The 278,167-nt window shown below is 51.5% G+C and overlaps 10 protein-coding genes across 26 annotated transcripts; 3 read left to right on the top strand and 7 right to left on the bottom strand.

Moving 5' to 3' along the window:
• Positions 1-2,558: 2,558 nt before the first annotated feature.
• On the top strand, positions 2,559-31,954 carry LOC136290860 (RING finger protein 24). Of its 10 annotated transcripts, none has more exons than XM_066185231.1 (7): positions 2,559-2,658; positions 10,990-11,072; positions 20,394-20,543; positions 26,015-26,057; positions 26,944-26,985; positions 28,951-29,030; positions 30,646-31,954. In XM_066185231.1, the coding sequence occupies exons 3-7, from the start codon at positions 20,401-20,403 to the stop codon at positions 30,782-30,784; spliced, it is 447 nt and encodes a 148-aa protein (XP_066041328.1). In that variant the 5' UTR covers positions 2,559-2,658; positions 10,990-11,072; positions 20,394-20,400; the 3' UTR covers positions 30,785-31,954. The 10 variants fall into 10 exon arrangements, with proteins under 10 accessions (XP_066041328.1, XP_066041326.1, XP_066041324.1 ...); XM_066185229.1 differs by lacking the exon at positions 10,990-11,072 and adding an exon at positions 4,591-4,725; XM_066185226.1 differs by lacking the exons at positions 2,559-2,658; positions 10,990-11,072 and adding exons at positions 4,647-4,725; positions 5,150-5,339.
• Positions 31,955-33,112: 1,158 nt separating this feature from the next.
• On the bottom strand, positions 33,113-49,504 carry PANK2 (pantothenate kinase 2). Of its 2 annotated transcripts, XM_066185219.1 has the most exons (7): positions 49,227-49,504; positions 41,052-41,404; positions 39,665-39,918; positions 38,543-38,719; positions 38,177-38,300; positions 36,518-36,643; positions 33,113-35,878 (listed from the first exon to the last, which is right to left on the bottom strand). In XM_066185219.1, exons 1-7 carry the CDS (start codon positions 49,435-49,437, stop codon positions 35,828-35,830), a joined length of 1,296 nt encoding a protein of 431 aa, XP_066041316.1. In that variant the 5' UTR covers positions 49,438-49,504; the 3' UTR covers positions 33,113-35,827. The 2 variants fall into 2 exon arrangements, with proteins under 2 accessions (XP_066041316.1, XP_066041317.1); XM_066185220.1 differs by lacking the exon at positions 49,227-49,504 and having other exon boundaries at positions 33,115-35,878; positions 41,195-41,280.
• A 2,218-nt stretch (positions 49,505-51,722) lies between these two features.
• Positions 51,723-59,086, bottom strand: MAVS (mitochondrial antiviral signaling protein). Of its 2 annotated transcripts, none has more exons than XM_066185217.1 (7): positions 59,029-59,086; positions 58,283-58,412; positions 57,992-58,172; positions 57,432-57,649; positions 56,487-57,045; positions 55,260-55,411; positions 51,723-54,797 (listed from the first exon to the last, which is right to left on the bottom strand). In XM_066185217.1, exons 2-7 carry the CDS (start codon positions 58,397-58,399, stop codon positions 54,141-54,143), a joined length of 1,884 nt encoding a protein of 627 aa, XP_066041314.1. In that variant the 5' UTR covers positions 58,400-58,412; positions 59,029-59,086; the 3' UTR covers positions 51,723-54,140. The 2 variants fall into 2 exon arrangements, with proteins under 2 accessions (XP_066041314.1, XP_066041315.1); XM_066185218.1 differs by lacking the exon at positions 59,029-59,086 and adding an exon at positions 58,586-58,746.
• A 1,646-nt stretch (positions 59,087-60,732) lies between these two features.
• Positions 60,733-176,284, top strand: PTPRA (protein tyrosine phosphatase receptor type A). Of its 3 annotated transcripts, XM_066185214.1 has the most exons (24): positions 60,733-60,961; positions 87,357-87,491; positions 117,910-117,981; positions 152,870-152,948; positions 153,364-153,729; positions 155,661-155,678; positions 159,461-159,545; positions 160,784-160,857; positions 162,612-162,748; positions 164,547-164,637; positions 165,118-165,194; positions 166,087-166,123; positions 167,256-167,353; positions 167,501-167,620; positions 168,560-168,726; positions 169,491-169,626; positions 170,425-170,574; positions 170,689-170,782; positions 171,808-171,884; positions 173,199-173,333; positions 173,577-173,702; positions 174,707-174,858; positions 175,081-175,216; positions 175,921-176,284. In XM_066185214.1, the coding sequence occupies exons 3-24, from the start codon at positions 117,970-117,972 to the stop codon at positions 175,993-175,995; spliced, it is 2,442 nt and encodes an 813-aa protein (XP_066041311.1). In that variant the 5' UTR covers positions 60,733-60,961; positions 87,357-87,491; positions 117,910-117,969; the 3' UTR covers positions 175,996-176,284. The 3 variants fall into 3 exon arrangements, with proteins under 3 accessions (XP_066041311.1, XP_066041312.1, XP_066041313.1); XM_066185215.1 differs by lacking the exons at positions 60,733-60,961; positions 87,357-87,491 and adding an exon at positions 99,977-101,143; XM_066185216.1 differs by lacking the exons at positions 60,733-60,961; positions 87,357-87,491 and adding an exon at positions 109,505-109,522.
• A 4,550-nt stretch (positions 176,285-180,834) lies between these two features.
• MRPS26 (mitochondrial ribosomal protein S26) lies at positions 180,835-184,073 on the top strand. Its single transcript, XM_066185210.1, has 4 exons — positions 180,835-181,109; positions 181,863-182,000; positions 183,093-183,216; positions 183,441-184,073. The coding sequence occupies exons 1-4, from the start codon at positions 180,847-180,849 to the stop codon at positions 183,570-183,572; spliced, it is 657 nt and encodes a 218-aa protein (XP_066041307.1). The 5' UTR covers positions 180,835-180,846; the 3' UTR covers positions 183,573-184,073.
• Positions 184,074-184,427: 354 nt separating this feature from the next.
• LOC136290856 (neurophysin 1-like) lies at positions 184,428-185,606 on the bottom strand. Its single transcript, XM_066185211.1, has 3 exons — positions 185,487-185,606; positions 185,203-185,404; positions 184,428-184,586 (listed from the first exon to the last, which is right to left on the bottom strand). The coding sequence occupies exons 1-3, from the start codon at positions 185,604-185,606 to the stop codon at positions 184,537-184,539; spliced, it is 372 nt and encodes a 123-aa protein (XP_066041308.1). The 3' UTR covers positions 184,428-184,536.
• A 2,391-nt stretch (positions 185,607-187,997) lies between these two features.
• On the bottom strand, positions 187,998-189,918 carry LOC136290490 (vasotocin-neurophysin VT). The gene is made up of 3 exons (XM_066184909.1): positions 189,599-189,918; positions 188,881-189,082; positions 187,998-188,246 (listed from the first exon to the last, which is right to left on the bottom strand). The coding sequence occupies exons 1-3, from the start codon at positions 189,716-189,718 to the stop codon at positions 188,068-188,070; spliced, it is 501 nt and encodes a 166-aa protein (XP_066041006.1). The 5' UTR covers positions 189,719-189,918; the 3' UTR covers positions 187,998-188,067.
• Positions 189,919-195,533: 5,615 nt separating this feature from the next.
• UBOX5 (U-box domain containing 5) lies at positions 195,534-212,051 on the bottom strand. The gene is made up of 5 exons (XM_066185209.1): positions 211,982-212,051; positions 203,169-203,265; positions 200,777-201,953; positions 198,456-198,617; positions 195,534-195,835 (listed from the first exon to the last, which is right to left on the bottom strand). Exons 2-5 carry the CDS (start codon positions 203,220-203,222, stop codon positions 195,621-195,623), a joined length of 1,608 nt encoding a protein of 535 aa, XP_066041306.1. The 5' UTR covers positions 203,223-203,265; positions 211,982-212,051; the 3' UTR covers positions 195,534-195,620.
• FASTKD5 (FAST kinase domains 5) lies at positions 205,293-212,045 on the bottom strand. Its single transcript, XM_066185208.1, has 2 exons — positions 211,982-212,045; positions 205,293-207,912 (listed from the first exon to the last, which is right to left on the bottom strand). Exon 2 carries the CDS (start codon positions 207,871-207,873, stop codon positions 205,480-205,482), a length of 2,394 nt encoding a protein of 797 aa, XP_066041305.1. The 5' UTR covers positions 207,874-207,912; positions 211,982-212,045; the 3' UTR covers positions 205,293-205,479.
• Positions 212,052-213,325: 1,274 nt separating the features above from the next.
• Positions 213,326-259,862, bottom strand: LZTS3 (leucine zipper tumor suppressor family member 3). 4 transcript variants are annotated; one of them, XM_066185203.1, is made up of 4 exons: positions 259,665-259,862; positions 224,880-225,374; positions 222,502-223,332; positions 213,326-221,362 (listed from the first exon to the last, which is right to left on the bottom strand). In XM_066185203.1, the coding sequence occupies exons 2-4, from the start codon at positions 225,333-225,335 to the stop codon at positions 220,652-220,654; spliced, it is 1,998 nt and encodes a 665-aa protein (XP_066041300.1). In that variant the 5' UTR covers positions 225,336-225,374; positions 259,665-259,862; the 3' UTR covers positions 213,326-220,651. The 4 variants fall into 4 exon arrangements, with proteins under 4 accessions (XP_066041300.1, XP_066041304.1, XP_066041303.1 ...); XM_066185207.1 differs by having other exon boundaries at positions 222,502-223,263; XM_066185206.1 differs by lacking the exon at positions 259,665-259,862 and adding an exon at positions 234,260-238,086.
• Between the last annotated feature and the right edge of the window lie 18,305 nt (positions 259,863-278,167).

The following is a 278,167-nucleotide window of genomic DNA, read 5'->3' as shown; positions in this document are numbered from 1 at the left end:
ATCCCCCCTCTGCCTGCACGCAGGCAGGAAGGACTCTGCCCATCCAGCCTTCCCCTTCCACTGAGGGGGAATTCCTTGGCCATGTCCCCATGCAGGCAGCAGTGCTTCCCAAAGGGAAACTGAGGCAGGGAGGGTGGCACACCACGGGAGCTGCTCTCTGTAACTGGCAGTAGATTCTGGGAATAAGGCAATGTCCAGGAGCCCTGGGCCAGCTCTGGAGTCACAATGGACACCCTGCCTTGCTCATGTCCAGAGGAACTGTGGGGCCATTTTGGGGTGGTTTTTATTTTCTCTCATCCAGGGAAAGAGGCTGGACATGCCCCAGCTGCATGTGCTGGCAGCCCAGAAGGCCCTCATGTGCCCTGGGCTGATCCCCCAGCATGGGCAGCAGAGGAGGGGGTGGAATTCTGCCCCTCTGCCCTGCTCAGGTGAGACCCCACCTGCAGAGCTGCCTCCAGCCCTGGGACCCCCAAGATCAGAAGGACATGGAGCTGCTGGAGCAAGTTCAGGGGAGGCCATGGAGACATTCCCAAGGCTGGAGCCAGGCTGGGTGAGCTGGGGGTGCTCACCTGGAGAAGAGAAGGCTCTGGGGAGAGCTCAGAGCCCCTTCTGGGGCCTAAAGGGGCTCCTGGAGAGGAACTTGGGATAAGAGCCTACCCTTTTCTCATCAGGAAAAAGGGGAATGGTTTCACAATGACTGAGGGCAGGGTTAGATCGATATTAGGAAGAAATTCTTCCCTGTGAGGGTGGGGAGGCCCTGGCACAACTTTCCCAGAGAGACTGCAGCTGCCCCTAGATCCCTGGAAGTGTCCAAGGCCAGGATGGGAACAACTTGATCTAGTGGAAGCTGTCCCTGACCACGGCAGGGGAGTTGGAACAAGATGGGCTTTAAGGTCCCTTCCCACCCAAACAATTCCATGACTCCATGCCAAGGACAAGGCTCACAGCACTCCCTCCTCTCCAGCTGCAACTCCAGGCTTTGCCCCGGAGTGCCCAGGGCCGGCCCGCGTGGGAGGAAAGGCAGAACTCGATTTCCGAGTGCATTTGCTTCCCAAATCCGTCCCGTCAGCTGCCGGCAGCGGCTCCCCGCGGGGCTCCGCAGCCTCTTCCCAACACCAGGACTCCCAGCTCAAGCGTGCCCAGGCGAATCCCTCCCATGCCGAGCGGGGATTCCCACAGTGGGAATAAGGCTTCACCCAGTGAAAACATCCAGCGGATCGGCTTCCTGCCTCATCGCTCAGGAATCCCGAGGTCAGGGCCGGCGAGTCCTCCCAGGGCAGCGCGTCAGGCCGGGAGCACGGGATGGGCATACCAGCGTCCATCCTGCTGTCACAGCACCTGGGATGCTCATCCCAGTGTCCATCCTGCTGTCACAGCGCCTGGCATGCTCATCCCAGTGTCCATCCTGTCACAGCGCCCGGGATGCTCATCCCAGTGTCCATCCTGCTGTCACAGCGCCCGGGATGCTCATCCCAGTGTCCCTGCTGTCACAGCGCCTGGGATGCTCATCCCAGTGTCCATCCTCTCAGAGAACCCAGGATGCTCATCCCAGTGTCCCTGCTGTCACAGCATTCGGGACCGCAATGTCCGGCCCTCCGCGCAGCCTGGAGAGGGAAGGAAGGGGGAAAAGAGGATCAGCTTCCCTTACACGTCCAGAACGTCCTCGGCCCAGCGCATGACGCTGGCTCTGGGTGACATCCCAGCTCCAGGGTGATGTCATTTCCCGCACAAGTGACGTCACGTCCACGGGAAAGGGACAGGGAGAAGGAACAACGGGAGGGGTGCGGGCAGCGATGAGCAGAGCAGGACAGTGCCCTCACACCATCCCCGGTGCCACTTCCTGCCCCCTCCGCATCACCGTTCCTGCCATCCCATCCCCACTGCCACCAACCCGTCACCCACCTTCAGCCCCTCCCTCTTGCCATGCCCTGTCCCCATCTGCACTCGATGCCACCCCGTCCTGTCCCCACTGCCACTTCATGTCGCCAAAGTAATCTCTTGTCTCCATAGCCCTTGTTCCCACAGTCACCCCATATCCTCACTACATCATTCCCTTTCTCCAGTGCCACCCTGTCCCCAGTATCACCCTCTGTCACCCTGTCACTTTAAGTCCTCACTACACCATCCCCGTCTCCAGTGCCACCCTCTGCCTAGTGTCACTGCATGTCTCCAATGTCTCCTTATGCCCCCACAGTCACTCCCTGCCCCTTATCGACCCTCCGTCACCTCTGTCTGTCCCATCCCCGTGTCATCCCCCGTCACCTCCTTTCCCTGTCACCCCGTCAGACCGTCACCCGTGTCACGCCCCATCACCTGTCAGACCTCTCCCCGTCACCTTCCCCTGTCCCATCCCGTTCCCGTGTCATTCCTTGTCCCCTGTTTTCTTTGCCACTTCCCCGTGTCCCATCCTGTCCCCGCATCACCCCCGTCCCCCCTTCCCTGCCCCCTCCTGTCCCCTCGCCCCGCCCACCCTCATTCTCGCCCCGCCCACCCGCGCTCTCCGCCCCGCCCATCAATGCTGTCACCCGGCCTGCGCATGCGCGCTGCTGGCGGGGAAGCCGTGCCCGGCTCCGGGCGGGGCGGGGCGGCTCCATCCGGGTCCTGCCCGGGCCGGGCGGTGCGGGCGGCGCGAGCCCCGGCGGGACAGCGCGGCGGCGGGTGAGTGCGGGGGGCGGGAGCCCCCTGGGGGGCCGGAGGACCGGAACCCCCCCGAGCGCCCATATGGGGGGCGGGGACCCCCCCCGGGGACCCCCGTGTGGGATGGGACCCCTCTCTGTGCCTTGTTCTGGGGGGAAAGGACCCCTCTCCATCCCCTCTGTGTGCCTGGGATCCCTCCCCGTGCACCCCTCTGTGGGGCAGGGTCCCTCTTGCAGCTCCGGTTTTGGGCAGGACCCTCCCTCTGTGCCTTGTTCTGTAGGGAAGGGACCCTCTTCCAGCCCCCCTGTGGGGAGGGACTTTTCCCTTTGCCTTGTTGTGTGCGGCACGGACCCTTTTCCAGCCCTTCTGTGCGATGGGACCTCTCCCTGTGCCTTGTTCTGTAGAGAAGGGTCTCTCCTCCATCCCCTCTTTGGGCTGTGCCCTCTCTCTGTGCCTTGTTCTGTAGGGAAGGGTCTCTCCTCCATCCGCTCTTTGGGCTGTACCCTCTCTCTGTGCCTTGTTCTGTGGGACACGGTCCGTTTTCCAGCCCTCTGTGGGGCAGGACCCTCTCCCTGTGCCTTGTTCTATGGGACAGGGGTCCCACTCCATCCCCCCTGTGGGGCAGGGGCGCCCCCTCCTCAGCAGCTCCCATGGGGGACAGGGTCCCTCCCTTTCTGCTCCACAGTCCCCTCTGGGGCAGGGACCTCCACAGGGCAATGGAGCAGCCCCCGTGTCCCTGCAGACCCCTAAGGGGACACTCTCAGGGGGTCAGGGCTGTGCTTTTGGGGTGTCTGGCAGCACAATAGGGCTGCCATAAGGTCCTGCGCTGGGCAGAGGGGACAGCCCAGAGCAGGGCACAGCAGGGGCTGGAGCCGTGGACTGGGACTGCATCACCCCGGAGGGATGGAGGAGCGGGCTGGAGCGGCACAAAGGGACAGGGGGGCATGTCCCCACCCAGATCCCATCCTGCCTGGACCCTCCTGATGAGAGGGAGCTCCTGGGGGTCCCACCCCACGCTCGGCTCAGGGTCCCCAGGTCACCTCTGTTCCCGGTAGCCGCTGTCTTGGAATCAGACGCGTCCCCTGGCTTTGCTGGGGCCGAGACAGGGCGCTGCGGGTTTCTTCTGCTTTAAATGAAAACCAAAAAAACCAACCAAACAAACAAAAAAACAACCAACAAACCAAAAATCCCCAGAAATGGGAAAAGCTGCTTTTTTGGAGTTACACTGGGCTGCTGTTCCTGCCGTGCCGGCACGTCCGTACCCTGCCTGCATCCGCCGCTTTGGCAGGGGACGCGCGTGGGACCCTGGGGACTGGAAACCAACGGGTAAAAAATGCACCTCCTGCGGTTTGGGGTTTTGGTTTTTTTGTTTGCTCAGTTCAGCCTGTCTTTGTCTTCGCCGGGATGCACGGAGGGAGAACACGCGTGGGTCTCGGTCACCCCACGAGCGGCGCCGGCTCTGTGGGATGTGCCAGCGTGTGTGTCTGGGGGTTGCTTCCCCCCTCCCGTGCACACCTTTGGCAGGAGGCTTGGATGACATCTTGCTCTGGCACGCTCCTCGTCTTTGATCTCGAGTTTCCTGCCATGGATAACGTGTTCAGCAACACGCGAGCCCAGCTCCGCAGCTGCCGGGGAGGGCGATGCGGGTGCCTCCTCCTCGTCCCGGTTTTCCCCAGCTGGCTCCTGCCTACAGCTCCCGGCTTTCCTTTGTTTCGGGTGCCGCCGGGACGGGCTCTCACAGCCCAAGGATGCACTGAACGGAGCAAAGCCAAGCACAAAAAGACACCCCCCCACCCCCAATCCCTTTGTTTCCAGGCGTTTGCGGGCTCAGCTGGTTTTTACACGGCGGCGTTTCATGTGCCCAGGCACATAAACCAACTACTGAATGTCGCTTTTTTTTTTTTTTTTTTTTTTTTTTTTAAATCATATTCTGAGTTATTTTGGGTGCTTTAGTTTGCAGGGAGCACATCCCGGCTGCAGGCTGTGCCGGAGGGATGCGGCAGCTTCCTGGGAACGGGGTGAATTTGCCAGAAGCATAACTGGAACATCTCGTGGTTGTCCTCTGGTGTCCTCCTCGCGTCTCCTCGGGTGAGCAGAGCCATAAGCTCTCGGCACCACACTGAAATCTGGGATCACCAGCCCTTCTCCTGGGAGAACTCTGACCCTGGTTTGCAAGACCCGTTGGCAGCAGCAGATTTGGGGATAGAGGAAGGTGGACAAAACCCAGGCCCATGCTTAGCAGTGATGGCTGAAATCAGCCTTTTATTTTTAAATATATCCTTGACTTCATAGAAAGCAAAATATAAGTTCTAATTTTATTATCATCATTATTTTTTATATCCCTACTGCTATTTTATTTCCTTCAGGTGTTGTGTTTAATAGTGACACCATCACCTGAATTCATTTGAATGCTATTTTTTTTTTGCACAACAGATGTACACAAAGCACGTTAAGCGTGTCAAACAGCCCCTGAGTAAATCATGTTGTTTGCTCTATTACTTTATTCATACAGGTTCGATGCTCCAGCTGATGCATCTGGAGTGCTGTGCCATCTGGAGCAAAAATTAAATACAAATTTGGCCCCTGGCCTGGAAAAATAACAACCCCGTGCCCCACTAATAATCGCCAGTGGAAGGATAGAGCCCCTGACAGAAGAACTGCTTGGGGGCAATGTGGAAGGAACCCAAAATGCACTAATTGAGGTATTTAAAACATATTAAAAAAGGGAAAACAAATGCTTCCAGCCCCATGTGCCAGAAGCAGTCAGGAGCAATGATGTGATCCCGTTACCAAGTCATGGGGCTGATACTGGCAGATGATGGTCCTGGTCCTGAGTGGGTGGAGGTGTGTGTAGTGGTGATTTCCCACATCTCCCAGCCTTGCTGCAGAAGGAAATCCCCTCCACAACCTCCCACCACCTCTGTCCCAGCATTGCTTGGCTCAGGTTTGCTAATTTTGTCCCTGTTCACCAAGTCTGGGTTGGACGCTCCAGGTCTGCTGCTTGGGTTGCTGGCATTGCTGTTTGGTCAAAGGCTGTCTCAGATTTGGGGAGAACAAGATGTGGAGGTGGGTCAGCTCTGCTGGAACTTACTGCTTGTGCATCCCAGGCTCAGATCCAGTCGCCTCCAGGTGTGATTGGAGATAACTGTGATGGACCACCCGTGAAGGACACCTTGGGGTCAGCGTGCTCTCAATGTTGTGGGATCTGTTGGACCTTCAGATGAGGAATACTGTGTGCCACATGGGAAATAAGATGATGGCTGCTGGTTGCTGCCACTGTTCTTGGCTGGAGAGTGGTCCTGGCCCTGCCCTGGGGGAGGGGCAGGTGATAGGGTGGAGGAGGAGGATTCCATGGCAAGGAAGCAGCAGAGCTGCTTAGGACTTTGAAGCTGAACCAAGCCTGGAGGTTCTACCCAAGAAGAGCCATCTGCTTTCCTGGACTAAATGATGTGTGGGATTACAGAACACCTGGCTTTGCTAGGAGGGCTTTTGTGCTTCTGGACCATCTCTCCAGGCGTTCCCCCTTGGGTCACTCGTCCCAGTGACCTGCTGTCACCTCTGCTTGGTCTGTGTGGCAGAAGACAGGTTGTGAGTGATTCACTCATGCCCAAAGAAAAACACTTGGATGTGGAAAAGGTGGAGAGAGGCACAGCTGGTGCTCATCTCCTGTTCCTGCCACCTGCACCTGTAGCTTTCTGCCTTGGGATAACATCGCCGAGACGTGGTCCTCCCCCACCTTGCCAGGCTCTTGCTGCACAGTAAACCCAAACAAGCCCATGCTTTGGGCCGTGGCCGGAGGTGCAGGTCCTTCTGGTGGTCCTCAGCCAATTTGGATCGTTGGTGTGGAAGCCTGGAGGGCGTTTTTTGGGGTTGAAGCGCCCCTGGTCGCAGCAGTGGTTGGTTTGGCTGAGCTGGGTTTGTTTGTTTTTGTTCGTGCAATCATTCCTCTTAAAGCTGAGTGCTGTTGACACAAGATAAGATCGGCTGTCACAGCCATCCCCTCCCGTGTCACTGTTGCCCTGGAACTGCTCAGACTCAGGTCAGGAGTGGCCATCCTGGTGTCCCCACCCCGTGTCGCTGACAGGGCTCTAGAGCGGCATCAGTGATGATGTGATAACGGGGCTTAACTGCCAGTGAGCCCAGTCATCACCTGAGCCCGGCGGGTGCTGCTCCCTGGGTTGGAAAATGACAGCGATCCCATGGAAGACGCACTTCAGGAGACGATCTGAACCCACGGGGTTTCCCTACAGCCATGGGCAGTGGTGATTTTATTCCTGACCTGAGGGATGGGAAAGCCTTGACATTGACAGTGGGCTGGAGCAGGGCCTGTTCCTCATCCCTGGATGCTGCGGTCCCTGCTGGAGATGGAGCTGCATCATTTTTGGATGCTGCTCCCTCTAGTACAGTAACACGGGCAATGTGTCATTTTTCTACCTGTCTGGCTTGTTTAAATTCCATCAAAGAACAAAAAAAACCCAATCCTAAAGGGTTCCAACCACGTGTGGAGGGCTCCTGTGTCCTGCTCACAAATGGTTGCTGTGCTGAAGGGATGGTGAGAGGACACAAGCCCAGCCCTATCGCCAAGGCATGGATGGGCAGCGGGAGCTCATGGGCCAAATTAGCTGGAAGCAGCTGGCTCAGCATAGCCAAAGGCTGTGAGATCTCATGTTGCTCCAATGCCAGAGCTGCAGCTGGATCAGGCTGTGGAAAAAGCAGAGACACTAAGAAACAGGAGGAGAGAGAAGACAGAGAAAAAGGCAGGAAGCCTGGACAGGGATGTCCTGCTTTTCCTGCTTCATCTTCAGGACTGTGAGTGTGAGAAGCAAGCAGGAATGACTTCTCCGGGCTTATTTTGGCTTTGTTTGTGGGTGGGTTTGCAGGACACCAGGACTGCTGACAGCTGGGATTCTCCTGGCCCTGAAGGGGAAAAGGATCTTTGCATGGGATAATCCTGGAGGGCCATCCCAATGTTTGAGGGACCGTGTGCTAGCCAGGTCCTTCAGTGTGCTGCCTCCTTGGAGGCAGGAGATGGAAATCCATGTGGCAGCACAGCCACAAAAGGATTATTGATGTGTTGGAAACCAAGAAAGTCCCTGAGAATGGTCATGTAGGAATTGGGACTTCTCCAAAAAGGTGGTGGGATTGATAACCCAAGTGAAGTGCACCTGCACCAATGCCCACAGCTTTGTCACCAACAGAAGGATCTGGAAACCACTGTGCAGGAGGAAAGCTGTGACACGGTTGCCAGCACAGAGTCATGTGGGATGACTCAAGCAAATGGATTGTTGCAATGCATGGGGATAACTTTCCATGATTACCATCAGCCCTGGCTAACTGGGAGGTCCCTGCTGCCTGGGAGTGAGCAGATGTGACTGACACACAGCTACAAGAAGGGCAGGAAGGAGGATTTTGGGATCTACAAGGCTGTCAATCAGGTGACCTGAGCAGATCACCCTCATTCATCACCAACAGGGCCATCAGAGGATCTGGGCCAGCCAGTATGAGCTTGTGACAGGCAGGTCCTGCCTGACCAACCAGATCTCCTTCTATGACAAGGTGATCTGGTTAGGTGGATGAGGGAGAGGCTGTGGGCGCGTCTATCCGGACTTTGGCAAGACCTTTGACACCACTTTTTCGTGGAAGGGGCTGGAGTCCCCATCCCTGGAGGTATTTAAAAGCCGTGTAGAAGTGGCACTTGGGGACATGGGTTAGTGAAGGCCTTGGCAGTGCTGGGTTAGCAGTTGGACTCGATGGCCTTAGAGGGCTTTTCCAACCTAAACGATTCCATGATTCTGTGATTTTATTATCCCTTCAGAGGATTAATCCCGCCGCTAATGCAGCTTTTCACTCGCAAAGCGCTTTAGAGGAAGTCGCGCCAGGAGAACGCTTGGAGAGAGAAACTGAAAGTGCTGAGCAGGAGGCAGCTGCCCTCCTGATTCCAGCCCTCCCACTGTTGTTCTCCCAGCCTGTGCAGTAGGAGTGGGTTTCCCAGCTTCTTGGCTCACGGGAGTATTTTGGGGAAAATATGAGAGCTCCGTAGCTGTGCAGCTTCCCAGGTGTGGAACCAGGGCATGTCAGCTCTCCGATCGGTCCTTTGAAATCCAGGAGGAGCAGCCCAGCAGGTAAGAAAGTCAGTGAAGCCAAATTACCTATCCAAACTGGGTGAGAGGGATCAGAGTCTCCTACTCAGCAACTTCAACAAATCCAACCAGGTGAATCGTGCCTCCCCACTGACCGGGGCTCTCAGAATTAAATCGTCAGGGTATTGTAAGGATCGAGTGATATTTGCCTGCTCTCTCCACGCAGAGCTTTGTCCCAAGCAGGCAAATATTTTCTTGGCGCTTTAATGACTCCCATTTTCCTATTGTTCCCTGTAAAAACCCGTTGCCAGGCTGGGCTTCCCCTGAGGCAATTTCCTGGCTCCTCTCTTTGGGGAAATGCAGCTCTTCTGGGAAATGCAGCAAAGGCAGCTTCGGGGTTGGAGTTTTTCTTTCACTTTTTAGTTGGGAAGTGTTGGATAAGGACCCGTGTTTCGCTCTCTTGGCGTGTGAGATAAAAGATAAGGCTTTTGGAGGCTGTGGTGGCCGTCTGAAGTGGGATGGGATTTTGTGGTGTTGGGTGGTTTGAGGGCTGAATAAATTGGGATGAGCTGGATGGAGCCTGTCTGGTGGTGCTCGTGTGGGTTGGATGTCTGTCAGCTGAGCCCTGCACCCCAGTCTTCTTGGCTTTCGTACCAAAAACACCCTCACCGTTGTGCTGAGCGTTGTTTGGAGGTGGCACTTTGAGAGTAAAAAAAGGAAAAATGGATCATTTTCTGAGCTGTGGCTTTGCCTGAGGGATTCTGCCCTGTGCTTCTGACCGTTCTTGAGGCTTCCTCCTTCTCCGTTCTGACCTTCCTCCTCCTCCTGAAGCATCTTCCCCATGCTGTTGGGGTGTGTTGCAGCCAGATGAGAAGGATGGAGCTGGAGACAAGCCTGACATCAGGTGGTTTATTCCCGCCTTGGACACTAAAGCTGGGGGTGGTAGTGTTGCAGGGAGGTGGGAGCTGGGGCTGCATGGGGACAGTGAGTGTTTTGCCAAAGCCAAGCAAGTCTTTGTGCCTAAAGACTAAAAATTGTATGATCCTGCAGAAAAATTGGCTGGAGAAGAGGCATTCTGCTGCTGTCCAGTGAGGCACCTCCAAAAAGAGGGGTATTAAGCGGATGAAATTGAGGCCTTGTTTACACTGAGGTTGGAACTTGAGCCTTTTTGGATTTGTTTTTTGGATTGAATTTCAAAGAGGAAAGAAGTAAGCATTGGCAAAAGTTTCGTATCTTTCTTAGAAAACCTCTGTTTTCTAACGGAAGTTGCCTTTCCTCTCCAAAGGATCCCCTGAATCCTTTCTGCTTCCTTTAGGTTGGATTTATCTCAGCTGTTGATGTTCTGTGCTGGAACACCCAACTTAGTAGCAAACTGCTTGATATCAAAACCCAGATTGCACATTGCCTGCTTCATCTTCTGAATCAAATAATTTATTCTTCAATATTATGAATCACTCATTGTGAGGGTAGCAGCAGATCCCAGTCTGTTTCCATGAGCGTGCCATGTTATATTTTCCTTATTAACCCAGGTCCTTGCTGCAAAGCCATGGGGATGAAGGCTGCTGCTGATCTGGGCACAACTTGGGTTTTGTAGCTCAGAAATTTTTCTCTTTTTTCTTATTATTAAAATGATGTCTCCCCAGGCCAGTGCAGAACAAGTCAGGTGGTTGGGATGGATTTTTTTTTTAGCTGAAGCATCAATTTCTGTAAGAGTTGGAGCCCAAAGATGACTTGTGAAGCCCTGGCAGGGTTGCTTGCCCAGGATGGGATCTTATCTTGAGCCTACTGTGGATGGACTGATCAGACTTGCCTTGGATACCCACATCATTCCAGACCAACCCTGTGCAGCACTGGGCTGGAAATCCCCCTTTTCCACCCCAAAACCAGCCCCGCTGCAGATTTCTCTGTGAGGACTCGCTGTGTGGCAGCCGTCTCTGCAGGCTGCTCCATGCTTTTGTTTACATCTGGTAGAAAACTTCTTAAATTTCCTGGCAAGGGAGTAATTCTAATCCCTTTCAATGAGATCAACGGATTAGTGTCTCAGATGCTTATAAAATTGTGAGGATTAGCCAAGTCTCCCCCCCTATTCTTTCTATGCCACGTAACGTCATCGCCGCATTTTAAAAGGGGATCTCTGTGCTGTTACCAAGAGCTGAAGCAATTTCTGGGAGCCTCTGCAAATCCAAGCATTTAAAAGCCATGTCTTCATCCTCTCCCTTGCTTCCTCTAGATTTTTGTGCAATTTTTAGGGTGTTTTTCTCTTTTCTTCCAGCATCCCTGGCACCAAACCGTGGTAGCTGTTCAAGCAGATACGTTGGGTTTGCGTGGCTTGGCTGCATTGCGGCGCCCGTGCAGGTAAGTAGGGAGCTCAGCCCAAAGTTTTCCTTCACAGAGACTTGCAAATTCCCATCTTGAGAGGACCAGATCCCCCCCCCCCCCCCCCCCAAGAAAAGTTATTTCACAAGTTTGCTCCTTGTTTCGAAGGATTTTGTGGTCCATCCCCAGAGGGGAAAGGCTCTTCTGGGCCAATGGGATGCTCTCACCCCAACTGCTGGGAGCAGGATGAAACTCCACACACCCACATTCCTGCATCCTCTTAACTACAACCTGCACTTTCATTAGGACTTGCTCCCTAACCAGCTTGCAGGGAGCTGACAGGGAGGAGGGTGTACTTCAAACCCTGTTGCCTCTCCCCGCAGGGCAGTTTTTAAATGCCTTTTCTCCCGGGTCGATGGCTGCGTGGTCGCTTGACCTGTGCGAGCAAAGTGATCCCGAGCTGCCGAGTGGTAGGAGCTCGGAGCCAGGAATTCCTGGCCCCGACCCAATAGAGTTTCAGAGGCGAGCTTTTAAATATATACAAAGACAAGCTCATAATTTCCACTCTACTAATGAGGCCACGGCGTTTTCATTGAAATGTGCCAATAGGCGCCGCGGTGGTATTTTAGCAGCCTTGTACTGTGAATCCAAATGTGATTTAACATGGCAGCCCCCGCGGAGCCGAGGAAAACCGGCTTCTCCCGCTGAATTTCAATGATGCTGCTAAGCAGCACTTCCCAAAAAATCCCATCAGTGGTGAGACCTCTCCTTGTGTTTCATCCCAACGAAGCTTTCCCCCCCGCTCCCACTTTGGAAGGTGGGAATGGGTTGAAAGGGGATATTTAGGAGGGGAAAGTCTTAATTTAAAGCCTGGGTTTAACAGATGTGTGGCTGGCTGGTGCAAGGCGGCGATTTAATAACTGGGCTGGCCAGAAATATCATTAAATTGTAGTAAAAAAATGGAACGTGAGGGCTCCAGACATCGTGTTCTCTCTTGACCTTTAAAAAGCCACTTGAAGCTGCCAGCCTGCTCGTTGCTAAGCCACCTTCTTAGTGCCACTCATATATTTTCCCTTCTAGTAGGCGATTCAGCACCCGGGAATTTGTGGAGATCCAACAGTAAACTGTTACACGCCTGAAATTCCCACTGGTGGATTTTAGCTTTGTAGCCTTGAAGCATTCGGAAAATATTTACCAGGTTTCATTCAGTCAGCTGCAAGAAAAATGTCAATTTTAAGTAACTCCCACAAAAGGTGTTTGGTTTGCTTTTTTTTTTTAAAAAAAAAAAAAAAAGTCATGCATCAGCAGCACAGCTGTAAACTGAGGTTTTGCTTATTTAGGGCTCAGTTTATGAGGAACCCCTGTAGGAAGCAGCATCCCTGGGCAAAGGAGGGGTGTGGGTGGGGTGATGTTGAAAATTTACACCTGGTTGTCCATCACCTCCTGGTTACAGGCTCCTGGGGTATGGGTACACCTAGATTTTAGAATCACAGAATCATGGAATGGTTTAGGTTGGAGGGGCCCTTCAAGACCATCTCATTCCAGCACCCTGCCATGAGCAGGAATACCTTCCGCTAGACCAGGTTGCTCCGAACCTGGCCTTGAATATTTCCAGGGATAGGGAGTCCACAACTTCTCTGAACAACCTGTGCCAGTGCTTCACTAAGGTCCCTTTACTTTCTGCATCCCGCTAAGGTCAGGCCACGATTCCAGGAGAATAGGGGAGAAGGATAATATCCCATGGCATCACCTTCAGTGCTGAGACTCTGTGAGAGAGGAGGAGATGCATTTGTTGGTTGGTGAAGGTTTCTCTCCAAGCACATCACTTGGCCCTGCAAGTCTGGCTGTGGAGAAGTTCCACGTTCCATTTCCACCTAAATTTTGAGGGGTTTTCCATGCTTGCAGCCACCTTTCTTGTGCCAGTCCCATGGAGGTGAAGCTAGTTTTGTCCTGTTTCCATATGACTCCCAGGAGGTTTTTTTGCTGGACTCTATAAAGTGTTGCAAAACCATCCCAGTCTCTGTTAGCAAGGGAGAAGGAACGATAAAAAAAAATCTTCCCTAAATCCCTGTACTTGGGTCAAAACCAGGAAAGGGTGGACTGACTGTGCGGCTCATTTTTTGGAAGTATTAGGAAAAACTGGAAACTGCAGTGACGTGGCATCGGTGTGAATTCCCAGCAGTCAGGGGTTTGGGATTGTCTGGGTTTTCCTGAAGCTTTTTTCAGGCTGTCAGGATTGTAAAATACAAACTTGGCCAGATCAAAGTGGGCTTGGGGGAATGGCTGCTCCGTGAGATTTGTTTATGGACTTTTTTTTTCCAGTATCCAGTCACCAGCTTTTTCACTCTTCTCCATCCAGCTACCTCTTCTTCTTAATTTTTACCTCAAATATAAATTAAAAGAGTCCACGGAGTGCATTTCTGAGGACTGAAACCTAGGATCCGGGAGCAGACAGCAGCAGCATAAAGAGGAATTCTTCCCTCTCTGGCCTCATGCTGCTTTTCCACCAAAAGGCTTTACAGCCATCTGGATCCCCTTTCAGATTATGCCACCCCCCTTTCCCAAAAATCCATAACCTAGCAACCTTATTTAGTGTAAACGAGATCATTCTGCTTTCCTGTTCCCAAATTGTGCTTGGCTCCTCTGACTGCCTTTATAGGACGGCTGCTGGCAGCTGTGATCCCGTCACTTGTCCAGGGTGCTCGTCTCCAGCAGGATTTCGTAGGATTATTGATCACTGTGTGTTGCACTGATAATTATTTTTTTCCCCCTCATTAAAGGAGCTTAGGAAATGGGAGGAGAAAAAGGGTTTCAGGAAGTTGTTTAATCCATCTGCTTCTCAGTATTAGAGTGGAGAGGGCAAGTTGCTCTTTGGCTCCATGGAAAGTGATTGGTTTTGGTTCAGCCTGGAGAGGCCTTGATCCAAGTGGGATTTTTTTTTCTTCCAGATGCGATATTTTGGGAGTCCCCATTGCTTCCCACAGCTCTGTGTCATCACCCAGGAATTTTCAAATTCCCTGGAGTGTTTAACACCAATTTCTCTGCTCTGACCCTTCAGCTGCGTAGGCTGAGTGTTTCTCATGGAGTTTCCAATTTGCATTCCCTAAAGAACCTGTTCGTTGGGGAGCATTGCAAACGAGGAAAAGCAACCACAAATGAAGGGGGAAGATTATTCCCAATTGCCTGTGTTCTCATTGCTCTTTTTGGGCTAAAATATACCCAAATTTAATGTGTGTCCCACCACCATCAGCCCATAAAGGGAAGTGGTGGCTCCTGCCTTCTCTTTTCACCTCAGGAGTACAAAGAGGGCTGGGGGCAGGAGGAGGCAGCAGCACATCCTTTCCCACCACACTTTAGGGAGGAGGAGTGAGCTCACCAGGTCGTGACGTTGCAGCTGCATGCCAGGAAAAGGGGGGAAAAATAATTACAAATCCCCAAGGCCAAAGGGGAAAAATTCCTCAAGTGTTATTTCATCTCCAAGCAGTGAGTTGAGCTGTCCTTGGGCAGCTCGTGTGAGCTTTCCAAGAGAGGCATTGCCAGCTCTGCTTCAAACCCTCCTGGGAAGTGATTCCCAGCTCTCATTCCTGATGGGAGCTCAATCAGGGCTCTCCTCCAAACTCTGCTTCCCCCTCCTCCAGACTGTATTAAATAGCGCTATTGATTTTATTTTTTTTTTCTATTTATCTTTGCCTGTTTTCCTGGAACTTGCAAAATCAGCCGTGAGCAAACCTCTGGTTTGCTTTTCCAACGGTGCTGGGAGAAAGAACTTGACTTTACAGTGGGTGATGGGAGCTGCAGCTGACCCATTTCTGCATGTCTCTCTGCCAGTGGTAGCAAAAACATTTTCCCACTTAAAGGTTCTCTTCAGTTTTAAAGTTCTGGGATTAATTGTTTCTTAAACTGTCTGGAATCAGAAGGGCTTGCTGGAAATTGCAGCAGTGCAGTTGTGCTGCCGGATGTTGCTTTAGACTTTCCTATTTTTTTCCAACTGCTTTGTTGTGTTGTCACATCACTTTCTGTGTCCCCTGCCCAGAGGCAGTGGAGAGGGTTAAGGTTTTGTGTTTGGTGTCAGCCAGCTGGGGAACACAGCCAGGAAATTTCCTGATTCCAGTTCAAAAAAAGCATCGGATCCGCTCTCAGGGAGGAGGGATCAAAGGTCTGAAGTGCTCCGTGCTTGGAGGTCATTTTGGTTCTTTGGATGTCCAGGCACACAACAAAAACCTACCAGCACCCCCAAACCTGCATGCAGCAAAAATGGGTGAAACAAATGGGGTTTTGTACTGTTTGACACCCAGAAGTTATTTCTGTTGCTGTGATGGTGCCGCATCACCCCAGCAAAGCTTTGCTGGATCCTGGTACAGCTCTGTCTGTGGGGTGAGGGACCTGTTGGGATGCTCCCTCTTCCCAGCACATTAATCCCACTAGTCAATAACCCTGCCAAGCCTTGCACCATGCCTCACGCTCCTCCATTCCCTGCCAGGTTTGTGGAGTGAAGGACCTGGGCCAGGTTGGATGCTCAGAGCTGGCACTGGATGTGGCATCCCCGTGGTAGCATTGTAGCTCTCTGAAATCGCATCATGCCAAGAGTTTTTGTTTTCCCCCCATGCTCAGTCCTGTTGTTCCTTGGTTTTGGACAGCAAAGGCCACCATTCCTGGCTGGAGCAGCACTGACTTTTCCCCCCCCACTCCATGCCAGGCAAAGGTGGTGCAGCTGTGTGGCATCTCGGGGGCGACGGCGATGCTGGTTTAGGGTTGGCTCTGCAGCTGCCTGTGATTTTCCCATCGCCACGCTGCGGATCCTGGCGCTGGAACAGCTCCAGAGACGGAGCTGAAGGAAATTCCTTCCAGCTGCTTGAGGTCAGGGCTTCACTTTGCTTTTGGGGTCCATGAGGGGGATTTTTTGCCTGCAAGTAAAACGAGGGCATCTCTGGCTGCTGCTTCTTAACACCTGGAAGAATCTTTTTCTTTTAAATATTATCCCATTGGTCATAGCCATTAAATAACCTTCCTCTTGTAGAATCATTCCATGGAAGAATGCCCTGCTTTGCAGTACAACTTGCGCTGTTTCAGAAAGGTCTTGTCAGCTGCTCCCAGTTTAACTTTCAACCGAGTTAATAACGCTTTTGGTTAAACCTGTCTGAAACACGTTGCGAAACGCCTTTGAAACTCGAGACGCCGTTCACACCCACTTGAAACCTTTCCCATCGATAAAATATTTCAGCTTAGAGTTTGGCCACGGCTTAGCATTCACTTTTCCCTGAGATTCGTGATTTCAGGCCTGCCTGTGTCTGGCTCCGCTGGGTGTTTGAAGCTCAGTGTTTCCTGAAGGTTGGTTGGCTTTGCCAGCCTGGCCGGTGGGATGCCCGGGACCACCAGCTCCTTTCAGTTTCCCCAGTTAATGGCCGAGGAGATTCAGTCCGAGTTTGCTTTGAACCCCTGTGGAGAAAGTTGTTTGTCTTGAAAACATAAAGTAAATCCCTCTAAAAACAGGAGTTTATTTACAACACCAGAGGCAGGAGCCACCGCTCCACCCAGCATGTGGGCTGTATTTAGGAGTGAGGATGCACAGCACATGCATGGCCCCTTTATGCACTGATGTTATAAATAAAAAATAATAAATTTCTTTTTAAAAGGACAAACAGCTCCTTTTAATAAGTAAAACCCGAAGAAGGAGCACACAGTTCAAACCCAGGTGGCAAAGCAGCAGGAAAGCAAAAATCTGCAGCTTTCAGCCCATGGCATTACTTAAAGTGGCATCCCTGGTGTCACCCCCTGGCTTCAGGACCTCAGCTCTGCCTCGCTGCCCTCCTCCTTCTCCTCCCTGCCTCAGTTTCTCTACCTGTAAGAAGACAGTTGGATCCTTTATTAATCCCTGTGAGATCTCCTGAGGAACGCTCTGGATACGAGGTTGGCCCCACGTATTAAGGGCTTGCTGTGGCTCTAATGGGAATTAATTTGGGACGTGGCTTCCTGAAGTTTACCTTTCACAGCCCAACTGTAATCAAAGTCATGCAGGAGCTCGCGCTGACCTGTAACACTCCTTTTCTGGCTGCTCGATGGGCCATTAACCAGCACTTGGCTTTTAATTAAAGCTGGGTTTTGTCCTCCTTGGAGAAAGGTGGATGTGCTTGGCCCCACGTAGCTGAGTCACTGGAGGGTGTAAGGAAGGAGATGTGGAGCTCAGGTTGTTCTGCCATTTGTGGCTTACTGCATCACAGGACACCACTGTTCTTTGTTATTTTTCATGGAATCACAGAAATGGTTTGGGTTGGAAGGGACCTTAAACACCATCCAGTTCCACCCCCCTGCCATGGGCAGGGACACCTTCCACTAGCCCAGATTGCTCTAAGTCCCATCCAAGCTGGTCTTGAACACTTCCAGGGATGGGACAGCCACAGCTTCTCTGGGCAACCTATGCCAGTGCCCCCTTTTCTACGTGCAGCCTGTGTCCCCCATCCCAGGGGTTTCAGGGACCTACTGGGAGCCATGGATGCCCCACAAGCATCACCTCCCTGCTCTGAGATGCCTTCGCCATGAGAGAGCAACAGGGAAGCTTTTGTTCTGCACCAGAAACTTTTCATCCTTCTTTATTGACTCCTTTTATTTCTTTTGGCTGCATCCTTGCAAATCTGAAGCAGCTTAAAATACAGTTCCTCCCCCCACTCCCCTTAAAAAAAAAAAAAAACAACCCCAAAGTTTGGCTGCTTGAAATCATCAGATTTCACTGGAGTCTTTTAAAGTTAACAGTTTCCTGGATCCTGGGCAGACTAACTGATATTTCCCCGTTAACCTCCGTGTTTTTTGCTGTAACGTTTCTCAGCTGTTGCAGCAGGAGGGAGGGAGGACCAGGGCAGCTCCAATGTGGAGAAGGTTCTTTTACACGGGGGTTGGATGAATCTGGTGTGGGATTCCCTGGATTTGCACCACAGGGGACGGAAGGGTTGTCCCCAGGAGGCTGAGCCCTCACGACATGGCTGGCAGGTAGGTCATGGCTGCGTTTGTGACACCCTTTTGGGGCAAAATATTAGGGGAATGGTTCCATTGAAGGAGGATCGTGGGATGCTGGGGGTTGGTCTGAGCTCTGTTTCAGCTGGCTGTTTATTTGCTGAGGGCTGTGATGGTTTCTAGCTGTGCTCATGGATGTGGGGACTGGTGCAAGAGTGGCACAGCTCAGGTACATATGAGCATGAGGAATTTTTCTGGCTTGATGGGATTTGCTGCCCCAAATGCAGCCTTGGATGTTCCTTACTCACAGAATCTCCTAGTGGGATTGCTGAGAAGAGCATCACAAGTTAAAAGAGTTGTAAAGGAAAGAAAAGCAACATTCCAGTGCTGGTTGGTTTTGTTGCCTGTCCTCCAAGAGTTGTCTCTCCTTCCTTGCAAAAAATCACCTGGAGCATACCCAGACAGAGGACATTTCTCTCAGGCAGTTGAGGAGCTGGAGGCAGCCAGCCTTGGCCAAAGGCAGTGATTATCAGCACAACCCAAGGGCGAGGTGGGGCAGCCGAAATATCCTCATGCCACGAGTGTGACCGAGGGGAGCCCTGAACCGTCCCAAATCCCTCTGACCCAGCGGGACTGAAACCCAAACCCAGCCCTGCGACACCGAGCTGCGCATTAACTCCGCCGGAGCTGGGAACAAAGGTTTGGGGGCTGGATTGGGCTTTTTTTAATTTATTTGCAAAGCAAACCAGCTCAGCTGAGCGGAACAGGCGTCGGTGGAGGAGCGTGAGCTGCCGGGTGGTTGCTGGGCTATAAAATCCCATCCCCACCAGCGCTGGCAGGGGGATGTGCCGGCTCCCCGAGCTCTCGTAGCGTTTCCACGTTGGCCGGGAGAGGTTCTGAACATGCGTGTTGGTCTCTGGAGGCTTTAATCAAATCCAGGCTTCACCAGAAATCGCCTCGAAACTTCCAGCGAGCTGAGGAAACTGAAAGCAGCCGGAGCAAGGAGGCTCCCGGGCGGGTGTTTTGGGGCTGGCAGGGATGTTGCCTTCAGCAAGGGGATAGTCCCGGTGAGGCAGCCGGGATGAGAGGTGAGTCTGCTCCCTGTGGGAAGTCAGAGGAAAGCCCTCAGGGTTCAGCAAAAAAGGGGATTTAAGGGGGAAGGGAGATTTGGGAGTGAGGAGGCTGCTTGGAGTGAGACTCAGAGGACACTTGGATTTTGGAGCATCGCTCCCTGGCATGTGTGGGTTCAGATCCTGTGGTTTCCCCACTGTCTTCCCACCCTGTGCAAAATGAGGAGCTGTGCAATTACTGCGCTGTGGAAAACTCCCCGCTCCAGGGGAGGGTTTTGTTATCCCTCGGTGATTTTAGTTAGGAAACAGGTCTCAGACTGCAGGTACTTTCCTTGCTTGTAAAACTTCATCGCACGTTGCTCTCCCGTGGGCAGAAGGGAAAACAAGGTGTATTTTTAACTTCCTTTTCTAAGCTGGGGGCAGGGGAACTTTATGCCTGGCCAGCAACGGTTGTGATCATCCGAGAGCAAACGGTTCAGAGAATGATAGGGAGATAAGAGATGATAAATAAGTGCAATTAAAATCCTGGGGGAAAGGATTTGCTGGAGTCGTTATCCCAGGCAGCTGCTCGGGGTTTAATTGGGGCTCTCCAAGGGGAGGGAGGTTTTGGTCACAGGTCCCAGACGTGGGACATGACAGCCAAAATTGCTGCCTCTTCCTCTTGGCCGCCGCTCGCTGGTGCCTCGGGGCTTTCCTGGGGGGATGGAGCCTGGGGCTGTGCTGAGAAGTAAAGCTGAAACCTGCAGAAGTGTTCATAAACCACCAAACCTGCGTCTCAGATGGGAGAAACAAGCAAAGCCTCCTTTACAGAGTCCATAGTCTCCCTATAATTTCTATTGGCAGCACTGCTGTGTGTCTTGGGAATGTCCTTGTCCTCTTCCTTTTCATCTTTGATGATTTTGGTGGGGACTTTCTGTGGATTGAGGAGTTAGTCTTAGAAACCACTGGAAGGGAAGGCAAACTTGCCTTGCTCCAAGGCTTCCGGGCTGCTTTCAGTATTTTTACCAAGTTACTGCAGGGTTTGAGGGACACTGGCTGCAGCTGGGGCTGCTTGGATGCAATTCCCACCATCTCTCATCCAGTGTTTAACTTGAAGGATGATGTGTGAAAGGAAAAGGGCTGGAGGAGAAGCTCACAGTGGGAGAAGGAAAATTCCAGCCCCAGCTGATCCAGCCCTGCTTTGTTTTCAGGATTACCAGGATGGGAACTTGGTTTTGGGCGGGGGGGGGGGGGGGGGGGGATGAGTGAGAAGTCATCTCCAGCCCCCTCCACGTCCCCACCACTGGTCTGCAAAGTGCATCCCTAAGGAATGTCACATCCATGTGTTTTCCCCCTGTCTCCACAGCCTACCCATGAGCTCAGACTTCCAGCATTACAGTTTCAGGATGCCGAACATCGGGTTCCAGAACCTTCCTCTCAACATATACATCGTGGTTTTTGGCACGGCCATCTTCGTCTTCATCCTCAGTTTGCTCTTCTGTTGCTACTTGATCAGGTAAGGGAATTTTGTAAGGGAATGTTCCCCAAGAACTTCCCTGCTTCCAGGCCCATCACTGATGCCTCCATCCCAAAACGAGGATGGCAGCACCTTCTTTCCTTGGCAGCACCACTTTCCTTGACACATCTTACGTCCACCTGATGTCCCACAAAGCCAGTCACATTACCCACTTTAAACCAGGAGATTCACATTTGCTAAGTAAGGTTTGGAATTGCGGTCAGCTTCTCAAAAAAACTGGAAAAGGGATGTTTTACGCTCCCTGCTTTCTGCTTAATGTTTCAACACATTAACCTCTGTAATGAGTAACCCTTATGCTGCGTGCCTAAGGAATGTTTAATACCTGCTCCGTTGGTTATTGAACACAAATTGCTCCTTCAACAGCACAGTTTGGAGATTAATGATGCAGAGTTGATGTGTTAATCTGAGCAATGGGGGAGCGGGACAGCGGGGTTAAAGGTTGTTCTGATTTGGGGCTTGTTTTAATTATTTTATGGGCCACTGGGGAGATTGTTGGGCTGCTAATTGAGAGGAGAAACTCTTCCTGACAGAGGGAAAATGAGGCAAGTGGGGAAAAAACGCAGTGCCTGAGAATCAAGGTGGTGATGGAGATGAGTTCGTGCTGATAACCCAAGGTGGGGGACTGGTTGTGCTTTGACCTGTGCCTGGGAGCAGAGATCATCACTCTGCCAGCAGTGGCAGCCAAAATTCTGCATTACCAGAGCTCTCCTCACCAGCTTTTCCATCCCCTTTCCTTCCCCTCTGTCTTTCTGACTGGCCCCAGCTCCCCGCAAGCTGTGCATCCATCACATCCCTTCCCTGTCTTCCTGTAAAACAGGTACCCAGTCTCTCCTTGCACCACAGCAGCCAGTCCCACCACGTTATCTATCCAGAGGGTGTTAAAAATATTTTATCCTGCTCTTGTAGACCAGGGACGTGAGATTTCAACGTCAACCTTTTAAATACTTGATAATTTTTACCCATTTTCAGTTCTGTATGAAGCAAAACCTCATAAAATATGCAGAGAAGCCCAAACCCAGGTTTACTAAGGGATGATTTGGGCATCACATCTTAATTTTTTTCCCCACAATGATGAAAATTATGTTTTGAAGGTGTATGAAAATAGACCAGAGGTGTTCAGAGGACTCAAGGACTTGTTTTGCTCAGGTGGAGCTTGAGTCTATCTGGCTCACTTAGAAAATTGAAGAGGTGTTTGAACTTTGAGAGTATTTTCCTGGGCACTCGCCGGGTGTGTTATGCCCCCAAGAAGGAATAACAAGGAGTAATGTCTGGAAGGTCAAGCCAGAAAATCTTTAAATTTAGAAGCTGGAGGCGTGTTGTAAGAGAGAGAGGGTGAGTAACCGGTGAGAGACGCCAGCAAGGAAGTGGCAAGTGCTCCGTCTCTTCACGTCTTTAAATCAAGACCAAGGACCTTTCTGGATGAGACATTTTGGCTCCTGTTCCTGAGGTGCTATTTAACTACCCATGATGGATGGGGAGTTGGATTAGGTCATCCAGTGATCCCTTTATAGCCCAAAACCCTAGAGAGACTCTACAAATGGCTCTTCAGACCTCCTCCCTCAGCTCTTTTATTGGCAGAACACAACCACAACAGGATCCTCCAGCCCCCTTTGGGGGGAGGGTTTTGCCCTGCCGTGGGTTTTAGCTGCGCCAGTGTCCCAGGAGCATCCACCTCCACAGAAGCTGCTCTGTAATCTCAGCTCGTCTGGGATATAAAAGTCTTGAGTTTCGGTGGGGTTTAGGAAGCATTGTAGGTGGACAACAGGATGAGGACCACCCACCTGCAAGGGCAGGGAGACCAACAGAAGGACAGGGTGGTCCCCTCCAGGGCTCTGCTTCCATCTGTGGAGGTTCTTTGCAGGTAACAGCAGCTCCTGGCTTTCCCATAGGTGCAGCATTGACACAGCCCTTCCTCTCCCTCCTTTCCCATAACTCCACATCTCCAAATATTGGGCAAACACCAAGCAAGACTCATGACACCACCCTCAGACCCTGGTTCTCATCTCCTGCTCTGAATCAGAGCAGCCCCTGCAGCTCTCCCTGCATCCCTGGCTGGGGAGGAGTGTGGAAGAGCCAATATCACCTCAAATCACAGAGCTGATGGCATTAAATAAAAGATGTGCTGGGGAAGGAGAGGACAAGGGCTGTGCTTTGCAGCTGTGTCAATACAGGCTGTGCTGCCCAGTCCAAGTACAATAAAAGTGACATTTTTAATTGGATTGGCTCAAAACAAGAGTCCAGTAGGAATTTCACAACAAAAATCATCATTGCCTGTGCAGTGTTCAGGTGAACCTCGAGCTCTTCTGGTGCTGCAGACCAGTCAGGTCAGAGCTCAGGTCCCTCAGGGCTGCTGCCTCTGCTCGGCAAAATTACAGATAAGAAAGGAAGAACAAGGAAATGAGATTTTGCAGGCAGCTGGTTGTGTCTGATCTCTGGTGAATTAATGAAAGTGATAAACTCGTGTTGCTTTTGGTCCCATAAAACCCAGTCCGGAAGGATGCTGAGGTGAGCAATGCCACCCTTGCTGTGGGTCAAGTCTGCAGCATCCTCTCTCTGTGCTGTGGATCATCCAGGGCTCATCCCTGCCCAGCCTGGGGCTGCTCAAAGTCTCTGGGAGGTGCAGAGTACACAGCCCCTAAAAAGCCTCTTTTTTTTAGGGCTGTTTCCTTCTAAATTCAGACCTGCCAGGATCCAACACAGTGGTTCGGTTCTGTATTCAGAGAAAGGAATGGAGCTGGGGAAGGGTCTGGAGCACCAGGAGCCGCTGAGGGAGCTGGGAAAGGGGCTCAGCCTGGAGAAAAGGAGGCTCAGGGGGGACCTTGTGGCTCTGTCCAACTCCCTGACAGGAGGGGACAGCCAGGGGTGTTTGGGCTCTGCTCCCAGGGAACAGGGACAGGAGGAGAGGGAATGGCCTCAAGTTGGGGAGGTTCAGATTGGATATGAGAGAAAATTCCTGCACCCAAAGGATGGTCAGGCGTTGGCACAGCTGCCCAGTGCAGTGTTGGAGTCCCCATCCCTGGAGGGATTTAAAAGCCACGTGGATGTGGCAGTTGAGGATATGCACTAATGGTGGCCTTGGAAGTGCTGGGGGAACAGTTGGACTGAATGATCTCAGAGAGCTTTTCCAACCTAAACAATTCTGTGATTCCATGAAGAGCCCAGGGAGCCCAGCTGAACTGGGACAGCAACACAATGATGGCATTAAAAGCCAGTGCCCAGGACTTTTCTACTCCTTCTACTATAAAGCATCTGATGTGGAAATCTCAGAGGTAAACCTGCAAATTTTTTTTCCTCTGCATTTTATACCCGTAGTTGTTCACTTGCTGTAGGTGGTTCAGTCATCCAGAGAAGCAGGGAGCTCCCACTCCTGCAGGAAGAGATCCCAAAGCCCAGTTGTTCCTTCAGGGAAGGTGACAGCACACAGGATCAGCAGCCAGGCACTGTGTGGTCCCTTATCTTGGTCAGACATCTGCCAGGAATTCCTGGGGAGTCACAGCACTTGACACAGAGGGATGGAGCCAGCTCCGACAGGGAATAGCGCTTGCCAGGATCCGGGGTCTCCTCACGACAGCTGCACCAGGCCCCACCAGGATCCATCTGGCCCAGGATCCTGGCTCAAAGACAAGGAGAAGCAGGCTGAGCTCGCACGCTTCGGCACCAGATGTGCTCGTGCTGCTCCCCAGAACCTCCAGGGAGGTGGTTTTTTGGGAAAATCTCCCTGTCTGGCTCAGCACCAGCCCAGGGCACTGTAGATCCGTGCTTGCAGCACGGAGCTGTGCAGATCCACGGCCAGGTGGTCGCTTCTTCCCCACCACTGGTGCAAGGTGCTCCAGTGGCTTTGGCTCAGGGGGCCAAACCCTTGGTGGCCACTCAGTGCTCCATACAGAGGGATGCTGCTTCCCATTCTGGGCGAGTTTTCCCTTGTCTGTGGTCTCCAGCCGCACGCCTCCCTTCTCCCCATCTGTGTTTCATAACCGCCTTCCCAGCCACCGGATCCCTGCGGATTGGGCCAGTTTCATCCTGTTCTCTCTATTGTTCCTGCATCTTCTGCTCATGTTTCTGTTCAGGGTCACTGCCAGAGGGATGAGACCCCAGTCTCCTCCTCCTCTTCCTCCTCCTCCTCCTCCCTGCCTGCCGCAGTGTTTTCCATGGTTCCGCAGGCGGGTTCCTGCCAGGCAGCATTGTTGGAGCAGGAGGGATGGCTCCCTGTGAAATTTGGGACACAGGAGATGATTTTCTGCATCTCTCCCTGCAGCATAAAAGTGCATTTTTACCCATCCCTCAACTTCAAAGGCCCACGACATTCTGGGGGAGGGTGTCAGACATAAGGAAATAATTTTCCATCCCATTTTTATAACTTCCCCACTGCAGCATGGCTGGGTTGGAAAACCCCCAGGAGCTCAGGTTGAAACAGCCAGGGATTTCAGACAGCCCTCAGAATATTTTTGGAGAAGAGAAATTCCAGGCAAGGGGGTTTCCCATCTGAAATCACACTCGGGGCTGGCTGGGGAAAATATTCCTACAGCTCTCCAAGCCCTGCAGCCACACATTGACTCCATATTGAAAGTCCTTGGCCAGCTCTTCAGCCCTGGGAACTTCCCTCCGGAGTTTTCCAAGCACTTTATTAAATGCCATGTCTGGTAATGAGAGGCAATATTGGTTGCTTTAATTTTAAATGTATTTATTTTAGGAGCACAATGGGTTTGTCCAGCCAGCAGATGCCTGTGGAGCGCTCTGCTGGCTCTGACTCTGGAGAGGGGAGACTGGAGAGGGAGGAGATGGAACCAGCACTTTGCCTGTGGCCTCAGATTCCTGCTGGACCTCCCACTGCAGCAGGTGTTCTGGAATAGGTTCATCCCGTTCATCCCATCCCTCAGTTTTTTCCAGGAGTGGATGTGGTTTCATTGATCGCAGAATTGAGGATAAAGCTGGGTTTGAGGAACCCAGTATCACCCAAGCAGCGTCATGGAGGCTTTGCTGGGAAACCTCTGGGCAGGGAGTTTCCTTTCCTGTACCTGCTGGAGTAGGAGCAGGGTTTTCCTCAGGTCTGAACCCTCATCACTTGAAAAATGGCGCTGCATTCAGTGTTGGAGTTGCTGCCAGCAAACGTGGTTGGAAACTGAGGGGGATTTATGGCAGACTGTGATTTCCTCACCCGCTTTTTCTGGTGTTAACCATGTGGGTGATGTCTGCCTGGAAAATCAGGGAGGTCAAAAGAGGGATAAGGGAGGAGTTGTGTGGTTTGGGATGGAGAAGTTGCCCTCCCAGCGACAGGGAAAGCTGGATGTTGCCTAAACATGTCGTTTCCTGTGGCCATTCTCATTTCTGAAATGCAAAAATTTAAAATATAACATGTTAAAGCTGGAAAGGAGGGAAGTGGAATGTTTGAGGTATTACAATAATCCTGATTTTTTTGCCTGACCTCACATTTCTCCCTGATTTCATTGCAGGCTCAGGCATCAGGCACACAAAGAGCTTTACGCCTACAAGCAGGTGAGATGATCCTCTATTTTTTCCCCTTCCCTTCTCCCTAGTGCCAAATCCATCAGTTTTCCTCGTGCTGTTCCTCTTTTTGGGAGGTTTCTGGCCCTCAGAGGGCAGTTGTAACACCTAGACCAATCTCTCCCTGCTGATTTTATTGTCCCTTACCAGCTGGGCCCCTCAGCACCATCCCTCACCTGCTCATCCACAAGTCTCCCAGTTTTCCACTGAGGTCCTGAGCAGTGGGAACAACTCCACCTCTGGAGCACCCCAAGCTCTCCAGCCTCACCCACTGCAGAGCAGTGATGCCATCAGTCACCAAACTTAGATTTTGTGGGGTCTGCTCCCAGGGTTGGACCTGGCTGTTCAAATCCCCGAAGCCAGGGAACACAGCTCCATGGCAAGCCCAGCTCTTCCCTGCACCCTCCTGCACTTACCAATTAAAATAAACACAGCCCAGAGGTGGGTGTCAGGCTGCTGCTTCCACGTCCTGTTTTCTTCAGGATTTGGGGGATTTTCTGCCTCTGATCCCTTGATCCGTGCAGGAAGCTGGGTGGAGTTGGGCTGAAAACACACAGTTGTCCTGGATTTATAGCTCTCTCCAGGTGTTCAGCTTGGATGGAGGGAAAATGAAGTGGTAGCCCCGGAGGGTTAAATTTGGGAGGAAACCTCCTGGATTTGGTCCTTGTGGTTTTATCTTCGCCAGCTTTCCCTTCCTCCTGTCCCTGCACAGGGCCCCTCGTGCTCCCTGGCTGTGCTGGGTTTACTGGGAGGTTTCCAGTTCTACTGGAGGGTTTCCAGTTCCACTGGGACACTCCGTGGGATCCCTTTGTGGAGATTTTTCCAGGGAATGCTCACGGCAGAAGCTCTGTCCTGACCCCAGCTCTTTGCCTTGCAGGTCATACTCAAGGAGAAGGTGAAGGAGCTGAACCTCCATGAGGTGAGTACATCCTGGGGCAACAAAAGCTCCCTCACTCTCCTCTTCCTCACCCCGGGGAGGGGGAAAACCCTCAAATTCAATGCCACTGGGAGCAGAGCATGCAGCCAGCTGTGCTTTGGAAATGGGGAAAGATCCTCTTCGAAAGTCTGGATTAAACCCTCCCTCCTCTCCTTGGGTTTTCTTGCATCGTTATTGTCATTTATACACAATCACACTGAAAAGAAGCTGTGGATAAGAGGAGGCCAAGGCAGGCTGGGCCTTGTATAAACAGTGTCCCTGGGCGGGGACGTCCCCTGTGGCCCCGCCACCGTCGGGGTGTGACAATATCCAGCACAGCTCTGGGCAGGGAAAACTGAAATCCAGGATAAACACGCTCCCCCGGCTCCTGGCAGAGGCAGATCCGCTCCTCCCTCCCCACCCCCCGAGTGCTGAAACACCTTAGTTTATCTCCACGGCCTTCCAGGCTTTGTGACTCGAGCATTTCTAGTCACAGCCCCTTTTTCCTGATGAATTTGAGCAGGAATCTGCTCAAATCCCGCGTCAAAGGACGGCCTGGATTTATTTATTCTGCTAGAGATAACAAAAATGCCCACCCACATCCGGGCACGAGGCTGCTCATCTGCCCAGCACCAGCTCCAGTTGTTTATAAGCCACTATTTATTTTATTTTAATCCCCTGAGTAGAGCCCATCCCATGTTTTATCCTGACAGCCCCCAGCGTAAATCCCAAGGGCCCCAGGGTTTCAAACAGTCCCTGCTGCAGGCCCCTATTTCTGATCCACTCCCATTAAATCGACCTGCGGTGGGGTTTTTGTCAGCACACAGGCTTCAAAGCACTTCCTGGGGTGAGAAACGGGTTGGAGGAGGGATTTGGGAGTGTGCCAGAGCCAGGAATGGCCTCGATAATGCTCAGCCCTCCTTCTCATCCACTTCTGTTCCCAGCTGTCTGCAGCTCTCCCAGCTTTTGGGGAGGACGAGGCCTCTCTGGGGAAGAGGACAGAGCTGTTCAAGCTCTTCCCTGGGATTTGGAAAAGCCTGGAAGGGTTTAGCTCAAAAATATCCCATTTTGGGCATTTGTATTTTGGCATTTGCAGTCAGTGTTTCTGGAAAGCAGAGGCCGGGGTGGGAATTTTCCAGCATGACGGGGCGGCTGCCCAGAGCCCTGCGGAGGGAAAGCGCCCACCCAGCTCTTCCCTCCCTGTCTCTGGGTCTGGTTTTCCCCTTTTTCCATCACTCTGCCTCTCCCAGGCCCTGGGGGAGCTCGGGATGTGTGTGTGTTCCTCGGGATGACCCCAACAGCTGCACCTGGCCCTGGTGCACTGAGAAATCCCAGGCCAGGGAGGCTGGGAAAACCACCCAGGAATATCCAGAATCCCCTGGGATATCCAAAGTGAGTCAGGAGGAATTGGCTGCGAGGGTGAAGGAGGTTTTGGCTGAGAAAACATCCACCAGCTTTCCCAGCCCTGGGATAGGCATGGCAACAGCCCACTGCCTTTTCCTCTTCCCAGAGGTGTCCCTGCAGATGCAGCTCAGTCCCAGGGACCAGGGAGCAGTGTGGATCCATCCCCCTGCACCCTAAAACCTCAAACACATCCCAGCTTTGGGGCTGCTCTGTGGAGGCTCCATGGTCCCTTTCCGCAGGAAAAGCCAGTGATCCTGAAGCTTGGGCAGCAAAATCTCGGGAGGCTTTAGGGGAAATTTCATCCCTGTGAGGGTGGTGAGGCCCTGGCACAAGTTTTCCAGAGAAGCTGTGGATCCCTGGAAGTGTCCAAGACCAGGTTTGATGGGATTTGGAGCAACCTAGGCTAGTGGAAATTGTCCCTGTCCGTTGCAGGGGGTGGACGGGATGATCTTTAAGGTCCGTTCCAACCCAAAGCATTCCGTGATTTTATGCCATTTAGTAGTTTTTATTTGCAAGTGTTGCTCCGTGACCAGTGACATTCCCTGTGCCTCCCACCCCCTGCAGATCTGTGCCGTGTGCCTGGAGGAGTTCAAGCCCAAGGACGAGCTGGGGATCTGTCCCTGCAAACATGCCTTCCATAGGAAGTAAGTGTGGGCAGGGCTGGGGCCGGGGGCTCTTCCCATGCCAGGGCAGGAATGGCAGGAAAAGCTCCTGGTGGATGAATTGGGGCACGTGGAGCAGCAGTTTGGGAGCTGGAAAACTGATTGACAGCTTGGGGATCTGGGGTTTACCTTGTAGGATGTGCTGAGTCAGGAGTTGGCCTTGGTGATCCTCATGGATCCCTTCCAGCTCGGTCTATAATTCCATGAAAAATGTAAATATATATATATTTTTTATATAGGTGTGGTTTATATAAAGCAAACCCCCTAAAATTTGTTACTGTATATAATAATAATATTTTGTATAACAATACTATATAATATTCTATATGCTAAAACTACAAAACATCCTACTATATATTGCAAATATTTTTATATTCTCTGTATATATATACACATTATATTTTTATATTTTATATATTATGTATTTTACATATTTATACATTTATATATATTTATATTTTATATATATTAAATATATATAAATATACATTTATATCTTTATATTTATATATAAAATATATATTTATATTTTAGATATATTATATATAATATATATTTTTATTTTTATATATTTTATATATTTTATATATATATAATATGTATATTGTGTATATATATACACAATACATACTGTATATACTATATATAACTCTATATATTGCATATATAATTATATATAATATGTAATTATATTATACTATTAATACATAATAGTATGATTATATCAAAAATATTTACATAAGTTTTATTTATACACATTATATACGTGATTGTGTATTATTGGTATATTGTTTACAGAGTCTGTGTTTATAATTTCACAGACACCTTTTTATGTATATATTTTGTTGATTTTTTTTGGTAGGTGTATGCATTTTTGTATCCCTATCATATAAATATAAATACATAAATACAACATATAAATATATAAATGCAACATATAAATATAAAAATATAAATACAACATACACATACAAAATATATGTATATTTTTATATATGCATATATATATATATGTATACAAAATATATATAAATACGAATTATATATAAAACATATCTATACAAAATTCCTGTGTATACACACAGAGAACGCCCCCCCAAAAAACCCAATAAAACATAAAGGCACCCAAATGGTCAATGAAAAACTGGGCAGCAGCAAAGCTCCGGGGTGGGGTAGAGGGGCTTTGGGGGGGATTTGTCCACCCCCCATCAATGTCAGGTGTCACCGCTGTTGTAAGATGTGTCCCCACTGTTGTCAGGTGTCCCTACTGATATCAGGGATGTCCCCAATGATGTCAGGAGTGTCCCCAACTATGTCAAGTGTCCCTAATGATGTCAGGTGTCCCCAATGATGTCAGGCGTGTCCCCAGTGATGTCAGATGTCCCCAATGATGTCAGGTGTCCCTGCTGATATCAGGTACGTCCTCAATTATGTCAGGCGTGTCCCCAGTGATGTCACATGTCCCCAATGATGTCAGGTGTCCCCAATGATATCAGGTGTGTCCCCAATGATGTCAGGTGTGTCCGCAGTGATGTCAAACGTCCCCAGTGATGTCAGGCGTGTCCCCAGTGACGCCCCGTGTCCCCGGTGTCCGCAGGTGCCTCATCAAGTGGCTGGAGGTGCGGAAGGTGTGTCCCCTGTGTAACATGCCGGTGCTGCAGCTGGCGCAGCTGCACGGGAAGCCGGACCCGGGCCCGCCGCAGGGGCCGCTGCCCGGCTCCCAGAACATCGTATAGTCCCTCCCGGGCCCGGCCCGGCCCGCGCCCGCCCGCGGCGCTCGGACACAACCAAAGCACTTCGGCCGCAGCTGAGCAGCCCCGAATCCTGCCGGGATGAAGCCTGGGCTCGGATCCTCCGCCAGGGCCGGGAGGGGACTCGGCGTCCTCGGCACGACATCCTTCTTCCAGCACCTCCCTTCTCCAGCCCCGCGGCCGCCGGGAAGCGGCGCGACGGCACCCAGCGACCTCCGGGAACGTGGCCACGGCCCCCGAGCTCCGGCACCTGCTGCCCCCGGAACGCGGGGCGGACCCCGGAGCGTCGCGGCCGGTTCCTGTTCCCTCCTCTCCGCCTTCGGTTCCTTTGCCTTTGCGGTTCCCACCGGGAAACGGGGTCTCGCCCCTGGAGTCGTGCTACGGTTGGGTGTCCCCTCGGCACCTGGTGTCACCCGCGGTGGTGGGTGGCTGTGTGGGGTCTCCCGGGTTTGGATTCCCCCCGACCCTCCCGAGGGTGGCTGCCGCTCCTCCTCGGCTACCTCAGGGGCCTGGAGTCCCTGTAAGGGGCACCATCCCGGCCTCAGCAGCAGCGAGAGCCATGGCAGCAATCCCGGCCTTTGGGATCATCCCATCGCTTCCAGCCTGGCCCCGGGGCTCTCCGGGCAGCGGTTTCCCTTGCCAAAACACCCCAAACCCTCAGTCAGCGCCTGCGGGGGGAGCTGGGCCACCCCCTCGCCGCTCCGACCACAAGTTTCGGGCGTCGCCTGCCATCCTCCCCAGTCGCATTCCCGGGGTTTGGGGGAGGGGGGTGTCAGTATTACACGGCAGCGGCTTTCCCGGGGGTAGGGCTGGGGGGGCTCCCGGTGCCGCCCCCCCTCCCAAAACACCCGGGACTGTTTATGGAGCGTGGAGCCTCATAGACGTGTTTGTACACTACAAATTCTGCAGCAGAATATTTTTTAAAACATTCGCTGGTTTTGGTTTTTGTTTTCGTTTTGGTTTTTTTTTTTCCCCTCTGTTTGTTTGGTTTTTTTTGTAAGCTCTATTTTTGTATATTTAATTGCTATTTGAAAATTCTAATAATGCGTCTTTTTTGCTAATCACACTCTTCTTAAGGAAAAAACAGGAAAGAAAAAAAAAACAAGAGTTTGCATGTGATTTTGACTTGAATTGTAAATAAAAGCAGGTTTTGGAAGCGGGGTGTGTTTGCAGGGGGTCTGTCCCCCCATCCCTTGTTCCCTGTCACCCTGGGGATATCCCCAGCAGGGGAGGGACCACAGGGCTGGAAGAGGGGCGGGTTTGGAGTTGGGGGTCACGTTGGCCATGTCCCCTTGCCCCAGCAGCATCCCTGTCCCAAAGCAGAGCCGATGGGAACTGCATCCCAGGAGGGCAGGCTGGCTGCAGAGCAGCCCCAAACCCCCAGCTCGGAGGGATTTTGCAGGATCCAGGCACGGGTGAGCTTCCCTGGTTAAGGAGAGGATATTCCTCCAACCAACCTTCCCAGCCCAAACCCCTAATGCCGACCTCCCGCGGGGTTGGGAGGGGTTCAGCTCCCGGCTCAGGGTTTTGGGATCGCCTGGAGTGCAGCTCCAACCCCGTCTCCTGCTCACTTTGTTCCACTCCTCCTCCTCAAGGCTTGACCAGGCGGGTGAAAAAATCCCCTTGGATTGTGCCCATGGGGTGGCTGAGCTGCGGTCACCCCGGCTGGGGATCGCTGCAGGACCCTGGTGTGGAGGAGACGGGACTCCCACGGGTCCTGTCCCGCTGTCCCTGTCCCTCTGTCCCGCGATCCCTCCCTGCCTGCGGGGCTGCTGCCCTCTAGTGCCGGATCCCACCATGGAACCCGTTGGATGAGGAGGATTTAAAACCCATCCTAATTTCACCCCGTGCCGTGGGCAGGGACACCTCCCACTGCCCCAGGTGACTCCAAGGCCCGTCCAGCCTGGCCTTGGACACTTCCAGGGATCCAGGGGCAGCCACAGCTCCTCTGGGAAATCCATTCCAGGGCCTCCCCCCGCTCCTAGGAAACAATTCCTTCCCAACATCCCATGTAAATCTGCCCTCTGGCAGTGGGAAGCCATTCCCCAATGTTCTGTTCACCTCCTCCAGAAGGATCCACAGGGACTGAGCGCCTGGCTGCCCTCACAGCCATTTTTGGGATGATGAGCTCACTGGGTGACTTCCCACTGCTGGGACAAAGTCTGGATCTCCCACCGAGCTGCACGGAACAGTTATTTTTGGTGCTTCCACCCCACAGCTCCTGCTCTGGATTGACGCTGTACCCTCCCCACCAACCCCATTCCTATCAATGATTAGCAATGAAGTTTTTCATCAAAGCCAAAAACGCTGCCATTTCCCCCAAAATAACTAATGCTCTTCCAAAAAAAAAAAAATCTCCTCCTTTAAAATGTTTTGAAATACAACTGATTCTGAGCCTGAAACATGCAGGGAGGGAGAAACAATCAAGGATTGCCAACAATTATTTTCAATAAGCTAAAAACCAAGTGGGGTCAACCCCAATTTCCCCAGCACATTCCTGCTTGTTCCCACCAACGTCCGCTGTGCTGGAGCTCCAAGAACGAGACAAAGCAAACAAAGGGTTTGAAGCATATAAAAAAAACAACTGTAATGTTTTATAACAAGAAGAAAAAACCAAGCAGTTTACAAAAAAAGGACAGACAAGCCAGGAACTTTGGTGCTGAGATCAGACCGTGCTAGATCTAGTCGAAAATCCAGAGAAAAAGGAGTTACACACGCTTGTGTTAAAGTGAGAAGTGGAAAACTTGCAGGATTCTGTGCCCAGGGACCGTGCTGCATCAGGCTGTGGGAATTGCTGCTGGGAACTCCCAGCCCTGCAGATTTCCCAGCTCTCCACAGCAGAACCACGGCAAGGTGGCTTCTGCTCCCAAGGCTGCCTGTTTAATAAAAACCAGGCTTTTTCCTGTGTATCCCAAGGATTTCCACAGCCTCTCCAGCCCAGCCTATCACTGACCCATTACCTCAAGGAGCCACACAGGCCCCAGGCACACAGACATTCCAAAAAGCCAAAGTTTCTGTGCCTTTTCCATGCGTTTTAGCCGTGAGGGTGGGTGAAATGCCAGCCAGGTACGTGTGTTAAATTTTAGGTGGCACAGCAGGAGCTGAGTCTAGAAACCCTTCAGTCAGCACTCTGGAAATGGAGATGCTTTTAATGGAGAGTTTAGGAACCTTTGTGTGATTTCACGAGGAATGAGTGAAGGAGAATTTGGCTGACCCCAAACAGGCTGCCCGGAGAAGCTGTGGCTGCCCCTGGATCCCTGCAAGTGTTCAAGGCCAGGTTTGTAGCACCCTGGGATAGTGAGAGGTGTCCCAGCCCATGGCAGAGGTGGAATGAGGGGGTCTTTGAGGTCCCTTCCAACCCAAACCATTCCCTGAGCTCTATGATCCTGCTCCCAGCCCTCACTTCTCCAGTACCACAGAGCAGGACACAACTGCAACTTGTGCTAGGCTGCAGGAAAAACAAACATTTTCCTCCTCTGCCAGCACAGATCGCCTTCCATATGAGTCCTGTGTTCTTTTCCCCGATTTTACCGTGATCAAATCACTGGCTGTGTGCAGAATCCCAGCTCACAGCTGAGGTTTAGAGTCAAACACAGATGTACCCAGCAGAGCAAACACTCTCTGAGTTCGTGGTTTCCTCCCTTTTCAGAGGGAGGTGCCACACAAGGAACCCACCCTGGAGTGCTCAGATCTCGGAATCCAGCAACAGGCAGAGCCAGGCAGGATTCACGAGGCAGAGAAGAGCTCGGGGCTGTGCAGCACTTCCAGCCAGGCTCACAAGGGGATCAGAGAGCTGGAAATTGGTTTCTTTGGGAAGAAACCAGGACTGGAAGGGTGTGTTGGGGTCAGGGTGATGGTCATTCTGCTATCCTGGGATAAACCTTGACACTACGACCTGATCTGAAAGATCTCAAGAGCTTTCCCTGTGCTCCACGGAGCAGCTCACTGGGAAGCCAGAGCACTTTCAAAAGCTGTGTCTCCATGAGCTCACATCCTGAGGGAAGCTGCAGATACCTCGTTGCTTTTAGAGAGCGTTTATTGAGCGTGCAGGATACATTCCAACCCCCCCCATCCCGTGGGTGCAACTTCCACAGGGGCTCCACACCGCACTATCCTGCTTGCAGGCTGTGTGGGAAAAGAGGGAGTACAGCATGCATGGAAAGGGGAGAATTCCCCCAAAATGACAGGAGTGTAGCCATTTTAAAATGTAACATGGAATATTACAGAGATACAAGTGTGACTGAAGGAAGTGTCTCTTTGGTAGAGTTTGGTAACAGAGAGAAAAGCCCAGACAAACAACATCCCAATTCCATCCTCAAATTTAGACCTCAAGGCTGGAGGGTGACTGACAGCCCTGACACCATCCCAAAGGGTGCTGAGGGCTGTGCAGGAGCGCTGGAGGCTGAAATGGGACCCACCCTGAGGCACAGATCCGTGCTGTGCTGTACCTGCCGCCCCTAGGACAGAGATAAGGACACGTGGAGCAGGGGTGAAGCCTGGCTGGCAGCACAGCTGTGTCCCATTGTGGATCCAGTGGGCCATATAGAGTTAGTTCCACACACCAAGGCTGTGCTGATGCTGTTCCCCCTTCCCAGACCATTTTCCAGCACATGGAGAAGCTCTGATTGCAAACACAGAACTGACCTGGGTGCTTGGCACTCCAAGGGATCCCACAGGAAGGAGCAGAGCGTCCCCGCTCTGCTTTGTCACCATCATTAATCATGGAATAAAACTACCTAAAAAGGGCAATTCCATGTGACTGAAATGCCCCACAGACCTTCCCATACACCTCCACGTCCAGCCAGCGTATTCCAATCACATCCTTTGCAGCAAACCTGTGCTGTAATCCCAGATGGATTTCAACTCTTACAGACACCCATCCCCACGCTGTCCCCACAGGCCATCCCAGTGGAACAGTCTCAGTGCGGGCTGTGACACGAAACATGGGCTCAGTGACCCCTCAAACCATGGGCTCAGTGGCCCAGGTATGCCCTGAATCCATAGGTCCAACACAGATCCTGCAAGGAGTCAGGCAGAGTCCAGGAGTCCCAGGAGAGCACCGACTGCACCGAAGTAACCCTGAGGAGCAGATGGGAACACTCAGTGAAAATCCATGGGCACACACCTGACACAGGAACAGCAATGTCCACAGAATCAGGGAATAGCTGGGGCTGGAAAGGACCTTAAAGATACCCAGTGCCACTCCCTGCCATGGACAGGGACCCCTCCCACTAGCCCAGGTTGCTCCAAGCCCCATCCAACCTGGCCTTGGGCGCTTCCAGGGACAGCCACAGCTTCTCAGGGAAATCCATTCCAGGGCCTCACAACCCTCAAAGGGAAAAATTCCTTCCCGATATCCCACCTAACCCTGTCCTCCAGCATTGTCCCTTGTCCCATCACTCCAGACCCTTGCACAAGTCCCTCTCCAGCTCTATTGGAGCTCCTTTAGGCCCTGGAAAGTCTCCCTGGAGCGTTCTCTTCTCCAGGCTAATACACACACAGGGTAATTTTAACAACATATAAAGGAGAGGGGAAAGATACAACTACAGCGAGGTACCTTGCAAAATAGAAAATAAAATAAAATATAGCTGTGGCTGTAGCAGCAAAGCCCTGAGCACCTCCTGCACTGTGTGCACCCAACAGCTCCACGTGGCTGTTTCCAGAGCGCTCTGAGGATTTGCATTTTGCCATGAGACCAATTTTAGAAAGGAATTTTACCTCATGTTCCAAGAAAAGTGCTTTTAACTGTCCCTTTGACCAGTAGTCCAGGGCATAGGCCAGGAGCCTCATGGAGATGGTGTTGATCCGAAGGAAGTTGCCCACAAACACCACACGGTTGATGTTCTGCAAGCGTTAAAGGGAAAAATAAAAAGAGTATCAAGGCTAAATTCTATTTTTTGCTTGCAATAATGAAAACTCCATGTGGAGAAGGGTGTGGAGCACCTGGAGAAGCTGCAGGGGCTCAGCCTGGAGCAAAGGAGGCTCTGCACAACTCCCTGACAGGAGGGGACAGCCAGGGGGGGTCGGGCTCTGCTCCCAGGGAACAGGGACAGGAGGAGAGGGAACGGCCTCAGGCTGGGCCAGGGGAGGTTTCAGTTGGATCAGCTGGATATTGGAAAAATTTCTTCATGGAAAGGATTGCCCAGCCCTGGCACAGTTGCCCAGGGTAAATCCGCACCCCTGGAGGGATTTGAAAGCCAAGTGGCTGTGGCACTTGGGGACATGGGTCAGTGGTGGCCTTGGCAGTGCTGGGGGAATGGTTGTGATCGATGATCTTAAAGGATTTCTCCAACCTAAATGGCTCCTTAATTCTGTGAATTAAGTTTCTGCTGAAAGTGTCTGGCAGAATGTGCAGAACACCACACACAATTCCATCAGAAAGCAGGACCAGGCCATTTCAAGCCACCCTCTTCCTCAGATTCTCCCAGAAATTCCCAGGCCAAACTTCAGCATTTCTAACTCAAGAATTTGGATAGAATAGCTGATTTGCCTACAAAATCCTTGTACTACCTGGGAACACTGATATCAAGTGCCACCTCCCCTCCCCTTCTCCCAGCTCTGGCCTTTGATTCATCATAAAATAGCTGAGTGACTCTACTGTTAAACTGGGGGTGGGGGGGGGAAACTAATTAGGAGCCCCTAGCCAACACAATTTTTAAAGAAAGAAAAAGACCAACCAAGTAGGGATTATTTTGGATTTAAACCGGTCTTACTTTTCCATCCCAAAATAGTTCTGATCCAAGCTCTGAAGCTTCCTTGTTCTCCAACACAAAAACAATTGAGTTCTTCCCCTTTCTGAGGAATCAGGAACAAGTCTTACCTGCTCTTGCACTCATATCCTTCTATGGATTTTCCTTCCCTCCCCACACTGATTAACACTTCCCTTGAACTATTCAGGATCCTTTTCATTTAGCTGAGCTCCAGAACAAGGAATTAGCAGCTATATTATGAGCAAGGCTGTTTAGGACATGTCTTGCCTCATTTTGGCTGCAATGAAGACAGAGGCAGAGGAGTCAGGAGGATGCTGGATTCCATGGCAGCAGGCTCAGGATGGAGTGCAGAGCATGTCTCTGCTCTTTCATAGCCCTGTACAATGCTGCTTGACATGAATGCAACAAGGCAGCACTGTAAAGAAGCTGAAAGCACAAAGATGCAGCAGCTGCCATGACAGTGGTGGGGCTTGGCCAAGAAATCCAGAGCAACTCGTAAAAACAACACAGGAGAAGATACCCAGCCTCTCTACACTCTCTATCCCTCCTTTCCTCCTCTCCCACTGGTTCCCAGAGCTGTTCCCAAAGAGAGGCACATTCCTCAAGCAGGCAGCAGCCCACAGGTGATGTTTCAGGCAGGGAGCAAGGGAAGAGATTCCCAAAATACCTCGTTAAGGGCACACATCCGCGCTATGGAGCCGATGTTGTTGGTGATAGTGATTAAAGTGGCCTTGGCCAGGTCCTCCTTGCTGACAGATTCCCTCTTCTCCTTGCTCATCATGTTTCCAAAGCTGTAAAGACAGTTTTGGGGTTAAAGGTCCCATTGGAATTCCAGGAGAAAATGGGAACTGCTAATTTAATCAAAGTGATTCATCTCAAAGGACTGAGTTCTAACTTTAAAAAGCATTGCTATCCATAACTTAGACACCTCTTAGGAACGGTTGCTCTCCTAAGGCACCTAACATCCAGTCTGTCATCCTTGCAGGATCACCAGGGGAAGCAAAACCAAAATGAGACCCAGGTTGGGCATTACCTGGAGGCCACAGCCCAGCCTGGCAGCCCGAAGCGCTCGTAGTCTCCTCCGTAGATGTCCCTCACCAGTTTGTCCACCTTGGTGCTGTCCCCATGGGATGCCATCTCCAGGGCCTCCTCGAACGTGGAGCAGCCTGTCAGGAGGCAGCAGAGGCCAAAGAAGGTTCCCCCTCCAAGGCTGCAAGTAAAGCAAAATGAAAATGAAAGCTCGGACTGTTCAGCTCTGCATCCCAGTTAGCTCAGGTCATACCATTCCTGATCTCTTTTTTTTAGGGAGAACCATCTTGGAAAGGCAGCATTTTCCTTCAAGTCTGTTCCTCTCACGTAACCTACAGCCTGTACGGAACCCCTCACAGCCTTCTGCACAGGCCATGTTGTGAAATGAGACCTCGATTTTTTAATGTTACACTGCCTACCTTCTTCCCAGCATCCAGAGATGTTAATTCTAAAATAAATGTCAGTCCTGAGGGATAACTAGAGTGTCAGGGCAGAGATATCCAAAAGCTGGGGGAAAAACCCTGTCTTGTTCATTTTACAGCACACAGATGCCACTAAGAATGTCTAGTAAGAGTGAGAACTGTACTGAGGGAATTTAAAATTATTATCATTATCATTATTATTACTACTATTACCTTTCAGGGAATCCAGGAAAGCTTAATGTCACAGAACTCCATGCTTTTGCCAGGGCACAAAAGCCACATCTTCAAGATGGGCAGCAATTGGGGAATTACTGCTATGCCATCATCCCTTCCACCAAAATGTGGCAACTTTTGGAAGCCAGCATGAAAATCTCGACTTCCTGAATCAAAGCTAAGAGTTATTAACAATCCGAAACTACGCGATCCCATAAAATAAATAAATAAAGCCCTTAAAATTCCTGCAGCAGAGCAACTGAAAAACCAGCTTTGATGGAGACTGGCTGCAGTAAAGACACCAAACCATGAAATCCAGATCCCCTATTCCAGGAAGGATCTTTGTTGGCAGGGAGTAACTGCAGTAAGAGCAGGAGCTTGGTCATCCCCCTCACTGCCTTTATTGCCGCTTGTCCCTGAAAATGCCATTTACAAAGAAGGAATGTTCTCCAGATCCTAAAATCAAAGCCCCTTTACCCCCCAGCACTCACCTGGTGCCTGTTACCCGTTTATAGTTGTCTTTGGAATAGACAGCCAAAATGCTGACCCCTGAGCCAATGTTCACCAGGAGGAGAGGATAGGGATTCTCCAGGTTGAACGGGAGCTTCTGGCACCTCTCAGCATCCGTCGGGTTCTCAAAATAGTAACACTCGGAGTGTCCATTGAAGCCCACGGAATCGATGTACAGCACTCCTTTAACAAGGCAATCCAGCTCGTCGAGCTTACAGAGCTCAAGGTCACCCATCTGGTGGGAAGGAAAAAAGAGGAATATTGAAGAAGTAGCCAGGGATTTGAAGTGTTTATGCTCAGGGCTGGAAAAATGCATTCACTGCCAGCTCAATCCAGACATGTCTGTGCTCCCTGTGGAGGCTGGGGAAGAATGGATCACAGGAGAGCACAGGGACTCCTAAGTACTGCAGCCCTCAGGTGTGGAACAGGGGAAAACAATCTGGATCCACAGATGGACACAAAGAGAATTCCAGCAACCCCCACAGGCCCTGATACTAAGGCATTGGTGTGAAAAGCCCAGAGGAGGGACTTGCAGTGTTTGACCAAAATATCTCCCAAAACCCATCCAAAGAACATCAAAAAACAGCGAGGAAGTTATAAAATCCTTTCCCCCTCATGTCACTGCCTTGACCACACAAAATTGGGTATTAGGAAAAACCTAACAGAAAGGGTTGTGTTGCCCAGGATAGTGGTGGAGTCCCCGTCCCTGGAGGGATTTGAAAGTAGTGTGGATGTGGCACTTGGGGACATGGGTCAGTGATGGCCTTGGCAGTGCTGGGGGAATGGTTGGATTTGATGATCTCAGAGGGCTTTTCACCCTTAATGATTCTTTAAAAGTCTCTTTATTTGCATTTTTCCAAGCCCTGACTAAACAAATATTTATCACACGTTTTTCACCATGAACAAGGATCCCACTGAGAATGAAGCCCCATGATGATGTCCAACCCCAACTATGAACTTCCTTTACCACCAAATCTGCCTGACCCTCAACCAGCTCATTCACACAGGTGTTAGAAATGAAACCAGGTGAGCAAAGGAAGAAAATAAAGCAGGAGAAAGACAGCAATGAGAAAAAAACAAACAAACAAACCAAAGAGATTGAGATTAGCACAAGAAGAGATTAAAAATAGAGAGGAAGATTTTTAGGAAAGATCATTAGTGAATAATTTTAGAGCTATGTTCAGGGTACAAAGTGTTTTAATTTGGAGATGCCAACTTGACTCCACACGCCAAGTTTAACTGGAGTTAGGGACAGCATCACAACGAAGATTTAGAGAAGTTTTAGAGTGTGCAGAGAAAAGTTTTCTAGTTTGAAGCTTTCAAAGAAAACTACCAGATCCTAATGGTATAGAAGCCAAAAATGCCTACTGTGCGAAAGTCCTGCTCAAATTTGTACGCTCCACCTCCCGTGGCACATAAGGTAGTATGGAGGCTCGAGAAGTGCTTTTCGCTTCCCATTTGGATAAAAGCAGGCATGTCATGAGTAGGAAAGCGTATAAAGTGCAGATTGCCTTTACGTCCACACAGGGTAAGGTCCTTGAGCTCAAGGTGCACATCCCGAATGCCTGTGGAGCCATAGGCTACGTTTGATGTCAGGTATTTGCGGATGCTTTTGAGGTTTTCCACTTCTTCCTCTTCCTCTTCGGCCGTGATGTCCTTGGGTTCAAAATAAACCAGTTTTACCAAGGTGCCTCCGATGTCCAAGCCAAACCAGGGAAAGACTGGAGAGAGAAGACAAGGAGAAAATGAGACAGGGTATGGCACAGCCATAGCACAAGCACCTTTCTAGTAGAAGGTGCCCCTGCCCATGGGAGAAGGTTGGAATTTAACGGGTTTTAAGGTCCCTTCCTACCCAAACCATCCTGTGATTCTATGAAAACAGTTTTCATTGAATAAATCAATGCAGCTCTCTAAGGACCCAAGTGGTGTCTCCATTTTCAGGAATGATGTCTTTGACAAGACACTTCTCCAACACGAGCACAGCTCCTATTTAAAGATCCCTCACGGTCAAAAGCTCTGAGTATTTGCTGTACAACACTCAAACACTCACAGCCCTCCTCACAGGTCTGACAGCTTCCATAACCCTGCCAGATCCTGTTGAAGGTTTAATCCCCAGCTATTCCTTTTCCCAAGTTCTGAACCAGAGCCAGAGCCACGGATAACACCAGTGCTTTTACATCAAAGTGATGTACAAACGTTCTCTAATTACAACACAGAGCTGAGGTAGACAAGTAATCTAAGATGCCGCAGGGAGACAAAAACAAATGTCTAATTGGATTATTTTATTAGTCAAATTCCCCCACGGTACAAAATATGCATCAGTGTCAGGCCCAGCAACATTTACAGCTGTGTTAGATAATGAGCTTCTTGGAAAAGATCAAGAGAAACCCCCTGATCTGATGGAATCTGCGATTAGAGCTGGGAACTGGAACAGATTAATATCACTATTAATGAGCTAAAGGAGAGGCTGGAGCTAACGAGATGCACAGGCTCCAGAGCAAAGGGAAAAATGTAGCCACATGTCAGGGCTTACGGGAGCAGGATCCAATCCTTATGGAAGATTCCAGGAGGAAAAAAAGCATTTTAAGTAAATAAATCTGAATAATGGAATCATAAATGTTGGAAAATACCTCCACATTCCCAACCATTCCCCCAACACTGCCAAAGCCACCATCAACCATGTCCCCAAGTGCCACATCCATACAGCTTTTAAATCCCTCCAGGGATGGAGACTCCAACACTGCCTTGGGCAGCCTGTTCCAATGCTTAACCACTCTTTTGGGGAAGAAACTTTTCCTGATATCCAATATAAACCCCCCCGGCATAGCCTGAGGCCATTCCTTCTCCCTCCTGTCCCTGTTCCCTGGGAGCAGAGCCCGACCCCCCTGGCTGTCCCCTCCTGTCAGGGAGTTGTGCAGAGCCACAGGGTCCCCCCTGAGCCTCCTTTTCTCCAGGCTGAGCCCCTTCCCCAGCTCCCTCAGCCGTTCCTGATGCTCCTGACCCTTGCCCAGCACTGTTCCCTTCCCCGGACATGCTCCAGCATAGATGTTACCAACATTCCTTCGGAAAACAGGATTTCAGGTTTTAGTAAAACTCCTTATGTGCAAACAGATAAGGGTGGAACATGGAGAAATCCTCATTCCTCTCCCTTTGGAGCAAGAATCCCTTGTGTCAGGCTCTTCAGGGAACAATCTTTGCACAGGCAGCAGCCTGACAAGTTGGAGGACACGTTCTCTCCTAGGCAGATTTATCTGGTGGCTGTCCAGGCCCTTCCAGAGCTTTCCAGCTCCCAGGAGCTGCTGGCACTGACAGCTCCCAACAGTATTTTTAATCCACTAAGTTATTTTTATGTATTTCCACAGAGGACACCCCCAACCACCACCAAAGGAAATCTTGAAAGAGGATGCAAGCTCTATTTTCAGAGACACATCCAAATCCCAATCACTCTCCGTTTCGGAGGCATTTACTTCAAACAAGAGCAGACACAAAAATAACTTTTCATGAATGAAAGGGAAAGGAATCTGAATGGCAGCCCAACAGAGGGAGGGAGCAGGAGCAATCCAAAGACCTTTACGCAGGCAGATAGTGGTAAGACAAAGGGGAAAGGTTTGAAACTAAAAAGAGACATATATTAGGAAGAAATTTTTTCCTGTGAGGGTGAGGAGGTCCTGGCACAGGGTGCTCAGAGAAGCTGTGGCTGCCCCTGGATTCCTGGAAGTGTCCAAGGCCAGGCTGGATGGGGTTTGGAGCAGCCTGGGACAGTGGGAGGGTTCCCTGTGTCCAAGGCAGGGGGACTGGAAGCAGATGGTCTTTAAGGTCCCCTGCACCCAACCATTCCATGATTCTGTGATTTTTGGAATGCAGTTGTCCCTGTCAGATCATGCCATTTGATTTCTGCATTCTGAAGCCCACTGGTTTCTTCTTTAAAGCATCCCCACCATTGCATTTAGACAACAATCTCCCCCCAAACTCCCTCTGCCAGGCTACACAGGGATAAAAATGGGGAGAGAGCACAGGCTGGGGACTCAGACATGGCCCCACTGATGTGCAGCAGGAAAGACAAACATCCAAAACCACTGTGCTCTAAAGCCACATGCCTGAAAATGCCACAGGGGCTGCTCCATCACAGGCTAACAGCTGGTAGCACATGCACAGCTTCAGTAAAATAACATATTTGTTTTAAAGATGGTAGTGAAGCTCGCAAACTCCTACACTCAGCACCACAAATCTTCCAGATTTCAGGGCAAACACCAACTGGGTCCATCAGTTTAGGCAGCTTTCCTGGTCACAAAAAAAAAAGAGCAGCTCCTTGGAAATTTCATCCCAAACGCAGTACCAAGAAGACCTTTGATTTTTTATTATACATAAATTTAATTTTTATCTGGGCAGAACATTAGGCATGGAGTTAAAGCACACCAGTTATCCACTATCTGTCTCACCAGGAACAGGGAAACAGGAATGATGCCAGCAGAGCTGGGAGGAACAGCAGCCAGGCTGGGCTCAGGGGTCACTATCTCCACTGAGAACTGGCCCTAAAGAGAAAATCTAACCCCCTGAGGTGGGACACAACTTCCAACCAGAGCTGGCTCACACCTCCCTGCAGCACTGCACGGAGCAGCTGGCGCTCTCCATCTGCCAGCAGCTCGGCTGTACCTTCCCTAAGTCACCAGGGATAAATTCCAAAAGACAGACTATTAAGGTAATTAACTTACCCCAAATGATTGTTAATTATGGATCCCTCATTATATGCATCCCAGCCACAGGTTAAGAATCCAAGGAAGAAGTGTGTGAGCTCAAAATTAAGTACTTCTTTCCCAGGCTGTGAAGGACTCCCTACACAGTAACACCTGTTGGAGAACTCAACCCATTACAGGGACAAAACTCCCCTATAAACCCTTTCGTGTAGGAAAGGGGAATGGCACACAAACAAGAGAAGGAAATTATTCCAAGGACATAAAGAACTGGGGATTTTTTTCCTGACACCTACAGGAAGTTATCCAACAGGAACACGCAGGGCAGCAACAGCTCTTCCATGTCTGAGAACTAGAAAAATCCAAGGGAGGGAGGAGGAAGCTCTCCTGGATCAACGCCATCACCATCTGCCACCAAGATTTCTCCTGAAACACTGATTGATTTTTTTTTTCCCCAGCAGATGAAAGCCATCCAGAGATCTCCCCCTTTTAAGCCTCTGCAGGATTTTTTCCAAGAGAGCTGCCACAGATCTCGAGGAGCAGCAGGAAAACTGCCGAGCCCTCTGGGCATCCCTGAGGCTGCATTTGCCCAGTCAGAAGGTTCGGCTGGAATAACCAGACACCAGCATCAAGGGCCAGGGCAGGAAAAGCAAACTCTGCCTCTCATCACCTCCTCCCTGCTGCTGCTTGGAGCTCTCTGTGAGGAAAGAGCCTCACATGTTTCCTTTCCAAGTGTTCACCAGCCACAGAACAACGGGAAGGATGGCAAATCCCAAGGCTGGCATGGGAAGCACAGCACTGTATGGACCACTGGGCTCTCCTCCTGCCCAGCACCTCCTGGGAAGTGTTTATTTGTCCCTTGAGTGTTTGGGCATTTCCAAGAAAGGCAGGAAATCTCTGCTCTCAGCTCCTAGCCCCACCCTCAAATCTGTCTCCTTAAAGAAACTCTGTTGTTTTTACAGAGGATGAGAGCCGTGAATCCCATTCTCAGTGAGCTGAGCAGAGAAACTGTGGCTGCCCCATTCCTGGCAGAGTCCAAGGCCAGGTTGGAGTGACTCTGCCCATGGCAGGGGGTGGAATGAAATGGTCTTGAAGGTCCCTCCCAACCCAAACTATTGGCCTGACAAACTTTTGCTTTCCTTAAGCAATTTTAAAAGCAGCTCTCTCTACATATTTTCATGTAAACAGCTCTTTGTCTTAAAAACAAACCTTCTTCTCAAGGGCAGATCTATGCATATGCAGCAACAAACAAAAGACTGGTCTGCAACAAAGTGAAGGGCTCACAGATCTGACTAAATAATCCCAGGAAAGCTCCAGAATACTTCGTGTGCCCACAGCAAGAGCTGCCACCCTCCCTTCAAACCCCATTTTGCAGTCAGACTGTAAGATCTTCAGGGCAATAAAAAGAAATTGCCTTTATCTGATATGTAAATTACTTCGTAAAATTGGACACTGTGTAAACAAAAAAGCCCTCAACAGACTTATTCTGGAAGCTGCAGAAGTGTCAAGATGAAAGAGGTGATATAATTAAAGATCTCCATGGTGGATTTTCAGCACAAAACAAGCAACTCGAGCTGTATTTCAGAGCGATCCTTAACTTCTGAGTCAATTATATCAGGAGCTAAAAAGATTAGTCTGATGATTTAGTTTAGTGTGTGACAGCACCTCTAGGCTTACTCTGAAATATTCAATATTATATTCTAATAGTGTTACACCATGCTGGAAATTTTACAGCTGAGAAAAAAAAATACAATTCATTAGCATTTAATATAAAGTGACACAAAGTCTACATCTCCTCCCACCTCTAAAAGCAGGCTCTGATAGGAATTCATATTTCATACACCATTCCAAAACAGAAAAAGATACTTAAAACATCAAAGCTTAAATTTTGTACTACCAAAAGGGTGACAAAACTGCATTTTATTTTTTTACCTTTTCTTGGATACTTTGTAAATGGAAAATTTAAAGTCATCTGTCCATTACATTTTTGCATGACTATGATAAAATATACTAAAAAATAAATATACTTTTATAAAAGGTATCAGTTGAAAGAACATTTTTTTCTCATGGAACAAGCAAACAAGCTACAGAATGGAGAAGCACATTTTGTTAACCAGGGAAATAATCTAAACTCATCTCTGCTGAATATCCCAAGATTTCAGGATGAGAAGGGAGAGAGTGGAGGAAGGGGAAAAAAAAGGAAAGCTGATGAACTAAAACACTGATCTCTTTCTCTTATTAAAAAGATTCATTAAAAAAACATTCCGCTGCTCATTATGACCATCATCAGGTTTCTGCCTGGCACTTCACCCTGTCCACAGCCACAGTTCCCTTATGAACCATGATGGGAATGTCCTCTTTAGTCATCCGGGGTCTTCTCAGTCCAATTTTTAAGTCTGGATTTCAATAATGGCATTGATAATTCAGTACCAGAAGGGAATTTTCCTGTATTGTTCCCAAAACTGATGAAGTTTTTGTATATGATGTGTCTGCACTGATAACCCTGTCAGACTCCCCTTCCCAACATTAACACTCCAAAGCTTCAACAAATCTCCACTTCATGTTTTCAGGGACACATCTCAGTCCATTCTGAGAGCAAGAGCATCCTTGACTTCTCCCACTTCTGCCAGAGGCACATGGAAATTCCCAGCACCTGCAGCAAAGCCCCTCAAGTACACCAGGAAACATTTCCCAGAATCATTCAGGCTGGAAAAGACCTCCAAGATCAATTCCAACTGTTAACACAGCACTGTCATCTTCACCCCTAATCCATGTCGCCAAGCACCACTTCCACACGACTTTCAAACGGGGAATTTAAATTTCCAGGGAATTTAAAAGCCCAAGGTGCATGAAGGCACACAGCTGGCATATTGGGTGCACTGTTTAACTCGGATCTATCCCAAATCCAGCCCTTTTCCCTGCTCTCTGCAGTGAAGCAGCCCTGACTGTACATTAAAGGCTCAGAGGGCCGAGCAGGAAGGAGGATCACGAGCCTGCTGAAATCCTTTCATTCCTGGGGAAGCGGGGCTCATCTGCCAGCACAGCCAGGCAAGACAAGCCTCAAGGTCACCCAGCTCCTTTGCCACACGCCAGCAGCAGGCAAGTGGGGGCTAAAGTAGGACGGTTTTGATCCCACACCCATTAAGTGTTTTCCTTTCATTTCGGCTTGAGTCTTCCTTACGGTGGGATGGAGCATTTTAACTCCAAAAGTGACTGATTGTGACATCAGGCACTGCCCCTGCTAAGGGACACACCTGCTCCAGCACACTTCACTTCCACTTATCACAAGAGTAATTTAGGAAACTCAGACTACGTTGTAATCCCGAGTCACACCACCCTGACTTTCCAGACTCGATCCAAACCCTTTCTTGGAAGCTGCCAGAACACCTGTTTTCCTTAAAGTATCCCATGCCACTCTCAGCATCCAGCTTTAATCCACATTTTCCAGAGAAGACAGAAACTGCCCTGAGCAAGGCAGAGGAAAATCATCACCTAACGCAGAGCTCCGAGTCCTCCCTCATTTCCACACCAGAGATCTCCTTCATGTCCCTGCAGCCTTTTAACAGGTCTCTAACTAACAGCCTCACAGACTTCTATTCCTATTTTTCACACTAAGGGCAGGAGAGAAGCTGCCTTTTACACCAGCAACCAAAAAAAAAGAAAAGGGCAGGAACACTCTTAAAACTTCCCATAAATATGGTGCCTCGGCACTACCAGTCACAGCCAGGATGCAGCAGAATCCTGATCCCTGTTTTCAGCCCAGATTCTTTGCTCACATCTCTTTAATAGCTGTGCAGGTATCAAGGAATTACACCGAGGCTGTTTCATTTTCATGGTATAGCAATTTCCTTTCAGGAGGAAGGACTCCAGCACAAGACAAGGAATAATCTCTCAGTTATTCCTCAAATATGGCTGAAGTCAGGGACAGCCACGGCACCTGCACAGCAGCTCCTGCTGCTCCCAAAATGAAGGCTGCCATCCATTTTGCTGTTTCCAGCAGGACATTTACAAACGTGGTTCTAGGGATTTTTTTTCCCCTTAGAAAGCCTGGTTTGATCTGTGTATAGCTTCTGCCAAACCTGTCAGGTTCTTTCCTCCCAAAATATAAACTATTCCCTTAGCTCTCCATTACTTTGCTATCACAGTTACCAGTCCAGCCCCACAACCTCAAACCCTGGTCCCTCCATCTGTCCTGCTGTGCCCTTTTCCTCACCCTCTGTCACCAGGTGCCTTCCCTTCCTTCCCATCCAAGGTCCCCAATTTGGGCACCTCAGCATCTGCCATAGCCCCATCAGGCAGGTGTCACTTCATCCTAAACCTCCTAGAGCTCTTGGAGGTCAGCTTGTCCCATCCTTCAGCCCAACCTGCTGAGCCCATGTCAATGTCCCACCGTGCTGTCCCCAAACCAGCCGTGCTGTGCCATCATCCCACAGTGCTGTTCCCAAGCTGGCCATGGTGCACAATTATCACCCCACCGTGCCCCTCCGTGCTGTCCCCAGACTAGCAGTGCTGGACAAGTCACCACTGCCCTGTGCCCCCATCGTGTTTCAGACTGGCCACGCTATGCCCATGTCATCACCCCGCTGTGCTGTCCCCACACTGCCCATGCCGTGCCCATCTTACGGCCCCCCCGCGCTGTCCCAGTGTCCCCGTCCCTCTCCGCTGCTCCCCAATGTCGCCCCCCGGCCCCACCTCCCCAGACCACGCCCCGCGGCCCCACCCACCGCAGCCCCGCCCACCTCGCTCATTACCATAAGCCCCGCCCCTCTCCCAGCCCATCCTCTGAGCCCCCCCGCTTCTCTGCCCCCCCCCCGCCGCGCTCTCGCTGCCGTTCCCGCTCCCCCGCACTCACGCGGGCGGTTCTTGCGGACCGAGTCCCGCCGCTGCCGGCTCACGGACCCGCCGCGTTCGCGGGGCTGCGGACCCGCCGCGCTGTCCGCGCCCGCCGCGCCGCCGCTGCTCCGGCGCCGCAGCTGGGACGGCCCGGCGTCCGCACCGCCGCACCGCCGCCGCGGCTTCTTCTCGTCCTCCGCGCCATCGCCACAGCTGCGCGACGGCTCCATCGGCAGCGCGGCCCGGCCCCATGGGCCGCCCGGCCCCGCTCCGGCCCCGCTCAGCCGCCACCGCCGCAGCCACCGCCCCCGGCGCGCCTGCGCCGCACGGCCCCGCGGGGCGGGACACCCCGTGAGGCGGCCGCCAATCTGCGCCCCCCGCGGCGCGGAGCGACAGGAGGAAGCGCCAATGGGAGGCCGGCATTGCGCGGCGCTGGAGAGCCGGACCCGCCTCCTGCTCACAGCCGCCTAGAATGACAAGCGCGGCTGCCCAATTGGAAGCGTGCGCCCGGGTGAGGCGGGTCGATATGCGGCAGCTCTGGCCTATGGGCTTCCTCTGGAGCGAGATTGACAAGACCACCGTCCAATGACCGGGAGAACTGTCCGGGTGAGGCGGGAGAAAGCGCGGTGATTGACAGCTGGGTAACTATGGCAACGCGGGGGCCGAAGGGAAGAACCGCAGTAGGCTCGGCTGGGGTGGGCCGCGCGGAGGGGCTTATTTGAATATGATTTGCATATACAGATAACGATGCATATTGACGTGGGGCAGGTCGGCCACCCACCATGGCGGGCCTGAACGGACCTTAAAGACCGTCTCGTTCCAACCCCTGTCATGGGCACTGACACCTCCCACTATCCCAGGGTGCTCCAAGCCCCCCCATCCAGCCTGGCCTTGGACACTTGCAGGGATCCAGGGGCAGTCACAGCTTCACTGGGCATCCTGTGCCAGGGCCTCACCACCCTCACAGGGAAGAATTTCCTCCTAAGATCTCAAATTCCTCAGCTCTCCTTTACATCCCGACGTAATTCTAGTTGGATACATCCCTGTTCTTTAAGCCCTGATCCCGCGTTTATCAACAAGCACAGCAGGAAACCTCCAGGTGGCGGAAAAATTGAGGCAACCATTGAAGAGCGGTGTAAGCAACAACCAACAGGATGAAAATTCAAAAGGAAAACACAGATTCCCAGACTACAGGGTGCCATAAGAGCTCCCGTTGTAACGCGATGGAGATTCCCGTGTGGAATGTTCATTGTTGTCTGACGCACCCAGAGCACACCAAGCTGGAACTGCAGCCCGGTGACCCAGGGTGCTCCTCACCTGCCCCGGGGTAATCCCAGCTCACCACAATCCCCGGCATTAATTCGATACCTGAAGGATCAGCGACCGACATTCCACAAAGGTGTGATAATTTCCCTGACAATTTGCTGAGTTCTGGTTGCTGGAGTGAAAATGGGACAAAAGGATTGGTCACATTTAGTTGGTGTATTTTAATATCCTGTTGGGTGAGCAGAGGAAGTGGCTAAATGGGGTTGGAAGTGACAGGAGATAAAGGATGAGTTCTCTGAACACAAATAATCTCCTTCAGAGCAGTGCTGCTTTCATTTGGGTAAAAAGGGAACTTGCTGAGCTGCCCGAAGCTCTTGAGTATTTTCAACCCCTGCTTGACTGTGTTTGACACATCTGGGCTGTAAGAGCTGGAGCTGGGAAAGCAGAAAGCAAGGGAAGCTCGTGTGGTGTCTCAGCTGTTGGGACAGAGCAGAGCCCTTGGGAGCATGGAGAGGGCACAGGAAAGGGTTGTTCCCTCCCAAAAGCTTCCTATGTGTCCTCAAAAGGCACACAGGGGGATGAGTGGTGGTTTAGGGATGTTGGTGCCTCTGTTCTGCAGGTCAGAGCTGTTCAGGGCACAAGAAGAGAAACCTGGGGAGCAGCCACCTCCAGAGCTGAACCCAGAGTGGCTCAGGTGGCACAGCATGGAAAAGGTACCCCTTTTCTGGGCAGGATCCCAGGATAGAATTCAACCAGAAAACCTGCACAATGAGTAAAGCAACATCCTGGCCTTCGTGGATACCAAGCCCAGCACACATCTGTGCACTGTGTCCAGTCCCAAGGTCCTTCCAGCCACAGCTCCTTGTGGCTCTTTCACCCTTCAAGTTTGCAACACTTTGCAGATGCTTGGTCCATTTCCCCTCCCAGAAGTTGTCCAGTTCCTCTCTGATGACAACATCCTGACTTTTGCAGCTCAGCTATTTGCTGCCTCGGGAACCACCTTTCCTGTTTTCATCCTGGGCATCCTACCACCGACAGGAAGACCTGCCATGGTGGGCATCCTCTGGACCAGGCCCTGTGCTTGCTCCAAAATGAGGTCTGGAAGCTGTCCCTGAACCCAGTGACCCCTTCCTGGCACCGATGGCCTGAGTCTCTCAGTGTCACTGCCAACGGAACCCTTCAGAGCATTCCCTCCAGCCACAGCGTCATCAACCTCTTGATCTTCCCACAAATCACAAAAAGTCAACTGTGAAGCATCAAACGAATTTATTATAGTTAGTAAAAGGCTTTTTAGCCTGTTAGTAAAAGAGGTGCAGGGACACAGCTCCCTGCTGCACCATCTCCTGCTAATGAGGCTTTAAAGTGCTATGTAACAACTGTGAAAATCCCGGCACTTCACAGCAGCAATCTGAACATGTGCTTTCCCCAGTCTGAGGTGGTGACAAACCAGCTGTTTCACAAGAGGAATCTGACATGAAAAGGCAAAGCGTACAAGCTGTTGCTTAAATGTATGGAAAAACATGGGAAGAATTTCACAGGCAAGTAAAGCATCAGAGAAGAGGGCCTTGGTATGGATGTGGTTGGTTTGGGATCTCATGGATCTCCCCTGAATTACAGAAAGTGTGGAGAAGGCAAATCCCTTCCTGTCCCTCGTGTTAGGGAGCAATAACCATTTTATCTTTAACGGGAAGAGCAGCCCCACATTCCCTCTCTCGGCAGAGGGGTTTAAAGTGTGTTTAAAGGACTGCCCCTTCCTCCTTCAGCACTGGGCACTGAGCAAGGAATGAACACCTCGAGCTCTTCTGGAAAGCAGCCCTGACACACCAAAATCAACACCTCCCTCTTCCTTAGTTTTATGGAGGCACTTCTTGGATTTTTGGGCAGAAGGAAAGTATTGGGAGGGAGGAGCAGCCATTCAGGGCTGATGGACCTTTCCCACCACAGGCCAAGCTCTGGGCACAATGGCTGGATGGCTGCACTTTGCAGCCAGGCCTCAGGGGGCTGAGCTCCCTCCCGCTCCCTGCCAGCGGGAAGAGCGGATTTTGGGAAGCTGTGCTGATGGCAGGAATTCAGGATGAGTAAGTTACTGAACACAGGGGGTAAGGGAAGTGATTCTGCTCCTCTGCTCTGCTCAGGTGAGACCCCCACCTGCAGTGCTGTGTCCAGCTCTGCAGTCCCAACATAATAAGGATGTGGAGCTGCTGGGGTGAGTCCAGAGGAGGCCACAGAGAAACTGTGAGGGCTGCAGCCCCTGTGCTTTGGAGCCAGGCTGGGAGTGTTCAGCCTGGAGAAGACTCTGAAGAGACCTTCCAGCAGCCTCCAGTACCTAAATAGGCTCCAAGAGAGCTGGAGAGGGACTTTGGACAAAGACCTGGAGTGACAGCACAAAGGGGAATGGCTTCCCACTGTCAGAGGGCAGGGATAGATGGGACAGTGGGAAGAAATTCTCTCCAAGGATGGTAAAACCCTGGCACAGGGTGCCCAGAGAAATTGTGGCTGCCCCATCCCTGGAAGAGTTCAAGGCCAAGTTGAATGGGGCTTGGAGCAACCTGGAGCAATGTAACTACTCCAGGCTGTTGCTTCTTTACTCCTTTACTGTATTTTAGAATCACAGAATAGTTTGGGTTGGATGGGCCATTAACGAGCATCTCATCCCAGCCCTCTGCCATGGGCAGGGACACTTGTCACAAGACCAGTTTGTTCCAAACCCTGTAGACACTGGAAGGTGCTAGAAGGTCTCCCCACAGCCCAGAGCATCTCAGACTCTGGTATGGCCTCCCTGCAGTGTGCAGTCAATCCTGTTTGTGTCCCAGCCTGGGCAGAAAGGTTCCTACACCCCTATCCCATAGCAGCAGGTATCAGGAAGGGCAAGAACTCCATCTACCCTTCCAACCAAGCTCCAAAAATCCAGTCTAAAAATCAAAGACACCCAACAACCTTTTGCAGGACCAAGTCTGCCTGAAGTTGGCATTGCCTGAAACGTTCCTCTTAAATCAGAAACCTCTTTCCCTGCCTGGAGGGTGTGAAATGAGGCTGATCCTTGATAACGCTGATTAGATGCAGCTCTTCCCTGACCCTCCTGTCTATCCCCAGGGTCAGTACTACATGAAGTAATCCCAGAAGGAGCAGCAGAGCCAGAGACACCAAGTAAGGCAAACTGAACATGAGATGTCCGGTGGAGGCTGCTGCACCCACCCTTGGGCACATTTTCAAGCCAAGATGAGCAGAGCCAAGAAAATCAGCTCTGCTGTTACAGGATATCTGCACAACTTCTCCTGGCTGGACTGCACGGAGGGAGTTGGAGGTCACCCTTCGGATCACCAGTACATGTTTCCCTGAGGCTTCCTGGGACCAAACAAGGGAGACATGGAGAATCACCCCGAGTCCCTTCCTTTTAGATTCAACGAAACATTTTGGAGCGAGACGCTCTCCTCCAGGGGTGTTAAAAGAGAAGGCTACAGCCAAGAAGACGGTTGGGAAATGGGAGGGAACAGACCCTAACCCAACAGCATCACATACCAAGGCCTCTTCTAGCAGAACCTTCCAGAAGAAGATTTAACAATGCCCCTACTGCCCCCCGCTACTCTTCAGGCTTCAAATGCGTTGGCCAAAATCCTGTTGCCAGCGGAATCCCCCCGGCTGCGTCACGGTCGTGGCATCCCACCCACTATTTCCGCAGCCGAGCGTACACCGCGAATGCCACGGCAGAAATGATGCCGACAGCTGGAAGGATGTACAGCAGGGACAGGCCATTGCTGTCCCCCTTGGGGACTCTGGCCTGAGGTGAGCTGGTGGCAGCATCACGGCCACTGCCAGAGTTGAAATTCACGGAGCTTCCAATGGGACTGACTCCGTCGCTGCCGGCTCCAAGCTTCATGCTGGGGTGATGATCCACACGCACCTCATGGGGGGTGCCCACAGAGGTGCTGTCCCAGCTTGGAGCAGGACAGGAGTCTCTGCTTGCTCCATATGCCTCCTTGTCTCTGGGGTCTGCAGGAACCAAGGAGACTCTGGGGAACGCTCCTCCTGAGCTATCACTGCTCACCTGGATTGGGTCACTACTGAGGCCAAGGCTACCAGAGACGGTGGAACTGGGGTTGTTGGACTCCCGAGAGCTCGGGCATGTGCTGGCCACCTTTGGGTTGCCCCGAGGCACGGACATGAGGGCGCCCGGCTTGCTGAGCTCCTCTTCCCTCTCCTCATCACTGCAAGGTGCCCAGATGCTCGTGGCAGAGCCCACCCGGGAAGCCGATCTCCCAGCCATGCCTTTGGAGCCTCCTACCACAGCTGTGCCCAGGACAGGGTTTGCCGAGGCCGGGAGCACCTTTAGGAGACAAGGAGAGGGGCTGGGTGTCAAGGGAAGCACCCAACAGCCTGGTCTTGGGCACACAGGTCCCACACAAACCCACTTCGACACAGTCCCCACATCTGCCACTAACAAGGTTGGACCCAACCAAGCAGGGAGGTGAAGGAGGGAGGCAGGCAAGAAGGAAGGGGAGCCAGGCAGTGGAGAGTTGTGGAAAACAGCACCTGGAAGCCAGGAGACTGACTGGCAAGTTAAGGAGGGGAAATAAGGAGTCAAAGCCCAACAGAGTTTGGCTCCCTCCTCCCATGCTCCATCAGACAGTGTGTGGATGGTAACGTGAACACCACAGTGGGGGAAAAAGATCCCTGAAGATATTCATCACCAGCTCACAGTGTGACACTGCAACAGAAAATCTCCTAACCAGGGGGAGGGCACAAGGACATGAAGAAAATGCCAGTGACAAGAGGAAAGGTCACCTACTTTCTCCTTCGTTGGCACAGGTGTGCTGATGGCTGTATTCCCACTGGGCAGTTTTTTTTCTTCTGTAACAGACTTCACAGAGGTGTCACGGGATGGAAAAGTGTCTCTGGGCACAGGGGTAGCACCCAGATTAGTTTTTTCCATCAAAGCACCTGTCAGGGAGAAAACAAAGCACATTGTGTTAACCAGGGAGCCTAAAAGGTGAGATTTCCTCTTCCTCAAGGAAGCTGTGACCCCCAAGCTGAACAGGTGGCACAGGGAGCAGGACCCAGTGCCCTGGCTCTGCTGTGGCACCCGAGTTTTCACTGCAGATGCAGGTAACTCATGCAGGGTGGGCTGCAGGGCTGGGGAACACCACGAGAAACACAAGCTTTTAAGGCTTCTGAAACTCCATGTCTTCCCAGGCAGGAGGTGCTGACTCAACATGGCAGAGGGGAAAGGGCTGGGAGGGATGGGTGTCTCTTCTCCCACCCTGAGACCCTGGAGCAGAGCACAGGGCTTTATCCTGATTCTATGATGCCCACCGTTGAGGGATGTAGGAGATGCTAAAATTCCCCCACATGCAGAAATACAAACATCTCTGCAAACTAGGGGAAGGGGAGAAGTTTCACACCCCAAAGCTACTCCACTAACAAAACAAAATTGAAATACAAATGGATGAGATGATCATTACAGGTTCTTCCCAAATGAAATAGTCTGTTTCTATTTCTATTTTATTCCATTTCATTCCATTCCATTCCAACCATTCCCCCAGCACGGCTAAAGCTACCACTAACCCATGTCCCCAAGTGCCACATCCAAACAGCTTCTAAATTGCTCCAGGGATGGTGACAACCACCAGTGGCCTGGACAGCTTGTTCCAGTACTTGACAAACTCTTCCAAAAATAAATTTTCCCAACTATCCAATCTAAACCTCCCATGACACAATTTTCCTCTCATCCTGTTGCTTGTTACCTGGAGGTAGAGCCCAATCCCCACCTTGCTCCACCTTCCTGTCAGGGAGCTGTAGAGAGCACGAAGGTCTCCCCTGAACCTCCTTTTCTGCAGACTGAGCTCTCTCAGCTTCCTGCGCTGCTCCTCATCAGACTTACACCCTAGAGCCCTCCCAGCTCCAGTCCCTCTCTGGACATGCTCCAGCATCCCAGTTTCTTTCTTGCAGTGAGGGGCTCTCAGCAGCACCTCCTGCTCCCTAGTGGCTACCTGGTTCTGCCAGGAGGGAGACCCACCTCCACTCCCTGGGTGCTCCTGCAGCATCCTGACCCGCTTCTTCTCCGCATCAAACTGCTCCTGTATGAGGAGGGGGCTGCGCACATCCACCAAGCTGCCCGTGGGCTCACCATGCCCAGAGCTTGGCACAGGCTGCTTTTTTGGCACTGAGTTTGGCAGCTGCTGCCCCACACCACGAGTGGCCCCCTCCGGCCTCGGCGGTGACTCTGTGGAGATATCTGAGGTCTCTTCAGGCTCGTTCCTGGGCTGCCCGGGGCTTTGAGAGGCACCTGCATCCCTCGATGGAACAGCCCTGCCCAGGCCCAGGCCCGGCGTGCCGCGGTGCAGGTGGTTGGCATTCCCAAAAAACCCGTTGTCCACACACACCGGCCGGCGGCTCAGCCAGTCCCGGCCCTGCTCTGGGGACTCAGCCGATGGCACGGCCACCCCTGGTGTCCCCACTGGCACTGGCTGTGAGAGATTCCCCTCTCCACTGTGCCCACCGCTCACTCCACCATGGACCTTGCTCCCAGGTGGAACTGGCCAGGGACTCTCTTCCTCCGAGAGTTTTTTGGGCAGCTGGAAGGAAATGAGTTGTGTTAAATCACTGGGATGAGGGGTCTGGGACCACAGTGGTGTCCCAAACCCTGCGCAGTGACCCCTGCAAGGCTGGTTATGAAGGGGGTCTGGGGTCTCTTCTGGGGACCCACCCAGAGGTTGGGGGTTGTAGACAGAAGCCTGGACTGGCAAAGCAGACCCAGCACCTTCCTTATGGAGGGAGACAGGACAGGGAGCACTTACAGAGCTATACATAAGCTCTAAGTTACCGGATGCAGCAGAGATCAGCAGCGAGCAGCTGCTTGGGGTGGCCCTGAAGGAGCCTGGCCCTACTGCAGGCTCCCCATACCCAACCAAAAGGTCCAAAAGGGACCTTTGTGTCCCCACCCAACACGTGCCCTGCTCACCAATTCCTGCACCGGGAGTCTGGCCTCCAGGTCCGTGCTCGTGGTGGGGGCAGCACTGGGCAGGACAGGTGGATGGTCACCAACGGGCAGGCCTTGGTGTGGCTGCCCAGCCAACGGGGCAGGATTTGGCCCACGGGGTGGTGTCTGGGAACTGATGGAGGAGGAAGTGGGATGGGCATCACTGGGAGGGGGGGGGCCATCAGCAGGAGCTGAGGAACCTGGAAGAGACAAGCGGATCACTGCAGGAAAAATTGAGAAAGCAGAGGATAAGTGTGGGGCTGAGGCAGCCCTTTGTGTGTCCCTGCTCTGTCCCCACATCAGCCAAGCCTACAACACCCCTTTGTTCATCTTTCCTCAGGTGAGAACCTCAGCCCACCACCAACCCAAGCATCTTCAGACATGGACCTGTCATCCTCAGACATGTCACCACAGCAAGTACATCCCTGGGAGAGTCACAGACACCTCCAGCACCCTGGGAAGCCAAGGCAGGGACAGAGATGACGGCATGTCTCCACCTTCAGCACCCCACACCCAGGGAGGATGAGAATGAGGCTACATACGAGGTCGAGGTTGCCAAGCATCATAGATTTCCTGCAGCTCATCAGCCAAGTGCCCCGCGTTGTTCTGGTGCAGCGCCTGGATGAGATCCTGCACCCAGCCCCTCCGGCACCTCAGGTGCTGATAAAACCTAAAGACAGCTACATGGTTGCCCCGTGTCTCCTCCCGGGCAAGGAGTTCTTCCTAGGAAAAACACACAGGCCATTTAAGAGAAGGTCTGGCTTAGAGGTAAGACAGCTCTATGTTGCCATTGGGGAAGGAGCCTGGTAGAGCTCGGCAAAATAGGAAATTACTCTGTCAGCATCGACCAGGCAGGTCAGGGAATTGACCAGCGACGCCACTCGGATAGTCCCAAACTTCTTGAGATTTCTCGTAATATGGGTGTACACTTTGTCTTCAGCCAAACCCATCCTGGCTCAGCAACTGCAGAGAGACAGAGACTTGGGGTGAGCCGAGGCTGCCTCCAGAAGCTCGGGCTGTTCCATAGGCAACCATGCCCTGGCACAGACACTGAGGTAAGATGGGAAATCCCGGGCAGAAAACACCCACGAAGATGTTCGAGTTAAAGTTCAACGCTCAGCTTCGCTTCCACAAACCTCGCTTCTTTCTACCACCACCCACTCCGTGTTTATTCCCACTCTACTTGTTGGGATTCAGGCGGCTGGTTTGGGGGCTGGCCTGGTGGTAGGGTCACGACAGCCGACAGGGAAGAACAGGCCACAGGGCCAAGACAAGCACCAGAGGCCACGGCTAGAATCCCGCATAAGCAATAGAAAAACCAAAGGGAAAGGCACAGGGCTCCTTCCCACAGGGAACGGCGGCCCGCAGGCCGCGACGTGGCTCCGAGCGCCCTCACGACGGGGGCCCCCCGCCCTCAGCGCGACCTTCAGCCGCCGGGGGAGCTCCGGGAGGTTCTCCGCTCGCAGATCCCCCTGGCACAGCGGCCGGGGGAGGCGGCCGGAGCAGTGGCGGCCGCGGGGCTCGGTGCGGCCCCGCTGCCCCGGCCCCGCTGCCCTCACGGCCCCTCAGGGCCCCTCACCTGCGCCCGCCGCCGCCGCGCACCCGGCACCGCTCTGACCCCGCCCCCTCGTGTCGTGTCCGCCGCTGATTGGCTCTGGCGCACGCCCGTCACGATGACGGACAGGTAGTGATTGACAGGGGGTGTGCCCGGTTCCGGGTCCCTCGGGACAGCGGGAGCAGGACACGGAGATCCGGGAGCGCGTCCAGCGGTGAAGGGACAGGAGCGTCTCTCCTGCGAGGAGACACCGCGGGAGCGAGGCCTGTTTAGTCTGGAGAAGAGAAGACTGAGAGGGCATCTTATCAATCCATATAAATAACTCCAAGGAGGGTGTCACAGGATGGTGCCAGACTCTTTCCAGTGGCGCTCAGCGACAGGACGTGGACTAACGGCCATAACCTACAACACAAGAAGTTTCACCTCAACATGAATTAATAGTCACCTCAGCAATATTTATGTTAAGGGTGGTAGAGCACTTGAACAGCTGCCCAGGGAGGCCGTGGAGTTTCCCTCTCTGGAGACATTCCAAAGCCACCTGGACGCATTCCTGTGCCACGTGCTCCAGGTGACACTGCCTTGACACGGGGTTGGACTGGATGATCTCCAGACGTCTCTTTGAACTTTAGTATTCTGTGATTTTGGGAGCGGGATCTGTTCATCCTCAGGAACAGTGTCTGAGAGGGAGCTTCGTTAACGTGTATAAATATCTAAAGAGGCTGTGCCAAGAGGATGGACTGGGCTCTGTGGTGCCTAGCAATGGGACAAGAGACAAAAGGCAGAAACTGATGGAAGTTCCACCTGGGTACGAGGAACATTTTCTTTAATGTGAGCGCTTGCACAGTTTGTCCAGAAAAGCTGTGGCTGCCTCATCCCTGGAAGTGTCCAAGGCCACAGGGTGATGGGGCTTGGAGCAACCTGGGATAGTGGAAAATTGTCCCTGCCCATGGCAGCGAGTGGAACGAGATGGTCTTTAAGGTCCCTTCCAACCCAAACCATTCTGTGGTTATAATTAATTGAAGCCAACTTTTCTCATTCTAAATTATAAAAAGAGAATCATATTTCTGGGTTGTTTCTAATTAAGAAAAGATGTTTGTGATGATGAAAACTTACCTCATGAAAAAAAAGAGCCACTCACTCAGTTGCACCCAGTAATTTTTGTTCTCAGAATCAATCACAGAATCATACAATTATAATCATAGAATCATAGAAAAACGGAATCATGAATCATAGAATCACAGAAAGTTAAAGGTTTGGAAGGGACTTTAAAGATCATCCGAAGCCGCCCTACCACGGGCAGGGACAACCCCCATTAGACTCGGTTGCTTAAGGCCTTATCCATCTTGGTTTTGAAAACTTCCAGCGTTGTTCCCTGGACAACCTGTTCCTGTTCTCACCATCACCACAGTAAAAAACTTCCTCCTAATACCCAGTATAAGTTCCCCCTCTTTCAACTTTTACACGTTACTCCTTTTCCTGTCTCTCCATCTCCCTGATAAGAGTCCCTCTCCGGCTTTCCCGTAGCATCCCACCAAAACGTTTTTGTTTGTAATTAATTTCCCATTCCGGAATTTTGGGAAGCGGACTCGGGGGTGGGGGCGGCGCAGTGCCGCCTCCGCGCCACCAGGGGGCAGCACCGCCACGCGCCGGGGACCCGAGTGGCCACGCCCCTCGGCCACGCCCATGGGCACGCCCCGGCCACGCCCCCGGCCCGGAGCCGCACGATGGCGGCGGCAGCGGGCGGGCGGCGGCGGCGGCGCCGCTGAGCGCCGGGAGAGCCCCGAGGGGCGGCGGGGGCTTCCCGCACCCCTTCCCCTTCCCTCACATCCCCCTCCCCTCTTCCCCCGACCCCCCCCCGCGCCCTCCCCCCGCTGCGCCGTCCATGGTTACGAGCGGCCGCCGCGGCCTCGCAGCGGAGCCGTTTGGGCGGGAGCCGGCGAGGGAGCAGCGGCCGCAGGTGAGCGGGGAGGGGGTCGCAGGTGACCCCCGGGGATCGGCACGGGCTTGTTACGGCGGCGTGGGGATGATGGAAGGGACGGGGGGCGCGACCCACGCGTGTCCGTGGAGTTGGGTCGCCCCCACCCTGCCCGCGCTGAACTTGGGGTTTAGTATTTGCGTATCTGTAGGTGTGTTTGCCAGTGATAATGATGATTTCTAAAAGTGATCGCGGGCTGTGGCTCTTGGATTTGCTCCCTTGGAGCGAGTCCAGAGGAGGCCACCAAGTTGATCGGAGGGATGCAGCACCTCTCCTGCGAGGAGAGGCTGGGAGAATTAGGACTGTCCAGCCTGGAGAAGAGAAGGATCTGGGGAGACCTAATGAGAGCCTCTCAGTACTTGAAGGGAGCCCGCAAGAAAAGTGGAGAGAGACTTTTTACAAGGGCCTGAGGTGATAGGATCAGAGGGAATAGCCTCACACTGGAAGAGAGTATGGTCAGATTAGATATTAGGAAGAAATTCTTCCCTGTGTGGGTAACGAGGCCCTGACACAGGTTGCCCGGAGAAGCTGTGATTGCCCCTGGATCCCTGCAAGTGTCCAAGGCCAGGTTGGATGGGGCTCTGAGCCACCTGGGATAGTGGAAGGTGTCCCTGCCCATGGCAGGGGGTGGAACAAGATAGGCTTTAAAGTCCCTTCCAACCCAAACCATTTTATGATTCTGTGAATTTCCAGCTGTGGGTTTCCAGCGACCCACGGGGGTCCAAGCTGGGGACACTCCTCCAAGACCCCAAAAACAGCTGCAGGGCAAGGCCACCATGTCCATGATCTCCTGCCACCACCTACCGCCACCCTGCTGCAGGATGGCCGAACTCCCTGGACACCTCCACTCAGGGCCCTGGGGCTTCTGGTCAGTGAGGAGCCCTCCTGACCCACGGTCTGACCACGCACCCCTTGGCAGATCCAGGCCGTGCCTGTGGCCAAAGGCTTGTTTTGGGACCGATACTCCAGCTTGGGGGCCTGTGGCCTGGCTGCTGTCTGTGCCATCCCTCCGGGAGATGCTCCGTGTTGGAGCATTGGAAGGGACACCCTCCTTGCTGTGAGGTCCGAGGGCTCTGTCCCTCACTTCTGTCCCCTTCTCACTGGCTCTTTCCACTCCTCAAAGGGTGTGTCCCCTCCTCGCCACTGCCTCCGCGCATCCCAAACGGGAATCCCAAATGGGAATGTCCCTGCTGCCCCTCTCCAAGCTCTCCCACGCTCGGGTGGCTGCATCCTCCCTCCTCGGCCAGCACTTGCTTGTTTCTGATCTTGGATGTCATCGAGGGTGGAAAATGTGACAGGAAGGAAGGGAGGCTTTTTTTCCCCTCCTGCTAAATATGGACTGACATTAAAAATCCAAATACTGTCGCGAAAGGAATCCCAACCCCTGTTTGCCGAGGGAGAGAAAGCGATGTTTTCTGGCTTTTCGGTTCCAGCTGGGAAGTTTCGCAAGGAGTGGTGGAGTCCTTGCCGGGAGCCTCAGGAATTTACTGAGCTTGTTCACAGGACGCTCTCTGCAGCGTCTTAACGCTGAAAAAAAATTAGTCATCCCTTCTCTGCCTGCCCGTGGCTTGGGGGAAGCTTGCTGCGAGCATTCAGGATGCTTGGAAATATTTAAGGATTTTTTTTTTTTCCTCCTGTACAAGGAGTTCTAGAAACGACAGGAAATAAAACTGCGGCCCCAACAGGAGTTTTTCATCTTTATTTTCATTCCTGTTGCTGCAGCGGCCAGTGGCAGGGAGGGGAAGGATGTGCTTCGGGGGGGCTGCAGCCAGGTTTGCAGGGAGGATTTGTCTGTCTCTGTCAAGCATCAGATGCAAACTCATGCTGTTATTCCCAGAGAGATTGGGAAACGCGCTTGATGTGGAGCTCTGGGAGGAGGATTGGGATCACAGGGATGGTCATGGCACTGCCAATTCCCTGATGGCTTCTGCTGTGGCTGGGGTGAAGAGCCAGGATGCTTTTTGGGGAACAGGGACCACTGCTCCCCTAGAACCTGGGGGTGCTGGGGAGACAGAGACTCAGTGTTGGTGCTGGGCAGAAAGTGGGCACTGCCACCTTCCCATTCCGTGTGTTTGTTTCCATCCCTGTTGGAGAGCTTTCTGGGGGAGCGTCTGCAGGAAGCTCCAGGGTTTTTGCCTGTTCTTTTTTAAAACAGTTGGTTAAAGCAACTGGTTGGTTACAGTTGACTGAAGGTGGTGGAGTCATCATCCCTGGAGGTGTCCAAGGAACAGCTGAATGTGGCACTCAGTGCTCTGATCTGGTGACAAGGTGGGGATTGGTCACAGGTTGGAGTTGTGAGGTGATGATCTTGGAGGTCTTTTCCAACCTAAATGACTCTGGGATCCTGGGAGCTGCTGGAATAGGTATTTCCCATTTCCAGGGCACTGGTGCTGATGCTGCTGGGTTTTGTTCCCAGACTAAGGAGACACAGCCCTGCCTTCCTGAAACATCCCTCACAAGTAACTGCATCTCTGTGCTGCTCCGTGATACTGCTCCATGTCCAACATCAACATCCTCGTGCACGAGCAGTTTGAATTCCCTCTCTCCCTGTCTCCTCCTGCTGCCAGCCTGCATCTGTTCTGCTCCAACCCTCTGTGTTTCCAGCAGGGTGGTGGATCCCAATCCAGTGGGGAGGGCACAGGATGTGTGTGACCTCTGCTGTGCTTGGCTGAGCCAGTGTCATTGTCATGGTCTGTGTGATGCCTCAAAACACTGGGGAGCAGTGGGGTGGGATATTTTTTGTGGAACGGGGCACCTGTCGTGCTTCCATAGGGTCAGGAGTGGCACCAGCTGCTGCCTGGTCCTCCCCTCCTGGTGTGACACGGGCAGGAGGTCGGTCATCCCTGGCAGCTGCTCTCTGGGCTCATTCACAAATCGCATTTTCCTCTGGAAATAAAACAAATCCCCGGGTTTTCCTCTCACAGTGGAAGTTATTTGAAGGCAGCCAGGTCCGTAAGCATCCCCAAAGCCTGCGGACAGGAAGAGACACTTGAGTGGAGAGGTAGGAAATGTCCGTCCACATTTAGAGCAGTGGCTGATTCATCTCCTGCTCTTAACTCTTTCCCCCCCGATTTTAGTGGGATCCAGCTGGTTTGCTTCAAGACTCGGAGCCCAGGGAGGCTCTGGCTGGATCAGAGAATACTGCTGGGCTTTGTGCATCGTGTTTACGTGGCTTGGGGTGGAAAAGGAACGGGGTGTGCGGTTATCCGAATTGGGTAACCGGAACGTCAGCAGTCACATTAGGGAGGATTAATATTTAATATATAGGGTATGAACCATTGTGCTTAATCACTATCTGAAGGGCTTAGGAAGAGATTTAGTGATAAGCAAGTGATTCCTGAGCTGTCCAGCGTGATTTCTTGCATATTCCTCTGGAGCAGCTGGTCCTGGATATTGCTTGAGGCTGGTGCGATCCTGTTCTTCCTGATGTCTCCAGTTTTTGTAAGTGGGTAGAGTGGCTTTCATCACGAGTGTTCATTTCTCATTAAAATCACAAATACTCTGGAAACCCTTTTTTCTCTGATGCAGCTCACGTGGCTGGACTGTCAGCTGTGGTACCTCTCAGCACTTGAAACTTCTGTGTGTGGCCAAAGCTCGTGGGAAACGTGTCGTGGGATCCATGGATGTTGTCACTGTCACATACCTCTGCCCAGGCACTAGTGCAGAGGCAGCTCATTCATTCTTTTGTCTGTCTAACCTCTTTAGGAGGCCTTTCATGTCATCTCCAGGTTCCCACCACAGTCCTGGAACTCCCCATGAGAGTGGTGCTGCTTTCCACAGGTGCTCCATGCTGCCTTACATGGGTTTTTTTCTGCAGCATGAGGTGTTTGGCAGTACAGCAAGGTGGGGGCTGCCCCTCTGGCAAGGGGATTGCTGTGTTTGTACAGGGAGGAGGTGATGGTGGGGAGTGCTGTGTCCAAGGCTGGACTCCTCAGCACAGCAAGGTCTGAGAGCGACTCCAGAAGAAGCAATAAGGATCCTCCAAGGGCTGGAGCCAGGCTGAGAGAGCTGGGGGTGTTCACCTGGCGAAGAAAAGGCTTCAGGGAGACCTTAGAGCCCCTTCCAGTGCCTAAAGGGGCTCCAGGAGAGCTGGAGAGGGTATGGGACAGGAGAGGACAAGGGGAATGGCTTCCCACTGACATGAACATTAGAAAGAAATTTTTGCCTGTGAGGATGATGAAGCCCTGGCACAGGTTGCCCACAGAAGCTGTGGCTGCTCCATCCTGGAAGTGTTAAAGGCCAGGCTGGACAGGGTTTGGAGCAGCCTGGTCTAGTGGAAGGTACCCCTTACCATGGCTGGGGGTTGGAACTGGATGCTCTTTCAGGGAATGGTTTGGGTTGGAAGGGACCTTAAAGCTCATCTCCTTCCAACCCCCTGCCATGGGCAGGGACACCCCTCAGTAGGCCAGGTTGCTCCAAGCCCCATCCAACCTGGCCTTGAGAATGCTCCTTTTATTCCCTGTGCAAACAGATCACTTGCTTAGGCAGCAGCAACTCTTTATTCCAGAATAATTTGTTGTCCTAATTCCTTCCTGTTGAAGCAACTCCTTTTTGCATAGAATAATTAGCGCTAATTTGGGCCTGGGATGGAAAACAAGAGTTCTCTGACTTCAGAGGGGCAGACAGGAGCGTAACCTCTGCCTTTCCCGCGTGAGTCAGGTCGCACCGTGCCATCCCTCCTCCGAAGCAAAATTAAAACCTGTCCGTGAGACCAAACATTCCAGGTTGGTAGGAGGAAGCAGGAGGTGGAGGAGTCACCAATTTTAAGCCTTCTGCTGTTGCAGGGAGCTGAGGGCTAGTGTGGTGAGGGGGGAATGGAGCAGTAGCTCCTTCCTTCTTGGCTGACACTGAGGAACAAATAAACAGAAATGTTCTCACCACGCTGATGTGAAAAGCTGCTTCTGAGCCAGCCTGGCCTGTTGGTGGATTCCTGGTGCCCCAGCCAAGTACTTGAGACCTTTTTATTGCAATAACGAGGACTTCCTCATCCTGCCCCACAGTCTGACTCGATCCACGGCTATTTTCTGGTCCTTCCAGGAAGACATCCCTGCTCTGCCTTCCTTTGTGTAGGGAAGGGAAACCAGCCAAATCCCTTCTCTGCCCCAAACCCCTGCATGTCTGAAGAAGGGGAGGTGCAGAGCATCCTTGCTGGTTTACCCAGGAAGCATGAGATGACTTCCCAGTGCAAAGCTGGATCTCCCCTGCCTGTCTCCCAGGTGCCTTTCCTGATTCTGGTAGGTTCAGTGTTTGCTGGTGGGGTTGTGAGCACTGAGGGCATGAGCATTTCTTCAGGATGAGTCCTGGAGGCAGCAGAAATGGGAGATGTCCAGCCTGGAAATCCCAGCTGGCAGAAAATGGGCTTTCATTTGATACCAGACACCTTGGCCGAGTGATGCTGCTTAGACAGGGAGTTTTAAGACCTGGATTCATAACTTGCAGGTCCAAGACACTTATTGGGAATCCAAACTCCATCAGTAAAGGTGTGTTATAGGCTCATTGTGGAGGTGCTGCAGCAGCATACCTCTCTGAAAAACAGGGTTTGGCCTGTTGGAACTTGTAGGTTTTGTATATCCAAGTTAAGTAATAGGTGACAGGAAGGCTGGATCCAGGTATGAGCAGTGAATCAATCAGCACTGGATTGCTCTGGGGTTGAACCAGCCCCCCCTGGGATGACTGTCCTCCCATATCACGCCTGATGTTTCGAAATAATTTCTGATTGTTCTGATGATCTAAACCCCAGGGGTTTAGCAGGCTTTAGGCACCACCCCATCAGTGGTGACCTTGCTCCAGGGCTGAGGAGAGCAGCAATTCCTGGTGTGACTGCTGAGGGCAGGATGTCTCCCTGGGTCTGTGTTCACGTCTGCCAAAAAGAACTTCTAGAGAGTGTCCCCAAAACTGACACCCCACCATCCTCACTTGTCCTCTGGGAGCACTGATAACGCAATCACAGAATCACAGGATGGTTTGGTTGGAAGGGGTGTTAAAGATCATCTCATTCCACCCCCCTGCCATGGACAGGGACACTTTCCACTAGCCCAGGTGGCTCCAAGCCCTAGTGTCCAAACTGGCCTTGGACACTTCCATGGACCCAGGGGCAGCCACAGCTTCTCTGGGCACCCTGTGCCAGGGCCTCACCACCCTCACAGGGAAGAGTTTCTTCCTAATGTCTAATCTAAACCTACTCTTTTTCAGTGTGCGGACATTCCCCCTTCTCCTGCTGCCCCACTCTCTCTTCATCTTTCCTACAAGCTCCCTTCAGGTCCTGGAAGGCCCCAGTTAGGTCATCCCAAAGCCTTCTCTTCTCCAGGCTGAGCAATCCCAGTTCTCTTTCCTCGTAGCAGAGCTGCTCCATCTGTCAGATCATCTTGGTGGCCTCCTCTGGAATCATTCCAACAGGCCACAGTGGTGAACTTGCCAGTTAAGCAGCAGATCCTCCTGGAATCCCTGGGAATGTGTGGGCTCCATCCCTTGCTTTCCACCTGTATTTTTGGAGATAGCGTGTCAGTTCCTCCTCTAGGGATTTCAAACACTTCAGTCACAACCTCAGGGCTGGTAGTACTAATTTGTGTTAGTAAATGCCATCATGGTCCTTGTCAGGGAGGGTTCTGCAGCCAGGAAATCTGTTCCTGGCCCCAGTGTGATTGCAACCAGCTCAAAGTACTGCTTGCTTCCAGTCAGGCATCTCTTACTCCATCCCCAAAAAACTCTGATACACCCAGTGCAGACCCAGCCCTGCACCAGGGACAGGAGCAACAGGGCTGGAGGAAGAAATGACCAACCAAGGCAGGGAAATAGGTGGCAAAAAAGCCAGGAAGGAACTCAGGTCTGGCTGCTCAGCCAAACCAGGAGCAAAAGGGACAGATCTCCCAGTCCTGATGCTGTTAGAGCTTTCTAGAAGGCCGGAACCCTCAAATAAGAAAATCTCACTGAGTAAGAAGAGAAATATGAAGAACAGGATTTGCTTTTTTGTGTGTGTGTGTGGGTTTGGGGTTTTTTTTTTAAAAAAAGCATTTTAGTGGTTTATGAAGATTCCAGCAGCGCTCTGGGAAAGCGCAGCCTCCCGTTCCAGGCACCATGCTCAGCACAGGAATATCCTGGCTCTCGACCTGCAGGTCTTGAGGTGCCATAAATTTTTCTGGTGATAGTGTGTGGCAGACCAGCATGCAAAACTTTTCCTGCTGCTTAACAATTTGAATCATGTTTTTATCACGCCAGCAGATAATCATCTCTCGTGTTCCAGAAGCGAAGCTCTTGTGGATGTGTTTGAGAGGCCTGGAAATAAATATATTCACATGTGTTTGCCAGTGTTGTTGAGCACATGGTGTGTCTCAGAGCCTCCGGATTTCACTCTCTTGCAAACTGGCCACTCTTGAAAGCTCAGAAGTACAACTTTGGTCCAAATGCTGCAGTTTCATAGCCCTTCCATAGCAGACACTAATGCCATGCTCTAAATGATGAATTAGAGATGAACGGAGATGAGTTAGAAATTAATAATAAATTGGAAAGCATGGATAATCCTCAAGATTTTCTCTTGAGGAGGCTTTAAACCTATTTGGCTACAGGCAAATAGATGTTTTTAATCCCGGTTGCCGTGTAGAATGTGCATCCTCGTTCTGATGGCAGGGTGGGATCTTTGGGTGACTTGGTGGCAGCAGCTTGTCTTTAGATACTGAGACTGGGATTAGAGAGGTTCAGTTATTTTCTGATCTTATCTAGGAGTGTGCTGACAACCCTTTCCATGAAGAAATTTTCCCAAATATCCAATCTAAACCTCCCCTGGTGCAACTTAAGGCCGTTTCCTTCTGTCCTGTCTCTTGTTCCCTGGGAGGAGAGTCTGACCCCCACCTGACTCCAACCTTCTGTCAGGGAGTTGTATTGAGCCAGCTCATTTATCATCTTTCTATACCTGTCTTGGCCTTCAGTGGTTGTGTGGGAGTTATTTTTTGACTCCAGCAGGTACTTGGAGGTGAAATCTGTGGCCCAGCAGTGCTTAAATTTGGGCTGTGCTTCAGCTCTGGCTGTGCAGGTCTGGCCTCCCAGAATCCAACATCCAAAGAAATAAAAACAGGAATAATAAAATAGGAAAAGGCTAGCTGAGAGAGAAAAGCAGCTTTGGAAGGGCTAAGGTGAATCTCTGCTCTCCTGAGAGGTAAATAAAAAGTACAGTCATGTTTTCTCATTTCTCATCCCCTCCTCAGCCGAGGCCCCAGAAAGGATGACAAACCTGGTGGCTGCCTGGGCATTTCCCACCTTGGATCCATCAGCGTTTAGGATGGTTTGGAGGGTCTCCCAAGTGTCTTCATTCCTCCTGGTGGCTGTTGTGAGGGTCATTGTGGGAGTTCATGTCCCTCAGCCAGGACTGCAGGGGAACTCTTGGTGATACATGGACAAAATCAGTGCTGCAGGTGCATGTTCCAAAAAGGTGACACTTCTCCTGATCCTGATCCAGGAGAGGCTGTGGAGGCACATGAGTACCTGATACTGCTTCTTGTGTCCAGGTTTTATCCTTGGGATAATGAAGGATTTACTCCTCACTTTCCTTAAAATGTTTTAGAGCAACTTCTGTGCCTGTGCAGAGGTATTTGCGTTTTTGTTTTTTTTTTTCCAGGATATTCTGTGGGGGTTGTTCGAGTTTATGTAACTTCCCATATGCTGCCCTCTTCTTGTAGAAACTTGAAGATAAATTGTGAAATGCAGGGAGTTGCTTTAAAAGGGATCCATCCTCAGCTGGAGCTCGGCCTGTTTGTGGCCAGAAAAGGGGAACCTGGGAGCCCTGTGTCCCTGTTTCCTCTCTGGCACTGCTGAGCGAGCAGCATGGGAGGGAGCATCTGTTGCTGCCCCGTTGCCCAACGCTGGGATGCTGCTGCAGGAGGAGGCTGTGGTGAGCTGGCAGCAGGCTCCAGAGCAGGCACGTGCTGTGAGGGTGGTGGTTTCTCCATGGAGGAGCTGCAGCCTCGGCATCATTCGCTGCAAGCTCTTTTCTCCTTTCCAAAGGTGCTGCATTCCCTGCAGTGCCCCTCTGCCCAGCACAGAGGGTGTTGTAGGTGGAGCTTTAAGTTCGGTGTTTATTGAACCACTTTGCTTGGGCCTGATCTTGCCAGGTGCTGCTTGGTCTGCATTCCCATGTTCATCATAGAATCATGGAATTGTTTGGGTTGGAAAAGCCCTCTAAGATCATTCAATCCAACCATTCTCACAGCACGTCCCAAGCCACTGCTGACCCATGTCCCCAAGTGCCACATCCGCTCGGCTTTTAAATCCCTTCAGGGATGGGGACTCCAACACTGCCCTGGGCAGCCTGTTCCAATGCCTGACTGCCCTTTCCATGAAGAAATTTTCCCATATATCCAATCTAAACCTCCCGTGGCCCAGCCTGAGGCCGTTCCCTCTCCTCCTGTCCCTGTTCCCTGGGAGCAGAGCCTGACCCCCCTGGCTGTCCCCTCCTGTCAGGGAGTTGTGCAGAGCCACAGGGTCCCCCCTGAGCCTCCTTTTCTCCAGGCTGAGCCCCTTTCCCAGCTCCCTCAGCTGTTCCTGGTGCTCCAGACCCTTCCCCAGCTCCATTGCCCATATCAAGGGGGTCTGAGGGTGCTCAGTGTCTTACAGATCCACATTTGTTGCCTCCTACGGGACACAAGCTCAGCAGCTGGTAGGAGATTCATGGCTGTTGTGCTCTGCAAACTTGAACAAAGCCCTTCAGTCATCACCCAGGTCATTTCTGGTTATCATTTTTGAAAATGGTTCAGTCACAAGTGCAAGAGGAATTGTAGGCAGGATGCTGGCAGAGCATGGAGCCTGCCTTCCACTGGGGAATTACACCATGTGTAATTAGGGTCTCCAAAAACATCCCTTTCCATTCTCTCTCCAACCCCCCTGGAGCAAAGCCAGGAAGTCCAGCCACTGAACAAACCCCTCTTTTGATCTTCAAGGCTGAGAAACTGAATTTGTCCTTTGACAATTGCACTTGTTGGGCCGGTGGACGGAGAACGAGGAACTCTGTGCCACAAGTGGATGGGAGAGGTGGAAAGTCCTGAGGGGAAAAAGTGCTTCAGGGATGAGCCACGCCAGGTCTGATGATAACTGGCTGGAAACTTCAGCCAGGGCTCCTGGGCAGCCAGGCAGCCTCAGCAGTGCTGGGAAAACTGAGCTCCTCCACATCCAAACCCAGGAATTGACCTATTCTGTGGGGTTTTTCGAAGTTACTGCAAGATCATGAGTGTCTTTAGGAAGCCAGGAACTTTGCAGTTGCTCAATACTCGCTCAGCTGCTTTGGCGTAGGTTATTTGGAATGGTTTTATTTTTGTAGAATAGATTCAGAGTTCCCAGCATGGGATCTTTGGAGATGAGTGTGTTTAGCTGCTGTGGAAAGAGGTCCTTGCGAGGTGGGGCCTGGCTTGGTGACTTGTGGCTTCACTGGAGGTGACCTCACAGCAGCCTCTGGGCAGCACAGCAGACTGGAACATCAGTCTTGTAGTTTAATCAGTTTAAACTGTCTCTGCTGCACAAAACAAGTTCCTGCCTTTTGCTGTCCAGAATGCCAGAGTTTCACAGAATCACTGAATCATGGCATGGTTTGGGCTGGAAAGGACCCTAAAGACCATCTGGTTCCATCCCCTGCCATGGGCAGGGACACCTTCCACTAGCCCAGGTTGCTCCAATCCCTGTCCAGCCTGGCCTTGGATACTTCCAGGCATCCAGGGGCAGCCACAGCTTCTCTTGTTTGAAGGGTGCAAATCTCACTGGCTACAATTTGGCTGAGTTTGGGAGAGAATCTTCAAAATTATGTTTTGAAGCTTTTAAGGATTCATCCTCTTAGGGAACTCATGATGCTGTGTGTGTACAGGGGGATTTAACTTTGAGCTGTTCAGTGCCCCACAGGCCAAGAGAAGTGGCATGGTTTTAAGGGAATTTTGAGTTCCTGAAGCCCTGAAATTCCACCCGTCTGTGCCAGAGAAGGTCTTGCTGCCCAGCTGAGACTGCTGCTTTATATTTGATACTGAATTCTCCCTCCCCTGCTGCTTCATTAAGGCAGTGGAGTTGAAGAAATGTCAGTAATTAACTAATGAAGGACACGGGTGGTAGCACACTAACAGCTTCCGTAGGTGCACGGCTGTTATTCCACGGTTTTCCATCCAACATGGAAAGGTCATCTCTGCCACGCTCATCACAGCTGTGACTGCTCCCATCCTACATCCAACACTTTCTGTGCCACTTCGGCTGTTTCCTGGATGGTCGTGGCAGTGCATTCCATGTCCCCTCTCCAAAATGGGACTTCAGGCAGGCTCCCAGCCCTGCCATCAGATCCCAAGCCCAACTGTAGGAGCTGGATTGCCACTTCTACATTTTTTTTCCATTTTGCCTGTTACAGGAATTGCTGCTGATCTCTTCAAGCATTCCTTGAGCTTTGTGTTCACTGGCAGGACTGGGCTGTTGTCACAGGGCATTTCCAGGAGGATTGTCTTGCTGGGAAGGTGACAAATGGCAGCTCAACTCCTTTGGGATGCTGTGACCGCTTCCCAAGGGAGCACCTGGAATGCAGAGCTCAGGCCTCCATGTCTCTCCCTGTCCTTATTGAAATCCTTATTTAAGGTCCTGCAGGCTCTCCTCTGGGGAGATGCAGAGTTCAGCCACTGGATTAATGAATTTTGCTGGTTTTTTTGGAGAACCAGTCCTGTGTCAAGCCTTGGGAGGCTTCGTGGCCTCTGACAGGTGCTGTGGCACAAACCCACCTTTGCACTTGGGCTACCAACTTCCATCCGTGGGCCAACTCTGAGATAACTGGCTTTTGCCAAAGACAGGATGGTATTTTGTGTCCTTCCTGTAGGAAGCTCTTGCAGTGACCCTCTTGTGGCTCTTCAGCCAGTTCTGAAGCATCTCTGGCTACCCCAGTTTGCCTGTGGTCACCTGATGTGCGGTTCCAAATGACCCTGTCAAACTGTGGTGTTGGATGCTACGTTAGAATCAATTTTTCTCATTGCTGATGGTTTTACTTTATATATTTTTATAAACTGGGCCCTGATTTTACTTTGAAGCAGTCAAAACATTGACTGAAACACTCCAAAGCTTTCAAAGCATTTGAGCTACGTTCTCCTTTCAGGCATTGTCAGTTAATGCCATCCTAGATCTGACCCCAGATATCTGCCCAGGTTGCAGAGCTCCTTGGATCTACCTCCAGGGAGAAATGAGAGGCCTGGGGAACGTTGGGAATGATGGTTTGGGGGAGAAGAACGGAAAATTAACGTGGTGGTTAAATCTGTTCTTGCTAATAAGAGCCACTTGAATTTAATTTTAGGCACAATTTTGGTCCATCCTATTCTGGAGCTAAATTCATGTCTTGCTTTTTGGATTGTTTCCTCCTTCCCTCTTAGCCTCCAGCTGCCAAACCCTCCTTTGTCCCCCTGTGCCCCAGCACACAGAATTGCAGCATCCTGAGCTCCAGCACTGCAGATGTGCCAGATGGAGACACTGAGCTCGTGCAGGTCTCAGTTTTGGCAGCAACAAAAGAACGATGACTTGAGAAAAACCTTGTTGGTACTGAATTTTGTCAGAGCCCAGCAATGTTGAACAGGTACCTCGGAAGCTTCATGCCAGAGAGCTCCCAAGTGTTGCTGCTATTCGTGGAATGGTTTGGGTTGGGAAGACCTTAAAGACCATCTATTCCAACCATCAGGGACACCTTCCACTAGACCAGGTTGCTCCAAGGCCCATCCAACCTGGCCTTAAAGCCACAAGCATCCTCTGCTTTTGAAATCCTGTCCCCTAAATGGTCTTTGCAGACAAAATCACACTTACACCAAACACTTGCCCACTTAATTCTCACATCTGTTATTTTTTTTTTCCTCTGGGTAAGGTTGTTTCTCAGCAGCTTTGAGCCCAAAGATGCCTATTTGTTAAGTGTTTCCTGGCTGCAGAGTTGAAACTCTTTAATATTCCTGTCTTCTGCGAGCTCTCTTCCATGAACTTTCCTTCACTTGCCACCCTCCTCCCATTTATCAAAGCCTGCCTTGCTCACAGATTTGGTGCCTGATGAGGGGCTGGGGTTATTGCCATTGTGTTACACCAGGCTGCCTGCCGTCCCCAGGGAAAAGGGGATAGATGTGGAATAAAAGGAGGAGTCGGTGCTTCCGCACTTGTTGAGAAATGCTGGCTTTTGAAATGCCCAAAGCCTGAAGTGTCTTGCTTGGAGAACAGGTCTGATGTGCCTAATGATGCTGGCCACTCCCCACTCCAGTTCCCTATTGCTTGGTCCAAAAGGGATTTATTCCCTCAGAAGTGGGGGCTCGTTCAGCCCACTTTAGGTAACAGGGAAGCTGAGGAAGCAACACTTTTAATTTTTTCCTAGAATAAAACATCCTGCAGGGGTTTCCATGTTTAATAATAATCTGCAAAACCTTGTGATCTTTGATTTCAAGTGCTGTGAGCTGAACTCAGTGGTTTAGTCACAGAATCACGGAATGGTTTGGGTTGGAAGGGACCTTTAAAGACCATCCCATTCCAACCCCCTGCCATGAGCAGGGACATCTTCCACTAGACCAGATTGCTCCAAGCCCCATTCAGCCTGGCCTCGGACACTCCCAGGGATGTGACAGCCTGGGCAACCTGTGCCAGTGCCCATCCAATGCACACTTACTCTCCTTCAGTCCTGTCCTCCAACCTCCCTTTCACCTCAGTGTCAGCTGTGCCTCTTTCACCGTTAACATCTGCACTTAATATTCCCACTTCCTGCTTAATAACTGGGGGGGTCAAGCCCTGTCTTGTCCAAATTGGGTGTTCTCTGGGGCCGGCAGCAGCATTGGCTCCTCCGTTAGTCCCTGGCTGAGCAGGGAGCGCCGCTGCCCTGGTGCCGAAAGGAAACGAAGGTGCAAAGACCTTTGTTTCATGGCAGGGGTGAGCTGATGTAAGGTGGAGCTGGTGTTGTTTCGGAGAGTTTATTTTTCTGTTCCCTCCTTTCTGCAGGTGTTGGACCACGTCTGGTGGTGAGTGAGGCAGCTCAGCTTGCTTACCTTGTTATGAACGTGGAGTTCTGGCGCAGCACCCTGTCCTGGCCAGAGTTTTGGCAGGCTGGTGAACGAGCTGTCCCACTGTGACTGACACAGAGCCTGGCACGGGTGGCTCTGGGAGTGTTTGGGGTGGGAGGTGAGGAAAAGGGAGCTCTAACCTGGTGGCAGTGTCCTGTGTGATCATCACCACAGAATTCCCAACTCCGTTTGGTGCCCTGCGTGCCTGACTCCTGCCTCTGGTTAGGCTGAAATGAAAATGTGGGAACCAGATGTGACCTGCCAACACTATCTTGTTTAACACCCTATCTCCAGATGTTTCTAGCTTGTAGTGCTAATTTCCACTTGCAGTTATCCAAGAGGCAAATCCAAGATGTGTAGTGCCTTTAGAAAGAGGAGTCCCAACTGACCTTAATGTTATCTCTTGCTTTGCTCAATCCCACAGCTCTTGCATCCAGGTAGGACAAGCCTGTCCATCTCCAAACTGTCCCTTCCATCTCAAAATCATCTTACAGTGAAATTTTTTCTTCATTGTCTGAGTAAGAGGATTGAAAAGCAAGAAGAATCGGATTTTTGCCCAGGAAATTTTGTACTTTGCAAGGGCATTTCATCACATCCTTTTTTGAAGGCTGTAAGAACAGCTTTCTCCAAGGGATGCTCTTCCCTTGGGACTGCACATGCTTTCCTTAAATTTCACCAGCACGTGACCACAGGGCACGGAAGGACTCGTGGGACTGTTCCTAACTCCCTTTCAAAGGCAAGCTGTTCTTTCAGCCTCTAGCAGAATCACTCTGACAGGAGACACTGCAATCAGGCTGCAGAGGTAATTGCATTTGTAATGTGAAAGACAGAACAGGGTCCACAATTCTCATCCTCGACTCAAGGCTCTGCGGGGACTCAAGGTAGTCCAGAAAAAAAAACCCCAAACCAACAGACCCAGCCATTGCTTCTGACATTTGTGATTGGTCTGGGCAAAACATTAGGAAACAACATACTCAAGGGGACAAGATGATCTCATACAGCTGACTTTAAGGCAACATGCTCCCGTGGAAACTTGTTTCCGTGCCTATTCCAGAGCACTGGCTGCTGCCCGGATCTCCCCTGCCCCCCCTGGCCCAGCTCAGCTTAGTCAGCAAGTTCGAGTTCAACTTCTGCCTTTTATTTTGTGCCTGTACCTGAGTTAGCTCCATTCCTCAGTAACCAGCTCTTTGTCAGAGGAAAGGCTTCCAGGATGCTGCCAGCAGCGCATTGTCCATTTCCTGAGGAGAACTGCTTGCTTTTAAGTAGTTTGCCTGAAATCTTGACTATTCCAGTGCAGCTAAGGCTTCCTGTGTTGGTTGGCTTTCTTGGGATGAAGTTCCAGCCACCCACACGCACTGTCTGCGTTTAGTTCTGAGTCTGGAGAACAAATCTCTGCCGTAGGGTTTCGCCATCGCCGTGTTGTTGTTCCTCTGACATTGCGATATGTGACCGTCCTCGATGTGGCAACTGATCTACAAGCAGTAGCTCCCCGTTGTTTATTGCTGTTGGATTTTGAGGGGTGTGGAGGCAGGAGTCTGGGCTGGAACAAGCTACAGGGGTTGGAGGTAGCAGTGTTGAAGGAAGTCACGTTTGGAGCCTGGTGACTTGGGTGAGGGATGCTTCTGCCATAGCACATCCTCCCTGGTCCTTCCTCAAGTGCAGATCAGACCTTTATGATGTTCACAGCTCTTGAGTACAAAGGCAGTGGAAGGATCTTGGCATCCCAGGTGGAGATGAGCTTGTTTGCATCCAAGTTCCTCAAGGTTTTCCTCTAATAAAGCCTTGACGTTCCCTGTTTGCTGGCTGGAGCGCCAGGCTGGTTTCATTCTTCTATGCCATCAGAGGTGTGGGGTGGACTCTCCCAACAGAACATTGTTCATTCAATCCCATTTTTTGAAAAAGAAGAGAACATATTATCTTTTCAAAGCCCGACTCTTGCTGGTTTTTCGGGAGCAGGTCCCAGCAGCTGGTGTGACCATGAATGAAGTGATACAGGAGAGGCTTGTCCAGAGCTGACTGAAACTTCCTCTCTGCCTCTGAAGGATTTACCCTCCCTGAAAGGTTTGCATTTTGATTAAATCCACCTGCAGCAATGAAACCTGAAAAAACCGTGAACTCCCACCTCCAGCAGACTGGCTGGTGTTGGTGTTGTTTGGTTTTTTAACTGGGGAGAATGAGTCAGCCTGTCCTCAGAAAGCACCAGGACTATCAGCGCCCCTTGACCACCAGTTTCCTGTTGCTCCCTTTTGTTTCTCTCTTTTTCCTTTTGTTGGAGCTTTTAGGGCCTGGGTGCACATTTGGGAGAGTGTCTGGATGTTTCCCACTACTGGGTCTCTACTGTGTGTGTCTTCTCTGCTTATTTTTTTCAAAAGGAGGACCAGTAAGATGCAGAGATCAAGACCTTGTCCAAACCTTAACTTCTAGAACCATAAGTCTAGCTGCTGGCCTTAGGGAGCTGTCAGGTCCTCAAATAAATCTTTATAAATCAGCATTTACACTGTAGAAATTCACACTATTTGATTCCAGAGTTGCTTAAAGCAGAACAGAATAAAACATATTAACTGTTTTGGGGTAAAGCTTTAATGGTAGGTGTCCTGGTTTGGGTTAGGTCACAGAGGACTGGTGACTATGAAGTTATGGCAAACATACCCAACTCTCGTATTTGGTCTCTGGGATATGGCCTTGGTGTCCCAGAACATGCTTTGCGTGCTGGGCGCTCATCTTTTTTATTGTCCATCCCTTTTTCCTAAAGCGAGGAACGCAGGGATGTGCAGGAATGCCAGAGCAGAGCATGTGTGCTGGGGTGCTGAAGGCACATCTTTGTCTTGTCAGCATGTGGGAATATCTACATGGAAACCAGCGTTTTTGGGGATGGGAACCATCCTGAGTGAAGCCGGAGCAGATGGGACGCGCAGCCTGAACCAGCCTGTCTCGTTTATGCTTTATTAATTAGACATGTTATCAGAGTCATCTGTGTTTTCTTTCCTTTTCTCCTTTCCAAACCAGTTCTGCTGCTTCGCTGCCCGCAGAGGCTCTGATGAGGAGCTCAGTTTAAATCCCTGAGAATTGCATGGCAGCACTTGTTCATTGTGGTCTGTGTGAGCATGGTAAAAACTTTGGGGAGAGGACTCACAGGAGTTTTGTGAGCTCTGCGGATCAGAATTTTAGGAGGTGATGGTTCTGTCCTGGTAGCACATCCTCGCCCTATGTACAGTCAGCGTTTGTAAGAATTTCCACCACATGTGTTAAGAATGGTTTGAGTTGGAAGGGACCTTAAAGATCAACTTGTTCTGCCATGGGCAGGGACACCTTTCAGCATCCCTGGTTGCTCCAAGCCCCATCCAGCCTGGCCTTGGACACTTCCAGGGATCCAGGGGCAGCCACAGCTTCTCTGGGCAAACTGTGCTGCAACTTTCAGTAGGATACTTAAAAACTGACATGGATCAGGAAAGTGACTGGATAAACTGATGGAAGGAAAGTATATAAGTATCTACCCAGGGACAGAAACAGTCCATGCTGAAGACTGGGAAGTGTTCTGGGAAGAAAATGGTACAGACTGGAGAGGGTCTGACCTTGCTTCCTCAACCTGCTGCTGATTGCTGTTGGAGGTATTGAATTAAGCAGATCTCAGATGGCGTCTGTCGTGCCCATTGGGACAGTGTCAGGCTGCCCCTGCGCACACTCAGTTTTAAGGTTTTACTGGAAGAGAGAAAAGCCTTTTCAAGTGCTGGGATAGCAGCCAGGAGTAGGGATTTTTTCAGATTTCCCTTTGAACCTTTATCTCCCAGCAGGTTAACATCTGAATCCTCAATGTCAGTGCCCTTTATCTGTATGTAAGGGTGGAGTGGGTCATAAAACCCTTTGAGTGAACCCCTTATGGTCTCAAGCTGCTCCAGTGGAGGTTCAGCTTGGTCATTAGGAGGAAATTCTTCCTAGAAAAGATGATAATACACTGGGCTGGGCTACCTAGGGCGGTGGTGGAGTCCCTGTCCCTGGAGGTGCTTAAGGAAAGACTGGATGTGGCACTCAGTGCTCTGGTCTGGGTGACAGGGCGGTGATGGGTCACGGATTGGACTCAGTTATCTTGGGGGTCTTTTAGAACCTGGGTGATTTCTGTGTGTGCCCATCTCTGAGGTGGGAGATGGTGAAACAGGAGCTGGGCTCAATGATCCCTGGATGGCTCCCTTTGAGCTCAGGGTATTCTGTGATTCTCTGAAACCCCATAAAGCCAACCTGAGCATCCTTTCTGACGCCTGGGTCTGTTTTATAGCCACCATTTGGCGAGGTGAAGGGAACTTCTTTGGATTTGCTTTGTCTGATGCCCTTCCAGGAAAAATTCCCACTCGCTGAAGGAGCAGCAGGATCATCCCTGTGCACACAGCGGGGAAATGACTTTTAGTGATGGGCTGGCTTGGATACTGCCCAGATCCCTTCTCTTACAGCAGGACAAGATGATGACCGTGTCCAGGCTCTTCCCTGGCACACAGACTCAGAATATGTTATCCTTGAAGTCCTTTTCCCAAGCGTGGCATGCCTTTGTGCAGGCACAGCATCTACCCTGCTAATGGGATGCTGGTGTCTTCTATCAGCCAGTTAATTGGGTCCCTGGGTGCTGGGATATTTCCTGCTGCTGCATCCTCTTCCCGGAGCTACGCCTCCACCTCGGGAACTTCCCTGCTGCTGAAGATGGGATGCTGAGCTCTCTGCCGTGCCTGGAGCCAGCGGAGGTTAAATCCCAGATAAAGCTTTGGGATTGCTCACAGCCTGGAGTGGGGGGGTGAGTGCACACACTGAGAGGTTGCTGGAGGGATTTTAATTGTGTTGTGTTTATCGAGCTGGCTGTAAACACAGCAGGAGGTTGCTGCTCCTCCAGAGCCTGGGAGCCAAAGGTGTATCGATCCTAGGGAGCTGTGGGACACAGGTACACGCTGGTGGAGATCTCAGCCGGGTTGTTTCCAGCCGAGGATGAAATTTCTCTGTGTCCTGCCCCTCTTCCTCAACTCGTGTCAAGCTGTAACAATTTTATAACCCAACTTCGTCAGCTGATTCCTCCCCAAAGCAAGAAGCCCTGTTGCTAGGAGTGGGGTGAGGAGGGGGGGGGGGCGAAAAAAAAAACCTCAGGAATACTCATCTTCGTCGGTCCAACACTGCAGATAACATTGAGTCACTGCTGAAAGCCTCAAAGCAAAACAGATGTTCAGTTTCTAGTGACTAAGTAAGTATTAAAGGTACCAGATGAGCAAAGTTTTAACTGAAGTATTTAATTTGTGGTTGGCAGCTGAGACAAAGCATGAGCAAACAAGGTGCCATGCAGAAATGGGCTCTCTCCTGTCTTACACACGCCGGTGTGTTTTCATAAAACCTTTTTTGTTTCATTTTTTCCCATTTTTTAAATATGTCTTTCCGGCTTGACTCATTCTCTCTGTAGTTGTAACCTTTAGCTCTGGGTGGGAAGGCAATTATTTTGTGAGACATGAGACCAGTGGCAGGGTGAGTGGGCTCTTGTTGCTGCCTCTGTCATGTCGTTGTTTGACAAGTCACTTCTCCAGGAGTAGTTTGTGTCTCTGAAGTTGGGGATAATTACATGTGTTCTCAAAAATAAGGAAACTGGACTTAATGGTGCATCTTCTCAGCCTGACTTGAATTCATGAATGAGTAGAAAACTTGGAATGTGGCTGTCATGAAGCTGTTAGCCTTCAAGCAAGAGACAATTTTTGATGACTATATTCTTAAAAAAAAAAAAATTAGGATGAGGAGTATGATCCCAGGATTCTGGGCTTGTTGGGCAGCCAACACTGGGAGCTTCTTGAGCTGCTCCTGGTTGGAGGTGTTAGGTTCCCACCGCTTTGATCCCTGGTGAGAAACCTGCAGCACTGTCTGGCGGTGTGGAACAGAGGTGCTGAATCCCTCCTTGCCACTCAAACCTGAGCAGGTGATAACATAAAAGGGAAGGAATTGTGTCCTGGTCCCTCTTCTCAGCATTGTGTGCAGCAGGAGTGCTTGTGGATTCCTCAGGTCCAAGGAATAACTGAGGTAAAACACATGAAAACCCTGAGAAAGAGGACCCTGATCAGAACTTCCCTCCTTGGTAAGTCCGTACATCAGCTCACTCTGTACTTTCTGGAGGAGTGACTCTCATTTTGGCTGCTCAGCACTGCAGGAAGGACAGAACAGACTTTGGGTTGCTCTCCCTGGGGTGTGGGAAGTGGATTTGTACTGCTAAGCCCACATGGGAGCTGAAGCCAAGGCTCCATCCCGCCAATCCTGCCAGGATTTAGGGGTTTTTTGGCAAGTTCTAGATGGTTTCTATTAAGAAAAAGGCTTTTTGGATCTCTTCTGAGGGTGCCTCCCTTTAGAGGCTTTCTCAGGAGCCCATGTGCTGAGCACTTAATCTTCCACCCCACTTAAGGGAAGAGGGGCAGACACCAAACCCTGTTGGCACCTTATTTCACTTAATTCTCACGTTTAATTGTTCTTCCTTCGGCTTTTAAGAGGATCTCTGCCAAAATCAAGAAGCTAAAAATTGAAGTAATTATTGTGGTGATGGAAGCAATCAAAGAGGCCACCAGGCTCCTGGTCTGTATGCTGTGGAGAAAGGAGCAGACTGGGCTTGAGCTCATCTCCTGGGACACGCTGAGCTCCAAGAGTTAATTTTGTTCCCGACTTCTCTGTCCATGAGTAATCCATTTGTGCTGGGAGGAAATGGCAAGTTCTTGCAGCGAGGACAGGCTTCACTGCTGGAGAAAATGATGCCTATTTATCACATGATGCTCTCTGTGCCTTTTTTTATTTGTCCTTCATCTGAACTACGCTCTTTGGTGATGAGCTTCCCTGTCTGACAGCAGATTTCGTAGAGGCCTACAAGTGTTTTTCTTTCCTGCATTTGCTGTTTCCCTGCAATTCCTCACACAGCCCCAGGCACCCAGTTTGTGCTGGGCTCACCCAGCTGGGAAGGAGCTGGACAAGAAAGGACCTGGGGATCCTGTTGGACATCAAATTCACCCTGAGGCAGCAATGTGCCCAAAAAGGACAGTGGTGGCCTGGGCTGTGTGGGACAAAACACTTCCAGCAGGTCCAGGGAGGGGATCCTGCCCCTCTGCTCAGCACTGGGGAGGACACACCTGGAGCGCTGGGTCCAGTCCTGCCTCCCCAGGACAAGAGGGACATGGCCAGACTGGGGAGAGCCCAGTGAGGGGACTGGAGCATCTCTGCTCTGAGGACAGGCTGGGACAGCTGGGACTGCTCAGCCTGGAGAGGAGAAGGCTCCGGGGGTCTCATCCCTGTGCATCAATGCCTGCAGGGAGGGTGCAGAGAGGATGGAGCCAGGCTCTTGCCAGTGATGGCCAGGGACAGGACAAGGGGCCACGGGCACACACTGACCACAGGAGGGTCCCTCTGAACACCAGGGAACACGTTTTCACTGTGGGAGTGACTGAGCACAGGCACAGGTTGTCCAGGGAAGTTGTGGAGTCTCCTTCCTTAGGGATATTCAGCATTTATTCAGCAGTCTACAGCCATGGGCAGCTGGCTCTGTGTGACCCTGCTGAGCAGGGAGTTGGACCAGACAATCTCCAGAAGTTTCTTCTGACCTCCACCACTCCGTGATTCTGAGACATGGAGATCGGGGTCCTCAGGAGGTGCAGGGCTGGGCTGAGCCCTCTGCAGGGGTGTGACTTGTGCACAAACACAGCTACATTTGGCATCGAACAGCACTGTGTGATCACATCTCCTTTGCTGTAAGAATCTAAAATGGCTTAATAATTCTTCTCCTGCTGTTTTGGATTAATTTCTATCTTTATGCTCTGTGTTTTCTTTGCTTGCTTCCTCCTTTCACCTTCCCAGCTGTCTCCTCAGAGCAAGCTTCCGTGACTCTTATTGTTCTGCTTGTTTTCATTCTCCTTGTTGGATAAATGTTTTTTTGGCTGTTTGGTGGTTTGGTTTTTTTTGTTTTTTAAGTGTGGTTTCCTAAAACTCTGCAAAATGCTCTTTCCCTGCTTCATTTTAAAGTATTAGTTGCAAAAAGACGGGCAAGGAGCCTTAATTCAGGTGCATGTCTTCCTGTATCTGCTTTTCTTTTAAAAAGTGACTAAAGCCACTGATAAATAATGCTAATTTTTGCTGCCATCTGTGAATGCAGGACCAAGCTGTTTCAGAGCAGTGCTTTTAGTGCTTTATCTGTTCGGGGGGGGGGAAGGAAAAAGGCTCTTTGCTTCAGCAGCAATAACCTATCTCCCACAAGTTGTAGTCTGTGCTCCCATCTACCACTAAAACCCAAAGCAAACAAAGATTCCTGCAGAGACAGGAAACCTTTTGGGTGTAATTGCTGGGAGGTCTTTGCTTTCGTGATTTTTGGGTTCACCCAGAAAGGCAGCCGAGCAGGGCTGCGGTTCCCTGGGGTGGATTTATGATGAGCTCTCAGTGGGCTTTAACTGGACGTTTTTGGCAGCTCTGGGAGTTTCAGATACCCTCTGCAAGAGTCTCCTGGCCACGCTGAGTGAAAATGTCCCAGGGAGGGAAGGAGGGAGGGAGGGAGGGAAGGGGCCTGTGTGTGGAGGCACAGCCGAGCTATGCCCTGACGACAGCCCTGCCTCCAGGCTCCTTTATTTTGGCCTCGAGCCTTAGTTTACATAATCCTGCCCTGATCCCTCCTCTTCTGCATGGATGAGGCTTAGAAGACCCTCCAGTCTGACCAGATCGAACTGGGAAGCAGGTCTCTGCCGTCATCTGAGCCAAGAAGTGCTGGTGTTGGTGAAATCAGGTGGCTTTGGCTGTATCAGAAGACCTCACCAGTGCCAGGACTTGAGTTTGGTCTCCTTTGGAGGCTGAAAAAAAGAAATCAAACCTTGAACATGTCTGGAGAACTATGGAACAGGTCTGGCTCCTGGAGCCTGTGTATTGAATAGGTGCAACCCTACATCGGGGAGGTCTCATCTGCAGGGTCCAGGTCGCTTTTTCTCATGTATTTATCTCTTGAGTTGTGTGAGTTTCCCAAACCAGAACTGGACTATGATTTAGGATCAGTTTCCCAAACCAGAACTGGACTACGATTTAAGATCAGTTTTCCAAACTAAAGTTGGACCGTGATTTTCGATCAGTTTCCCAAACCAGAGTTGAACTGTGATTTAGGATCAGGTTTTTAGAGAAGCTTGTCACAGCGATGTGTAATAGCATAATAAAACCCTAACTGCTTCACTTTAATGTGTCAAATGACTCATTTACAGTGTCATCTGGGAGAGATGAAGCTCTATGAGATAAGTAAGACTTGCATGGGGAGGGAATACTGAGTAATGGACCCACAGCTATAATTGGAGGAGGAATAGATCTTCCATTTCAGATCTGAGGAAGTGGTTTATCTGCCCAGTCTGTAAATGAATGATTCTTCTCTCAACTTCCTCCACATATTCCCCACTTCCTCTGTGTAATATTCCTGTTATTTATAACTGCTGCATTGAATCCTGGAGGCAAGATGCTGCCTGCATTTCTTTATTATATAGAAGTTGAGGTCCACCACGTTGTTGGATAGCCTTGACCTTCTGGGAGCAAAGAATTGATATGGAAGCAGGGCAAACATTTATGTCCCTGTAACTAACCCCCTTTTCTCTACCTTTATCATGTCTGAATATAGAGCAGCCCTGTCCATCTTTTCCCATCCCACAGGAAGCCAGGGAAGTGGCAGACAGACATACAAAGGATTATTATATTTGATCAGGCTTGGAAATGGGCCGGAGATAAAGCCCTTGGTGTTTACTGGACCATTAAACATTTATTATCATCTCTCCAGCGTGCTGGTGGTGCTGTAAATAACAGCTGTGACAAAAGACTGGGGTCAGCAGTTGCCTTTTGCACCGATGTTTGTAAATGCAGAAGCAGGTCCTGTGATTTTGAAGAGCTTGGTTGGGGGGAGCATCTGCCCAGATGCCGTGGAGAAAAGGGGCACATGAGCCAGCAAGCCAGAGCTCCTCTTTATCACAAGGAAACGCTGAAATCTTAGGAAGTGGGAGAATTTAAACAACAATGAAAAAAAGATTAGGGCCAGAGTTAGGAGCCGATTTATCCCTGCCCTTCCTAACAAAAATACTTAATGCACTCGGATCAGAACAGCTTTTGGATCTGGATTTAATTAGGTGGAAGGAGGGTTCGGGCCTCTCTCCCCCAGCTCAGCCACGCTCCACAAGGCATTTCCATCATCAGATTTTTACTTCCCTTTTCCCCCCCGTTCCCAGCTTTTTGCAGGGAGAGGAGAAGCGTGGCCACAGGGCTGGAACTCGGCTCATGGGGCCTGAGCTGCAGCACCTGGTCGGATGATGGGGCTTTTGAAAGGGGGAATATGAAGGGATTACTCTGTTGCTGGGAGGCCACAGCCTGGTGATTCCTACCGCAGGCAATCCCTCTGAAGTCAATGAGATTGGAAAGCATGTAAATGAGTATGGAATTTGGCATTTTCCTGGAAAAGTGTGTGTGTGTGGGGGGGGGATATTTGTTTTACTTGCATATAAATTACTTCTAATAAGGCTCCATAGGCACGACCGATCCTTCTCATCACACTGTTGCTCCTTCCAGTCCCAGAGTCGCCCTTGCTGCCCTCTCATTTTTAAATAATTTTGCAAAAAAAATGCCTCCTGCGTGGGAATTCTCTGTGGCTGTGAAGCGTTGCTGGGAATGACTCAGGCAGGAGCGAGTCCTCGTGCGCTTGGGACCTGCGGTGTGAACGGAGAAAGGAGACAGGCTTGTTTTCACACTCTCTCATTTTGTGTCTCCGACATGTTTCTGTTCCACCATTCAGATGTCATTGGGCTGAGGGATAATTAGAGGGAGCCTGTTTTGCTGCAGAGCCGGATCGGGAATCCACGTTGCCGTGAGCAGGCTGGGTTATTTGTTGGGGAATGCAAAGCGGTGGAGTGGGTGTCCAGGGAGCACTGCTGCACCACCAGGGAGAAGATGCTCAGCTGCTCCTTCCCTGTGCCTGCAGAAAGTGTCTCCTTTCTACAACTTAAAATAAATCCATAGAAACACAGAATGGTTTGGGTGGGAAGGGACCTTCAAGATGGTTTACTTCCAAGACAGGTGGTAAGGGCATCTTCCACAGGTTGCTGCAATCCCCATCCAGCCTGGCCTTGGACACTTCCAGGGATTTTCAGTGTGAGAATGTTGGTTCTTGCAGTGATGCTCTCTAGCCTGGCAGTCTCCATCACCTTCACCAAAATGCTTAAGGAATTCCTGGAAGCTGCTGTTGGAACTCTCGGGCATCAGTTCTGCTGCCGCCTTTGCTGTGGGTGGGTGGTTTGGGTGCTCATTCTTTGTGGGGCTTAAATGCCCTGATAAAGCCCTGGAACAAAAAGCATCAGCTTTTCTCTTGCTCCATTGAGGAAGGCATTGAATTTTGCCAGATGTTCCCACTGCACAGATGGTTTCAGCTGTTTTAGACTCACCTTACCTTAAAAAATGCACCTTTTCTGTTTGTGCTTTGCACGGCACGTGGAAGATGCAGCCAGCCTGAGTTGAAAATGAGATCTAAAACTGGAGGAGTCCTACAGAAAGTAACCGAGGAGCCAAATATATACAACTGAATAACTGAGGAGAGAACCAGGTCCCGTGAAGCTTGTTGCCAAGGGAGTAATTCACTTGTCTCTCCCCCAGCCTGCTGGAATATTGTTTTCCTCTCCTCCTTGCCAGCATACCCACAGCTCCACAGGAGCCACTCTCACTCCTGTAGATGCTCTAACTGATACATTCCTAATTCCACCTTGAGGCTGTTTTCATGAGCAGAGGAGCCTTTGAATGCACCTTCCCCTGTTCCACGCCTCCAGAAGGGTCTGTGCTGTCCAGAGGTTTGTCCTCTCTTCCCACTGGTGCTGGCTGGCCTGATGAGGACCTGGCTCCTGCCCATGAATTTTCACTTTCCTCCCCAAAAATAAGGGTGTTTTTAGGGCAGAAGTCTATATTTGGATATAAAATCCAGCACAAAAGATCTTTCCAGTTTCAGGTCAAGTGATGTTTGATCTTTGTTGTCCTCTCTGCAGAACAGAACAATTTAAGACTAATTTTTTGTTGTTGTTCATTAGCTGCTGATGTATTAACAGGCCGTGTAAACTTGGGTTTTTCCCTGAAGTATGAGCTGTGCTCTTCATGTGACCATCTCTGTATCTTCTGCAAGCTGGTTTCCCTCCATCTGAGCTTGGAATTCTTGGATAAACTTATTTTATAGGGAGACTCTATTAGTGGCTGGGACAATCTCAGTTTAGTGGGACAATCCCAGTCTTCCACTACAGAACCCAAACATTCGGGGCAGAAAAAGGCTGATCCATGTGAAAGGACTCACTCAGCTTGGCACAAGCCACTCACTGGGTGTTCCTCTCTTCCAGGGTGCATCGAGAATAATCATCAGCCTTAACAAGGATTGATTGTGTGCTCCTCATCCTCCTGGTTTGGTATTAATCGGAAAAAGCTTTGGCCGTCGCGTTGGGGAGGCGAAGAGGTGGATGAACGTCCCTTTCAAGGTACAGTAGAGGCATGGATGAGGTGTTTGGGGCATGGAGATGGTGCTGGTGTAGCTTTTGGAAGTTCCAGGGTGTACAGCTTCCTCATGGATTCACATCCCATAGTCCTGCATGGAGAAATCTGCATTCCATCGTTCCCTTGTTCCATCCTTATGAGCGCAGTCTTCTTAGGCCGGGGGTGCTTGCTTTGTTTTGGTGCAAACTTGGATAAATCCAGTGTTTTCTCTTCATTTACTTCAAAGAATCTTTCATTTTTGAAAATTCTGGGTTGTGTCATGAGTAGAGCTTGGGCAACAATATTTGCACTATTTTGAAAAGAATTTTTCTTAAGTTTCTTTTTTTTTGTCTAGGCAACGCAGTATTAGACTAAAGTATACTGAATTAGTATTAGACTGAAATATAATCTTACTTTGGTGCAGATGGACACGGAGTTCTCACATGAGTGATTTATAAAGGAGGGGGAAACAAAAAGCCCAGAGTCTCTTGGAGGAAAGGAAGGCCGTGGAGTAAGAAGAAAGGTTCCAGAGTAAGAAGCGTTACTCAGGACATTGGAGAATTAAAACCCAACATCCGTCAGGGAGTTTGTGGGAAGTTTTTCTGGTCGAAGTTCTTCCCGTGGTCTGACCTGTGGAAAAGATTGAGGAATGCTTTTAAAAATTAAAAATAAAAACCCTACTGTAAGATTTCTTGTTGGGTGTTTCGAAGGACTCGTTCCAACCCGAGTGGATTCCGTGCTGGGATGGTGCTGCTGGAGTAGCAAAGGGAGATGTGCGTGTGAAACCTGGGGATTTGTTTAAACAAGGTCTTTTCCTAAAGCATTTCTTGTTGCTGTGGCTTCCACAGGTTCACCCCGTCTGGAGAAATAGTTTGTATTTGTGGTTTGATATTTCCTTAAAGCTTCCACACAAGGTCCTGCCTACACTGCCTGCCTCACAAACATAACCAATTTATGGTTTCATATAAAAATTCTTTGAACTCATTGCAAATCTGATTTGATACCTCAGTGCCTAACTGAAGCCAATCCTAACTTTTAGGGTTGACTAAATACTTCCCTTGGAATCTGTGTGATATTTAGCAGTGAGTTTCAGATCTGTTTGTGTGTGTTCCTCTCTGTCCTTCACTGAATTTCATGTTGTGTTTTGCTACTTGTATTTTTAAGTTGGTGGTGGGGTTCTTTTCTCACTTTTTGATTGGGGAAAACTCCTGTTGAGGTCAACAGCTGAATGAATCCCAGTAATTAGGGTTGGCCTGTGCAGGGCCAGGAGTTGGACTTGGATGATCCTTGTGGGTCCCTTCCAACTCAGGGTATTCTATGATTATAATTTACTGAGACGTGGCCAACTGTCCTAGGAAAAAGACTTTGTCTTTGGTGCCTGCTTTCTCCATAGCCGATCCCAGAAAAGAATTAAATTCAATGAGACTGAAGTCTCAGAAGTAATTAATGTATGATGCTCAGCATAAACATTAATAAACTAAACTCCACTTATTTTTAAGTTTTTGCTAGTATAAGAAAAGGATTTTTTCAGATAAGCAAGAGCTTGGATGTGCCTGTCAGGGCTTCTGAGCTGTTTGGGGTCGGAATTCAGTGGCCAGCTGGAATCCTGAAGCTGCTGGGATTGGCAGGATGTGCCTGGAGCCACATGAAGAGGAGTGGGCTGATCACTGTGGCCGCTGCTGTGACTGGCCAGGTGAAATGGCCCCAACAAAATTACTTGTGTGTGAGTGGTTTGTCTTGCATGATGAAGCCCCATGTGGATGTGACACTGTTGGCTGAAGTGAAATAGTCCCACAGCACGTTCCTTTTAAAACTTGGATTAAAACAGCAGCTTCTTCAACAGAGTCCTTTTGAAATAAGACAGCAAAGTCCACACTGAGGTCATGGGACTTGTTCAGCTGCCTCAGGTAGTGTGGGATTCTAGGTGGGATTCAGAGATGGAATGTCAGAGGTGTCCATCATACCCAAAACCTCTTGACTCCTGTGAGCTACTGGAGAGACATTTTGGGCAGAGTGTTTTTTCTCTCTCTGAAGTGGGGGTTATGAAACGGCTGATGGGAGCTGGAAAGGCTTGTGCACCCATTTCTGCTTGTGTTTCATTATCCATCACTTCCTGATTGGTGTCACAGGGCCAGAGCATTCAGATTTGGATTATGTGGGGGAAAAGTGATGCATGAAGCTTATACAAAGCTGCCCACTCAGATTTCTGGGCTTTGTTTGCACGGGTCACATTCACTTGTCACAAGTTACTGTCTTCTTTTGTCATCTATTTCAGCAATGTCACACGTTTATCCCAGCTCAGGCATAGCAGTAGTAGTGCTGGCAGAGCAGGCAGCCTGTGTTTGCAGAGCACAGGTGAGAAGACTTTTGAATTTAGATCTGAAATGTTGATTATATCCTAAAAGGTTCTTCTTGTGCAATTGGAAACCTTGGGGTCGTGGACATCGTAGTGCTCTGATGGCACCTCTGAGTAGAGATCATGGTGTTTTCAAATCAAAATTGGCTTAAAATGCATTACTGGAGGAGGGAAAGGAGGGTGGGAGGTAGGAACAGACCACTACCAAACAGGTGCTACCTGTCACAGAGAGTATGAGTGGGAATTTTAAAATATTTGGTTGGAAAGGTTCTTTAAAGGTATCTCATTCCACGCCTTGCCATGGGCAGGGACACCTGCTACCATCCCAGATTTCTCCAAGCCCCCTCCAACCTGGCCTTGGACACTTTCAGAGATTCAGGGGCAGCCACAGCTTCTCTGGGCAACCTGTGCCAGGGCCTCGCCACTCTCATAGTCAAGAAATTCTTTCTAAAATCTGGGTTCACCCAGTTTTTTCCATCATAATTACTTGCATGATTCCAGCAGGTTTACAGGAAGGGTAGGGGGGAAGCCTTCCTGATGCCATGCAAAACCTGGAATGGCAACGTCTGCAGGATCATCTCCAGGTCCTTAGACCACCAGCCTTTCCAGAGGCTGACAGAAATAGTTTTGTTTGGGAAAATCAAGGGCCTTGTTCGGAAATGCTGGGATTTCTTTGGAAATTCGGCTTTCAAAATCTGCAGAGAAGCCACCTCTGCTCCCAGCAGCAGGTCGGAAGCTGGGTTTTTTGGGATTGCTGCCAAGAAACATTTCTTGGAAACCCTTCCATGTGCAGTGCGAACAGCAGGACAGGAGGTCTGGGTTTGAACTCTGGATGATAAAACCAGGGAGGTTTTGGCAGGGCTGTGCTCAGATGCCTCACTCCATTTGACTTTGTAGCAAAGCTGAATTTTCCACTGACTAGGAAAGTTTTTCGGATTGAAACAGCTCTCTAATTTTTTGGCTGGATTTCTCCAGCCCATTGACTACACCCAATCTGTATTTTTGAATGAAACTAGTGGTGACTCTTCCCTGCAGGGGCAAGAATTTCCATAAAATCATGGAATGGCTTGGATTGTAAGGGGCCTTAGAGACCATCTGCTTCCAACACAGGGACATCCTCCGCTAGACCAGGTTGCTCCATCCAGCCTGGGGATTCTCTGAAACCATCTCCTGATTTTATAATGCTTTGAAAATGGATGAAGCTGTAGCCTGGAGTGTCAATTACTCCTTAACCCAGGTCAAACTTTCCCCCTTTTTTTTTCTGTACTGGTTCCTTATTGCTCTCTCTGAATCCCTTCTATTTTTTTGGGGGGGGGGAAACTATAAATTTTATGTGGAGAAGGAAGGAAAATCTCTTTCTTACTGCAAGGGCCAGGTCAGCATCTTTTTTTAAAATCCCTGTGAGAGCAATTTGTCAGAAAACCTTGTGGGAAGCATGGAGCTTGAGCCTAGTGGAGCCAAGCTGAGCTTGAACACTCCCTTGATCTGAGCTCGTATCACCAGAAGGAAATCTTTTTATCAGTGACTTTACAGCATAAGGAGAATTTCCCAAAGGATGGGCTTCTTCCCTAGGTTTCATTCTCCAAGGAGGCCCTGAGAAAAGCAGATCCACTGGGAAGTTGGAAGCTCCAGACAAGTAGGTGCATGCACTGGTGTGCATTCTCACCTGTAGGTACACAGAGAGCTTTCCCAAATTGCCCAGAACCTGAGAAAATGGAGATAAAATCAAAAAGGCAATTGCAGTTAATTAAGCTTTCAAGGCAACTGGAGATTGGTTGGGATCCTGTGGGATTTCTGAGGCCTCCCAGAGCAATTTCAGTTGCAGTGTGGGCAGGAAGGTTTGGTGTCTGTGGTTGGAAATGTCTCAGCTGTGACTGTCACCTCTGGCTGTTGGGCTGTGCATGGCACAGATGTCACCACCAAAACACAGGTATTGTCTCATGGAAAATTCTTCACTGAAATTTTTTGTTTCAATCAAAAAAAAAATTAAAAAAGCATTCTGTGCATGACTGAACTCTGTTGTTCTTTTTCCACCTGCATACTTTCCCTTTTCTTCCCCATCCTCAGCAAAACCTGGCCTGAATTTTGTGTTATGGGTGATGGGAAAAAGCCACATACCAAGAAATCTTGGATAGCTCTTTGGTTTGTAGAGGAATTGGGATTTGACCAAAGAAGTGCCTGATGTGAGATGCTCAGGGGGTTGCAGGTGAACTGGTGTGGAGTAACAGGTAAAGTCCATTGTGACAGTTAAATGTCTTATTTTCTATGATGTGAGCTTGGAAAATTAAAGGAGGAGCCTAACTTTTAACTCCAGAAGAACCGAAGTCTTTAGGGATTCAGCAGTGGGAGTCACAAAATACATAAAGCTGTATGGGACAGCATTTCTTGCTGTGACCTTCTGTTCCTATGGAAATTTACGTTAAAAAAATGCTCTGCTCACTTCAGAATTTTGCTTGAGCCAACTTTTGGGTCTCCAAACACATTCTAACCATGTCCCATCAAACTCATTATTACCTGAAATTGCAGGTTTTGGGAGGTCCATGTGAGTATTTGTTCAGGCCTAGACTTTACCAGTAGCAGAAACACGTGATGTTTTTAAAAAGATAGCACAGACTTGTTTTTATTCCCTTAAGATGGCAAATCTTTCTTCAAAGAATCATGAATTAAACAAGACAGTGCCTCACAGCGGGTATTAAGGAAAAAAATAATAATTAAAAAAAACCCTGGAATGGTCTTTCCCTCTGGCATCTTCACTCAGGTTCTGCAATCAGTAATTCAAAGGAGGTTTTGTGGGAAGGGGAGGCGAGATGCAGGAGTTGATATGACTTCCCCAAGGGTGAGAACTTTGAGAGCTGGGACCTGAGCATTAATCTCTTTAATTCCAGCTCAGCACTTCACTGTGAGATCATTACTTTGTGTGATTAATCTGTGCAATGCCTCCAAAGCCTCTAAAACCATAATGCTACACAAGTATTGAGGAATGTTGCTGCCAGTTGGAGTATTTGGGAGTCTCTTGCCATCCCTGACACCTTTTTGCTTCAACTTTGAATACGGGGAAGCATTCCCTGGCCTTGGTTGGTCTTACTCTGTTCTGATCATCAGGGCTGATGTAGTCTTCTTTGAGGAATACTGTTTTCAGTTGGGACAAAGAGTTCTCAGTGCAAAAATCAGCTGAAATGCGTTTGATAAGTACAGGTACAACTGCAGCCATGACCTCATCAGTCATAGTTTTCTTGCAATGATGAGTAACGTGTTGTGTTCTTAAAACTCATTTCCTAAAGACAGGAGAGCAGTAACGGGACACTGTGTGTGTTTATAGGCCCCTCCAAATATATCCCAAATAACCTTCGGAACCTTGAAGCAGTTCCAGCCGCCTTTGAGAAACTTCAAAGTCTTCAAATCTTGCAAATTCTGTGGAAACTGAGTAGCAGTGCTTGTGGGGGGTGGGCGTTGAGTGGAGAGACCTTGAGACTTCCCAGACTCGATGCAAATTCTGCAATGTAATTTTACTTCTTAGGTAATCCGTGTCTGATTTTTTAGGATGTTGCCAACTCCTCAGCTGAGGTCATGGTATTACCAAAGCCTCGAGTGTGATGCTGGGCAGTCACTTCGCCCTTCCGCTGCGTTGACCCCGATTTTATGTAGGATGACTTCATCCTCCTTCTCTCAGAGGCACGTGCTGCCTCTTTCACATTAGCAGATTTACCAGCAGCACCTCACACATCTCAAACTCTTTGTGAATCCCATCGGCGCCCAGAGCCCTGGGAGTAGCTGATGCATCACGTTGCAAACTGTGAAATCGAAGATTCAGCCCCACTTTGATGCTCTGGCTCTGTGAGCAGCAGAACTAATGTGGCTCAGCATACTAATGAGGGAGGTATTTATTGTTCGGGGCCTGCCTGGTGTTGAGCTTCACCCTAGAAAAATTCCTGGGAGGATGGTCTTCCTCTCGGGATGGGCCTTGTGGAGTCCTGGCAAACAACTGGTGTGGCAGGGGAAAAAGCCCAACTTTCAAGGAAATAGCCCCAAAATTAAATCCTCTAAGTAGTTTATAAAGGAAGGAAGGAAGGAAGGAGGAGGGAATGAAGTGGAAATCGTTGCTTTTCACGGAGAGAAAGTGAGGATGAAACTAAGGAGAGGCCTAAGCCCACAGGTCACCCCAGGGATAAAATTAAGGTGTCAACAGCTTTTGACGTCTCTGGAGACATCAAAAATGTTGTTTTCATTTTGGAGAAGCCCTTCTCAAGCACTGTCTATTTGGATCACTGACATCTGTTCATTTTAATTGGAAAGGAACCAAAATGAGTGAAAGTGTCACTTTTAACCTTGTCTGGGCGTGGTAGAAAAGCACTTGGAACTAAAAGCTGGTGGTGGTGGTACCTGGAAATACTGACTGGGGAAAGCTTCATTGAGATAAAACCTCTTTACAAAGAGGTTTATGTCTTTATAAGACAGGATTTGAAAATTCTGTGTGTTTGTCAGGTGCCACATCCTTTGGGGTTTGCTGGGAGAGGGGAATCCTTTACACTCCTCAAATTTGTCATCTGAGCAGTTTAAATTCCCCAGAAAGGGGTGGGGGATTACTTGGGAAAATTTTGCTTGCAAGGGTGGCTTCCACCAGGAGGGGAGAATGCCATGGGCTCAGGGTTTGTGCAGGAGGGCGTGGTGGTTTCTGGGAATTTGAGAGATTTCCCTGGAGGCTGGCCTGGTTGGAGACCCAAACCTCTGAATTATGTGTAATGTAACAGCTGAGTTAATGGGGAAATCACAGAATCATTTGGGTTGGAAAAGATCTCCAAGATCATTGACTCCGACCTGTGACCCATTCCCACCTTGTCACCCAGACCAGAGCACTGAGTGCCATGTCCAGTGATTCCTTGAACACCTCCAGGGATGGGGACTCCAGCACCTCGCTGGACAGCCACCTACAGTGCTTAACAACCATTTCCATGAAGAAATTCCTTAAAATAAGATGGTCTCCTGAATATCTGTCCTCTTGACTCAGCTGGAGGGCCTCGAAAAGCCAAGATGATTTTGGTTTAGGTTCCCTTAGCAATGAAATGTGCATCAAAAATCGTAAACACACAAATTCTGCTTGATTTTCTTGTCTCCTCCACATCCAGCCTTTATATCCCTGGGATGGTCTTGATTTATTTCCACCGAGAAAATCAAATTCCTTCCGAACCACACAGTCTAGAACTCAGAGCAGCGCCTTGACACGGTGTTGCTTGGGGAACCCAAAGGGTTTTAGGAGCCTGATTGGAAATTCCAGCAAACCAGAACTGTTGGCAACCAACTTCCAACTCGAAATCCTCCAGGAGCACAATGCACTACAATTATAGCAGCATTCCCGGGTCAGGAAACAAGCACAGCCACTGCTGTATTCCTGTGTGTGATATTTCTGACACACAATGTTATCTTGGGGATTGTTACGTCGGCTTTTATGTGGCACAGGGAGGGTGGGGCAGAGGTTAATTGGTCATGTTAATGGTTTTCATGTTCCTGATTTAGGCTCTCAGTGCTGTCCTTGGGTTCGGAGGGAGTTACGAGAATAATTCATTCCATTGTGGCGCTGTCACATCTGTGGTGTGGGGAGATGGCTCCAGCTACAGCCCAAATCACTGAAAAAGCTCATTCAGTCAAGTTTTGGGGTTTTCTCCTGCTTATACCACGCTGGAAAGTCCTGAGAATCCTAATGGATGGATTTGCTCTGAAACCAGCCTTGTCTGTACAGATCTGTACCCAGCTGGGCTTCAGCTGAGGGACAGGAACTATTCACTGTGTATTTGCTCAAACCCATCTCTGGCAAATTGTCTTTAATTCACCCAAAGCATTTCTCTTTGGACATGTGTTCTGGAAATGTCGAAACTAGTGCAGAGTTCATGGCTTTGTGGTTACAGGGGTTTTTTTCCTTCATAGAATTAGAGAATTATATAATTGTTTAAGTTGGAAAATGCCTTTAAGATCATTGAATCCAACCCTTAGCCCAGCACTGCCAAGGCCACCACTAACCCATGTCCCCAAGTGCCACATCCACTTGGCTTCTAAACCCCTCCAAGAGTGGTGAATCCATCACTGCCCTGGGCAGCTGTACCAGGGCTGGACAACCACTACATGGAGAAATTTTCCCTCATATCCAATTTAAACTTCCCCTGGTGCAACTTGAGGTCATTTCCTCTTGTCCTCAAAATATAAAAAAGCCCAAACCACTGCAACCAAAATTAAAACCCCAAACCACTGCAACACCCAAACCCTCCACTTGTTTTGTTTAGTGACCATTCCTAAAATACTTCTGCTCACCAAAGCTATGGAAATAGGCACCTAATATATTGGTTGAGGGGTACACCTCAATGAAAAATGAAAAAAGATTGGCTTTTTTTATTATTATTATTATTCAGTGTCTGGTGAGAGAAGGAGAATCAGCGAGGAAGTTAAAATTTTGGGGTCTTCAGCTTCCTAATGGCTCGAAATGCATCTTTTTGCATGAATTTAAAGTTAGAAAGTGTTCCAAGCCAGGTTTGAGAGGGCGTGGAGCAACCTGGGATAGTGGAAGGTGTCCCTGCCCATGGCAGGGGCTGGGACCAGGGGATCTTTAAGATTTCTTCCAACTCAAACCACTCTGTGATTCACAAAAGATATTAAATGCCTGTCTCTTTTCCTAGCAGCTGAAATGTCACAGCCATCATGGGGTGGTTACAGAAGAAACACACACAGCCATTCTGCCAGGGATCAAACTTCCTTTTTATTTATTATGTGCTCCTCTCACACATCAAAAGCTTATTTGCTAAAGACCATTTGCTTTTCTCCAGCCAGACCAACAAGGCTGCGCTCAGGAAGCAACAGAGGGATGGCTTCATTTTATAAGAATAATAAAAAAAAAACTTCTGAGAGAGCTCATCATGTCATACTTCCTCTATTCAGGACTCCAAGTCTTTCACAAAACTGAGGAGAATCCCATGGGGCCACAGCCATGCCGGGGTGGTGGATTGAATGACTTAAGTATCTTTTTCTGGTCTGATTTGTGACTGTAGCTTTAATTTATTGCGTCCTCTGTAAACCACAGATATGTTTGTTATTTGCAATTACATGGTAAAAAAAAAAAAAAAAAAAAAGAGCTTTATTTGGATTTTTAAGTCATTCTTGTTCTTTGCAGTGGCATTTGTTGCAGTGAAATCCTTTTATGAGACTTGTGGGGAGAGTTGGGTTGGAATAGCTTCTCAAAGGGGCACGTGACAGGCAGCAGCTCAAGGAAGGGATAAGATTGGATACTAGGAAAATTCCTTTATGGAAGCGGTGGTCCAGCCCTGGGGATCTAAAAGCCCGATGGATGTGGCACTGCTGGGGGAACAGTGGACTCAGTGACCTCAGAGGGCTTTTCCAGCCTTGATGGTTCCCTGATTCTAAGCATAAAAATGAAACTTTTATCCCTTCGTGAGGCCTGAGTAGTGCGGCGTTCACCCAAGTCAATTATGTCCATGGAATATTGGGAATATTCTTTTTTTACTGCAGAAACCCTCCTACCTGAAATTTAAACACCTAGAGGAGCTGAACTTAAGTTTCTCTTTCAAAAAATTGTCCCCATGAGAGGCACCTCATGGTCTGATGTCTATGGTCACCATATTCACGTGCCTTGAGTCAGCAACCTTCTCCTTGTCACTTAACTTTAAATTGTTCATGGTGAAATGTCCTGTGTGTGTAATAGTTTCTCTGTTTCTCTTGACTGAATCTGAAAATCTTGCATTTTTAGAGCAGGGGGAAACCTGTGGTCCAGATCCAGGGATTTAGTGATAAAATATTTTGGGAAAAAAATTAGCTTTCATGTTGGTTTCAAATTAATCAATCCCTTAAAAAAGCAGAAAGAGAGGATGCCCAGAGAAGCTGTGGCTGCCTCTGGATCCCTGGAAGTGTCCAAGGCCAGGGTGGATGGGGCTGGGAACAACCTGGAATAATGGAAGGAGTCCTTGCCCGTGTCAGGGGGTGGAACTGGATGATCTTTAAGGTTCTTCTCACCCAAAACATTCTGGGATTCTCATAGGATTCTGTTCCAAAGGACGCAGTTACCAACCACGCTGTTCAGCAGTGCTGATTTGGGGAGGTTCTGCTGTCTGGATTCCAGTCGGTTGTGAAAAGGCATCTCATTCACAGTGTGGTGGAGTTGTAGGCCCAGTGCATGGAGCAACCAGGCGTGAAAATAATTAAGTTGCTCATAAATATTTTACTATATTTTTGAAAATGTTGCCCAGTAATTGCTTTCCTATCATTGCTTTCTGCCTGCATGGAAATAACATATGCCAGCATGAACCTCAGTGGCAATGGGGAAGGATTGAGTGGGAGAAAATGAGGTTATCTCTTGATCAGTATTTTATCAGCTCAATAAAAATATTTTGATTAGGAAAAGTAGTGCACTGTCCCTCAAAGAGGCACAGGCTTCTTGTGATTTCTGTGTCACCAGAGTTGTTTGAGGAGGGCTGAATCCCACACGGCTTAAAAACACCAAACCACTAAGACCAAAGGATCATCTTTTAACAACTCTGTCATCTGCTTTAAAATCCTTTTCATTTCTTCAGCCTGAGTGCCTGGAAGGAAACTGGAGCTCTTCTCCTAAGTGGTATGGCTGTCTCTGACTTGTTCTGGTTATCCTTCATGTAGGAGAGGAGAACTTGTGGGCCGGGGCAGATCAGAGGGCCTTGAGTTAAGGGATTATCAGCCCCCGAGGTTGGGGTGGTCACAGGGCTGCAGCCACTGCTGCTCCTGTTTCCATTTGTCCTGGGCATGAGGTGGCTCCAGCTACAGAATCACAGAACGGTTTGGATGGGAAAGAATCTTAAAGAACATCCAGTTCCACCCCCCCATCAAGGTCAGGGACACCTTCCACTAGCCCAGGTTGCTGACAGTAATACAGTTGAGTTCAGCCTTTTGTTGGGGAGATGAAAATAGAGGATGAATTGTGAATAACATGGGAGGGCTAAAAGTCAGTCGTCCCAGGATGTTGGTTAATCACTTCAAAGATAAGGAGCTGCATTTTAATGACATATTTTTCAGAACTACTGAACATTAAGTTTTGTGTTGGTCTCAGCAGGGGCTTGTACTCACCATGGTGTTTAGGAGTAGTTCTTACAATCTTGAGTTAGCAGGAAATATGTTTATTGCAGTGATATTGGGTTTGTAGTAGGCTTATAGCAAAATCTATATATAATTTGTAGTAGCTATATTATATTAGGTTTAGAGATATATAAATCTCAGAAACAAAGAATCACAGGATGGTTTGAGTTGGAGGGAGGTTTAAAGATCATCCAGTTCCATGCGCCTACTATAGGCAGGGACACCTTCCACTATCCCTATGACTAGCCCCAATGTCCAGCCTGGCCTTGGACACTTGCAGGGATCCAGGGGCAGCCACAGCTTCTCTGGGCACCCTGTGCCAGGCCCTCCCCACCCTCAGATTTCTTCCCAATATCCCATCCATCCCTGCCCTCTGGCAGTTCAAAGCCATTCCCTCTGTCCTGTCCCTCTATCCCTTGTCCCCAGTCCCTCTCCAGCTCTCCTGGAGCCCCTCAGGCACTGGAGGGGGCTCTGAGATTTCACTGGAGCCTTTCCTTCTCCAGGTGAGCACCCCCGCTCTCCCAGCCTGGCTCCAGGGCAGAGGAGCTCCAGCCCTTGGAGCATCTCCATGGCCTCCTCTGGACCTGCTCTAACAGATCTATGTCTTTTTTCTGCTGTGGAGCCCAGAAAATGCCATTGATCAATGCCTTGGCACAACCCTGCAATTCTTGGCATTGGGATCTGGCTGGAATTACTGAGCTCAGCCCAGGCTCCCTTTCCTCACTCTTCTGGGAAATGAGGAATAACCCAACTGCATCCCAGGAGTTCTGCAGGTGCAGAAGGTGGTCAGTGGGAGCTGCAGGGTGCAGGTCCTTTGTACCTCCCTGCCCTTCCCTGAGCTCACTCTCCACGCTCTCTGCCTGCTGCAGATCCCTCCCTTCTGGTGTTGAGACCTTTCTCTCCATCCCTTCATCCCGTGGCTCAGGAGGCAGCGGTACCCGATGGATACAGCACGGCGGAGGATCATGGCACTGTGCCACCGGCCTCGCCAGTGACCTCAGCCAAGCCCCTCTCCCTGCTCCTGCTGCTTAAAATCGAGGATAAAAGGCATTATCTCATAAAAAGGAAGGTCTGAAGGTGATGCTTGCACGTAGCTCTCTTTGTTGTAGGTGTCTGCACTCCCGACGTCCTTCTCATCCTGGAAATCTAAAGGCTCTGTGGCGGCGTTCGGCAAAGGACTGCAGTGCACGGGGCTTGTGGCAGTGTGCAGTTAATCACCAGGCTACATCCAAAGGAAAAGAGAAACCCTTTGCTCATAAAAAGGGTGGAAAAGGGATCGAGTTATTGCATGAATCAGGAGATCTTTGCAGCAGCACAGTGCCATTGCTGCGAAAATTCGTGGGTACCTCAAAGACAGGGGCAACAGGAGCGCTGAGCACCACAGGGTTGTATTTTAAAAGCCCCACAGTTCGTGTCTTTTTTGGATGTTAGAGAAAATTGTGTGGGCAGAAGCAGTGGTAAAGTCTCTGCACTTGTATGAGGGAAGCTGCTGATGGGTTTTACCAAATATTTTCGTGGTGAGTCGAGACACTTGTGGAGGAGATAAATGATAGAGCTCTCCAAAATGCCTGGAGGCTCCTTGTGAAGGGTGGCAAACTGGATTTCTGGGCTTTGAGGGTGCAGCCACGGGGGAGTTATCAGAAAGACAAAAAGATAAATCCAGGATTACTGCCGGGATGTTTGCTGGTAGTAAATATACCCGTGAGATGTGCAACAGCCGCTGGAAAAACCACGAGCGCCGATGCTGGGTACAGTGCAAATATCCACGAATTGGTTAAAAAAAAAAAAAAAAAAAAAAAAAAAAAAACCACAAAAAACAACCCAAACCCTCAGCGTTCAAAACGAGTTCTGCAGGGAGAAGAGGTGGAGATGCCAAAACTGGGAGGAGGAGCTCTGGTAGCCGGCGTTGAAAAGCCATTTCCTGAGTGGGAGGCTGAAAGGATGGATCCTGTAGGTTTGGAGTAACACGGGAACGCTGCCTTTCCTATTGCCCCCCGCATTCCCCTTTTTTTTTTTTTTTTGCCGGGCCATATTTATTATTTCACATGGGTTATAACTTCCTCGTCGGCGCACGGGGGTGTGGGAGGGGGAAGGAAATGACACTTGCTTTCTTTGCAGGACTTTGGGAAGAGCCGCAGAGTAAAGGTTGGCTCTAAAGAGCTCGGTAGAAACGCCGCGCTTCCGAGCGAATTCCTGCAGGTACATCGGGTGAAGTAACCTGAAACCTGGCGTTTGGGGTGGGGCGGAGGAAGATTGCAACCTGTCCAGTTTTGCCTTGTAACGTAACACACCGTGGAAAAGGGCCTGTCTGGGGGTTTTTAACACTTTTTTGGTCTTTTAGGCTTGTAATGGCTCGATGGTTTTGGGGCGCTCCCCAGGCGAATGTGGCTGGGCTTCTTTTGCCTCCAGAGCCCTGTTTCCCTTCAAACAGTCACAATCGGGCAGGAAATGGGTTTCTTGTTCAGCCAGCCTGGTTTTCTCCACAGCAAAAGCTCCCTGGGTCTTGCTTGGAAGCTCTCCAGCCCTGCTCAGCCCCACGCTTCTCCGTGCAATTCCTCCAGAGCAGCATCCAGCCCAAGCTCCGACTCACCTGGCTCTCTGCACAGCGTTCCTTGGGGGTTTTTCTGCCTTTTACCTCAAAAAAGAAAACACCCAAGCAGCTTTGCCTGTTCCTTTTTATGTCATTGTACAAAATGCGGCTGTCACACCCACCGGCTTCCTTTTAGGTTTCACCCAGCTCTGGGCTCCGGGTGTCTTGAATAAAGGGATTTATGCCTGGACATGGCAGTGGCAGGCTTTTCTCCTGCCATGACCAGACTCTCAATGTGACATTCAGGGCTGTAAAACACTCCCTGACAATAGCTCGCGTTGTTCAAAGAGCAGCAGAAATAATCGAGGGTGTTTTTTTTTCTCTTGGGTTTTTTGGGGAGGTTTTTTTGGGGTTTTTTTTTGTTTGGTGGTTTGTTGGGTTTTTTTTGGTGAGAAGAATAACATCTTTCCAGGCTGGCTGGGGAGGCGAAGGGCAGGCACTGTTGGAATGTGGAGGGGAAACTCTGGAAGGGGTGACATGGCAAAGGGGGTCTTGAGGTTGTTTTCTAGAAGGTTTTTAAAATCATGGCATTGGACTGTCTCTCAAACAAGGTGTTGGGGCCTCTGTTCCTTTTTACACACGTTTTTGTACAGAATAAAATAATTCCATGATCCAGGTTTCTGTGTGTTTGCAGGGACCCTCTGGCTCTGCACAGCTCCCTGACAGGAGGGGACAGCCAGGGGGGGATCAGACTCTGCTTCCAGGCAACAGGGACAGGACGAGAGGAAACAACCTCAAGTTGTGCCAGGGGAAGCTTAGATTGGATATTTCTTCATGGAAAGTGTTGTCCAGCCCTGGCACAACCTTCCAGGGCAGTGGTAGAGTCCCCGTCCCTGGAGGGATTTAAAAGCCGTGTGGATGTGGCACTTGGGGACATGGGTCAGTGGTGGCCTTGGCAGTGCTGGGGGAATGGTTGCATTCAATGGTCTTGGAGGGCTTTTCCAACCTTTTTGATTCTGTGATTGTGCCCAGGGCTTTATCCATCTTGAAAACCTCCAGGGATGGAAATTGCCCAACCTCTGGACACCCAGCTTGGCTGACCTCGTGTGGTGGAAAAGCTTCTCCCTGCCCATTGAACATCTCAATTCATCTCCCATCACCTCCTTTCCTCCCACCCTGTGAGAGCTGGGCTCTCCCTTCTCCCCAGTGTCCTTGGAGATGCTGGAAAGCTGCTCCAAGTCCCCTTCCTCACCTGGTGCTGGTAGCTAAATATGCCCAAAGAGAAAAAGAGGCAAATATTTGTGTTTGTGCACCTACCACATAACCTCAAATTAAACTTAGAAAAGGAAATCTTTTGAAGAAGTTACCAAAAAGATGCATTAGCAATTCAGTGACATTTCTTCCTGGTTCATTAGCCCATGTATCTGGTGACTTGCCTCTTCTGAAACTTTCATAGAAAAATATTTATTTTTTTATTTTGCATCAGTCTGTGCATTCCTTGCTGTCAGTACCTAAGAGGTGACGTGATCCCAGCATTATTTTGTCAATTAGGCATCTTTTTGGTGCTGTGACCTGAATACAGGATAGAGCAACTGCTGACTTAATCCTCTTCAATACGATTTTTATCTTCTTTCTTATAAATATTTTTTAAAAATCAATTTCACCACCAAACCAGATTCTTTTTTGTTGATTTTTCCAATGCTGTGAAAATAAAGCACTGAATAAATGTATTTTGTACTGTGAACGTGCTGGCGGAAAAGCTTTTGTGCACCCTTTAGACACAACCCGATCCCAACCTCATCTATTACAATTTTATATTTGTAAAAAAAAAACAAACAAACAAACAAAAAAAACAAACTTACTGAAATATGCTTATTTTCTTTAAAAAAAGGTTTTTAAAATGAGCTTAAACTGGGGGAAAAAAACAAACCCCATGCAGTAGTTGTGGCCATGTCCAGAGTCTGCTCAGCACGTGCCGTGGGTATGAATGAGCGCTGGCAGTTTTGTCTCGGGGCTGGATTAGGCACAGTTGCTACTGGAAACTGCACAGCCTGGCTCAGGGAGGCTGTTCCTCCCCAAAACAGAGTCCCTGCCCATGGCAGGGGGTTGGAACTGGAGGATCTTTGAGGTCTCTTTTGACCCAAACCGTTCTGTGATGCTGTGAAAGCACCACCGAGGTTGGGGACCTCACTGGGGTGATGAGGACAAGCCCCATCCAGCATCGCTAAATGTCACTTACTGGATTTTGACCTCCAACAACATCCAGGGGAGGCTTTTCCTTCTGGGATTTGCTTTGAGCTGCAATGTTCTTGCCTTCATTTCTTTTTAAAAAGTGTCTTTTCAGGACTCAAACCCCACAAAGTCTGGGTTTTCTGCACTGTTTGTGTTTCAGCTTGCTCACGCAGTTGTCAGTCCCGGAGCAGCAATGGTGGCTTGGTTTTGAGATGTAAAACAAAAGCTTTTGTGCAGCATGGCTGGTGTGTGCTGCTTTCTGCTGTCAGAAGGGAAGCTGAGCCTTGTGCTCAGCCCGTTCCTCCCCTGGCCTTCCTGTGAGTCCATTGAGCTGGCCCCTGTCAATCAGCAGTGCTTTCGGAACGAGCGTGTGGGATAAAGCTCCAAAATGTGTCTGTGTCAGCTCGGGAGCGGCGCCTGCACTGCTGGGTTTGGGGGTGTGCAGAGCTGCCCACGTGCAGTCAGTTTTGCACAGTCATTTTTGCCTGTCGCAGGAGTTAGACTCAATAATCCTTGTGGGTCCCTTCCAACTGAGGACATTGTGTGCTTCTAATCGGGGATCTCTGATGTGTAGCAGAGCTCGGGAATTTTCTTATCCGCAGCTCCTGGATCCCATTCATTCTTTTTAGACTCAATCTAATAAAGCCAGCTTTAAACTGCAGCCTTGCTCTCTGGGGAAGGGACAGGGTGGTCTATCACGCCCTCCAGAATCACTAGGAGCTCCATGTATGGTCTATGGGGATGTGGCATTTTAGTACTTAAAGAGGGAGAGTGACTTTTTATACAGGCAGATAGTGATAGGACAAAGAGGAGAGATGGTTTTAGAATAGAAGAGGAGAGATTTAGATTAGATTTTAGATGGAAATTCTCTCCTGTGAGGCTCTGGCACAGGCAGCACAGAGAAGATGGGGCTGCTCCACCCCTGGCAGTGTTCAAGGCCAGGTTGGATGAGGCTTGGAGCAACCTGGGATAGTGGAAGGTGTCCCTGCCTGTGGCAGGTGGTTGGAATGAGATGATCTTTCAGGTGCCTTCCATCCCAAACCATTCCATGATTCTCTAACACCTTTTGCTGCAGTGAGATCTCCCCTCCCCGTGCTGATCTGCCCTTTGCAGGCTGAGAAAAGCACAGTCAGGTTTTATTTCACCCTGGCAGCATATTTTAAAGCCAGGCTGACAAGAACAGTGGACCTGAGAACAGAAAAGATGTCGAGGCAGTGATGATTATTGGGAATGTTAGAGCAGCATGGGGAATGCAGTGATGCAGAAATAGTAAGAATCCTTTTGGGTTGGGTTGTTTGGATCAGAAAAACCACTTGCTTTTAGGGTTTTTTTTTCAGATATTTGCTGTTATTTTTTGTCATTGACTGCTGTGCTTGAGTGAAACGCCCCCTGCCCTTGTCTTGGGAGTAGTAGCTCTCAAGGCAGCTTTGCCACCAGGACCAGCCTGTCCTCCTCTCTGTTGCCAGAGAAAGCCTCAGCTCTTGCAGAGCAATGACCTCCAGTTTGTACTTATATACCTGGAATTCTCCCTGGAGCTGTATTGTGCAACAGGGAGCGTGATTCCACATGTGTTTTATGTAAGCCAGAGAGGATTCCGGGTGTTGTGTTGGAGAATCAAAGCCCTGTTTGGGGGAACCTGCAGTCTGACTATCCAGTTGGACAAGCTCAACTTTCCCTGCAATTTACATAGACTCTGCCAGAATGTTAATTGTGCCAGGCTCCAGAACTACCTTTTAACTCCTTAGGAGCGTGGAGGGTTTCCAAACCATCTTCACCCTCCTGTTTAAATAACAGCTTTGGATGTCTGTGTCCAGCACCCACTCATTCCCCTTGCAAGCTTTTATGGCTGAACTGTGTCATTTGGGACATTTCTGCACAGCTTAAGAAGGTCCTTTCCTCCCCATCTGCTTCCCCATTGTGAGGAAGTGGGGATCTCCCTCAGAGCAGAGTTTTTACCTTTATTCATCCCAGAAACTGCTCCTCTTTGGGGCCGACTATTTGATGCCCGTAATGTCTTGGCACTTCAATTCTGTTTACTTGTTCTCAGTTTATGGCACTTTCCTAACTAAATTCAACCAGAATAAACAGCATCCGGAGAGAGAAATTCCAGTTTATTGTGAATATCAACAACACTGGAGAAACAGCTGTTCAGATCAGGGGCAAACTCACTCAAAAATCATTATCTCATTTATTAGAAGGCAAAAAAGAGCTTCAGGTGTCAGAGATAGAGAAGGAATCATCTCTAATTTGGTTTGTTGTGGTACTGTGGGAACACAGGTGCACTTAGTCCCAGCTGGAGCTGTGGCAAAACCTGTCCCCTGGAAATGCTGGAAGCTCTGCTGTTGATTTACATGGATGCAGAGTGCAACCCTGCCTGCTCACAGATTGTTATTATTTTACCATCTGCAAAAGTTTCTGCAGGAAAACCTTCCTTTGAATAGAGAAGGTTTAGGATAGTAAGGAAAACAGGCATAAATTAGGGCAAAACCATTTGGGTTTGTTCTTGCTGCAGGGCAATAGTGGGAAAAGAAAAAGAAAATTAACCTCCTTTTTCCCAGGATACTGCCTTACCTGGAGCATGTACCTTCCCTAAGAGGTGGCAGATGGATTTCTTTGTTTTTCTTCAGGCTTGTGAAGCATCCAGGATTTTTGGAGGAGCAGCTGTGTGCCTCAAGAGTTAGATTTAGATGTCTCCTTGCAGCCTGGCATATTCCAGCTGCTGCTCCTGGTAGGGCGGACGTGTCACACACAGGATCTTCTGATGCCATCCCAGACTCTGTGGCAGCTGGGATGGTCTTTAAGGTCCCTTCCAACCCAAACCATTCTGTCATCCTTTGTTATTGGCAGTCTGAGTACTTGGCATCTTCACTGTTAATGATTTTTTTTTAAAGTTTAGGTAATTAATCATCTCAAACTAGTCCTGGTAGCTAAGGTAGGACAGAATATCTGTGTGGGAAGGCAGAGTCCTCGGTGGACACTTGGCATTCACTTAAGGGAAGGACCTGAGTGAATTTGAACCAAAAATGTTTAAACTGAATTTAAAAAAAACACCAACTTTTAAAAACAGCATTTTGTATTTTAAACAAAGAATACAGAGCTATGGGCAGACTTCCAGAGATGCAAAAAACTTATTTTAGTGTTGGAGTAGGGTCTTTACTGGTGAAACAAAACTGAAACCCCCAAAAGGACCTGAGACTTGTGGTCACCTGAAGCCTGCAGGAGATCCCTGTGGTGGATTAAAGGGAAGCTCCACAGCTGCACACAACACCTGCCACCACAGCTCAGTCAGAGCTTCTCCATCCGTGAGGAAGTGTCATCCATGACTTTTGGCTCCACTTTCCATCTCTAGTATGTCCAAAGGTTACAGGATTCCCATGGTAGGACTCCCCATGCCGAGCTGGAAGTACCCCTCTGCCGGTTTGGTGAGTCCTGCAGGTTTAGTCCTGCTGTCCACTGTATCCCCCCAAAAGAAATATCAAAACCTCTGGCAGGAAAGAAACCAAGTCCTGGATCTTTTGCTGGTTTTGGGAATCTGGGTGGAGTAGATGTGGCTCCTCCAGGGCTGCACCCCCAGAAATTTGCCCTGTAGTCCCTTTGTATTGTAACAACACCCTTAATGCTTCCAGACCTGATACACATGAGGGTTTGTGCCACAATTCTCCTGATCCTTATGTCTGCCAAGTCCCCACGGACTTCAGTGGTGTTTGTGGGGCGGGGAGATTGTCAAAACTCTGAATTTCATCCAGCCTAAAAGCTACAACAGAGCCAACGTTACTGTTTGGTGCAAAGTGCTGAGTAATCCACAGCAGAGAACAGCCTGGTTCTGCGGCGTGTCCATCCCTCCCCTCTTTGGAGTTACCACAGGGACACACCCCTGTTGTGTGTGGGGAGTTGTGTCCGGATTTAGGTTGGATTTTAGGGAAACGTTCTTCACAGAAAAGGTTGTCCAGCCCTGGCACAGCTGTCCAGGGCCCTGGTGGAGTCCCCATCCCTGGAGGCATTTAAAAGCCATGTGGATGTGGCACTTGGGGACATGGGTTACTGGTGGCCTTGGCAGTGCTGGGGAATGGTTGAATTTGATGTTCTTAGAGGCCTTTTCCAACCTAAATAATTCTATGGTTCTGTAAAATTGAGTGGATTTATTTACAAACTTTACTTTGACAGTGAACTTAGAGCCTGATGGTCAGACCTGGAGATGAAGCTCTTCCACAAACAGACTGAAGCGGTGCAGTGACAGTGGCAGAAGTGAAACCAATTTTCCCTTGGTCTCTGCTGCTCTGGTTTTGTTGTTTTTTGTTGTTGTTGTTTTTCTTTGCTCATGTTTAGCTTTGTTAAAAGCCTTACTCTGCACTTGTCATCAGCTGAGGGTTCGTTTGAGGTTCAGCTGGAGCAGGATGGGGTTGAGGCGTCACAGGGGTGTGTAGGTGTGTAACGGGGTGTCCTGATCAGCACTGATAACAGATCTGGAGATGCAAACACCCAGCCCTCAGAAAGGAGCCACCAAAAAGGGTTCTGGGGAGTCCAAGTGTCAGTGACAGGCAGAAAGGAGCCGTTGTCTTTTGAGACGCCGTAATTCTGATCTTGCGTCTCGAAGGAGAGAGGCACAATATCCTGGCTACAACAATGTTGTGTTTATATCCACAGCTCAGAAATCTATCTGTGGGAGGAATGAATCCTGTTGCTGTCCAGTGCTAGAACTTGCTGGAGCTTGATCCTTGGGTTGCTTCCTGAACAGTCACTCCCTGTCCCTGTCCCTGTCCCAAGTCCTTCAGGCACAAAAATCCCAGCCAAAGCCACCATTTGACTCCTGCATCATGTGGACCTGCCTTAAAACCAGATCCTGCTTGCCTTCAAGTGGATAAATCTCTGCCTGAGGTTTGGCAGGCTGTGTGCTGGGATCTGGTGGAATGACGGGCAGGAAAACCCAAGTGAAACCTCTCCCTGCAGGAACAAGGATGTTTCCATCACAGTGATTTACACTAGTGAGCAGAGAAGGGAGTGGCAATACAGGTGGGATGTGGGTTAAGGACAACCCACGTGTCGCTTTCCATGTCAGACATGGAAATTCTTGAATTTGACATTTGGCAAGCAAAAAGCATGATGGGATATGGGTTTTATTTCCCAAAACTTTTAGGGAGGCACTAATCATAGAATCCTGGGATGGTTTGGTTGGAAGGACATCAAAGACCATTTCATTCCAACACCTTGCCATGGGCAAGGACACCTTCCACTAGCCCAGGTTGCTCCAAGCCATGTCCAGCCTGGCCTTGGACACTTCCAGGGATCCAGGAGCAGCCACAGCTTCTCCGGGCACCCTGTTCCACTGCATTCATTCACACCCAAAATGTACAGGATACAGCACAGCCTCTTGCAAACTCTTGGCGTGTGTCCCACCTGCTCTGTTCATGAGGTGGGTCAGATTAAGATGCCTTCCTAAAAATGAAACCAGTCCTAAGCCATCAGCAGAATTTGACCTTTGGAGCATTTTGTGAGGTTCTGCCTCACCTCTGCCCCGTGGCCACTCATGTCCCCAGTGCACTGCTCAAATCCTCATGTCCATTCCCCCTTCCCTGCTGCTCCCAGCAGATCTGGGCTGTGCAGAGGATGACTGGTGGTGCAAGTGGGTTTTTTCCCCCCTTCATACGTTTGTTTATTCATTAAGGAAGTCAAAAGAGGAAGAGGAATAGAGAGGTTGCAAATGTTTTGCGTAGAAATGAGACCTCAGTGACTGGGCTGCACGTTGCCCTCTGTGGGCAGCTCCAGTGTCCCCGGTGAGAGCTCGGGAAGATCGAGGTGCCCTGCCAAGGTGTGCTCAGGTAGGGTCACAGCTTGTTTGCGTATCTGCTTGCATCCATATGGCCCAGAGTTCCTATGGAAACAGGCTGGGAGAGCTGGGGTTGTTCAGCCTGCAGAAATGAAGGCTCAGGGGAGATCTTCCAGCACCTTCCAGTGCCTGAAGAGGCTCCAGGAGAGCTGGAGGGGGACTTTGGGCAAGGGCCCAGAGTGACAGGACAGGGGGAATGCTCTTTACACTGGCAGAGAGTAGGTTTGGACTGGATATTGGGGAAAAGTATTTTACTCTGAGGGTGCTGAGGCCCTGGCACAGGTTGCCCAGAGAAACTGTGGCTGCCCCTGGAGGTGTCCAAGGCCTGGTGGGGCAGGGCTTGGAGCAACTTGGGATAGTGGAAGGTGCCCCTGCCCATGGTAGTGGGTGGAACTGGATGATCTTTCAGGTCCCTTCTAACCCAAACCATTCTGTGATTCTGTAATGCCAGTGTCTGACTGTCAGATCTTCACTAATGAAAACCTCTGATGTGCAGTTGTGTATCCACTGGCTTCCCGGAATGTGGCTCTTAAAACCAGTGGCCACCTCTGCATCCCGGGATTTCTTTTCTTCTCAGCTGTATCACTTTAATTCACAAAGGATCCCTCTTTTCAAACAGCTTTGCCATGTCTCTTTGCACATTCCAATCTAAAAACCAACAAGGTCTAAATTTCACAGGCACCAGGAGATCGTGGGGTGCTCCTGCTCCGGGATCAGGCGTCAGCCCTGCATCCCATCCACGGGAGCAGGCCTAGACTGTAGCTTGGAAAATGCCAGGGAATGGTTTCTCCGTGCGCACAGAGAGGGCGAGGAAAGGAAAGCAGAGAGGTTTGCCAAGGGAAATGGTTCTGTTACACACAGAGTGTTTTCTTTGGGTGTTTGTTTCCCACCCCTCGCCCGGGATGCGGAGCTAGGTTTGGGAGACTGAGCGCGCCGGGTTTATCTCGGGGTGTGGCGTTGCTGCAGGCTCTTATCAGGTGTGTCCTGGGGAGCAAAAACCATTCAAACAAAAGCCTTTCACCTCCATTTGTGCACAGTTCCTGCGCTTGGCCAAGGGTTGGTGTCTGCACCGGGGAGGGATTGGTCCACAATTAACGCGTGTACGTGAAAACTGATGGGTTTTTTGGTCTTTCTTTTTTTTTTTTTTGGGATGGAAATCCTAGGGTGGATTGGTACAGATGAATGAGATTAGAAACACCAGTGAGGCTGTATGGAAGGACCAGAACCAAAATTAATTAGATTAGAGTTACAGAATATTAGAATTACAGAATCATTAAGGTTGGAAAAGAGTTCTGAGATCAGCTCTGGAAGGAGCTGCCGTGGTTTAGAAGCGTAGGAAAGCTTTTCCTCCTAAAAACTGCCAGCTTGTTCAGCTGTCAGGAGAGAGCCGGATGCTTTCCTTGCTCTCAGCTGCTCCTTTAGCTCTGACAGGCTGTTTGCTGGGATGAAAGGAGAGACAGCAACAGGCAAAACTGCGAGAGCTGCCGGCGTTTGTTGCTGTCACACCTGCGTGGTGGCACTGCCAGCACGGCAAACAGGCAGGTAGAGTAAATAATGCTGGATTTTTTTTTTTTTTTTTAAGCTCTTTTCTACAAGAAAGGAGATAACGACTGGATGCTGTCCCATTTTCAGCCTAGGAATTGTTTGCCAGACTTGAATTACAGGAATTGCTTTGGTGAGGCAGAGCAGCTCCATTAGCTGGGAGCTGACAGGGGCTGGGGGAGGCTTCGCACGCCGTGGCCCCGCGTTGTGCACCCGTCAGGAACGATTAAAGGAGCTGTTTGTGATGGAAACAAAACCAAATTGGGCTGATGCTTTAAGGGGAAATAAAACAGGGAAGAATAACTTTATTGAGCTTGTTTATTAAATCTTGCTGTGCTCCCTTCTGAGCAGCAGAAACTGTTGGAGCTGCTGGTGCAGCCAGCTTGTGTTTTGTCTTTCCCTTTTTTGAAGTGATTTGGTGTGGAGAGGCTTTGGACAAAACCTTTTCATATCCCTTTGGCTTAGTTGCAATCCTAAACTGATCTGCTGGTGACAGACTAAAACTAATTATGGCCAAAGAGTGCAGAGAAGAGGTTTTAAAGCTGTTGTTTTGATAAGATGGTGGGTGTTCAGAGAGGCTTGGGAATTACTGGGTGTTAAGATGCTGATGTTGGCCCATGCCAGTATCCATATTCCATCGTAGGGAGGGAGAGATGAGTGTGCTTTCACTGCTAAACTACTTAGAGAAGGTTCTGCTTAAAGATGGGGGGGAAAGTCACCATGCAGCCACTCATGCTCAAGCAGAAGAGCAGAAAGAAGCTGGCTGCAGATTTTTTTCCCTTTGTATCTCACTAATTCCTTTGTCCCTGCAGCTGAAACAGCTCAGTTCTGCTCCCTGCTCCTGTTGGTTGTGGAGCATCTCCCAGTTCCCATGTACCCCTGCCCTTTTAGTGTTTCATCCTTCACCTTTATTGAAGACAGTTCAGTGCCACCCCCTGCCAAGGGCAGGGACACCTTCCACTGTCTCAGGCTGCTCCAACCCCTGTCCAACCTGGCCTTGGACACTTCCAGGGATCCAGGGACAGCCTCAGCTTCTCTGGGCAACTTGTTCCAGGTTGCCCCTGGGCTGGTTTGGTGTTTCACACCCTTGTTCTCTGAGCAGTGATGATTTTTTGGTGCTGTACAGAGCGTATTGTGTTTGCTCTCACCTGTGGCGCAGTGAGCGTTACCAGATGGTTTGCTCAAAGTTGATTTTTTTTTTAACACTTCTAGTAGTAGTAGCTTAGTGCTTGCTGCTCTTTACTATATGTTTTTTAGCCAGGCAAAGTGCCAGCATGTCTGTTGGAGGAAAAAACTCCTGGCTGAATCCTGGAGAATAAGCTGAGCTCGAATTCCCTCTGAAGGGAGAGAACTCAAGTCCCACAGGGAGGATTTTTCATTATAATGGTCCCATTTGGTAAATTAGTGACCATTTTTGGAAGGAAAGCTGGATGACTTTGGGGGCATCCCCTGATATCCATGAGGAGGAGGGAGGTGTGGTGCAATACCTGGAGCTGGAGCTGAGCATCACCAGCAGCAGCAGAGCCGTTCTCTGGACAGGGACACCACCCACAGCCCTGCAAGCTGCAGGATACCTGTGGGATAGCTAAAGTATTCCATGTTTTGGTAAAAGCCCCTGAAGGTCTTAACAAAAATCCCTTGATAGTTACCTACTCCAGGCAGACCTACCTGTGTATGGTGATTTAATGATTTAACCAAGTCTCTGCTCTGATTCTTGGGGCATCATGTGCAGGGCCAGGAGTTGGACTTAATGATCCTTTTGGCTCCCCCCCCCCCCAGCTCTGGATATGCCAGAATTCCAGAAGGAGAAGAAGTCACTTTGTAGTTTATTTGTTCCTCCCTTATCCTTGCTCATTAAATTGGAAAGATTTAGGGTTGTTTTTTCTTTTGGGACAGGGATCATCAGGTCACTCTTAGGATAACCTTCCTGACCCCAGCAAGCATTCCTACCTCTGTTCCAATTCAGGTGGAATTGGAAGAGGTGCAGTGGAGTATCTCTGGTTTTTGTGAAGATGACTTGTTTCTTCACATAAATTTGATACAGCAAAGTGCGAGGGATTTGGGTCTCCTGCTCTTTATTTGGTTTACACACACCTCAGGGGGTTGTTTTTCTAGCAGCCTCTCTCTGCAGCCACCTATAACTTGACCTGTTTCATGTATCAGGGGGTGCTTAGGATGTGATATTTAGGAACCAGAGAACACAAACCAGCATTCCAGAGGAAGCAGGTCACACGAGCTCTCCTCACCCCTTCTCCTCAGTTATTTAGGCTTGTTTTGGGTCACTGTGGGGCTGTGCCTGCCCCAGCGGGATCCCAGAGGAGCTCCAGCCTTTTCAGAGGCAGCAGCTCCCTCGCAGCGCTGTCCCAGAGGACTGTGGCAGATTGCAAACACTCTCAGCACAATCACACGGACCCAATTAGCATAATGATGCTGCCTAATTTATGCACAAATTGCCCTAATTTATGTGTGTCGATACATATGATTAAACCAAGCACAGGTGGAACAGAGTTTGATCTCACCCGGCCAATGAAGCACAAAGCTGCATCCATCCCAAGATGTGTGAGTGGCCCGAAATTCTGCTTTCTCTTACTAAAATATGGAGGTCTGTGTTGTTTTGCTCTGGCAGCATGAATGGGGTGCAGGGCAGGGCTAAACTCGTGGCAGGAGGTAAGAGAATAAAGGATTCCGGGGCTGAGATTTGCATGGATTAAAGGCAGCTTTAATTTGCCTTGATACACTTGGGTTTCAGGTGGATTAACAGGCGGCAGGATTTGGGGCTGTCTAGCCAACTAATACCTGCCTTCCTTTATTTTAATTATTTTAATAAGGGATGGAGACTCCTGGAACTGTGGGCCACCTTTGCCAACCCCTGATCTTGAGCATTTTTGTGTGTAATGTTTTATACCATTAATATTCCCGATTAACAAAACTGCTGTCATCATCTGAATTCCCAGAGTACTTTCTCAGCAGGGTTCTTCTAAAAACCCGCTCTCAGATTGTAACCTTATATTCCTCATTTTAATAAAAGAAATTGGTAATTTTTTTCCATAGAATTACAATCTGGTTTGGGTTGGAAGGGACTTAAAGATCATCTTTATCCAACTTAATCTGACATGGTCTCCGTCGCCTGTGAAATTCTGTGATTTTCCTGCACTTAGCACCATCCAGAGCTGTGTTGGGAATCTGTCAGCCTTGTGAATGAAAGAATAAATTGACCATGAAAATATTGACAGCACATTTGCTTATGCCAACTTCCCGATTCAGTCCCATAAAATTTACCACTTTAAATGCACAGAGCTACCAATATACTCCCATCCTAAATCCAAAACACTGTACCAGCTACTGGGAAGAAAATTAACTCTATCCCAAAAATCAATCCTCTCCCAGCCAAAACCAGGACAAGCTGGTCACAGCACGAAGCCTGTCTGAGTTTGAGAACTTTTTGGACAATGCTCTCAGGTACAGGGTGGGATCCTTGGGGTCTTCTACACAGGAGCTGGACTCAATGATTCTGATGGGGCCCTTCCAGCTCAGGATATTCCGTGATTCCAACCATCCTAGAAGACACTTGACTGTGAGTCCAATGATCTCTTTCTTAACTGGAATCTCTTTCTGAAGCAACTTTGTGTAACAGCATTATCAGAAATACCTGGATCAGGTCAGTGTTAGATTTCCCAATGCTGCCAGGCTTAAAAAACCTGAATTTTCGTGGCAGAGAATGGAAATTCCTTCCTAGATCCAGCATGTCTTCCTTACCATTGGTGTGCTGTACCAGTAGGTTAAATTGCTTTCATCCAAATATATCCAAATGGTATACAAATAATAATTATGAATTATTATGGTATTCCCGAGGCCAGTGGGTCGCGGGGACGGCTTTCCACACTCAGCTGATGGCACCAGGTCCTCCGGATGCAGCTTTTTGGGAGGATTATCTGGCAAGAGGATTACACTGCTAGCACCTCAGGGCACACTGGGGTCAGGAAAAGGCAGAGGAGTGGAAAGGATTGTGCGGGGCTGCAGGAACCGAATGTGGGACACTCTCAGCTCCGTGCCACACGCATCAGTCGTGCTTCCTCTCAGCACAGAAACCGATTTCTAAGGCCAGTGAGTAATTTCTAAGAACAGATGTGGATGTAAGACACTCCTGTGAGGGTGCACGACATGAGATGTTTCTGCTCTGACATACTCGAGTGCCCGCCCGCGCCGTGCTCCGTACCTGTCACAGGGAATGAGTCTGTGAGTCACTGCAAGTCACGCATCCCCAGTTCCCCTCTGCTCCTGCCACTGATCCGTGTTTACAGCCATCTGAAGGCACAGCCGGCTCTGCACCCCATTCACACACGTGCCCCTGACATCTATAAGCTCTCTTGTGTTCGTTCTGCCTTTGCATTTGCTGTTTTTTGTTATCTCCCAGTATACACTCGTCTCTCCAGAGATGTTGTCCTTGTCTTGCGGGGAGCCATGAGCGTGCTCTGCGTGAGCCTTACTCCACGCTTTGGAAGATCTCAGCTTCATTGCTGATTCCCTTTGAATTCTCAGATTGTGGTAGCAGCAGGGGAGCTGGAGAAGAGGAGGCTTTGGGGAGACCTTCCAGCACCTGGAGAGGCTAAAACAGAGCTAGAGAGGAACTTTGGACAAGAGCATGGGGTGATGGGACGAGGGGGAATGAACTTAAGCTGTAGGAGAGTAGATTTAGATGGGATATTAGGAAGAAATTCTTGGCTGTGAGGGTGATGAGGCCCCGGCACAGGTTACCCAGAAAATTGTGGACTTTGATCCCTGGCAATGCCCAAGGCCAGGCTGGACAGTTTTGGAGTAACCTGGAGTAGTGGTAGGTGTTCCTGCCCATGGCAGCAACACTGGACTTGATCATCTCCAGAGGTCCTTTTCATCCCGTTCAATAATTCTCTGATTCTCTTGCACTTAGCACTATCCAAAGCTGTGTTTAGGAATCTGTCAGCCTTGTGAATGAAGGAATAAATTGACCATGAAAATATTGACAGCGCATTTGCTTATGCCAACTTCCTGACTCAGTCCCATAAAATTTATTGCTTTGTTTGAATGCACAGAGCTAACCAAAGGATGACAGGGCCTCACTCCTGCTGCACAGGGACGAGAGGACAGGCTGAAGGCTGGACTGAATTCTTGTAGCCCTCAGACCCCTCTGCCCCAGGACAGCAGCGTTCCTGGGAGTGTTGGGAAAGGCTGGATCATAAAGAAGAAAATGCAAGTGGTACGTGGGAATATCAGCAAGTCTGGCACATCTGGGGTCACTCATCTAGAGCCAGAGACGAGAGAAAGCAGACGCCTCAGCTGTTCTCCAGTTCCCCTTAAAAAAGAAGTATCGGGAAAAATAACCCAGCTCTCCTCCTCCCTGGCAGATCCAATGTCTTTTAATCTGCTCTGTCTCACAGCTTCTCTTACAGTGGAAGTTGCTGGTGGTCTGCTGGAGTTAAGCAGCAGTTCTGGCAGACTTCAGAGCAGACGTGATCTCCAGGTCTCGTTGCTTTGAAGCTCCCGGTTCTATCACACTCAGCTAAATCAGATTTTTTCTTCTCCACGGAGGTAGAAAATCAACCCCGTGCGCCCATCTGATTGCAGTGCTGAGACTTGTCTAATTGAACAAGTGCTCGAGTCAACACTTGAGCAGGATGAAAAACAATGAGGAGATCACCCAGGGATTATGTCTGAGCTCCACGGCTCCTGGCACTGGCGGAGCAGATGGCTGGGTCGCATCCTGCCCAAGGCTGGGCAGGAAAGATGTCGATAGGAAAAGAAATATATATTAATTTGATTTAAATGTATTCAGCTTGAAATCTAGAAGTGCCTCAGGTCTCTAATTCTGTACTTCATAGCAGCAGCCCAGAAGATGGGATTAGTTGAGGGTTGCCTCTGCAGGCTCCTGCAAGGAGCCTCGCTGCTGCCTCAGAGCTGATGTGGGTAAAAAAATATTTTGGGAAAGGGAACTGGGATGCAGGGAGTTGAGACAACTTGGTTGGTCATGTAGAACTGGGGAAGAGCCAGGAACAGTGTGGACATGTCAGGTGAACTGTGAGCCCCTGTGGTGTGGCTGTGCTGATGGTGCCAGGAGTTCAAACCTGGGAGCTGGTGGGGAGGGAAGTGGTTTGTGCAAGAGTGTGAGAATATCACAAACATCCCTGCAGGTCTGCAGCCTCCAGCTTGTTCCTTATAGGATCACACTTTTTCCTACAGCCAAAGTCTGTATCCAGAGAGGTTTGGCCTTGGGGAAGTTGCTGGTGGTGGCTGTCCCATGGGTACGTGGCCACCAGAAATCCTGGTGACCTCCATGTGGCTTTCTGTCGCCTTCCCTTGGCATGGGAGTAAATGAACACACAGAACTGCTTTTCCCAATGCCCAAAGTACTTCTGTCTGGGGAAATACGCCCTCAGTGGAGCCCAAAGTGATTGTGGTGCCCTCACTGCAATAGAAATTATCTATTTCCTCTAGCTCTGGACCCTCCTAAACTTTATTTGCTTTTACCCAAACAGCAGTGCATGTATCAGGCCAAGCTGGGAATATCAGAGTCCCTTCATCTGTAACTGCTGCTGCCCTGTAATTCCCTGCTGCCACCTCTTCCCAAAAGCACTTTCAACCTTGGAAACTCCCAATTTTGCTTTCTGTATTTAAAAGTTATTTCCATTTTTTCCAGTGTGTCTGTAGCTTGAGCAATAATGTATAACTGCATTTTGCATCTGGTAAAATGAAGCAGAATTGCCTTGCTGGCAGCAGTAAAAATGCTGTTTCCCTATGATGTTGCTGTATTTTAACTCTTTGGTTCTAAAAGCTTTTTTTGTTTGTTTGTTTGTTTGTTTCCAGGGGGCAGCACTGGAAGAACCTTTATGGGCTCCTCATGACGTGCAGGTGGACGATTGACCAATGATAATTAAGGTAGGAAGAGGTGCTGTTAATTTTGGCATCTTCTCATTTGTCCTGTCCTTGAAATAAAACGGTGCTGGCCGGTGGACCGACGGTCATCTCTCTATTTTGGGGTTCAGTACACAACAATGGCACTATGACCAAGCAGTAACTTGTGCTAAAGTGCCCCTTTAAACACAGAGGGAAGGGAAATCTTATTTAAGAACTACCTGGGAACGTAACTAAGTGGAAAAAATCTGACTTCCTCCCCCAAAGGATAATAAGGTCTCTGTTGGTACGGAGTTGGAAGGGACATGACTCTTATTTGAGAGCACTCAGCACAGGGATTTTTTTGTTCTGCTGAAACCCAGTGGTTGGGTTGGAATTCAGGTTCTAACTTGCCATCTCAAAAAAAAAAAAAGAAAAAAAAAGAAAAAAAAACCAACTCGAACTAAAAATATATTTTATTCATTTATTTTCATCTTCTCGAGCTTCTGTGGAAAGCTGGTCTATCTCCAAATGTGGCAAGAGAGTGCTCAATTCTTGATTGATGAAACAGAGGAAAATCCCTGATTTAAAAGCAGCAAACTGTTGTACAAACTTGGAGAAGAAAATACAAATGTGAGCAGAGTTAAATGGATTTAGAAGCAGTTGTTGTGCTGCTTTAATATCTGCATTCTTGCCTTGCTGGGTTGTTTCTGCCGTGGTGGTTGTGCTTGGAAGCATCACTGGGAGGGTGATGCTCACTGCTGGTCTCTGCCTCCTCTCCCTGAAGCAAAGAGGGTCTTCACCCTTTTAGGAGTCACCACAGAGACTCCCAAATATCTACTCTAACAGAGGCTTTGCTTCCTCTCGCAGTTTGGGTTTTCACATCTGATTAGTGGGTTCAGTTAATGGCTGCTTGGTCTTTGGTGTCGGCAGAGAGTTGTTGGAAGGAGAGGCGGAAATTCAAGCTGCAACAAGAGCGAATTCTTTGAACGCAGGTTTTACCGTTCTCCAGCGTATTCGTACTGTTTGTTTGGCTTGTGATAAGATGCACTGCTGTGGAATTTGCTTGGAGCAGGGATTTGCATGAATTATTGTTTCTTGCAACGTGCACATCTGTGCAAGAGCTCTCTCCGTGCTCCGCGGTGCCCGAACACCCCTTTGGAGAAGGATTTGTGTGCCGGGGTGCAGCGGTCAGCACAAGCCAAGTGCTTGGGGGAAAGGAAGGCTGCAGTGATAAAAACAAAGTGCTGAAATAAGGGGAAAACTCCTTCAGGGCTGTGCAGCAGCGTCGGGATTTGTGTGTTTATTCTGTGCGCTGACTTCTCATCCCAGCGCGATTTTGTAAAAGCAACATCCTCCTGTCAGGAAAAACTCGGGGAAATTGTGCTTGGCCTCTTGCAGAGTTCACTTTTGTATTTAGGAAGTGTAATGGCATCAGTCACAGCAGGCTGATACAGTGTGGCCCAAAATTATGTATGAAATTGGAGTGAACAGTCGTTGGGGATGGTCTCTTGATTCTGCACTTGGAGCTTTTCATTTGAAGCGTTTCCCCCTTCTCCTGGAGAGATCTTTCTGTAAATCACTAATTAAGCAAATGAGGTACAGCGACATCAGTCTGTATCCAAAAAGAGCTGGTGTTTTGGAGAAACCTTCAAGCTCCAGACTCAAATTATCCAATATTTAAAATTATGGTGTCTCGTAGGAATAGAAAGAGAGAGGAAAGAATTACTGGAATTTTGGGCGACTTCAGGTTTTATGTACAAAATCAAGTTTTTTGTTTCATTCTAAACTCTACATTGATGCTAAGTCTGGTGTCCTCACTAAATTTGACTAAATCTGATGGCATTAAAAAATTTGCTTGTAATTCTCTCACTTCCTCTTTTGTAGAGAGTAGAAAAGGTTAAGGCAAATACGTTGGGGTGTTCATCTACAATACTTTGTGCAATGTATTTATTTTCTGAAAAATTTGTTTTGATGGGGAAAACTGGGGGAACTTCTGCCCCCAGAGCATCAGGGGCAGGCGTGAGTGATGGGACAGGTAGAACGTCAGTGGTCCCACCGTTTGTGAGGTCCTGGGTTGGGAAGAGCACCGGTGTGTGTTGAAAGCAATCAGAGCAAGGTGCTCAGTGTGATGGAGACGTGGCATTGTGTGGAGCTGTATTTGAGTGTGCAAAACACTGCCAGAGCTGCTCAAAAGGGCAGAAACCATCGGGGTGTGGAGGGGACAGTCCCATGACACCACTGCCGTGCCGAGTGCCGTGTTTTTGAGAGGGGGAGCGCTAAAACCACGGATTTTGTTTAAACAAAGCCATCCACAACCTCTGCACCATCCATGTCCTCCTCCAGCTGTGTTGCCAGCAGTTTTTGGGAGGTGGGAGCCATGCTGACGTGCCCTGTGGATTTGCAGAAGAGCTCAACACTTGTGGTTTCCTCCACCAGTTCCAGCAGCGCCCGTCACCGAGCTGTTGTTTTCGGTGCTACCCACAATAACTGAAATATCTTTCCTGCAAGATAAGTCAGTAATTGTGGTTGGCTCCTTCCTCTGGTGTTTGTTCTCTCAGTAACTTGAAATTTCATTTATCTCTGGGATGCTGCTGCTCCCCTCCAGGGGTACCCTGCAGCACTGCCTGGCCACGGTCCCACAGACTCTCCCTCAAGGATTGCTCCTCAGAAAAGTGCCACGGCTTCATCTTCTCCCCAAGCACGTGCAATTGTGACCAAACTTCATGAGATGAGACAGGAGGTGGTGGGTCAGGAATCATCCCAGCCCTGCACTGGTGGATCCTGGTGGATTATGCTTTGGTTGGCCAAGGCATAAAGTGGTGTTTCCCTCACTCGGATTTGCAGTTTCAGTCAAAGCCGCCGCCAACTGCAGTGCTTCTGAACCCTTTAAAGATTGCTCTCACATTTTGGGACTTGCTGGTGTGCAGGCTGATCCTTGGAGGACGTTTTGGAAACACAGAGTTTTCCCAGAGACCAGAAATCACAAGGGAGTGGTGCTCCTAAATCCCACTGGCACTTCTCCCCATCTCTTTCCGGTGAAGCTTCAAACTTCTACATGAAATTTGATACCGCTGAGGTGAGCTGACCTGGCCTGCTGCATCCTCAAAAATACCCTGGGATTTGCAGGGACTGCTGCGCAGAGTGCAAACCATCATTCCCAGCGCACACCTTCAGCATTGGGCTGTTGGAGCTGAGCTTGGAATGGGGACAGGAAAGAGAAAACTCCTCACAGAAACCACACCAGGCAGCGTGTCAGGACCTGCAGCCCCTACCTGGAGCTGCTGGGTATAAATAAACACATCCACCCTCCGCCTTATTTCTGACAACTGCCTCCCTGAGGAGTAATTTATTTTTTTTTTTTCCCCAGTAGCTTGTTCTGCAAGCAGGTTTCCTCTTGCAGGTGATTAGGAAGACCTCATTTTTATGTTAATTAGGCATAACGATCAGTGCACAGACATCAACTGCTCTCACATCCTTCTGAGACGTGCGATTTTTATTGAAATTCAGTCCTGAAAAACCGATACCGGCAGCTGATGTACCTGTTGCCTGAACAGATGGGAAACTGCACCAAAGGGGTGGTTGCCTCAAAAATACGTTGCCAAGGGTGTAGCAACCACAGGTTCAGCTTTCAGGAGGGTTGCAGCTGCAGACAGTTTAGGTTTTTAGTGCTGTTTGCCTGCTAAGTTTACGGGCTTCCTCAACAACTTGTCTCCACTGAGATCAAGCCATGCTAATCTAGGTAATTGCAGCTAAGCGCAGCTACTGCTGACACTGGTGGGCCTGCACCTATAGGAGCAAACCTTTTTCACATTGGTGTTTCTAAACACATCCCTGCTTTGATTGTATTTGGTCCAGTGGGACGGTTGAGTCGATCCACATTTTCAATAAAACAGATCCTTCATTTTGGGCAGATTGGCTTCCCCATCCCTGGAAGTGCTCAGGATTGGATGGGTTCGCAGCAACCTGGTTTAATGGAAAGTCTCTGCCCAAGGCAGCAGCGTGGAACTAAATTGTCTTTAAGATCCCTTCCAACAGAAAAGAAGAGGGAGTTCAATCAGATGTGCTTTGGGTTTGTTGGTAAAACACAAGTGCAGCTGCTTTGGTGACATTTTTTCACAGTACCAAGCACAGAGGACACTGGAGGTGGAGGAGACAGAGGAGAACGTCTGGTCCCTGCTGATACAAACCAAAATCCACGAAATTCTGGAATTGCACCCAATAGTGGTACAATTGGAATTGCACTGTCTTGCCCCAAAACCATGTGCTCTGAACCACATCCAGGTTTCAGGAACACGTTTGCCCAGCCAGACACAGGTCAGCAATGGGATTAGCCAGGTCAGTGGGTGCTAACACCATTAACTTCTCCTATCTCCTTTTCCAGAGCTCAGTCCTCGTGATGTTATTTAAGGATTTTGTAATCCAAATCCTTGAGGTTCCTTGCTGAAAGCTAAAACAAATATATCCATCTTATCAGGCCTTTCCAAGAGCAAAGCATGGAAATCCCCTGTCAGGCTGGCACCGTCACCGGTGTTTTCCTCTCTCTGCACCAGCGACTTTTCCTTTAATATTGCTCTACAAATCTTCCCTGGATTATGCAATGATTAAGAAGAAGGAATGAAAAATTACACAGGAATTTGGCAAGGGACACGTGGACCCCTCGCAGCTCCAGTTGGTGGTGGGATGGATTTGTGATGCATTAAACACATGGACGATCTCCTTGTGGTGCAGAACCAGCAGTGCTTGGTCAGGGACCTGTTCCCTTTTCACACAGAGTCTTTCTGAGGGCAGGCAGATTTTTGGGTTGGGGATTTTTGTATGTGGATGTCCACAGGGAGATAAGGCAGGCTGGAAAAACTTAATTATTTTGTGTATTTCCAAGGGCTGTGCTCCTTTTACCTGTGGTGGCCTAAGGTGGGTGTGCATTTCAGGGGAAGTGATACCTGGCAGCAGGTAAACGGCTGCAGCTGGGGAGAAGCCAGACAAGCTTTTGATGCGTAAATCCTCCAGTTCTGACACAAAATGTGGTGTTTGTCTTACTAACTCCACCAGTTGCTCTGAGCTTCGTCGAAATTCAGCAACATTTGGGGTGAGAGAGGGCACAGTTGGTACCTGTGGAGCCAAGGGATGAGCTCGCTGGGGAAGGAGGTAAACTATTGCTTGGGGAAACTGGAAGGGTTATCTGGGGAGGTCCAAGAAGGAAGAAAGCTGCAGAGAGAAACTAGATTTTGGTTGACCATTGCTGAGGGACTTTAATCCCCAAACTTGATTTTTAATGCATTTTATAGGTGTCCATCCATATGCAAGACATTTTCCCTTCCTCTCCCGTCCTCTCTTACCCAGGTGCTTCTGCCCAGCGCGTATGTTGTAGTGCAGGAAATGGGTGGTGTACCAGGTGACATGTACAATATTTGGGGAAGGAAATACTGTAATCCATAGTTTTGCTGCTGCAGAGAGCATTTGTGGGGTGGGGGCTATGTCTGAGCTGCTTGGCTGGGTTCTGCTTCCTTTGGATGTGATTTGTGTGCCTTGGTGAGCAATTTTCCCTTTGCAGAACTGGAGGGAGGGGAGCAGCTCTTTAAAGTGAAACACTTCAGGTATTGATGGAGTTTATACTACAACTAAGCTGTGTTTTACCTCTTCATGGCTCCTTTTCCCCCTTGGAAGGTGCCCATCTTGGCTGCACCTCACTCAGCAGATTCTTGGCAACCTCAGGTCTTACCTTGGGCTGAGCTTTGAGGAAGGACAAGGTCAAACTGCTGTCACTCTAGAGGAAGTTGGTAGGTTCAAAATTCAACTAGACCTGGTCCTTAATTGGAGAAAAAAAAACAAACAAACAAACAAAAAAAAAACACCTAAAAAGCAAGCAAACAAAAAATATTAGTATGGGCTGCTTCCAGTCTTGTACAAGGGGGTGGAGAAGTCATAGAACCACAGAACCATAAAATGTTCTGGGTTGAAAGAGACCTTAAAGACCACTTAATCCAACCCCTTGCTGTGTGTAGGGACACCTTCCACTAGACCAGCTTGCTAAATCGACAAGATCATGTGAACAAGGCCATGATTTTGCAAAAAAAAAATGTATTTGAGACAAACTACTTTCAAGGATGAAATGTTGCTCTTTATCCCCCAAAATGAGTGGATATTATGGCATCTAAACTGACATCTGAGTTTCTGAGGCACAGGTGGGTCTGAGCAGGGAGGTCTCTGCAGCTGCAGTTTGGTTATTTAAGGTTCTTCCTCACAGAGAAAACTTGTGAGGAGGTGAGAGCTCTGCGGGAGGGGGAAATGGTGCAAGGGATTAAGCTGCAGAAAGGTGGTGGAGTAATGTGGAAGCTGAGTTGGGTTTTTTCTGGAGAGAAGTTGGTCAGGATTCACGTTGTGTTGGTGTTTTAATCCATGTAAGAAGACTCTGATGTGTGGAAGTCATGGGAGTTCAGCAGGCACTTGCTGGGATGTTTGGGATGTTCCATGTGTCCCTGCCTTGATCCCAAAGATGAACTCAAAACCACAGGTGGTGACCAAGAAGACTGTGAAGGGTCTGGGGGGAGTTAAATCTGGACAAAAATGAAATTATTTGGAGGGGCTGGAGCTCTGCCCTTCAATGCTTCCCCAAACTGGAACGTGCAGGGAGCCCCAGGAGTGGCTGAAACACCTGGGGCTCCCCATGGAGGGTGGTGTTGGCTGGATTTTTTCTTCCCAGCCTGGTCTTGGAACAAACACTCAGTGGAGAGGACAAGGACTCTGCTTTTGCACACTGCCAGAGCAGGTGTCCCTTACAGACATAATTTACTGTCAAAAAACCAACCCGAAACTCCAGCTGCAGTGGATCAGTGCCTCCAGCTGCCTCGGACCACGCTGCTGCCAGGTCACCACGTCTTCCAAGGCTGCTGGGGAAGGAAAGATGGAAGGAAAGAGTCCTGCAGCACCCTGCAGGTGCTGGGGGACAAAAAGACCTCAACACCCACATCGTGGTGCTGCTCCACTTCCTCCCAGAGCTGCCAGAGGCTCAGTTTGGCCGTCCCGGAGCTCAGACACACCTTGGGCAGGATGGGGATTTGTTTGCTCAAATGACACGTCACAGGAAACGAATTTTCTGCTCCTCAGCTGCCACTGTGGTCCCACCGAGCTCAGGTGCCATGAGCAGCACTGAAACCACCCTCAAATATTTCACCAGGGATGCTAACAGGTGTCCACAGCATGAAAACAAATTGGGAAGCCCAGTATGGCACTGGATTTGACCCAGTTGATCAATGAGGTCAGCTTTGCTGGAGGACGCTTCCCAGCTACTGTTTTGCTTTGGAGGTGAATCTGTTACAAGTCCTTTTGCCAAGCAGCCAGAGGCTTGATCATAATGTGTTTAATATCTGTTTCTTTATTTTTATGTGCTTTGAATCCTGAAATGTACCATTTGGGAAGATGTTTTAGTGAGATGTTGGCTGGCAACCCAGCTCTGCATTAACTGCTTTAAAACATCTACTCCCCGCTTCAATTTTATTTGCCCTTAAATAAAAAAAGAGATAATATCTGCTAGACACCAGTGTGTTCATCCCTCAGGCAGGTGTTCAGGAGTTTTCATTGTTTTTAAAGTGGCTGTTTCTGGGCTTTTGGAAGGGCTGTCAGCTTGCTGAAGTCCATGATGAATCTGTAAGAGGTGCTTAATTGGAAATGCTGGTTAAGTGATGGGATGCAGATGATGAGCAGGATGCTCAGCCTCAGCTTTGGTCCCCACACTCTGCCCTGGGCAACCCTGCTTTGTAATCTCATGGGGGCAGCCCTGGGGTTTGAGCCTTAGCAGGGGAAGAAATTCTTCCTCGGTGCTTCATGTCTTGCTTCTAATGAAATGACTTCTCCTTATGCAGCAATCATAATTTTCATAAATTTTCCCTGTCACAAAAAGAAAGAAATGTCACGAACTGATTTGCTCCTTCTCTTCACCGTGAGGCAGATTTTTCCTTTTCAAAGGAAAATACTTTCTAAAACATTTGCTCTTCCTTTCAGCTTGAATGATTTCATCCATACTCTGATTTTTATTAACAAAAGCTCACAGCGAGATGACTTTCAGACCTTTCAGCTGTTGATTTATCCCAGTCTTTATTCTTGGGACGAAAAATATGGAAAAATTCTCTGTTGCACAGTTTTTAATATACATTTTCAGAGTTTCGTACCACAGGGCATTGTAGCTTGTTTTTTTTTTCCCAGTGATGCTTTAACATCTGAATTTGGTACAGTTCGCTGCTTTTGAAGCATTTGGTGACTTTTGCTTTGTGTTTGATCTGGTTTTGATGTGAATTGTCCCAACTTCTGTTTCAGGGGAGGAGCAAAGTTGGTTTTTTTCTCACCAGCCTACATGGCATTTAATCCATCTGCAGCACGTGTCTGCTGTAATACAGAAACCACACTCCTTTTTTTTCAGAAACTTTTATTCTTCTTTTTTTTTTTTCCCACAAATTCTTCCCTGTGTGACTTCAGTAGTTAAAGCTGGTTCAGTCTCCTGCCCCAGGACTGCCATGCTGGAAGCTGAAATCTGTTTATGTTTAATCTGTTTCTATTTTGGTGGGAAAATGCATCATCGAGAAGTCTTCCTTCTCACTAGCTGCACAATCAGCCTGGAATAAGGTTTCCAGGGCCACATCCTAATGAAATAACCCACTGGGACACAAAAAAGCCCACCACTGATAGTGGGATCAAGCTGGATGCTTCCAAGGGATAAGTCAAAGTTTTGTGTAGCAGAGGTTGGGCACAGTTGAGGTTAGTGGCTGATGAGATGGTGTTAGGAGAAAGTCGTTGGCTGAACAAAGTCTGATGTGTTACAGGATAGGAATTTTTATGTGGGACGCTGTATCTCATCAGCAAAAAATAGCAGGGACATAGCAGCCCTGAAAGCTTTGGGGATGTTGGTGGATGAAAGGCTGGACATGCCCTGGCTGTTCCCTGGGCTGATCCCACATTGTGGACAGCAGGGAAGGGGGGAATTCAGTGCCTGAAGAGGCTTCAGGAGAGCTGGAGAGGGACTTTGGGCAAAGGATGGAGTGACAGGACAAGGGGGAATGGCTTTCTGCTGACAGAGAGCAGGGTTAGGTGGAATATTGGGAAGAAATCTTCGCTGTGAGGGTGGTCAGGCCCTGGAATGGATTTCCCAGAGGAGCTGTGGCTGCCCCCGGATCCCTGGAAGTGTCCAAGGCCAGGTTGGACAGGGCTTGGAGCACCCCGGGACAGTGGGAGGTGTCCCTGCCCATGGCAGGGGGTGGAACCGGATGGGCTTTAACATCCCTTCCAACCCAAACCGTCCTGTGATTCTGGTTCTAGGATGATATTTTCATTCAATTCAGATAGGCTGGGATGCAGTGAGGGTCATTAACAGGGGCAGGGTGGTTAATTAACCCATGGGACCCATGCAGGGGGTTTCTGGACACAGCCATTCCACCTGGGAACACAGGAACAGGAAGGGTTGGGCTCTTGAGCTGAACTTCAGAGGTTGACAATGTGGTGAAGAATGAAGGAATTTCTCCCCTAAGAACCAATGCAGTTGCACAGAAGATGTGTGCAGGGCCTGAAGAAACCCCCCTACGGTCACTTCCATCATTGTCATTGCTTTCCTCACATGAATCAAGATAAATCAAGTGGGAAGGACACAACGCTGGAGAAGGGGTTGGGTGTCCCTTTCTGAAAGCCACCACGCCCACCAGCTGATGATCCTGATGGTCCTGCTGCTCTTATCTCACATCACACACCCCATCCTTACCCTTATTCCTAGAGGGATTTAGAGCCTCTGAAGCGATTGAAGTGCTCACAAGTATTTGAATGTCCCAGTAAGTATTTATCTGCAATTAAGGCATTGGGAAAACATTGTGAAACACGAGCTGTCATGCGAGTCCTGCTTCCCTTTGTGTCAAACTGGCAAATGCTGGCTTTGATCCTCTCTTATCCCCATGGAGTGGAGCCATCTCCTTTCTTCTTTGCACAGAGGACCCACAAAAGCATCTGGGACTGTGCATGGGCCCCAACAAGCAGCAGCCAGGCTCATCTCTCCAATTTTCAGGCTCACCAGCGCCTTTTGTGAGACGGTAGCAGCTTTGGTACTTCAAAAGAAAGGTGTCAGAAATGCAAAAATGAGCAATTAAGGATTAATCTGCTTGTGGGGATGGGTATCTGCCTCCCCCTCCTGATTGCAGTGTAAATTAGTGGTTGACTCGAGCCCTGTAGTGGAGCTATTTATACCTCGAAGGTTTGAATTATAGCTGGATAGATTATATCATCCCTTTGTTTAATCCTTTTTCCTTTCTTCTGTCGGGCTTTTGACCTCAGTGATTTTCAAAGCAGTCAGATTCGCTTCCTACGGTTTTCTTGTGATGGTATTTGTATCCAGGAAAGGGGAGGAGAATTTAGATGGCTTTTTCTGTACCGTTTTATTTTCTCTTGCACTCCCTTACTCATTTCCTCATTCAACATCCCAGTCCTTTTTTTTTTTTCCTTTTTAACCTTTTCAGGCGTTTTCATTCCACAACCGTCACTGCCTTTCTACGGCTTTTTATTTTCTAGGGCTTCAAAACAGCAGAGGTGAGGGGCAGCCTGGGTGAATATTCCAACTCTTCCCAAAAAGCTTTGGAGTGAAGATCTCCTGCCATTCACCTGCCTGCTGGCCAGACCTACAGCTCTCCTTCATTTCCCCCCCACCCAAAGACCGAGCGGTGTGAGGGAGGGTGTTGATGCTCTTGGATTTATTGGCTGTGATTTTGCAAATAAATGCTTTATAATCACTTCCTTGCTGCTCCTTGCAGCCAAGAAAGGGAGACGTGCAGCCAGGGAAGGGCAGGCTGCCTCCCTGTGCTCCGGCTTTCCCTTTGGATATGCACTTCCTATTTCCAAGATTGCTTTCTGTTAGGCCTCGAATAAGTGTTAGAGGGTTTAGAATATATATTTATTCTTACAGCTCTGTAAAAGTTGTGTTTTAAACAAAAACACCCCCAAAGTTGGCCCCGGGTCAGTGGCTGCAGTGGTTCCTGGCTCTTGGCTGCAGTTTGGATTTTCCCGTACTTCCCATCCAAGAGAAGCAGTCAGAAAAATAAAGGGCACGAGAGATCTGGAAGTTCACTGAATATTTTTAAATATCAGAACATGCTGTAAAAGGGTGGGAATTAAACTTTGCTGCTGAAGCAAGCAGAGAGTTCCTCTGCAGTGTGAGCTCCCCTCACATCTTCCTCGATGGGTTTTCCTACCTGGAGCAGCCTTCCCATCTGAAAAATTCCCCTTGGCCTTCAGATCCTTGTGTGGCAAGGATTTACACACATGGTTGAACAAGAGGGAGTGAAGATCTCCAGCAAAGCTCCTGACAGGAGTGGAAACCATTAGAAAGTGATGCTGAGCTTGGCCACCCGTGGGATGGGAACAGCCTTTAATGACTTGTAATTCCCCATCCCTGTATTTCCCCATCCCTGGGAGTGTTCAAGGCCAGGTTGGATGGGGCTTGGAGTAACCTGGGCTGGTGGAAGGTGTCCCTGTCCCAGAGGGAGGACCTTGAAGTAGCAGTAGGCCCTTGGCTCCAGTGGGGCATTCTTTGCTGAGGTGATGATCAAGCCCAAAATAACGATTTTTTTCTAATAAATTAGAATAGATTTTACCGCCAGACATGAGTATAAAATCCTTTGGGGAAATAGGATGGTGGTTGGAGTAGAGTTTTCCCATCTAGTGCTTTTCAAAGGACATTCTCAGTCAAAGCCATTGCATTTTTGACACCCTTTATCACTATCTGCTTAACCTCCAACCTGGTGGGTGTTTGGGGCCATTTTTTGTCTCTTGCAGCCCTTCCAATTTTTGTGAACAAATATTATTTCTTTGGAGCAGAGTTTGAGCCCTTAGTCCTTTTTCCTCCAAGCTGCTGCCCACAATTTGGTCACATCTCAGCCTTTCTCCTTGGGATTTCAGGGAAGTGGAAGCTGTTTCCTTAGCAGAAAACCCAGTTGTTGGATAAACTTAGATCCTGCATCTGGAATGAAGTTGGGAATATTCATCAGGCAACACCAGTATCATGACCTTGATTTTCAGACACTTGGGGAGTGTCAGAAGCAATTAAGGCCGGTCAGATGGGTTGGGTCCCTCTCTTCTCTCCCCTTATCCCACCCTTTCTTACTCTTTTCTCTGCCTTCTTTCCCTCCTCCCTAAAAAAGGGGAAGGGGACAGAAAAGCAAAATAACTTGTATGGATAGAGGGGAGGTGTAATTATGAGCTGTGGGACCAATTTAAAAAGGAAGATTTCAGAGAGACTCAGACTTCCTTTGACATATTGAGGGGTTTTGGTAGAGGATAAAAGGAAAATAAACTAATTTATTCCTAAATTGTAATTCCTTTTTGGTATTAATCTGTTTCATTAGTGTAGTTCACAAATGCACACAGGCAGGGGAGAGAGGGGGGGCTGCAAATTGAAATGAAGATATTTTCAAAAGGAAAGTCTTGCTAGGAAAGGCTTCCTGCAGGGAGAAATCATATCCCAAGAGAAGAGCTGTGGAAACTCCATCGCTTTGGACTTTTGTAAGTGAGACTGGATAGAGCAATTTGGGAACTTTCTTGTAGGGAGCAGTTTTTGCTGCGTGGTGGGTAGGACCAGGTGAGCTAATCAATCCCTTCCCTGGCCTGTCCATGTGGTTTTCATTTCCTCCTGCTGAGAGGTGGGGAAGGGCACTGGACTGGGGAGTGTGGTGGCCTTAGGGATCCGTCACTGCTTACAGGGTTGCTGTTGTCCTGGGCTGTGATTCTGCTACTCTGAAATATGTTTAATTAAAAAAAAAAGATTGTATTTTTTTTTTAATCGCCTGCTGTGATTCTTTCTAGGCTTAGGAGGGTGTAATCATCTCTGCAGGGAGTGTTCTTCACCTTCCCTGAAGCTGCAGCTGGGGCATCTCCCAAAACTGCCTGATGTCCATAGGTGTCAGCTCTGAAGCTTGTGGACTGAAAATGTTTTCACTGAGACCTGAACAGCTTTTTCTTGGATTTCACCCACAAAAAAATCCTGTTTCCTATTTGCTCCATGGGACAGAGCTCTGAGAATGGGGAAGAGAGTGGGGCTGAAGGTATCATCATAGTATCACAGAGTGGGCCTTAAAGCTCAGCTCATTCCACCCCCTGCCATGGGCAGGGACACTTTCCACCATCCCAAATTGCTCCAAGCCCCATCCAGCCTGGCCTTGGACACTTCCAGGGATCCAGGGGCAGCCACAGCATCTCTGGGCACTCTGTAGCTGGCCATGATCTTTTTATTTCCCTTCTCTTTCCCCCTTGGTCATCATCCAGGTTGGTGATGAGAGAACCTTGTGGAGCAGGTTAGGATTTGACGCAGTTGTCACATTGAATTAGGTGGCTGCTGGCTGTTGGCATGTCGTGGCTGAATCATGGCTTGATGCTCATGAGTGCTTTGCCACCAACCTTGTTTATCTACCAAGGTGAGTGCTGTGCCTGTTGATGGGAAGAAAAGCAAAGATCTGTGACTTGGTATGGATTTCCAAGGAGGAATGGGGAGATCTGAGAATCATTTCTTACCTAGGCAGGATGGTTGTGATGGAGGAAACAGCTGTAGGACGTGGGAGGAGGGAGAAAGTGAGAAATTGGACTGTGGGTAGCATTTAGGAAGGAGATGGATTGAGTTTAGTGCTGGATGTGAATTCTTGGGATAGAGAGAGCTGGAGCAGGGAAGATGAGGATTATAGAGCTTTGGATAAAGGAGCAGCTTGTGTGGTGCAGTTGAGCAGTGGGATGCTGAGCAAATACAGCTCCATGGTTATGTTTGCTCTGGAGACGTGGAGGTGCATGTGAACACAGTCCACACGTGCCTGGTTTTGAGGCCGTGGGGACTGCAGTGCCCATCTTTATTTGGTTCTGTACTTCAGGGCTCGTATTTTCTTATTTCATGTGCAAGAACTGAACCTCAGCTCCGCTGTCCTCTCCTAAGGAAAAGCCTGTGGAGATCTCCCCTGCATCTGTGCTCAGAGCACGTTCACTCCCTTACACAAGTTCAAGGTCAGGTTTCTGAAGGGTCTGGTTTACCCTCAGAAGAAGAGATGGCTTTTCAAAGGAAAAGTCTGTCTCCTTGACACTGACTTTATCCCCTTGACAACTCTTAATTCCTTCTGAATTCTCCCAGTGGTCAGGGACAGCAGAAGTTGGATGCTGCATAATCTCCGATCCCCTGCCGGTTCTGCATCCCTCCTCTCAGCAGTGATTTGTAAATATTATTTTCCCCCCAGTATTTTAAAGCACATTTTCATCTCCCTTGGCAGAAGGAGGAGGATATTTCTGGCACTGCTGTTGTATCAATTTTGCTCCTTGTTTAAGATTAATATTAACAATAATAACAGCACCAAAGGAAATGCAATTTTGGTGTTTTCCTCTTAATTCACCCATTCACTTAAAGTCCAGGAACTGCAGCTTTGCTACCACTTGAGACCCAAAATGCAAATTTAACTGAAGATCACATGGAAATCAACTCATCCATTTTCTATGTGATGAGTGAAGGTTCATAAAGGGAAAAAAACCGTACTGGAATTTAAACCTTGGCAGAAAATAGGGAAGAACTGTGGGCTGCTGTCATGTTGATGGTTTGGGCAAGGCAATTTTGATTTTGGTGTGTTGTTTCTATTTAGCTAATTCTTAGCAGCATAATGGCAATTTTAGAAAAGTTATTTCAGTCAGCAGTGCAACTGCAACACAATAAAGATAGATTTGTTCTCCTGATAACAGTTTTGATCAAGGTTTCCTTTTATCCTGCAGTTTTTAAATAATTGGCCCGCTTGCTCTTGGCTTTTATTGTACTGGGGATATTATAAACTCGGATTGTTTTGTAAACCTCTAATTTTAGACACATCTTGGTGCTTATTGTTCCCTTCATCCCCCCCTTTTTTTTTTTTTTAATACCATAGAACAACCTCTGCAGAGAGGCGGAAATCATCTGTATCCTGAGACTTTCATGTCTAGACTGGATGAAGGGCACGAAAATGCAACCAGAGCAATCCCCCCACAGACTTTTTATAAAGACACTTCTCCACCCCACAACTAATTCTCTTTACCGTAACACCAGGCAAAAAATAAGTGGATGAAAATGGTAAATGCAGCTTTATGGAGTGTGTGTGTGAAATGAGAAGCAGCTTTCCAAACCAGTAGCTGTGTATAAAAGCCAGCGCAGGCATCAGGGATACAATTGAGTTGCTAAGGCAGAGTTTTCCAATCGTGCCCCGTAGAGCCCCGCATCGTCTCATTATTCCGCTCCAGCGTCAGCCGACAATGCGGGGAAGATAAAAGCCTGGCAACCCGTTTGCTTAGAGGGGTCAATTTATCCCAGCTCTTTGTAGGGCAGTGTAATTTTAGGCTTTTACCCGGCGGATCACGCAGAAATCCTCGCTGCGGCACTTCCGTAAATAGGTCAGGAGGGGACTGGCCGTCGGGAGAGCGAGGCCGGGATCACACCTTGCTTAGAGGGAATTACATTTTCTCAATGAAAATAAGATGGGTTTTGTCCTTATTCACCCGGTTTGTAAAGGAGAAGAAACAAAAAAAAAAAAAATGGGTCAGTTGGGCACCGGCTCGCGCCGGCGGCGTGTTTCGGTGTGCTGCGTTTGGGATGGAAAGCTCGTGGAGCCTGGGATTAATGCTTTCTCCAGCAGCACCAGTAAGGAGTGGTGGTTTTTTTTGGTTCCTCATCAGGAGCTTTGGAAATGATACATAGAAGGTGTTTCACCTTTGTGAACCTTTTTCTGATATCTTGGACTTGTTTGGCAGAGATTATGAAGCGGTCCTGGGGCTGTTTATCAGCTCCAGCACTTCTGGGTGACCTTGCATCTCATCTCTGGAAGCAGCTTAATCCCTGTAACATCCCAAAAGAAGGATCTCAAAGTTTTTACTGGTAGCTTCTGTATTTTGCAATACTGTGACAAACTGCAGGTGTTGGGTGTGGTCAAGGGTTTGGCCGCAGTGGCAAAAGACTTGGCAAAAAATGGGGTGAAGTTCTTTATTCCTCCTCTCCTCACTGACAAGCTTTTAATTAATTACTCAGGGAGGAAATAGGAGGACTGTAGAAGGCAATCAGGTGCCAAGGTAAATACAGCCTGGCCTTTCCTTTAACCGACTTTCACAAGGAGTCGTCCTTGAAAAGAGTTGGGATAACACAGCCCAAGGTGAACAGAAGGCTTTGAAGGTCTGTGAGCAGGTGATGCAGATCCCTGAGAGGCTTCCTCTCTCCCTCAGTATGGGAACAGGCAGCAAGCTGGGATCTGTGCTCCCAGAGTTGCTAAGAGCACTTAGGATCAGAGCACTGCAAAGGATCCATTAGAAAAAAATAAATTAAAAACCCACGTTTCTCTGCCTTAACGTGGATTTTGCTCTCAAACCACACCAGAGATAGATGGTTGTGTGGGGAGACTGAGGAGTTGCATGGAAACCTTTAGTTGTTCTTCCACCCAAACTACAAATGTCCTGGTAGGCATGGGATAGCCAAATGTTGGAGATGCTTCTCCTTTTGCTGGGGGAAAGGAAGGAAAAATACCACTTCTGTTAATCCATTCTGTGGGAATGCCAGGGCTTGGTTCAGAAGGGAATTAAGACCTCATTGTGTTCACTTCCCAACAGAGCTTCTTCCATCTAGTGCAACCAAAGGGCTTGCAGGGCAAGACTTCAAATCAAATTTTCCTCTCCCAGTAAAACCTGGGGTCATTTGGGGATGACCCAGAGCAGTGACACTCCGGAGAAGCAGAAGCAGCAGCTCTCCCTTTCGTGCAGTCACCCAGTATTTTCATCCACCCAAACACAGGTGTTTTTCTCTCTCCTTCCTCTGCTACTCAGCATCATCTGTGCTGCCACTCAGGTTACATGGCCAGAGGCTGCAGCACAAAGAACAACCCCTCGCTTTTCTCAGCCCTCATCTCCTCCTCGCTGTCACCTCTCCAGTTCCTGCCCTTTCCCACCAGCCTCTCACCCAGGAGCCTCCTTTGATCCTGTCGCTGATTTCCTCTATAAAAAGGGTGGAAAGAGCCCGAGTGGCAGCTCCCTTGGGCTGGGAGAGGGGAGGTGGGTGCACAGTGAGGCACGCAAAAACCTGATGCTGTTATTCTGTCACGCTGAAACAGCATCTGGCTCCCTGACAGCAAAGCTTCTGCGCAGCGAGTCAAGGTGAAGGTGACGGCAAAGATTTGGGGCACCTCGCTGTCCTTGGCTGCCCAGCTTGTCACCTGCTTCCAGGCTGGCTCCCTGGCTCACGGCAGGTGAGCAGATCCTTGTAGGTGTGGTTCCGGGAATACTTTGCTCCAGGGACCCGCTCAGTGTGAACAAGAGGCGCCAGATTTTCCTCCTCCCACCCTGCCGAGTCCTCAGGTTACTGCAGGCCTTGTGCAATTTGATGTTCCTGAGTGCTCCTGTGCTTTGTGACTCAGGGTTTTTACCTGCCAGGCTGTTAAACCCCCAATTTGGGTGTTCCACATCCCGGCTCTTGTAATATCTCAGGTCTTTTGAAATGGGAAAGAAGCAAAAGGCCCACACGAAAATGCTGTTGAGCCATGAGGATCTTGTGGGGCACAGGGAAAAGCCTGGAGTGGTGCTGGGCAGCAGGGCCAGGTTTAGATGGATACTGGGAAGCAATTCTTCCCTGTGAGGGAGGCAAAGGGAGGGAACAAAAATGCTGAGGCACAAGGTGATGCTGCTGGTGGGACACTGAGTGCCCCTCTGGTGGGGGATCCAACCAGATGCACAGATCATGTTCCCCACGGTTGACCACAAGTTAGAACCAGCTGTCAGCAAAGAAATATATAACTCTTGTCTTCAGGTGAGGGTGGGGATGGGTGTCAGCAGGGTCCAAAGGCTGCTCCAGCAGTGAGGGCTGATGGAGAACTGGGAGGGTGGAAAAGTGTAGCTCACAGAGATTTATGGAGCCCCTGAAGCCAAACTGGAGGGATTCTGTCATTGCTTCCAGCGAGTGCCCCGTAAGAGCAGGAGTGGTGCACACACCCTTGGGGTAAACCAGCACCTTTTCCCAGTTCAGACTGGGCTACCCAGCTGGTCCTCAAAGCCCAGATCCCAGGTTGGGTGCTCCCCTGAAGCAGTGAAGCAGGAGGGGAAGATGCCGGCTTGCAGGCTGTGTTTTCTGGTAGCTCCTCTCTGACTTAACGGGGAAAGACTGACCACAGAAAATGTACAATATTGTTTTTCTCCGCATTTTCCTGAAATCTGTTGAACTGCTTTGCCTGTGGAGGGAGGAGGGGTCATGTGGGGGTTGGGAAGGAAGAAATAGTGGTGGCTCTGTTCAATGGAAGTCCCCTAACAGACAGTTTGCGTTGTTATTTTCCCCCTCAAAACACATAGATCTGATCTGAAAATCCCGGGCTTTAAAAGCACAGATGTTTAGTCTGACACACAAACGTGGCATCGTTCCAGCAAGTGGAACAGCTGGAAAGTTCCTGGTGAGTTCCGAGGAGCTAATCTGGGATGAGAGGAGTTAAAGCTGCTCAGCAGCAGCTGCATCCTTCAACCAAATCACCTGAAACTTCCCTTCCCTTCCCTCCAGGTCTTATCCTTTGTACTAAATCGGCTTTCAGAGATGTGTTACAGCTTCTCCTGTCCCTCAAAGTGTCCTCTTTGAGAAGCAGGGGGAGAATCGGTGGTGAGGATAAAAAACAGCCCATGGCAGTGCCACCAGGCTGGATATTGTGAGGTGTTGTGGGGGAATTTTATCTCTGTGCCCAAACAGGTCAGGGAGAAGATGGTGTTGGATTGATTCTGTCTCCACATTAATGTCACAGCCGGAGAGATGTATTGGGGTGTGAGTTGGGATGGGTGGCCATTCATTTCAAACTCATTAATTTTAATTCCAGTCCACGCCAGCGAGGATTAAAAGTCACCCCACTGCTGATGTTCCTTCCTTGACTCTTAATAACTGTCTCAGCATCTGCCATGAATGACTGGTTTCTCCAGGTGGTTTAAGAGTATCCCACACCTGAAATGCCCTTCTGCTGCCAGGAAAGGCCACCTGGAGAGAGCAGGGGTTGACCTGCTCAGAATTCCACTCAGGACTCCTCCGTCTTCATTGCCATCCTCTGCCAAGTGGTGGTGGAGATACGGGGCTTTCCTTCAGCAAAGTTAATCCTTTCTTGCACTGCTCGTGGGATAATTCATTAATTGAGAATGAAGATGGCGCCGTGTTTTCCAAAGACTCCAGGTCCGCCTCTCCTACAGCTTCCAGAGGGGGACGTGGGGAGCAGTCAGCATCCAAATGTATAATTGTACAAGCATTTGTACATTGAAGCGTCAGGGATGTACAGAGGATATAAAGAGATCCCATAACATCTGGTGAGCTTGGGTTTTAAAAGCAGGCAAATCACCCCCAGAACCCACGGGTTGCCTGTAAAGCTGTAAGGGAGAGGAGCAGAGGAAAGTGCTCCACAGAGGAGTAGAGGCTGGTTGGTTCATATTTAAGTTAAGGCACTTCTGGAAATCACATCTACATCTCTGAAGTTGTATGGAGATGGTTCCTTTGAGAACAGCGCCCTAACGTGAGGGTGTTATTAAGGTAGAAGTAGAATCATAGACTCTTTTAGGTTGGAAAAAACCTCTCAGATCATTGAGTCCAACCATTAATCTAGCGCTGCTGTGTCTAAAAATAACTTTCTAATGAACTGACTGCTTGTAACATCCCTGTTTGTCTGTGTATTAGACATTGTCCCTTTTCTATCTGTAGGATTTTAGTTTTAAGCCTTTGCAGCTCCCAAAATGACATCTTCTCCTTTTCTCCCTCCTCTTTGGAACATCCCTGCATTTAGTTATGGAAGGATTGCAGGAGGCCTTCCTCCACTGCCCTACAAGCATAGGATGGCTTGGGGTACAACATCACCCGCGTAGGATGAATCAATCCTAAACAGATAATCCAGGAATGTGTCTGATTTGGGACAGGGCATAGCTTGGAGATGGATGTCTGTCACTAAAGGATGGGACTGGATTTGGTTTGGACTAAGAGCAAGCAAGGAGGATTTGAGCCAGGATGGCCTCAGGGTGCATGGCGTGGAGTCAGAAGTGATGGCACCAAGCTGAGAGGTGCAGGTGACTCACTGAGGGACCTTGGCAGGCTGGGGAAGAGGGGCCTTGTGATCCCCATGAGGTTAAAGAAGGCCAAGTGTAAGGTCCTGTACCTGGGTTGGGGCATTCCCAGGACCAGAACAGTCTGGGGGATGAATGGATTGGGAGCAGAAACATTTGGGGGTGCTGGCGGATGAAAAATGAGCCAGCTCAGCCCAGAAATAGAATCGTACCCTGGGCTGTGTCCGAAGAAGGTCAAGGGAGGGGATTCTGTTCTCTACTCTGCTCTCAGGGTGCTGCACCTCCAGTGCTGTGTCCAGGTCTGTGATCCTCAGTACGGGAAAGATGTGGAGCTGCTGGAGCAAATCCAGAGGAAGCCACAGAGATGCTTCAAGGGCTGGAGCCCCTCTGCTCTGGAGCTAGGCTGGGAAAGCTGGGAATGTTCACCTGGAGAAGAGGAGGCTCCAGGGAGACCTCTAAGGTCTTTCCAGTGCCTAAAGGAGCTCCAGGAGAGGTGGAGAGGGACTGGGGACAAGGGATGGAGGGATAGGACACAGGGAATGGCTTCCCACTGCCAGAGCGCAGGGATAGATGGGGTGTTGGGAAGAAATCCTTCCCTGTGAGGGTGGGGAGGCCCTGGCACAGGGTGCCCAGAGAAGCTGTGGCTGCCCCGTCCCTGGAAGGGTTAAAGGCCAGGTTGGATCAGCTTGGTGTAGTGGAAGATGTCCCTGCCCATGTCAGGGGGGTGAAACGGAATGATCTCTAAGGTCCGTTCCAACCCAAGCCATGCCACGACTCTGTCAAAAACGAGATGAGTTTGTCAGGCTGGGCCCTCGCGCCGCCAAACACCGTCCTGGTCTGGAGCAACAGACTTTGTGTTGTGTCCCTGCAGGCACAGAAAGCCCTCTCTGTTGTGTGGGAGCTCCTGTACCATTTAATGCCTGGTTTGGGGGGTCTCTTATTTAACAGCGACACTGAGGAGCCTTCTGTGTATTATGTTCCTACCCCAGGGCGTGATGGGAATGGGTGTTTTTGTAGGAAAGCTGCTTTTCAAAGCCTTTTGAAAGGAACAGCAAGGACTTTCAAGGATGGGGATGTCTCGGGTGCTGTCGTCTTCGCTGCTGTTGGAATGATTTAACCTGGGTGGAGGGCTCTGTCCTTCTGGATGGGATTGAAATGAATTTAATTCAGCATAATTTTGTTTGGCTTAGGTGCCTAATGCAGGGGGATTTGAGCTCTGTCAGAGCCTCTTAATGTTTATTTTCATATCACTGAAATCTAAGTGACAAATGGTGATGTTTAATGGCTGCTCAGGGAAACTTTGTTTATTGGAAAAAAAGTAAAATGGGTCATAAAAAAACCTGAATTTCAGCGTTACCTTGACTCTGTTGTCTCTTTGATATGAGTCCGTGCTCTGCTGTCATCAAGCTTGAAAATCCTATTTTATTTTTTTTTTTTTTTTGCATGTGAAATGGCCAGGATTCATCTCTTCACCACTGCCTACGTGTGTCCAAAAATATTTGTGGTCCCAGTGCAAATATGATCTCCAAACACTTGAGAGGAGCTGTTCCTTCCGGCAGCTGCTGCCGCTGGGGTGCCCCTGAGCGCAGCAGCTCTTCCAGGCTTTGGAGCAGGTTTTCAGCACAGAATTGCCTCACCAAAGGATGGGAGCATTATTTTGGGGGGCTCTATACTTTTTGTATTATATTTGCCGGTAATTTGTTGGCTTTCATGAAATTGCCTCAGGAACTTGTTCTGTTTTCTAGCACTGAGCTGCAGGTGACATGACAAAGGGGAATGGCTGCAAACAAATAAAGGGCAGGGTTGAATATTGGGAAGAAATTCTTCCCTGTGAGAGTGGGGAGGCCCTGGCTCAGGGTGCCCAGAGAAGCTGTGGCTGCCCCTGGATCCCTGGAAGTGTCCAAGGCCGGGTTGGACATGGGCTTGGAGCAACCTGGGCTAGTGGAAGGTGTCCCTGCCCGTGGCAGGGGGTGGAACTGGCTGGTCTCTAAGGTCCCTTCCAACCCAAACCATTCCGTGATTCTATGATTCTGTTCTTGGAGATGATGGGGTGCATCCACCTTCACTTTAGGGAAGGATCTCAGGCTTCTCCTGCAGCTCCATCTAGAGGGGAGCAAGGTGGCCTTGTCATGGAGGCTGGTGGCCTTTGTGGACCACCATGGCTCTGCTGTCCTCTCATCCAATATTCCACCCTGCAGCACCTTGCCAGGCCTGTGAATCATGCTTTTCCTGCCCTTGAGGTCACTCCTGACCCTAGAGCCACGTTGCTGCTGGAAACCCTTGTGTTTAGTGGGGAGGACACCACAGCCAGAGCCAGTTCCTTGCCCAGCCGCTGCTGGGGAGGAACATCTCTCCACTGAACCCCAAAAGCAGAAGCCGGTGCTGCTCCCTTGGCTGAGGATGTGGAAACCACACACAGCTGCTCTGCGGTTGCTTTTGGGGTAGATTTCACAGAAAAATCGTTGTGGTTTGGGCTAGGGCTTTCCTGGAGAGGAGGTCTGATGTGGACCTCCCCATCATCTGCACTGTGGCTGTGTGGGCCAACATCTGCATGGACCTCTGGGCTTGCTCCTCCAACTTCAGCTTTCCTTCCAACCATGAGCTTTGGTTTTATGTGATACTCTTATTTTAAATGCCGCCCTGAAGGGAAGAACGCAGCAGTGCTGAATGTCAAGTTACTTTCCCTATCCAAGTCCTAATTCTCCCTTTTTATATATATATATATATATATATATAGGGTGCTCTGGAATTCCCAGCTACCCGACTGTGCCCAAAAGAAGGCTGGTTTAGACCTTAGCAACAGGGTATTTTTGTTCAGATTGTATTTGTTCTCCTGTGAGAGCCATTGTTCTGTCCCATGCCTTGACCGCTCCAAAGACTGGAGATAAAAGCCCTGGCTGACAATAATACAGTTGAGTTCAGCCTTTTGTTGGGGAGATGAAAATAGAGGATGAATTGTGAATAACATGGGAGGGCTAAAAGTCAGTCGTCCCAGGATGTTGGTTAATCACTTCAAAGATAAGAAGCTGCATTTTAATTATATATTTTTCAGAACTACTGAACATCAGGTTTTGTGTTGGTCTCAGCAGGGGCTTGTACTCACCATGGTGTTTAGGAGTAGTTCTTACAATCTTGAGTCAGCAGGAAATATGTTTATTGCAGTGATATCGGGTTTATGGTGGTTTATAGCAAAATCTATATATAATTTGTAGTAGCTATATTATATTAGGTTTAGAGATGTATAAATCTCAGAAACAAAGAATCACAGGATGGTTTGAGTTGGAGGGAAGCTTAAAGATCATCCAGTCCCACCCCCTGCCATGGAGGGACATCTTCCACTGTCCCAGGTTGCTCCAAGCCCTGTCCACCCTGGCCTTGGACACTTGCAGGCATCCAGGGGCAGCCACAGCTTCTCTGGGCACCCTGTGCCAGGGCCTGCCCACCCTCACAGGGAAGGATTTCTTCCCAATATCCCATCCATCCCTGCCCTCTGGCAGTGGGAAGCCATTCCCCTTTGTCCTGTCCCTCCATCCCTTGTCCCCAGTCCCGCTCCAGCTCTCCTGGAGCCCCTTTAGGCACTGACAGCTCTGAGGTCTCCCTGGAGCCTTCTCCTCTCCATTCCCAGTGAACATTCCCAGCTCTCCCATGTGTCTCCAGAGCAGAGGGGCTCCAGCCCTTGGAGCATCTCCTGGACTCCTCTGGATTTGCTCCAGCAGCTCCACATCCTCTTGATGTTGGGGATCCCAGAGCTGGACAGCACTGGAGGCAGAATTCTCTCCCTTGACATTGTGGTCACCTCCATAAATATATTTTTACATAATGTGTTTATAGCAGTAGCAATGATAGAAGGTGTCCAGCTTTGTTTGGCTCCGTGACCTGTGCCACAGCATCACTTTGCTTTAAATAAGGACACCTCTCTTGGGCATGGAAGATGGAAAGGTGAACAAAAGACAGATTAGAAAAATTGATGGAAAACAGATGGGGAAAAAAAAAGAAAGATAAAGGTGGAAACAGAGCCACTGGAGACAAGCAGAGTGTGGTCGTTTTTCAGGAGCATGGTCTGATGAGAAGAAATATTTGGGAGACTGACCTGCTCAAAATGCTGACAGTGTGAATGGTAACAGAGATCACTCCTAAACTCTGCAGGCCCGTGAAATCCTTTCCTTGCTGAGGGTGTTTTGGTGGCAGTCTGGGCAACAGCTCCTTTTTGCTGAGATATTTATGTTCCAAGGGCACTTCCTGCTCCCGTCAGCTTCCAGCAAGGCTCCTCATCTCTCCTGGCAGATCCTCCCTCCCCAGCTGCCCTCACCTGCCGTCCATGTAATTGGCAATAATTTCCCTAAATGCTCACAAAAGCAGATGTTCTCTCTGTGGTCGCATCCAGCCGGCTTATACTGCACTGGATACAGGAGCACACGGCATTAAAGGACTAATTCCTGTAAATAAGCCTATTAAAAGGCTGGAAATAATGCCTCCAACTAAACCATCAAATGCAGCTGAACCCCACTGGTTGTATTAATTTGTTATCTGCAACATGCCAATCCCAGTCCGCCCAGGACCGGGTGCCCTCATACTTGGCCAGTTGCTCATATGTGATGGTTGGTGGGCGTCTTGTGTTGTTTCCAGCTAATAAATCAGATTTATAGGTAATTAACACTCCATCTAACACTTCCTCAGTATTGCTGTTGAGTGGGAGAAGAAATTGCTTTGTGCAGTTGTGAGTGGGGGACTCTGTGATTTCAAGGCTTTTGGTGATGCTGACGGAGAAAAAAATTATTCTCACTTATTTTCCTGCCTCAAAGTGGGGGATAAAAAGGTGGGTCCCCAGTTGCCCTCCAAGTTCTGGATGTAAAGAACATGTTTATTAGAATGAGAGTGGTAAAACTCTGGCACAGGGTGCCCAGAGTAGCTGTGGCTGCCCTTCCTATCCTGGAAGTGCTCAAGGCCAGGTTGGACAGGACCTTTGAGACCATCTTGTTCATGCCCTGCCATGGGCAGGGACACTTTCCACTATCCCAGGTTGCTCCAAGCCCTGTCCAGCGTGGCCTTGGACACTTTCAGGATAGGAAGCTCTTGTAAATTCTCTAAAATCCATGAACTCACTTTTCCCTGGCCCCACATGTTCAGCAGCATTTCATCCCCTCACTGGATTGGTCATCTGAGAAAATGGAAAAATCGTGGCATTTTGATGAGCTGACTTTTTCAGGCAGCATCTCTCTGGGCTTGCAGCTCCAGAAATACCTGTCAGGCAATTTTCTTTTCACCTGGAAACACACTCCGATGTCTTATTTGTGGATTGTGCTGAAAAACAGTTGTGTCTGGCAGCACAACTGCTCCAGTCAGACTTTGCAGCTTGAAGCCTTCAGCAGAAGACGTGCCTCACGATGCTTTTGGCACTCACGTAAGTCAGGGAGGAATACGCTTCCAATCCAGTTCCCCTCGTTTGCAAACCTTGTTTATAAACCCTCGCAGCCACTGGTAAAATCATGATTTTGGTTTATCTGGGAAACAGAGAAACACAGTGAATGAGAGATGCAGTGGATGCATCTCTGGCCCCGCTCTGGCTGTCACCATTTGTGCCTCATCCTCAACCCTTTCTTTATTTTTTCCCCCCCCAGTCTAATACATGCAAATATATGTAAAGAGTAAAGACTGTTCCACCGAGTCTTGCACGTTTGTTCAAGGAGGAGGAAAACAAGTCGATCTTACAGGGAATTTGCAGGCTGGATTTTTAAGACCTGTCTATAAAAAAAAGACCCAAAAAAAGAAAAAAAAAAGGAGCTGTTGGCCGTGGGTGCTGACCGAGGTGATTCTTCCTGGCATCTGTTTTCCCTGCGCTCGCAGTCGTAATGTCATTAATATGGAGCTTTTGGAGAACTGGAGTATATCCTAATTAGCAGCCTCTGATTTTTTTCCTAGTTTCATAATCAGTGATCTCGGCTACACCACAAGTGTTACTGTGGCAACAGGGCTGAACTGAGCAGCGGTGCAGAATTACCGCAGGTAAAGCGGTGATTTCACGGCTCCGCGGCACTTTCTTAGCCCCGGGGGCTGCTCCGTGGGACGGGCTGGCTGCTCCCCGCACCTACAGGTGTCCCGGGTGGATTTCAGGGTAAGCACAACCACGGAGATTAAGCTGCATGACCGAACGCATGCGTTTTAATTGGGGCTGAGCCTCTGTAATGAGATTTTAAGGCTGTCATGCGAGTGATCCCCTCCGACACCTTTGTTTTAAGTAGGATGCTCCGAGCCCTCACTGCCTGAACGCTCCCGGCTCAATCTTGGCGTGGAGCTGGGACTTCATCCCGGTCCTGCTGCAGAAAGGGCTGAGCCTAAACGTTGGGCTTTTTTTTTTCCTTCTTTTTTTTTTTTCTTTCTTTTTTTTTTTTTTTTTTTTTTTTTTTGGTAGGGGTTTCTTTTATTTTACGCCTCGTTTCTCCTCCCCACGCACCGTTCGCTTTCTCCGAAAGGCATTTTGTTAGGTAGGGATGTTGTCATGCTGAATAATGGCCATCCTTCATCCTGACTCCTCCATCAAAAGCAACCGGTCCTTTTCATAGCTGGAATGTGAACTGTGCTCGTGTTTCCTTTGTACACGCCTGGGACTTAGGAGGGGGCTCCCTAGAACGGGATATTTAAGGAAATACGTTCCTGCGTGCCTTGACTTTTTTGTTTTGATTATTAATTAACGGTTTTGGATGATGAGTTGAGCCAGCTTCTCCCGTGCCTCTCCGGTGGTTGTTCTCCGCTTCCTGGTGCCGTGTTGCGGCTGCAGCGCTGATCCCGTGGGGGAAGCACACCAGGAGAGTGGTCTTGTACTAGCCAGGGGTTTTTACGAGCTCTGAGGGCGTTTCTTTGGCAGATGTGTGTTAATCATCCCAGAGAAGGTCTCACCTCCCTCTCCCCTTGTCAGCACAGCTCCTGTGCACATCCCTCACCTCCATCCCAGCACCTTCCTGCTGGTCGAGGCTTGGACTTGGTCCTTCACCTTCCTCCTCCCTGCCCTGACAGCTCCCTCAGGCCCAGCTCTCTGCACTCCTCCTCAAAACTTCCCCTTCTCTTGGCTCTCACCTGTCCCGCCTGGAGTCTCTGTCCTTTAGGAAACTCTCTCCAACTGGTCATTCTCCATTGCTCCAAGCCCAGGAAGCTCTTCATCCCCTCTGTCTCTTCCATAATTTGTTCCCCCAGCCATCCCCGTTTATTCTGCAGTAGCAACTGGCACGTATTCCCGTGATCACACATCTGTGGCGCCAGGAGAAAAGAGTGGCTGAGGGCAAATTAAACCTGTCCTAATTATGAGAGTTATTAGGAAAATTATTATTAGGAAAATAATTTGTATTTGTAGTTCTTCCCCTCTGAGGCACCTCGGGCGGTTTCCAGGCGGTGGCTGTGGCAGGGGTGCCCTTCCATGGACAAGGATCTTCAAGAGCCTTGGTCTTAGATGTGCCACAGCTCTGCTCCTGGCTTCATCCAGGGATGTAGCCTCATCCCCTGGCTTTTGCTTCCATATTTTTAGCGTGAGACCATCAAGTCTTTGTAGGTTCTTTGTTATTATTTGCTTGTTTTTAAACATGCAGAGACAAAATTCTTTCCTAAAAGCAAGATATTACAGAAGAGTAAGGTCTGGTGTGCCAATTACAGGGGACTAATTGTGGGGGTTGGAACTGGGTGATCCTTAGGGTCCCTTCCAACCCAAACCATTCTCTGGTTCAGTGACTGTACCCACTGTCACTATTTCTGCATCTCTCTAGGAAGTTGAACTATATCATGTCCCAAAAACATCCACAGTTATTGTTTCTCTCTGTTTTGTTTTGTTTAGGGCTTTTGTTTGTTTGGTTGTTTTCGGTTTGTTTTTTTGTTTGTTTTTGCTGGTTTGGGGTGTTTCTTTTTTCTGAAAACCTCATCAGTTTATTTTTCAGTTCCAGAAGTGTTTGGACAATGCTCTCAGGCACATGGTGTGATTTTTGGGGTTGTCCTGTTCAGGATCAGGAGTTGGACTTGGTGATTCTTGTGAATCCCTCCCAACATCCTGCATGGTGTAGGGATCTCCTACTCAGTGCTGGGTGCTTTCCTACTCCATTATGAGCTTCAAATCCTGGCAGCTTTGCTTTTTGAAAAGTTTGGAGGACAGGCAGTTAGAGAGTCACACTGATTGATCTTGGAAGGAACCTCTGGAAGTCATCTGATCCAACCTCCTGCACCAGCAGAGCTGCCAGATCTGATTGCATGGGACAGTGTCCAGACAAATTTTGAATATTTCCAGGGAAGGAGAATCCACAACTTCCCTGGGCAACCTGTGTCAGCACCTGGTCCCCCTCACAGCCAAAACGTGTTCCTGGTGTTCAGAGGGACCCTCCTGTGGTCAGTGTGTGCCCATGGCCCCTTGTCCTGTCCCTGGCCACCACTGGCAAGAGCCTGGCTCCATCCTCTCTGCACCCTCCCTGCAGGTGTTGATGCACAGGGATGAGACCCCCGGAGCCTTCTCTTCTCCAGGCTGAGCAGTCCCAGCTGTCCCAGCCTGTCCTCAGAGCAGAGATGCTCCAGTCCCCTCACTGGGCTCTCCCCAAGTCCTGGCCATGTCCCTCTTGTCCTAGGGGAGGCAGGACTGGACCCAGCGCTCCAGGTGTGTCCTCCCCAGTGCTGAGCAGAGGGGCAGGATCCCCTCCCCTGGACCTGCTTGGGGAACCTCCTTCCAAGTTCTGGCTGCTGAAACACCTGATCCTCTCCATCCTCCCATGTTGCTGCTGCTGCGTGGGCTTTGAGAGAGGAACCCCATGGGATGGGTTAACATCTCACTCAAGTTCATATCCACAGGAAAGATTGATACTGGTTCAAACCAGCAGATTTTAACATTATCCTAACAAGTGGCAGATATTTCTAGGTGCCCCAGAAATCCAGGTGGGAATAGTGTTGGGTTCCCTCCTTGCACGCATCATGATGATACTCTTTGAAAGATGAGTGTTTGTTCACCTGTTGAACTGAAGGGACATGAAAATGCTTCAAGAATTGGAGCCCCTGTGCTCTGGAGACAGATGGGAGAGCTGGGGGTGTTCACCTGGAGAAGGTTCCAGGGAGGCCTTCAAAACCTTCCGGGGCCTAAAGGGGGCTCCAGGAGAGGCTGAAGAGGGGCTTTGAACAAGGGCCTGGAGGGATGGGACAGGGTGAAATAGCCTCACACTGCCAGAAAGCAGAATTAGGTGGAGAAATTAATTAATGTGAGAGTGTTAAAGCCCCGGCACAGGGTGCCCAGAGACAGCTGTGGCTGCCCCGGGATCCCTGGAAGTGTCCAAGGCCAGGCTGGACCGGGCTTGGAGCAACCTGGGACAGCAGGAGGTGTCCCTGCCCAAACCAGGAAGTTGGAACTGGATTGTTTTTAAAGTGCCTTCCAAACCATGCCATGAGCAAATCCTGATGTGCAGGAAAGCAGTGATTTGTGGAAGGTTGAGCAGGTGGAGAATGCCAAGCTCCAGGCCCCTTCCCACAGGCTCATCCTCCTCCTGCCCCACTCCGTGCAGGGGCTGTCACTCATGGGGAAGTTGCCTGTTTATTTAACAGAAGAAAGAAAAAAAAGAAAGAAAAAGAAAGAAGAAAGAAAGAAGAAGAAAGAAAGAAAGAAAGAAAGAAAGAAGTGAAAGAAAGAAGAAGAAGAAGAAAGAAAGAGAAAGAAAGAAAGAAAGAAGAGAAGAAGAGAGAAGAGAGAAAGAGAAGAGAGATGAGAGAAAGAGAGAAAGAGAGAAAGAGAGAGAGAGAGAGAGAGAGAAGAAAGAAGAAAGAAAGAAAGAAAGAAAGAAAGAAAGAAAGAAAGAAAGAAAGAAAGAAAGAAAGAAAGAAGAAAGAAAGAAAAGAAGAAGAAAACTAAATGGATTATCAGAAAGGGTGAATGGCTGCTGTGATTCATCTTTTCTGGTGAAGAGTGGAACAGCAGAGGCTGGGGGGATAATGTTCAGTGACACATCAAAGGCCTTGCTTCAGCTTCGGAGACACATGCAAGGAATTAGTCACTGCGTTTTAGTGCAACAAAACCCTTTTTCCTCCCTAAATTCAATTCTTCTCTCTCTGTGATGGCCAACTCACCACAGCCCTCGGCTCTTCCCATGTGTGTTTTTACATCCTTTGCCTCTCATTGAGAGGTTTGGGGTGATGAGTGAAGTTGCCCTTGGCTATCAGACAAACTCCTCTGCTGTGGATCACAGCTCCAGTGAGAGGCTGGAAATCCACAAGCAGGATTTAAAAGGAGCAGGGAGGGGGAGAGGAATGGCAGGTTTGTTTTCCCAGGGTGGCTGAGCCATGCTGATGGCTTGCTGCCACCAAAAAGAATTAAAAAAAAAATGTCCTTTTCCCCCTTTCTTTATGCTCCCTGCTTGTTCTCGCCCTACTGTGAGCTGCTTCAAAGAGCCAACCTTGCTCCCAGTTCTGCAGCCTCTCCTCCCCGCCAACAAATAAATAGGAAAACTGAACATTTATTTTTATTTTTCGCTGCAGTTGGAACCAGCACAAGGCAGTCAGGCAGAATCAGTTGAGCCCACTGCCTTTCAGCATCCTCCTGATGACAGCAGGGATTTCTGGGGTCCCGGAAGGCTGGTTAGAATTCAGGTTGTGTCTCCTCAGTGCACACAGAAAAAGATTGCCTCATTTTCCAGGAATTAGGAATATGTCAGAGGTGGGGGTAAATCCTGCCTTTGATTGTGGACGGCTGTATCCGGGTTGGATCTGGGCAGTTTCTGCAGCAATAAACTCTAATTCCTTCGCATTCTGGAAGCGCGGGCAGGGTGATCCTGCAGCCTGACCCCCCCTGTAGCACCAGCACAGGCATTTTGAAGCCACTTATTGCTTTATAAAGAGATTATTCCTTTATTTTTTTTTTTCACCCCCTCCGGCATCAATCAACCTGACAAGATCTGCTTCTTTTAAACATACATCCTGCAGCTTAAAATCCCAGCCTTTCCTATAAGGAAGATCCCAAGCAGTTTATGGAAGAATGCAGTGCGCATACACTATATATCTATCAAAAAAAAGTATATATATACATATATATATAATATTTATGGGCATCACCAGTGGAAATAATCGAGGTTTCCAAGCCTGATCTTTGAAAAAAGGAGGTCTCAGAACGAGCCACGATGCCGAGCATCCCGACCCTCCGGAGCGGCGGTGCCAGAGCCGGCTCCTTTCTCCTGGGCAGAGCCGGCGCCCTGACGTCAGGGTGTTTTTCTGCAGAGCTCGCAGGATGTTGCAGCCGGCCAAGAGCTGTGTTTATGTTGATAACATTACAAGTATTTCCTCTCCGTTTCCGAAACCAGCAGGGAGGGAGCCGAGGGGGAAGGGAGACTCGGGTTTCTCCAGCTTTGGGGTAGGACTCTGGAGGCCTTTTATGTTAAGGAGCGGGGAACGAGGAACCGCTGGCGTTTATTTATGCTGCTTTTGGGAACGGGGAGTGTTTGAGAGCAGGGGCTGGGAATTGGGAGCTGGGCTGGCACAGCCCTCCCCCGGCGCAGGGCTCTTCGCCTGCTCCGGATCCAGTTTTAAGGTGATAAAGCAGCTCTGGCAGCTGATTGCCGGTCACAGGAGCAGCTCCAGGGATTTGGATTTTTTGGGTAATGATGTGCACGGCAAGCTGGGATGCTCCCAGCATCTCATTCTTTCTGACGGTCACAGTAATAAAGCCATAAAAACTCAGGTTCCGCACGGACCGCCCGCATCCAGCTTTCTTCACGGGAGCAGGGAAAGGCTCGGGGAAATCCAGCATTATCTCCCCTCGCCAAGCCCTTCCTCCTCCTGCAATCCATTCATGGATCAATGAACTGATTAAACGTAGAACCAAGAGGGGTTTAGTGCTCCCTGCCTGCTGATGTAATCCCAAAGCATCGGAGCCGTGCTGCCGCCTCAGCAGAGGAGGGACCCTCATCGATGGCTGGACTTGATGAGCTTAAGGGTCTTTTCTAACCTAAACGATTCTGTGATCATCCCACCATCCCAAAGGGGCTTTGCAGCCAGTCCCGGAATCTCCTTGTAGTTCTCATCCATGTAGCAATCACGGTTTATGGAAATAAGCCCAAACTCTTTTATCCTTGGTGGGTTATTTCCTGATAATGGAGACCAGAGAGGGGATTCATGGCTTTTCCTTCTTTCTTCCCACCCTCCGTGTCCTGCTTTAATTGCAAGGGAAAGTGTGATGAGGATGTGGGGAGGCTCTGGCACAGCTTGCCCAAAACAGGACCAGAAATGGGATAAGTGGGATCCCAGATGAATGGGGATCCTAAATGAATGGGATCCCAAATGAATGAGGACCCACTGTGAATAGGGACCCTAAATTAATGGGATACTAAATGAATGGGAATGCCAAACAAATGGATTCCAAATGAGTGGGATCATGAATGAGCAGAACCACAAATGAATGGGAATCCCAAATGATTATGGATCCCAAGTGAATGGGATCCAAAAATAAACAGAACTCAAAATGAATGGGGATCCCAAATGAAGGGGAATTCTTGTTTTGAGAAACAAGTTGAGGGAAGAAAAAAGAGCTGTATCCGCCTTTATGAGTGGTGTTTCTGTGCAAATATTCATCAAAACAGAGCAGGTGGTCACTTTTTTCCCTAGCAGTGTTTCCAGAAGACCCAAATTTTTCCCTTTCCCTTGCCATTGTGTCCTTGCTGTGTTAGTGATGGGCTCCCAGTGAGGGAGGTGGTTGCAGTGATGAGATCTTGGTGCTTTCATCAGCCCTTGTGAGGTTTTCAGAGCAGTTCTGTCCCATCATTTCCATTCTCTGGAGTTCCAGTGTGTGTTTAACTTCCTCCTGCTTTTGCACGTCGGTTCTGTCAGGATGAGCACCTTATTTCTGTGGACTCCACTGTGGGATGCTTGGACAATCCCAGCCATGCAGCGAGTTACAAAGATCATAGAATTATGGAATGGTTTAGGTAGGAAGGGACCTTAAAAACCATCCAGGTCCAACCTCTGCCGTGGGCAGGGACACCTTCAACTACCCCAGGTTGCTCCAACCCCTGTCCAGCCTGGCCTTGGACACTTCCATGGATCCAGGGGCAGCCACAGCTTCTCTGGGCAACTTGTTCCAGGGCCTCCCCACCCTCACAGGGAAGAATTTCTTCCTTATAAATATTGGATTTTCTCCCCAAAGCCAAACCTGTGTAGACCAGGCTCATCTCAGACTCTGGCAGGCAGCTGACCAGGCTGAGTGTGGTGTGTTAATCACCATGAGTGGAACATGTCATCAAAGCATCAAACTACTGGTTGTGGGTTTTTCCCGACATCCCACCCTGGAGCACAGCCTGGGGGAGGCATTGCAGGACCAGTGCTGCTCTCACCAGTGACAGGAGGACTGAATCAGTTCAAATTCACGCAGACAGATATTTTAACTGGTGATGAAACCCTCTAGAATGCTGACTGCTCACACCAGTGGGACCCTTGGAGAAGGCCCTGCCCTGCTTGCAGCAGCAGGGCTGGCCATGGACGGAGCCTACGGAAAGCTCTTATCTCCAGAGCTTGGTTTCCTTCTGGTTCAGGGTTTGTCTGACCTTTTGGTCACTGAGTAAGGTCGATTTTTGCCAGGTTTTCTTTTGGAAGGGGAGGAAAAACATGTAGGTAGGTGGTGCTGGTGGGAGGATACTCTCGGGTGGGGTGGGAGGATCTTGTATTGCTGATACCGTTTCCAGCGCATGGATGACTTCAGCGTTGTCCTCCTGCCCGGAGTTTGGGATGGGTCTAGATGAAGCAGATTGAAATAAATAGAAGAAGCACAAACAACACAAGATCTATTAGAGGGGGAGGGAGTAAAACTCATTCTTGGCAGCGCCTCAGGTTGACTTGGCAGCGAGATCTCGAAGCTCTGTCCTGGGAGATCCTGGAAATGCAACTGGACACAGGACAAAAGCCTGAAGGACAGGAGTCGTGCAGCAGCTGCCGGCCCGTGGCACGGAGCAGAGCTGTGTCCAAGCCCTCTCTGGGCTCAGAGCAGAGGAGAGGTGTTGGCCCATCCTTGGAAGGCCCCATGGCCACGTGCTGGTCTGGACTTGGCAGCTCTGGGCTCTGTCCTGGCCAGCACGATGACGTCTCACATCTCTGGGCCTCTGGATCCGTAGGTGTTTGGGAGGAGATAATGATACCCATTTCTCAGGAGCTTTCTGAGGTCTCCAGGGGAAAGAAATCACCATAAAAATCTTGTCTTAGAACGGGCTGGGGGAAATGATTTTACTGATGTCATCGTCCTGTAATTTTGCTGGACATTTCCTGGGAAGCACGTACAGTATGGGCGTGCAGCCTGAGCGTGCTGATCTTCTTGGATTATTTGTGAGTGTTTGTTCTGCCCACATGCACAGGGAATCCCACGGGGTTTGAATGGAGCTGAGTGTTCTGCCCCTGCCCAGTAACATTTCAGGTGTCAGTGAGCCAGGGGGAGCTGACTTCTCCCTCATTCCTGTCTCCACTTTTGGGACATTTGGGATCAAGGCTCTTTACCGTGGTCTTCACCTAAATTTCCTTTGGGTTTGCTCAGAGTACAGTCATTGCAGACAACCATATGAACAATTTATTAATCTCCTTTAAGATCAGATACTTGGGTTTAGTGCTCAGCTTGTTCTTCTCATGCTCTCCCACAGTTCACCCATTCTCTGCTTCATCCGTGGACACTTTCGCTGCTCCACCAGACTGGGATTTCTCTGTGTTCTTTCCCCTTGGGGTTGTATGAACTCACCCATAAATCCTTCCCATCCAGGTGCCTGCAGGGACTGCAGCCACGCTTCCACTCCTCTCTCTGAGCTCTACGAGATGCACAGCAATGTCCCCACCTTGGATTGTTTTGAGATGATATTGCATGAGGGTTTCAATAAGTGTTCTGTGCTTTCCTCCCCAGGTCAACATGGATTTGTGGTTCTTTCTCCTTTTGCTCGGAAGTGGCCTGATAAGTGTAGGTGCTAACAACATTACAACAGGTAAACTGTGCTCCTCATCTCTCTTTTATCCCAGCTTTAGGATGAGAGGAGTGAGTGTGAATGTGCTCAGTGCGTCATTCCTTCTGCTCTCCACGTAACTGTAACATAAAATGTTGGAAAGAGGGTGATGAGCTTCAGGTGCTCATAAATGGGGCCCACGGGTTTAGCTCTGAGTGATATTGATCCTCACCTCCAGGGGCTGTAATGCTTGTACCTCTCCATAAATAGCACCTGTTCAGGTTATATTTTTATGACATTTGCATCACCTGCTGTGCAGAGCATTTCCTGTCCTGCGCTCAGGATTGTTGGGTGCTTTATCCTTATAGTTACACTCAGGTGAATCTTCAGGATCTAAACCCCTCAGCATCACAGAAAAGAATCTCACAGAGGTTCCCCTGTGCTTTTCCCTTCTCAGAGCCACCCACAACAGCATCCACCTCCCCCAGGAGCCCCACCAAAGCTCCTACAGCAGGTCCTGAGGATGGGACCACACCCAACACAAACAGACTCAACATGAGCACTCCAGGGACTGTTTCTACCACAGCGCCAAAACCTCCTCCAACCACAGCCGCCAGGATCTCCTCCAATGCCACCACTGGCAGCCTCAACATCTCCTCCACCCTGGGGACAACCGTGCCTGTGCCTCCAGCCCCATCCCTGCTCCCCAGCGTGACGCCGCCGGCTCCGCACACCGCTGTCCCCAGCACGGAGGCGGAGGCGACGGAGAGGAATTTCAGCCTGGTGGTGACAACACAGGAGACCTCTTCTGCTTCCCACAATGGTAGGCACCTCCTCCACCTCGTCATCTCCAAACCATCCTGCCTCTGGGTTTGTTTCTTCGCTCTTCTTTCGTTTTGCTGAGCGAAATGGAGCAAAAAGCCACTTTGGGGCCGATTCCGTGGTGATACAAAACAAGAGAACTCCCTGAATGGCCCAGATCAGAAGAGATTTGTCTGACCAAAGGTTTGGGCCAAGATCATCTAGTGAAAGGTATCCACAGGTGCACTAGATAATCTCTGCTTCCAAGCCCAGTCTGTGATTCATTCTCTCCTTACATTATCAATTTTCCCCGTTACTTGGGCAACTTCAATCTTTGAAAGGTTCAGATGGGCGATAATTGTCTCTGTTGTCATCCTGATCTCATTCCCCTCTTGGCACATCAGGAAAGTGACCTCATAAAACATAGTTTGCTTGCTCAGTCCAGGTTAAGAACAAAAAATCAGGTAAAAAGAGGGCTGAGGTGACCAGAAATCTTTGCTGAGCTGTGGCTCTTCAGCCATGGTTTGCTTATTGTATTGTTTGAGACCCAGTTCGGGTACTGCGTGTCTCCAGCTTGCAACAGGAAGATGGCAGTGCCTGCTAGACCTTGGGATTTAGTGGAAAAACAGGTTTGGTAGCTTGGTTGTGGATTAGAAAACCCCGAAACAAGATAATGGTGGAGTTAATGCAGGGAGGTGTCAAGTGTGTATTCCTTAAGAACCAATTTCCCAAGAGGTGTTGGGTGTCTCTGCACCTCAGTGAGATATGTGTGCCCTCTTCCTCTGGGAATCTTTGGAAGCCACAGCCCATGAAGCTGCAGTGAAGTTGTCTTTGCTACCAGCATAGGAAGGGATGTGGCTGAAGGAAGTTCACAACCCAGCTTTTGTAGTGATCTACCACCCTTGAGCTCATCCAGCTTCCTTCCCAACACAAATCCCTTTTCGCAGAGTGGAGGAGTCTGGCATAACCTTAGACACACACATGGGACAAGTTTGGCAAATGTCCGGATTTTGTAATATGATGTCTGCTCCTGGTGGGGCTGAATTTATCATTTTTGTGTCTGCACTGCCTTTCCGTGATTTGGGTTACTGGTTTTGGTGAACTCCCCTGGTGTATGCCATGACACACTGGCCATTGCGCCGTCAGACGTGGCTTCTATCCCTTGATGTCAGTCCAGAGAACAAATGATCAGACCTAATTCTTTCTTTATCTCAAGTGATTTGTCAAGGAGCAAAATCAGTTTTAGGGCTGCCCTTGCCATTAGATTTAACAGGAAATGTTGGTGTCAGTCATGGAAGAATTAAATGATGCTCGAGAAGGGGACTGGGGCAGGAGGTCACAGGTTGTACGGGCAGTTCCTCCTTGTCCAAACCCACCAGGATTGTCCTCAGCCCTGTGCTGCAACTCCCCACACACAGCTCATGGCCACGGGGTGCCTGTGCCAGCAGCACTGCCCCAGGAGAGCCAGGCTCTGCTCTCCCTGGCACGGGTTTGTTCCAGTGTCCTCTGGATGAGACTTCCAACCGAGCAGGTAGAGTCTTTCCTTGGATGCTCCTCGCCCCCATCCCTGAGCCCAGCTGCTCTTAATTGAACTTTTGGCTCGGCCACTCTCTAAAAATTATGCACCAGTGTTCTCTCTTGATGTTTAAGTGCTAATGAATTGCACCAGTGACTTGCTGGTTGTGGGTTTAAACAGTAAGTTGTGTTTATTGATGTTAAAGCTTGGCTTCAGCTCCTTGTTCTGCTGATAAAACCTCGGGATTTGTTCCTTTTTCCTTACTCAGAAATTCATTTTAACACCCTGGGTTTATAGCTAGTGTTTTAAGGGAAAGATTTACAGGCAGATCATGAGAGTTACTAAATTTGTTCCTGTCTTGGTCTTTGATCCTTCCTGACTTACTAAAGTGTCTTGTTCCTTTGTTGCTAAGAGACTTTTGTTTTCTTTTTTTGCAGGTAACTCTGACAGAAGAGGTAAGAATGTTATATTTCATTGCCCTTTACTCAGTAAAAACATTTCCAGAAGCGTTCTGCTATTAGAGAGCTTTCCTTAGGACTTCCAAATGTGCTTTTATGAAGCCTCCCAAGCTCTTTAGAAGAGCTGGTGACACACTGATATCTTAATTTCTGTTGAGCTTTTCTTTTTAGAACGAAACAATCCCATTCCAATTTGTACATGTCCTATTAGATACTAATTGTTCCTGCTCTGAGAATGTCAGCGCGTCCCTAGAGCTGGATGACCAAAGTCTAAGAAGCCATTCAGGCAATTTGCTTTTGGGTTGGTTTTTTTTCTTTGCTGCTGAATTGTCTTTATTTACTGTGACTTACGCGATTTGATCCAAACCCATCCGGCAGATGATGGGAATAATTATTGTTCTCCTTCATTCTTTTGGCAAGCAGTAACACAAATCCATTTCTTGTAAGAGAACAGCACTTTAGGGACATTTTTCCATCTCTCAGCTCTGAGAACTGGCATCTCTACCAGAATATTTGCAATTACTCATGGCTTTAGCACTCCAGGAGCGGGCAGAGCCGGGCTGGCTCCCACCTGGAGGAATCAGCTGCCTCTCTGTGTTCTCATCCTGCCTCTGATGGGTGTTGCAGCTTTGCAAACTCTGCCTTGTGCTGCACCCAGCCCACTGATGGTCCAGGGAACAGACACATGCTCTGCAGCACTGGTTGGCAGCACACATTTAGCAGAGGGAATAAAAGGGATGCAGGACGGAGGGAACTCGTTTGAAATTGTGGCTAAGCCTCTGCAGAAATGCTCAGTGTAATTCCCTCAGATCTGGCCTGGCTTAGGCCTGATTTTGTGCTCTCTCTGCCATCGTTCATCCCTGTTCCCGAGGGCAAAGGAAAAAAAAATGGGAGTACATCTGACTTCCTAATAAGATTTATATTAATATTGCTAATATTAATGTAAATATAGTTAGGGAATCAGATGAAATAAGGGACTTTTTGCAGAAGCATAGAGTGATGGGACAAGGGGAAATGGCTTCAAACTGGGAGTAGGTTTAGATTAGATATTGGGAATAAAATCTTGACTGTGAGGGTGGTGAGGCCCTGGCACAGAATGCCCAGAGATTTGTGGCAGCCCCATCCCTGGAAGTGTCCAAAGCCAGCTTGAATGGGGCTTGTAGCAACCTGGGATGGGGGAAGGTTTCCCTGCCTGTGGCAGGGAGTGGAATGGGATGATCTTAAAGGTCTCTTCCTACCCAAACCATTCTGTGACTGGTTTTGTGGGCAGATGTTGCCAGCTGTGAGCTGGGATGGACTGCTCAGCCCTAAAGAGCACCTCTGTCTGCAGCTGGGACATGATCCCAAGCACCAGAGGAGGGTTTGGTGTCTCCTCGGAGGGGCCAGGACAAGATTTAAGCCTCGTGATGCCTTCCCACTCTGGACTGCAGTGGGTGCTCCAATGAGAGCAGAAGGTCGAGTCCTTGTCCCTTTTCCACATGGATTGCCAGCATGAAACCCTCAGGCTGGGGCTGGAGTAGGAAAGGAGCTGTGAGGGTGTTGGCACAGCTCAGCAGGGCTGGCAGGGCAGGGAGGGAGCAGCTGGGGACCCTCCAGCTCCTTTCCTGCCTGGGCTTTGCTGGGTGGGAGAGCTCCGACTCCTTATCCTGCCAGATGTGTGGAAAGAAGGGCTGCAAAAAAACCCCAAAACCTCCAAACTCCCTGCACCCTGCTGCCAGAGCCACCCTTGCCCTCAAATCTGCATCCTGCTGCCAGAGCCACCCCTGCCCACAAATCACAGCTCACTCACAGATCACCAGCCACCGCTGCCCCGCGCCTCCAGCCCGGCTCAGTTAGGCTGAGCTTAACTCCAGCCAAGGCAGGAAAAAAATGGTCCAACAGTGACTTAACAGCATAGGTTTTGGCAAGGCAGCTCTCCTTCCTCTGCTGCAGCCAGGATGGAGATGGTGGCTGTGCTCAGGTGTCTCAGAGAGAGGCCAGGGCTGGCTGTGGTTGGGCCAAGACCAACCTGGTCTTGCTTTTGTGGGGATGGGGAATGCCAAGGCTCGTCACCTGCTGAGGTGTGCAGGAGGCAGAATTGCCAACAACTTCGTTTTGGGCTGTGGGAGGTGCTGCCACATTAGGGCAGTAGATGAGAAGGACAAAGACATGCAAAAATCAGGATAATGTAATTTTTCTCTTTGCCGCACTGGGTCATTGCCTTGAAATCATGACACATATGTTTTAATAGAAATAAAATTGCCAGACCTCGCACCACAGAGGGACAAACACAGAAATATGGTCATGAGTGCCCTTGGGTAGCTGAGAGATGGACAAAATAAACCCCACTCAAGGAAATCTGCTGGCTGAAATTGCTGAGACACATGGAGCAGGAATCTGCAGGGAAATGGATGCACAGAAGGTGGGAAAAGGGGTCGTGCCCTGCAGCCTCTTGGGGCTGTGTAGACACAGTGTGGTGGTCCCCTCAGATGGAAGGAGCTGATGAAAAATGGAAATAACCCCAGCTGGCATGGCTGGCATCCACATTTATCTGAAAAAAATGCCCTTCAGGGCCATTCTCCTCCCTGGCTGGAGCTGTTTGGCTTCCAACCCATCTGGGTGATTTGCCAGCACCGACCACTGATTCACTGACCTGCAGCACAAGATAGAAATGCCTTATTTAAAAGAAAAAAGAAAAAAATCTCTTGTGGTTGTGGATGGGATGGGAACATCTCAGATTAATCTAAGTGTTTTTGCAAGGGGGTTGTGAAGTACCTGCCCTTGAGGAGCTTCTGCAAGGGAGCCAAACTGGTGGCCTGGTGGTGTCTGACCTTTCCTGCTCTCTAAACTCTGTATTTCCAGGGAGGAAAGAGTAGGGGCTGGGAGTAGATGGTCTTTGGAGGTCACTTCCAACTCAAATTATTCTGTAATTACACAATCACAGAATGGTTGGGTTGGAAGGGATCTCAAACATCATCCAGTCCCACCCCCTGCCATGGAGGAACACCTTCAACTCTCCCAAGTCTGCTCCAAGTCCCATCCAGCCTAGTCTTGGACACTTCTAGGGATCCAGGGGGAGCCACAGCTTCTCTGGGCAGCCTGGTCCACACCAAATCTCACCCTGGAGGTGTTCAGATCCCAGGTGCAGCAGGAAGCTTTGCCCTTTTGTCCTGTTTGACGAAGAACTGGAAGCAAAATCGTGATGGTGTTACAAATGTATCTGTGGGATCTTAGAGAGGCCACAGTTTCCACCCATTTTAATATAAAGTTCCTTATCATATTACACCATACTCATGGGCCTGTTAGGAACTTCTCTGGACCCTTTAGTCTCACGCAGAAAATTTTGTAGATCACCTGACAGGTGATCAGCTGACATCAGCTGACAGGAAATTTCTCCTGGTGGCTGCTGGGCCACCACGTGCACATTCAGTTGTGCAGAAGGAACCCCCCAAAGCAGCCCAGCCCCAACTTTCTCCATCACTGTTTTCATCTGCAAGGTCACAATTTCACAGTGACCACCTCCTGGAGAAGATTGAGGTGCTCTGAGTGGTGGTTTCAGGTTTTAATCTGACCTGAGAGTGTCTGAGGCACATGGTGCTCACTCCTCCTTTTCTGTCTTCACTCTCAGACTGAAAAAAATGCAACATCACTTAATACTATTTATTATTTATTATGTTTTTATTACTAATATCATCATCAGAATTGTTCTTCAAGCAGAAATTGTGGAACTCTGCCCTGTTGAATGATGGCTCTGGATGTTTTCCAATGTCCATAACCACACCTTTCTCTTCCTCTTGCAGATGAGACTCCCATTATAGCTGTGATGGTGGCCCTGTCCTCCCTCCTAGTCATAGTATTTATTATTATTGTTCTGTACATGTTGAGGTAAGAGCTGCTTTAATGCTGGATTCCCTTGTTTGACAGAAACAATTCCTGAATGAACAGGAATGAGCCTTTTGTGCTGTCTCCCAAGCTAAAGGCTGATGCAGCTGGTGCTTTGAAAAGAAACCTGTAAGGACAATGAATGAAAATGATGTTTGGGGTTATCTGGTGAATGATGCTTATTCTTTTCTCTGCAAAGCTGCTCCTCGTTTGGGGAATTCCTGTTCTGCCTCTCAAAATGTCACATTTAGCAGGGTGGATTGAACTGAAGCCCTGTCAGTGTGGGGAAAAGCAGGTGAGGTATCATTGTGAGGCTGAAAATGATGGATTGAGTAATCCAGGGAGGCTGAACACAGCCACAAAGTCTTTTTAATGTGTTATTCCTTGATTCCCATCTTGATAGCAAGCAGGATCCAATATCCAAACCCTGTTTTGGGTATCAAACCTTACATGGTCCCTGTGCACCTTTCACTCTGAGCAGCAGGAGCTTGTGAGAAGTGTTAGGTGATGCTGTAATTGAAATTACAGCATAATAAAGCCCTCTTAGGTCCATTTTTTAGAATCCAAGCATCTGCCCTGCTCAAAATGAAGCATTCCCAGCTTCTGAAAGCATAACTAAGAATGTCTTTATTCACCTGCAGTAAACATTTTAATTTATTCACCAGTTTGGCAATTAAGTAAGTCTTAAAGAAAAAAAATTTTTTTCTTAGCAGTGGAAAACTTCCCTGTCTCCTGGCTCCAGGCCTGCCCTCACAGCAGTGAACCTGAGGAGAGTTTTGCCTCAGGAGTTCAGCAGCAGCAGAGTTTGAGTCCTTCCCACCTGGCTTCCAGCCCTGAAAAAAAGGGTTTGTGTTCACTGCCCAGTGATTCAGCAAAATTCCAAATTTCAGGCAGAGGGAGCATGAGCCACTGCTCCAAGTTAAAAGCACACGGAGCAGGGATTTGCTGCAGGACAGATCAACCTGGGCTTTGTGTGCTCTGCTGGATCAGCCCAGGGAGCAGGGACTCCTTAGGGTGTCCTCTGTAAAGGGCACCCTTAAAGCTTCTAGTTCCCACCTGACTCTGGGCTCCTGCAGCTGTTCCAGATGTGCTTGGTGAAAAGCTCTGCTCACAGGCAGGTCCTGGACCCACCAGCTAATTCATGAAGCCATGAGAAAGTGTGGCATCTCTCATCTGGGGGGCGGGGGCTGGGCTTCCTGGTGGATATTTGCTGACTTTTCCACCCCAATTCTCCTTGGCAGGTTCAAGAAATACAAGCAGGCAGGGAGCCACTCCAACTCCTTCCGGCTCTCCAACGGCCGGACGGACGACACAGGTGAGTCCACCTGGTGCCACACAGGCTCTCCCCCACCTCCTGTTTTTGTAGGCAGATATTTTTTAATTTCTGTTTTGTTGTTTCTGTTGTTTCCTGATCTCCTTTGTTCCCCATGTTTTCCGTGGTTTTGGCAGACTTTCGTAGAATGAAGGTTTATTTCCCAGCTTTCATTCCACGGACTAAATGTTTGCCCTCAAGTGGTTGATATTAAAATCACTTCCAAAATCACTATTCACATTCCTCTTGAGGTTTCACAGTGTTTCTTTGACTCAAGGGAGAATTTTTTTGAAAAAACACATCTTTGGGGAGTAATTAAACATTTTTCTGCACTTTCAGATTAGGATAGTCTCTGATTAAAACTCAAATCTTCACACTAACTGTGGACACCAAACTAACATATCCAAGAGAAAAGAGGAAATACACTAATTTTCATTATAAAAACATTTTTGTACCTCCTAAACATGCACAGATGCAATTTTAAAGCCTTGTGTAACGTGTAAATTCTTCTGCCCCCAAGCTGTGAGCCAGAGCTGACACTGAGGGTCTCAACCTGGGCTTCTCCATCCATGTGTAGGCACTGATTGAGATCTGAGCAGACCTCCTAAACTCAGTTCAGATGCTTTTTCAGCACTCCTTCCACATAAACCAAACACCTTCTGAGAAGCACTAACTGGAATTCAGCACCTTTTTTATTTTATTTTGGCTGCTAAGACTTTCTCTGCCCATCTTACATCACTGTAAACGGAGGTGTGAACTTCATAAACCCTCAGCTGTGTTGGTGTAACCCTCACACGGCCTTTCTGGACTTTGCTGAGCAGCACAAGCAACAGCACAGCCTTTGCTGTCCCCTCCTGGGAATTGTGTCACAGTGGTGGTGCCAGACTTTGCATGTGAGACAGGGAGAAGTTGGAATTCAAAGCCAGGTGGTCTCCAACCCCATATTGGTCCTCAGGGCTCTGTCCTGCCTCTGTGAGAGTGTAGATCCCAGAGTGTTAATCAGAATAGGATCACCGATTTTTTGGGCTTGGAAAAGCCCTTGAAGACCATTCAATCCAACCATTCCCCCAGCACTGCCATGGCCACCACTGACCCGTGTCCCCAAGTGCCACATCCACACGGCTTTTAAATCCCTCCAGGGATGGGGATTCCACCACGTCCCTGGGCAGCTGTGCCAGGGCTGGACAACCCTTTCCATGAAGAAATTTATCCAATATCCAATCTAAACCTCCCCTGGCACGTCCTGAGGCTGTTCCCTCTTTTCCTATCCCTGTTCCCTGGGAGCAGAGCCCAAATTCCCTGGCTGTCCCCTCCTATCAGGGAGTTGCGCAGAGCCACAAGGTCCCCCCTGAGCCTCCTTTTCTCCAGGCTGAGCCTCTTTCCCAGCTCCCTCAGCTGCTCCTGGTGCTCCAGACCCTTTCCCAGCTCTGTTCTCTTCTCTTGACACCCTCCAGCTCTTTAAGATCTTTTTGTGAGAGGCCCAGAAATACCCCCAGCACTGGAGGTGCCCCAGCAGTGCCAGCGCAGGGGACAGCCACCCCAGTGCTGCCACAATGTCACCATGCTCAGAGCAACCTGATCTGGTGGAATCTGTTGGAACAAGACGATCCTTTAACATCCCCTCCACCCCAAAGCATTCCGTGCAAACACGAGGGCGACCCTAAAAGCGGCGGCGCGCGGGGTCGCTGGGCGTGGGTGGGCAGTGCTGGGCACAGGGGACAGCTGGTGGCACCTGTGACCCCCGGGTGTCATTGCAGAGCCACAGAGCATGCCCCTGCTCGCCCGCTCCCCCAGCACCAACCGCAAGTATCCCCCGCTGCCCGTGGACAAGCTGGAGGAGGAGATCAATCGCCGCATGGCCGATGACAACAAGCTCTTCCGGGAGGAGTTCAACGTGAGTGCCTCTGCTGCTGCCCTCAGATGCCACAGGCTGCCCTGTTGGGGTTTAGGATCTGGTTCTCAAGGGTTTCTCAAAGGGCTGAGCGCTGGTAGGGCTGATTCTGTCCCTGGATCAGCGGTGAGTGTGGATGAGCTCCTCACCCTCATGCTCGCTACAGAAAACAGAGGGTTTCTAGCAACCAACTCTGCAGAGTTACATTTTCCTGGGTTCAGGAATGATCCTGGATGTCTTGGGGTCTTCCAGAGCTCCTCTGCTCGTTGGTTGCCTCTCAAGCTCTGCCTCCCACCTCCCAGTCCTCACGGCTTTAAATCCATAAACAGCCAAAACAAAGAGTTTTGACAGAGAAACAGGGATGAGCCCATCTTGTTTCAGTGAGCTGTTAACCCTGAAACACAATGATGGTAATGTATGGGACAAAGGCTGGCCTTCAGCTGTGAGGAGTTCAGGTATTGTGCTTGTCCACAAGCCCAGAGCTTTTCTTCAGGGTTGGCTACAACCTCTTCTTGACATTGCTGAGCTTTGCAGCTTGGGACAATAAATCTGTTTTGCCTTGTCAATAGAAAAATAGATTAGAATAGAATGGAATAGAGCAGAATAGATTCATTAAGGTTGGAAAAGCCATCTAAGATTATTGAATCCAACCATTAACTCAGCAGTGCCAAGACCACCACTAAACCACGTCCCCAAGTGCCACATCTACACTTTTTTTTTTTTTTTTTAACACTGTCAAGCATGGTGACTCCACCACTGCTCTGGGCAGCCCGTGCTGGGGCTTGACAACTCTTTCTGTGAAAATATTTTCCTAAATATCCAACCTAAACCTCCCCTGGCACAACTTGAGCCCATTCCCTCTCCTCCTGTCCCTGTTTCCTGGGAGCAGAGCCTGACCCCTCGGCTGTCCCCTCCTGTCAGGGAGTTGTGCAGAGCCACAAGGTCCCTCCTTGTCTCCAGGCTGAGCCCCTTCAGTTCCCTCAGCTGCTCCTCATCAGACCTGTGCTTCCAGCCCAGGTCCAAGCCATGATATGGCACCATGAGAACGAGGAGAAGATTAAAAAAAGCCACTCGACTTTGTCCAGCTGCTACAAAATTTGATCCCTTTCCTGGCCGTGCTGCGATGAAACCAAATAGGTGCAATGAATGCCCAGGGAGGGAGATTTTTAGGGTTATAAATACCTGATTGCCCTGGACACTTCCTGCCATGCTGTCAGCTGGAGGAAGGGCTGGTGGATACCTCCAGAACATTCTTTGCTGCTCGAAGAGGATGTGGGAAAGCGATGCTGAGGAAGCACCTCCTGTGCTCGACTGGGAAATGCAGGGACAGTGTCCTCTGTCACCCCAATACCCCCCCAGCAAACGTCCCCTGGTGCTGCTCCTGCCATCACTGGGTGGGATGGGCCGGTGGGGGCTTCATCAGGTCACAATTAGCAGCACTTTTAATGAGGGAATCTCACAGGAGCCGCCGTGGACAAGAGTCAGGAATGAGCTGTTTGTGCTGCCGGGTGGGTTCGGAGCTGGAGGCTTTGCTGCCACCTCGCGTCCATGCATCAGGAGATTCCAGACATCTTTCCAAAGAGATTGGAAAGGGCTCTCTCTGGTCCAGCCCAGCTATTTAAATGGTCACTTTGAGCTCGGTGAGGAGGAGAGTTGCTGCTGGGGTGGAGGCGAGGGGTGTGGGTGAGTGGTGAGGACATGTTCAGTGGGGCAGGATGCTCACATGTGGCATTTGCCAGCACATTGTTCCTGCCGTGCCATGAAAACATCACGGAAAACCCTTTTATTTCTGCCATTTCAGGCTCTCCCAGCGTGTCCCATACAGGCCACGTGTGAAGCTGCTTCCAAGGAGGAGAACAAGGAGAAGAACAGATATGTGAACATTTTGCCCTGTAAGTGTCAGAGCTGGTTGGATGGGGGGCAAACACTCAGGGGCTTCTGCCAGGACTCTCCATTCCTGCTTTTGGGATGGGCAAGGGCATGGTTGAGGGCATTTCACCTCCCAGGTGGGTGGCTGTATCTGCTTTAGTTTTCGATTCCTGTGAGGAGAAGCTCCATGGAGCCCTCAGCAGCCGGGAGGCCGTGAAGAGTGAAACGAATGGGAAATGCCAAAAGGGACAGCTCTTGCCTGGTGGCATTGGGCAGTGGGCTGGCCTGGGATGTCCTCAAATATGCACTCTGCAGAAGGAAAACTACTTTGGACAACATCTAGGACTTCTCTGGGTTGAAGCGAGAGGAATTTGGGGGCATAAAAGTGTTTTTGAAGCAGAGCCAGGAGTGTGGGCTCCACTCCACACCTGGATTCTCGCTACTCCAGGTACCAGCAGAGGGGAGGGGGTTGTCTTTAATGCAGAGTTTTGATTTCTCTCCAGATGATCATTCCAGGGTTCACCTGACTCCCGTGGAAGGGGTCCCTGACTCCGACTACATCAACGCCTCCTTCATTAATGTGAGTTCTGTGATGTGAAGGGGAAATCCCTTTGCCCGGAGCAAAGGGCTGGTTTGGAAAGGGCTGGGGAACCACTCCTGCTGGAGTTGGGCATTTCTGATCAACGAACAGCTGATGAATCATAGAATCTTTGAGGTTGGAAAAGCCCTCTAAGACCCCCAAGTCCAAGCATTTCCCCAGCACTGCCAGACCACCACTAAACCATGTCCCCAAGTGCCACATCCACATGGTTTTAAATCTTTGAAGGGTGTGGCCAGTTGATCATCAGTGTTTCCCAGCGTGCAGGGCTGGATGTGGGAAGAGGGTGAAGAAGAAATCAAGGAATTCAGCCAAGATGGAAGCAACTTTACCCTGCTCTGCCCCTGGGAGGAGATGGGTCCTTTGTGGTTGTCACCATGTGGCTCCAATCAGCTGGAAGGGTCACGTGAGAGATGCAGGCATATGAAGCAAAGCAAGACTCAAAAGAGCTTTTTCCATTTCTCCCCAGTAAATAAAATACACAAAATCAATCCCTATGAGTTGTACAGCCCCTTTTCCAAGGATGAATGCTGATTTTCACGTGATGCTCTGGATGCAGGGTCTGACCCCAGTGGAAGGGCTGTCAGGTACCACTTCATTGGTGCCTTGTGCCAACGAGTGGGGTCATTCCTGCATTATGTGGGCATTGGGAACGTTCCTGTGGGAAAACAGCCCTTTGCACAAGGATTTTCAATCATTTCAGCCCATCTTTGGAGCTGATTCTCCCCTCAGAGGCTGCAGCCCCTTCTCTGCACAAGGGGAGAACGAGCAGCAGAGCAGATGCCAGCTCTGTTTGTTCTTGAAGTAGATGCATTTCATGACTCTTGTGTTAGAGAAATAATAATTTCTCTTCCTTTTTCTTCTTTTCTTGTAGGGGTACCAAGAGAAAAACAAGTTCATTGCTGCACAAGGTAAATTCTTGACTATTCCTGCTGGGGATTGCTCTTTTGGGGGCAGTTGGGCTGGGTCCCTCTGCTCAGTGGAGCTGTGCCCCTCTACCCCCAGCACAGCATCTTGCAGAGCTCCTCTGGTCCAAAGGAAGCCTGGCTGCTCCACAGATTGTTCCCAAAATGATTTTCCCAGTCAAAGAGCAGTGCTGGATGTCTTGGTGGAGAGAAGGAAGTCCTATCTGTGCAATACCCATTGCTGGACAGTGTTATGACCTCTGGAAATATTACCAGGGAGCTGCTTAATTAAATTCCCCACATCGCAGAATCATGGAACGGTTTGGGCTGCAAAGGACCTCAAAGCCCATCTCATTTCACCCCACTGCCATGGACAGGGACACCTCCCACTATCCCAGGCTGCTCCAAGCTCCCTTGAACACTCCCAGGGGAGGGATAGAGAGAAACGTCCTTGTGATCTGCAGGAGTCCAAACACATCCCTAAAAACAAAATTCCCACTCACAGGGTGGGGATCATGTCAGCAGCAGGATGTTACCTGCCCATGGGAGCGTTTTGTATTTCCTCTCTCGACTTGCCAGTGGGTCAGGGCATTCCTGGCCAGTTTCCCTGGCTCTGGCTGGAGAAGGAGGCTGGATCAGGTCCGTCAGCACTTCCAGGCTCAGGTTAAGCTTTGGCTCTGCTGTTCTCTTGGCTCACCCTGAGCCTCAGGCTTGGCATGGGAGTGTAGGCTGAGTTAGCTCTGTGTCTGGCAGGCAGCAGGGAACTATTCCTGTGCCATACTGGAATGGCATCCCATGGCTAAAACCCAAAATCCCAGGGCAGGACTTCTGTGGACTCTGGGACAGCCACAATTTCCCTGGGTGACCTTGGGCAAGTCCGTGCTCTCTGTTTGTCTGGTTTCCCCTTCTTGAGCTAAATACGGAATTCCTGACCATAAAACAAATCCAAAAATTCCAGCTATTGTGTGATAGGATTATTCCTTGGATCAGGCATGCCCAGACACACGGCACCTCCTGTGACCTATTGGCAAAAACTGTGTTGGATCATCCGTGACACGTGACCTCGCACGCTGGGTTTTGGCCCCAGATTGTGAGAGGTTGATCCCAAAGAGGACTTTCTGTTTCCCCTTCCCCTCAGGACCAAAGGAAGAAACAGTGAACGATTTCTGGAGGATGATCTGGGAGCAAAACACAGCGACAATTGTCATGGTGACCAACCTGAAGGAGAGGAAAGAGGTTGGTGCCAGAAGGTTTCACAGGCTGGGATTTGACCCAAACTGGGCCAAATCCAGCACATCTTGTCCTTATGGGGGTGTCCTGGAGCCATTCCCAGCCTCGTGAGGGTGTCCAGAGCTCACCTGCACCTGTTTTCTCCCCCCACAGTGTAAATGTGCTCAGTACTGGCCGGATCAGGGCTGCTGGACCTACGGGAACATCCGAGTGTCCGTGGAGGACGTGACCGTGCTGGTGGATTACACCGTGCGCAAGTTCTGCATCCAGCAGGTGCCAGGGATCACCTCTCCCATCCCTTCCTGTCCCATCCCATCTCTCCCCTCACCACACTGGGCATCCCAAAGGTGCTGCCTCAACTCCTCCAAGGCTCTGTGAGAGCACAGTTGGGGTGAAATGATCCCCAGCACCCATTTTTAACCAGAGTTGTTAAGAATTTATTCCTCCCAAGAGGCTGTTCCAGTGGTACCAGCATGGCTGTGCTGAGGGCAGGGAAGCTGAGGGATGCCAGGGCTGAAATTCCACCCTGCAGTACTCCAGCACTTGCTGTTACCAGTGTTGATTCCTGCTCTCACCCACAGACACTTAATGCCTGAAAATAATCAGATTTATCCCCTCAGCTGAGACAAAATCCAGCGCCGTATGTGTTGGGTTTGATTGCTTTCCCATCTGTCACCACATTTCTTTGCCCTCCAAGGAGACTCAAGGTGTTTTAGTCGCTCTTGTTTGTTTTTCTGCCACTCTCAGAGGCAGGCAAGGAGGAGTTGGTGCTTGCAAACCTGTCTGGACCCTGAGGGTGGTTGTCCTGAGCCTCATCCTTCACTCCAATGGCCTGGACACGTGTGTTTTCCTCCCTTGCCTTTAATCTGAGGATGATCTGGGCAGAGGAGTGGGAAAGGATGGAGCAATAGCTTCTGTTTGAGCTTGTTGATGATGAAATATGGCAGCTGCTGCCAGGCTGGATCCACAGGCAGGGACAGGCTGGCATCTCACACCCCTCAGATGTTGGATGTGGTGCTGGGTGGTTAAAATGTCATGTTTTTAGAGACTGGTTTGTCCCAGAGCCTGAGTCCATGCCCTTTCAGCTGTGGATGAAAGTCCATGCCCTTCCAGCTCCATCTCAGGTCTGCAGCTCCCTCTCTGTCTTAATTTTGGGGGAAGAAGGGAAACCTGAGTATTTCTCATTAACCTGTGCCCACCTTTCCCCTCCAGGTGGGAGACGTCACGAACAAGAAGCCTCAGCGCCTGGTGACCCAGTTCCACTTCACCAGCTGGCCCGACTTTGGGGTGCCCTTCACCCCCATCGGGATGCTGAAATTCCTGAAGAAGGTGAAGACCTGCAATCCGCAATATGCAGGAGCCATAGTGGTGCACTGCAGGTGAGTCCTGCTCACAGCCAACCTCTGCCCATCCTGGGTCACCTGGAAAGCGTCTCCTGTTCAAAAGGAATTTTTTTTTTTTTTTTTTCAGTCAGGACATTTTCATTATCTTTATTTAACTTTCCTGTGTTAAACGGGGAGGTTCCTCATGGGGACATGCAAAAAAAAATGCATGAATTGAAGGAAGTCCTTGGAATCAGTGATGTTAGGGTGGTACAACTCGTCTGGAGGGGTCATTTGGGTTGCCTGGATGCTGAGTGAGCCAAGCTGAGCACTGGTGGCGTCTCCCTTGCCCTGGAATGAGAAAATAACATCCCTCTCTGGGAGAAAGCAGTACAGGGCTGACAGATTGCCTGGAGCAAGAGCCAGGGAGATTGGCCTCACCTGGAGTGGCTTCAGGCACAGCAGCAACCCTGGGGGACATTGCAATAAAGAGAAGCCCCATGGTTAAAAGCAGAGATGGTCACATTTGCACCATCCCAAATTCATTTTTCCTGCCTTCTTGGGAAGCAGCTGATTCCAAGAGCTTTGTCTTTCCATAATCTCTGCTGGTCTCACTGAAGACAATCCAGTCCAACCCCCCTGCCATGGGCAGGGACACCTCCCACTATCCCAGGCAGCTCCAAGCCATCTCCAACCTGGCCTTGGACACTTCCAGGGATCCAGGGGCAGCCACAGCATCTCTGGGAACCCTGTGCCAGGGCCTGACCACTCTCCCAGGGGAGAATTCCTTCTCAGTCTCCCACCCCACCCTTGTGTTGCAGCGCCGGGGTGGGACGCACAGGCACTTTCATCGTCATCGATGCCATGCTGGACATGATGCACACGGAGAGGAAAGTGGATGTTTACGGCTTCGTGAGCCGGATCCGGGCTCAGCGCTGCCAGATGGTACAGACAGATGTGAGTGTGGTGCTGCCCTGCCCTCTGGGCCTGGATTTCCTTCACCCAGTCAAAGCCTTGTTGTGAGGGTTGGGTGTCATCCCTCATTTTGGGTGATGCGGCATCAAGGGAGCCCTTCACGGGGTCCTGCTCTTTTTAATCCCCTTTGTAGAATGATTAAATCATTTAGGTTGGAAAAGATCCTTAAGATCGAGTTCAACCATTCCCCCAGCACTGCCAAGGCCACCGCTGACCCATGTCCCCAAGTGCCACATCCACACAGCTTTAAATCCCTCCAGGGATGAGGACTCCAACACTGCCCTGGGCAGCTGTGCTGGGGCTGAACAACCCTTCCATGAAGAAATTTATCCAATATGCCACCTGACCCTCCCCTGGCACAGCTCCCTCTCCTCCTGTCCCTTGTTCCCCCCCCCCAGTTGCCCCCTCCTGTCAGGGAATCTTGTGGAGCCAGAAGGTCCCCCCTGAGCCTCCTTTTCTCTGGGCTTGGAGAACATTTTGCGTCACACCTGCTTTGTTTGGTGTGGTAAATAAATTCCCAGTCCCCATTTAGTGGCAGGAAGGTTGTCACTCACTTTTCTGGGGCCTCAGAGGGAGGGCAGGGGGGTGGTGGGTTTGATCCCAGCATGTGCTCACTGGGCATGGAACATGGCAGAAAAAAAAGGAGCAGGGAGGAAGAAAGCAAAGTAACTTGTATGGATAGAGAGGAGGTGTAGTTATGAGCTGTGGGACCAATTTAAAAACAAAGATTTCAAGAGACACTCAGACTCCCTTTTACGGCTTCTCTCTGCAACTCTCCAGATGCAGTATGTGTTCATATACCAAGCACTTCTGGAGCACTATCTCTACGGTGACACAGAGCTGGAGGTGACCTCCTTAGAGATCCACCTCCAGAAGATCTACAACAAAGTGCCAGGGACCAGCAGCAATGGGCTGGAAGAGGAGTTCAAGGTGAGCATTGCCATTGTCCTGCTGGATCTGCTGGGATGGTGCAGGGATTTCCATGTGCTGGCCTGGCACTGGGTGGCTCTGAAACTCCCCTGTGCTTTGCTCCTTGCCCTGCAGAAGCTCACTTCAATCAAAATCCAGAATGACAAGATGAGAACGGGCAATTTGCCAGCCAACATGAAGAAGAACAGGGTGCTTCAGATAATTCCATGTAAGGCTTGTTGTTTGGCTGTGTGTCCGGTGGGTGTGGGGACAGGAATCAGGCTGGAGAAATGGGACAAACAGGGACCTTGTGATGATCAACAAGGAAAAGGGCAAAGTCCTGTCCCTGGGGAGGGACAAGCCCAGGCACCAGTCTGTTCTGGGGTCACCCAGCTGGGTGGAAGAGCAGCTTGGCAGGAGAGGACCTGAGAGTCCTGACAGACTCCAGCCTGAATCTGAACCAGCAAAGTGCCCTTGTGACAAAGGGACAGTGGTGGCCTGGGCTGTGTGGGACAAAACACTTCCAGCAGGTCCAGGGAGGGGATCCTGCCCCTCTGCTCAGCACTGGGGAGGACACACCTGGAGCGCTGGGTCCAGTCCTGCCTCCCCAGGACAAGAGGGACATGGCCAGACTGGGGAGAGCCCAGTGAGGGGACTGGAGCATCTCTGCTCTGAGGACAGGCTGGGACAGCTGGGACTGCTCAGCCTGGAGAAGAGAAGGCTCCGGGGGTCTCATCCCTGTGCATCAATGCCTGCAGGGAGGGTGCAGAGAGGATGGAGCCAGGCTCTTGCCAGTGGTGGCCAGGGACAGGACAAGGGGCCACGGGCACACACTGACCACAGGAGGGTCCTTCTGAACACCAGGGAACACGTTTTGGCTGTGAGGGGGACCAGGTGCTGACACAGGTTGCCCAAGGAGGTTGTGGGGTCTCCATGCCTGAAGATACCAAACTTTGTCTGGACACAGATGGGCAACCAGCCCTGTATGACCCTCTCTGCTGGTTTCTGCTGCCAAGACTTTCTGCCTCAAGGGAAAGGGAGTCCCAGTGCTGAGCAGGTCCTTTTCCTGGAGAGCTCAGCATCCCCTTCTGTCCAAACTGTGCATGGCAGAGGGTGGAGCTGACTGTCCTTGTCCCAGCCAGGTGCACTCTGCTCCCCTTCCCTTATCTCTGTCTCCCACTTAGGGCTTGGTGACTCCCCAGCTAAAGGCCATGCAGGTTATCCCAGTTCTCAGATGATTTTGTTCTGTTCCAGATGAATTCAATCGAGTAATCATTCCAGTGAAGAGAGGGGAAGAGAACACAGACTATGTAAACGCTTCCTTCATTGATGTGAGTCTTCTCCAACTTTCTTTCCATCTTCTCCCAATGGAAACCACCTCATGCTGCTTCCTTTGGGAAGAATTTGTCCCCAACACTCCCTTTATGGGTTCTGTACAGCTCCCTCCACGTGACTTTGCTTTGTGTCACCGAGTGGTGCTGGTTTCTTTCTCCAAGAAACCCCTGGGTTTATCCAGCTCCTTGTGGAAGAGAAGAGCTGGAGCCTGAGCAGAGTCTCCAAATCCCGGGGTCACTTCTGCCCCTCTGGGCTCTGCTGATGGCTGTGGAGAACAGATCCGCATATCCATGGAAATAACACAGCACCGGCCATTTGGTCAGAAAACATCCACCAGATTAGATTCGGCAGCAATACGCGATCCCAAAACCTTGGAGAGGAGCCAGGTCAATCCCATTACACCTGTCTGGGTGGCAGCAGGAGGTGAGGCAGGGAGGTTAAGTGCTGTCCTCACTCCCAGGAGGAGATAAGTGATTGCACATCCTTCTCTCCTGAGCAATCCTGTTGCCTCCAGGGAGACATCTCGGATGAGTATTGATCTCCATGCAGTGATGCCAGTGCTGGCCAAGTGACAGACCTTGCTCTTTTCCAGCCCAATTTCTGCTTTCATCTCCTAATGACACAGGGCTTTTTTTTTTTTTTCCCCAAAAAAGGCAATCACTGGGTTTGCCCACTAAAAACCAGTTTATTCCCAGTTCTAACATCCCTAATTAATTGCTCCCTCAAATCTCCTTTGCTGGGTCCCTGCTGTGGCTGTGGGAGCAGCCAGGAGCAGCTGCCTTGTTGTGCATCCAGATCAGAAAGCTTCCGTGGCACGTAAGCAATTTGGGCTGAGGATTCAATTTCCTGCCTCTGCTGAACTTTGCTTAAATGACAAACTCCAAATGACGAAGCATCTGCAGTCGCAGTCTGCAGGGAGGACACAGGGGAGCTGGAGAGGTTGGGAAACAGAAACTCTTTGTGGCTGTGGAAGAGCCAGAGTCATCCAGCCTTCCTGCTGGCTTTCATAGATCATAGAGTAGTCTGGGTAGGAAGGGACCTTAAAAATCAACTAATTCTGTTTAGTTTTGCTTGCTTCTTCCAAAAATCCCCAATAAAAATCGTACCTGGAGTACTTGGAGCTAAGGCAAAGCTCTGCTCCAGCACTCAGAGCTTGCAATATTGCTTAGGTTTGCTGGAAACCCAAATGGATAAAGCCAGGTGTGTGTAGAGGATATGATCCTTCCAGAACTGAACTGAGCTTGGTAGGCCAGCCATGTCCAAGAGATTCCTCCTGCTGCTGGTCCCCTGACCCTGTTCCCAAATTCCAGGGTTATCGCCAGAAGGATTCCTACATCGCCAGCCAAGGGCCGCTGCAGCACACGATAGAGGACTTCTGGAGGATGATCTGGGAGTGGAAATCCTGCTCCATAGTGATGCTAACAGAGCTGGAGGAGAGAGGCCAGGTAAGCTCCCGGGATCAGCTGCACTAAACACCAGGGAAATAAATAAATGAATGAATGGCCGGAGTTTGGAAAGGGATGACCCTTCAGGTCCCTTCCAACTCAAAGCAGTCTGTGATTCTGGGAGTTTGTGAAGCCTGTGGGATCCCACCTGGTGTTGGGCAGCTGCCAGAAGATTCTTCTAGCCAAAACCATGGGGAAAAACACGGGGTCCTCACCCTGTGCCCTCCTGTGATGCTTCCTCAGGAGAAGTGTGCCCAGTACTGGCCGTCCGACGGCTCTGTGTCCTACGGAGACATCACGGTGGAGCTGAAGAAAGAGGAGGAGTGTGAGAGCTACACAGTGAGGGACCTGCTGGTGACCAACACCAGGGTAAGAGCCTGGCTGCTCCCTCTCGTGCCCCTGGGTTTCACTGCCATGAGCCTGTGCTGGTGTTCCCTCAGCTCCAAGAGCTCCCCATTGTCCCAAAGGGGTTTTATCCCTGTATCCCTGCCTCCCACCCCTGAGAGTCCCTTCACCATCCCTCTGTTCTGCTGCCCTCCCTGCCAAACCTCCCTCCTGTTCCCCATTTCCCACACTTCCCCTACTTCGTGCCCTGGGAATGCCATTCCTCCACAAGCAGCTTTCCTACACAGATTGTTTGCCTGGCCAATAAATGTATTTGTCGTGGTTTAGGGCAAATTTGGGAGAAAATCTCTGGAGTCCCTCTGGAAAGCAAACCCAAACGGCCCCTCCCCCAAGTGGTCCAGGAAAGACCACTTTTCTCCTCGGAGAAAAGTGGAAAAAAACTTTATTTTACAAAGTTCCCACAAGTATAAAAAATGAACAGCATGGAACAACAAAACCTCTTGTTGTTCTGAAAAGAGATGGCAAAATTGAGAAAGTCCTTGCTGTGGGTTGTAGCTCAGCTGTCCTAGTCTCTTATTAGTCCCCCTAGTGCTGGAAAATGCCAAGGTTCAGGCCCTGGTGGGCCACAGGTGTGAGCTCCCGGTGCTCTTCTGGGTTTTCAGTCCAAAGCAGGTTTAAACAATCCCAAGAAAAAGAAGAAAAAAAAATCCCAGAGAACTTCTCTGCCTCAGCCTCAGCTAAAACTAACTAAAAGCAAAGGGGATCTCGTCCCGCTGTCTGTCTGTGCTGCAGGCAACACAGTCCAGGAGCGATGTTCCTCAACCATCCCCTCCGTTCTGCTTCCCTCACCACCAAACCTCCCTCCTGCTCCCCATTCCCCACACTTCCCTTACTCCATGCCCTGGGAATGCCACTCCTCCACGAGCAGCTTTCCTGCACAAATTGTTATCCCAAAGCCCTGAGCCTGTGGGTTCCTTGGTGCAGACCTCTCAGCAGCTGCCTGACCTGCAGCTGTGCCCTCCCAACAGGAAAACAAGAGCCGACAGATCCGGCAGTTTCACTTCCACGGCTGGCCAGAAGTTGGGATCCCCGGGGACGGGAAGGGGATGATCAACATCATCGCGGCGGTGCAGAAGCAGCAGCAGCAGTCTGGCAACCACCCCATCACTGTGCACTGCAGGTAAAGGCTGGCTGGAGCAGCTGGGGATCTGCTCCGAGGGGATCTGCTCCAGCAGGAGCTTGGGAGACAGAATCCTAAAGCGTGGCCTGGATAAACTGGGAGAGGCTGGGGCAGGACTGGCTCCCCCCGTTCTCTGGTGCTTCCCCTGTGGATTGTCCCTTGGGCTAAGCCAGCAGGGGCAGGACAGGGGTGTTCCCTCAGTCCCTGGTTTCTCTTTCCCAGTGCTGGAGCAGGAAGAACGGGCACCTTCTGTGCGCTGAGCACTGTCCTGGAGAGGGTGAAGGCAGAGGCGATCCTCGATGTCTTTCAGACAGTCAAGAGTTTAAGACTACAGAGGCCACACATGGTGCAGACACTGGTAGGTGCCTCCTGCCCCGCCAGAACCTCAGCAAGGACGGGCTGGGGGCTCAGTGTTGAGCGAAAACGTCTTGGATTCAAGGTTTTTGAAAGAGGGAGTGAGGGAAGATGTGAGATCATCATCCCTGAAAGTGTCCAAGGCCAGGCTGGACAGGGCTTGGAGCAACCTGGGATAGTGGAAGGTGTCCTTGCCCATGGCAGGGGGTTGGAGCAAGGTCATCTTGAAGGTTCCTTTCAACCCAAACCATTCTAGGATCCGTGATTCTAAGGAGGTGGGTCCGGGAGGTGTCTCCCCTTCCTCGTGTTAAGGCATCAAGTGCCTTTTAAGCATTGACAGAAGTTGTAGGAACCTCCTTGGAGACATCCTCAGCCACAGTCCACCCATTCATGGGCTGAACCACCTGGAAGAGTGTCCTGGAGTGGCTGTGGAACCCTGCACATTGGTAGGATTGGAGCAGGTGGGGCAGGGTGAGGTCTTGCAAGAGGGGTTTGCTCAGGATTTTAGAAGAAAAGTCTTTGGGGATCCAACCAGAACCTCAGAGAGGGAAGGGGAAAGCAGAGTTTCTTTTGCCATGAGTATCCCAGCAAGGGTTTGGGGGTCACAGAGAGGTGGGAGCTGCTCTGGACACCTGAGCAAGAAGCATCAGATGCTGTCTCAGGTGTGGATTTTCCTGGTCTGACACTGTTCTCTCCCAAATCCCACAGGAACAGTACGAATTCTGCTACAAGGTGGTGCAGGAATACATCGACGCCTTCTCAGACTACGCCAACTTCAAGTGAAGAAAAACAGGAACAAAAATCCACACCCACCTCCCCCCCAAAAACAAATGACAGAAGAGTTGCCTTCTTTAATATTTTGTAATATTCTGTTTGTTAATATACCCCCCCAAACAAAAAAAAAACAAAAACAAAAACTATGTGTATATATCTTAACTGTTTTAGAGGTTGGTACCATAAGCTTCATATTAGCTGGAGATTTTATATGTAGCAAAGTGTTAGTGCAGATACTGTTGGCTCCTTTTTTTCCAATGTTTTATTGGGGAATTAAATAGCGTGATGTTTGGATTAATATTGTCATACCATCTCTCTTCTGGAGAGTTGATACAGGCTGTTATTTTGTTTGTAAATCTTTTTTTTTTTTTTTTTTTCTTTTTTCTTGAGGGAGTAAAGCCTTTTTAAAAAAAAAGAAAAGAAAAAGCAAAGAAAGATATCCTGGATCTCATCTGAAAACAAAACCCAAACCCCCCGCTCCAACCCCACCAGCACAAGCTTTTCCAAACCTGCAGGGAAATGGTTTCACATTTTTCTGCTGGTCAGCTCTTAAAAAAAAATGAGAGAAAAAAAAACCAACAACTCATTCTGTGTGTGTGTTTATATATAAATACCCTCATTTTTGTACCAAAAGCTAAGAACTTTCCTCCCTCACAGTCAGGCCACCATGTGCTGCTGGTTTGGAAAGTGTAATTGCCACAGAGCAGTGCCCAAATGTTGGGATTTCGACCCCCAGAAAGCAAACCCCAGAAAAACAAAAGGATTTTTGCTCCCTGCAGGAAAGGTCTGTGTGTTTGGAGCTGGATTTTAGAGCAGGGATTGAGGTTAGCCCTGTGGCCCTGAGGGTGATCACAGTGGCCCTGCCATCCCTGCTGCTGCCCTTTGGACCAGGTGAACTCCATCCCCAGCTGCTGGAGGTGTCAGATTATTTTTCCTGGCATCCTGAGAGATCACAGAATGAGGGAATGGTTTGGGGTGGGAGGGATCTCATAGAATATCACCACACCACACCTTCCACCATCCCAGGTTGCTCCAAGCCCTGTCCAACCTGGCCTCGGACACATCCAGGGGCAGCCACAGCTTCCCTGGGCACCCTGTGCCAGGTTCTCACCACCCTCACAGGGAAGGATTTCTCCCAAATCCCTACTCCAGGCCTGCTCTCTTTCAAGAAGAAAACAAAGGGTCAAGAAATATCCTGAGGACCAGGAGTGCAGCACTTGTATTAGAAAAACATATTAGAAAAAAACAGGTTAATTGGGTTGATTTTAGTGTTTTCTTTCTTACAAAGAAGTGCCTGAGGAAACACCTTCCTTGTTCCTCCTGCAGTCAGGGGCACCATGCCCAGGTTAATGGGGGGAGCTCCATCCCCACTGCAGAACTGGGAGAACTGGTTTGGAGCAGAGGCTTCACCGCAAGGATTCCTCTGGACACTCCAAACAGTGATGGGGAGCACGGGGTGGGTGGCAGGGCCCAGGAATATTGACAGTTCTGCCCAGAGATATCCTAGACTCAGGATATGGGGTTGAAATCTAGGAAATTCTGGATAAAACCAGCCCATGAGTCAGTGTGTCCAAGTTTCTCAGCTTTTTCCATCCAGGCAGGATTCACAGGAGGGTTCAGTGGAGGCACACAGGCAAGGGGGACACCCTCAGCCACCCAAAACACCCCCTGAAGTTGCTTTGCTGCTGCCACCATCCCCACTCTATCACCTGGTACCCCTCATGAGCCCCAACATCACTCCATTGCTAATAAATTGTAGCTCTAAATTTTGAGGGGGCTTTGGGCCAAGGCTCTCAGTCACACTCAGAAATAAACGTGGTGACCCCAAAGAAATGGGGATCCTCCCTGAACAGGAGGGCTTCATTTGGGCCCAGAGATGATCCACTCAGGAACATGGACCACCCCAACAAGTCCCTCCATGCCACTGCCCAATGAGTGCTGGCTGCTCCCTGCTGCCCTTAATGAGTTTCCCCCCTTTTTTCCTTCATTCTCGGGATCTCGGGGATTCCTTGGGGAAATTTTGGGGTCTGGGGAGCTGCCTTGAGCTTTTGCCACAGCATCTGCCCTGGCCTCATCCTGCATCCAACTGCAAATATCAGAGAGATGAGCAGCTGCTGGAGATAATCCAGGGCCAGATCCTGCCTAAATCCCCTTCCCGAGCTCTGTCACATCCCTCGAGCTGGGAGCTTCGGGCTCCATGGCCATTGCCAGCATCCAGCCCCAGTTTGGGGGTGACAAATTTGAAACGGGGGGAGAACTGAGGAAATGGGGGCTGGGGTGGGGCAGGGAAACCGAGGCACGGGGAATTTGCTCCCCTCCTTTCAACAAGAGCATCCCTGGAGCTGCAGAGGGACCACGTGGATCCATCCCTTTCCCAGCTGCCAGGAAATGGGAAATGAGCCCGTTCTGAGGGGTCCCCAGCCCTGGGTGATGGAGCCACACCGGGGTCAGCGGGGCAGAATCCCCAAAAAAGGGGTTTCAGGGTGCTGTCCTGCGGTGCCAAGGGGATTTGGGGGGAAGGAGGCGCTGGACACTGGCACGGGGAGGCCGACGCCATCAGCGAGGTCACGGTCCCCCGTGGGAACGGTGGCCAGGCCGACGTCACTGTCACCGAGCCCTTCAAATAGCGGTGCCTGCCCGGCGGGACACCGCTCCTGCCACCGCCACCGCCACCACCGGCACCTGCCCGCCCAGGTGAGGCTGCCCGGCCACGGCACGGGGTGGGGGGTCCTGCTTGCCCCAAATCAGACCCCATTGGGGGGTGGAGGGAGTGTCCATGAGGGATCCAAACGCCAACAGCACCCCGGGGTGCTGAGCCCCCTCCGGCTTCTCCAGCCACAAAGGGCACCCAGGGGTGCCTCATTCCCTCCGCATCTGCATCCCAAACCCAGCCCAGCACCACCCGTGGGCGCTCATCCCCCCCTGGATCTCCATCCTCCCACACTCAACCCCCGGGGTTCTGCTGGACCCAAACCACCCCAGGCAGCACCCACGGGTGCTCAACCCTCCCGCAGCCCCCCGGCCATGGCACCCCGCGGGTCGCTGCTGCTGCTGGCGCTGCTGCTGCTGAGCTGCTCCCTGCCCCGGGGCCGCGGCCAGCACTGGTCCCACGGCTGGTACCCGGGGGGCAAGCGGGACCTCCGGACCCCCACAAACCTCCAGGTAGGGTTTCCCCCGCCGGTCATTCCCCTGCAGGTCATTCCCTTCCCTCCCGGGGGGATTCTCCACCGCCCAAGGGTGATGCCCAACCTGGCTGTGTCCTCCTGCCCCAGGGTTTGTCCCCCGCCCCGAGGTAAAAGCCCCCTGCTCCTGGGGTTTTAATCCCTCTGGATTATTCCCGTCCGAGTTACACTGCCCCAAATTATCCTCCCTGGATTATACTCCCTCGCAATTTTGTCCCCGTCCCGCGATTATCTCCCCGCCGAGTTCTTGGATTTATCCCCGCCCCAGATCTAACCCCACTCCGCTTTTGTGACCCCCACGGGCTATAATCCCCCCAGTTTATCCCCCCCCCCCTAAATTATCCGGATTTATCACCCCCACGGGCTATAATCCCCCCAGGTTATCCCCCTCCGTGTATTATCCCCCGCTCCACCCCAGATTATCCCCCTTTCCCGTGGTTATTTTCCCCACCGATTTACCTTCCTACCCGAACCCCCCCGCAGTTTATCCACCCTGAAATTCCCCCCACCCGCGGGGTGATTCCCCCCCCCCCCCCCATCCCGGCTGTTTTTCCCCCACGTGTGTCCCCCTTTTTCCCCCGTCCCGCAGGTCCCGTCCCCTCTCGGGCGCTGCCGTCCCTTCCCGTGTCCCCTCCGGCGGGAGGAGCCGCTGCCGGTGAGCGGGAACGGGGCTGGGGGGTCCCGGGGGGGTCCCCAGGACGGGGACTGACCGACGCCCCCCGCCCCTCTCCCGCAGCGACCCGCGCTGCGCCCCTGACCGCAGCCACCGACCCACGCGGGAGCGAGCCGGGACCCCCCCGCGGGGAATAAAGGGCCCGGGGGGGATTTGTGCGCAGTGATGGTGCAGGGGGAGCGTCCCGCGTGGGGGAGTGATGGCGGGCGGGCTCGTGGGAGGGGTGCCATGTGTCCCATGGGGATAACGGTGTCCCTTGGGGATGCCATCCCGTGCGGGGAATTCGTGTCGCGGGGTGGGGGAAAATCTGTCCCGTGGGTGGGGTTAATTTCCCAAGGGGGGAGGTCTGTCTCTTGGGGGGGGCCGGTTGTGTCCCCTGGGGATCCCGTGTCCCGTGGGAGCTGTGCTGTTCCTTGGACAGTGCTCGGGAATTCGTGTCCCCTGGAGTGGGGGTTTCGAGGCGAGTGGGTTGTGTCTTTTGGGGCGCCGTGTCCCGTGTCTCGTGGGCGGCTGTTCCCGGGGGGGATTCCCTGTTCCTTAGGGTTCCGCGTCCGTGTCCGGCGGGGGTTCTGCGCCCCGCGTCCCGTTCCGTGGGGGTGTCACTTTCACAGCGGGGTGTCTCTGCCCCAGGCGCGTCCATGTCCCGTGGGGGTGTCCCTGTCCCACGGGTGTTTCTGACCCGTAGGTGCCCCTGTCCGTGTGTCCCCCGGCTGTTCCTGTCCCCTGTGGGGTGTCCCTGTCCCGTGTAGGGTGTCCTTGTCCCCTGGCTGTCCCTGTCCTGTGCAGGGTGTCCCTGTTCTCGCCGATGTCCCTGTGTCCTGGCTGTCCGTGTCCCGTGCGGGTGTCCCTGCCCCACGGATGTCCATGTCCGTGTCCCGCTCCCCCTCCTCTCCCGGACTCCATTTCCCATCAGGCCCTGCTTTCCCCTCCCTCCCCGTGGCGCCGCGCGCGCGGGGCCGCCCCGTGACGTCACTCTCCGCGCCGTGACGTCACTCCAGCGCCGCCATGCTGCCGGTCCTGAGGCGCTGCCGCCCCGGGCCCGTCCCTCTCCCGGCCCTGGCGGCCGCGCTGGGGCCCGGCCCGTTCCCGGGGCTCTGTCCCGGCTGGTCCCCGCGGGCGGTGCCGGCGCGGGGCCGCAAGACCCGGCACGACCCCCCCTCCAAGTCCAAGGCGGGCCGGGTGAAGCTGCCGCCGCCCGTGGACCCCGAGGAGCTGCTGGTGGTGCTGGAGCGGTACCGGCAGCACCGGCTGGTGCTCAGCGCCCTCCGGTACCGGCACGGGCCGGGGGTGGGGATGGGCTTGTGGGGCAGGTCAGGGTCGGGCTGTGGCGATGGAGATGGGAGGCTTCTGTGGGAGAGAGGAGTGCTGGGGGGCTGGAGCTGGGGGGCTGCTGTGGGGCAGGGGAAGGTCGGCCATGGGTTGGTTTGGGGCTGGTTATGGGGCTGCGGGCGGCTGTGGGTTTGGGTAAGGGACTGGCTGTGGGGCAGGGGAAGGTTGGGGTTGGCTGTGGGGTTTCTGGGGGCGGACTGGACTGGGTACAGGATTGGCTGGTGGATAGGGGTTTAGGTGTAGGGCTGTGTGGCTGCTGTGGGGCAGGGGAAGGTTGGGGTTGGCTGTGGCTCTGGGTGTGGAGTTGGAGGCTGGGTAAGGTGCTGGGGGGCTGATGTGGATCAAGAGAGGGTTGGTGGCTGGGTGTGGGACTGGCTGTGGGGCTGTGAGGCAGGGGAGTGTCGGGCTTGTGGTCGTTTGGGGCCGCTCTGAGGGGCAGGGCTGGCTGTGGGGCAGGGGAGGGTTTGGGTCTGGGGCACTTTGTAACAGGAGCAGGTAAATCCTGGGATACTGGGGGGGGTAGGAGAGGGTTGTGGGACTGGACTGCTGTGGGAAGGGGTGGTGGGTCTGGGACTGATGTGTGGCAGAGGGTCAGGGTGGTGGGGCTGGCTCTGCTGTGGGGCACTCTGGGGAGCACTCTCTCTGCTCCCAGCCCCCGGCAGGAGCTCAGGGCCCTCCCCTCCTCCTGACAGGGCGGAGTTCAGGGCCGAGGTGCTGCAGCAGAAGCAGGAGGAGCGCCTGGCTGCCGAGGGCTCCGTGGAGGAGCAGGAGGAGCACCGGCGCCTGATGGCCTGGAACGATGAGGAGAACGCCCGGCAGCAGCAACGCAGGTCAGCACTGCCCCTGCAGGGCCAGGGACACGCTGCCCTGCCTGGCTTTGGCTTCTGCTCAGGCAGAACTGAACTCAGCTAGAGTCTGGTCTAGCATTTATAGAGAAGCATGGGCAGGGTCACTCTGGGCTGGGTTAGGGTCTGGTTCGTGGCTGGGCCCAGAAGCTGGTGGGGAATGGTCACATCCAGTCATCAGTGGTGTCCCCAGGGATCAGGGCTGGGCCCAGTCCTGTTTAACGTCTTTGTTGATGATCTGGATGAGGGGATCGAGTTCACCATCTGCAGATTTGGAGATGACACCAAGCTGGGTGTGAGAGTGGGTCTGCTGCAGGGCAGGAGGGCTCTGCACAGGGGCCTGGACAGGCTGGATCCAGGGGCTGAATCCAAGGATATGAGGTTTAAAAAGTCCAGGTGTGGGAGTCCTGCACTTTGGCCACAACAGCCCCTGCAGCACTACAGGCTGGGCACAGAGTGGCTGGGCAGCAGCCAGGCAGAAAGGGGCCTGGGGGTCTGATGGACAACAGGCTGGAGATGAGCCAGCAGAGCGCCCAGGAAGGCCAGTGGCACCTGGCCTGGATCAGGAATGGTGTGGCCAGCAGGAGCAGGGAAGGGATTCTTTCCCTGTACTCTGCACTGGTGAGGTCACACCTCAAGTGCTATGTCCAGTTCTGGGCCCCCCAGTTTGAGAAGGACGTTGAGATCCTGGAGTGTGTCCAGGGAAAGGCAGCAAAGCTGGGGAAGGGTCTAGAACACAAGTCCTGGTAGGAGCAGCTGGGGAGGGCTCAGCCTGGGCAAAAGGAGGCTCAAGGAAGACCTTGTCACTCTCCACAACTCCCTGACAGGAGGGTGCAGCCAGGATGGGTCAGGATCAGCTCCCTGGGAGCAGAGGATAAGAGGACACAGCCTTTTCCACCCTGATTGATTCAGTGATTCTGTGGAAATCCTCACCTTAAATAAATCTGCCTGTGCAGCTGTTGTGGTTCCTGTGCCTTTTGCTGCTGAGGGCCAAGTCAGGGTGCTCTGGGCAGCCTCCTGCACTCCTAGGGGTGGATGTGTCACCTCATCCATCAGATTTTCCTTTCTGTCTGGCAGAGAGGAGAGAGCCAGGAAAGAAGAGGAGGAGCAGAAGAGGAGGAAGTTAGAGGTTGCGGAGAAACAGGCCAGGAAAATGGAGGCTTTCCTGGAGGAGAAGGAGAAGGAGGTTCTCCAGCTGCAGGTAAGAGCAGCTGGTGCCTCCTGGGAACCAGGCTGCCAGAATTCCCTGCCAGGGAGCCATGTGGAAGCCGTGGGCTTGTTTTCCACAGATCTTTCAGTTGGCAGCTGGGAACACAAGCGTCAGCACCTTCTAGGGGTGTTGACAGCGCGTGGATGGGAGAGCCAGAGCTCTGGGAACAGGGTGGGACTATCCTGAGGGGGATAAATCCTTGCCCTTTGCTTCAGGAGGAAGCCAAAAGCTTCATCACCCCCGAGAACCTGGAGGCACGGATCGAGGAGTGCCTGGACAACCCGCGGAACTACAACTTCGCCATCGACAAGGACGGACGGATCGTCAAGCGCACGGTGCTGTCGTAGCAGCCCTGGCCTGGGGCTCCTGGGCTGTGTCCTGAGGGCCCCCAGACAGCACAGATCCTTCCTCTGAATGTATACATTGACCACACAAGTGGTGGAGAAAGGCCACGGGTCTGGCTGTGCTGCTTCCGAAGGGTTAATTCCTGCGGGAACAGGGGGGTGAGGGGAAACTTGGAGGCTCCAGCAGCCTGGCTCAGCCCCGCTGCTGTGCCTGTGATCCCACCTCCCACGTGTTTGGATCCTTCCTGCCTTCACACACAGCATGTGGGGAGGAGCAGGAGCTATCCCGAGGCAGAGCCTGGCTCTGGGCTCCTCACTGTCAGCTCCTCTGGATGCTTCCATAGGCAAACAAGGGCTGCAATGAATTTGTAGGAAACACTGACCTTCCCTTTTTTTTGTTGTTGGGGGAAGGAATTAATTGTCATCCTGATTTCACACCTTAAACCCTCCTTTGCACATCCCTTGGTGTGGCTGAATAAGAAAATGTGTCTGAACGATCCAAGATTTCTGGTGTCTCCTTATTCCTCCCTTCAGACTTAATTTATTCATCACCTGAAACTGAAGGTGCAGATAAAAATGTAATGACTTTGGATGTTCTGGGTTGTTGGGGTCTTGCAGGCTGTCAGCTTTGTCCTAAAACTTCTGGGTTTGGGCTGCTCAGCGTTGACCTGGAGTTTGCTGTGGTTCAGCCATGGCCTGCAGGTCCCTCCCTCCACCCCATCCTCCGTTAATTGACCTGAAATCTTCACTTTTTACCTCCACTTTTCCCTAAAAGTGTCGTCTTCTCCCAAGACTGCACCTCAACCAGGCAAGCGCACAAAACCCACAGACTTCTGTCTGGGCAGTTTTTCTGTCCAAAATTTATTTCTAATTAAGCTCATCACTTCAGTCTGAGTCACAGCCCCCCCCGGAAGCAGGGCTGGGACAGTGATGGATGTGGGATCCTGCGGATTCTCTCCCGGGTGGGCTACACAAACAGCATCTCCTGGTCACAGGATGAGTCAGTGCCACAGCCCTCTGAGGGGGAGAGAGGGGGGAGTGTGGTGTGAAACCAGACAGCACCCACCAGACCCCAGGGACCCCCCAAAACAGGCCCCAGGGATCTCTGAAACAGCCCACAGGGACCTCCCAAAATGGGCCCCAGAGATCTCTGAACCAGCCCCCAGAGATGCCCAAAACAGCCCACAGGGACCCCCTAAAACAGTCCCTAGATATCCCTGAAAGAGTCCATGGGAGTCCCGAAACCAGCCCCCAGGGACCCCTCGGCACTGGGGTTTAATGAGCTCGTGCTAACTCCATTCTCAGATGCTTCCCGGGACTTACAGCAGGATCTCTGGTAGTTTAATTTAGGGAAGAGGGTGGGATTTTGAGAAAAACTAATGAGAGCAGGAGGGTTTGTGGGTCCTGCGCTTGCTCAGCCCCCCCAAATTTGCCGTCTGTGCTTCCCTCCTGCCCCAAACCCTGCCGGTCTCATCCCTTCCCTGGGGTCTGGAGCGGTCATGGAGCGTGGTCGGGCTGTCGGGGTGATGGACAAAGTCAATCCCTTGGGCATCCTCCCCTCTCCCACTGTTCTGTAGCACCCTGAATCCCCTCCCGGCTGTGTGGGAATCCTGGGATCCCGTGGCACCCTCACCCGTGCTGCAGCAGATGCCGGGAGCGGCGCAGCTCCCTCCAGAGCCGCAGGGTTTGCGCCCCGACTCGCAGGGGGTGGGCAGGAAGTTTTCCTCCTGGCAGCGCAGCGTTTCCGAGGTGCCGATGTAGCAGCCCAGCTCCTCCCCGCAGCAGATGTTGGGCCCGAAGCAGTGACCCTTGTTCCGGGGACCGCAGGGCAGGCACTGCTCGGGGAATGGGGAGGAAGAAGGTTGGGAGGAGGGAAGGGAAAGGGGTTCAGAGTGCTCCGATCCTTCCAGGACCTACCTTCCTGACGTCCATGTCCAGCACAGCGCGTTTGCCCCCGATGGGGCAGTTCTGGATGTAGCAAGCGGAGGAGAGAGCCAGGAGCCCCAGGAGGCAGAGGGCCAGAGCCTTGCAGGACATAGCAGCGGGACAGGGGGGATTTTTGGCTGCTCATCCCAACCGCTGGCCCTGTATTTATAGTCCTGGCTCCTACTTAGGGATTCTGGCACCGGCGTCACCCGTGTTCCTTAAAAACCACAAGGCATTGCTTCCCACAGCGGAGGGCTCGGCTAATAGCCGGAGGTCGAGGACGTGAGGTCAAGGACAAGGTGTTGGTTTTCTGCTCCGTGATGAGTCCGGCAGCAGTGGGAACGTGTGGAGGTTATGGATGGAGCTGGATGAATGTGTGGAGGTTGTGGATGGAGCTGGATGAAAGTGTGGAGGTTGTGGATGGAGTCAGGGGCTTGGGGCTCCTCTCCAGCAGCCACTTAAGGCTGCTGAGCTGTGGCGTGTCCCGTTGGGAACCCCTCTGGCATGGAGAGGGTCGGGATGAAGGAAGGCAGCTGCAGGCAGGATGTGTCCACCCAGGAGCGGGGTGAGAGGAGCGTGTGCTTCCCTTGGCTTCAAATCTCTTTGGGTGGGAGGAAGCAATCCCATATCCTCTGGGATCATCCATGGGATCTGGGGTGGGGAATGTCCTTCTTGGCCCTGCCCACCCATCCGTGCCTGGCCTTTGGGGAATGCTCAGCACTGGGCTCATCCTGCTCAGGGCCAGCAGTGACGCCCAGCCCATCCCCACTGACATTCACCCAACAGCTCCAAAACCACTTGAGAACACCAAACCTCTGGGGCAAAGGCCTGAAATCCCAAATTTCCCCACTCCTTCTCCTTGGAGCTGCGCACAGGGGTTGAATGTGGTGTCCTGAGCCACACCAGCAGCAGACAAAGCCCCCCCTCCTCCCTGAGAAGCAGCATTGAGGATGATGAGGCCAAAGATTGACGCAAACACCCAGGGTCCTGCTCACCCCAGCCCCTCGCCTTCCTTATCCCAATTAGGAGCTTCCCAGCTTGAATAAATTTCCCTGCTGAGGACAAAACTTGACGTCCATTGAGATCATTACCCTGCACTGGCTTAATTGGGAATTAGGCAGCCCGGAGCCGGACAGCCGTGACCTTTTCCTGTCCCTCTGTCTTGCTTCAAAATCCACCACTTAGCGCAGCTGGCGCCAGGGCAGCTGGGTCCCTGTCACCCACCCGGGGTCAGTCCCACTCCCTGGGGACAAGGGAGGCACTGGGATCCGTGATAATTGTTGGAAACGGGGCTCAGCACCTGCTGTGCACTGTCCCAGCAGCTCAGTTCCGGCTGCAGCACAGGTTGGAGGGAGGGAATTGTCATCCCAGAACCCCTATGGCTGCTCCAGGGGTGCCCAGACCCCTGCAGCATAAGTCTCAGGTAGACAAGTGGGGAAAAATCACAATTATCAGCCCCTGGTGCTTTTTGGGGACTCGATTTTTGCCTGATTTTGAGGTGTTCCTCAGGTGGAGCGTTCCCAGCTCAGTCACACATTTCCCACTGCTGCAGGAATGTTGGGGGTTCACATCCTGCATCTTTGAAAAGTCCGAGTGCTAGAGCTGGGGTGAAACCCCAATTCCCTCATCCCAGCTTGGAGTGCCCATCCATGCTGGTGTCACCCCTTTCCCGATGATTTTGGGGTGATTTGGGGTCGCTCCCCTCCCCAGGGCTGGGATAAGGTGCTGGCTGTGGGAAGCAGGTCCTGGATCAATCCTGTATCCCCTGCGGGGAGCTGCCGTGGGCAGGATGGATCCCGCCGGTGTCAGGGAGCTCCACCTCCCCGGAGGTGCCACCTCCCTGAGGGACAGTATAAAGGACGAGCTGTCCCCTGTGCCGTGGCCAGTCCCAGCCCGGAGAGACCTCGGAGCAAGGACCCCGCAGGGTAAGAGAGCTGGGAGAGGGTTGGGATAACCGCACCCCAAATTCTGGGGGGTGACTGTGGGATAGTGGGAACTGATCCTCCCTGTCGGTGTCCAGAGGGGATGGGGAAAGATGAGACCAGCCCTGGAGGGGGTCTTTGGAGCTGGGAGCCCAAATCTCTCTTCTCTTGAGGGATTTGGGGTGCTTTTCCTTACTTTTCATCATTTTTAGTAGCTGCTACGCTGATTCCTGAAGGCAACGAGGCCCCGAATCTGCCCCAAAGAGGGACTTGGCCACGAGGTAACGTGAGGGTGGCACATCCCAGCTGTCCCCAGTGTCCTGGGGCTGGGGGTGCTGCTGGGTGGGACTCAACGGCCAGATCCCAAATCCCAGCTCTGCCTGAGCTCCTTCCTCTGGGAGCTACAAGGACGGAGCCAAACCCTGCATCCAGCCCTGCCAAATGACCTGCACTCTGTGGGGATCTGGGGACAGAAGATGCTCCAACACCCCAATCCTGAGCCCCAGCCGGATCCCCTGGAGCCCCCACGAGCCATCCCCAGTGCCCAGGACGAGGCCACCACAGTGCACGAGGACTTTTATTGGGTCTCCTATGTACAGAGCCGGGGTGGGGGGGTCGGTCAGGGTAGGGGGGACTCCCCAAGCCCTGGCTCAGAGCAGGGGGTGCTTGCCCTGCTGCTGCTGCTGCTGCTGCCGGTTTGCCAAGTGCATGAGCTTGAGGAGCAGATCTCCGGCCGAGCCGTCCAGCACCGTCAGGTTCTTCTCCTCCGCCGCCTCCTGAGCGCCGTCGCTTCCCTCGTCCAGGCAGCCGGTGTCCATGGCGCACGTCTCTGCCGCGGGGAGCAAAACGTGGCCATGGAAAAGGGTTTTTTGGGATCGTCAGGGGCTTGTTTTCTGCTGGGGAAGGGGTTGGTGGCACGGCTCGTGCTCCAGTTTAGTCTCTCCCGTTAACCAGGGAGCGGGGCTGGATTTCCTGGCACATCAGGGAGGCTGTGCTGGCCAGGGGAAAGCTCATGGTGGGTCAGGAAGGAGCTCCGAGCCCAATCCTTTAGAGTCAGAATGGTTTGGGTCGGAAGGGATCTTAGAGACCACCCAGTTCCACTCCCTGCCATGGGCAGGGACACCTTCCACTATCCCACGTTGCGCCAAGCCCTGTCCAGCCTGGCCTTGGACACTTCCATGGACCCAGGGGCAGCCACAGCATCTCTGGGCAGCCTGTGCCAGGGCCTCCCCACCCTCACAGGAAAGAATTCCTTCCTTACACTCAGCCTGACTCCAACCACCCCCAAATCATCTCCGAACGGCGCCAACACCGCTCCCCCTCCATGCCTCAGTTTCCCCTCCCTAGGACTAAACCACCCCACCAGGCAAGCGTTACCAGGAGAGTTCTCCCCATTGCCATCCCCCCACGCTCCCCCGCCCTCCCCAAACCCCCCGTCCCACGGTGTCGGTGGCCCGGTTTACCGGCGGTGCAGCAGATGCCGGGCGCGGCGCAGCGGCCCCCGGCTCCGCAGGGCTGCCCGCCGGCCTGGCACGGGGAGGGCAGGTAATCCTCCTCGGCGCAGCGCCGCGTCTCCGCCGTGCCCAGGTAGCAGCCCAGCTCCGCTCCGCAGCAGATGCCGGGCCCGAAGCAGTTCCCTCTGTTGCCGGGGCCGCAGGGCATGCACTGCGGGAAGGAGCTGCCTCAGTGCCCAAACCCCCCAAAAAACCCCTTCTTGCACCCCCTTGTATTAGAAACCCCCATGCGAATGCACCCCTGTGCATAGAAAGCAGCTCCCCACCAGCCCCTCTTGGAGGTGCCACACTGCCACCAAGGCTGGTCGCTGCCACCAGCAGCGGTGACCTCGTGTCCCCGCTTTGGGGTGTCCCCACTGCCCCCGTGACCTCCCTGTCCCCTCTCCATGCGCTGTCCTGTCCCGTTCCCCCCCAGCCCAGCAGGACGCCCAAGCCTGAGCCTCTTCTCGAGGTGCCAGCCGCACTTTGGGGCGCTCACTCCTCCGCCACTGCCCCACCGCCTGCCCTTGGGCGTGTCCCCCAGCCATCCCAAAAAACCCCACTGCTCCGGGAACGTGGCACAGCCAGCGGTACCCACAGGTGACGGGGAGCTCCTGCACCCCGCAGAGCCACTCCGTCCCTCCTGAAGCTCCGTCCCCTGTCCCGGAGCGCCCATCCCGGCCCGTACCTGTCGGAGAGCTGTGTCGGCCAGCGCCCGCTTCCCGCCCCGGGGGCAGTTCTGGATGTAGCAGGCGGAGGACAAGGCGAGGAGGCAGAGGAAGGAGAGGGGCAGCGAAGGCTCTGCCATGGTGCAGGGTGCCCGCGGCCGTGCCAGGGGAAGCTGCTCCGGCTGCGTCTGGCCCCGTGCTGAGAGAGCTGCTATTTATGCTGCCATCACCCCTTCCCAGGGGAGGAGGAGGAGGAAGAAGAGGGATGGGTTGGGTTTTTTTGTTGTTTTTCCCTTTTTTTTTTCTTTTTTTTTTTTTTCTTTTTTTCCCAAATCGCATCCAAGCAAATCTGTAATTGAGATGATTCAGTGCAGCAGCACTCAGGGCTGGTGAATCCCACCCTTGGCTGCTCCGAGGGGCACGGGCCAGCCCTGGGATGTGCTTGGGAAGGGGCAGTGGATGGGCTGGAGGGTGGATTCAGGGAGAGGTGCTTCTTCAGAAGGTGCTGGTTTGGGGAGGGTCGAGGGTTTGGAAGATGCTGTCTGGGGAGGGATGTGGGTTTGGGGACAGATGTTCATTCAGGAGATGCGGTTTTGGGAAGGATGCAGATTTTGGAAAGGGTGCTGGTTTGGGGGATGATGCTGGTTTGGGATGGATGTGGATTTTGGGAGAGGTGCCGGTTTCACAGGGATGCTGATCGGGGAGAAATGCTAATTTGGGGAGGGATAAGGGTTTGGAAAGTGCTGCTTTAGTGAGGGTTGTTTATTTAGAGGATTCTGATTTGGGATAGATGCTGGTTTGGAAGGATGCAGATTTTGGGAGATGCTGGTTTGGGAAGTGGTGTTTGTTTGGAGCACGCTGGTCCAGGAGGGATAGTGATTTGTAGGATGCTGGTTTGGGGAGGGATGCTGGTTTGGGGAGGAATACTGATTTATGGGATGCTGGTTTGATTGATGCTGCTCTGGGAAGGGATACTGGAGGGGAGTGACTGGGTTGGGGCTGGGACAGAACCCCAGGTGCAGAAAAACACTCCCAAACCCAGGGGCTGGGCTGGGGCATCACGCTGCAGGGCAGGACTCTGTCCCCAAAGTGATCCATGGGTGCCACCCACGGCTCTTCTGCCTCTTCCCCCTCTTCTCCAAGAAACCAGAAGGCAGGGAAACCAGTGGGAGAGGGGGATAAAAGAGGAAAAGGCACCTTCGGGGTTGGCACCAGCACACTCGTGTCATCCATGGGCTGTCAAAAACATCTGTACTGGAAAAACACCATCAACAACCCCCTGCCCCATGCAGCCGTGAATATTCCTGTTGTTCCCAGATCCCTTTTCCAGCTACACCGAGGGCAACCTCAGCAAAGTGAAATTAATGTGCCGAGAGGAATCTGCTGTCTGTGAGTATCCGCCCTCTCCTCCCCCCCAAAAATGCTGGGACTGGCTCACAGTGATCAGGAGGGGTTTGTTTTGTGGGGCTGGACAGTGTGAGGGTGCTGCCAGCTGTGGTCCCGCTTCTGGAGTGGTTTTATCCTTTACTCATCTTTACATCAGGTGGGGAATTGAGGCAGAGAACCATAAAAATCAGCCTGGACATCACTTGGTGTGGCTGAACATGTTTTTTCTCCTGCCCCTCATTAGTTTCCGTCATTTTCTCCCTCTGATTAGCACCCCTTTTCTGCTGGACAAACACCCCAGCCCCAGTTAGAGTGGGGGGAATGGTGGTACCCTGAGTGGGGAAGGGGCTGCTCTGCTCGAGCATCCCAAAGGAAACAGTGATCCCACTGCAATCCTCCCTGGAAAACCTTTGTGTTTGTTTCAAAGTGCTTTGAAAAGCTCCACAGGAGGCAGGGAGCAATGCTGGAGAGGGCCGAATCCCAGAGCATCATTTTGCACCCCCCAGGGGAAACTGAGGCACGCAGGGAAGCATTTTATGGATCAGTGCTGAGTGGTCCCAACCTGCTCCCAGCTCCTGCCGTGTGATTTTGGAGCATGGATCGACCCGGGCGGGGGGAGGACAGTCCTGGGCTTTGGGGCTTTTGCTGGGTGAGGTGAGGGCGATTTCCTCCCCTCCAGGAGGGTAAAGGTGGCCACAGCCCCTGACTCAGCCTTCCCTGGCACCGAGGGAGCGGCGAGTTCCCGAATTTGCCCCGTGACGCTGAATCACCCACGTGGGGCGGCCGTGGGGGATTTAATGACCAACATCATTAGCGCCAGCCTCGTTTCCCCATCCAAACCCATCCCTTCACAGCGGGAGCCCAAACCCACTTACGTTGCAGGGCCGAGGAGGACGCAAAAGCCCTCGGCTGGGAAAACTTTTCTTTTAAAGAACCCCAAATGTCAGCTCTAAATTGGGTGTTACGCGCTCGTGCTCCGTCTCTTCATTACTGTATCGTAAAATTACATTAGCCGGGAACGATCTGCATTCAAATGACTCTGTGTCTGGAATGATAACGCAGGAATATGAGATTAAAATGTAATTATGCTCTTTAAAGTCAAGGAAGGTTAATAAAATGTTTTTCCAAGTTGCAGAGGCTCCGCAGCCGCAACGCGGAATCACTTACGGGAATCAAGGAGAGGATGAGGTGGGAACGGGGAGGGGAAAATGGGTAGAAAACACAAAAAAGGGGGTTTTGGAGAGGGAAATATTGGGGTCACCTGGGGTGAGTCATGGGATACGTGATCCCAGGGGGATGGATTTCCCAGGGGTGGGCAGAGCCAGCCCTGCTGAGCTGGGATGCTCCCTGGTACCCGGGGTGCTGCTGGGCCCCCATCCCACATCCTGCTCCCAGCCGAGGCTTTGGGGCCACTCAGAGTCCTGCCCCAAATCCTCCAACACCAGCCCCAGGGTCCCTTCTCTGTGTCTCCAGCACTGGATTTGCTCTGCCGCGTCCCTGCTCTTCCCCAGGCTCTTCCCCAGGGGATGCCCCTTCCTTAGGGCCGATCTAACAAGGGTGTGGCCGGTGCCAGGGCATTCCTCGGGGCTTTAGTGGCCGCCGTCCCTATCCCAGCTCCCCTCGGGAATGAGGGAAATCCCAAAGGCCTGACCTGGGCTGGGAATGGAGCAGCACCCTCAAATCTGCCCCCTTGCTCAGCCAAAATACTGCCCCAGTTCCTGTAGACACCAGCAAAAGGGCTGGGGCTGCCAGAGGCTGCCATTCAGGTCATGGAATTTTTGAGGTTGGAAAAGTTCTCCAAGGTCACTGAGTCCAACCATTCCCCCAGCACTGCCAAGGCCACCACTGACATGTCCCGAAGTGCCACCTCCACATGGCTTTTAAATCATTTTAGGGATGGGGACTCCACCACTGCCTTGGGCAGCTGTGCCAATGCCTGACCATCCTTTCCATGAAGAAATCTTCCCTAATATCCAGTGTAAACCTTCCCCTTCCTTCATTAACATCAGGAGCTTCGTTAGCTCTGGAGCCCCCAGTGAGGTTTGTGAGAGCCCCTTTGGAGGCAGGAGAAGGGATGGAGGTGGTGGGGCTTGGCTGCAGCACACAGAGCTCCCAGTGCCAAAGTTTAACCAGGATAAATGAGAGCCGACAGCATTCAGTCAGGATCAGTCAGAAAAAATGGGATGAATTTCACTGATTTGTGCATTTCCTGCCTTTGCCGTGGCTGGAGGGGGATGCAGCAGGGAAGGAGAAACTCCTAGAAGATGTCATATGGAGAGGAAGGTCAGGCTGGCAAGGGAGAGCTCCCTGCTCCTGCCTGGGAGCTCTAATGCTCCTCAAATGGATCTGTCACTGTCGCCGTGGCCCCGTGGCTGACGGGGGGTTAATGGCTGGGGGGTGGCAGGGAGGGGGATCCTGCACCTCCTCCCCTCACATCACGGATAAAGATGCTCCTCCGCTTCCCTGACAGCTGGAAAACAGCTTCGATGCCTCTTTAAAGGCAGCACAGCCAGCGTCAAGATTGGCTGGGGCACTGCTTTGATCATTTCCCTGGCCAAATCCATCCTGCTGGGATGTGGACATCACGGCGGGAAGTCACTGACCAACAAGGGATGGATTTGTCCAAAAAAATGCCTGAAGGACAGCACTAGAGGAAATTGCTCAGGCTGCAGTCAATTCCATCCCCCAGCTCCCAGGGAGAAGACAGGCTTGGTGCTGGGAATAAACTTGCTGCTGGCATCCATATGGGAGCTGAAGAAGGATTGCTGTGGGTCCAGGCAGAGGAAGACATGGAAATTCCTGGCTCTGTGTCACCCACCACCCTGGGGTGCAGAGAGGGTCCCTGCTGCCCACAGGGGTTTCAGTGCCCCGGGATGAGTGAGGAGGACTCACAGCCAGCTGGGGCAGGTGGTCCTTCCCTGAGTTCCAAGATATGGGGGCAGAGGGAAACTCATCCCTGGATCCCCTGCAGGAGGGGACACAGCGGGTCAAACGTGCTGCCAAGGGGCCCAGAGGGTTAAGGAGGAGAAACTGGGGGATGAAGGCTCTGAGAACCTGCTGTGAGGTGGAGATGAGCAGGGAGGGGGACCTCATGTCCCAACACCACCCCTTCCTTCCAACCCCTGCTCCGTGCAGAACAAAGGGAACCTGGAGATAATTTGGGAGATGGCTCCCACCTGGATCACTGCCCACTGGCAGGACACCACAAGGAACTTCTGGGCACTGGAGCTTGTCAGAACCGGTGGCTTTGGAAGCACCCAAGCTTTGCTAGCTCTGGAGAAGGTGATGGCTCTGGGGATCCAGAGGCAGCCATCCATCCTCCCCCCTTCCCTGGGGGAGGTGTGAGAGCTGAATCACCCCGGGATGGCTCACTGCAAACACGACAACACCACTGCAATGGAGTGGGTTTACTGCCTCTGAATCGTGGGGCTTTTAGGAATTCTGTGCCTATTTTCTGAGCGTTTATTATTTTAAGACGTGTGGTTTTCTATTTTTGCTCGGAATGGAGACGGGCTGTGAGCTCCTGCTGACGCAGTCAGGGAGCAGGAGCAGTGTGGGGCCACCACAAAGCCAAGTTCCAGTGGATGAGCAGCTCCCTCCCGTGCCAGGAACACGACAAAGTTGCTCAGGTGCCTTTTGAGAGCAAATAAAGGTGTGACCAAGGTGAGCTGAGTCAGCTGGAGGCTCGTCATGGCCCAGAGCGTCAATTAAGTGGCACCAGCAGGGGGTTCAAGAGGTGACAAACCCTTTGATGTCACCTTATCCCGGCATATCCAGAACAGAACATATCCAAGTTAATTTTTTGTCTGTTTTTTTTTTTTTCTGAGCAGCTCTCTGAAGCCCCCAGGGGTGAGGCTCATCCCTGTGATGCACGAGGATGCTGCCACGACCCCTCTGACCCCCTGGTCTGCAGCTCCTCAGTGTTGGTTTGGCTTTTTCCAGCCCATTTATTTCCTCCTCTGCCAAGAGAAGCACTCCACAACATCATTAAGTCCCAGGACGAGACCAATGAAGAGCCAGAGAGAGAGAGAGAACTCAACTTTAAACATTTTATTAAGGCTTAAATGTCTATCAGCCAGCCAGGAACTGGGCTGGTCACACGACATAAACCGGGAGGGTGGGATGGGATGGCTTTTCTACAAGAGTCTGGATGAGCAGGGCGAGATCACTGCCAGCTCCTCAGACCTCACACAGCCTCTCACTGTTGATCCCAGGATGAGAGACACGCTCCCAGCAGGGAGGGGAGGGCGAGGTGGGGAAGGGGAGGAAGTCAGAGGGGGCTTTTGTGTGTTGTTGTCACTCACAAGGACTTTACCTGCTCCACAACCGGGTGGCTGCTGGTCAAACGTGGCGTGAAACTCGCAGGGGGGAAAAGCTGAGCTGGTCCGAAAGGCACCTGTGCTAAACCTCTGAGCCTCGGGGGCAGTGCTGGAGACCAGTCCTGGATAAATACATATTCCTTGATAAAGAAGCTATGGCTTTTGTCATCCTCAGGCTCTGGCGCCGGGCTCTACCCCCCCCCCCCCCCCCCCTCCCCACTGCTCTGTAAGCACAAGACCGAGTCCTCTCCACTCTCCCGGCGGCTCCTCTGGCGGCTCCGTGTGGACACGGGGGCACAACAGCAGCTCCTTCTCGTCCTCCCGGCGGCGCCGGGGGTCAGAAGTGAACCCTCCGGACATCGTGCGTGGCTGCCGCCCTCTTGCAGCTCCCGCAGTGGATGGGGGACGCCGGAGCCTTCTGGCGCTCGGCCAGGCAGGGCCGGCACACCAGGTGCCCGCAGGGGAGCTGGTACACCGGCTCCGCCTTGAAGTAGCAGGAGAAGGATTTGCCGCAGGAAGCACATCCCTGGGTCTGGCTGCTCCTGCCGTGCTCTGCAAATCCACAATCACAGAAATCAGCAGGTTGGAAAAAGCTCCAGAGGTCATCGAGTCCGGCCCGTGACCCGACACCACCATGTGCGGTCGCTCCCGGTGATCCCACCACCTCCCCGGGCAGCCCCAAACAATGTCTGATCACCCTTTTGTTGGAACCCTGGTCGCTGAGAATTTTAGACCTTCTGTGCTGACAGGCACTGACTCCCAGGAAAACACCGCATTTGACCTGAGGCCGTGGAGAAGGCTTCCAAAATTGAATGACAGCACTGGGATTATGGGTGTGTGGTTTGAATAGAAGTGTGTGATATCACGTGGTGGAAAACTTAGAGTTTAAGGTTTTAGAATACAGTAAAATATATATATATATATAAAGCAAATGGAGGATTTAGGGTGCAGGCTAAGTCCTTCTTTTTCACCTTCTTCTTCATGGGTCTGGGTGGTATTTTGTAATTGGATGGAAGAGTGCACATTGTGGCCATGGGTGGTTGGTTATTGGGTTAGAAGTAAAAAAAAAATTAGGTGTCGTTTCTTAATTGGACAGTTCATTCTTAAAAGGCCTTGTAGAGAGAGACGTGGGGCCATTTTTAGTTTGTTAGCCTGAAGTGCTGTAGAACTCACAGTCTGAGAGACTGTGATATAGATAAGAATTAATAAACATTTGAGTCCAAACTAGAAATACCCTCTCGCGCATTTAATCCTGACTCCGGCAAAAAGAAGATAAAACACATCACCCTCTCTGTGAAGAAATCCCTCCTTCACGTCCAACCTAAACCTCCCCTGGCACAGCTTGAGAGTATAAAACAAAGGGACAGGAGAAGTGGGTTAGGCAGGGAGTGTGACCCACTCCTCCCGTGCCAGCGCTGCGCAAAGCCGAGGGCCCCGGGTCCTGCAGCCTCCGGGCACAGCCGTGACTCAGGACCCTGCCACTTTCCTGTCATTACCACAGGGAAAGGGAACTGTCCAGCTCCCAGGGCAGGGCGTGCTCAGAAAGGGATGGATCACATCAGCACTTGCGCCTTTCAGGCTTTTAACTGAGGACAGATGACTGTAAAAAAGGGCTTTTCACTTCTACTGAGACTAAATCATCCTCCCCCTCCCGCTCCTCCGACCGGATTAAAAGCGGTGATTCCCAGGTGGAACAGCTGAGGTGTCACTTTGCATTCCTGTCACACACACGACCCAGGCGGGGCTACTCAGCTCTCAAACAGCAGCAATTTTAGAGGGGACAGGAAAAAGCTTAAGAGCTGAATGTCACTGTGAGACAGCAAAAGCTGTCTGGGGAGGGGGAGAGAGGGAAAAATGGGCACAGACAGACGGACAGACAGACACAGCCCTTCCCAAGGTCACCTGGTCCCTCTGACGCCCCTTCTCAGCCATGAGCAGGCAGAGCCTCAGCCAGGGGAAGAGAAGCCAGGACATGTGGAGGGACACCTGAAGGTTCAATGCTTCCAAAAAATAATTTGGGGATTTGTTTTCTCTTCCAAGAAATAATTTAGCCTCTCCCAGGTTTTCTGCTTTAACCACCTGCAAATTCTGTGCAAGGCTCTCCCAGGCTGACCTGTCCCTCCTCCCTGCAATTCCCTTGCTGTGGTTTGTTCTGTGTCCCATTCCTGCTTTCCTTCCCACCTCCCTCCTCGTGATGAGCCAGGACTGCCCACACCATCACCTCTGCACCCCAAAGGAATAATTTTGGGAATGTTACACAGCTGGATGAGTGGCTGGGCAGCAGGTGGGAGGCAAACAGCGAGGGCTTGGTAACCTGGATTATCTACACTCAGTCCTGCTGGGATTCTGGATGTCACATGGAATTTCAAAGAATCATAAAACCCATCCCATTCCACTCCCTGCCATGGCCAGGGACGCTTTCCACTGTCCCAGGCTGCTTCAAGTCCCATCCAGCCTGGCCTTGGACACTTCCAGGGATCCAGGGGCAGCCACAGCTTCTCTGGGCACCCTGTTCCAGGGCCTCACCACCCTCACAGGGAAGGATTTCTTCCCAATATCCAATCTCACCCTACTCTTTTAGTTTACAAACATTCTCCCTTGTCCAGCCATCACCTGCCTGTATAAAAAGTGACTCTCCCTCTGTTTTCCAAGGCCCTTTTAAGCACTGGAATTTGCGGGATTTACACCTCTCCTGCAGCCATCTCCACACCAGCCTCCCTCTCCACCCACGTGGCAGCTCCCCAGCTTGCTCCACGCAGCCCACAGGCAACATTGAACCATTCAGCCCAAACTGCAGAGCTCTGAGAACAGTCCGAACTAAGCTGGAGCAGGCTGAGCACTGTGTCCAAGCACAACACATCCCAGATCAATCCTTGGGCAGCACAGACAGCCAAGAACATGGAAAAATCACAGGATTGCTGCCACAGCCTGCTCTGACTGTGGGCATGGACAACATCCCACACCTTGTGGGGGTCAGCGAGGCCTCACCTGCCTCAGTGGGAGAATTAATTAACAAAACTGCTGAGATAGAGGCAAGGATCGTAAAGTAAAGCTTGCTGGGAGACAACGTCATATTTTTATAGGGAATATATAATACTCTGGGCTCTGAACAACACTCCCTGCTAACCCAGCCCCAGCTCCCAAAGGTGATCCAGAGGCGCCTGTTGCTCACCAAGGACTGTGCCCACGCTCCAGGAACTGCTGCAGCTCCCCTCTCCTGGAGCCTGCTGCTGGCTCTTCATCAGCTTGGCTGTGAAGGAGGGCATGGAGCTGAGGGCCGAGGTCAGGGCAGTGTCCAAGCTCTCCGACAGCTTCTGCTCGTGGGACACCAGATCTGCAAAGGGAAACAGAGAGACCAGGTCTGCAAAAACAAGAAAAAGATGGAGAAGCAGATGCTGGGAAAAAGAATCTGTGATGCAAACACTGCCTTGGCTCTGGAGGAATTTTAGGAGCCCTGCCACTTGTTTTGTTGACAGGTGTCTTTTCCCTACCAAGAAGCTGGGATTTGGAGTGGAGTGCCTTGTCTCCTTTGGGTCCGAGAGGTGGAATGCCCCATGGGTTACCACCAGACATTCACGTGATGTCCCAGTGCCAACTCATACAGGATCAGATTCACTTAGGTTGGAAAAGTCTTCCAAGATCATCGAGTCCAACCCTTAACTCAGCACTACCAAGGCCACCACTAAATGATGTCCCCAAGTGCCACACCCACAAGGCTTTTAAATACCTTCAGGGACGGGCAGCCTGTGCCAGGGCTGGAGGACCCTTTCCATGAAGGAATTTTCCCTAATATCCACCCTAAACCTCTCCTGGCCCTAAACCCTGAGGCCGTTTCCTCTTGCTCCCTGGGAACAGAGCCTGAACCCCACCTGGCTGCACCCTCCTTTTAGGGAGTTGTAGAAGTCTGCAGGACTGAAAGAGGGCAAAACTCCAAATAACCCAGGAATTTCTTTTTCCCTGAAATCCCAGACACTCCCTCAGCCGGTTCCCGAGGATCCCAGCCCAGCCTTGCTCCATGCAGCTCACAGAGAACATTTAAACCATTAATAAAATCTGTGAGACTTGTTTTTCCGCCTCTGTCCCAGTTCTGAGCCCCGGGGCCAGGGCTGGACCCTCCCTGCAGGGCTGCCCTGTGCGGCACCGATGGCGCTAATTAAGACGAAGCATTAAGAGAATGTTGTCTGCATCACTAATTCTGTTAAATCCATCTCCCAGAGGAAGAGCTCGCAATTGGTGCTGCACATTTGCTCCACCAATCAAGGCTGATGATCCAAGTGAAGCACGAGCTCTGTGGGCTGAGCACTCTGCTTTTATTTATGTATGGACACAGCAGCTCTGGGAGCGCCAGGACCCACAGGGCAGCTCCTGCTCCTGGGGATGTGGGGCTGGGGCACATCCTGGTGGGAGCTGTCACACACCTCTACAGCCAAACTAACCAAAGATTCCTCCTAAAATCTCTAGGCTGAGGGATGAGAGCAGAAATGTGCAGTCTGACTTCTCCCTGCCCTTCCTGGCACCACCCGACATCAATTACTTTCAGCCGAAGAATCTGTTTCAAATCAAACAGCCACCTGAGCTTTGTCCTCAAAACGTTTTTGGGCAGACTGGGAGAAGGGTCAAGGCAGTGACAGGTCCCAGCAGCTCTGGGTCACCTTTTGACATGTCACGGAGCACTGGGGTAGAGCAGGCCAGGAAACTGGGCCTACCTGCCTAGAGAGCCAGCCACGAAATACCCGCACACCTGGATTTACACGCTTTGTCCTCAGGTGCCACATCCACACGGCTTTTAAATCCCTCCAGGGATGGGAACTCCACCACTGCTCTGGGCAGCTGTGCCAGGGCTGGACAACCCTTTCTGTGAAAGAACTGTTCCCAATATCCAATCTAATCCTCCCCTGGTGCAAGCCTTGTCCCTTCCTGTCCCCTGTTCCCTGGGAGGAGAGCCTGACCCCCACCTGGCTCCACCCTCCTTTCAGGTCCCACCTGAGCCTCCTTTTCTCCAGACCTGCAGCACATTTTTGACATTCCCAGCAGTGCTGCTACCATATCACTGGGAAAAGGATGGATGAAGGGAAACCAGCACCCATTCCCTTCCCCTGCAGCCACAAGTCACATTCCTTGTCTAATTTAGCCATCACCACTGCACCACCAGACATCTCTTTTCCTATTTTTGCAGGACACAGTAAATCCCCCCGGATAAAGAAACTTCCAACCAGGATGGTGAGAAAAATACTGTCTCCACATGGGAGGAGTAGAAAGGAAATCCAAACTTAAAGGGGAACAGGGTGACCTGAGCAAACAAGGGCTGTGAAACACTGAACAGGGAACACGGGAGCTGGATGGAATGACCCAGCTCCACCACACCTATCAACAGCTGGGAAGCTTTCTAGAGGCGTGATGGGAACTTGCACTGGATTTGTCCTGATTTGAAACCCCAGCCTGGGGCTGTCCCAACACTCAAGGAACAGAGGTGACTTGGGGGAGCCACGATACCTGTGGAACAGTCCATCTGGATCAAGTGGGAGTCACTGTCAGTTTTCATTTTTTTAGCACTGTTCTCTGAGGTAGCCGTGACAAGTAAGTTTGTAGCAGAAAAATAGGGCGGCTGCAGGGAGCCCTGATCCATGCAGTCCATTTTCCTTTTCAGAGAAGACATGGTGATGGAGGAGGGCACCAGGCTCTCCGAGGCGTGAGCCCTCCCCAGCAGGTTGGTGCCAGGGATGCTGTGCTGCAGCAGGAAGTGGTCTATTCTGGCCTTGAGGGTGGGGTGAGGTAGGGGCTGTGAGTGCTGGCTGAAGGCCACTCCCGTGAAGGGATCGCTGGGAACACGGCCCCAAGACGCCTCGCTCCGGTTGCATTTCTCCAGGGTGGTCTGGTCAATCACCTTCCCAGAGGGCAGGAGCATGGGTAAAGTCATGATCTCCAGAGTGATGGGGTCCAGGAATTCTTCAGGGATGTCTTGGACGACATCCACCAGCTTGTGCAGGGTCTGCTGCTCGTTGGCACTGAAGGGGACGCAGTCGCTCTCCATCGGCGTCCAGGGCTCCGGCTTGACGCTGCCGACGTCCTGGGCCAGGAACTGGGAGGCCACCTGGAAGACGCCCTCGATCACCTCCTGTGGGCAGGACTTGGCAGGTTGTCCCCACACCTCCAGCCTCTTGATGCTGGGCAGGCCCCCCCCGGCCACGTGGGTGATGCAGATTTTCAGGTGGGACACGTTGCTGAGCGAGGCCGGCCCTTTGTTCCAGAGATCTTGGGACACCGAGCCGGGGTAGGAGAAGACATTTTCCATCTGATGGAAGGGAGGCCTCGGCTTGAAGCCTCTGTGGCCGAAAGTCACTTTGCTCTGATTTTTTAAGACAGCTTTGCCCACCAGGGTGAAGGTGTCCTTGTCCGACACAGGCTGCCCGGCCAGACCTGAGCACTGCCCCTCAGGGCTCTGCCAAGAGGTTTTGTTGCATGAGGTAGAGGTGTAAACTTCCAGCCCGCAGAAGGTCTGGTAGCCCCCGGAGGAGATGTCCATGTTGATCCTGCAGATCTCGACGTTGAAGGGGAAGGAGATGGTGACGTGCACCGGGGGTTTGATGAAGTACTCGCTGCGGAAGCCGCGGTTCCTCCTGGCCAGGTCCTCGGAGATCAGGTTCTCCACCTCGTAGCCATCGGCAGAGATCTGCGGGCCCGCACAAAACTGGGGTCAGTTTGGAGCAAGGGAATACAGGGAAGCCGATTTCACAAGCACTCCCAGGGATTCTCAGGATGACAACAACCAGGAGCCAAGGCTGAGGTTTCTGTGCAGCTCAGGCCAGGCAGGAGATCCCTGCTGTAAGGCACAGCAGACCCACTCCCACCCTCCTCCAGCCCCATCCCCTCTTCCTGCACCCTCTGTCACCATGTGCAGACCTGATTTAACTGCTGGAAGAGTGGAAAATTAGGGATAATTTGTGGGTTTTGGCTGGCTCAGTGAAATAAGTCAAGGAGGAGAGGGTGGCGGGGAGCAGAGGATGAGTGTGGGGGAGATGGGAATCTCCTCTTTCAGTCTCCCTTTTCAGGTAGGAGTCTCCTGATTGTCTTTGTGCCTACTTATCCATGTGGCAATGCACTTGGAATCACAGTTACAGGATCCCAGAGGAAACTCTGGATGTGAACCAGCCTCTGGGAGCCACCCCACCGATCCCTGAGGGAGATCCATCAAACCAGGCTGGGGCTGGTTTGGAACATCCAAAGCCATCCTCTGCTCTACTCCTGGGCAGACTGATTCAACCCATTCCCTTTCCTGGAAGCCCCAGGCCATGAGAAATCTGCAGCCATTGCAGAATGGACAAATAAAAACGAGGAAAATCTATTTATTCCACCTGTTTAATATGGTCTTGATCACGACAATCACACAAAACCTCTGTGGCATGGCTGGGTCCCTCCATAAAAAATTCCAGCACTGCTGCTTTTGCAGCACAATCTTTACAAAGCCAAGGCTGTCCTGGATTTTGGGGTGAGTTGGTGTGGAAACTTACAATTAAAAAATAGATTTGAGTGAAAACTGAGTTTCTTAAAGAGATTCTGATGGGCTGAGCGAAATCAGAAATACTAGGAAAGTAACTTCAGCAAACATTATCAAGAGCTGTGTGTTCCAATGGGCAGAGGGAAAGCTGGAATATTGCAGGGAAAAAGGGATGTCAAGTCAAAGAACTTATACCTGGAAGCACATAATGCTGTCTGGTTATGAAATCCTGCAAAATTAGGGCTTTTCCCTGCAATATTTAGTGTGTGCCACATAAGGGCAGTGATGCTGATTATCCCAGAGCAGCAGTGAACAAGCTCCCCTCCAGGATAATTCCACCTAATTCCTCCATTCCTCCCACTCCCCAAAACCCCCTCATCACCATTTTACCTTGTTGCAGTGAATTCTTGGCTTGAACTGTGGGAGACAGACGTTTATTACCATCTTGGCAGCTGGAGAGAGGTCACTTGCTGAGCATCAGAGTCAGCTTGGGGAAAAAAAAAATTAAAAATAGAGGAAGTGAATATCCATGAGCAGTGAAAGGATCTCGTGTTTGGGGTGAGTTACAGACTTGTGAATTCCTAAAATGCAGCTCAGATTTGAGTCCAGGAGGTGAAGCCAATATAAACCCAAATGACTGTGGTGGAGAAATCAGATTGAGAGAAAAAAAATCATATTAATATTAATTAGTGAACCTGTGGAGAAAAATCAAAGAGAAAATGCCTATTTTAACTAAAACCGCCTATGAACAGCAATTAGATCTGAAGGTTTATCAAAGATGCAGGAGTTTTGTAGGTGTAGAAAAGCACCAGCACAGCACAGGAGGCTGTCACAGTGAGTCAAGATTAACCACAAATATTAATAATTGGTGTTAAATAACTCCAAGGGAGCAGAGGGCACGGAATAGCTCTGAGGGAGATGTCTGGGATCGGAACACCAAATTCTTCTGCCAGCATTCATTAAAGAAACTCAAGTGAACACACCTTCTTTCCCATTGAAAAAAAAAATAAAAGTGACTGGAATTGGCTCTCTCAGAAACCTTTTAAGAATGAAATTATCTGCGAGGTGAGAGCTTTAACCTCATGTTAACCCCAGCTTTAAAATGTCACCGCCCTGGGCAACCTTGCAAATCAGGGACTTGCTGCCTCCTTCAAGAACAAGCAGCTCTTTAATGATTTTCCACTGATCTGTTGGTTCAGCCCAAATGAATTTGGCCCTCTGGGGGCACGTTGGAAAGGCAGAGTTAATGAGCTCCCTGTGCTGCATCTGCCGGGAGAAAGGTGGAATTCAAGGCACAAATCCCACGGATAAAACCCAACCCAACACGGAATTCACACCTGCAGAGAGCAGAGCTTGGTTACAACGCCTTGAATGAACCTTACAAGAGGAACAGCCAGCTGAGCAGCACTTCTATCCTAAAATTTGGTCTGGCAGCCATGAGCAGCAATTCCTGCTCCTCAAGGAGCAGGACAAGCACGCGCCAACTCTCCTCCAACACAACTTTCCTGGCTTTATGAGTCTGAGAGGTTTCCAGAACTGGGATGCCAGTGGAGAACTGTTTAAACTGATGTGACTTTTGGCACTCACATCTTGTAGGAGACTGACAGTTCAGCTACAGGCTGTGCCTCAAAACTGCTTTTTCTGGCTCATTTTGAACCAAAATGAATTTACCAAGTGGTAAATTTACTTGGCCCTCAGCACTGGCGTTGTGAAAAGTGGTAAACCAGCTCTTCTTGCTCCCTTCCTTGGGAAAAATCAAGATTCTCCCCCTGTTCTATCTCTTCACTCTTTCCTGGGCTGAAGACTTCTCCTGCAACATGAGGAGCTCTGTTATGGGTATTTTATAGGATTTTCTCCTACTTGTTTGTGACCCTGAGAGAAAGAACTCAGGTTAATTTTTGCAGTCTTAATACCTCAGTAAGAAAATGGATTATTCTGCATTTCAAAGTCACTGCACTCCCTTCTGCTGAAAGACTGCTACAAAAGCTGAGTCACTGAGTTGCTTTTACTCATGGCTGGGTTTTTTTCCTCACTCTTCAGTGTGTGCCTTCCCTAAAGTGAACAAAGATCTTTGGACTGAGGCAGCGAAACACAGAACAGAAAAAAAAAAATCCTCAGTGGTTGTGGACAAGGAATTTTAAACCAGACTGTCTGGAGTTTGTCACAACTTTTCCTGGTGTCTTCTGTGGGACTAGGGAGCTGCTGCCATAAGGAACATGAATGGTGGACACCAAATGAAGTCCTTGGAGCATGAAATGAGTGTCCTGAGGTCAGAGCACCCCAACCCTCAGTGCCACTCAGTATCCACGTTCCATCCCAAAGGAGAAACGCAGGCTGTGCTCTCAGCTCCAGCCCCATGGGGATGGAAACATGAGGACACAGCTGGGTGTGTTCCTGGCACCCAGCTCAGCCTCGTGACTAAATATCCTCTGTTCCTGCTCTCACAGAGGCACCAAATCCAACCACTCTCATTTAGGGCAAAGAAAGAAGCAATCACAGAGAAAAATGAATCATTAGAAGGTTTTATTTGTGCTGGAAGCATCTGAGGATCCAGGTACAAAAGGAGAGCACGGGAAGTACAGATGTCACCAGAGCAGGAACGGCCACACAGAGCACCTGCCAAAAACAGAGCCAAACCCCCAGAGACCATTTCACCCAGCACCCCGCCACTGGGGAGGCTCTGGGCAAGCCCTTGCCCCCACTAGCCAGCCTTGGTGAGCAGTGCTGGGCAGAACACTTTGTAGTGGAGGTAGCTGAGCTTCTCGGAGCGCGTGCGCTTGAGCAGAGGGAACCACTCCCAGAAGGGAATCTCCACCACCACGTAGCCCAGCAGCCGCAGCTGCCGCCGCTTCAGGCAGTGCAGCCCCAGCAGCCGCTTGGAGCCGTAGCAGAAGTGGTTCCTGTTGGATACCTGCAGTGCCAGCCTCACCTCCTGAGGCTGCCAGCGCCCAACCTGTGATGTGGCACCTGCAGGAAGGGCTCCACCCAAGCACGGCGTTCCTGCAGCGTCCCCTCGCTCCTGTCCGGGAATCCCGGCTTCGTTTCCCACTTCCGTGGGACTCTGGTTATGAGCTCTCCCCTGTATGAGCTGAGACATTAGATCATCTGTCAGACTGACTCCCAGGCCTTTCAGCTTCTTGCCTGTCACAGGATCCTTGAAGTTGAACGGGATGGGATGCCCATCCGTGGTCAAACGCACCTCCAGGTCGCTGGACCTGGTGTGGGGCAGGATCATGTGGCTCTTCACATACTCAGGGCCCCCCAGCATGCTCTCCAGAAGGGATGTGGCTTCCACGATTTCAGGCCTGACGTAGATTTCCCGCTCTGCAAAGCTTGAAACCATCTCAGTGTACTCCTGGCACAGCTGAGGTGGGAGGCGGCTGCCTCGGTAGGTCGGGCACTCGATTTCAACGCTCTTACCAAGGGTGAACAGGTCCTTGTTGAGCTCGTATTTGCTGCCTCTGGTTTTCCGGACAAACTCCTCCCTCAAAGCAAAGTCTATCAGCTCCTCTGGGAAGCGCTTGACAAATGCCAGGCCGAGCAGAGCAGTAAGGAGATGCTCTGGAAACTTGCTGAACTCATGGAGTTTTGCGTGCAATTGCTTTATCAGGCTGGAGTAAAACTCCTCCTCGTTGGGAGGTTCATAGTCCAGGCACCCAAACGACCACAGGAACTTGGCAGCATCCTTGCTCCGGCAGTAGGACACCTTGGAAGGCAACGAGGTGGCTACAGCAGCCAGAACATCCTCGTCAAAGAAGTGCAGGGATGAATAGGTGAGAGTGATGTGCATGATGCCCTGGATGTTTGTGGCAGGAATCCGAGCAGGAATCACCTTTCCGAGCTCCCTCATGAGGGGCAGGTGGTCCATGCGGGTGTAGCGGAGCATCTTGAGCACGTTCACCAAGGCGTAGGTGCTCATGTCCTCCATCTGCAGGGCCACCCTGTCTGCGATCCTCCTCATGACGTGGTCAGAAATCCCACTGAGGGACTTGAAGAGCCCCAGGCAGACGGCACCCAGCTCCTCCAAGGTGAAGGCGTCCAAGTGCTTCAGGATGGTGCTCTCCACCTTCTGCGCCAGGTCCGCGGGCGGCCTCCGGCCTTCCCCGATGATGTAAAGGAGCTGCACAAACTGGGGCAAGGTGAGGCCCTGCCAGTGCAGGTTGGCATAGCTGAACAGGATGCCCAGGTAGGAGGGCACGCTGCGGTCCAGGCAGCGCCAGCAATCCGCCACCAGCAGCAGCTGCTCCAGGCCCATGTCCCACGCCCGCCGGCAGAACTCGGCCTCGCACGCGTTGAGCAGGGGGTGGGAGGCTGGCATGGCCAGAGGGACACAAGCCTTTAAAATCTGGATGAGATCCGGGGTGCTGAACAGCTTGATGGCCGTGACAGCACGGTGACACAGGGCACCGAACCTGGGGTCTGCCAGCAGCGCCGCGCGTCGCTCCGCTGGCAGACGGCTCAGCTTGAGGAAATGATCCGTGAGAATTCCCGGGCTGCCCTCACACCCGGCCACACTCTGTAAAATGGAGTCCCCTTCCTCTGCAGGGAGGGTCTGTGCTGGCTCGGCGCTGTCACAGCTGAGAGATCTGTACTCAGGTCTCCCCTTCTGGAATGTGCGGGGGTCCTCCTTGGAGTTGTGCATTTCCTGTTTTTCCTTCTCTGCTTCCTCCTTGTACGGCTTGTGCAGGGTGGTCTGCTCCAGGAGCATGCTGGACTTGGCCTTGGGCAGGGCATTCCTGACAGGTAGGAAAGCTTGGGAAGAGGCCGTGGGGAACGTCTGTGGAGCCTGCGTGGTGCCAGTCCCAGTGAACATGTCACCAAGGGCCTGGCTGCTGTCCCTATCCACGTGCTGCTGGGAGCCAGCCCTGCCTCTGGCATAGGCAGCTGGATTATACAACACTCTGTAGTCCTGGGCCTTCAGCAGCTGGATCGTAGCCCCGGACTCGGTCCTAGTCTTGGCTGCTCCTGGTTCACCTCCTGGCTTTTCCTTCTTGCTTTTGCTGCTGCCACGCTGGGCCTTGCTCTTGGCTGTGGTGGAAAACGCTGTCACCCTGCTCAGCCCGGGCAATCTTCGGCACATTAGCACCGTAGCCATGGATCTCAACTTAGTGGGGCTCAGAGCTGCTTCCAGGTACTGAAAAAAGGGCAGACGGAGAGTGAGTGGCCTCCACCTCACAGGCAGCACCTTCTAATCAATCCTTTACGCTACCCAAAGGGAGGCAGCGCCGGAGCCTCCCCCGGCCAGGGCAGCTGGGTCCCTGCAAAGCCACTATGGAATGTCACCTCATGCAAAAGGCAGCTCAGGATGAGCACCCAGGTGAGCTGGGGATGGAGTAGAAGGCAGTCAGGCACAACCTGCTATTCAGCAGACACAAGAAACCTGGCACAGGCTAGGAGAGTTAAGAAAAAAAAAAAATCATCGTTTTTTCGTTTTTAAGAGACCTGAGCTGCTTTTCTTTCATTCTGAACAATGAAAATGTGTTTTTGCAGAAGAGCTGCAGCTTCAAGAGGCTTTATGTGTTCAGACAGAGCATTCTGCGGCTTTGGTCATCGTGGTCTGAATCACTGACCACCACCCGAGAAGTTGTCCAAATATCCAGGGTGCCACACTGCCCTTTGCACCCGGAGACAGGATGTGGAGCAAAATCTCCACAGAGCAAGTGCAGAGAGTGAAAACTGGCCCAGAACCTGCAGATGGAGGTTGGAGGAATGAAGAAACGTGGCCAGAGCGAAGTGGGGGAAGAGCAGGGGAGAAATAACACAAATCATTACGTGATGCCACATCCCAGGCTGAGAACCAGGGGGAACAGGGCTTTGAGCTTCAGATTTGAGAGCATTTCCCAGAGTTTTAGGGTATACAGGAGGCTTAAAAATGGCTGGTGCCTTTCTAAGTCCTGCCTGAAGCAGCTCCAGCTGGGAGGGTGAGGATGAGAAATCCGTAGGAGTCCAGCTGGGTGCTGCCAGCCTGCACTGGCTGCCAAACCAGCCCTGTTTACCACCATTCAGATGCTGATCAAAAAGAAAAATAACGCACCGGGTCAGATTTTTCTCTCAAATCCTTATCCCACCCAAATATCCATCGCACGGGTGTTATCCACTTCCTCAAAATCCCTCAGTACCACGTGGAGCTGGGCAATCAGGAAAGGCAAAGCCTGGTAGAGATGCTGCCACTGCAACACACTCTGTGCTGCCCACATGGGGAAATAAAGCCTCATGGGCGCTCCTTGGAGCTCTGCCTGCATCCACGGCTTCCTGATCAGGGATGGAGCAAGAAGTGGGATCAGTGCAGGCAGAGTCAGTTTTCCCGCAGCAAAATGGGCACTTTGGGGCAGAGGAGGTGGGTTTGGGGTGTGGGAGCAGAACAGAGGGATGGGGGCTCACGTGCAGCTCTGGCTGAGCATAAACTGGATTTTTTTTTTCTTTTGGTGTATAAGGATCCCCACATCTCCCATGATCCAGGGACACCTTACACTATCCCAGGTTGCTCCAAGACCTGTTCAACCTGGCCTTGGGACACTTTCAGGGATGGGACATCCACTGTTTGTCTGGGCAACCCGTTCCACTGAAGCAGATGAGGACATTTCATATCCTCTGCTCCGTGGACAGAGCTTGGAGCCAGCCAGAGAGGGAGGAGAAGCTGCTGGAGCAGAAACCACCCCAGCAGAGAGGTGAAAAAACCAACTGGGCTGGAGACCAAGAGGCTCTGGGGGGGTTGCAGGGAAGGAAAGGCAAACTGAAATGTGGATTTGTGGGGAGAGCCATGCAAGGAGGAGGGTACAAGAGAGGCCACTGTGTTTTTAGGATGATCAGGAAACACTGTGAGCTGCTCAACAGCCCACTGGGCACCTTATCTGTACCTCCGAACACCCTGAGGCAGTCCCAGGAGCAGATCAGGCTCTGTCCCACAGACCCCAGGCTGTTCCAAGGCTGTGACTGTCCCATCCCAGCACGAGAAGCCAAATTGTGCCAGGCAGGAGAGACTCTGCCCCTTCCTGCCTGTCTGGGGAGCAGGGAAAGGAAAAGCCTCCTCAGAGGCTGGACAGGAAAACCCAAGGCAAGAGCTGGATTTCAAAGCTCTCCTGTTCAGCACAAGGGAATGTCTGACCAAATGATCATTCCTGGTTCGGCTGTGGTGTCCAGCCTGAAATGGCAGCAGGTGACAGATGCTGGTGACAGGGGACAAGGCCCAGACTGCACCTGCCCGGGTGAAAGAGAAATCTTCTCCAGCATCTCCTCCTTCAGCACCTCACAGAGCCTGCACCATTAAGAGGGGCTGGATCAAGCTCCAAAAACCATCTTGATCGAGAGGAGGTTCACCCAGGCGAGGCTTTCCCAACGATTTCCTCGTCTGACTCGACTCCTGAGCGTCTTTATCTATTTTTTCCTGCTAACAAAACCCAGGTTATTTATATAACCCACCTCCTCTCTGCCGTGAAAGGTGATACTCCCCAGGAAACCAGCACTGCTGCTCCCAGAGCCCCCTCCCAGCAACAAGAGCCCCAGTTCAAAGCCAGGGAATCAAAGCCCCGCTGAAGGCTCCGAAGGCGAGCGCCGTGTGCTGCTAAGAATATCCTCCAGGGATTGACTGTGGAGCTGTGACACATTTGGGAATCCAGGCAGTGGAGGGATTGCTTCTCTCCTCCTTTGCTCCAAATCCAGCAAGAAAGAGGAGACTGGGCACAGCAGAGCGAGGCTGGGATGGGACAAGACAGTTCCAAGAACCCTCAAGGGCAACGGGCTGCTCCGAGTGATGTTTTTCCATGATTTCGCCCACCCCCGGCCCAAATCTTTGTGATCTTTCCAGTTTCCACCCCAGTTCCCTTCCAACTCCACCCACACCTTCCCTGGATTTGCCTCTCTTCACCTTGAGCAATCAGCCTTCCTTCCTTCCTTCCTTCCTTCCCCCTCCCACTTCACATCCCAACACAGCCAAACTCCTTCCCACCTCTGGGCAGGTCTCTCCAGAATTTTCACTTCCAGCAGCTCCAAGGAGCCAGGGACTTTTGGAGCTGGGAATGCCCTTTGAGGAGCTGCTCAGGCATGGAAACGCCTCTCCTCTGTTGTAGTGTCACACCTGAGCATCACTAAACACCTAGAAAAGAACATTCCCAGAGGGATGCCAGCCACCCCTCAGGGGCTCAGCCCCTGTGGAAGGGGATGTTGGGGCATCCCAAAATGCTGTCAGGGCTTCTGATCCCTCTGGAACACTCAGAGGGGCTTTTGGAATCCCCTCACCATGTGCTTGCACAGATGGCCAAAGGGCAGAGGGAATCTCCTGGGGATGTGTGAGGAATGAACAGGGTGGGAAATGTTGGGGACGAAACAGCTCCTTTTGGCCAAAAGCCTGAAGTGAACTCCTGTGCCTGAGCTGGAGAGGAGAGCAACAGAAAAGGGATTTTATTCCCCCAACAGGTTATGGTGTCAGTGAAATTGTCATCTTTTGATTGGTTTGTTTGTGCTTTTTCCTTCTATTTTGAGATCACAGAATGGTTTGGGTGGGAAGGGATTTAAAGTTCATCTCATTCCACCCCCCTGCCATGGGCAGGGACACCTCCCACTGCCCCAGGCTGCTCCAAGTCCCACCCGGCCTGCCCTTGGACACTCCCAGGGATCCAGAGGCAGCCACGGCTTCTCTGGGCACCCTGTGCCAGGGCCTCCCCACCCTCACAGGGAACAATTCCTTCCCAATATCCCATCCATCCCTGCCCTCTGGCAGTGGGAAGCCATTTCCTGTGTCCTGTCCCTCCATCCCTTGTCCCCAGTCCCTCTCCAGCTCTCCTGGAGCCCCTTTGGGCCCTGAAAGGAGCTCTGAGGTCTCCCTGGAGCCTTCCCTTCTCCAGGTGAGCGCTCCCAGCTCTCCCAACCGGGCTCCAGAGCAGAGGGGCTCCAGCATTTCCGTACAATTCCCTTCTCCCGGGGCTCCAGGGCAGCACCGGGGGCAGGGCTGGAAGCCCCTGTCCCGCCACTCACCCCTGTGGCTGCACCGACAGACACGTAACACATAAATATAAATATATACACACAGATGTACATATCCATGTATATCCATATATGCATATGGGGCAATGCAGCTCAGGGCAGGACGAGGGCGGCCCCGCCGGCTGTGGGGGTGGCTCGGGCAGGGGGCGGAGGACGGGAAGAAGAGAAGAGGAAGGGGGACGGGGATGAGAAGGGGAAGGGCACGAGAAGGGGCCAGGACTCACCGGGGCCGCTCCGGCGCCACCGCCGCCGCCTCCTCCTGCCCCCTTCGCCTCCTCCCGCCGCTTCCGGTCGCGCGCCGGTGACGCAACTTCCGGTTCCTAGCGCGCGCGCTCGCGGCCGGTGGGCGGTGCCAACGGCGCGCGGCGCGGCCCCGCCCCCCGCACGGCCACGTGACACAGCGATCACGTGACAGCACGGGGGCCACGTGATAAGCCGCGGGCGCCGCCATGGCGGCCCCGGGGGTGTCCCTGAAGCGTCGCGGCCGCCCCGCAGCTCCCGAGCCCTGGGATCCCCCCGAGAGGCTGTGGCTGCCCCTCCACCCTTGGCAGTGTCCGAGGCCAGCTTGGACGGGGTTTGGAGCACCTTGGGCTAGTGGAAGGTGTCCCTGCCCGTGGCAGGAGGTTGGACTCGATGGTCTCTGAGGTCCCTTCCAGCCCAAAGCATCCCGTGGCTCTGTGGGTCTGTGGTTGCAGGACATCGTTCGCGGCTGCAGAAACCCGCTGGGTACGTGCACACCCAGGGATGTCCTTTTTGTGTCCCCAGGGAGGCGCCAGCCCCCTCGCGTGTGTGGGCTGGGGCCGTGAGTGGGGTGTGTGGGAGGCTCCTGTCTGAGCTGACACCCGTCACTGCAGCTGTCCCAGGAGAACGGGGGCGATTCAGATGACTCTGGACTTGTGGAGGTCTGGCCTGAGCTCCTGCTCCAGCAGGGCCACGCACAGCCCATTGGCCAGGGCTGTGTCCACACAGATTTTGGGTGTTTCCAATAATCACGGCTCCGCTGTTCCCAGAAATCTTTCTCCTGTCCACTGCAGGCTTTCAGCACTGGCAAACTATTTAAATGTTGCCTTGAGCTTTACATAGCACTTGTGTTCCTTCCTGTATTTCTACCAGGTTTATTTCCTGTCCACCTCTTCCTTCACATCGTGCTTTTATCCCCTGGCAAGTGAGGAAATGCCATTTTCAGGAGGCCACAGGGGTCTGGAGGAGAGCCACGCTGGCTGATGGCACCTCAGGCTTTAAACCTGAGCGAACTCATGGAATCCCTGGCTCACTTTGCCCTGGGAGGCACCAGCTTTGTCACCAGAGGGCAGGAGACCTCTCTAATACAGCTGCCATCAGGAAAAGTGCTGGAACTGCCGGGTTTTTAAAGAAAACAACGTTTATCTGTTGCTTTTAGTGACGCTGACAGAGTTGGGTGGGATTCATTTGAGTGAAAACGTGCAGGAGGTTTTGGATGTGGTGTTTCCCAAGTTCCCCAGCCCAGCTGTGGATCCATCCCCAAACCCCCCCCCGGTTCTTCCCCTTTCTCCCACCTGTGACACAACCAAACAAACCAGGCAGTCCTGTTTTTAAAACGGGGCCTTTCTCCATTTTATTTTTGCCCAATAAAAATCCTTCACAGTCAGGTCGAGAGAGGAGAGCTGGAGATACGTATACATATAGATCTGCATGTCTATTTATATATATACATACCTCTGTACAGATATATTTATATATTCACCGTAGAAAATGGCAAAGGCAGTAGCTCTTCACATCTGGATAACCCAATGGGAACAGACAACAGACCAGCAGGGGACTGGGAAGTGTGGTGGGAGTTTTAACAAGAACCTCTGAAACAGATACACCTTGGCTGTACAAAAATCCCAGAATGCTGCGTGTTACACCTCTTTTTTTTCCTTTTTTTTTCCCTTTTTTTTTTTTTTTTGTTCAACCTCTTGTCTTTAAACACACTCAACCAGAGGCAAAGTCAAGACGACGGTGTTTGGAAAGTGACCAGGTGGACAGGAGAGAGACACACCAGACTTTATGGAGTTATTTTTTTAAATATTTTTTGTTATTTTTTTAAAGTATATATCTATTTATTTATTTATATATAATTTTTTAGATTTTTTTAAAAGGGTTTTTTTTTTTAGACTTTTTTTTTTTTTTTTTTTTTTTTTTTTTTTTTTTTTTTTGCAAAGTCTTGTTCGGTAGAACCAGCAACAGTCGACGCAGAAACAGAACAGTAACGGAGTCGAGTTCAGAACACTTCTGGTTTGAATTCACAGTCAGAGGAGAGAGAGAGAAAAAGAGAGAAAGAGACACCGAGGCGTCAGGAGACGAGAGGGAAGAAAGCACGAGGCTGGGGTTGAATTTACACTCGGGGAGCTGCGGGACGGGAGCAGGGGTCTCACGCAGGAGGTCCTGCAGAGGGGCACGGCCCGGCGCCAGCGGAGCTCCTGTTATTGCTGGTGAAGTCGGACGGCAGCCTCGCCCCGCTCGCCCTCCGTCCCCGCGGGGGTCCGAGGGCACGGCTTATGGATCTGCTGGAGAAGGGACGACTCAGCGACGTGCCATTGGTTTGGGGCGAGGAAAACCCTCCCCAGCGTGGTGCCCGGAGCGAGGCGAAGGCCGGCGCGGCTCCTCTGGGCTCACAGCGATTACCAGGTCCCGGAGAGTGCAAACGAAGACACCCTGGAGGAGCTCCGGCCCCGGGCTGGGCTCTGCGGGGACACGGCTGCCTGGGAAGGGACTGCATAGACACATCAGCCGGGTGTGCAGCATTGGGTGGCGCTGGGACGCTCCTGAGCCGGTGCTGGAGCTCTGCCCGCACGTGTTCTGCTCCTTTCAGGGGGGAAGGGGGACTGCTCCTCCAAGCCTGGCTCTCGGGAATGGCGGAGCCACAGTGTCCCACTGGATGTCACCGGAGGTGACTCCGTGAGCTCAGACACTCCAGTGGATCCCACGTGGAGCTGCAGGGACCCAGTGACAGCCATGGGATGGCACCAGGAGGGGATGTGTCACACCTCCTGCGTGTCCAGGCTGGTGGCCTGCTGGATGTGGGAAGCTTCGGGCTCTCCAGATAAACACCTCAGACCACTGTGGTTATTTAGAGCCAGACTGGACCTTGCGTCCCTTTCCAAAGGAGTTGAGGCCAGGGCTGGAGCTATGAAGGTATTCACGGGAATGTTGGCTTGCCTGCAGGTGTCAGAGTGGGGAAGAGTACCTTTTAAATCTCCCTGGAAAGATCTATTGCTTTGGGACAGAAAGCAGAGACTTCCTGCCGGAGAAAACAGATTTGTGAAAGAGCTGTGGAGACACAGCAATTCCAGGCTCCAGACCTGACACGATCCCCATCACTGGGAGAACCAGGGAGGAGGAGGAGGAGGATTATCCTGAAAATACAGGAGCTTGGTGCTGACAGCAATTGCACTGCCAGCATGGAACATCCTATTGGGAAGCCAACATCTGTCAACAGCTGGATGTGACCCCAACCCCTTGATACAGTGCAGGGTCCTGTGTACCCCTAAGGACCTCACAGACCCCTCAGACCCCTGTTTTTACCAGAGGGTGGAAGGACCAGGGAGCTCCAGGGCTGAGTGGTGATGGTGTGGATCCCTGTGCAACGATCTCACAGGATTGCAGGCCATGGGAATGTCCTTCAGCAGGAAGCCAGGTTGTCCTTGGAGGTAAAGCAGGGCTGATGGAGCTGCCATGGGAATGTCAGAGAGGAGAGGATCAGTGTTCTGGAAATCTCCTGAGAGCAGGGTTGGGATAACCCATTCTGAGTGGGGGCTGTAGCTCCAGCTTGTTCAGATGTACCTGGGAGAGCACTGGGAGAGGCACTGAGTGCTCCAGTGGGATGGGGATGATTCAAAAGGAGGCAGGAGAGCCTGGAGAGCTGCAGCAGGGGAGCAGCAGGGCACAGGCAAAACATGAACAGAGATTTAGCAAGGGGTCTTGGTGAACAGTAACTTATATAAAGAGGTTTCAAGGCTTAAACTGAAGGTTTGGGTTAAATTAACAGTGAGTTGGGCTCTCTCCCATGCCAGGAATGGAGTGGAAGAAGCTGAGAATGGCTGGGGAGCAGAGGCACAGTGAGAGGCATCTGCTCAAGGCCCAGACCCACCTGAACACCCACCTGCAGGAGCACAGATCTTCCACTGGCCTCCTGCCAGGCCCAGGAGCCTTCATGGAGCAAAGGTGGGCGGAGATGCCTTCAGCACTCCTAGCAGGAGAAGCGAAGAACACACTGCCTTCACCTTGGAATTTGGTTCCTTGGTAAGGAGGGTGCTGAGGATGCCCTGGGGTGAGCTGAGGAGAGGACACCAATGGGGCAGCCAGCAGGACCACCAGCTCTCAGGATGCTCGTTTTCCTGGACAGTTCCCACTGAGCCAGAGCAATTGACTGGACCCTGTAGTGGTGTCTGCTGCTAACCTGGAGCAGACCTATTGCTCTGAAGATGAGAGGCATGAAGTTGCCTGAAGACAAGAGGATGCGTGGCTTGGTGTGCATCCCCTCTTCTCTTCAAGAAGAAAGGGAATGGCATCCATCCCAACTCCTAGGGACAGCCCCTGGTCCATATTCTCCACAGGAAATGTGTGGAGCCAATTGGTATGGCTGTGGAGGACATTGGTGTCACCAGCTGGGGACAATCACCTCACCTGGGAACTCCTTTCTATGCCGTCTTATCTCACATAGGAAAGGGCCTTATGAGCCTGCAAACATTCCCAGGTGGGACACGGGGAAATCCTGTCCCCTGCCAGCTCTCATTCCCCTTTTCCAGCCCACACCAGCCTCATCTCTCTGGAGGACACCTCTGGGAGCCACTGTCTGCATGGAGTCTGGGTGGGACACCAGATGGGCAGAGGGGACTTCACCCTTAACCAGGGGGCAATTGCAGACCTGGCTCAGGGTGACACCAGGTTGAGCTAATCCCAAGTGGATTGCTTTCCTGGGAGGTGCTGAAGCCCAGATTCCCACTGCAGCCAGGCACAGGTCGGGGTGCTAAGCACCCCCCGTGCAGCACTCAACGCTCGGCCCCGCTCGTCAACAGAGAAGCCACAGAGCCACCTTGTCTCCATTTAATCATCAACATACAGAGCTGGGCTCTTATTTACATCCCAGTACACTTCTTTCTGTACAGCAGCGTAAGAACAACAATTCCATTCCTCTCTGGAGCGTGGAAACCCGGAGGTGAGTGACCACCAGCAGTGACAGCAGGATTGGGGCCACCAGCTGCCAGCAGACAGTGGCAGGAGCTATGCGGGGCTGTGTGAGGCACAACAACGTGCCCTGGTCATGGTGTTCACCCTGGGGGTGAGAGGGGAGTGCTGGAATCAGCCCAGCTGGGTTGCTGGGACAGCAGTAGCAGTCAGCCTTGGTGGTGGAGCAAAGCAGCCCCACTCACAGCAGAGTTAAGACCCTCCCTGGCACGAGGATAGCCTGCTCAGCCCACATCCTCATGGATGGAACCCACTGGAGCGGATCAGTGTCCTCTGTTTGCCATGTGGATGTACCTGGAGCATGACTGGGCTCTGTACATGGGGGTCCTGTGACACCGGAGCTGCTCCAGGACTGCCACCACTGGCCTGGCTCTCCCAAAAATCTTGGGTCATCTTGTCCAGCTACGTGAGTTGGGTATCCCAGAGCATCTCTAATGTTTGTGGACCCCATGTATGTGCAACTGAGCTGAGACCCTCACGGCCACAGCTTGTGGTGGTGGCCAGTGGCAAGTTTGAGAGGATTTTGGGGGCAGGACTTGGAGAATGACACGTGAGCCAGGACATCACGCTGAATTCCACTAGCTCCAAGGTGGAGGAAGCAGCTGTGGGATGGTCAAGCCCGAGTTCCATGGGACAGGAACAATTCATCAGCCCTGCCTGAGCCTCCAAGAGACACGCTGCCAGCCTGCTTGGCCATTCCCAGGATATGTCACCCAAACACCAGCCTGGCACCCCTTGGCTGTCCTAATCCAGGGCTAAGACCCCAGAGCCTCAACGAAGCTTTTGATGAGAGATTTCATCAACTTGTGAAAGGGTAAAGATCTGGAAGGAGCCAGGTGAGCTCCCACCTGGGCACAAACAGCAGGAATCCAGGTGTCCTACCATCATTTTGCTCCGTCTCTGCTGAGCAAAGGGCTGGCACAGGGCAGAGGACTTGATGGGGAGCAGAACATCCAGCTGTGGGGAGGAATCCTGAAGCACAGGAATCCTTTGTGGCAGTTTGGCTCCCAAAACCATTCGTATTTTTTGTAGCACAGGTGGCGTATTTTTTTGCAGGACAGCCGGATGCTTGGGGGATCCTGGGTAGGAGAATCCCAAGAGAGGGAAAACCAGGAGCAGAGTGTCTGAATGGGTGTCTGCAAGGCTCTGTCATCCAGGGAATGTCCACAGTTGAGGTCTCTGAGATCTGGATTGAAACTGTGGATTGATGTGATGCAGTGAAGAAGGTGGAGGGAGTGGGCCTTTCCTCTGAGGTGAACAATCTTCACAAGAACACACACCAAACACCTGCTCTGGGAGGGAGGATAATGTGGGCTTGTCTGATGTGAAAAGAAAGCTGAGATGGTGCAAGACATCAGATCTCCTACCCTGACACTGTGGGATGTTTGACTCTGTCTGGAAGGCCTGGAGTATGATATGGAGGAAGCTCTAGGATTTGCCTGGCCAGGTAGATGTGGATGCCACCCTGGGCATGGCAAAGTCTGCAGCTGTGTGGCACTTGGCAGGCAGCTGCACTCTTTCCTTGCTGGGGTGCACAGGCTGACGTCCAAGAGTGCTGGAGAATCTTCAGGATTTGCAGTAGGACTCTTCCCCACACCCATCAGGAGTCAGACCTGACCTAATCCCCCTTTTATGGCTGGTCCAGGGAAAGGGGCTTCGCCTGAGCAGCCCTGGTGTTTTCCACGAGTTGTCTTCCTCCAGCTCCAAAGACATGGGCAGAAGCAGTGGGAAAAGACAGGAACTGTCAATTTGGATCTTGAAATGCCCTGGTCTTGTTGCACTTTTCCATTTCCAATGGCTCCAGGGATCTCTGGCAGCCACCACCAGCTCCTGGCCAGTAGCACTGTCTGATGACTTGGGCTGGTGGGACTAAATGCAGTCTCCACTCTGCTCAGTCTGGAGCTCATCACAATATTTATTCTCAAACTGAAGGTCAGACCTGGTCATGAACAGGAGAGCTTTGGGGAGACAGAACATGGAAAATGTGCAGCTTCAGGGCTTTTGTTTGGAAGGTCTTCAGCCCCCCAATGCCTCGAGGTTCTTCCTTGGTATGCACAGGAAATGTAATCTGGCCAAACTCGCCTTAGAGTCACCCCACAGACATTTCAAGACACCGCAGTGCTAATTCTAACTTTTCTAGCTGCTCCCCAGGGCAAAGAGCCAAAATCCCCACTCCTACCTGATCCTTTGGCCAGTGCAAACTCCACTTTGCAACGTTTTTCTCCTCTTTATTGTGACTCATGGTAAAAAAAATTGTCCATGACAGGAAGAACCGAGCTCACTTTGCCCGTGTTTTCAAGCAGAATGCCAGGTTTTGCTGCCTCGGTGACTGTGCACGTAGGATTTGGTTTATTATTCTGCCAGGGCATAAGCACTTGCGTGATCTTAAGCATTTTCCCCTCTTATTTTTCCCCTCAGAGTTAGTAGCTGAGTATTTTCTTGAGCTAGGCCTGCGAGTTATTATCTCCATCCCTGGGGTGTGGGATGCCCCGTGGGATGGCTGTGGACGCTGTTTGGAATGGCAGTACTGCAGCCTGACCATTGCAATCCAGCTGTGATGCTGCTGTGCCCCCCCTGCAGCTCCTGAGTGAGGCTCGAGTGCTGTTTTTAAGCAGACCCTGGACCAAGAGAGTGCACCAAAGTGTCACTCGTTTGGGGACAGGGTGGCACAATTGCCCACTTTTGGGGCAGATTGCTAAAGCTTCAGTTTGCATAAACATCCCATGGGTTTGGATTTCATTGACTTCGGGAAGTAAGAGGGCTGTTGGGAAGGGTAAGTAGCTCGGATTCCCAAGCTTTTTTCTTGCTGTAGCCAGCTTGGGTGTAGAGTAAGAGTAAGGGGACCAAGGCAGAGGTGGGAGGGTATTTCTGCTCCCGGCGTTGGTCGCAACCTGGGAGAGGGGTGGAACTGCAGGAGGAAACCACAAGGAAGTGAAAACGCAGCATATATTAAGCTCTGCTGAGCCTCTAGAGAGGCTCCTGCTGGGACATCATTCCTTGTTGGCTTCTGATACCAGGACAGGCTCATCCTGCTCCTCAAGGATGTCCTAACCTCTTGCAACCAGAGCAAGAGGGAGTCGTCTAGTAGAGATATGTCTGGTTTCACTGAAATCAGTGGCCAAGCTCGCACTGACTTCACTAAGACCACCGTCTAGACAGGATGCTTGATGCAGAACACTTGAGTTTGCTCATGATCCCAAGAGCTTTTCTCCATTAGCCAATGTGGCTAAAAACGTCCTGGAAAAAAAAAACCAAAACCAAAAAACCAAAAAACAACAAACCTGCCGCTTTGAACTGTTTTGCTGCACGTAAATGCTTGGAAAACCAAAGAAACCAAATACAGCCCTCCAAAACAATCAGCCAAAGAAGGGTGAATTGTAGGAGAGGGGGTGGCAGCCTCTAGCGAAGTAACAGTCAGGGCAGATTACAAAAGAGCCAATTGACCCTCACCAGCTGTACTAGGAAAAAACCCAGATGAGATGTCGCATTATCGATAGAAAACCAACGCACATCCACAGTTATTTTACCTACAGAGCACAGAAGTGGAGAGTAAGGGTGATGGAGCCTGGTGAGAGCGTGCTCACACCGCTCCGACGGGAGCGCATTATCCTTCGGAAGATCACTGGCTTGAGTAGGTAGTACATGCACAGCAATAAAAAATTCCGTTGTGTCGCCCTGGTCCCTCCTCAGATCTCGGTGGACTCTATTCTCTCGAGCCTGGAGGGAGTCCATGTCTTCTTCTCCTCGGTGTGTGGGGGGCTGGTGGCCTTCGTGTTCATCTCGTTCACCTTGTGCTCCAGGAGCTGGTTCTTCTGGTACATCTCCACGTAGTTCAGCTGCAGCTGCTTCTGGTACTTGATGACTTTCTCCTTCTCCTCCTGCCACGTGCGCCGCTCCTCCTCGAAGTCCATCACCTGCTGCTCCCGCTGCTGCCGCTCCAGCTTCAGCTCCGTCTGGAGCCGCTCCACCTCCCTCCGCAGGGTGTTCACGCTGTCCTCGCTCTGCCGCTGCATCTTGGCCTCGTCGCTCTCGCAGGCCAGCGGGTCCCGCAGCTTCTCCCCGAGGTCCCCGCCAAAAGACCCCGCAGGTCCCATGCTGGCAAGTGTCCGCTTCAGGCCGGAGACCTCCAGCTCACAGTGGTTCAGTTTTTCCCTCAGCACCTGGACCTCGCTCATCTTCCTCTGCAGCTCGCCCTCGCAGATCTCCAGGTTGACGCTCTTGGAGCTGTAGGAGTCCTTCAGGGTGAGGATCTGCTCCTCCTTCTCCCGCAGGAAGTTCTTACCTTCCTTGAGCTGTGACCGCAGTCCCACAATCTCATTGAGCTTCTGGGAGACGTCGGCTTGGGAGTCCTTCAGCTGCTGCTTGAGCAGGGAGATCTCCCCTGCCTTCTGGCACACCTGTGGGGAGAGCACTCGTGAGGCTGGTGGATGACAGCAAGGAGCTGCTTGTCTCCTGCACTGCCTGTGAAATGACCCTGCTCAAGGACCAAGCCTTCACCAGGACCCAGACCATGCCACAGACCTAGAGGCTGTCCTTAAAATACACCTCTCTGTTTTTTCCTGGCTCTCAGGGACCTGATGCTGTTCCCAGCTGGAGTTGCCCAAACAGCCAAGCCCAGTCCCCATCAGCCATGTTTTGCTTCTGCCTTAATTTTACTCTCCCAACCACATACCCGTGGGGCTCAATCCCAAACCTTCTGCTGAACATCTGCAAATGCCACATTACAAACCCTAATTAATCCCAGATTCATTGACTTTCCATCAGAATTAGCAGAATAAGATCTTCTTGATTCTAGAGCTATGTTTTGCCTCTGCACTCTTAATAAATTTAAAATTTCTAGCCTGTGCATGGAAGGATTAAAATTCTTCACATGATCAAGCTGAAAAAAAGGTATGTTAGCACTGGCTATACAAACAGACCTTGATAAAATGTTCTAAAAATAGGAGCAGTAGGAAAAAGTTGTGTAGGACTCAACAGGAGAACTAGAAAGAGGAATTTGTCTTTCAGCCTTTAAGAAAAACAAACTTATTAACAACTGAAAACGTGTTACAATGGAAAGCATGAGGTAGACATGGCTGTCAATGTCACTCTTAGCTCAGTAGCTTTTATATCTTCAATTTTTAAAAAATCAAATATCTGAAAAGTGGTTTCAAGGTTCACCCAAACGCAAATGGTAAAAGAATTTAATTAAAATAGACTTAAGCCCATTTTTGGCAGGCACAAGTATCTGTGTGGAAAAACCTGTGTTCCCTGAAACTGGATTTGAATGTCACGACTTGGAGTGACCAGACTGTGAAGTCAAATTATTAACCAGCACAGGAGGGTGTGCACAAAAAGTTGTGCTTATTTTAGCTTAATTGAAATCAACAGGCGTGGGACTCAGACAAGTGACGTGAAAAGTGTCACCTGTTACCTGGAGGTCACCAACGCATGGCTGTGATCTGTGGGCTCCACTTAGGGCATGTGGGAGGTACTTTGGGTCACCAGACCCCACAATGGAAACCTCATTCCCAGCCTGTTACAACAACGCCCTTACCTCCCACTTGGTCTCTTCGATCTTGGGGAGAAACTCAGCCTGCTCCTTCTTGAAAGCCACAAATTTCTTCTCCAGCTCCTCTCGTTGCTGGAGGAGTTGTCCCATGTCGTCCTGGAGTTTTTTTTTCTCTTGCTGGAGCTTGAAGATTTGGAGCTGCAGAGCCTGCTGAGCCCGCTGTGCCTTTTTGGAGACCTGCTGCAACTTGTTGGCGTAGTTCTGCCTCAGGTCCTCCATCTCCCTCTCCCAGATCTTCTGCTTCTCCTCGAACACCTGGAAGATGGCTGCCTCGCTCTTGTCCAAGTTCCTCCTCATCTGCAGCACCTCCTGCTCCTTCTCCCACAGCCGGTCCTCCAGGTCCTGGATGATGTCGTCGGTGGAGGGCGAGTGGAAAGGCATCGTTTCGTTGAGATGGTTCAGTCTGTTGAAGGACGAGGTGCTCTTGCTGGAGGACCGCCCGCTGTCTGAGGTAGATATCCCGTTGTATCCCACAATGTTCTTCTCCACGTAGGTGGTCCCGATGCGGTTGATGTGGCTCGTGGAGGCGCTCATGGGGCCCACGTGCTGGCTGTAGCCCGTCCCGTAGGTGGGCAGGCTCGTGAGCGAGTTACGGCCCGAATCCGAGAGCCCCCCGCCTTGGTTTGTAGTCCTGTTAAGGCTGCTCTTGTCGAGTCCACCCTTGGGTGCGGATGGGCTATTGCTGTTGGCATGGTTCAAGCTCTTTCTGTTCTCTGCCATCCCGTTGCTCTGCGGCGGGCAGAGGTTCTGCATGGAATGGAAGTTTTTAGGAACTACTGGTTTAAAGGCTGAGGGTCTAACTAAGGGCTCATTGCTCTGCAAAAAGGAAAAAGGACCACGCATCAAACACGGCAGGAGGCTCGGTAACAACACACAAAAGAGACACATCGGCACAGGGTGGGGCTGATGCACCTTGGGCTGGCTCCTTATCCCACCTTGTTACACACCCTGGACCATTTGGGGTTGCACATGAGGGACCTGTGGTCACTCAAAGGGCAACGCTTTGCTTTCCCTTCACCCAGCTGAAAGGAAACCATCTTGACTCACTCCAAACCTGCCTTATTTTTCCCTAGAGTACTCCTTGGGATCTCTTAGTGCTTTTCACAAGGAGGGCTGCCCCTTGCTTACCAGACTTGACCAAAATAACTCTGATTTTTCCTGATTATATTTCTAGCCTTGAGGTTGCATTGCCCTTTTGCTGAAAGCTGAATCGAACCCTTGGATTAGCAGCCCTTTTGCCTCAGGAGAATCACATCTCCCTCCCGCCAGCGGTGACCTGTGCCTGTGGGGACCTCATGTCCTGCTTGTCCTCAGACAGAAGCAGGTAGGAGCTGTGACAGCAAAGACACCAGGCAAGGAATATGCCAGAGCTGATCTTCATTTGAAATTTGTGTTTTCTGTGGCATAAGCAATTCTGGGGGACAACAGACCACAGCTGTAAGGAATGTAGAAACGATTTAAAAGCCTTGCACATTCCTCACCCCATCAATGCACCATTAGAAACAAAATTTTCCTCAATATGAGATTGAGTCTCTCCTACTGCAGGTTGGATTTTGGGTGAAAATTAAACTGGAGGAAGCAAAGGTATTTTGAAAATGCCTTTTAGGAGAAACAGAATAAGCCCCACTGAACAGGTTGGAGACCAAGCGTGAGACTTAGATGGACTGCAGGGGCTGTTGGATTAACAGCCCAGGAGAAAAGGCCACCAAATGCTGCAGAAATAATACTGGGCACAAATTATGGAAGTCACTGGAGCAGAGCAGCAGGCTACATAAAACACTGCTGGCTCTGGGGCTCTATTCCTCTAGGCCTGGGAGATTTTGCTCCCTGAATGAGCAAATGAGCCTCAGTATGAGCAATGAGGACTGGGCTGGGCTGGGAGATAAACATTTACAGGGGTAGTTCCCAAGCCTTTTCCCTCACAAGAGGCATTGGGATTGTGAGCAGATGCTCATGGCTGCTTCCAGGCAACAGGAAGGCAGTGGTTGGAAGCTGCCTGTAAAAGGCACAAAACATACAAAACAAGAGCTGCACTCAGGTGCTGAACCTACTGAAACGAGAGCCAGCTCCAGCTCCCTCCCCATCCTTCAGGGAGGTTAGGCACAACATCTCAGGGAAGCTGGAACAGCCAGTCACTTAAATACAGGCTTTAAGAGGCTGTATGTGGAAGATTTGTGGGCGTGCTCTTGGGTTCCTCAAGAACAATTCCCCCCCCGAAAGTCATAAGAATTGTATCACCTCTACATAAAAAATGTACAAAATAAAAGTGAAACCATCAAGACTTGCACCATTGCCCAAGGCCTCCTGGCCTATGTTTCCAGAGAAGCGCCGCGGCCACCCAGCTGCTCCAGGAGTTTTCTCACCTGGTCTAGTTTGCCGGAGATCGGCAAAATCTTTGGTGGGTTACTGGGCTCTCGGTACTGGGGAGGCGGCGGCAGGTTTTTCTCGTTGTTGGCGGTCACGTTGCCGCAGATGTCCACCTTCACCTTCTCGCTCTTGCGCAGGTCGCCGTTGATGTAGAGGGAGTTGGAGACTTTCTCCGACTTGTAGGTCTTCTCCTCGCCGGAGTAGCGGTTGGAGATCTCTCGGGCGGAGTAGCCGTTGCGGGGCCCGCCCTCGGTCTGCCGGCCGCTGCTCTGCGTCCGGGTGCCCACGCTCTTCATGGCGAACTCCTGGTCGTTGGCCACGCCGCTGCCCACGCTCCCCATGGCGCTCTTGGGGATGGTCTGGGAATAGCGGGGGGCGAAGGGGCCGTGGAATTTCTCCGGGCTGGAGTAGGCCGGGTCACTGAGGACAGGCAGCGTCTCTAGCGTGGCCATGGCAGCGTAGGGGTGAGGTGGAGGCACAGCTCAGTGGCACTGGGACAAGGAGGGGGGGAAAAAGGGTTGTTAAAGAGATGCCTTTTGTCTGCCGTGCCCTTTGCGGATCGAAATCGTGTCCCAGTCACGGGGTTCTCCTCTTCTGTGGAACCCCCAGATTGTGGGCCTGATACTTCTGGGTCTGAGAGATTTTAGCCTGCTAGCAGCTGCTAACTTTTTCCCCAAGGAAAAATTGCCCAAGAAAGCTGCTTCTCAAAACAATCTTGGCAAACAACTATCCTTTCTCAAAACAATCTTTCTCCAGGTGGTGTTTTTGGTGTTTCTCTGGTTTAACCAGTGGGATTAGAGAGGTGTCATTCCTATTCATCAATCATATTAAGCCTGTATCGGAACACCTTATAAAAAGTAGTAAGAATTAGACAATTAAGCCTTTTTTCTATGCTCTTTGCCTTCTGAAATATTTGGAGTCTCATCTTTCTTTTGTATTCTACGACATCCAGATCCTTCGGAGGAGCAGCATTCCCCAAATCCCACCCACAGCTATCAAAAAGAGCTCCTAATCTTCTCAATCCAAGGGTTGTGGTTCCCAGGGGAGTGAATTGCATGGATTGAGTCAGTCTCCATGGGCCAGAATGGATGCTTTTCTTTTGTCTCAGGCACCCCCAGTTCCAAGTTTTCCAGGATAAACCATCCCAGCAGTGTGGGTACTAAAGCAGGAGTAAAGGGCAGCAGAAGGTGCAGGCTTCCCTGTGGATGAGATAAAAATAGTGATGCCCTTTGGAGAAAGGATCAGGAATGGCAGAAATCAGGCATGACCAGCAGGAAGGGGAGATGGAGAAAATCCCCATTTCAGTGGGGTTTTCCCTCTGCTTGGGGTAGGGATGTTCATTCAGCCCTCCCTGAGTAAGGCAGAACTGGGTTTATTTCCCTGGAGAGCAAGCTGAGGTCTGGAGCTCAGCTCCCATGTGGTGTCTCACAGAGCCTTGCTATTTGCACTGATAATGGAATGGAAAAAGAATTAAAAAGGTTAAAGCAGGGTCTGTGCTGCTCAACTTTGCTTTTATTGAACCGCTTTCCTGGAGGCTTCTCCCCCTTTTCCCAGCATCCTGCCCTGTCCAAAGTACAGCCCGAGTGGCAGATGTGGCAAATGCTGTGCCACAAGGAGAGGACACAGAGCTGCTGAGATGGGATTTAAGGTTCCTTCCAACCCAACCCATTCTGGGATTTTATGATGAACAAGCATTAATTGAACACTTTGTGTTCCCCGCTGAGGATGCCCTGCAGGTCGCACCTCTGTCCCCGGCAGATGATCTCATGTCATTCCCTGATGAAAGTCTAAAGGCCAGGCAGTAAAAGAGGATCACATGAGCACATGTGAGGATCCACTACAGTCAAAACACGAGTGTTGATTACTCACAGGTGACAAAACCTCTGCCAGCAGCAAGAAGTGGCAGGGTCTGGTCACGTATCCGGCATGTGACATTTGGGCACGTGCTCTGAGCAGCACTCAAAGGCTCCTGACCCCATCACACCCTAAAGGTACTTCCCAAAGAACATCACCACTGACAGCTCATTAGTGCACAATGTCCAGGGGTTAATCCAGGTGCTTGCTGAGCACCTGGAGACTTGGCTGGGCTGTGGAGTGATGAGGAAGGATGGAGAACACCCACCTGAAGCCGCACTCAACCAATGGTGCCTTTGGATTTTATGAGTCAAGGGGAGATTCTCTGTCCTCCTAATTTAGGAATAACCTGCTTTTCAGTGACTTTGGGAATCTTTCTAGGCTGTGACTTCTTTTTATGGGACACCAGGCACCACGGGAGGGATGTGCTGGAAGGTCTCAGCTCCAGACAAGGAAGGGGCATTGTCTCCTTGCAGTGCTCCCCAGCCAGCAAGGGAGAAATCCAGGTTACTTTTCCCTCACTGGGTAAATTTCACGGTGACATTTGCACATTTACATTGACTCTCTGAGGGCAGGATGAGGTCACTGGAAAGCTTGATCCTTCCAAAAGGAAAAAAAAAATAAAATAAAAAGGCCAACACAACAACAAGCGTTTTCTTTTAACTGGGAATCATCCAAGAAAATATTCTGAAAAAAACCCCCTTGTTCCTAACTTATGTTTACTGCAAACCCGGGATATGATAAACAGAGCATACAGATAAGTATTACAAATATGTTATTAAGGAGATTCCAGAAGTGCCAGCGGATTCCTGACAGTACAGCTTTGTTTGCCAAAAAGGGCCATTTTTTTTCCGAGAACAACAACCCTTGGGTTTGTGTCTTCTGGCCAGCTCCAGTTCCCAGTCAGGTTTTACATTGGTTGTTCCTCAGCCGAACTGTGAAATCAAATTTTGAGCACAGGAATAACGTTGCCACGCTCTGGCACAGAGCAGGAGAGTCCTTTTTTCTCTTTCCAGGTTTGGGGGAATGTGTGACTAAAAACCTCCCCAGGACATTTCTTCTCCTTAAATCTCATCATCTCTGGGGCAAGAGGACAAGAGGGAATGGCTTCAAACTGAGAGGGCAGGGTTAGATGGGATATTGGGAAGAAATTCTTGACTGAGGGTGGTGAGGCCCTGGCACTCACCAGCCCAGGGAAATTGTGGCTGCCCCTGGCTCTCTGGAAGTGTCCAAGGCCAGGTTGGAAGGGGCCTGGAGCAACCTGGGATAGTGGAAAGTGTCCCATGGCAGGGGGTTGGAACTGGCTGATCTTTAAGGTCCCTTCCAAACCAAACGATTCCATGATTCCATGAAAACTGCCTCCCTCCCAGGGGAACATGAACTGAAACTGGTTGATTGCCAAGGGTGCTGAGCCTCTCCACGAGCACAGGGAGGCAGAGGGAAGCCAAGTGGTTTGCCTTCAGCAGCGTTTCATTCCCAGGCTGGTCTTTTAGTAGGAAAGAAGAGTCACCCTCGAGCATGGCTGGGCGACCTTCTCTGACCAGGGACACTGGGAATCCACAACTCCATATTGCACCACCTCCCCATCCCACCCAACTGCAGCAGACTCTTGGCCTTTCCTGCAGAAGCCTTGCCTCGGAGACAGCAACATTTTGATGCCTGATGCAGAAAATCTGGGGTGAAATGTCCTTTTCCCCAGCTGTGACAGGCAAACTCTGCATGTCCGAGAGTTTCCTTCCATGCCTGCAGCTTCAGGACACTGCTAGACGTTATCGTAAATACAGTCATTTGTAAAATAACAACTGCACTTGCTCTACCCAGACCATTCAGTGAATGCCTTCCAGTAAAAAGAAGAAAAATTGCTCCGAGATAAGCAGCTGAATGGTTAACTAAGACTAAATTATGGAAGCCTGGCTCTGTTTCTGCCTGAGGAGGTTAATTGTTAACACTCTCCTAACAAAGGCCTTGGGGAGACAGACATACCTCGGGCACCGTGCCACGGGGAGAAGGGGATCAATCATCGCTCTTGGGCTGGAGAGCTCCGGCAAAAAGCCCCAGAGCAAGGCAGGGCTTTGGCACACGCGCCATCCCAGGCATGTGGCACAGGCAGCATGGGCAGAAAAGGCATCTGAAGGTCAAAAATTCCCTCCCCCCCCTTGCCAACTGTGGTAACAGGTGTGCCCCTGACCTTCATTAGTCAGGTTTGTTTGCATCGGCTTTAGTGAGCGAGCAATTACCGACACCATAAACCCTGCGCTCTGCTCTGTTGTTTTTGTAGGGGCAGGGCCTGCACCTGCCCTGTTGGCTTGGCTCTGCCAGTTTGCTGGCAGCGCTGTCAAGGGGTTGGTTTGGCTGGAGGAGAAAAAGTCAGCGTGTCCTGGGGTGATGGAACAGGTTAGGAATGGTGGGAAAAGAATGGCTGTGGTAATTTCAGCTTCATCCAGGAAGATGCATGGAGTGGGAAGGGAAGGTCAGGAATGGGTTAGCAATGAAGAGCTAATTAAAGTTCCTGTGGGGAGCAAAACCACCTGTGTCCAGTGAGGCATCAACAAGCCTTGGGGACAAAACCCCACTGGAACCCAAGATTTGCAATTGCACTTGTAGAATCATAGAATCACAGAATTACTCAGGTTGGAAAAACCCTCTAAGACCATGGGGTCCAACCATTCCCCCAGCCCTGCCAAGGCCACCAGTAACCCTTGTCCCCAAGTGGCACATCCACATGGCTTTTAAATCCCTCCAAGGATGGGACTCCACCACCGCCCTGGGCAGCTGTGCCAGGCCTGGACACCTCTTCCATGAAGAAATTTTCCATGAAGAAATTTTCACTAATATCCCGTCCTAAACCTCTCCTGTTTAGAGGCTGTTCCCTCTTGTCCGCTTCGTTTCAGGTGCAGCTTTCAGCCACATCTTTCTTCCCCTCCCTCACCTTTTCTTGTACATCATGTCCTCCAAAAAGGCCACTCAGCTACTGCTCTGCCTCCTGTGTGTCACAGGCCATCACTTGCCACCTCCTTACGGCCATGCTGGACCCAAACCTGGCTGAGAGCTCCTCCACTGGGATTGATTCAAGAGGCAGGGGCACCACAGCTCCCCTCCCACCTGGCTCCAGTGCCCCGGCACCTCCTGTTCTCCGACACCCTTCTCAAGTTGCCCAGTCTGAAGAGGGGAACAGAATGAGCTTTTCTTGTCTCCCACAGGCATTTTTTTTTCCAGCCCTCAAGTAACTCTTGTGGCTCTTTTCTGCACCTCCTCCTACTCCTTTCCCCCCATCCTGGCTTAGTGGCTGCCAGGTTTTCCTCCACCACTGGAATACGGCACAAACACACTTGAACCTGTTTGCAAAAACATGCAGATCTCGAGCTTTTCAACCACAAGCTTTTTCCACAACCAAAAGCCAAATGAAGTCAGAAGAACAACTCCCGCTCCTTCCCCAGGACACGGACATCTCTTTTCCCATTTACCCCTGCCCTGCAGATCTTTTTCTCCCCATTCAGAGCTAAAAAGCAAACTCAGGAAGGCAGTTTGGAGGGTTAAGTAGTGACAAATTCTTGCAGCCACCCTCAGACACCTCTTGGGTTCTGGCGCTGCTTTGTATCTGCACATTTTCCATCCTTCTGTGCAAAGGATTTATGATTGGATTTACTTTTGGACACAATCCTGAGTAACGTGCCCTAGGGCACCCTGCTGAAGGAGGGAGGTTGGACTTGGACTGCCCAGCATGGTAGTCCTGCCTAGGAACATCCAGTTTGGGAACGTGGGGACCATCCTGTTCCTCTGTGACCCCCCCTCCCCCCCACTTCCCAGCTACGCCTGTCCCAGCACCTGAGAGCACTGAGGGGTCTGCACAGGGACCTGCAGCATCCTCTGGATAACTGGGCCCAGTTCAAAGCCCTCAGTCCTCCCAGTTCAAACCCATTTCTGAGACAGGAGGATCACACTTTGCTTTTCTCTCCTGAAAACGTGGCAGCATCAGGAGGGGGTGGCAAGATTAGGGGCAGGCAGGTCCCGGTTTTGGGGGCTGCGTTTCCTCGGGCTGCTGTGGGAAATAAAAGTGAGCCGGCTTAGAAACATTTCCTTTTCCTTTCCGCCTGCTAATGAGATAATTACAGCCTTTTGTATTCTGGGAAACTACTTTCTCATTATGGGGGCCGCATCAGCTATTTACATAATAAGCCTGAAACAAAAGAGATGAGATGAAAAGACCCAGGCGGCTCTTCGGGGGAGCTCTTGTTGAGCTGCCAAGGGACAGTCAGCGGGATGACAGATTCCTGCATCCCCAAAGCTCCTCTGGTCTGGAGTGGGTGGCAGCACTTAATTCAGGATGTCCCCAGCATGGGATGCTCCTCACTCTCAGCTGTGAGGGTCCCCAGAGTCCCTCAGAACCAGCTCTTTCTTAAACCACTCATTGCAATTCCTCATTCCAAAGGATTTGGGGAGGTGGCCATGAATCCAGACCCACATCAGGGAGTCATGTCAGCAGTTGTGGGGCTCACAGTGGCACCTGGGGATGAGTCCCACCACCAGAGGATGTTTGGTACCAAACTGGCCTGTCCCTTGTCCCATCTGCCATGTCCCAGTTTCCTCCAGCTGTGGTCAAGGGACATTCTGGGTCCCAACCTGTCCCATCTCATATCCTATATCCCATATCCCATATCCCATATCCCTATTTCACTTTCTGACCAAAGGACACAGTGGGTACCAACCTGTCCCAGCCCATTTCCCTGTCCCCCCAGCTGGCCAAGGGATGCATTGGTTACAAACTTGTCCCATCCCATTTCCCTGTCCCGCCAGCTGGCCAAGGGATGCATTGGTTACAAACTTGTCCCATCCCATTTCCCATTTCCCATTTCCCATTTATTTCCCCATCCCCCCAGCTGGCCAGTGTGTACCAACCTGTCCCACCCCACGTTCCAGTTCCCTGCCCCCACAGCAGGCATGGGGGACACTGGGTACCAAACTGTCCCATCCCACAGGCCAGTGCCCCGTCCCTGAGCTGGCCAAGGAACTCTCTGTGTACCAAACTGTCCCTGCCAGCCTCGCCACCTCCATTCCCCAATAAAGGCCCCATTGTTCTCCCCGACAAAGCCTGAGCACTGACTGCAGCCTGCTCCACCTTCCCTGGCCAATCCTCCCACTCTGCTATCAGTTTTCCTCCCTCAGCTGGTCGCTGTGTTTAAGGGACACAGTCCACTGCCACGCTGTCCCCATCCCCCAGGATGTGGCAGGAGGGGGAATCATGAAGGACAGTCACAGTTTTCACTGTGGAGCACAGGGCTATGGCTCTGTGCCCTCCTGCTTGCCCCTCCTTCCCTCTCAGCTCCCCGAGGGTGTTCCTGGAATGGACGCCCCGCCACAGCTTCCTGGAAACCTCTTACTGACAGTAAAATAATCAGTAAATCAATCTGGGCATGGCTATTGCTCATGCTGAACAAGCTGCTCCACCTGTCCCAAGCCCACCTCCTCCAATCCCAGTTCCTCATCTCTGGGTGTTCCCAGTTTTAATCCACAGGATTTTCAGGATCTGAAGAAGCAGAGTGGAATTAAAAGCCAAGCACCTGGCAGGCCACACCAGTCTTGAGGTGTTCCAGTAAAGGGACGAAATCAAAATTACTCTGGAAGCAGCAGTGAGGTGGGCAAAGCCCCAGAGAAACCGTGGTCGGTGATGTGGAGGTGTGACAAGGTTCATTTGTACAGTCCCAGAGAGGCTTTTTCGTCTCATCCTTGGAGGTTTTCAAGCCCTGAATGGATCAGGCAGGGTCCACCAACAGCAAGATAGCCCGGAGAGCTCCCAGGGTTCTTTCCACCAGGAATTACCCTGCCATGGAGTTTTTTGCAAGCCACATTGGATATCCACCAGCTTTCCCCTGGCCAGAGTCCTCATCCTCAGGGGGGTTTTCCCCCTTTTCCCCATCTGCTCTCAGGTTTGGATCCAGGCTGGAATCCTCCAGGATGAACCTGAGAGCAGATAGAAAGGATTTTCCATCACCTGCCTTATCTGTCCCCCTCATCCCAAGGGGCAGCAGGACAGGATGGTTTCAAGCTCATCCCAAACTGCCATCCCAGATCCCGTGTGTCCATCAGGAAGGGTTCATCCACAGCCTCATCTGTGACCCTTTGACTGCCCCCGGAAGATACTCAGGGCCAGCTGTGTCATTGTCCCCAGGGAGGTCCCGATGGCAACCTCTGCCCAAAAAAGCACCAGCTTTGGTGGCACAGGGAAAACGCCCTGGATTCCCTCAGTACAGGGCATGGAGAGTTTGATGGAGCAGCCTCAGAGCTGGCTGCAGCCCTGAGCATCTGGGATGCCCCATACCATGGGCTGGACTGCTTGGGGTCATCCCAGCCCTGCGTGCCTCAGTTTCCCCTTGTTAAGGGGCTGCCAGTGGGATCCAGGGTGAGATTTCCCCATCCTGAACAATCCATCTTTGTGCATCCCATCTCTGCTCTGACCCCCTTGTGCAAACATAGCCCAGCAGGTATGTCCCATCCCTAAAAAAGCACCTGGAAAGGGTCCCACTGGCTCAGCCCTGCACGAATCCACTGAAAATCCTTTGGAAAGGTGGCTGGAGATGAGGTGCTGGCAGCTGGGCCTGTGGGACTCCCGAGCACAGGGGATATGGGGAAGCTCCTGGTCACCCCTGGAAGTGTCCCAGCACGGAGCTACATCCCTTGCCTGGCTCCCCAGCATCTGCCTGAGCATCCTCACACATCCCCACACCCCAAATCTCCAGGATCCCAATGTGATCTCCTGCTCCAGCCCAGCTCCATGGCCCCAAATGCCAGGAGGACCCCCCCTCTTTGTCACCAGACCCCCCCCTGCACCATTTAAACCCCTGCCCTGGGCGGGATGTTTTGGGGGGAGGCTGATCCTGCCCTTTGGGATGAGCCATCACCCCCAGAGCGGTTCCATGGAGCCGTCCCCACGAGCCCTGCCTGGCTCTACCGTCCCCAAACTTTGTCCAAACCTCTGTCCCCGCAGGAAGGACAAGGAGGGGACCCGCCACCAGCTCCCACCCGCCGCCCACGCCGCCAGCCCGGCCGCGATTTATCATTAACTCGCCCCGAGGAATTTCTTGGGCGCGGAGCCAGCCCGGGAAGTGCTCGCTCCTCCCCGGACACCACGCTCGGAGCAAACCCCCCCCCGGTGGCTCGTCCCGCCGGTGCCTTGTCCCCACCGCCGGAATCAGCGCAATAAACCGGAGTGATGCCCTAAAATCCTCTTCTCTACAAGGTCTCGGTGCTGGGGGGGGGTGTTCCAGCTGGATCCAGGGGGGGTTTATGGAGGGGGAAATCGCAGTTTTCCCCTCCCAGCTCCGCGCACCCCATCTCTGCTCCGACCCCCGCGCCGAGCGCAGTGTCCCCCCCCAAAAAAAATCACCTGCAAAGGGTCCCACCAGCTCAGCCCTGCACTAATCCACCGAAAACCCTTCGCTCCCCTGCCCGGCCCCAAACAAAGACACCCAGCCAGAGTGGGAAGGAGAGCAAACAGGAAAGATCCCACAAAAAAGCCGGCACCCACCGGGATTTACCTGGGCAGCCCAGGGGTGCATCCTGCAGCTCCCCATCCTCCGCCGAGCGCCAAATTCATTGTTTCCCTGCGTGGTATCCCGGGAAAAAGTCCAAAATAATACCTGCGGAGAGCAACCTGCTGCTGGGCTGCGGCCAAGGGCTGCCCTTCGCTCGGTGGGATTGGCCACGGCGCCCGCAGGAGCTTTAACTCTTTGTGCCCACGTCCGGCAGGGATTTTGGGAAGGGATGGCTCCGTCCTCTTCGAAGGGAATTGGAGGCTGATGGTTTGTTTGAGCTTAAGTGGGAACTTTGGAGTCAGGCGCTGGGTTTTCCTGAAATAAGGATTTGGAGTTTGCTTTTTTTCTATTTTTCAGATGGGGATTTTGGGGTCTGACGGCTTGTTCTCTGCACAAATAGGGATTTGTGAATTTGGAAGGTTTTGGGGTTTGCTCAAATAGGGATTTGTGAATTTGTAAAGTTTCGGCGTTCGCTCAAAGAGAGATTTGTGAATTTGGACGGTTTTGGGGGTTGCTCAGACAGGGATTTGTGAAATTGAAAGGTTTTGGGGTTTGCTCAAATAAGGAATTGGGGTTCAGGGGCTTGTTTTTGCTCAAACAGGGAATTTGGGGTCAGACCACGTGTTTTTCTTCAAATGGGAATTTTGGGGTCTGACAGCTTGGGTTTGCACAAAGAGTTTTGAGGATCTGACAGCTTGTTTTGCTCAGCTGGAATTTTAGGATCTGACTGGTTCTTTTAATACTTTTTTTTTCTTTTTTTTCCTCAAATAGGGAATTTCAGACTCTCGGAACTTAGTTTTTCTCAAATGAGGAATTTGAGATTCAATTTGCTCAAATGGGGATTTTAGGATCAGACAGCTGGGGTTTGGGTTATTTTTCAAATAGGGAATTTTGGGGTCTGATGGCCTGGTTTTGCTCAAACAGATTTTTGGCATCAGGTAACTTATTTTGGTTTAAGGGTGATTTTGGGGTCTGGCAGGTGAGTTTTTCTCAAATAGGGATTTAGGGTCTGACTGCCTGTTTTTGTTTCTGTTTATTTGTTTGTTTTTCAAAAGGGGATTTTAGGGTCTGAGGGCTTCTTTTGGTACAAATAGAGATTTGGGGCTCTAACAGCTGGGCTTTTTTCAAATGGAATTTTGGGGTCTGACAAATTGAGCTTTTTTTTCCAAGTGGGGATTGCTCAGAACAGCTCATTTTCTCTCAAACAGTTATTTTGGGATCTTTCTGTCAGGGCACCCTTCTCAACTTCCCCATCCTTCTGGGGATGCTTCCCAGCTGCGTGGCTGAAATGAAAGGCCGTAAAGAGCTCTGAAAGACGGGGAGAGAATTGGATGGATGGGATGAATGGGATGATGCATCCATAGAATCATGGAATGGTTTGGTTTGAAAGGGACTTTAAACCGCATCTCATTCCAACCCCTGCCATGGGCACAGACACCTTCCACTATCCCAGGTTGCTCCAAGCTCCATCCAGCTGGCCAAAAGCTGGAGCTGGATGCTGCCCTCCTTCCTTTCCATCATTCAGAGCAGAGCCCCGGTGACACAGGATGGCCCAGAGCTCCTTTTTCCCACTTTCCCAGCTGCCAGTGCTGCTGCAGGAGAGCAATCAGGCTTCCCAAGGGAGGCCCGTCCAGCCTCAGCACTTACTCTGGATTATTTGCAGTCGTGGAGGGAAGGAAAGAAAGCCACACAAAGCGACCACTAATTTAGAGCCATTTGCTCAAGTGAATTTTCTGTTGGCGGGATGTCTGGGGATCAAAGGAGTCTCAGAGGGGCCTCACAAAAATGGTGCTGGTGTTGGTGGGCAAATAACAGCGAGGGCAGTAAAACAGCAATAATGCCAAAATAATCAAATATGGGTTAATGTGCATTTAAACCCGGGAAAAACACTCTTCTGGGGTGCACGGGGAAGGTGTAAATTATACCAAAATGCATTCCTGTGGAGATTCAAGCTCTTAATTTTGCCCTTAAGCTCCAGAAGCAGAGAATTCTTTCAAATAGACTGGTTTTGGGATGTGTGTGCACCAAGCAGGCAGAGAGCCCTTTCCATCCCTGGCACTGCTCTGGCAATAACCAGAGCTGGCTCAGGAGCTCAGCTGGGATGTGGACCCTTCCCAGCAGTGGGATTTGGGGAAGCTGCCCGGGCACAGGAGCCCGTGGCTGCCCGGCAGGGAGCTGCAGCAGGCGCAGGTCCCACAGGAGCCAGGCAGTTTCCTGACTCTGCAGCTGGTGCAGGCTGTGCTCATGCTCCCTTTGGGAGCTGAGTTATGTCTTAGCGCTTCCCCCAGATGAATAAATCATGATAGGAGAGACTTTGGAGAAGGCTGGGAAATCCAGGATAACCCGTGCTCCTGGCGCTCTCAGGTGGGGAGTAAACTTTTGAAACCCCAACTCCCATTTTTAACCCAGGGCTGGCTGAGCCAGGAACCTCTCTGCCCACCCAGCTCACCTCCAGCAGAGCCCCTCCATCCCCTCTGAGAGCCACCAGAGACACCCAGTTCTCACCCAGCACCCCTTTGTGCCAGGGCTCCTGCACAGCCAGCTGCACCCAGGCCACTGGGTGATGCCCTGAGACCACCAGGACTTGGTCTCAGCCCTTTGTGGGGTTTGTCCTTCTCTGCTCTGCCCTTTCTGGGTGGCCATGGTCAAACTGTGTCACCCAGGCCCAACCACCTGAGGTGACCTCCAGCCTGAGACTACAGGGTTGGGTTTACCCACCAAAAAGGCCTTCCCTACCCAGCCACGATGGCCTCGCTCTGTCTTGGGGCTGAGCCTTCTTCCTCTTGAAGAAAGGAAAAATTTACTCTTCCAAAATCCAAACTCTTTGTTCCCATGTCCTTCTGCTCCCTTTCCTTTGCAGGAGTGGCAGCTCCCTGGCTGGGTGATTTCCACTCTCTTGGAGCCGTTTCAGTTCAAGATCCCCGAGCTCTCTGAGGTCCTTGGACTGCACCTGCAGGATCGGTTCAGTGTTCTTTGCACTGATCAGAGAAGGAGGAAAACATCAGCTGCAGTGAGGTCTGAAGGAGCATTGGGACATTCCCCAGGGAACATGGAAAGCATTGATGTGCTCAGGCATGCGGCAAGGCGGAGGTGGAGATGGGAATGGGAGCAGAGGCAGCAGCTCCCTGCACTGGGATTTCTTCCTTGAAAGCTCTGGGGAGCTGCTTTTCGGTACAAGACATCCCCATGTGAGCAAGAGCCTCTCTGCTCTCTTCACCCAGACTCCTTTGTTTAGAGGGAAAGGTAATTTTCAAAGCCTTGAGGAGCATAAAAAAAGAAACCCTAAATAAGGGTATTTATTTACCAGCCAACCCTGGCTGTTGAACACACTTTGAGGCCATGAATGAAGTGGCATCTCCATCCTAGGATGTCTGAGTGCCTTGGCTGGGCAATGTCAAGGCCAGTCTGGTCTGGTGATGAAGACAGTTCGGAGCTTTCCAACCAGCACTGCGACAGCTTAAACCCAGCTCAGACCTCAGCTCTGAACTGACTGTGCCTGTAAGTGCTTGACATCCATCAGGCTGGACTCTGAAACCAGAATTCCTGCAGTAGCTCCTTGCCAGGCTCTGTTTGAAGCTCTTCTCCACTACCTGTTATTAAAGCAGAGATTTCCAGCCCGGTTTTCAGAGGAAAGACCTTGTTTTCTGTGGCAGCCAACGGGTGTGGAACATCCAAGGGTTTCCCTGTGTTTGTAGAGATGCTTCCTTGCTTGATTTGTTGTGAGCGATCCCTGCAGGGATCACAGGGATCACAGCCAAACATGCAGGATGGGGCTGGTAGGGGAGCATGACTACGCCATGCCAGGAAATCCAACCTTTCTGCTGGGAAAGCTGATAAAATCCCCAGCAGCCTGCACAGCCTGAGCAGGCTCTGCAGCTGAGCTCCCAGAAGAAATGTCAGGATGACACCCAGAGTTTGTTTGTGCAAGAAGAAATAAACAAACCCTCTCTGCACCCGGGGGTTCACCGGCACAGGGATATCCCACTGGTCTGGAAGTTAAAATGCTGGGAGAGGCTCTTCCTGCTCCTTAAGTGGAATAATTTGAGCCTGAGACCTCTTCATACCCACACAGAGCTGGGGATGGGAGAGGAGCTTCTCCAAGCTGCCCCAGGGAATGACAGGGGGTCCTGAGGCTGAATTGACCCCAAAAACTGAGTTGATGCCAGCTGCTGCAACGGGGGACACTCTCCATCTCCAATCCATGACATCTGCCTGCTCAGCTTGAGCCAGCAGGAACAAGCCAAAAGACTCTGGTTTATGTCATCCAGAGGGATGGTTTCCTATTCTGGAAAGAACATCCCTGCTGGTATAAGCTGTCTCCTCCTGTACCAGCACAGGGCAGACAAAGCCTCACAGTGCTGGCAAGCCACAGCCTGGTGCATGGGCCAGGTCTTCCCATAAATCAGGAGAGGATCCTGCATCTCCACCTGTGGGTGCAGAAAGCCCAGAGTGTGTCCTGGGCATCCTGGCCATGGGATTTGGATCAGGTCTGAGCTGCCTGGGGGGAGGATGTGAATTCTCAGGTTTCCCAAATAATGTCTAGACCAGGGAATTGTGGAATCACAGAATCATCATGGAATGGTTTGGATTGGGACCTTAAAGATCATCCAACCCTCTGCCATGGGCAGGGACACCTTCCACTATCGGAGGTTGCTCCAAACCCCATCCAACCTGGCCTTGGACACTTCCAGGGATCCAGGGGCAGCCACAGCTTCTCTGGGTACCCTGTGCCAGAGCCTCCCCACCCTCACAGGGAAGAATTTCTTCCTAGTATTTAGTGTAAATCTCTCATCTTTTAGTTTAAAACCATTCCTTAAGCATCCTTGGGTGATTATCCATAATGAAGGAAACAAACCTCCCATTCAGAGTCCCAAAACATTAGGCCAGGTCTAATAAAAATAAATTGGAGCAAACCAGCTTGCAGCCAGGAGGGCCAGATTTCCACTGAAATGACCAGGTGTTCAAGGATCCTGTTTGGATGTGCCCTTTCTGTCCCGATCAGGAATTAGGGATTTGTCACAGCCCCCCTGGCTCAGGGTGGGAGGTTTTTTTCAGGGAGGAACATCAGGCTCTAAGGAATATCAGGACTGAGCTGTGTGTGCTCATGTGGTCCCATCCATCTCCATCATGACCAACCTTTGCTCTGGGGAAGAACTGGTGTTTGAGTGGCTTCAGCAGAAGGAGAAGCATAAGAATCCTCAAGCTTTGGGAAAGATCTTCTGGAGGGGCAGTGGAACACCGAGCAGGAAGCCTGGAGCACCCCTGTGCTGGCTCCCTGGCCTCTCTGGGTAGGATTCAAGGTTGACAATCCCTTTCCAGCTGGCACAGTCCAGTCCATGGACCACAGGGAGGGATTTGGCTGGCTGGAAATGGGCATGGGGCTGAAATGCCACCTGAATCCATGACCATCCAGGCCCTGGACTCCTGGGAATTTGGAATTTGCTGTTAAGAAATGACCTGAGTGCTACAAACATGTCCCCCAGGTACTGCCTCCCTCCTGACTCTTCATCCTTGGAGGAATTTGGGTATTCCCTGCCCCGGGGCAAATTCCTTTGCAGTCGATGGCACTGACCCAGGACTGGAAACCAGTTTTCCCAGTGAGTGAACCAATGGTTTTGCCTCCAGTTCTGCTCCAGCCACCATCTCCCTGGCTTCCTTTTCTTCAGGCTGTGTGGCCAATTCCCCCAGTTCCTCCAATTCCCAACTCTCTGAACTCTGCTTCCCAGCCACTGTGGGATTCAGCCTTGTCCATCTCCAGGCTCATCCTCCTCAATCCATGCCCTGGCTCGGATGCCACGCAGAGAAAAAAAAAAGAAGGAAAAGTCTTCACAACCCAGATTTGCAACAGGATGGCCCAGAACTAGGAATCACCCCTCTGCATCACGTATTAATCCTTAAAAACAGCAAGGAAGGACGCAGGTTTGGCCAGGAAGAGGGATGGAAGAGGGTGGGAGCACAGTGGTGCACATCCAAAATATGTGCTGCCTCTACAGGGTGATGCCTCCACAGGGTGATGCCTCCAGGCTGCTTACCCACCTTTTTTACTGAATATTTGTGGCCAAGGCAGGGTTTTACTGGTTGTGCCAGGGGATTGTGTCCCCCCCAAGCCCTGGTGGTGGGGGAAGCCTCTGTCCTGGAGATACCCATGACTTGGATCTCAGTGGCCTGTGGGCAGTGGGACAGAGAGTCTTCAAAGTGACAAAATGGAAAACCTCGGAAAAGATCCACAGGCAAAAAGGAAAACCTCGGAAAGGATCCACAGGCAAGAAGGAAAACCTCAGAAAGGATCCACAGGCAAAAATCCCTCTTGCATTGGAAGCTGTGATTTTGCCCTGTCAGGAATTACTTTGTGGATCACCTGGGAGATCCTCCTGCATTCTGGAACAACTTTGGAGCAGCTCAAGTGTTTGTGACCCACTAAGCCTTCACCCTGCAGGGACTAACCAGCTTTCCTCTGCAGTTTTCTTGTGTCCTCGGCATCCCCCAGCCCATTTTTGGGAGGCGGTTCTGTGCAGGGGCTCCTCCACAGCAGGAGGATGGAGCAGTTGGGTCCGAGCTACAGGAGATTCCAGGGATGGGTGAACTTGGCTCCAACATGACCCCCTTCCAGTCCACCAGGTGGAGAGGGGCCTTTTCCCTGCCCTGCCAGTGCACGGCCATCAACTCCTTCTGCTCCTTCACGGAGGGATGATGGATGGGGAAACCCAGGAATGGGATTTCTCTGGAGCTGCCCTTGTGCTCCCAGCTGGCCTGTGGACCTCACCCCATCACCTTCTGAATGAGCCACAGAGAGTTTAGGGCAAGGAACGGCAAAGAAGGAGTTGAGGGGATGGGCCAAGGAGGGAAGATTTCCATAGCTGCATAATAAAGGTGATTACATAAGGGCATCCTGCGTCATCTGCGGCTGGCATCTCCGGAGAAGTAATTACATCTGCACCACACATCTAAAGAAAATATTATCACGTTGGCTTCCAAATTCTATAATTAGCTCTTGCAAGATGTGTGCCAGGGGCTTTATCATTCCGTGTACGTTGGCTGTAGAGCCCAGGCACAGACACACGGAGTTTTTTTTGGTTTTTTTTTTTCATTTGCCAGCTAGGAAAATATTTGGAGTTTAGTGTGGCAGCTGACCCCAGTCCCCCTGGAAAGGGTGGCTCTGAGGGTTTGAAGTGGTGTGTGAAGAGTGAAATATTTTCCCGTTCTGCCTCGGTGCCTGCCGGGCCGTGGGGATCCAGCAGGAGGGCAGGAATGGCAAAGCCAGGGCTTGGCTTTCCCTCCTCCCTCAAATACTCTTTGATTTCTGCCCTGATGCTCTGAACCTTGGGAAGGCTTTTCTTCCCTCGCTAAATAAATGACCTGATTTGCAGGGAGGTGTTGCCCTCACTGGGCTCTCTGCTGTCGTATAAAACAAACCCCTTTTGCTCGCCCAGCTTTGGACTTCAGAGCCAACTTCGGGCTTTGAACACTTCTCCCATCCCTCCAGATCCTCAGCAAAAGGAAAAAGAGGCTTTGAAATGGAAGCAGAGGCTGCAAAGCTCTTGGTTTGATGGAGGGCTTTTCATGTGGAGCTGGAGATGGCCACGGGACAAGCTGGCAGCACGAGGGACATGGCAAGGGCAGGGATGGATGGGAGGATGAATGAGGCAGGGATTTGGTTTCCTTCTGTTTTCCATTTGCTCATAACCAGCCTGGGAGCCCTGGAAAGCGCCAGCAGCTCTGCTGCAAACAAAACAGTGAGGAGATTTATCCACATCTCCTCCAAAGGAGCCCCTCCAGCAGCAGCTTCAGCTGGAAAGTGGGGCTGTGCACGACCAGAAGAGTGGGAGGGAGTGCCAAAATCCCAAGGGCTTGGTGAGAAAATGGTTGTGCTGTGTGTGTGTGAGAGCGTGTGTGAGCAGCTTGGATAAACCATCCTCAAGTGGAAAAACATCCTCTCTACCCTGGCCTCGTGGAGTGGGGTGGTGACAGCTCCTCCCTGTTTCTCAGTTTTGTGTTATTTCCACTCAGAAGATGCAGAGAGCTGGAGGATGGGGAGAGAGGAGGACTCCAAAGCTCAGCAGAGCTGTCATTAGGGCCAGATCTAATGAAACCTGTGAGCTGCCCTGTGAGGACTGAATAACCAACCCAGTGGACACGAGGTGAGACCTGCCCAAAAGGACCATTCTGCTCCTGTTCACGACCAATCTCAGGAGCTGCTGGGTGTGTCGGTGATCAGAAATAGTCTTTCCAGGAGAGGAAAACCCAGAGTCAAAAAGCAAGCATGAAAAAAAATCCATGATGTCTCTGCTGAGATGTCTCCAGCCCTGGTGTCCTCTTGTGCTTTTCTACAACACCATGATTGATATAAAACCTTTCTCCATTGCCCCAGCCATCCTGAAGATTATCATCACAACTGAGACACAGAATGGTTCGGGTTGGAAGGAACCTTAAAACTCCTCCAGTCCCACCCCTGCCATGGGCAGGGACACCTTCCACTACCCCAGGCTGCTCCAAGCCCTGTCCAACCTGACCTTGGACATCTCCAGGGATCCAGGGGCAGCCACAGCTTCACTGGGCACCCTGTGCCAGGGCATCCTCACCCTCACAGGAAAGAATTCCTTCCCAACATCCCATCTCTCCCTGCCCTCTGGCAATTTGAAGCCATTCCCCCACATCCAAAGTCCCTCTGCAGCTCTCTTTTAGCCCCTTCAGGTACAGAGTCACAGCCTTTGTGACTTTGATTGCTCACCTGAGCTTTGCAGAGCATCCCATGGACTGATGGGGCTCCCCAGAATGTGGGGTTGTGTTGTATGGCTGCACCTCTGGGGACATAAAGCTGCTGGCCTGGTCCTTCTGCCCTAACCCTGCTCATATCTGGTTTTCACTGCTTCCATCCCAGTGCTCCTGGGGAACCCTTAAAGGAACCTAGCACCTCTTTTTTGGAAATTTACCGTCTTCAGCACCAGAGTCCCAGGGAGAAGGTGAGGAAGGATACCCCAGTGACAGCCCTGGGCAGATTGTTCTGTGTGGGAAGGAGAGAGGTGGAGAAGGGTGGTGTGGGAGCAGGGAGAAAGGGAAAGCAGCTTTGTCAATGATTAGCAGGAGAGAAAACAAGCTCCTGCATGGTTTGGGTGGTTTCATGGTGAGCATGGGTGAGCTGGGTTAATGGTTGGATTTGATGACCCTTAGAGGTTCTTTCCCAACCTCCACCATTCCGTGATTTTATGTTTCCAAAGGAATGCAGCAATTCCTACCTGGGGCTGCCCATCCATCCTGAGCCAGCCCAGAATCTGTGGCCTAAATCCAGGTGTCTTGGGTTGCAGTGCCGGATGTGACTAGGGGCACATGTTCTGTTACTGTTAAAACCAGTTGGGGAAGTGTTTTTTTCTCTTCCACAACCCATCCTCCCTCCAGGGGATCTCTGCTGTTCATGGGCCATCGAGGCTCACTGCATGGCTGATACAATTACATCATCCCACTGGGAGATGCTCCACCCAGGGGGAGGAGCCAAGCATTCCTACCTGGATAAAAACCTGAGATTCAGAACACCAGGACAGCCTGTTTGCGCTGGATTGCCAGAGGAAAACGAGACCCATCCCACCACCACTGGACCTTCAGAGGAAAACTACACCCTTCTACAGGATCATCTCTGCTCCAACAGAACCACATCTGTCACTCCAGGAGGACTTGGTTAGAATGCTCCCAACACCCTGACCAACAGGGTGTCAGGCTGTATTCTGACTCTGTCACTGTTTTCTCTTTTTTTTGTTTGTTTGCTTTTTTTTTTTGTACTACATTTTTCTTTTAATTTCCCTAGTAAAGAACTGTTATTCCCATATCTTTGCCTGAAAGCCCCTTAATTTCAAAATTATAATGATTCAGAGGGGAGGGGTTTACATTCTCCGTTCCAAGGGAAGCTCCGGATTTCCCTGGCAGACACCTGTCTTCCCAAACAGAGACACCAGGCAAAGATTCCTGGTGCTTTGTGCAAGGATTTGCCAGAGGAGAAGGCGTTTGTCTGCCTGGGCTGCAGCACCACCTGCTCTCTCCACTCCTCTCTTTTCCTCTCATCCCTACCTTGAGCTGGGGGAAGCAGAATTCCTCAGGCGTGCATGTAAAATGGGAAGCACTTGTGAAACAAGCTCCAGAGGAGCCTGGCACATGTTACAAGCTTGCACTTCATATATTTGGGACAGAACTCAGCCCGGCACAGCATCCTGATTAATTTGTCTGAGCTGGGAGCAATCCCACGCCGTTCATCTCACCTGTGCTGCTGACAGGGACTGCTGTGGGATCTGCCTGTACAGACACCAGGAGTATTCCCAGCATTTTTCCTTGGTAATTTGGGTTTTTTTAAAAATGAATCCACGCTGACAAATTGCTCAGACATTCCCAGGAAGCTCTGCAGGAGCTTTGGGGCAATGTTTCAGACAGGATCAGAGACACGTCCAAATGACACACAGATGTGGAGCTGTCTCCTTTTCTCAGTTTTTTAGCACCAAAAAAACCCCATCAGGAAGCAGGTGAAGGCCAAAATAAGGGAGAAAAGGAAGAACCCCCTTCCTCAGGCAGTAGTTGGTGGCCTGGAGTGCTCCCTGCCGTGGGATGAAGTTGATGCTCAGTGTTTGAGGGGAAACTTGGCAAGTTCATGGACCAGAAATCCATCAGGATCTTCTGTAAATTGCACGGAAGGCAGATTTGGGAGTGTATTGAGGGAATATAAAGCAGGCTCTCAGACTGGCCCTTTCTCCACCTATCCCTGCCCATTGTTGATAGAATTGTTAAGGTTGGGAAAGACCTTTTAGATCATCGAGCCCAAAAATTCATATTGATTTTCATCCCTTAAACATTAAGTGCCCCCATTGTGTCCCAGGAATGCAACAGACTGTACAGAAAGAGCTGTGAAAATTAAAACTGTTGTAATCCAGAGGTGCTTGTGTTCATGATTCTACAAAAAACAAAACCAAAACCAAACTAAAACCAAGCAAAAAAACCAACCAATCAACAAAAAACCCCCAAAAAACAACAACAAAAAAACCCTAAGAAAACCCCCCCAAAACCCCCAAAACATCACAAACAACCCCAACCCCCCCAAAATGCCCCCAAACAAACAAACCAAAAGCAAAAACCCCAAACTCCCAAAAAATCAAGCCCCCCAAAAATGCAAACCATACAAACCACCAAACGCCTTAATATTTTGCTAAACTGAACGAAACCAGGGAATTTTCCATGCTGAGGATGGATTAACCGTGAAGAAAGTAGCTAAATCTGCACGGTAGGACAAGAAATTCATCTCCAGCAGGAAGGTGGGATGGTGGGGAAGGGGAGATGGGGGCTGATTTTTTGGGCAAGCCGTGGGAAGGAAGAGCATCCCTGGGAAAAGGCTGCTTCTCCCATGAGAAGATGCTAAAGGCCCAAATTCCCTGGTAAGGACTGGAGCAACAGCGTGGTGCATCCCAGGCCACCCTAAATGTGGTTTTCCTGGACATAAGAAGAGGAAATGCTGTCCTAGGACCCAGCTGGAAGCTGGAGAAATCCCACAATGTCGCTTTTGCAGGTGGAGGGGTCCCAGGAGCTTCAGGGGACATGGCCATCCTGCTGTGCTGTGGTGCCACATGGCCCCCAGACCCAGGAGGAAAGAAAACTCTTGGAAAAGATCTCTGTGACTTGATGAGAAGCTTTAAAACTTGATCCATGTGCATTTAGAGTGGGGGGATCACCCTGGTGCAGAGAGACCTCTGAGTGCAGAGAGAAGTAACAGGGAGAGCTCAGGAAAAACATCTGGAAGGGCTGGAGAGTGTCCAGGGAAGGGAACAGAGTTGGGGAATGGTCTGGAGCACCAGGAACTGCTGAGGAAGCTGGGAAAGGGGCTCAGCCTGGAGAAAAGGAGGCTCAGGGGGGACCCTGTGGCTCTGCACAACTCCCTGACAGGAGGGGACAGCCAGGGGGGTCAGGCTCTGCTCCCAGGGAACAGGGACAGGAGGAGAGGAAACGGCCTCAAGCTGAGCCAGGGGAGGTTTGGATTGGATATATGGGAAAATTTCCACCCCAAAAGAGTGGTCAAGCATTGGAACAAACTGCCCACGGCAGTGTTGGATCCCCATCCCTGAAGCTGTGTGGATGTGGCACTGGGGGACACGGGTCAGTGGTGGCCTTGGCAGTGCTGGGGGAATGGTTGGACTTGATTACCCTGGAGGGATTTTTCCAACCTAAACAATTCTGAGATTCTCTCTGTGCATGGTTTCTTGCTTTGTCTCTTGGCAGCCTCTTCCTGGTCACCGTGATCCTGCTTCCCTCATCTCCTCATCCCAGGAAGCACCACCCCGTGAGTCTGGCACCTGTTTGCCTTGGGAAAGGTCTTTCATTCCTTCTTCAAGCAAGGCACTGCTGAGATGCCTCTGTGGGAGGACGGAGAGGGGTTAAACCCAACCCCCCCAAAAATGTCAGTGGTCCTAAAAATAGCCCGGCTTTTCCCGCTCACATTGACTCATGGTCACAGACCACAGACTCCTGAGTCACGGCAGGGGCTGTGGGGAAATCGTCTCTCCCTGCTCTGCTCCAAACAGAGCATGTTTGTGTCCGGAGTGACCCTGGGTCACCCTCGGAGGGACAGCCCTGTCCCCGTGCAGGGATGGGAGATGGCACCGGGGTGTGTCAGCTGCGGAGGATCCTGAGCTGAGCATCCTCAGGATCCTTCTGCTTCTCCTGGGGTTCCCTGGGGTGCTTCCTGGGGCTCAGCCCTGCCGGGGGGGGATGTTCCATACCTGCAGGGGACTCCCCCTCTGGAATCAGGTGCCCAGCAGGAAGTGGGACCTTGTGTGTGTCCGTTCCCACCCTAGAGGATTTCACTTGGCTCTGGTTTGACTCTCACTCCCTCCTGCAGCTCCCAGTCCTCTCCCATCCCTTCCCGAGTGCCAGAGCTCTAATCCCACAGGGGAACAAGTCAGAAAACCTTTCTCAGAAAGCCTCACTTCGTGCTCCCAGCTAAACGACAGAAATGAAGGGAAAAACTCAATTTATTCTGGAGGTGTGGGGACCAGGAGTCTGTCCAGCTGCCTCTGGGATCACAGCCAGGAGCGACACAACCTCTAAAAGCCACAAGGTGACTCCAGAAACCCTCACAGCCACCAGGGAAGTGGTGACCACAGGAAATGGGGCAGAGGAGGGGGTCCATGGTCCTTTGGTGCCAGCCAACCCCCTTTTCCCTGAAGGAGACTTCCCACCAAGAGCTGCCCCCTCTCCAGCACCCAGATCCTCATGATCCTAACCCAACATTCCCAAAACTCCGCACTTTGGTCACTGGGGCCCTCTCCCACCAAGAGGAAGGTGCAGAAGGGTGTGCGCACATCTCCCCTGCTCAGTCCCACCGGAGTAGAGACCCCCCATCCCACAGCTGGGGTTAAAGAAAAGGTTCCCATTGATATTTTGGGAGCCACTTCCTTCCCCTCCCCTCCTCCAGAATAGCTTTTTGTCTTTGGGTTTATTTTCATTGTTGCTTCATAAAGGTTTGACCCTGGCGTGTTTTGAATGGACTGGGAGGCAGCATTGAATTCCTCCTGGGACGTGGCTGTCTCGGGCACGGGAGGGAGGGAGGGAGGGAGGGAATTTCATTGTGTCCAACCTTGCAGACCTTCGGGGAGGAAAAGCAGCGGCTTCTTTTGCTGCGGTTCATGTCTGTCCTCTGCCAGCCCCTGCCTTGGCTCAGCCCATCCAGCCACCCCCACTCGTGTCACTTGTCCCTGGCAGAGCTGCTGGGTGACAGCTCCACCAGCACAGCAGTGGGAAAATGGGATTTCCATCCCCATGCCAGGTCTGACCCAGACTCCTCAGGGGTCTTCACCCCTCTGCGGCAGCCGGGAAAAGTCACCACAAAAATCCCTGTGGACCCCACGGGTGGATCCAGCTCCTTCCTGTGTGTTTACAAAGTCTTAAAATAAAGAATAAAAGCTCTGGTTAATGATCACAGAATCACAAGGTTGGAAAAGACCTCCAAGATCACTGAGTCCAACCCATGCCCTAACACCTGAATTAAACCACGGCACCGAGTGCCACATCCAATATTTTTTTAAACACATCCAGGGATAGTGATTCCCCAGGCAGACCATTCCAGCACTTTATCACTCTTTCTGTAAAAAACTTTTTCCTGACATCCAACCTGATGTGTCCTCCTGACCCACCAAAGGGTCTTGGAGAGCTCAGTTTTCATTTGGGTTTTCTCTTTTCCACCCAAAATACTTAAGAACCAACACTGGCAACCAAGACAAAACTTGCTGGCATTCTGGCTCATTAAAGTTATGGAATTTACTCCACAAGTCAGTTTGCAATTGGCCACATCAGGTCTCTCCTGGATGTTCATGGACTACAGGAAAGAAGCGACTTTTAATTTGATTTTACAAAACTAAGAGCAGCGCGATAACTGCAGCAGCATCTCCTATCCTCAAGCTGGAGATCAGAAAATTGCTGATAACAACGGAGAGGAAAAAAAAAAGCTCAATAATTTCTGTGATGGCTTTGGAAAAAGCAGGCTGATGTTCTCACATTGCACAGGGACAACAAAGTGCTTTCTAGTCCATTAGTAACCCAGGAAGACACTAAATGGCATGGCCTGAGGATAAACATTTTTAAACAGCGGGTTCAGATTAATTTGCTCCCAAGAGCCCCGTGGAAGCAGGATGAGGAGAGGTATGTGCTGCTGCTCATCCTCTCTAAGAAGTCCTGGGGTTTCTCTCAGATCCCAGAAGAGTGGAAAGATGATAATCACGGGGCAATATTAAAAAAAAAAAGGGGGGGGGTGGGGAAAGAAGAGTTGGAATGATGCAGCTCAGCCGGGTAGAAAGGGATGCAGGATGAGAGGGATGGAGCGTGGGAAGCTGTCAATATAAATAGATGGCTCGTTTAAAAAACAGCATTTCACAGAGTCCTTCAGCCTCACCGGGGGCAGGTTTGGATCAGGTGACCCCAGCAGCACCACAGACGAAAATGTGCCCTTGTGAGGAGCTTTGGTTTGGGGTGTTGTGGTTATTCTGGTTAAAAAAATGAGTTATCACAGGACCATGGAATGGTTTAGGTGGGAAGGGATTTAAAGTTCATCTCATTCCATCCCCCTGCCATGGGCAGGGACACCTTCCACTATCCCAGGTTGCTCCAAGCCCTGTCCAGCCTAGCCTTGGACACTTCCAGGGATCCAGGGGCAGCCACAGCTTCACTGGGCATCCTGTGCCAGGGCCTCCCCACTCTCACAGGAAAGTATTTATTCCTAATACTTAAGGTAAATCTGCCCCCTGGCAGTTTAAAGCCATTCCCTGTGTCCTGTCACTCACCACCTGCCCTTACTGTCCTTCTTCTTTGATCACTGAATTTCCTAATGGGGAATGCTGGATCTTGACTGGATCCCAAGGGACTGGGGCAGGGATGGTCCTCCCGGCCTCCCTCCTCCCTGTGCAGCTGCTGCTTAGAGGAAAAGGGCCCGGGAGGATGAGGATCCCACTGATCCCATCCCATTTCCCCTGAGCCTCAGAGCTTTTCAGGGATGCCTCCCACCCAAAGTCATCTTTGGATCCCCCAGAAGGTTTGCTGCCATCAGAGGACCCTCTCCCTGATACTGCCTGCTCCCTCCTCGCTCAGTCTCTTGCTGTTTCATCCTCCATGAATTTTTGGCAGGGAGTTTTCGGAAGGGAATTACGACCTCTGAGAAAAGCTGCTTCACTTCGTTTGTCTTTAACCCAGCGTTTGAGTCACCTCCAGTTGCATTTTGAGGTGGAGTGGAGTCACATCCCCTCATCCCTTCACCCCATAAACAGGGACTTTAACCCATTTTAGGCTCTGTAATAGGTACTCCGGACATTTTGGTAGCTCCGAGGCACTCCAGGAGTCCAAAATCCCTGCACCAGGCTGTGGTTCCCCTCTGGAAGCTCCTCCGCAGCTCCACGAATCACCGGGATACCTGCAAAAGGCGTCCCTGCGGCAGGAACCACCTCGCTGCTGCCATCCCCATCACTTACGCGGGACACGCCGGCCACTGGCCACCCCCAGGGAGGCAGAATCCCCCGAGGTAATTCATGCCAATTACTGCAATCAGCTAATTAGCAAACAAGATCGATTCAAATGAAGTTGCGGTGTCAACAGCTATTATGCAAGCTCGCCGTGTGCTGGAGGAAAGCCACCCTGAGAGTCCTGGCGGTCAAAAAAGCCCTCGGGGGTGGGAATTGAGGAGAGGTAAAAGGGATGTGGGGGAGGTAGCAAGGAAATTAAGGGAAAAAAAACAACCAAACAAACAAACAAAGCATCGCTGAGACAAATTAAGGAGGGAAAGTGTTGAGGATGGAAAGTGATTCAGGTAATTGCTTGTAAACACAAAAGGGATGGTGGAGATTCCCACCAGCCACGTTGGGATGAGACGGAGAAGTCAGATCTTCACTGGGGAATTATCCGGGCTCCTCCGTTGGGATCCCCCCCAAAGGTGGGAAGCGGGAGAGGTTCTCCCTCCTGGAAAATTCCAAGGTGAGACATCCTGGGAAGAGCTCTCTGCTCCCGGACACAGGACACCTATGAGGACCAGCTCTCCAGTGAAAAACCGATTGCCACTTTTGGGAGCGAATCGCCAGCCTGGGCTTGCCTGGGATGCAGCGATCTCCCGACGGGAATCAGAGCCGGGCTGGCTCCATCCTTTCTCCTTCGGGAAGCGCAAGCCTGAAGCTGGATGGGGCCGAGGGTGGGACACCGGGAGCCGGAGCCGGGTGTAAAGCCTGCAGAGACATCTGCTAATCCTCCCCTAAGCCCGCCGCGATGGATTTAAAGGGTGTTTTTGTCGCTCGCCCCCGGGATCAAGATCCTTAGAGGATAAGCGTCCCAAGGAAATGAAGGGATTCTTCTCCTCGCAGTGGGGCATGAAAGGGAGACGTGGATCCCGCTGAGATGTCCCTGCGGTGGTGCGGGTGTCACCTCCCCCGTGCTGTCCCCTCGCAGCGCAGGGATGCTGGAATTCGGGCAGGAGTTTGGCTGCCCGGCTCAGGAGCTGACAGATGTCCTGGGTTTATCCCAGCAGCTGGCCCAGAGAAAACATTATCCGGCAGCCCAAATCTCTGCCTGCCTTTTCAACCCTGGAGGGGTGCAAAATTGCTTTGCACTCCAAAGCCGAGGGTGGAGAGCTGGAGGGAAGGGTTTTCCCTGGTTTCTGTCCCGGTCAAAACCGGTGTTAGGGCTGTAACACCACGTCCTCAACTTCTCTTCTAAGGATGAGAGGGAAAGACGTCAACAGATTGATGGAAAACTTCATTAAAGAAGAAAAAAATCAAGTTTCCCAGCTTTTCTGAGCGGTGGATGTATCCCCACAAATGCTGGGATGGCTGTGCCAGGAACGTGGACATTCATGGCACGGGGTGGCTGCCCAGGGATCGCCCGGGTGACTCGCAGGGCTTGTTTTTAAAACAAACAGATCCCTTTTAGCGCCTGAAATCCCGCACCTCCGCCAGGAGGAAACGTGTGGAACAAAGAAATGCCACCATTAATCAGCTCTGGAGCTCGGGGTTTGGCTGGGGGACCTCTTCCCAAAGCCACGTACCCACCTCCCAGGGTGCTGGGCACAACCCAGCCCTGCCTGGAGCCGGCCTGGCTGCTCCTGCTCACCCCGCACATCGCACGGAGAGGGAAATAATCCTTCCTTTCTTTTCCAGCTATCAGGAATGCACCACACCTGGTGCCCCTCGGGGAGTGTTTGCTGTCCCGGCGGGCGCCAAGGCCGGATTGTTTGCCTGGGGATTTTTTTTTTTTAATGAAATATTATTATTAGAAGCTAATTTGGGCCCCTGAGAGCGCGGAGGGGAAGGCAAAGCTCTTGGCTGGCACTGAGGAATGTCAACAGGCCGGGCGTGGGTGGGTTTGGCTGGTCCCAAAGCCCTCCTGAGCTGCAGGAGATGAGTTTGTCCGGGCTCTGCTGAAAAACAAACAGGGGGATCACCCACTCCAAACACGTGGAGGTGACACATTCACCACTTCAGCCACAAGACCAGGTTTTGGAATACCTCATCCTCGCCCCCAGATTAGCTCCTGTTCTGTACAATCCCTTGGGAGGCTGCAGTGCAGCCTGGCAGAGGGAAACTGAGGTTAAGGAACCTGCCAAGGACGGCAAGTGCCAGTAGCAGGGAACAAAACAGATTGAGAACTTTCCACCTGGGACTAAACAGCACCAAAACCACTCCTGCATGGTGGGGGACACCCTGATCCCCAAAGAGATCAAGCCCTGGGGCTCGGAAAAGGACTTTGTGGGAGGAAGAGTGGGGCAGGCGGGAGGAAGAGCACAGCAGATCGGAGGAAGGAGCAGAGCAAACTCCCGCTGTGCAGTGGCTGGCTGGGCACCAGCTCGGCAGCAGTGATTTATTATTTACATTACTGGAGGAGCTGGGAGAACATCAGGGTCTCCCTGAGCCTGGCACCAGCTTTATGGGCTGTGCTCAGCCTGCTCCTGGAGACGGGTGTTTTATGTCCTTGCTGAGCTGCACCGGGTGGGGATGTGGATTTTCCTAGCAGAGACCTTTTGAGAAATGTGTTTGTTGCAGGAGGGAGAGATTTGAGCCAAGAACAGATCCTGGTCTTTCCAGAACCCCCCTCCCCTGAGCAGAGACCACCAGGGACCCCCTCCCCTAGGCAGGAGAGGCATGGGGTGCAGGGGCCTGTGAGGATGCAGCTGTCCCCATCTCATCCCAGCATGCCTGATGATTTTGGGGGATGTTTACATCCTCTCCTTTCTGCCCTGGAGTCTCTGAGCCACCTCGAGGAGCCATAACGGGGACAGCCTTTCCTGTCTTCCCATCCCACACTTTGAAACGTGCACACGGCCTGGCCAAAACAAGCCCCAACGTGTCCCTGTCCCCTGTCCCTGGTTCCTTTGCCATTCCTGGCGGTGCTGGAGGCAGGGACTGCACTGCAGGGGGATGTCTGAGGTGAGGCAGCCGGTGCTGCCATCCCAAAATCTCCTCTGAGACAGCTTGGCTGCTCCTCCAAGTGCTTGCCAAGGGCAGAGCTGGGGATGTAATGAAGGCAGTGGCCCATGGGGAGTGGAAGGAGCCTGTGCTAGATCAGCTGATATAATTAGAAAGCGGGGACAAGGAGATGAGCTCCTGTGCCCGAAAGCTGGGCTGTTTTTTTTTCCCAGCTCCAGCAGCTGGGCTAATAAAAGCTCCGACCTCCCCCTGTGCATCATCTCCAGCGCCTGCCTGGGGGCACTGCCATGGCTGGGAGGAGCTCCCACATTCCAGCTTTTCCTGGGATGGGGCATTTACAGCGGCTCTGGGCAACACCCTCCACCATCACCTCAGCCAGTCAATGTCCTCTCACCCCTCAGCTGACCCACCAGGACTGGGCAGTGTCTGACCCCCAAAACCACTCTCCAAGTTGACTTTGCCAACCAACTCCATGTCCAGGTTGTGTCTCCTCATGTTTTGGTCCAGGCAAGAACCCCCAGATGACCCCAAATGGGCCCAAGATGACAACCTGCTTGCAAAACCCTCAGCCCAAGCCCTCTGGTGATGGTGAGGAGGTGGTGGCTTTGTACGGGAATATCTCCACCAAATGAGAGGACAGACTGGGAGAGCTGGGGGTGTTCAGCTTCGAGAAAACTCTGGGGAGACCTTCCAGCAGCTTCCACTGCCTAAAGGGCCTCCAACAGAGCTGAAGAGGGACTTAGATGGGATATTAGGAAATAATTCCTCCCTGTGAGGGTGGTGAGGCCCTGGCACAGAGTGCCCAGAAAAGCTGTGGCTGCCTCTGGATCACTGGAAATGTCCAAGGCCAGGCTGGACAGGACTTGGAGCACCCTGGGCTGGCGGAAGTTGTCCCTGCCCATGGCAGGGGGGTGGAACGAGATGGTTTTAAGGTCCATCCCAATCCAGACCATTCCATGATTCTATGAAATCCCAGCCCCACAAGCCAGAGTTTCCCCACGGAAGAAGGAACTGGACGAGAGATCTTCATCCATCTACAAACCCACCTGGTCTGCTCTGGCAGCACTGACCTCTCCTAACAACCCCTCAAACCTCCAAACTGACCTCGCAGCAGGGATTTAGTAGGATTTAGAAACAGGGAAACTCAGTCTACTTGGGCAGTGCGGAACACACCTGGGTGGGCTGGGGCAAGCACTATTCCTGCTGGATTTCTGGGACATACCCAGCTGGTTGGGAGAGGAAGGAATGGACCCTTCTCAGGGCTGGAGGGAACATGGAGAACCAGAGAGAGAGACAGGCTCTACAACAACGAGGTACCTTGAAATCCTGAGCCTACAGAGAAGATCAGTCCTGTGGGTGTTCAGGAGAGGCACGTGGGTGCAGCATGAGACCCAGCCTGGTGCACTGGGCTCCTTCTCACCTCCCCTGCAGAATAAACCCCCCCGATCCCATCCTGCTCCCAACTTGTCCCTGGCAGGCGTGGATCTGTTGGGCATCGCTCCACAGACTTTCCCAGCAGGGAACCAATTCCCTCCAGTGCTGGACAGACAGTCAGTCACTGCTTCTCCCAGGTTTTCATTCCTGGTTTGGATCATTATTTTTTCTTACTGGTGCTGGGCTTCCAGAGGAAAACATATCTTTGGGCCACATACCAAGGGATTTGGTTAATTCGTCACCCGCAGACGCACAGATATTTATTTAAAAGCGCCTCTTGTTATGTTACTTGGCAACTTCCGAGCCCGTGTGTTTCTCCAGCTGATAAATATTTGTGAGGTTGGTTGTGTGAAGAGCAGCATGTGTTAAATGATCTGATTGCCTTTTTCCTGGGCTCCCTGCAAAGGGAACGGGCTCCGTTGCCCATCGGTGGAAAAGGACCTGGAGGTGCTGGTCAACAGTGACTGGACGTGAGCCCAGGTATGCTCAGGTGGGCAAGAGGCCAACGGCAGCTGGATTTTGTCAGGAATGGGGTGGCAGCGGGGCCAGGGCAGTGCCCATGCCCTGTACTGGCACTGCTGGGGCACCCCCAGTGATGGGGGTGTTTTTTGAACCCTTCCCAACAAGAAAGACCTGGAGGGGCTGGAGAGAGTTCAGGGAAGGGAACGGGGAAGGGTCTGGAGCACCAGGAGAGGCTGAGGGAGCTGGCAAAGGGGCTCAGCCTGGAGAAAAGGAGGCTCAGGGGGGACCTTGTGGCTCTGCACAACTCCCTGACAGGAGGGGACAGCCGGGGGGGGGGTTGGGCTCTGCTCCCAGGGAACAGGGACAGGAGGAGAGGAAACGGCCTCAGGCTGGGCCAGGGGAGGTTCAGGTTGGCCATCAGGAAGAGTTTCTTCATGGAAAGGGTTGCTAAGCATTGGAAAAGGCTTTCCAGGGAGGTGGTGGAGTCACAATCCCTGGAATTACCCAGTGAATGACTGGACGTGGCACTCAGTGCTCTGGTCTAGTGGGGGTGGTGGTGTTTGGTCAAAGGTTGGTACTCAGTCATCCCCGAGGTGTTTTCCAACCTGAATGATTCTGGGATTCTGGGATTATACCTGTCTAAACCTGGAGCATCCTGCTGGCTTTGGAGCACCTCGCTGGCCTGTGGTCAGGATGTGGCCCTGAAGGAAAGAGAGGCTCAGACAAAACTCATCCTCCTCTCTCAGGAACCAGATAGAGCCAACAGGACCCACAGCTTCATGGCAAAGCCCCCCCAGTTTTGTGAGATGGAAACTCAGCCCAAATCCCTGTGAACCTGGCTCCCAGCCTTGCAGCCTTGCAGGAACTCCTGCAGCTCCTGCACGGCTCAAGGGGACTTTCAGCTCCCTCTGCCAGGACAGCTCTTGGCTCCAGCCAAACCTGGATCATAAGGCACGAGCCATCCCAATTTCCTGATAGCTGCCTTAGCAGTTATCTCTGCTTTCCTTGCTGTTTAGGGAGCTCCATGGACCTTCTTCCCACCCATGGTGGGGCTCAGCCTGCTCCTTTCCCCTATGGAGGTGCCCAGGGCTGAGGGGTGATGGAAGAGCTGAGTTTTGGGTGCTTTGGGGAACCACCTGGGTAATCCAGGTGCAGGATCTCAAGGTGCTTGATCCACCACCACCTCCAGGATGGAGCATCACAGCCTTCCCATGGCTGCTGGTGCCACTGTGTCCTGCAGGAATCCTGGAATGGTTTGGAAGGGACCAGGAATGCCACTCCCTAGGCCATGTTCCTTGGAAAGGGATGACTCCAGGGGCCCTGCCTGGCTTTACCCAGGGAGCAGAGGTGTGGGGGAGCCAGAGGAGCTGGGGGGGTCCCTGCCTGCTCCCCAATCCCGAGGGCAGGGATGTCTGGGCTCTTGGCCTCGTGCCTCCATTTCACTTTCAGATCCCTCAAATAAGAACCGTGTTTGCCAGCTCCTGTGACAGGAATGACTAATGGGAAAGATCCTCTGTGAAGGGAAACAAGAAATCTCCTTGTTTCACCCTTTGTTTGCTGGGTTTCTCTGACAGCCCCGGGCATGGCTCAGTTCCTCTTCGGGAGAAAGCAGATTTTAAACCCTTCAACAGCTCCAGCAACGCTCTCTTAACTCTTAACCTTCCCTGTCGGGATAAAACTCCTTTCAGAAACTTTTTATCCACAGTTTATCCACAGTTTATCCACATTCCTGCTCCATCCACATGGAGTTATCACGCAGCGAGTGCCTCCGACTGCTGATGCAACGTGGTTTTCACAGTGTATGTGGAAAACACCCTCCCCAGCTGTCTGCATTTTTGCAAGTCAGGGGACCTGTCTTTCCGCCTCTTTTCCCGTTTTTCCTCGGGATGGGTGATCAGAGGTGCCCTTCTCACGGTGATGGCAGCAGCAGGGGATGCCCGGGGCTGATGCTGCAGCCCCCAGGGAAAGGGGGGCTCTCCCCATCCCACCTCTTGCCGGACAAGCTGCTGCTCTCTCCCAGATATCTACAGCCAGATGTAGGACTTTCAGGTGTTGGACTTTCAGGTGTTGGACTTCCAGGTGTTGGACTTTCAGATGCTTCTCTCCCTGCTCCTTTTAGCTCCGAAGGGGCTGGGAGTTGATCCCTTGGGACGCCAAGGTGAGCTAGCAAGGAGGAGTTGGAGGAGGAGGGGATCTCTTCCCTGCACGGAGCCGTGAAGCCACACAGGCACCGCGCTGCTTTTGAAATGCCCACCCTTGCCCCGGGGAGCCAGCGGGGACAATTCCAGCCCTTCCACACATCCCTCCTCTTTCCCTGTTGCCATCACAAGGCCGACAATCGGGACAAGGCGCCCGCTCCCCTTGCCGTGAGCCCGGACAGGGAATCACACCGCTCCGGCATTTCCACGCCTGTTTTCAGCCCGTTCGCCTCGCAGCCTTTGCAGAAAATAAATTCCCCAGCCAGGCTGAACTCGGATGACAGCATCGCTGCTATATTTAGCCACGGCAGATCGCCGCTCCAACCAGGGCCACACATAAACAAACCCCCGGCGCACGGAGCCCGCCTGGGGAGGGCACGGCCGGGGGGACGGGATGGAGCAGCCTCCCAAATCCTGCCTGCCCCAAACCGGGGCTGCCCCGCGTTCCCTCTTAATGCCAGCACCTCCCTGGAGGGCTCAGCGCCGGCACAATCCGCCGCCGGAGCAGGTTTGAGGATGAAGGATGTGCTGGAGGGTGTTGGAAGCAGAGCGTGGCGAGCTGAGGGAGTTGCCAAAGGTTATCCCGCGGGGCGAGCGGCATTCCCCGCCTGGGACTGCACCCGCTGGCTCCCAGCTGGAATTCAGGAAGCCGTCGGCATTTCCCTCCCTCCCGCGGACTGTGCTGTGGGGCAGAAAATGCCAGAAGATGCCCCGCTACAGCTGTGCCCGCCCTTCCTACCTCCGCTGCACATCTCCCTGCAGCCTTTCCTGCTGCCGGCGTCTGCCTGCTCCTCTCCCTGTCCGACCCTGTGCCGTGGCGCATTCGGGGATTCACGGAGCTGCGCGGGGATTCACGGGGTGTGGAGCCGAGGTTGTGGAAGAGGTTGTGGAGGAGCAGCAGGGTCCGTGCCCGGCTCACTGGCAGGCCCTGTCCTCCTCCCCCAGCTCCCCACGTGGGGAAGAGGATGGGGATGCTCAGGGAACGCTTAAAGGGGATGCTCGGGGGTTCTCAGGGGGTGCTCGGGGGTGCTCAGGGAGTGCTCGGGGGATGCTCTAGGAATGCCCAGGGGGATGCCCAGGAGGGTGTGCAGCATCCAGCAGCCCAACACCCTCCTCTGGAGCAGAGGGATCATCAGGCCTGGGTAGGAGGGAGGGGGCCGCTGGCAGCCACAGGTCCCCCAGGCTCTCGCCTCGGCTCCGAGGAGGGGACGGGGTGGCAAAGAGGGGTCCCTGCTCGCCCCCGGCGCGCCCGGGGCCGCGGCTGGGGCTCTGTGCTGCAGTGCAGCAGCCCCAGCCCCGCTCTCTCCCGGGGAGGTGGCAGAGGGGATGCCACCTTCACCCCTCCCTCCATGGCAGCGCCCGCTCCGCCTGCTCCAAACCCGGCTGCCGGGGCAGCGAGCGGGATGAGCCGTCGGGAGGAGCAACAACCCGCTCCTTTCCTGCTGGGGATGGAGCCCGCGGGCCTGGGACCCCCAGGAGCAGCGGGCAGTGGGGTGGGCGCGCACCCACGGCTTGGGGGCCGCGGTGGGCGCGGGGGAGCACTGGATCCCTGCAAAGCCAGGGAGGCACCGGCACCTCCTCGGGTGATGTCCCAAGCGGGGATCCCCGCGTCGGGGTGGGGAGGAACGCTGGATGCCCAGGTCCTGGCCGAGCCGGGGAGGCATCGGCGCCCGCCGGGGTGAAGCCTCAGGCGGGGAGCCCCGTGTCATGACGTCCCCCCACGCCCTCCCTCCCTCCCCACCGCCGCTGCTGGGCGAGGGCCACCCAGCACCGAGGCAGATGACATAATTCCCAGCAACTGCACGTTAATCACTCGGCCGCCAGCAACCTCCTTGCCGTGAATCCAACCCCCAGCCCCAGCCACGGCTCCCCTCCCCTGGCATCACTGCCAAAGAAATGAAGAAATTAAATAAAAAGAAGATGAGGGAAAGGTGACGAGGGGGAATAACCTGGCCCTGGCACTGGCACACAGGTCTGCCTTTCCCCCCTCCCCGCCGCTCCTCCCCGCCTCGCACTCTATTTTTGGGTGCTGTCACATCCCACTGGCCCCGCGGGGCCAAATCCAGGCAGCTGCGACTTTAGGCACAAACACGGCTCCCTCCCCTCCATCACACCCGAAATCGGCGCTGGCGGCCCATCCTCCACCCCATCCCCTCCCCAAAATCCTCCCCTCCCCCTCCCCCAAATTACATCTGGGTGGGTGGTTCAGGCGAGCGAAGCTCCAGCAGCAGGTCCCCCACCTCGCTCTCTGTGCACCCCACCTCTCTCCACCCCCGAGAGACCCCCCCCCTCCCCCTCCTCGCTCCTTGTCACCCCTCATCCCACCTCCCCCCTCTCCCAGCACCGCTTCCCAGTTCCTCCCAGTCGCTTCCCACCCCGAGCCTTACTCTTGGCGGGGCTGCGCCGGTGCCCGGCAGCGATGGCAGCGATGCGCAGGAGCGGGCAGGGATCGGGCCGGGATCAGGGATCGCCGCCGGGCGGCCGCTGCCGTCCGAGGGGTCTCATCTCATTTTGTCCTGTGTCACCAACACACGCACACACACACACGCGCACACACACATTCGCAGCCACGTTTCCCCCCCCTTCTTGCGGCAAACGGCGGCCAGCCCCGACCCCACCCCCTGTCACAGCAGCAGCCTAACAGCGAGGACCGGGAGGATGGAGGAGGATCTGCTCGCCTTCCCTTTAACTCTTCCCTCGCCACCCCCCCCCCCCCCCCCCCCATCAGGACAGGGCTCTGTCCCCGTGGACTGGCTGGGGATGCTGCGGTGCTGTTTGGACCTCCCCCACCCTGTCGCCTTCCCCCACAGGGCCCCGGGACAGGGGATGTTTGGGGTCTGCTGGTGCCCTGGCTCTGTTCCCCGCAGCCTCGTCGTGCCTCATGGCCCTCGTGCCCCCCAAAAAAGAGCCCCCAAATACAGGTGAGCCCTGACACTGCTCCCGGCAGTGGGGCGGGGGGTGTCTCGGGGGCACGGCTGGGGTTTGAGGGGCACGGGCAGCCCCTGGGTGACAGACAAGGCTGTCTGCCTGTATCCACCATGAAAATCCCTTTTTGGTCCCTATTTCCTCCCCATTTCCGAAAGCAGAGCCCTTTGGGGTGGAAGGAGCACAGCCTGAACCCCTGAGGTTCTCCAGTGGGGGTGGGATGGGGATGGAAAGTCTGTGTGGGAGAGGAAACAACTTTTCCCATCCCACGGAGAATCCAAGGACCTGAGCTCGTGGGTGGGGGGGGGACACAAACTCCCCAAATTCCCTCTTTCATGGATGAGCTGAGACAGGGACATCCAAATGGCCAAGGACTCCAGCTGAAGGCAGGGCAGCTCCTGACTGTGACATTCCAGGGAGTTGTCTTCTCCAAGGAGAAATGAGAGGTGCCAGAAGGAAAAGGAAAAGCTCATGATGCTGCCCATGGAGAGGCTGGTGGCACATGTCCCTGCTCCCAGTTCCCTGCAGCAAGTTTAGGTCCTGCAACACACTCTGCCTCTCCCCTTGGCCTTTCCATGGATATGTGGAGGTCACACCCGTCCTGCTCATCTCTCGGGAGTCCCAGGAGGGAGGAAAGAGGCAGGAATTGCTGCCACCGAATTCTGCAGATGTCCAGTGAAATGGCAGAGTGGATAATTAATTATTCCTGCTAATAGTGCTGGACAGGCCCTTGGCTGCTCCCCCAGAACTGCAGATTGTGAGTTTCTCCCCTCACAGGTTGTTGCTGACAGCACTCCAGGGGCTGTGTGTGATGCTGCCTGGATGGAAAGGGCAGCCGAGGCTCCCTGATTTACTTACAGCCCGTTGAGGACTGGGATTAGACTGGCTGGGCAGAGCAACCTCTGCTGTGGGTGGGATTCTGCTTCTTCCAACCAGCACTGCCAAGCAACGGAGCAATTAAAGTCCTGCATGGACAACTGGGGAGGTCCTGTCCTGTCCTTCCTGGGCAGCCTGGTCTGCTCTGAGCCTGCCAGTGCAGCCTCTTTTGGGGGTCATGCAAGGGTAGGAGGTGTCCTACAGGAAGCTCGTGGAGCTTGTCGTGCTGCTCCAGCTTCAGAGAAGCCCTGCTCCAATTGTCACCCCACCACACACCTCCAGGATTTACCATCAACGTGGGGCTGCACCTGGTGGGAGTTGAGCTCCAGCTGCCCTCTGCAAGGGGCACTGGAGTGCTCCTGGACACCCTGAGAGGGTGAACAGGGAGCCTGCACGCGTCCCTCTACCCAAAATGGGTCATGCCTAAGCTGGGGCAGGTCCCGTTTTGTAGCTGAGAATCAGAATCACAGAATCATTTAAGGTTGGAAAAGACCCCTCAGATCACGGAGTTCAAAAGTTAACCCACCGTAATTGCATTTCTACCTCACGTCTGGGTGGATTTATGTATCTGAATTTCTCGGAAGGTTTCAACTCAGTCCTTACATCTTTGGACACTCCTGGGCCTGTGTGGATGGGGCCCAGGGGGATTTGTGTACTGACACAGCCCTGCTAAGATGAGATGCTCCGATGGTGTTACAGTTCCACCAGGCCAGCCCAGCATCCTGTCCCCAGCTGCAGCTGTCTATGGACACGCAAGGAAGAGCCAAACAGGACAATATTTCCCCTTGGCATTTTCCAGCATCTCCAAGGAAGAGGTTTTTGCCAGGTCCAGACATCCCTGGGAGCTGAGGACCCTCAGTGTGCTGTGAGTCCATCCCCACTGCAAGGTGCTGCCTCCTTGGGTGGGTTGAAGCCCAGAGCCTCTAGGACACCCGCCATCCACTCTCCCATTCCAATCGCTGAGCCTTTTGATAAGGATTATCCCGGGACCAGCGCTGCAGGATTTTCACTCTCCTCCTCTACACCAATCCCTCTCCAAGTGCTTGCAGGTGTAGATTCCCTGTGGCAGGTTGGGATGAGCCCTCCCTCCAGAGGACAGCACTCTGCCCCCACTCCTCATCCTCATCCCAGCCCTGCTAACACCCCCAATGGACTTTGTTTTCCCTTCTTTTCCGAGTGTTTTGTGTGCCTTGCTGTGGTTATCATGCTCCAGCCGTCAGCTTGCAGCGAGTCCCCGGGAGAAGGTGCCAACTTTAACATATGCCTGAACAGTTCTTTTCAGACATATACAAACTGGAACAATGCCTCGCTGGGAATATGCTTGTTGGTGCAATTTGCCAACTGTGGCTTCAGATCTGCTCTTTTCAGCACGCACCAACTATTTGTAGACGGTGCAAAAGCCGGGATCGCCACACATGGATCGATGGGGTCTCTGGAAGGCTCTCTCCAGGCATGCAGGAACCAGCAGGGAAGACAATCAAGGGCTGGCCTAAGACCTCTGAGCATCACAAATAATGATCGGATCAAACGTTTTGCTTCTGAGAGCATCCATCTTTTCCCCCTTTGCTTTAGGAAAGGCGGCACTGATTTCTCCACTACCCGAACCGTGGGCACGTTCTCACCTTGTGCAGGCAGGGCTTGGCTCAACTCACCCCATTCCCTGGGTTCAAACATCTCCCAGTGCTTCCTCCATCACTGGTGTTCACCTTTCAGGCAGGACATCACTGGGATGTGACTCTGGTGCCACTCAGGGTGACTCAGGGTGTCACTGCTCTGTCACACCCTGGGAAAAAAGGACTGACCAACCTTGGCTGGACATTCCCATAACTCCTTCCCGAGGGTTTGTAGACACCATGGCAATCTTTGAAGGAAATCTGGGGAGGTGATAACAAAGCGAGGCTGGGGTTGTGTCCAGGGACATGGCCAGGCTTTCCAAGTGGGCAGTGAAGGCCCAGTGGTGATGAGGCAGAGGAATTTTCTCCTCAGCACCGATGAGGACGCAGCTCTGCCCTTGCCCACAGGCCAACCTTCACCTTGCAAGCTCCCAGGGCAGGGATCCTCTCCCATGGAACACCCTGGGCAGTGCTGGATGTGGAGGTGCCCACGAGCCGGCCCAGGAGTGGGAGGGTCCGTGCTTGGACTGCCCGTTCCCCACGGAAGGCTGCCAAAGGCAAAAGTGTTTGAGACAGCAGATCATCAAGGGACCATTGTTCATAGCAACCTCGGTGGAAATATTTGTGTGTGTGTGTGTGTGTGTGTGTGCTGGCATCCAATTTGGCAGTGGTTACTCAGCACAAGTGGGCGGCCTGTCCCTTTCTCTCAGCTGGAGCCTCCTCCTCCTCACAGGGACCCAGAAGAGGGATGAAAGGAGAGCAGATGGTTTGGGGGTGCTCAGAAGTACCGGTGCCAAGGGCTGTCTCATCATGGCAGGCTGAACATGCTCAAGACCAAGGAGGTCTCTCCAAGTAATGGGGAGATGCAGGAGGTCTGTGAGCAATTCTTGGGAATATTGGTGGTTTTCGATGGATTTTGAGGAGAAGGAGCAGAAACTGAGATCTTTGGGGTGTCATGAAAAGAAGAAGTGACCTTTGGGATATGGGATTCTGTATCAAAAATTCTCTTTACAAGTCCTAAAGAATTTGAAGAACTGATGGCCTTTGGGCAAGGCCGTGGAGTGACAGGACAATGGGGAATGGCTTCCCACTGCCAGAGGGCAGGGAGAGATGGGATATTGGGAAGGAATTTTTCCTTCTGAGGGTGGTGAGGCCCTGGCACAGGGTGCCCAGAGAAGCTGTGGCTGCCCCTGGATCCCTGAAGTGTCCAAGGCCAGGCTGGACAGGGCTTGGAGCACCCTGGGATAGTGGAAGGCGTCCCTGCCCATGGCAGCACTGGGCCTAAATGACCTTTAAAAGACTTTTGCAAGCCCGATCAGTCTGTGATTTTATGCTGAAGGGACACTGCTGGCTTTGCTAGGAAGAAGCCTCAGGGCTTCCTCCGAGTGAGAATCCAGGGTCAGAAGCCTGGTGAGCCGGCCAAGGCAGGCACGCTCCAGGTTCTCTCTCCTCTTTCAGCACCACACCAGATCTGTCACAGTCCTTTCATGGAGAAATTCCCATTGAAATCTTTGCTGCTGCTCTCATCCCTGCAAAAGTGAATGGAGAGATTTGTCCTGACCTCCATCCCCCTCCACAGCTCCCGGCATTTCGTTTTTCTCCAAAGCAACACTCTGCTGCTAGAATCAGCTGAGATGAAACCGAGCTGGCTCCTACACACCTTGGAGCTCAGGCAGGGCTGCTTCCCACACAGTGTCTTTCACCCAAATTAAACAGCTCCCAGCTGAGCCCTGCCATCCATCATGCCAAGCCTCAGGCACAGCTCGGCTTTGGCAGCTTTTACACCTCTGCGGGTTCACATTTAGCAGGGAAAGAGCAGAGACCTTTTATTTGTGAGGGTGTTACAAAGGGTGTGCAGCCTTGGAGGCTGCAGGGCCATCCTTGGGATCACGCTGGAATCAGTGGGAGGCTGATTGTTGATAAAGATTGCAAAGACCTGGGCACTCAGGGCTGTTCTATTGGGAATAAAACCTTCCCTGTGAGGGTGATGAGGCCCTGGCACAGGGTGCCCAGAGAAGCTGTGGCTGCCTCTGAATCCCTGGAAGTGTCCAAGGCCAGGCTGGACAGGGCTTGGAGCAATCTCTGGCAGGTGGAAAGGCCCAGATTGAAACAAGATGGTCTTTAAGGTCCCTTCCAGCTGTGACTCTATGATTGCCTGATTTTCAGTGCTGGACATTCCTGGCTGCAGGCTGCCCACTCCTGGGGCTGTCACTCCTCAAGGACACGTCACAGACCACACCTTGGTGTCCACACCAGTGCCAGGTGAGCAGCAATCCCAGCTCCTTGTCTGTGTTGATCCGAGCTCGGTTCAGTTTTCCAAGTGTTGTCTAAGAGCTCTGTAGTTGTCCCAGAATATCTGAGGCACCTACAGGGAGCAGGCGGACATGGAATGGGGTCTCCATTGGCATCACCTGTGGTGGAGATCCTTGCTGGAGACAACACTGTTTTCTCTGTGTGAGTCGAGTTTTTTGTTGGATGTTAGGAAAATCCTCCTCACTGAAAGAGTGGTTAATCATTGGAACAGGATCCACAGGGAGTGGTGGAGTCGCCATCCCTGGAAGTGCTCGAAAAATGAGATGTGGGGACCTGGTCTTAGTGGGAGGGGTGGTAGTCAGTCAAAGGCTGGGCTTGATCTGGGAGGTCTCTTCCAGCCTGAATGATTCTGTGAGTGTAGGACAAGTGTTTCCATCTGTTTGAGGTGGGAAATGGAGTTTTGGCCACCTCAGGTCCCTGTGCCTGGCACATCCACATGGTCCATGTCCGTATCCACGCTCATGCCAGATAGCCACAAGCAGTTTTCCTAAGGACCCCCCTGCACAGAGGACTGATTTCTGGGGTCATTTTAGCACCTCTCCCCACACCTCTGAGTGGCAAATGAACATCTCCCAGCTCTTCCTAGTGTAGGCTCTGGGCCCTCCAGATCAGCCACTTCAGCAAGGTGGAAATCTCTGCCTCCTTTTGCCACAGAAAGGCTTCAGGGGGAAAACATCATTATCCCGATTTCTACCTTTTTTTGGGATCTGCTTCCAGGGAGAGTAGCCTTGGCTGGCAGATCCTCCAGCCCCTCACAGTCTGCTTGCTGGAGAGCAGCCTGGGGGAATGACCTTGGCCTCAAATCCCATTAGGAAAGGTCCTGGTTAAACAAGGCTGTTCTCAGAGTCACAGTTTACAGGCATCCTAGGCAACCGCCTTGGGCTTTTTCCAGTCCTCCAGGGAGAAGCACAGTCCCAGAAATCAATAACTGAGTTCTTTTCAAAGTCAGCAGGACTCTGGCGTGATCCAAACCAGTCTCTTCAGTGCTTTCTCTCTGCTGAAAGCAAAGAAGAGGTCCCTAAATGAGAGCCCTGGGCTGGAGCAGCCTGAAAGGGAGCAGCCCTGGCCCTCTGTCCCATCCCCAGGGGTTGGTTTGCTCAGTGCCCACAGCCCACACTCTGGCCCATCCTTCCAGGCACTGACTGCCCAGCTCCCCCCAGAATGGAGCCAGTTAAGGGGAGCCAAGCAGGCTTTGAGGGAAAATACTTTCATTTTTTAGTGGAAACACCACCCCGAGGCTCTGATGAAGCAGGGAGAGCCAATCCCTCCTTGTCAGCCCCCAGAACTCATTTCATCTTCAGATATTCTCCCTCACTCTCTTTAAAACTGGGATTTCTTTCCTGGCTCCAAATGCTCCTTATTGAACATGCACTAAACAGCCAGACCCTCCCATATCTATGTTTTTCCCTCCCCAAAACACCCATAACTTGCTTTGTATTAATTTTGCATTAATTTCTCTCCCAGAAGTGCTTTGTCCACATATCTGGGCTGCAAGGCTTCCCCTGAGCTTCAATCAGTTCTCCTGATTGAAAGTCTTGTTCTCCTGCCTCATTCCCATCCTGCATCTGCCTAAAAAAACCACCATAAAACAGCAAGTGAGGACAGCCCATAATCCCCTCCTGGGTGTAAAGGTGCCTCCTGATGTTGGGACACCACGAAGCCAAAGCTGAGGCTGACACAAATCCCTGCCCAAGGACAGGAGCTGGGCTTGGAGCCCGGAGAAGATGCTTCCCTCCCATTAATGGGATGAATTCCTCCATAATTGTGTGGAATTCGCTTTATGAATGAAGGCAGCCGAGAGGCTGAGGGGTGCACCAGTGCAAGAGCTCCACATCCCACCAAAGGTCAGTCCTGCATCCCCCTCCTGTGCCTGTGCTTCCGAGGGAACAAAGGAAAAACTGGAGGGAGCTCAGGGAAAACGCCACATTTTTAATGGCCTGGGAAAGCTGACTCGTGGCCAGAGATGCAGAGAGGTCAGACGGGTTTGTGCAATAAGGGGGGAAGGGGTGAGTGGCTGATGGACTGACCCCATTTGTGCTGTGGAGACCTTTGGAGGGGTTCCTGACTTTGCCAGAGGAGCTGGGAAAAGGCACAGCGAGGAGAGGCAACGATGGGAAGATGGAGCTGCCTGAATTCCCAAGTTCACCCGTTTTTTTAGCAGTGAGGGTGTTTTACCAGCTGGACAACTTACAATTGGATCCTCTCCCAGTCTTTAAACTGAGCCCATCTGTGTTTTTAAATACTGAGTTTAACCCCAGAAATGATGATACAGACAGAAAAAAAATCAGGCTATTAGCCACTTTCTGGAAAGGTCTGGATGCACTGCACTTTGTGACCCCTTGGAAAACACAAGGAACCTCTGCACCTCTCAGAAACAAACTCCAGGATGTTTGAAAAATCTGTTTGTGCTGCATCCAGAGCGGTGTGGCAACAGCTGAAGGTCACAAGCACTGTATAAATAGAAAGGAGGTTTTATTGTGACATGTCCATCCGGAGCCATTGCTCCTGGGTATGCCATCTGGGATGGGAGCAGCAGCCTGTGCAACCCCACTGCAGGAAAGAGAAAGGGATTCTGTCCTTGCAAGGATGGCACCGTGAAAGGGGAAGGGAGAACCATGAGGTTGCAACTCGGCTCCTAATTTTACTGATTTTGAAGGAAAAACAGAGGTGTGATGAAGCTTTGGGATGGAAATTCCCCCTGTGGGGTTTCAGTCACTAGCCCAAGCAGGGAGAAGGAAGTTTTCCACCCATGGAGAGCATTTTCTATGTGGGGAGTGGTTTGCAGTGACTGTCCTCCCTTGGGGACCTCAGTGTCCCCATCAGAAGGGGTAAGAGGGGCTCTCTGGTGGCTTTTACCATGTGTTGGTAGGATTTTATACCAAGCTCTAACCACATCCTGCAGATCTTTTCTGGCCAAAATCCTGCTTAATTCCATTTCCCTGTTCCATCCATCAGCTCCTTGTACCTCACATTTGTCTTCCTCATGTATTTGGGGTGATAAATTCTTCATTTATGGTGCACAGGGGATGGTGCAGGCTCGGTCCAGATCAACAGCACCAGGAAGGAGGTTGGCTGAAACAACGGGTCATGATCACTCCAGAAACACCCTGTAGATGTCAGAAAGGAAGGGCAGCAGCCATGGGGGAGAAACCTCTGGAATCTTGGTAAAAACAGTGGGAATGAGACACTGGGATGGAAGAGCTTGGCCCAAGGGATGTGGCTGGGCAGGTGAAGGTGTTTGCTGACGCAGTTCCTAATGAGAGAGGAGAGGAGATCTTGGCTTTCACTCAGAGGTGTCTCCTGGTGTTTCAGGAAAGCACTTGGAGAGGGACACAGCCTGTAAACTTCAGACATCGTGGCTGGATGGTGACCAGAAATGTCTCAGCTCTGGCTGCCTGAGGTCCATCTCATCAGGGAATCTGCTTTCCCAATGGAAGGAACAGTGTCCTGTCGTGTCCCAGGATAGGTGAACCCCAGTGAGACCCAGACTGGGAACCAGGCAGCTCTGAGTGCTTGGTGAGGGCCCATTTTTGGGAAGCCTGACCCTCTCTTGGGAGCAGATCCTCTGACAGCTGCTCAATGCTGCTTCCTCCTTTCCGTGATCCCACTCTTGGGAGATCTCTTTTCGCCACAAATACAGACCCTGCCCCCAGGACACCCCTTTTCCAACATCCAGGTTGTCGGCACCTCTTGGAGCATGAAAAATGTGGATAACTCCCCAGATTACCATCTCCTGCTGCTGCTGGCTGGAAGGAACTTGCTGATCCAAGGAAGAGCTGGAGGTCAGGGATGCTCTGGCAGGCTAATCCAGGGCTTCAGCAGCAGAGATGTGTTCCAACTTCTCCCACTTCAGCACAGGCTTGCTGGATCCATTGTTATCTTCCCACAGGATTATTTTTACCAGGTGATAGGGATGGGATCTAGAAGTCTGTTGAAGCACCTAAAGGTGGCTTGTTGGATACCCATGGGAATAAAATGGGGAGAATCCCAGTTTTTCTTTCCAGCTTGAAGGCAATGACTGTTCCTCCCCCTCCCTGAAGGACAGCTGGGTGTGTGGCATTATGGCCACAGAGAGGAAAATCTTTTCTCTCCTGCTCTCACTGCTGATCTGCTATTGGATTGTGTGATGGGTCACGCCTATTGATCACAGCAGGCTAAAAAAGACACAACCCATAAATAACTCCTGACGTCCCCAGCAGGGCCAGAAATCCTGAGCAAAGGGCTCTTGGGAGAGCTGTGGTTGGTATTTCTCCGTCCTTCTCCTCTGGGTAACGCTGGGGACAGGTTTGGGTTGAGCCAGATGATTTGCCCTCACTGCAATGTTTTTGCAGGTGTTTTTCTTAGCAGGGGCTGGGTTATCTCAGCCCTCGATCCAGCCCTTCCTGGGAGAGCCTCACCAGTGGGTTTTCCTCCCAAATTTGCCCTAAACCAGGACAACCAGCCAGGTTGGATTGGGGCACTGCTGCTGTTCCCATGCCAGTGAGTTAAGACATGAAGGCAAAGGTGACTCTTGTCTGCTTTCCCTTCCCTGAAGTAATTCCTTGTGCTCAGTCTGTCCTGTGAACCCATGGAACTGCATGATTTTGGCACAAGGAGCTGTGAGAAACGCAGGGCAGGGAGATCAGAGTGGGGAGGATCAGATTGGAAACAGCCCCAGATGGTCCCAGGGCTGGAGGAGCAAAGCCTGGTCCCTGCAGAGCACCAGGGACCCACCCAAAATCCAGGGCAGCTGCTGGCCAGGGCACCAGGGACAGCAGCAACCCGCTCCTTAAAGCTCTTACTGATGATTCTGGGTCCCACGTGCTCGGTGTGGCCTGGCCACGGTGAGGGACACGTGAGGAGAGGAGAGGACACAGCCAGGCACCGTCCCTCTCCCTCCTCCCCCCGTCCCCTTGTTTTTACACAGCTTAAAAAAAAAGAAAAGAAAAAAAAAAAAGAAAGAGCAAAGCATTCCCCACGTAATGATGATTCGGCCAACAGGTCAAGCGAAGCGTGGCAGAACTCATTCTGGAGCTGGGGTCAGGCAGCAAATTGTGCTGCTGGCACTGAGATCCCTGTGCTGAGGGGCCAAGTGGGGTCCCCCCAGCATCATCTGGCTGCTCACACCCTTTGTGCCCTGGGTTTTTGGGGGTCTAGGAGGGCCCAGCCACTGCAAAAGAGACTTTGGGAGCAGCACGGTGCTGGTAACTCACAGCCTAGGGGCATTTCCCGCTTTATCAGAGCCCGTGGCAACATTTTTGCCTGATCCAAGAGTTTTCTCAGCTCCCAGCGTTTCACGGGGCACGCTGTGAACTGCATTTCCCTGGCAGTGGGGAGGAGGCAGGAAATGACTCTGCTGGAGCAGGAGAGCTCCAGGGGGAGCGAGGAGATGCAGGTCCCTTCCAGGGGAAAGGCTGGTGCTGAGAAAGCTCCCGAGGCCACCCAGGCCCTGATCCGGTCCCGAGGAAAAAAATCCATCCCGTTGCAGGGAGATGGAGAGTCAGGCAGGGAGGGGAAGGTTTATTTAGAGAAACAACCGTGGGCTGCCTGCCCACACCAGGCTTTTAGCTGATGATCTGCACGTGCCATGGTTGGGGGCGGCTGGGGGAAGGAGTCCACTATTAAAAGCCTGGCAGAAGCTCTGCTGAATCCTGCTGGAGCTCGGGGAGGGCCTGATCCAGCGGGATCCAACCTCCAGCGTCACCTCACCCGACCCTGGGACCAAATCAGAGACGAATCCAAGGTGTCTCGTCCTCTTTTCTTCCAGGGGTGCAGCCTGGGAGCACCTGGCACTGGTAGGGAACACCAGCAATTCCTAAGAAACCGGCTCCTTTGAAGGATTATCCAAGATTTATAGTGTGCCCTGAGAGCCACATAAGTGGGAATAAGTGGGGAAAGGCTGTGCCGAAGGGAGGGACGCTCTGGAGAGGATGGAGCCGTGCAGATTCCCACACTCCTGAGCCGGCTGCAGCCTGGAACTCCGATGATCCTTGGCATTGATGGTGATCCGGGCGCTGAAGCCATCCCCTTTCCACTTCTCCTCCCTGCAGACACCTCCCAGCGATGTGAATCAGCGCAGGATAATCCATCTCCCTTCCCTCTCCGTTCGTGTCTCCCTTCAACGCGCCCTGCTCTGGGGACGGCTCTGTCCGCAGTAATTAAGGCGGAGATTGCTCCTGCAGCCAAGGGCACTTCCCGGCTCATTAACACCGGGGGGACACGGCGGGAGGGAGGGAGGACACGGGAAAAAACGATGCTGGGTGTACCTGGGGGTGCTGCTGCTGAGGGGTGCCAGGGATGGGGACACGGGGACAAAGTGCTCAGAGCTTTTGGGACCTCGGGGTTAGTGTTTTGGGGTCAACCACAGCTGTTTGCGTTGGAACAGCGGGGAGTCGGCACGGAATCGTGAATTGGTCACCTCAAAGGATTTCTGCCATGGAAAGGGAACCTTCCCCTATCCCAGGTTGCTCCAAACCCCGTCCAACCTGGCTTTGGGAAGCAAGATGAGAGGTGAGGAAGGAATTAACACCACCAGGAATAAACGTGTGCTCAGCAGGGCCAGATGGGCTGCAGCAGGACTGCGGGCCTTGGTTGCAGGAGCTCACCTGAGCACATCAACCTCCCCTGTTCTTTGGTGGCCCTGGTGCCAGGGAGTGAACGTAGGAATGACCATCCAGAATCTGGGCTTTGCACCAGGGCTTGTGTTTTCAGGGAAAACATCTCAAATGAGGGTGTTTTCTTTCCTTTTTGTCACCTCCTGCAGGTGAACTTGGAGTAGGAAAAGCCCCTCTACTCTTATTGAGAAGAAAAGGTTGTGGCAAACTATCCCTTCGGGTAGTTTGATACGGATTTGATAGTTTGAAATGTGTTTCCAAGGATTTCTTGCTGGATTCAAGAGAGCTTGGGTGGGGTGACGCTGGCAGGTCCTTCAGCATCCTTCCCCCAGCTCCTGAGCTGTGAGGAGAAAGGAGGAGCAGCTCCCAGAGGCACCAAAACACAGCCCTGGACCTGCCCCATCCCTCTGACAGCAGCACTCCCTGCTTCTGCACCAGCTGGGATGGGTTTTGCAGGTGCCAGGTGTTGTGCCTGGGGCAAGAAATGGCCACTTTCTTCTGTGTCAAAATTTCCTTGTCCAGCTGATGCCTTGGGAAAGCTGACCTGGAACAGAGACTGGACAGAGCTCGAGAATAAAGTAGATATTTATTAAAAGGTTTTAAAAGACACACCTTGGGCAGCACAAGAGCCTGGCCAGGGCTATACCCAAGGTGCTCACAAAATGGACACCTGGCCACGAGGTCTCTCTCACACTTTTAAAAATTTTGGTCCATTTGCATATTGGGTTTAATTGCCCAATTACAGCTTTGGGTTGTGAGGTCTCATCCTTCTTGTTTTCTCTCTTCAGCCCACCATTGTTTGTGCTTTTGGGCCTGAAAACTTGTAACCATTGTCCTTGGTCTCCAGCAGGAAAAGGATTTTCCCACCAGGGAATCAATCACAGAATGTGACTTGTCTGGCTTGGAAGAGACTTTAAAGACCATCCAGCTCCACGCCCCTGCCACAGGCAGGGACCATCCCTCTCCTCCTGCCTCTCTCACAGGGCTGTGCTGTGCCATGACCTCCCAGCAGCCACCTGGGATGGAGGAGGGGAAATCCAGGGTCATTAGTGCAAAGAGGAATGAGGCCAAGAGGGCTTTCATGCCTCAGCATCTTAATTGAAATGGGTTTCCCACCCTCCTCCCCCCCCGCTCCCAAGCCCAGCACATCCAGGCTCCGTCAAGGGCATCTCCTGTCCCAGTGCTGTGCACTCTGCATCCCCCACGGACCACTCACATCTCTTTAATTAAATGTCAAGATATGCAGGGTTTATTTTTTTACCTTTTAAGCGTCCTCTGCTCGGAAAGACTCGTGGAGAGCTCAGTTAGTGTGTGGTGAGGAGAGGGGGAGCTGTGGGTAGGAAAACTGTGGGGAAACTGTGATCACAGCCATGCAGGATCCCCTGAAATCCTTTGGGTTGTTTATATGAAAGGCTGGGTATCAGGGAAAGGTTCTTTCCTCCAGAGGGTGCTGGGCACTGCCCAGGCTCCCCAGGGAATGGGCGCAGCCCCAAATCTGCCGGAGCTCCAGGAGGGTTTGGACAACGCTCCCAGGGACAGGGTGGGATTGTTGGGGTGTCTGTGCAGGGCCAGGAGCTGGATCAATGATCCTGGTGGGTTCCTTCCAGCTCAGGAGGCTCCATGGTTCTGTGATCTACCAAACACAGCTTGAGGTGCAGCTCCTCCATCTCCAGCGCTGGGGCTGATCCTGGGGCATCACCCCCGGGGGAAGCCAGTCCTGTCCTGCATCAGTGTGGGACATCCTGAAGGACCAAAACTGCTCCCCTGCAGCCGAGGGCAGCCTGGCACTACCCCCAGGGGGTTGGGGACAGCATGGATTCTCAGAATCCCAGACAGGTTTGGAGTGGAAACAACCTTGAAGCTCATCTCATTCCACCCCCAGCCATGGGCAGGGACACCTTCCACCATCCCAGATTCCTCTAAGCACTGTCCAAGCTGGCTTTGGACACTTCCAGGGAGGGGAATTGCACAGCTGAGGTGCTTCCAGCCTTTTCTGGTTCTCCACACTGAGTCCCCTGGAGTCACCTCCTCCCCGTGTGCTTCCCTGTTCAGCTCTCCCTGGCAAAGGCGCGGTGTCCGACGTGGAGAGGTGCCAACTGCTCTTCCTTGCAGCTGATGGAGGGCTGGATGCCGAGTGCTGGCACTCCCAGACGATGTTCCTGTACAGTTTGTCCTCCCAAGGAGACCTGGAGATGAAGCAGGGAGGAGGTAGCAGGGCAGGAAGCTGCAGGAAAGACACATTCATCACCTCCAGCCTCCCAGTGCCAACCAAAAATCCACACGGCTCCTGTCCCAGGCCACCCACATCCTGACCCACCTTGGACCTGCTCCAGGTCCCTGCCCCAGGTCCCTGCCCCAGCCTCAGACCTGGCCAGGGTCAGTGTTGCACCTGGAAAAAGCCTTTTTTAACCTTGATAAACTTCTAAATCTCCGTGTAAATCCTGCAGCGGTGACAGCGGGATTTGGGAGTCGCCCTGGTAGGATGAGAAGCATTTTTGTCACCTTCTGGGGAGTCCACAGTGGGAGTCAGCTTCAAAGTCAGAGAAATTTAGAGTTCCAAACCAGCCACAATTTCTCCTGGAAAGCACTTAAGGAGGCTCCTCTGGTGGCAATATGAGCAGACAACTGACTCCAGCCTGGATTCCCATCCACATCCATAGGCTGCAGTGGGAGCTGGCACATTCCATGTGCACAAACATCAAAATTCAGGTGAGGAGAGACCAAAATAAGGAGAAGAAATGGTGCCTGTGTCTGGGTGGATGGTCCATGGCTCAGGGAAAAGGAGGCTGGAGAGAAACACATCCCATCTTTGGCAAAACCCTTCAAAATTCCCAAATGCTTGAAGATAAAAAAAATGTCAGATTTTAGAAACTGCTTAGGTTGGATGCCAGAAGGACGTGGGCAGCTGTCTGGACTCCCAACACTGGCGTGTTGATGTCACCCCAGTGGAAACCATGAGCTCCCCTGGGATGCTCAGCCTTGGTGGAGCTGCTGCTTCTCCCCAGTGCAATTTGGGGACTGGGTTGTCTGGGAGGCATCACAGTTCCTCTGGTGGGATCTCATTATGTGATGAGCTGAACATCTGGATTAAAATAGATCAAATAGTCACTAAATCCTAAATAAGCCTGGGAGCTCAGCGGCAGCCATATGCTTCCTACTGACAAGCTCAAAAAAAAAAAAAAATCTCTCCTTGCCATTACCTCACACTGCAGCAGTGTTTTACCCTCCTCCAAGCCAGCTCAGGGACAAACCTTCCTGCTCTGCCTCCCCAGCCCTCCCTGCTCTGGCCATCCTCTGGACCAGCAGCCTGAGGCTCTTTTAGGCAGGGACGTCTGGAAATGGGAACTTAACCTCACTGTGCGAAAGATTTGGTGATGGGAATGAAGGGAATAATATTCAAAGGAAGATGGAAAAGGAAGAAAACCAGAGCTTTGTTGTTTAGCATTTGAAGGATGCTAAAGGTTCCTTAATGTTTGGGATTTTAGGAAAATCCTGTAGGAACACAGTGAATATCGATGTTTTATTGTCTGTATCCTTCCAGGGCCAAGAGGAAAGTGGAGGTCAAGTGGCCTCCAAGAGCTGGGTGGAGAGCATGGAGGGTGGGATGGACCCAAGGGTGCTGCAGGAGGATGCAGGACTCATGGAATGGTTTGGGTTGGAAGGGACCTTAAATCCCATCCTGTTCCACCCCCTGCCACGGGGAGGGACACCTTCCACTATCCCAGGTTGCTCCAAGCCCCGTCCAGACTGGCCTTGGACACTTCCAGGGATCCAGGGGCAGCCACAACTTCTCTGTGCACCCTGTGCCAGGGCCTCCCCCCCTCCTAGGGAACAATTCCTTCCCAATATCCCATCTGAATCTCCCGTTTTCAGGGCAGACTCGAGGGAAGACTCAGGGATAACACATCACAACACTGCCTTTGTGCCCTGGCAGCACAAAAATGGGGTGTGGCCACTGCCTTTAGGTCACTGCTCCTTATTTAGCTTAGCAAGACAAGGGCTAAGGTCCTGGGAGGCCTTGGCAGGCTTGTCCAGGAGCTTTTTTTAGTCCTTTTCAGCTGATTTTAGCTGAAACAACGCGTTGCCCAATGGCCGGATGAGCACTGCTGGTGTGGCAACCAGTCTGCCCAGCCGTCAGGCCACCAGTGACCAGCTTTCACCCAGCCTTTTGCAACTGCATGGTTTCACCCTGAAAACATCCAACCGGCCAGTGAGGGTCTGACTAAAATCAGGGGTGGTTCTTTGACCCAGCTGCCAGCGGCAGGTTGTGGTTTGAGGTATGAGAGCAGCACCATCGAGGCCTCACCTCCCACCCTCAACCCCTCCAGCAAAAAAAAAAAAATCTGCCGTGCTGGTGCCTTGCCGTGGTGACTCTGAGGAGAGGAGAGCACAGGAGGTGCTCAGAAGCCTGTGTGTAGCCACCATAATTGCATTATGGACGGGAATTAGCAGTAATTGGATAATTTGGGAGCCGCGTGTTGGATTTGTTACCGCTAACGCTGACAAAAATGTCGCGGCTCGTCGGGGCTTGCTGGTTAATGAGGCCAACCTCGAACTCCCTGCCCTGTGCATGAGGTTTCGCTGCCCTTTTTTGCCTTCTGTATTTTAAGTGTAGCACTTCAAGGATGATCATCTGGAAATGGCGTGGAAAAATCAGGGCAGGCCGCGACCTGAGTTGGCTGGAGAAATTCTCCTTCCTTCTCTGGTGTGAGGGAGAGGAGGGTGGAGGTGGCTGAGCTGGGTTGGATCAGCCATTGATTATTGATTAATGAGAGATCAGATGGGAGCACGGAGGTGTCCCGCTGGTGTCCCCTTCTCTCCGTCACCCATTGGTGTGGCTGGATGGATGAGGCAATAATTCACAGAGGCCAAATCCTTCTGGGAAAGGTCTGAGGGCCCAGTTCGGGCTCGCTGGTGCCTCTCAGCAAAGGGAAGGGCCAGACCTTCTCCTCTGGCATGCACAGCCTGAGGGAACCAGCTCTCCATTTGCAGACCCATCTCCCCAGGTTCGTGTTTTTCCTTGGAAAAATGTGATTTTTTTTTTTGTTTTTTTTTTTTTCTGTGGAAGGGGCTGGTTGGGCCATGGCAGTGTGGGATCCACACACTCCCTTTTCCCTTCTGGCCGAGATCTCATGATTTTGCACCTGATGTCCAATTTCTTTCAGAGAGGAAAACGAGGGCGCAGGAGAGGAAACCACATCCCCCAAGGAGGGGAACCGCGCTCACCAGTTCACCCCAGGCTTTGTTCCAGCTGTGAAACACCTTCCTCCCCCTCCGCCCTGCCTCCTTTTCTCCCCGCATCCTGGGAAAGGCCGGAATTTGGGGCCAGGGGAAAGCGCTGGGGGAAGGAGAGGGGGTGATGGGGGGAAGGGATGCTCTTCCCACATCGCCTGTGCCGCCTGCGGTCCTGTCTGCTTGTGGCCGATCCGTGCCGGTGCCGGGTGACGGTGATGCGCGGCGACACCCGGCTGTGCCAGCGGGGACACGGCGGCCCCCGCCAGCCGCTGCCCCTCCCGCAGCCACCCAGCCCCGGGAGCTGCTCCAGCAGCGCCCCGGTGCCCACGTCCAGCCCCGCAGCTCGGGGGTCCCGGAGGTCTGGGGTAAATGGGCTGAGGAGAAGGCTCCAGGTACTTGCCGGGGGAGATTTCCCTCCTTGGATGGGGCAGGAGTGTTTTTTGGGACGGGGACTCACCTGCCGTGTGGACTGGGGTGATGGGCTGGGGGAAATACACCCCAATGGCTGAGGGTGGAAGGTGCTTGTTCAGCCTGGCTGCAGCTCCTCGTGGTTCGAATGCAAGCAAGGCCATCCCTTCTCCATCCCCAGACTCCCTTTCCCCATTCCCATTCTTCCTTCATCCACTCCCATCCTCTTTTTCTCCATACCCAGCCTCTATTTCTCCATCCCCGTCCTCCCTTTCTTCATCCTCAGCCTCCCCCTCTCCATCCCCATCCTTTCTTTCTCCATTCCCAGCCTCTCCTTCTCCCTTCCCGCCCTCCCTTTATCCATCCCCAGCCTCTCTTTCCACTTCCCTCATCCTCCCTTTTTCCATCCCCACTCCTCCCCTTCTCCATCCTCTCTCCCCAGCCTCCCCTTATCCATCCTCGGCCCCGCAGCTCAGCTCCTTTTGCTCACCCTGAGCTTGCCCCTGGCTGTCTGTGCTGCCCTGGGCTTGACCCGGCCCCATAAATCCCGGCCCTACAGGACCCGGAGCCGAGCTCAGGAGCGTCCCTCTGTCTCAAAGCCTGGAGCCAGGAGCTGGAAGAGGGGAATCTCCCCTTCACGCCCAAGGCCGGGGCACAGGGACGCTAAAACCAGTCTGAGAACACAGCCCTGATTTCTCACCCCGGCTCAGGAAGACACAGGGACGTGACCCAGTTATTTGATGGCAGCGTTGAATATTTCCCCTGCGAGGCAAAGCCAGCCCGGCTTCCTCTCCCTCCCGCTTCCCAGCCAGGCAGCCCGGGCTGGATCGCTGCCTTCCCGGGGCTTAAGAGCTCATTGGACTGGGATGGAGGGGAAAATGTGACTGTGCAGCCTCATCAGGCGCCCAGATGTGCTGCTGATTCATC

Source organism: Chamaea fasciata, unplaced genomic scaffold (assembly GCF_029207755.1).
Source record: "Chamaea fasciata isolate MVZ Bird 193981 ecotype frontalis unplaced genomic scaffold, bChaFas1.0.hap1 SCAF_6, whole genome shotgun sequence".
Classification (NCBI taxonomy): domain Eukaryota; kingdom Metazoa; phylum Chordata; class Aves; order Passeriformes; family Sylviidae; genus Chamaea; species Chamaea fasciata.
Note: the sequence above shows the minus strand (reverse complement) of the source record. Positions and strands in the feature narration are given on the sequence as shown.

What these genes read in the sequence shown, in the direction of transcription:
- LOC136290860 (XM_066185221.1), top strand. An exon ending in AGGAGCTGAACCTCCATGAG is followed by an intron (nt 26,986 to 28,950) that starts GTGAGTACATCC and finishes CACCCCCTGCAG; the next exon opens with ATCTGTGCCGTGTGCCTGGA. An exon ending in AAACATGCCTTCCATAGGAA is followed by an intron (nt 29,031 to 30,645) that starts GTAAGTGTGGGC and finishes CGGTGTCCGCAG; the next exon opens with GTGCCTCATCAAGTGGCTGG.
- PANK2 (XM_066185219.1), bottom strand. Translation starts at nt 49,437, where the DNA reads ATGGAGCCGTCGCGCAGCTGTGGCGATGGCGCGGAGGACGAGAAGAAG. An exon ending in TTGAGCAGGACTTTCGCACA is followed by an intron (nt 39,919 to 41,051) that starts GTAGGCATTTTT and finishes CCTTCCCACCAG; the next exon opens with ATGGGTGACCTTGAGCTCTG. An exon ending in GGCTGGGCTGTGGCCTCCAG is followed by an intron (nt 38,301 to 38,542) that starts GTAATGCCCAAC and finishes CTGTCTTTACAG; the next exon opens with CTTTGGAAACATGATGAGCA.
- MAVS (XM_066185217.1), bottom strand. Translation starts at nt 58,399, where the DNA reads ATGGGTTTGGCTGAAGACAAAGTGTACACCCATATTACGAGAAATCTC. An exon ending in GGAGCACCCAGGGAGTGGAG is followed by an intron (nt 55,412 to 56,486) that starts GTGGGTCTCCCT and finishes TCTCCCTGACAG; the next exon opens with GTGCTTTGATGGAAAAAACT. An exon ending in CTGTGCCAACGAAGGAGAAA is followed by an intron (nt 54,798 to 55,259) that starts GTAGGTGACCTT and finishes TGTCTCCTAAAG; the next exon opens with GTGCTCCCGGCCTCGGCAAA.
- PTPRA (XM_066185214.1), top strand. An exon ending in TCAACGCCTCCTTCATTAAT is followed by an intron (nt 165,195 to 166,086) that starts GTGAGTTCTGTG and finishes CTTTTCTTGTAG; the next exon opens with GGGTACCAAGAGAAAAACAA. An exon ending in GCCAGATGGTACAGACAGAT is followed by an intron (nt 169,627 to 170,424) that starts GTGAGTGTGGTG and finishes GCAACTCTCCAG; the next exon opens with ATGCAGTATGTGTTCATATA.
- MRPS26 (XM_066185210.1), top strand. Translation starts at nt 180,847, where the DNA reads ATGCTGCCGGTCCTGAGGCGCTGCCGCCCCGGGCCCGTCCCTCTCCCG. An exon ending in CTGGTGCTCAGCGCCCTCCG is followed by an intron (nt 181,110 to 181,862) that starts GTACCGGCACGG and finishes TCCTCCTGACAG; the next exon opens with GGCGGAGTTCAGGGCCGAGG. An exon ending in AGGAGGTTCTCCAGCTGCAG is followed by an intron (nt 183,217 to 183,440) that starts GTAAGAGCAGCT and finishes CCTTTGCTTCAG; the next exon opens with GAGGAAGCCAAAAGCTTCAT.
- LOC136290856 (XM_066185211.1), bottom strand. Translation starts at nt 185,606, where the DNA reads ATGTCCTGCAAGGCTCTGGCCCTCTGCCTCCTGGGGCTCCTGGCTCTC. An exon ending in TGGACATGGACGTCAGGAAG is followed by an intron (nt 185,405 to 185,486) that starts GTAGGTCCTGGA and finishes TTCCCCGAGCAG; the next exon opens with TGCCTGCCCTGCGGTCCCCG. An exon ending in CGGCATCTGCTGCAGCACGG is followed by an intron (nt 184,587 to 185,202) that starts GTGAGGGTGCCA and finishes TCTCCCCCTCAG; the next exon opens with AGGGCTGTGGCACTGACTCA.
- LOC136290490 (XM_066184909.1), bottom strand. Translation starts at nt 189,718, where the DNA reads ATGGCAGAGCCTTCGCTGCCCCTCTCCTTCCTCTGCCTCCTCGCCTTG. An exon ending in CCGACACAGCTCTCCGACAG is followed by an intron (nt 189,083 to 189,598) that starts GTACGGGCCGGG and finishes TCCTTCCCGCAG; the next exon opens with TGCATGCCCTGCGGCCCCGG. An exon ending in CGGCATCTGCTGCACCGCCG is followed by an intron (nt 188,247 to 188,880) that starts GTAAACCGGGCC and finishes TCCCCGCGGCAG; the next exon opens with AGACGTGCGCCATGGACACC.
- UBOX5 (XM_066185209.1), bottom strand. Translation starts at nt 203,222, where the DNA reads ATGGTAATAAACGTCTGTCTCCCACAGTTCAAGCCAAGAATTCACTGC. An exon ending in CCAGATGGACTGTTCCACAG is followed by an intron (nt 198,618 to 200,776) that starts GTATCGTGGCTC and finishes TTCCCTTTGCAG; the next exon opens with ATCTGGTGTCCCACGAGCAG. An exon ending in GAGCGTGGGCACAGTCCTTG is followed by an intron (nt 195,836 to 198,455) that starts GTGAGCAACAGG and finishes GTGGATTTGCAG; the next exon opens with AGCACGGCAGGAGCAGCCAG.
- FASTKD5 (XM_066185208.1), bottom strand. Translation starts at nt 207,873, where the DNA reads ATGGCTACGGTGCTAATGTGCCGAAGATTGCCCGGGCTGAGCAGGGTG.
- LZTS3 (XM_066185203.1), bottom strand. Translation starts at nt 225,335, where the DNA reads ATGGCCACGCTAGAGACGCTGCCTGTCCTCAGTGACCCGGCCTACTCC. An exon ending in TCTCCGGCAAACTAGACCAG is followed by an intron (nt 223,333 to 224,879) that starts GTGAGAAAACTC and finishes TCCTTTTTGCAG; the next exon opens with AGCAATGAGCCCTTAGTTAG. An exon ending in TCGAAGAGACCAAGTGGGAG is followed by an intron (nt 221,363 to 222,501) that starts GTAAGGGCGTTG and finishes CTCTCCCCACAG; the next exon opens with GTGTGCCAGAAGGCAGGGGA.